This window comes from Bubalus bubalis, chromosome 11 (genome assembly GCF_019923935.1).
Source record: "Bubalus bubalis isolate 160015118507 breed Murrah chromosome 11, NDDB_SH_1, whole genome shotgun sequence".
Lineage (NCBI taxonomy): Eukaryota > Metazoa > Chordata > Mammalia > Artiodactyla > Bovidae > Bubalus > Bubalus bubalis.
In genome coordinates, this window is record NC_059167.1 from 72,293,223 (window position 1) to 72,581,580 (window position 288,358).

At 36.7% G+C, this 288,358-nt stretch overlaps 1 protein-coding gene and 1 non-coding gene across 2 annotated transcripts; both read left to right on the top strand.

Annotated features, from left to right (window-relative positions):
• The first annotated feature begins 2,258 nt into the window (after window positions 1-2,258).
• Window positions 2,259-193,512, top strand: DPH6 (diphthamine biosynthesis 6). Its single transcript, XM_006057193.3, has 9 exons — window positions 2,259-2,416; window positions 6,347-6,441; window positions 11,181-11,374; window positions 105,373-105,446; window positions 109,821-109,939; window positions 153,792-153,853; window positions 181,797-181,891; window positions 191,177-191,264; window positions 192,445-193,512. The coding sequence occupies exons 1-9, from the start codon at window positions 2,394-2,396 to the stop codon at window positions 192,496-192,498; spliced, it is 804 nt and encodes a 267-aa protein (XP_006057255.1). The 5' UTR covers window positions 2,259-2,393; the 3' UTR covers window positions 192,499-193,512.
• Window positions 193,513-195,445: 1,933 nt separating this feature from the next.
• LOC112577919 lies at window positions 195,446-195,551 on the top strand. Its single transcript, XR_003102116.1, has one exon. It is a non-coding gene; the product is annotated as a U6 spliceosomal RNA (small nuclear RNA).
• Window positions 195,552-288,358: the final 92,807 nt, after the last annotated feature.

The following is a 288,358-nucleotide window of genomic DNA, read 5'->3' on the forward strand; positions in this document are numbered from 1 at the left end:
CTATGGACTGTAGCTCACCCGCCTCCTCTGTCCATGGGATTCTCCAGGCAAGAATACTAGAGTGGGTTGCCATTTCCTCCTCCAGGGTATCTTCTGGACCTAGGGATCAAACCTGTCTCTCTTTATTCTTCTGCATTGGCAGGCAAGTCCTTTACCACTAGTGCCACCTAGGAAGCCCCCTAAAGGAGTGGGCAAGCCACCTAAGCCACCCAAACCACCCCTCCAATATGACTTCTGGACACACTGCTACCCTCACCTTATATAAGGAACCAACTCACTCCCTGCCTCCAGGAGTGAATAAGGCAACCTGTTACTTGTTTTCACTGTCCTCTGTTTGCCTGGATTTCTTGTCTGACCTCATATCAATTTCTATTGATTGGGCAAGCCAAGAACACCGGCTGGTATCAATAATATGATGCTTCTTCCTTCATCACTAGAAACTCCTTTCCCACTTTTCTGGGCTGCTTCAGCAACACTGGCTAGCCTTGTTTTTCCAGACACATAATGCATCTAAAGTCATGGCTCTAGTTTTTTCTTCTGCGTGTGTGTGTGTGTGTCGGTCAGTTGTGTGTGACTGTTTGCAACTCCATGGACTGTAGCCAGCCAGGCTTCTCTATCCATGGAATCCTCCAGGCAAGAATACTGGAGTGGTTACCATTGCCTTCTCCAGGGGATCTTCCCCATCCAAGGATTAAACCTGAGTCTCCTGCACTGCAGCAGAGTCCCTGTGCCACCAGAGAAGTCCTTCTTCTGCCTAGAGTATAACAAGTTACTTACACAGTTGACTTTTCTTCAAGTTGGCAACTTGTCCATCACGTTCTTCCTGATTCCTGTCAAGCTCTATTCTTCTTCACACAGCACTCCTTTTTTTAATATACTATGTAAGTTTTTAGCTGCACATTGCCTGCTCTCCCCACCTCCACATACACTCCACAGGAGTAAAGTGGGACTTAAGCGATTTTTGTTTTATTCATGGATGCATCCCAAGTATTAGGGGAAACTGACCAAAACCATCCAAGCTGGCCAGGCACCACAGTAACTTAGTTGCTTCCTGGTAAGGAACAAGGAACTAACAAGATGGAAGAATTCCAGAAAGTTCAAAAGGAGACACCATATGTCCTACCAACTTCCCAGAATCCTCTTCGCTGGAATCCATATTGGCTGAACAATGTGCATGCCACCAGGAAGGATCCTGAGTCAAGAGTGATTGGCCAGAATCTAGGAAACTAACCCCATCAACATAAGGCCTGAGATTGCAACCACGGTGGCAGAGCAGTCCTCCTGGGCTCCCTTACCCTTCTACTCTGCGCTCGGGCACCCCTTCCCAATAAAGTCTCTTGCTTTGTCCATACCTGTGTCTCCTCAGACAGTTCACTTACAGCGTTAGACAAGAGCTCATTCTCAGGCCCTGGACAGGGGCCCCCTTCCTGAAACACAAGAGCCTGAAGTAGAGCCAGATACCCGAAAGGCATTCAATGAATACCTGGTGAAAAAGTTTAGAAGCTAGAATTTCCTTCTGCAAGGCTGCTGGTCTTTGGTTGCTGCTGCTGCTAAGTCGCTTCAGTCGTGCCGACTCTGTGCGACCCCATAGACGGCAGCCCACCAGGCTCCCCCGTCCCTGGGATTCTCCAGGCAAGAACACTGGAGTGGGTTGCCATTTCCTTCTCCAATGCGTGAAAGTGAAAAGGGAAAGTGAAGTTGCTCAGTCGTGTCCAACTCTTCGCAACCCCATGGACTGCAGCCTACCAGGCTCCTCCATCCATGGGCTTTTCTAGGCAAAAGTACTGGAGTGGGGTGCTATCTGGTCTTTGGTAATCAAGCCTTAATCGGCTTCCTAGCTTCTTTATTACAGAGTGACCAAACCACAGGGAGCCTAGCAGTCCTGGGAATAGCTCCAGAAGGAAGTTTGAGGTACTGAAGAGATCAAACCTAAAAAACTGAAGGGTTCAGTTCTTTTAGATGGGTGGCTGAGTTAGTAAAGACCAACGTACTCTCCTTTTATACGTCCACAGGTGTTTCAATTGGTAGCGTAAGTGACTTTGAACATTCTCCTACCCAAACAAATCCAGTGCCCCCGAGCCCAGCTGTGCGATGCGGGCCTTGACCTTCCCAGGCAGCTTCAGTGCCCTCACTTAGGTGGTTAGGCCGCGCCTAAACAGCGCTCTTTCCGGGGACGCGACATCCGTGACTCACGGACTAGGCGCCAAGTGACGCGTGCTCCGCGCCCAGGTATCCCTCTGGCCGTCGCACGGGCGGCAGCGCCGGTTGCCTGACAGGCGGCTGAGCGAACAGGCGCTTGAGGCCCCGGGCACGTCACGGCGGGGGCGGGGGCGACGGCGGCGACTTCCCGGCTCCCACCCGCGCTAGCCGCACGCACGCGCACTGCGCCCAGCATGAGGGTCGCAGCTCTGATCAGGTAACGCGGCGTCCACGCTGCCTTCCTCTTCCCTGTCAGCCTCTAGTCCTTTCCGACTGACCGGGCGGGAGCTGCCGCCGCCGCCGCCGATCGGGCGGTGTCCGTGCAGGAGCCACTCGTCGCGGGCTCGGCGGCTTCTCCTGGCCGCAGGAAGAGGCGGAGCCTTCGGGCTACAGCCTGCCGGGTCCCAGGTCCCGGGCTGGCACTCCTCCTGTCTGTCGGTCGCCGCCTCCCTGGCCGTCTGGGCTCCAGACCTGGGTTCAGATTGGATTTACGTTTTAAACTGCTGATGCCTGGGACTCACGGCCAGAGCGTGTAGTTCGTCTGACCCGGACCTGGGTCGGATTCTCAAAAGCTGTAATGGGCTGTGGAGTTTGAGAGGCTGTACTTGACGCCACTTAGTTTCCCCTACCCTTTTCTCTTCGTTTTTTTTCTCAGGATCCTATATTTCTGCGGGTCCTCCGGCCCAGCCTTATTCCCTAGGTTGCAACCAGCCCCGTCCCCTCTCACAAAAGACCGCCTCTCCCTCTTCTGCATCCCAGTAGTGACAGAACTGCTTCTGACAAGGATGTGCTTTACCTTGGTGTCAAGGATAGAGATGGAATTATCCTGTTTTATCCTAGTTCCAGCTGCCATTGCTTTGGAGACTCATTGCGTTTATAAAAGTGACTTTATGGTAACATACTCCACATTCCAAAAAGAGTTTGAAATCTATAGTAACCCATCATGTTTAGGGGTCTATGACGACCAAAGGCTGGTCAGTTTAAATGGCTCCATACTCGTTCTGTGAATTGAAACAAGAGGGAACAAAATAACAACATGCAAAAGGAAATTTAAACTGAACGTTTGTTTTAATTGGATCGATGTAGAGTGAGTTGCATGCAACCATGCAACCTGGAAGATGTCATGAAAATCTTTGTTCAGTACCTTAGGAAATTAATACTGGTTGAAAACAGTGTGACCCATTAAGAACTCTCGATATAACATCTTTTACTTCAGTGCCATTGTTAAGATACTAAGACTACAGTGCCAAAATAATTATTTTTATACAGTGAATTTCTTCTGTAAACTGAATGATTAAGCTTTCACCATTATGAATGAAATTCAGTTGATATAGATCAGTAAGAATAAAAAGCAGTCCAGGAAATGAGTAATTCACATCCACATGCAGTTTATCAAAAGTTTAACCATTCAAGTAAGACACTTAACTACAGTCTCAGAAATGTTGGAGGGAAAGAGAGAAGAAAATTGGTATAATTTATTACACTAGTGTGTGTATTTTTATAATAAAAAAGCTAATTACTTTTTAAAAGAAGCAATGTTGGAAAATTGTTGCTAAAATGTAAGATCTATATAAGTGTTGGAAGATATGCTTTAAGTTGGAGTACAGAACATAATGTGTACATACAAATGTCACTGCGTGCGTGGTTAGTCACTTCAGTCGTGTCCGACTCTCTGAGACCCAATGGACCATGGCCCGCCAGGCTCCTCTGTCCATGGGATTCTCCAGGCAAGAATACTGGAGTGGGTTGCCATTTCCTTCTGCAGTGATAAAGTGTGAAGTGAGCGAAGTGAAGTCGCTCAGTCGTGTCTGACTCTTTGCCACCCCATGGACTGTAACCTACCAGGCTCCCCTGTCCATGGGATTCTCCAGGCAAGAGTACTGGAGTGGGTTGCCATTTCTTTCTCCAATATAAATGTGAATGCATACATAATACATATATACAGTTGTATGCACATACACTTGAATGTATTTGGATTTGAATTTAATACTGTGAATCTACTTGTAATAAGTATGTTTAGTGTGTGTATGTGGGTGCACTAAGAGATGAGATATGTGTGTGCATTCTAGAGAATAAGAGAAACCAAGATTCTTACATATCTTTAGACTGTGAAGAACATTATTTTCCTAATACACAAAAGTTTGAGTCATTTAATTTTACAGCTGAATGGCATCTTGAGGATTAGTTAGGCCATTCTCTAATTTTATAACAAAGCATATAAACCCAAACACAATGAATAACTTAGCTTAGTATTCCAGAATTGGGAACTAAAATTCTGATCTTCTATAGGATGTCTCCCCTAACATATGTTATGTATTTTGTGATGTTCTAAGAAGTGAGTATGGAGAAGGCAATGGCACTCCACTCCAGCACTCTTGCCTGGAAAATCCCATGGACGCAGGAGCCTGGTGGGCCGCAGTCCATGGGGTCGCTAAGAGTCAGACACGACTGAGCAACTTCCTTTCACTTTTCACTTTCATGCATTGGAGAAGGAAATGGCAACCCACTCCAGTATTCTTGCCTGGAGAATCCCAGGGATGGCGGAGCCTGGTGGGCTGCCGTCTATGGGGTCGCCCAGAGTCGGACACGACTGAAGCGACTTAGTAGTAGTAGTAAGAAGTGAGTAAGGGACTCAGCCTTTTCCACACTTAATTTGACCTTAAAAAGCTTATGTTCTTAGAGCATTTGTTGGACACTGTTGTCCCACAGGGGGCTTCCCATGTAGCTCAGCTGGTAAAGAATCCACCTGCAATGCAGGAGATCCCCATTGGATTCCTCGTTTGGAAACATCTGCTGGAGAAAGGATCATCTACCCACTCTGGTATTCTTGGGCTTCCCTAGTGGCTCAGATGGTAAAGAATCTGACCTCAATGCAGGAGATCTGGATTTGATCCCTGGGTCAGGAAGATCCCCTGAAGAAGAAGGGATAGGCTACCCACTCCAGGGAAGCTCTCAAAATGTGTTACAGGCTGACAAATGCTGGGAACTAAAAAGGCAAAAGGGCCAGCTTCTAGGATAATCAGTTTCTTAGTTTCTTTGCTTATGAATAAGTCTAAACATTGTATTTAAAACGACTGCCTGTAATGTGGGAGACCTGGGTTCAATCCCTGGGTTGGGAAGATCCCCTGGAGAAGGAACTGGCAACCCACTCCAGTATACTTGCCTGGAAAATCCCATGGACAGAGGAGCTTGGTGGCTACAGTCCACAGGGTTGCAAAGAGTCGGACACGACTGAGTGACTTAACTTTCTAACTTTCAAACATTGTCTGGGGGTACATTTGCAGATTTTAAGCAAAGATTAGAATGAACGGAAACAGGAATAAAACAAAGGAAGGGAGACAATGATTTTTAAAAAAGAAGAAACATGCATAGAGAGGAACAGTAGAGTATTTAACCAAAATAGTATAATGGTTGCAATTCAACCTTATTAAAGATGAACTAACACTGGTCTTGTGATTTGCCTTAGGTAGATTTGGTACCAGAATTTAGAAGTCCCTGTCAATTTGTTTATTAGATTTATGACTCAGGCCTTATCCTGCCATCGTATGTGGTGATGGTTGAAAGCTGAAGTACTCACAGTACTGATGTTTAAGTTTATCAGTGTAATTCAGCATTTTGATTTCAACCTCTACAGAATTTGAACCCACCAAGTATGTCAAACTTTGTCACTTGACTGGATCTCAGATCTTTAATTTGATCCTTTAATTGGTGCTGGTGACCATCATTAGTGTTCTCAAAGTGGGAAAGAACAGGTACTTTATGTACTTTTTCATAGAAAATTTCATCTGAGAAGTGTATATAATGTGTTTAACTGGAATGTAAAATTAAATCATTTTTTATTTGCAAAACACTTTATATATTAAAGCAAAACTGCTATCAAAAACCAAAGAGTTACCATTTTAGCATAATCTTTGTTATGATGGCATATAATTTCATAAGCCCTTGTGAGTAGCAACTTTAGATATTCAGATTCCTTTGATCAGTTGCATATGCTGTGGAAATTACACATTCTAATGCAAAATAAGTCCCTCATATTCTGAAGAGCTGAAAAAAATAATGTGTTCTATTTTGATGTGTAATGAGTCTATGTTTAATAACAGTCAGTAACCTGATATTTATTTGTCTCCTTATCTATTTATTTTTTTAGTGGTGGGAAGGACAGCTGTTATAATATGATGCAGTGCGTTGCTGCTGGGCATCAGATTGTTGCTTTAGCAAATCTAAGACCTGCAGAAAACCAAGGTAAGTGTATGCATATATTGGAAAGTTCTCTAAATGACTGAAACTCCAGCCTCATAATTGCATTCTCTTGTTTGCAATATGCAAACAATTAATGGGAACTCATATCTGTAGCGCTGTTTAGATGCTACATTCTGTGCTTAGTGTTTTCCATTATGTAATATTTAATCCTCCTAAGAACTCCTAGAAAGTTACTCCTAGGCAAAGATACTGAAGCTTCAAGTTTTATAATTTTGTCCAAGGTAAAATAGTGAATACAGACTTGTAGAGCTGACACTTAAATCCTCTTACTTCAGAGCGCACTGTTGTTCCACTGCAAAAATTTTCCAAGTGTTGTTGGCAATGCACAGGTAAATAACATACAACTCTTTGGAGCTTGGGAAGTAAGACATATATGAATAAATGATAACATGTAACTTTTGTTATTAAAAGCATTCAGTTTAGTCATCTTAGATGTAAACTAAATGTGTGATACTTGAGAAAGCCATTGAACAATACATTTCCACTTTTTATTCATCTATGGTAATAAGGACATCTACAAATAATCCACAGACCTTATTTTAGCTACTTTTTTCAGTTTTCCTCCAATGAAATTTCTCCATTTAGATGTTTGTTTTTTTTTTTTTTCCTCTGTGTCCATTGTCGGTATCCAAGTTTCCTCTTTTAATATGGACACCAGACATATCTGGTGAAGGGCTCACTCTAATGACTTCATTTTAACTAATTACATCTTCAATGACTCTATTACCAAACAAGGTAACATTTTGAGGTATTAGATGTTAGGACTTTACCCCAAGAATTTGGGAGTGACACAGTTCAATCAACAAAATCTTTTTTTCTTTTTAATTGAAATATAATTGATATATAATACTGTATTCATTTTATGTGTATAACAGTGATTATATATATGTATATAATATATAATCATTTCACTATATAGTGAAATGATTACCACAATAAGTTTACTTTACATCCATCACCACACATAATTATATATATTTTTTCCCAATCAGACTTTTAAATAAAAGAAAAATATTCATTGATTTGCTTTTCATACTCTTTTATTATACTCATGCAACCATAGATGTTAACTGTTAAAATGTAACAGAGGGAGATTAAACTTGTCTAACTCTATTACTGCTTTTCTACTAAGATCTTTTTTTCATCCCCTTTACTCAGCTTCTTTTAAGATTCCGTGCTTTTGCTGTACTATTATTTTGGGATTAATTAAATGTGTATTATATACTAAAACACTAATAATTCCTGGCATGAGGTAGGTCCCCAATAAATTTAGTTTAATCTGAGTGAGTGAGTAAAAGTGAGTGTTAGTTGCTTAGTTATGTCTGACTCTTTGCAATCCTTTGGATTGTAGCCCACCAGGCTCCTCTATCCATGGAATTCTCCAGGCAAGAATACTGGAATGGGTAGCCGTTACTTCTCCAGAGGATCTTCCTGATCCAGGGATTGAACCTGGGTTGTGAGCAGATTCTTTACCCTCTGAGCTACCAGGGAAGCCAGTTAAATCTGAATCTTGCACTAGATATTTTTCTTCCTTCCTTCCTTCGTTCCTTCTTCAGTGCTGCCAGCCTATTGAATCTTTATTTTTATATCATTTTAGAGTTATTTTCTATTTTTTAATGCCCAAATAGATTGTTTGTAAACTTCTTGAGAGGAGAGGTCATATCTTCTATATTCCTTTAATTGTTCCTCAGCACTTGGGACAAATCTGTGCCCGTGATAGGCATTCACTCAAGGTTTATTGATTGGTGGATGAATAATGAACTAACTAGAATTAACCCTGCAAGGCAAGCAGTTATCTGAGTTTTCTTTCCTTCTCTGATTAAGAGCCAAGTAATGCTTGAAGTGAAGTGGGAATATAAAGATTAGAAGTATTTTATAGGAGGAAGTAGAACAGGTCCTGTGAAGGTCCTGTGGAGGGTCAGGTGTAAGCATACACTTTAGGATTTTGTATGGGTTTCTGATGATTAATAATAATAGCATTTTCAAAGTAGTATGTTTAGAAAGTGACCTCCTATTTCTGACTTTAAATAATGAAGGGAAAATTCTTTAAGGGTGAGTGGGAACTATACTACAACTTCTGTATTATAAAAGAAGCAGCAGAATTTCCTTGCAGGTTGTATTCTGTTACTTCAGGAAAGAATTTTCTTATCTTTTGTGGCCAGTCAGGCAAGTAAGTTTTTTAGGCTTTCTATCTTTAGAGGTGTTGGTATTTAAAAAGAAGATTGTTTATATAATACATACATGATGTAATTTCACTCCGTGGAATTTTTATCTTGTCTTCAACTTTTCTACATGAATAGTTATAGTTCCCTTGTACTGAATCACTGATGTACAGATTTTGACTTATACTGTGTTTACATTGAAATACATTAGTTAAAAATATCCTGTCAAAAATTCATTTAATACACCCAACCTACTGGTCATGATAACTTAGCCTAGCCTACCTTAACTCTGCTTAGAGCGCTTACATTAGCCTACAGTAGGGCAAAATCATCTAACACAAAGCTTCTTTTATAATAAAATGTTGAATATCTTATGTAGTTTATTGAATTCTGTAGTGGGTGGAAGTGAAAAACAGAATGGTTCTTAAGTATATCAGTTGTTTGCTGTCTTGATCATGTGGTTGCTTGGGAGCTGTGGCTATCTACTGCTGCTGCCCGGTATCACAGAGAGAATGGACCATGTATCACTAGTCTGGGAAAAGATGACAATTCAAAATTTGAAGTACAATTTTTATTTAATGTGTATTGCTTTTGAACCACTATGAAGTTGAAAAATCCTGCTTTGAATCATCTTTATAATCTTCCTTGTGCTTAAGGTTCACTAGCAGGGTGGGTAAGATGACAGGCAAAGTATATCTTTAAATTATGCCTCTTAGTGGAAGGCTTCTCTGTCCATGGGATTCTCCAGGCAAGAATACTGGAGGTTGCCATTCCCTTCTCCAGAGGATCATCCCAACCCAAAGATCAAACCCAGTTCTCCTGCATTGCAGGCAGATTCTTTACCAGCTGAGCCACTAGGGAAACCCTAGAATATTGTTAGTGAGAAAGAAGTTAGTAGTAAATGTAATTGGAATATTACAAACTAAAAGCTTGAGGAAATCAGCTGTACTCTCATTATAATGGAAGCAAATAGATGGCTATGGGTTGGTGGATGGAGAGAGTTTAGCTAATCTTGATTTAAAATCAACAGGATGTTGGTGATTATTGAATGATTCATTGACTGGCTTTTTTTCTCCCCCTAAACATGTAAAAGGAATCTTAACGAGGAATGACTGGTAGAGATGACTCCAGTATAAAGTTGGTTAAACTAAATCATAGCACTGAGTTTTCAGTGGGTAGTCTGGAAAAGAGTTTATCCCCATAATGGGGATAAATATGAACTTGTCATAAAATTCGCAAAGCTATCTCTTTAAATTTGTAGTAGGAACTTTTGTGGCATGTTAATTGAGGTGCTTCAGACAACAGTGGAGCCTTTTGGTTTTATTTGATCTCAATCTATTATTGTTATCTAGCTTCCATTAATAAAAGTTACGTTGTGGTTGGGACTAAATGGAGCCTTAAAGGAAAATTGTCGTTTAGGTTTTTGAATTCAGTAAAATGTTGTAATTATTTTGCTAACATCAGGAAGTTTCTGGCTGAGAAACTCAAAGTTATTTAAATATATTAATTCGATTGTATTAATTGTCTTTAAAGCTAATACATTTAAAGATCTAGTTTAAATTTGAGATGAAGGTAATCTAAGAGGCTTTTAAGTTACTTTGGCTATATCTCTCCTTCCTACTGAAACCGGGACTAGACAGATTTACAATAATAATATGAATACTTGGAAACCAATCTGTTGTATGAGCCAAAATCTGATAGCATACTGTGGTGATTTTGATTATTGAAGGCCCTTACAATATAATTTTTCATGCCTTTTGATAAAATTCTTTCACATTCAGTGGAAAGCCTAGATCTGCTTGGCATATATGCATATATACACATATATGCACAGATACACACATATATGTCAAACATTGTTTTGTAACTTTTTAAAAGCTTAAAAATGTTTTTTAACACCTTCCTCATCATTATTATTGTACCATAGCATTTCTAGATATTGTGTTTGCAACACAAATACCCTACAAAAATGTAAGTGTTATATAGATAAATTTGAGAGATAATTCATACACTCTCGCCTTGTTAGAGCATCTTAAAGCTGCTTAGCCTAGGAAGAATTGCAGTTAAAACACCTATTTAATATGGTTTATCCTCATTTTTTATAGAAATTCATTTACCCACGGAATCCTTTATTTTTTCATCCAGTACCTAATAATATCTCATGGGATTTCTATTCTGCAGGACATACTTTAGAAAATACTCTTCTTCAAAATTATATTAATAGCTGCATAGTATTATGTGAATATACTATAATTTTAATCTATTGATATTATAAACAATGCTGTGATGACTATCTTTGCACATAATCTTTATGTATATTCATGATTCTTTTTTCTAAAAAATAGAGTAAAGAAATCAAAAAGCCTATTCCAGTATATTTCTAAGTTCATTTGTATCACTAAAAAGGTTCATGTGATTCATCTGTTTTGAATATTTTTGTTCTTATTGATATTTTTGAAATCAAGTTGTGTTGACTGCTCTCTAGGCAGTGAAACTCAGGTGGACTTTCAAACCCACTGTCTTTCATTCTGTTTGATTATTTCCCTTTATTTGTTGCAGTGGGGTCAGATGAACTGGATAGCTACATGTATCAGACAGTGGGTCATCATGCCATTGATTTGTATGCAGAAGCAATGGCTCTTCCCCTCTACCGCCGTACCATAAGGGGAAAGAGCATGGATACGGGACCAGTGTACACCAAATGCGAAGGTGATGAGGTTGAAGATCTCTATGAGCTTTTGAAACTTGTTAAGGTATGCAGAGCGACTAATTACATTTACTGAGTTTAGTATGTAATTTAGTAAATTATATTTACTGAATTATTTATTAATAAATATTTTATAACTCCAAGCAGCCCAACTATTCTTTGAAAAGCTATTTTGTCTTTTCAGTTAGAAAACTGTTACTATGCCTTTATATTAAATATTATTTAAAAATAGAATTTTTGGTATAGTCTGGCACTGATAATTGTCAAATTATATTTACCCAAGTTTTCCTTAGGATTTTGGAGCTGATGAACTGTCAATCATGTTTTTAGCAAATATTTTTTTGAATGCCTTGTTATATATAGTTCTAGGCACCGGGGATAGGACAATGAATAAACAGAAAAAGTCTTGTTTTGTTGGAGCTTACTTTTCTGTAGGAGACAGGTCAGTAAGCAAACACATAAATTATATGCGTGGTGATGTAGAGCTCTGTGAAGAAAGATGAAGCAGAGTCAAGGTGATGAAGAGTGCAGTGAGTGGTCCAGAAAGACCTTTCTGCTTTGGTGAAATTTAAATAGACCTAAAGAGAGACTGAGCCTTACTTTAAGTTCGTGAAAGAGGTTTATAAATTAAATACTTAAGTTTCTGAATATAAGAGTTTGCAGCAATTGTGCATTCATTCTTAATTTCTCTGGATGGAAAATTGAGGAGAGAAAGTATGGGACTTATCTATCTACTAGGTACTATACTTAGTAAATGTTAATTAATAGATATCCTTTTATATTAAGCAGTCATCTTTTTATTCTTATTATAGTCAACTATTTGAATACAGTTCAGTACTCTTAAATATGAATTTTATCCAGTCAACTACAGGCAATTCATGTAAGGTGTAGCTAGTTAAATAGAGAATTTAAACCAAATATTTCCTTGATGTCTTAATATTATTTTTACAAAGGAAAGAAAATTTCTGTCCCTTCTTGTACCAAGGGACATTGCATTTTATTTTCTCATTCTTTAGAGAAGTTAAGCTTTTCAGAAGTTATGTTATGAACCCCTGTCATGAAAAAATTTGCTAGTCCCAAATAGCTACTTTAGTGCTGTACTTCAGATTTGATGCTGATCAAAGCCTAATATTAATTAAGAATTTTGATTTTAAAAATATATGAAACTCTTCAATTCGTTTCACTTTGAAAATATCTCTTATTTTCTATGTCAATTCAGTTCAGTTTAGTTGCTCAGTGATGTCTGACTCTTTGCGACCCCAGGGACTGCAACACGCCAGGCTTCCCTGTCCATCACTAACTCCCAGAGCTTGCTCAAACTCATGTCCATCGAGTTGGTGATGCCATCCAACCATCTCATCCTCAGTCATCCCCTTCTCCTCCTGCCTTCAATCTTTCCCAGCATCAGAATCTTTTCCAGTGAGTCCATTCTTTGGATCAGGTGGCCAAAATATTGAAGCTTCAGCTTTAGCATTAGTCCTTCCAATGAATATTCAAGACTGATTTCCTTTAGGGTTGATTGGTTTGATTTCCTGACAGTCCAAGGGACTCTTGAGTCTTCTCCAACACAGAAAATTCTTATTTTTATTTACCCTTTAAAAAACAAAACTGATAGGGAAAGAATGGTTCTATAATTTACTATTTAGAAAAAAAAAATTGCTGTTTGGATATGGGTAGCATAAAAGGTAAATACTTTTCAAAGGAAATCACAGGGACCTGATTTCTTCCTTTTGGGAATATACATGTTATCATCATGTCTAATTCTTTGTGACCCTATGAACTATAGCCCACCAGGCTCCTCTGTCTATGCAATTTTCCAGGCAAGAATACTGGAGTGGGTTGCCATTTCCTCTTCCAAGGGATCTTCCCTACTCAGGGATAAAACCCACGTCTCCTGTGTCTCCTATGTTGGCAGGTGGATTTCTTACCACTGAACCAACTGGAAAGTCCTGTCAAACAACAGAAAAGGCATAAAAGAAATTTCACTTCTCTCCATGTGGACAATTAAGACTTTGACAGCGTTCACTTTGAGGTGTGAAATATTGAGCGCAAATTCTTCTTTCTCAAAATTCTTCCTCAGGATGCAAAGAAACTAGGTATTAAGTTTGCCGCATAAACCAACATTACAAAATGGTAGGACTCAATACTACAGGTAATTAGGTTGCTTAAAAACCACTGATAACTGATAACTTTGGAGAAACTGTGATAATAATGCCCTTCCGAGAAAGGGAAAGATAATACATTACTAATCAATTTAATTAAAAATGGGCTGATTAGTAGTAATTAAGAAGAAATTTCCCTTTTGATACATTCTGTCTTTGGAGAAATGGATGCTTTGCCATTATCTTTATAGTAACCGTCAGTTATGACATAAATTAATGCTAATGTTAAATCTTGACAACTTCTGCTTTGGAAGTTCATACATGATAATTATAACTATAGCTGAAAGAGATGTTATCAAGTTGTCTGGGACTAAATAGTTCCTTCTTTTCCTGTGCAAAAATATTAATTTTACTATAGGATATTTTAAGGACATAAATATCAGAAATACACTGCTTTTATGGAAGAGATTGTATAACCAGGCTTTTATAGTTAAATCCATTTATGAAACACTGGTGGAAAGATTCCAATAGAGGTCTTACATATTCTAATGAATAATTGAGTAATTATGGGAAAAAATGAGTTGAGAAGAGCTATAATTCTTCAAGTTCATCTTCACTTGTTCTAAGAAAAAGATGGAATTGCATTTTTTTAATCCTTTGAATATTAATGAAGAATTGAAAGCATTTAGATTCATTTTCATTTTAAACATTTATTTATAACAGGTTGTAGTTTTGTGACTTTCACATGTATGTCAGACTTTTGTTTTTGTTAACTCTTTTTACCCCCAGATATTAGAGCTAATATTTGAATAGGAAATGTTTGTTTTTTACAAAGAGTTTAATTGACTAATTGCTTAAAAGAAGTAGGAAAGACTTGGAAGAGTTTGCAGAATTAAAGATTCCTAACTATCAACATTTTGAAGAAGTCATCAAAGCTAATAGAAGTGGAATAAGCCTTGATGTCTTATGGATTGTCAGGTGATTATGACAGGTGTGTATATGTATATATCTCAAGCTGTTTGCAAAATATCTGGCTTTCATATAGCTAGTCTTTTATTCTTTAAAATTTCTTTAATATTAAAATATCATTTGATTCTCATCTGGGTTAGTTTGGCATATAGATAACTTGTATTATTCTCTAAAAATATTGTAATTTTCAAATTCTGGGGTGTTTTTCTTTTAAGTCACATAAAGCAATGCAATAGTTCCTGCATGATATATCTAAATACCATACCCCTATAGAGAATATATTTAAGGATCACTTATTCTTTCTTTCTCAACTGGAGCTACTTCTTACTAGATCTGATATTGTCCCCTTTTTGGTTTATTCCCTGATTTCAATGGAATCCATCAATAAGAGATTTCCTTAGAGAAGTTACTTTCAAGTCCTTGCAGTTTGCAAATGTTCTTTTTCTACCCTCATATTTGATTAGTATGTTCATTAAATTTAATATTTTAGGATGAAGGTTTCTTTTCCTCAAATCATTAAAGGCATTGTTCCATGGTCCTCCAGCATTTTGTGACGAGAAGGTTCATGCTAGTGTGATATTTGTTCCTTTTGGCTGACTCGTTTTTCTTCTCTGTTGTCTTTTATGATTGTGTCTTTATGTTTGATGTAATGAAATGTCACAGCAGCACACTGGACATTGAAACTGGCTTCCCTGTATCCTTTCTACAGTTTTCTATTGAGGAGCAGCATACCTCTTTCCTTTTATCCTAATGATTGTTTAAGGATGGCATTAATCCATGTGAAAGCCAGTCACAGCATGGCATCTTGGCCCTAGCCATTAGGTCAGGGTTGGTTTTATTAATCTGCATTGTACCACATAGGATGAAACGTAAGATGATGGACTATTGGCAAAAGATAAGGTCTTTCTCCTGTGCAGAGCAATATATGGATGTGAGACCTAAAACTGCGACTGCTTTCTTTTTTGGATAGAGAAAGAGGAGAACCTGCTGTCTAATCTGACACACAAAAAATGGCAGAGCCAATAGAATTGCAGTGTGAGGATGGCTCTGCAAAACACCCTTCCATTATTTGATAATTGACTCCCTTCGACCTTCTTTATTCTCTTTTGCTGGTACTCTAATTGATCACACTTTAGACCTCCCAGTTTGAATTTTCATGTCTCTTGTCTCTTCTCACATATCTTCCATCTCTATATCTTTTTGTTGTACATTCTGTGAGGTTTCCCTTTTAAACACCCTAGTTTCTTGTTGAAATTTTATTTTAGCAATCAGGAACTTTACTTGTTTATTGACTGTTCCTTTTTAATAATAACCTCTTTTTACTTCTGTAGATATATTAATAACATCCTTATATCCATCTTAAAATACAGATTAGAGTCTTTAAACATTTCATTCTCTGAAATATTAGTGTATTCTTGGGGGTCTGTTTTCTCATGTTTTTTTCTCTTTCATGTTGAAGACTTTTCTCAAATGTCTTAGTTACTTGTTCATATCTAAGAATAAGGCAAGAGGAAAGCTGAATAGATGCTTTTTTTTTGAGATTAGAGTTTTTCCAGCTTCACACTTCATCCTTGTTATACCTGGCTGGAGCTCAGGATAGTGTGGCCTTGTTTAGTTCCTTTCTTGGCTTTCTTCTCTTCTGTACAAACTGTGGATTACAACTTCCTCTGTTGATTTATCAGTCATTGTTCCTTCTGCTGCTGCTTTCTGACTCAAGAATCTAATTGAAATCCGAACTCCATTGATGTCTCCTCCCCAGGTTTTCTTTGTTTTTTAGAGCTTATAACTTTGTTTTCATTTTAATGGAATCTCTCGATCCAGAAATCTGTGTTAATTTTATTCTAATGAAATTCTTTTAATATTCTTCCCTAAGTTGAATATTCAGTTTCAATCTTCCTCTTCTAATCTTTGATACTTTTCTTCTTTCATGTTCCTTTTTGCATTAGGCATTTTATATTGGTATTAATTATGTTAAATATGATTTTAAATTACTTATTGGATAGCTTTAATTTGAATGCAACAATAAATGCATAATTTTCTTTTTTCAATAGAGTATTTACTGTTGATAGACTTGTGAATAACTGATTTTTTAAAACTGGATTTTAATTTAATATTTTTAGGAAACATCGATTACTACTTTACTCTTTATATTGGTTAAAATTCTTTTGATTACAAGGAGCAGATGTTCAAGCTCATTTAAATAAAAAGAGAATTTACTGATAATGACCTGAAGATAAGTTAGCTTTAAGTAGATTAGAAACAAGATACAAACTATGTAATCAGAACACGCACACACAGACACACCCGCTTTTAATCTCTTGCCTTTATCTTCTGTTGATTCTATTCTCAGTTTGGACCCCTGTAGTCAGAAGATGGCTTGTAATTACATCCTTTCTAGCTCATATATGTGTATGTGTATGTGTGTGTGTGTGTGTGCGTGCATGTGCCCACACAGTCATGTACAGCTCTGGGGATCTTTCCAACCCAGGGTTTGAACCTGGCATCTCTTGTGTCTTCTGCATTGGCAGATGGGTTCTTTACCACTGTGCCACCTGGGAAGTCCATACTTAGTAGGAAAAGTGGCAATCTCGAATAGCTGGAAGGAAAATACAGTTATGGTTCATTGTCATTTAGTGCCTTCACTTGTATCATCCATGAACCCGTTGTTGGGAGAAGATGATTTTGTTTGATGCGACAGGTCTAGATCCTGTGCCAGTCCTGGAGCAAGAGATTGAGTCATGATTACTGAAACCGCATTTACTGTGGTTCTAGTGGAAGAACAGGACCCAGTGCTGGAAGGGTAGGTCTCCAAATATAGAGTAGGCTCTTGCTGATAGGAGGCTAAACTGTGGTAGGGGGTTAAAGAATAACAATTTTCCTGAAAGTAAATAGGTTCCAACTGCTCACAAGCTTGAGAGCCATTCTTGATGGTTCTTCTTTCAGTATTTTCTTCCCTTTCTCCCCACCCCTTCTTTTTTGCCTTCCTCCCTCCCTCTTTCTGTTCCTTCTTAGCTTCTTTAAAAAAAATAGTTGATGATTAGAGCCACAATGGTGAGCTTATACTCTAGGACCTGTATATTTAGTTGCTCATGATAGGCATGATAAACTCAACAAGTTCAATACTTCCTCATTATCTTTTTGTGTAAATTTGCTCCCTTTTCTGTATTTCCCTCTTAGTTGGAAGCATTGTTATTTATCCCATTACTTGAGTGTAACCTGGGGCTTCACTACCAGACTTCCACTTTCTCTCAGTTCCCTCCCATCTCAACCATAATCCTTAGATCTTCAGGACCTTTTGATATTACTTCTGTTACCTCTGAAGTTGACCCTTTGACTTCATTTTGACCATAACTAGACTGTACAAGTCTTCTAACTGGTCCACTTGCCTTCAGTATTGCCTTGTGTACCTGCAAACCTTTGTACCGCATTATTATCAGCTAATCTGTGAAAATGGGCCTCCCAATTTGTGCAGAGGTAAAGAATCTGCCTGCCAGTGAAGGAGACGTAAGAGATGCGGGTTCAATCCCTGGGGTGGGAAGGAACCCCTTGGAGGAGGAGCCTGATGAGCCCTAGTCTACAGGGCTTCAAAGAGTTGGACATGACTGAGTAACTCAGCACGCATGCATGATCTGTGTTAAGTACTTAAATACTCACGTTTAAGATAAAGCCCAAACAAATTAGCCTGGCAAAAAAGACTCCTTAGGAAAAGGCCTTTGCAATCCCACCTATTGTCTGATTCTGTTATTCTCACACAAACTTCTGGGTCAAGTTATATTGAACAAATTAGGTTTCCAGGAGATTGCTTTTTTGTATCTGAGGATTTTGCCTATGCTTTTCTTTGCCTTTATCTCTTTGTTCTCCTGAACTCCTTCTTGCTTCACATCCTTCTGTGAAATAGGCTCTGATTTACATTCCTTTATCTTAGCAGCTTGTCTATACCTCTACTGTACTTCTCAGTTCATTACTCGGATTGCTTACATGATTGCCTCTTGCTATACTGTGAGACCCTCAAAGACAATCTCAGTGCTGTCCACTTTTATATCTCTCATGTCCAGCTATGTTCCTGGCATATTCAGTTCAGTTCAGTCGCTCAATTGTGTCCGACTCTTTGCGACCCCATTAATCACAGCATGCCAGGCCTCCCTGTCCATCACTAACTCCCTGAGTCTAGTCAAACTCATGTCCACCAAGTCGATGATGCCATCCAGCCATCTCATCCTCTGTCGTCCACTTCTCCTCCTGCCCCCAATCCCTTCTACAATCAGGATATTTTCCAATGAGTCAACTCTTCACATGAGGTGGCCAAAGTACTGGAGTTTCAGCTTTAGCATCAGTCCTTCCAATGAACACCCAGGACTGATCTCCTTTAGGATGGACTGGTTGGATCTCCTTGCAGTCCAAGGAACTCACAAGAGTCTTCTCCAACACCACAGTTCAAAAGCATCAATTCTTCGGCGCTCAGCTTTCTTTACAGTTCAACTCTCACACCCATACATGACCACTGGAAAAACCATAGTCTTGACTAGACAGACCTTTGTTGGCAAAGTAATGTCTCTGCTTTTGAATATGCTATCTAGGTTGGTCATAACTTTCCTTCCAAGGAGTAAGCATCTTTTAATTTCATGGCTACAGTCACCATCTGCAGTGATTTTGGAGCCCCCCCCAAAATAAAGTCTGACACTGTTTCCACTGTTTCCCCATCTATTTCCCATGAAATAATGGGACCAGATGCCATAATCTTAGTTTTCTGAATGTTGAGCTTTAAGCCAACTTTTTCACTCTCCTCTTTCACTTTCATCAAGAGGCTTTTTAGTTCCTCTTCACTTTCTGCCATAAGGGTGGTGTCATCTGCATATCTGAGGTTCTTGATATTTCTCCTGGCAATCTTGATTCCAGCTTGTGCTTCTTCCAGCCCAGCGTTTCTCATGATGTACTCTGCATTTAAGTTAAATAAGCAGGGTGACAATATACAGTCTTTATGTACTCCTTTTCCTATTTGGAACCAGTCTGTTGTTCCATGTCCAGTTCTAACTGTTGCTTCCTGACCTGCCTATAGGTTTCTCAAGAGGCAGGTCAAGTGGTTTGGTATTCCCATCTCTTTCAGAATTTTCCACAGTTTATTGTAATCCACACAGTCAAAGGCTTTGGCATAGTCAATAAAGCAGAAATAGATGTTTTTCTGGAACTCTCTTGCTTTTTCTATGATCCAGCGGATGTTGGCAATTTGATCTCTGGTTCCTCTGCCTTTTCTAAAACCAGCCTGAACATCTGGAAGCTCACGGTTCACGTATTGCTGAAGCCTGGCTTGGGGAATGTTGAGCATTACTTTAGATGTCTTTTAAAGGATTGTTGAACAAATTAGTCTGAAATGTAACAGGTTATTCTTTATATAATAATTCATCTAATGCAGGGGAAGTCATAACATTGTTTAAAAATATGATGTAAAACCATTGGCAATTTTATTTTTGTTTTTCATTTAGAAGCTTAAATAGAATGGACATGATAGTGAAACTTTTCAAAATAGGGTATCCTATTGATTTGGCAGAGTCACCGTTTACTAAGAATAATTTCCAGCTGCAGAATATTTTATAAAAATGCTAAGCAGATTCTTTTTCAAATTGATACATGTAACTTAGAAAACCTCCTTATTATGGTGGAAAATTGCTTTGTGAATCTCTTTTCACTTTGGATCTCAGGGGAAAAAACCCTAGATCATTGGATGGCTTAAGGCAAATCCAAAGAGTTTTGAGTGGGAAGAACATATAAGATGGCCTTAAGATTTGCAGGGAGGACCCATAGTGCTAATTAAACAGTCACATAGCACTGTACACATTGCTCCTGGATCTTAAGTATTGTACAGCTTGCCTCAAGCCCTGTCAGTTCCCAAGATGTGGACATTAAGCCTAGTCCCTTGGCATAAGAAATGCTTTGCTTGTATTGATTCTGGACTCCAAACAGGAAGATTTCAAATTAGCACAGACCAGTGTCATTTTGACTTCCAGATGTGTCTGTATTGAGGCTGTGCCATCTCTGGCCCTTTTGATCTTAAAGTCAAGTATGCATGTGAAAGTACCCGATGGATGATCTGTCTGGAAATAAAATGTTAGATTATACTTGTCAGTTATTACAGTGTGTAAACTTATCACAGGTCTACAGTCTTCATCTATAGATTTCCCTTAAAGCCTGAAAAACATGACCTCCTCATCCTAGAAAAGCTGTCATTCTGTCTCCTCACCCTTGAACTTAGTATCAGTGATTGTATGTGTACATTACACATGCACTTACATATTCTTTATCTTTTGCCTGATTCATTGCCTCTATAAATCCACCAGTTGACTTACTTTTATGCCCTTGTATTCCTTTCTTCTACGAACCATAGATTTCTATCTTACCATCTACTCTATATATTTTAAAGTGTGTTGGGTATGTTTGACTTGTCTCTCAAATTTCTTTCTTTCATGCTTTTCAAGCTCTGATGTTTGTGTCCTATTGACTTTTTTACTTTTTTCCTGACTATGCTACTGTTTATTTTTTAAGAAATCCTTTGTTAATGTCTACTTCTGGAGTTGTCTAAGATGCTAGTTGTATGTTTCTGTTCCACAGCCCATTATTTCATTTCTACACCTGTAGTTTACCACGTCTTTGTTATCTTCTCTATTAAATAACCAAGAACACATTACAAAGATTTGTAAGTATAGATTATTTTATTCCTTTATTGTTGTCTTTACATTTTTTGTAACATAAGACTCTATTGGGGGTCTCACAACAAAATGATAGGTCGTGAATTGAACTTTTTATGTTGGCTTTCCCTTTTAAATAGGGAACATCTTCATTCAGCAATTTGTAGTGCCTAAACTGTAAAGTGGGGCTTCCCAGGTGTGCTAGCGGTAAAGAATCCATCTTCCAATGCAGGAGACATGAGAGATGTGGGTTTGATCCCTGCGTAAGGAAGATTCCCTGGAGTAGAAAATGGCACCCCACTTCAGTGTTCTGGTCTGGAAAATCCCATGGGCAGAGGAGCCTGGCAGGCTATAGTCCATGGGACTGCAGAGACCAGATGCAGCTGAGCAAGTGAGCACACACACACGCTACTACAAACCTCAAACTAACCGTAAAATCAGTGATAATATCAATAGATATTTAGAGGGTTTTTTTAATTGATAGGAAATGATTTAATAGGGGCTTGATTTATGACATGTGAGAATCAAAATATGTGTCAATTGACCTTGACTTTTCCTGTTAACTTTAACCTGTACTAATACTATTAATATTTAGAGACGTTTCTTATGTCTTTCATTTTGTCATTGTTGTTGTTCAGTCACTAAGTCATGTCCGACTGTGACGCCATGGACCGCAGGACGCCAGGTTCCCCCATCCTTCACTATCTCCCAGAGCTTAAATTCAAGTCCATTGAGTCAATGAGGCTACCTAACCATCTCATCCTTTGCCACGCTCTTCTCCTTTTACCTTCACTCGTCAAGTCTTTAATTTTGTAAACATTAATTGAATGCTTATAATATACCACTATCATAAAGTAAAGAGATGTACAAGATCCTGATAATACACAGAAACAAAAAACTAATATAATGTAGAGTTGCCATTAGAGTGTGCCTTTAATGAGCTGTGGGGATTCAGAAAAGAAAAAAGTCCCCTGTGTTGGGAAGTCACTAGAGGCTTTCCAGGGGAAGTTACACTTGATATCCTTAAAGCTTGTTTCAGTTTTGACAAAGGCAGGCGTGGAATATGCCTAAGAGAATGTTGTAAATTAAGAGCTTAGTTTAGCCACAGTCATGGAAGCAGGAAATCATAAGATATATTAGGGAAATAGTAGTTCAGTTTGGAGAGGGAAATGGCAACCCACTCCAGTGTTCTTGCCTGGAGAATCCCAGGGACATGGGAGCCTGGTGGGCTGCCGTCTATGGTGTCGCACAGAGTCGGACATGACTGAAGCGACTTAGCAGCAGTTCAGTTTGGCTAAAGCTCAATTTTAAGGAGTAGTGGGAATGTCTGGAAAGGTAGATTAAAGCTACCAAGAAGAGTGACTTACATTTTTGACCAAGTTCAGGCAGTGAAGAGACCCAAGGCAATATTTTCCAAACTGAATTTAGTGGTCACATTTTTTCCTTTAAGTGAAAGAACTGACAATAAAATAGAAAATATAAAAACCCATTGTACATAGTAAGGTTATTTATTATTTTGTGAAACATATGTGTGTGTGTATGTGTGTGTGTGTGTATACACATGTGTGATGTGCATGCTAAGCTGTTAACATTTTAGATATATATATGTTTCTTACTGTTAAAAAGTTGTTGCGGTTAAACAAGTTTGAAAGCCACCACCTTGAAGGATTTTGCAAAAGAAATGATGTAGAAATGTACGGCTGAAAGAAGCTTCAAGGGCATTAGTTTGAACCACTTATAATGTTAAGAAGTGGGATGTTGTTGTTCAGTTGCTTAGCCACATCTGACTGTTTGAGATCCCATGGGCTGGAGATGAGGGTTCAAATTGAAAACTCAGATACTTGGTTAGCTGAAAGGTTCTGAGCACATGAGCTGGGGGAATATAAGTGAGAGAGTTGAAGAGAGGACACTGAAGAGGTGGGTTGATAAGGCTTGATGGTAATATTGAAATAAAGAGGAACAAGGAGTCTATGTAAGGCCTTGGTAACTGACAGTTACATGGCTAATCTACTCAGCTTTCCCTGGGCATTGTTGATGATCAAAGTGAATTATGATAGCTGTCTATTACAAATATTGTGATCCTCAATTTGCAGCACCCTAACTTTGTCATCTCTTTAATCTGTATAGGATGGTATAGAAGATACTTCATATCAATCTGGGTTAATTTAATCAAGATTACCTCTTAATACATGTTAGTCTTGTTGGTCCTTTTACATTTTCTTCATAGAGTTGTATGTAGTACACAGCAACTGAAATATTCTATCCTATTCCATGACTTTAAATAAATAATACAGTACCTACAGGGGAGTGCAATGTGCAGTACTAATGCTTTTGACATAATAGTAATGTATGTAGGTGGGATTCAGATTACCATGGTCTTTCTCCAGTCTTCCACACTCCATAATGTCTCCTGGAAACTCCTGCCAGGTTAGTTTTTCTAGAGCATAGATCCAGGCACATTTTTCTCTTCATCAAAAATCTTTACCACTGACCCCCAAGATTCTCTGCAATATTACTTCATCTTCTCTTTCACATTTTCCCAGTATTCCCCCACTTAAAACCTTTGTTTCACCTGCACTAGACTGTTGTCAGGACTCTTTCTTCCCCACATAGTCCTTGTCTTTCTTGCCTAGTGCTATGTTTTATTCAGAAATAATTTTTCTTCTCCAATTCATTCTTTTACATGGCATCTCCTTGATACCTTCCTTAATACGCCCCCCTTGAGTATAATATCTTCTTCTCTGAAACTTTCATGTAACATTGTACTTCCCTTATAGTACTTAATCTATCTTAATATCCAGAGCTGCTGGCTTTGTTTTGTTGTGTGTTTTGTTTTCGTAGTGGGTTTTTGTTCAAAAGTTATAATTTCTTCAAGGGGCAAGGATTGTATTTTGTTCTTTTTGATTTTTTATGAAACCCCACACACTCCTTGGACTGTACAGGCGTCATGTTCAACTACCTCTGGAATTCACTTTTTCTATCTGTAAAACTCCTTCTATCCTTTTTATTTGTTTTGAGAATAAATGAGAAAATATATGAGAGCCTCTTTAGGTTTCTAGAATAAAAGATGTTGTATAATTTAGTTTTTTTAAAACCTGCCAATTTCATGTCAGTCTCAGATTTTATTTCGTCTTTACTCCCTAGCTTCCCAAATACTCTAGTAAAACTAAATAAAATAAATTTTTTTTATTGCATACAAATTTCCATTAGTATATTAATATTAAGTAGTGGCTTCAAGTTGCCATTGAGATGAGTGTAATTCCTCTTGACTTTATTAGTATGTTAATACAGAGAAGAAAAAGAATGGTAATCGTTCAAATTGTGAAAGAGGTTTTAATGGGGGCAAATTTATATTATATATTGGATTGAATTTATTCTTCTACATTTGTTGTCTATAATTTTTGGCCCTCCAGAGTTTTTTTTAAGACTCTTTTAGTCCAATAGTACAATGTTCCAAAAGATGTGTAGAATTAATGTTTCCTGTCCAGTTTCCTATATAGGTAAACAGAGGCATGGATTGTTTCTAAAGAAGATAAAGAAGTAACCCAAAGATGACAAAGGTTCTTATTACTAGATGCTTTTTTTTTCCTTAAAAATTATTTTGGCATGTTCTTTTAGGGTTTAACTCTATGCTTATTTTTTTAAAATTTTTTTCATATTTTATTTATTTTTTTAAATATACATTTATTTATTTTAATTGGAGGTTAATTACTTTACAACATTGTATTGGTTTTGCCATACATCAACATGAATCCACCACAGGTATACATGTGTTCCCCATCCCGAATCCCCCTCCCTCCTCCCTCTCCGTACCATCCCTCTATGCTTATTTTTAAAATTGAGTCAGTGTATTTTCTATTAACTCATTTGTAAAAAGCCTCAAGCAAAAACTTTAATTGGAAGTTACATAAACTAAATTTAGAGGATTTTCAACTTTTGAGACAGTATGTGAAGAACTAAGAGATTTTAAAAATGGCTCTAAAACAAGGCAGAGGCATTAAAATGGAACTGTTATGCATACTCCTGTATATAAGAGCAGTTATTTTTCACTGCCAGTAGAATTATGCCACCGTTGCTCATAGAATCTACAGTGCTGAAGCATGTGATCATTTTGTGTACTTGCACAGAGTAGGTGCTCAATGAGCAGTTGTTTAATTAGACTTACTGAACAGGCCTTGACAAAATTTAGCTAATATTGATCCTTATAGATTTCTATACAAATAGAGACAAATCAGAAGAGGCATTTCCCTTCTGTGTGCAAAATTCTTTGCTACCTATTATAAGATTGGTTCCAGGGTGATTGAAATGGTCAGTGGTCTGTTTTAAAACAAGTTCCCTTGTGGATTCCTTTCTGTGTAGTAATTTTGCAAGGTTACCAGAGAGGAGGAGGAGTCATTGTCACTTGGTACATACCCCATGGCCTTCCTTTTTGAGCCTTTCACAATTTCACTCCTTTAATAATGTTTATTTGTCTCACAGTCATTTTTGTGACTTCCTTAAACCTCACACAAGTTTTACTGATTTTTACTGATCATATAATTTGGACTTGAACACAGGAAGCTAATAAGAGTCAGTCTAGTGGAGTTCAGTGCAGGCTAACGTGATATTTTCAGACAGGATTTCTTAACCTAGAGGGGAGAAATATTTTTGAACTCTGAAATTTTTGTGAAGTTCTTTTGTGAATATAAGTTTTTCTAACAAGAGGTCTAAATTTTTATTATAGTCCCCAAATAATCTGTTCTTTTTTTAAGGTTTAAGAACTACCATTTAAACCATCAATTTCAGAAAGCTTTGTAGCCTAGGCTACTTGGCTACTTGTAGCCATGATTACTCAAGTTAGGAATCTATTGGCCACTAAGCCTATAATATGCTATGTGCTATGAAGTCAGAAGGGGCTCTGTGGTTTCCAAAAAGCAAAGAGGAAAGTAGCATGGAGTTAGTGTACCAGAGAGCAGATGTGAATGTCCAATATCTCTCAAGAAAGATATTAAGATCTCAAAGATAATAAGATCTCAAAGATTATCTGAATTTAATTCGGATGACTATTATATCTACTACCATGGGCAAGAATCCCTTAGAAGAAATGGAGTAGCCCTCAGTTCAGTTCAGTCGCTCAGTCGTGTCCGACTCTTTGCGACCTCATGAATTGCAGCACGCCAGGCCTCCCTATCCATCACAAACTCCCAGAGTTCACTCAGACTCATGTCCATTGAGTCAGTGATGCCATTCAGCCATCTCATCCTCTGTCGTCCCCTTCTCCTGCCCCCAATCCCTCCCAGCATCAGAGTCTTTTCCAATGAGGCAACTCTTCACATGAGGTGGCCAAAGTACTGGAGTTTCAGCTTTAGCATCCTTCCTTCCAAAGAAATCCCAGGGCTGATCTTCAGAATGGATTGGTTGGATCTCCTTGCAGTCCAAGGGACTCTCAAGAGTCTTCTCCAACACCACAGTTCAAAAGCATCAATTCTTTGGCGCTCAGCCTTCTTCACAGTCCAACTCTCACATCCATACATGAACACTGGAGAAACCATAGCCTTGACTAGACGGACCTTTGTTGGCAAAGTAATGTCTCTGCTTTTGAATATGCTATCTAGGTTGGTCATAACTTTCCTTCCAAGGAATAAGCGTCTTTTAATTTCATGGCTGCAATCACCATCTGCAATGATTTTGGAGCCCAAAAAAATAAAGTCTGACACTGTTTCCACTGTTTATCCATCTATTTCCCATGAAGTGATGGGACCAGATGCCATGGTCTTCGTTTTCTGAATGTTGAGTTTTAAGCCAACTTTTTCACTCTCCTCTTTCACCTTCATCAAGAGGCTTTTTAGTTCCTCTTCATTTTCTGCCATAAGGGTGGTATCATCTGCATATCTGAGGTTATTGATATTTCTCCTGGCAATCTTGATTCCCTAGTAGTCAACAAAAGAGTCCAAAATGCAGTATTTGGATGCAGTCTCAAAAATGACAGAATGATCTCTGTTCATTTCCAAGGCAAACCATTCGGTATCATAGTAATCCAAGTCTATACCCCAACCACTAATGCTGAAGAAGCTGAAGTTGAATGGTTTTATGAAGATCTAAAAGACCTTCTGGAACTAACATCAAAAAAAAGATGTTCTTTTCATCATAGGGAACTGGAATGCAAAAGTAGGAAGTCAAGAGATACCTGGAGTGACAGACAAGTTTGGCCTTGGAGTACAAAGCAAAGCAAGGCAAAAGCTAACAGAGTTTTGCCAAGAGAACGCACTGATCATAGCAAACACCCTCTTCCAACAACACGAGAGAAGACTCTACACATGGACATCACCAGATGGTCCGAAATGAGATTGCTTATATTCTTTGCAGCCAAAGATGGAGAAGTTCTATACAGTCAGCAAAAAATAAGACCGGGAGGTGAAGCATTACTTCACCAACAAAGGTCTGTCTAGTCAAAGCTATGGTTTTTCCAGTAGTTACATATGGATGCGAGAGTTGGACAGTAAAGAAAGCTGAATGCCGAAGAATTCATGCTTTTGAACTGTGGCATTGGGGAAGTGCCGGGGTCCAGCCCCAGCTGATCCAGGGTATTCGAAGGAGAGACGGCATAGGCGAGGGTCAGGAAACAACTGCTTAATTAAACGTTAATTAAGGAATAGAATAAGGATAGCTCAGTAGGAAAATTCAGTGTAGAAAAGAGGCTGAGTAGCTTGGTTTACGCGGAAGACCAATAAAACTTCAAGACAAGAAGCTTGCACCACTTACTAGGCCGCAGGCGTCCTTCCGTTCTCCCGAAGGAGAGGAGACACTGAGGCCTCCCCGGTCGGATCTTAGAAGCCCAGGCATAATTAGTAAGCATGGTGGGTTCCGCGCTCCAGATGGAGACTCAACCAGAGTGAGAGAGAGAGAGAGACATGAGGAGACCAGTCTTTCGAGGAACTGATCCCAATTCTTTATTTTCCATGGTCTACTTTTATACACTGAGATGTTATGCAAAAGTCATGCGGGGTCAGCAGTCCTGACTTTTATCAAAGTCAGGTGCTTCATACAAATGTATACAGAGGTCTTAGGGGTGTTACATCATCTTCTGGCCAGGGGGCCTGCTGACAATTTACGACCCTCTCCTTGTGACAGCGGTCAGTCAACCAGGACACTTATTTCTCCAGGGGTGATTATTCTTAAAACAGACGCCACCCAAATAAAGTTACATTCCTATAGGGTGAGGGTGTAGTGGGTTTTAGTTAAGGAAAGAATTTACTTAGCCTAAGGTCTAACGTGATTTATATCAAAGGTTAATACTTATTTCTTTTATATATTCATTAATGTGTGTAAGGGCAGGGGATGTGGAGACTTAGCAGTAAACATTGGCTCAACAAATGAAAAAACCCTTTACCAATACAAATTTTAATCAGCCCATTATACTTATACTAATGGTTTTCTAACTTCTCTAAGGAACCTGTTTTTAGAAGGCTTAAAGCATCTTGTGCCTCTCACAGTTGGGAGGCTGTGAGCAATCACATGTGGCCGGACAAGCCTGTCAGGCAGGCTAGAGAACCTTCAGAGGAGTTTGTAGGTTAAAACACTCCTATCACGCCCAGGAATTATTATTAACTGGAGCTCTAAGTTAACTCCTTCTCCGAAAGAGGTGGTGGGGGACAGCCCCCCGTAAAGTCAGAGGTGTAGGTGAGAGCACAAAGTAGTAAAGTAGGCAGGCTCTGGTTATGGGGGTAGATGCTTGAGGATTTCCAGGGGGACTCCTGAGGCTCGATCCCGCCTTTGCGTATGTCAAGCCTCCTTCCTCATGACCTTTGCCATGGGCGGAGTGCCTCATGCCGGCCCCCAACAGGGAAGACTCTTGAGTCCCTTGGACAGCCAACCAGTCTCTAAAGGAAACCAGTCCTGAATATTCATTGAAAGGACTTATGCTTAGCTGAAGCTCCAGTAGTTTGGCCACCTGGTGGGAAGAACTGACTCATTTGAAAAGACCCTGATGCTGGGAAAGACGGAGAGGGCAGGCAGAGAGGGGGACAACAGAGAATGAGATGGTTGGATGGCAACACTGACTTAATGGACATGAGTTTGAGGAAGCTCTGGTAGTTGGTGATGGACAGGGAAGTGTGGTGTGCTGCATTCTGTGGGGTCACAGAGTCATACATGAGTGAATGACTGAACTGAACTGAAAGATAATAGAGTGAAAAATGCCATCTTGTAATTTCATGTAAGAAATGAAGATGACCAGAAAAGGACCAATAGGCTTGGGTCCTGTGTGTTTTCAGGATGGTTCTTAATAGGCCTTTGGATTTTCCGCTGAAGGAGAAAAGGACAAGGATACAAATGTAGTGTTCCTGATTTCTTCAAGTACAAGTTTCTTCTTCTGAATTTCTGTTGTGTTTAGTTACTGTTTTGGATAGTCATTACATTATGCTTTGTTTGTACCCTTATTTGCTTATATATTATATCTTCTTTGCTAGTTTATAACCTCTTGAAGTCATGACTTTGTGTTTTTCCATTTTGGATACTCTGCAGTACTCATCATGGTGTCCTGTCCATAAGAAATACACAGAATTTTTCATTATATATTTTTCCTGGGGATGCTGCTGAAGATATTTCCCATATAACATATGCAATTTTATAACAATCCAAGGGTGAAATTTCTCTCAGGACTTAGTCTTTATATCAGTTTGCCTCACTCCAACTATTAGTTTTTATTGTATGAACACTAAATCATGCAACTCATTTTAGTTTCCTCTCTATATTGATTATTAGTGCTGAACCATGCTTTTTTTTTTGCTATTGTTTATGGAGGACTACCTGCCAGGCCCTGCCCTCATCTCTACACATTATATTTTAATTTATTTTTACCTCAGCCCTGTTTATTATCCCTGTTTTGCAGATAAGTCATTGAAATACAGGACAAATAACTTGTCCAAGGTTATATAGCTAGAAAGTAGAACATGTACTTTTAATCTCTGTGTTCTGTTGTCTCCCAACAATACATATGTGTTAACTCATGTGGATATTACCATATAACAGTACATATATAACACATATATAGACCAATAAGGCATGTATGAATTAACAGTGAGACAGAGGGACAGATGTGATTTGACTAAGGAGAGGAAATTATTAAATCATGGATTAAAATCATATATCTGTGATCTCATCTCATTTCAAAGCTTTCAGAATAGTTTTAGATTATTGCTACTCAAGTTTGGTCTAGGGGCTGTTGCTAGTCCAAGAAGTGTTTTCCATTGGTTTTAAGGTCAGCTATTTATGAAATTGAAAATAAGTATTTAGAAACTTTTATAGTTATTTGAGAGTAATTTTGTATTTATTGACCCTAATAATGATAATTTGGCCTTGTATTTTTTTAATTTATTTTGGTAATTCATTTTTATTGTATTTTGCAAAAGTTGTGGTCTTTGAAGGTTTGCAATTTTTTTTTTCCCCTTAAAGTTATCTTTAACACCGTTGGAGAAGCACTGGTCTTGTTGTTCAGTTGCTCAGTCATTTCCGACTCTTTGCAACCCCATGGACTGCAGCATGTAGGCTTCACTTCCCTGTCCTTCACTATCTTCTGGAGCTTGCTCAGACTCATGTCCGTTGAGTCGATGATGCCATCCAACAGTCTCACCCTCTGTCACCCCCTTCTCCTCCTGTCTTCAATCTTTCCCAGCATCAGGGCCTTTTCCAATGTGTTGTCTCTTCTCATCAGGTGGCCAAAGTATTCAGCTTCAACATCAGTCCTTCCAGTGAATATTCAAGATTGATTTCCTTTAGGATGGACTGGTTGGATCTCCTTGCAGTCCAAGGGACTCTCAAGACTCTCTAGCACCACAGTTCAAAAGCATCAAGTTTTTAGGCTATATGTCTGAAGAAGATAAGACATGGTCTAGAGCTTGAAATTACATTCTAAACTAAACTTGACTGCAGATGAATTAGGAATTAGTATATTTGGCTGCTTGGTCAGTTTCTTGATCCTGTGAGAAAAGGCCTTAAATTGGACTTTTTAGGGAAGAAGGACTTTTTTTTTTTCCTTATTATTCTCAAGAATGACACATTTTAATTTAGTCCTTGATACAAGATAGTAGCACGAAGAACGTGTCTATCATTTACAGTTACAGCTTCCTTCCTTGACTTATCAAAGTAGCTAATAAGGTACTTTGAATTTTTTGTGTGTTCAAATAGTTTACTGAAATAACAGAAAAGAAAAAAGATAGCTGCAAGACAGTGCAGATGATGCTGCGTTGGCATAATAGTGTTTACATTTGTGGAAAGCAAAGATAGTTTCACTAAATTAATATTTGCAAAATCAGTTCAGTTCCTAATTTTTCTTTTTAAGTGGATTGGGAAGCCTTCTATAATATAATGTAAAATAATTATATGCTCAGTTACTAATCCTAATAGAGTCTTTTAGTGTTCATACAATTACCATCTCCTCTTTAAAATAATCTCTTTTTGGTGATCCCCTAAAGCAGCATTTGATGAGTTCTTTTCATCACTATTTTTTTGGATGTTTAAAAGTTGGCCTCCAGATAGAGAAATGGGCTGAGGATATGAACAGGCATTTCATAGAGAAAGAAATTGAAGTAGCCAGTGTCAATCTCAGTAATCCCAAACTGCAGCTATCACTTGGGTGTGTGAGTGTTCTAAGTTGCTTCAGTGGTGTCAGACTCTTTGTGACCTTCTGGCTGTAGCCTGCCAGCCTTTTCTTCCATGGGATTATCCCAGCACGAATGTTGAAATGGGTTGCCATGCCCTCCTCTAGGGGATCTTCCCAACCTGGGGATCAAACCTGTGTCTCTTATGTCTCTTGCATTGGCAGGTGGGTTCTTTACCACTATCTTCACCTGGGAAGCCCATCATTTGGGCAGGATTAAGAAATGATATTGGTTTTGGAGAAGTGAGTACTGTTATGTGCTGCATGTAGTCCTATAAGTTGGTTCAGCCTTTTTGAAGGTAATTTGGCAGAACTCATCAGAAAACAAAAAATACAGCATCTCTTTATCCAGCCCTTCCACTTTTGAGGATATATTAAGTTGACTCAAAGATTTAGAAATATCTGGCAAACTAAATTATGATTTATCCACACAATGGAATAATGTATAGATCAAAAATTAAGTTGTACAAATACATTTATATGTATTATGAAGAGAAGGAAATGGATTACCAAATACTCTTTTTGGTATAATTACATTTTTTAGAAGTATTTGTACAAATACATGTATAGAAAAAGATCTGAAAGATAAATTTTAAGTCTGTGGAAATTATTAAGAGCATTTTTTAAATTTTTGCTCATTTGAATTTTTAATTCTTTCCTCTAATGAGCATATATTGCTTCTGAAGCTTTTTTGTTGAAGATGTAGCCTCCATCTTAAAATGCACGGAATAGTATAGGAGTGAAGGATACCTGATAATCAACAGGATGTCCCCATTCCCCAGGTCCTATTCTGAAGGTTCACCAGGAGCCTGTTTTCTTTTCTTTTACAGCTGGTTCTTGAAAGCTATGTGTGAGGGTTTTTTTTTTTTTTTTTTTCCTTCTGTGACAAATGCCTATCATTTTCTAAACAAGAAAGCCAATGTCCCAGTTAGGTGTATGGAGTTCTTTTCATTCATTTGCAATGCTGTTGTGTTAATACTAAATAGGCAGAGACAGCCTGACTGGTGGTGCAGGATGGTGAGCCAGCCCCGGGGCTTTTTCTGGTCAGCCAGAATCCTCTGATTGCCACGTTTTCCTAATTTCCCATTTCCAAGGCATTACTTGAATGACCTTTCTTGCTGAATATGATGCTCTGAATCTCCAAGATTTTCACATGCATTTGGAAGTGGGCAGCCAGGCAATTGTTTACAGGACTCCCAATGAACTGTGTGCTCACAGCAAGTTTGATAAACACACATTTCCTCCTTTTATCAGTGAGATTGCAGAATGTGAAGTATGAGTTTCCAGTTTTACTCATTCCCCTCAGCCCTTTTCCTGTTTAAAAACTTAGACATACTAATTGGATACTGATCTGTCCCTGTTTTTTATTTTGCTTACTGGTAGTTGACGGCTTATTCCACTACTTACCTAGGCAGGGCTTGGCAGTCCTTCAAAAATAAACTTTCCATGTATACAAGTTAAAGGAGATTCATCCCAAGGAATGTAATGTGAGCACTAATTAACAGTAACGACTGCTAATCACTTTGCTTTTTATACTCCTTTAGAAGCACTGCTATTATCCAATGTAGTTAAGTAAAATGCTTGTATATGAATCAACAATGCTGCATCCTTTTAGCAGCTATTGCTCACAATCAAGCTTTGCATAAATTCAAGTTAAACAAAATTGATTTTAATATGCTACATTTCTTTTTATAATAGGAAACTAAAATATCTTCTTAAATATCCTTAATACTAAAGACAATACCTGTTTTCCTTTTTTTACAATCATCCTTGTGGTAGACGGAAAGCAATATCCCAATTTTTCTCACAGTTCACAACATTTCTTAGATTGCTTTGACATTGCATGTGGTATACTTTTCATAGTCACAGCTTCACTTTGATTGTATTGAATGCATTTTATCAGATCAGTGAAAAGCCATGGGCTTGTATTTAATTTTTCTGATTTTGTACATTTACTTCCTAGAGATCGTACAGTTTCTTAAAATTATATGGCCCATTTGTATAAACTTAGTTCATAGGATTGTGCATTCAGTGTTGATTAAAAAAGGTGGTTTTATTATGTTTAGTGTATTATTAGACTATTATAGAAGCTTTCTGTTTATTTACATGCACTCAGCATACCTGTAAACTGCCTTGCCTCAGGAGGAGACTAAGCAAAACTCATAAAATAATAATTTAAGGGAGCAATACTCAAGTAGCATTTTGGTTAAGTTAATAAGTTAAAGCTTTAGAGTCAGTACTAGCCACTTTAATAATGCTTTACTTCTGACTTTTATTGGCAGAAAATAACTTGTTAAATTGGAGCTTTTGAAATAAAATTAAATCTAACATACCATCTGAAGCCCCTTCCCCTTTTTTTGATTTATGAGTAGGTTGACATATTATTAAAGAATTTTTAACACTTTCACAGTTCTGTACTTTGATTTCAGAGAAAGTGCTAATCTCTCTGGAATTTTGAGAGTGACAAAATGAGCTGTATACTGTTTTTCTAGGGAATTTGGAATTCTTAATTTGAAGCCTTAGTTTTATTTTATTTTATTATTATTTTTATTTTTTTGGTTGCACTCTGTGACTTGTGGGATCTTAGTACCCTGACCAGGGATTGAACCTGGGCTCTTGGCTTTGGCAGTGAAAGCAAGGAGTCCTAACCACTGGACTGCCAGAGAATTCCAAGACCTTGGTTTTATGATGATACTTTTCTTAATGTTGATTCATCTAATTTCTGATGTGATGTTGTGACCTGATATGCATTAATGCATTTCTCATTTTACATGTTATCTGTAGTTGCCTGGTCATGATGTTTTAATTCTCACAGCTAATGTTAGTATTTCTACAGAGGTTCAGCAATTCAGGACATTATTTTTAAATTACCAAAATAAAATAATTTTATTTCCCTTTCCCTTTTATACTATTCATATTGTCAAAAATTTTAATTTTTGGTGAATAAACAAGTGGAAAAGTTTAGGTGGTAGTATAATAAGAAGCTTTGTATTTTATATAGTAGTCTTATTGTAATACATTGCAAACATATGTATTTAAAGAGATCTTTGGCCCTGTACTTAATTGAATTTAGTTTCAAAGAATTATAACAGGGATGATATGACAGGGCAGAAAATACTTGGAAGTTTAAGTGAATGTTGTCCATATGTAATTATAAGATTCGTGAATATTGTTCTATATAACATTTCTTTTATATGCCAGAACTGTTGCATAATAGCAACAAAATTCCTATCTCTGAGTAAAAACTTGTTTTTTCTATTTTTCTTGGAGTTTTTACATATAATAGAATTTCATTTTAAAAAGGTGAGGATTTCAATTTTTATCCTTTTGTTTGTTTGTTTTGTTTTTGCAGTGTGTTTACTTTCATGTGAGAGTGATTGATCTGTACCTATCATTTTTCCCAAAGAGGCGACAAATGGAACTGGCCTTTTAGACAAAAGTATGCAAACAGACTGCATTCTTTCTGTTGATAGAATTATGGGAGGATTGCATGAGGTGCCACATTCATTTTCCTGTTGATTGTGAGGAGGACTCTGCAATGGGGTGCTGTTTCCATTGGATAAGGAGGTGCCATGATTAGTTACCTTTCTCATGAAGGCACTACAAAGGAAATGCAAAATGTGTGCAATGTGGTGTTCTCAATTTGACAGTTGTTTTTGTTAAGTTTTTTGCCCCATTGAAGTCTAGCCTATTTTAGAAAAACATACATTTTGGCCTTTTCCATTTTTTAGGCTTAGTAGATTTCCATGCATTTGACCCTTTAAAGAAATTTCATATTGTAGACGTTTTTTCTCGGATTCCGTTGTAGAGCTTCAAAGTTGATGCAACAGTGCCCTCTGTAGTCTTCTAGTGAACAGTAGAGAAATGTAGATGATTTAGAATATTCAGGTAAAAAGCAGGATATTTAAATTTAATTTTTGCTCAGACAAGAGACTCCTTTTTCCTAAGCAGACATTCTTGTTTTTCACTAGTGGCTTTACTTTAACCCAAGGAAACAAAAAACCATTCTGAGTTTTCATTTAGAATTATTGGCTACCTCTTGTTGTTACCCAGTGGTAAATATCAAGTTTTATCAGACATTCATCAGAGTAATCTGAGATAGAAGGAACCTTACAAGCTGTACTATCTCTTCATGAAATATCTTTTTGAAGTTGAGTTCCAATAAGAGTATTTTAGAAAATAATATAGTTTATTTCTACTCATTTCTTCTATTTAATTAGAGCCTAAGTGGGCTGCCTAGAACTTAACTTTTACTAATTCCAGAATTGGGTTACCCAGGATTTATACATGACATTATTTAAATTCAAGTTAAAGTAGTTAGACGATGACTAAATTATTTTTCATTCATTAGCATTAATTTAAATTTTCCTTTCTCTTTTTTGGTTACCTATTTGATCCTATAGGTTGATAGCTAAATTTTTTGTTGTAAAACAACTTTACATGAAGCTGTTAAATGATAGTAAAAGAAGACATCATATTTAGCTGTGATTAGAAGAGAAAAATTACATGTGCAAAGTTTAGCTTTTGAAAGTGTTTTAATTAAAAAAGCATGGACCTAAATCATAGCTTCTCCTATATTTACTACGTAATATTGAACACATTTCTTAACCTCTGAGCCTGCTTTCTCATCTGCCAAATGGGAGTGAAAATAGTTTATCTTTTGAGGGTTTTGTAAGAGGTGAGAGATAATGTATATTAATTGGACAAGGCATTGTACGTGCTCAGATGGTAGCCATAGTCCAAATATCCCAGTGTGAAGGTAAGTGGTATTGTTTTACCTGGAGAAGTTTTAATATAAATCTAGAACACATTTAATGTACTATATATTTTTTTAAAAATTCTGATCTCATAACTTCTGATGATTTATGTGAATCTGAAAGTTGGCATAGTATTCCTTGGTAATGTGGTCTGACAAAGTGAGATGTGCATTAACTTTCAATTCCCTGCAGACCTCATCCCCAAACTTCTTAAACAGGCCATGTTTATAAACTTTACTTTAGTAGACATTTACCCACAAACCGATATTGACAACATGAGAAAGCTGATGATAAATGAAACTCAAAAAAGGAATCTTTTATTTTTTCCATTCAGTGTATCTGGGAGCACTTAGGATACTTTTCATTACCTGTGCTCTTAGTGGCAGTCTAGAGCCCTTATTTTATTTTGTAGTAAATGGCTTTTGCTCTCTTGACCCAACTACAAAAAAAGATGTGTAAAAATAGATGAAAGTGGAGCTTTTCTGGTTAAAGTAGACTTGGGGGACTAAAAACTCTCCCCTTCTAAAGAACAAAGTTTAAAAATCACTTGGTACTGTACCATAAATGTATGTGTGTGTGTACACACACACACACACACACACCCCCTCCTTTTTTGTGCAAAAGCTTTGTTATACTTTGGTTTGAATATAAAGCACTTAATTCTTTACCTGGCACATAAAAGGTACTCAATTAATGTGTGCTGAATAAAAAAAAAATTAGCATCAAGCCTTTTTTTTAATTGATACATAGGATTCAAGATATATATATTAAAATACACAATTTTATGCAGTTACATGATATTACAGTAAGTATTTATCTGTGAACCGCTTAAAATAAGCACACCTCCAGAGCAATTCATTAAAGTTAAACGGTAATTCTTTAAAGTCAAATTGTGATAACTACAAATAATAATCATAAATGAATTTTTAAAAATTCAAAACTTGTCTTCAAAATGATTAAAAGTGGTTATACTCCCCAGTGACAGATTTAGCTAAAGATTTGGGCATTTCAAAAAACCTGATTATAAACATAATCTTTCTCAAGGAGCTATTAGATTGCATTTTCTTAACATTTTGTAAAGTACTGTTTTTCTTGTAAAGTTCTTATTTGTGCTTCATATTGATTTTGAATAACCTTAAATTTAATATTATAGTAAAGCATATATTGGTTTTAGTATATAATTTAGGTTAACATTGATAACTCAAAACCATTTTTTTAAATCATTCTAAAGAAGCAACCAATGTTTAAGCCTATAGATTGAAAATGAGCAAGCTCTTAATAAACCAAATATGGTAGTTCTTTTTAAAAATGGCCAGTTGCAGTAGGAAACATGTTTAAAATTAAATTCTGGTTTACAAGACTGACAAACTGCTGTCTACCAAGAAGGAATGAGTAAGGTATTTTTTCTTTGCAATGAAAGTACCAAATTAAGAATCTGCTTAATTAAAATAATGATAAATGTAGATTACATTACTGAAGACAGTGAAATACAGCTGCTCTGTCTAGTGAGAGCCTGCATAATTTACCCAGACTGTACAAAGAAGCAATGGCGCAGCCACTGCAGACTGTTAGAAGAAATGTCCTGTTTATTCTACATACATTTCTTTTTTTAATTAAAATGTCAATGATAACTTTATAGCAGTCCTCTTAAAAAAATCCTTCTTTAAATTTCTTCAAGGTGGTAGAATGTGAGACGAGATCATTGCCATTGCTGAATGAAGATTAAACCTGAGACAAAATAGCATTTTTGTTATTTTTATTAATTCAGTTTTCTTTCTTATAAGTTGATATGGAAGTATATGATAGATTTTTTTTTAATATGAGTCTTGTGTGAGAGGAATGTGGCCGAAATCTCTGAATATACATTTCATTTAAAAATCTTTAAGAACCTCAGCAAGATCTGGGTGGTACTATAAGTACTGTTGCTTATAAAAAAAGATGTATATGTATACTGTGGAATTCTCAAGGTGGGTATATCAGGATTAGCTGGTTGCTATTTCTTCCTCAGCTCCTCACTGGATTGTGATGAAGGATAATATGTTGTGACAGTGTTTGGAGATCAAAAAGAAGTTGACAGCCCCTGTTCCACTGTATGGGCTTCCCAGGTGACGCTAGCGATAAAGAACCTGCTTACCAAAGCAGGAGACATAAGAGACACAGGTTTGATCTCTAGGTTGGGAAGATCCCTTGGAAGAGGGCATGGGAACCCACTCCAATATTCTTGCCTGGAGAATCCCATGGACAGAGAAGCCTGGTGGTCTACAGTCCATGGGTTAGCAAAGAGTCAGGCATGACTGAAATGATTTACCATGCATGTACGTTACACTGTATATTTTCCCTTTTTGCTTTAATGATGACCAGTGATATCTTCATAATTACATATATTTCAGAAAGCCAAGGTTGTGTGTAACAAGAAATGTTGGGGCATGTTTTGCTTCCAAAGGCTAAGTGATGACCTGTAGTTAGACTTGACTGTGTTCCAGGCTCTGCCACATGCTAGCTGTATGACCTTGGTTTAGTTAATTTTTCTACACTTTGGCTTTCACATTTGTAAAGTGGGGCTAGCAATACTACCATCATAGGATTGTCATGAACCTTAGTGGGACATTAAAACAGATCATAGAGGAAACCTCAATAAATGTTAACTATTACATTATTATCATTATTCATCAGTAAGTAAAGTATGTTTCTTTTTTTTTTTTTTTTTTTTTGCTTTGGAGCAATAGAGCATTGCTCTTAACTAACTTAAGATCATTGTTGTCTGTTGATCTTGTTCTTAGAGAAGTTAACCATGCTGTTCTGTGTCTTTAGATATTGTGTGGTAGAAATTCTGCTACTCTTTATTTTGTCCTTAATTGTCTTTCCTCTTTATGCGTTAGGTATGGATTGCTTTGACCTTGGTGAATATGATGTCAAAATGTATGCATTTCACTGTGTCTGTTTTTCACTTTGCTTTAGCTCGATACCACTGGAATTGATTGAATGTTTTCCAGGGTTCAGTTTTTCTAAAGAGTCTTTCATGTGCCCAGATAATAAATAAATTTATATTAAAAAAAAAAACAACTAATTGCCTAGACAGATTTGTAAACAGAAAATGGTCACATCACTAGGATTTGAAACCTTTATATGAGAAAACAATATGAGGAGGGTTTCTTCAGATGATTTTATTCTCTTTTTTCTTTGAGCTTCAATAAAATGACCGAAGCAAGAGATACAAAGATAAGAAGTACATACTATATAACCATTATCCATAATGTTTATACATGTGAATTGTAGAACATTAATACACATTTATTTTTTCTCTTGTTTTTCCAGATTTATTTCTAGTTGCTAGACATGTAGATGATTAAGGCCCAGTACCTGTCTCAGGACTTGGCACTTGGAGTTTTAAGCGAAAAAGTTACTGTTCTGTATTCATCAGATTTATTATTTGTGATGAATTCTTAGCTTTTTAAAAAACATTTCATATTCTTTGCAGTGTACCTTTGTTCCATGAGTTGGCGTTCGTCTTTCCTTGTCTGCCACTGTCACTTAGTTTCACCTAAGAGTCCTGTGGTCTTTAAGGCTCAGTATTGCTCTAACTGGGCCTGTTTGTGGATTATACTTATGAACCTTGATTTAACTTATAATTTTGATTATAATTTAGTCATTTCTTTTTAACCGATTTAGAGTCTCTAAGTTGCCTATCCCTGGTGCTCCACAATGGAGAGCAGATAATGACATGTTAACAGCTTCTACCACAGTACTAGTTTTGCCAAAGTCAAGGGTGATTTTATACTAAAATTTAGATCTGACTTCCCATTCAGTGTATCCTGGGGTCATTAATTCAACACTATGTACTGTTTTAAATTAGTTACTGTGGAAAGCCAGAAACTACCTCTCCCCTTTATTTATGGAAGCATCATCTCATTAATTTTAGGTACTCTTCAGGGCTCTCAAAGGCTAGATTCTGTCAAAGACTAGGTCATTTAAACCTTAATTTTAGGCTAATATCAAGGGCCTTGTTTTTCAGGTGAAAGTCTTGAGCATTTATACTTATGTAGAAATTTTGTCTTCAGCTTTGAGTAGCTTGATCCTTCCTGCTGTTGAACATATATAGTTTCTTCTCAGATTGTCATTTGTGTATATTTTAGACAAAACAATGATGTCTATAGGAAAAACTAATCTAGTTGTGTGAAGAGTTGGCAGAATTATAAGATGTCAAACATGTTGATACTTTCTGCTTTATGGTTAACTGATAATTACTGATTCCCTACTATGTATAGATTCGGTGTATATACTGAATTCACTATTTTATATAATGGATTTAGTGTGACTACTCTTTACTCCATGTTTTAATTGACTTGGAATCAGTAGATCAGTCAAGCAATCTGAAATGAAAATCATTGTGAAGCATTTACAGCCAGGAAAAGTTTAAGAGAAAACATAGTAAGTTACAATTTACTGTTACTAATTAACATAGTATCTAAAATATTATTTTATAAAAGATGTAGCTTGAGTATCAATACATGTTTCAGTGTATAATTTTTGTTACTTGGACAGTTTAAAGTCCTATTCTGTTTTTTTTTTTTGTAAAAAAGCAGTCTTTGTACCTATCATCTTTGTAGAAAACAAAATGAGGTTCTAGAAATTTGTTTTGCAATGATTTAATAGTAGTTAGATTCTTTCCTTTTATTCAATTCAAGACTTGGAATAAGAATCATCAAACTAAACGTTATTATAATTTAGTTTTTTAACTTATTTGTTGGAACTATTTTGATTCTTTTGTAGGGTAAAATCACATTGGCATTGATGATATCCCCTTTGCTTTCTTTGTCTAGTTATTAGATTCTAATAGACCTGACTTTTCTATATTCTTTTATTTTTTATTATTTTTTTGTCTGTCTGTTTCACCTGTCTTTTACCTCTGGGTAGTCAGAAGAGCTTCTGAGACTAGGTTCTTTGTACTTCCCTATCAGAAAATCATCTTGCTTTTTAATCTAAATTATTACTTAATTTTCTTTGATATTTAAAACGATTATTAAATTACAAAAAAATATTTAAAATATCTCTGGAGAAGGGAATGGCAATCCACTCCAGTATTCTTGCCTGGAGAATCCCATAGACAGAGGAGCCTGGCGGGCTGCAGTCCGTGGGGTCGCAGAGTCAGATATGACTGAGCGACTAATACACACATACACAAGTATAGAAAATATCTTACTCAAAATTTAGTCATTCAGAGTCATTAATATTTTGACATATTTTCCACACCCATACATATGACGTGCATATATAGTTATACGCACGTCCACTTTTTGTGGATACTTTACAACACTTTTTTTTTAAACTTAAAATATCAGGAGGATTTTTCATGTCACTAAAACCTCTTTATGAATATAATTTAATGACTACTTAACATTCCATCATGTGGCTGTATAATAATTTCCGTAATGATTCCCTAATTTTGTAAATTAGATTGAATCTAATTTTTACTATAAATAATAGCACTTTGATGTGGGTACATCAATTATTGTCTACATTAAAAAATTAATTCCTTGGGATAGATTTTCAGACATAGAATTAATGGATCAAAGTATGTGATTATTTCTAAAACCATTGATATAAATTGCCTAGTTGATTTTATAAATAGTATACCTGTTTGTACATGTATTATTTATATTTGGAAATTCTGATTCTTTGTTTAATAAGTATCTGAAACCTCAACTTGGAATCCAGTCTTTATAGTTCCTGGCATTTGGTGAATACAAGCTGGGAGTAGCATCCTGCCCATCTTTTACTGAATTTTTTTTCTTCTTGGAGCAAAACCAGAGAGATATGTGTTAGGGCAGCTCAGTCATGAAATGCAAGACATAGGGTGATTTTTTTCCCTCTATTATTGTGAGAAGTCAGTCTCAGTGATTTAATGGGGCTATATTCAATAGATGATCAGCTGCAAAGTGAGCTGAATTGTAGTACACCATTTACTAATAATGTGCCATGTGGATGAATACAGACACAGATATAGACATATACATTATTTTTAACAGGTACAATGTAACATTAATTATAATACATTTTTTTCCCAGTAAGTTCTGTTCTCCTGGATATCGACTGGTTTATTTGCTATTGGTATCATCAAGTTTGTCAGTATTTTCTCTCATTAAATAAATGATAAAATATTGGATTAATCATAGTAGATTAGTTTTTTAGATGTATATATATATACATATATACATTAAAGTCAAATGTAATATTTTAGGTAAACCTCACACTCTTCAAATTATTACTGCAGGTTTAAGCCATTACTTTATGTCTGATAGAAAATATGTTTCTCTTTCTTTTAGAACTTGTGTTATTAATTGTTTGCTATTTTTATTATGTGATTGAGAACAATAAAAATTATAGTGCTACTACTTTAAATTTAGTATTTTAGTATAGAAATAGTAACAGTAACAATAGTGCATTCATTTGTAAGAATAAAACAAAATAATGTTTATTTTATGGTACTTATTTCTGAATGATTATTTAGACTTTGGAAAAATAATATTAAATCACCTTTTTAGAGAAGGCAATGGAAACCCACTCCAGTACTCTTGCCTGGAGAATCCCATGGACGGAGGAGCCTGGTAGGCTGCAGCCCATGGGGTCGCTAAGAGTCAGACACGATTGAGCGACTTCACTTTCACTTTTCAGTTTCATGCATTGGAGAAGGAAATGGCAGCCCACTCCAGTGTTCTTGCCTGGAGAATCCCAGGGACGGGGGAGCCTGGTGGGCTGCCGTCTATGGGGTCCCACAGAGTCGGACACGACTGAAGTGACTTAGCAGTAGCAGTATTATAGTTACCTTGTGGTGTTGGTCTCTTTACTTTCTCAGAATTAATTCTTTTCATGTTTACTTGCATTGTTTTTAATATAGTTAGGGAATCCTGGTTTTTGTGACATATTTTGCTTTTTAATGCTAATTTATTGATGGTTTCTTGGTACTGGGATGAAAAGCATTCCCACCACCGTGTCTTGGGCATGTGTAAGAGGGAGTGTGTGGGAAAGTGGTTAAGAAGGGGGCATTGCTGCTCTTCCCCAACCTACTGGGTTCTCACTTTGTTTCGTCTGTTTTTCAGCCCTGAATATATCTGCACCCTATGTATGCTCTTTCAGTTCCATTCTTTCCCTATTCTTTTTTCTGTCATTCTCATTCTCCCTTTCCTTTCTCTCTTTATCTTTCTCCTCTCACATGTGTCTGTGCATGCACATCCATACATATAAGTGAATTTTCAAGTGTTAAAAGCAAAGACTGCAGATTCTAGATCTAATTTAATTATTTGTTTTACTTGCATTTTCCCCGTTTTCTCTTTTATTATTTAAATTGTGGTCATCTCTAATATTAATGTGTTTTCATGGGTACAAGCTGTTCTGTTCTTTTATGTCTCTCAGTGAATAATAAATGGTGGAATGAGAAAAACTTAAACCAGAGCTTCTCAAACTACAGATAAATCATCTGGATGAATTATTAAAGATTCATGTTTTGATTCAGTTGGCCTGGGAAGAGCTTAAGATTTTTTAACAAGTGCCTGGGTGATGCCATTGCTGCTGGTGTGAGGCCACACTTAGAATTGTGAGATTTTAGACTCTGCTTCTCTGCTGAGAGTACCATTCATTTAGGACAGGAGTATTTGAGTTTAAATGTCTGTTTCTTCAAGCGTTAGCTCTAAAAGCCTAGTATCTGCAAGGTTGGAGAGGTAGTTTCTTTTAAATCATAATTTGCTATGTTTCTCCAGTTGTTCTCTAGGCAATTGTAAAGCAGATGATTTAAAATATCCATGAGTCTTAGATCTTCTGTGATGCCCCATATACAGCTTCCCAAATTTAGTTTGCTACTTAGTTAGATTAATGATGATAAGTATCAAGGTTTACTTTTAATGATTAGATTTTGTTATATCATTTCCCACTGATAGTTAAAAATTTTTCTGCTGGAAGGTTTGGGAATGAGGGCTATAGGTAGGGAATTGGAAGCAGGCATGGAGGCTCTAGTGTAAATGAGAATTAGGTTGCTGTAGATAAATGCTCTTATTCTTTTCATCCGTATGGTTATCCCTTAGGAGAACCACGGACAACTGGATTGAAATGAATTACCTGTTGAAAGTGAGAAAAACGTTCAGTGCATATGCAAGAGTTTTTGTTCTTATTACACTTTTTAATAAGGTGTCTTCTATTTCTGTGTCTTTTAAGTAAAGAGATCCACAGTTTCCTGTACAAAAGCCAGCAGCTTCTAGCAATAAAAACATTTCAGAACTGATGGGCTGATTTTAGAAAGGAGATGATATGGCCAAGTTTTGCAGGTTGGCCTATTGTTTGGAGTCCAGTAGTCAAATGTGACAACCGTCAGAATGTCTGCATATTTGAAGCTGGTAATTGTAGAGTATCTTGGTTTACAACAGTGTTGAGGAAAATGCTCAAATTACCTAATGTAGTTGGTTTCTGAGGTGGCAGAGCCATGTAGTCTATTGTAACTCAAAGAAAGGAGAGAAGCCTTTCCCTTGCTAATAAGCACTACCCTTGAAATTAATTGTATTTTAATTTATGACAAAAAATTTCATCCAGCATGGGTTTTGCTTTTTCAACCCTTTGCAAATATTATTTTAGAACTAGATACAACATTTATGTTACATTTTCAACCTTATTTGTCTATGTACTTTCAATGAATATAGATTGCCCTTTCTTTAGTCAGCCTTACATTTAAAAAGCTTATGTTTTGCCATAATACGGTAGAATTATTTGTGGTAATGTTACAAGTCTCTAAACTGCATGAACATTACCCTGCTGTTTTATTGTTTTATAATGTAAAAGTAAATGCAAGCTTTAAGAAATGTGCAGTGCTGTCAGGCTCCTTCAGGATTTAAGAAAATTGCCCCAACTATTGAAGAGCTGAAAATAATCTTTTAGGTCGCAAAGAGCAGTTGTTATAATATTGCTTAGCACTTTGCTTTCTTTTTACTCTAACCATGGTGGTGATTTGAGTCAATGCTGAAGAAACTCAGATTTTATTTGATTTCAGCAAACTGCTATTGCCTTGTAAGAATTACATATAAAACAGCATGGTTAAAAATAGGAAGAAAATAGAGGACTCATTCTTAACTCTGCATAACCTAAACCATAAATCTGTTTCTTATAATAGTAAAAATTTTGTGGCCCTACTTCTTGCACCAATTTGTGAATTTGATATAATATGCACAAATAGTATGTGTTAATCACAGAACTGTAAAATTATGTTACTCTGCAAGCTCTTCATAAAAATGAAACAAACATACAAACAAAATCTTAAAGCTGTACCATACAGAAAAGTTCTCATGAAGCATTTTGGATTTTTGAAATGTAGGGATGGAGATATTCCTTATGGTTTTAGCCTTTTGTCCTATCTGTTTTAAAATATTTCCATTTAAATGCAGATTTTGATTTTCCATCTGAGACTAGGTAGAAGCTATTCTATTATGCTACTAAGAGAATAATCCACTTTAACACAACATTTCTCCCTAAAGGGATGGTCTTTTCTAGTCATAAGGTATTATTTTTTCTCAGAATGATATTAACATTCATGATGCAGTGATTTTATCTTGATTTGAAAGATGTTTTGTTCTGGCAGTAAAAGGGATTAGAAGAATGTCCTTTGTATCCTGTTGCTAAAAAAACAGCTTCACCTTGCTCAAGACTAGGTATTACTAATTTTCAAAGTATTTTGGGGTGGATATATGATTTATATTTTTATAACAAAATCTTTAAGTCTGGTAGAATGGAAATTACCAGATTCATTTAATTGAATTTTTAAACATTAGGTTGTACAAATATTTATATTTTTTATAGATCAAGTAGCACGTCTGAAAATTTCTGAACATGTTATAACATTTTTATTTTTTGCTTTCATTTTTTTTTAATGCTCTGTGAAGAAGCCTTTGGAGTACATAAGAAAAGTTTTAGGGCAACTAGTTACAGCATTCAGTGCAATAGATGTGTTGATTTTGCCTCACCTAAATTTATTAAAACTTTAAGATAAAGAGGGATTACATTAATTAATGGAATGTCTCAGACAGAAGAAGAAAGACTCTGAAGGCCTCTCTGCTATTTGTTGGGCAAAGTCTTGGCGTGCAGTATGTAGCTATCCAAGGCTTAAAGCACATGGGGACCCTGTGTGGGATGCCAGCGCCATGCCCCTAGGCGCACTGTCATTCAGCCGCAGATTAATTAACCAGAGGCTGCAGAGCCTCATGCTTTCAGTCAGCCCATTCTTGAGGCAGAAAATGCAAGGGTTTTAAAACCTTGAACATTCAAAAAAGTTTTTATTTTCTTAATAAAATCAGTGTATAGTGACAGTTTTTCTGGGAATACTTTTACTTATACATATATAAATATATATGTGTATATATGAACATATATATAATTTTTGTCTCTTTGCACCAATGAGTGATTTGAATGAATTATTTTTTTTAATCTATCCAAAGTATGACATTTATGGCCCCCAATGAGAAGATTTTTCTAGTGTCACTGTACATTTTTAAAACTTACTGGTTAATGATTTATTAAGTCACATTGGGTAATGAGCTCTTCATTATGATTAAGACTTAAGAGGTTTCAATAGAGTCAACCTAAAAAAATACATTTATGTATCTGACTGACCACAAACAATATACATTCACATTTTCATTAAAATCATTTTTTTATCTTCAGCAAGGACATTTCCATTCATACATGCATAGAAAGTATTTTGAAAAGAATGAAGTTTTTTACACTATAGATTTTGTTTAAACAACACAGTTTAAAAAAAACTAATATCTGTATATTCATCTTTAGAAATGAGCACATTAAATTTGAAATGAGCCTCTTTTCCCTTTTCAGTTTAGCTTGTTTTATAATTATATTAAGCATTTTCAATAGCTTATGGATAAAATATTAATAACATTAATTTCTAAATATAGAGCAAGGTCTATATTGATAAGATGTGATTTTATTTGTATTAAAGTTAGGAAAGGAAAAAGGCATGTTTTCAGTTTTATTTTTTAACAGCATAGAATACGACTCCCTCTCCAGCCCTGCAACCTTTCTTCCCTGACACTGTCAATTTTTTAGCGTTCTCACTGGAATTTATTTTGTTGTAGTAAATAAAAGACAAGTAATTATTAAACAGATTCTGCTGTTAATTCAGCGTATGATTACCCTTTGCCATAGGTACTTTTAAGGGCTTTTATCCAAAATAAAATTCATTAAAAATGCAATTATAAAAATCTATTGTTAATGACTGCGTGAGTGACTGGCTCATAATTGGCTCATTACAATAAAAAAGCAACTGTTTAAAAATCTTGACAATGAGATAGAGTACAGAGTGAACACTTGATTGTAAGGCCCTCTGTGAAGGTGAAGCAGAGAAGCATGCAAATCTGCGAGTCCTATAGAACTTTCTCTTTTACACCAGTACAGTGAGTTCAGGTCATGACCTAGCATGGCTGTCAAGGTAGGAGCCCCTCTTATTTACAGTGTCCCACACTGAAGAGTATAAACTTAGGTAATGCATTCCACTTAAATGCTAGCACTCAGACTCCTCTTTGTTTCCCTTCCCCAGAAATCTTTTCAGTTGACTTAGATTACCAAGTTGTAATCAGGAAATCTTTAGTTCTGTTGAGGCTAAACTAACAAAGACAATATTGTCATACAAGCCATCATTATTACCTGCCCTTTTGTTAATTCAGGAAAGCTTGCAAATAGCTCTTTTTTTAAGCTCCAGAATTTTTGTTTAAGCATTCCTAGAGATTTGTTTTTGTTCTCGTATTTTGGTGATTTAATATTTGCATTTGGTTTTTTTTAATTAATTAATTTTAATTCATTTGAGTTTTAGTCCACAAATTGCAAGTAAGATAAACATACAGACTTGGTGATGCAGGAAGCAAAGTAAACTGTACATGATAAGGTTTTTACTTAACAAATCAGTTTTGTTTCTCTTTTTGTGTCTTGGGCTTTGATATACTATGCTTTTAATAATGAAGTTGCAATGTCAAACATCAGCTGTTCTTTGTAGAGTATAAAATTTTAAAATACTGACAAGTATAAATAAGAACGATCATTAAATCTCTGCGTAGAGTTCCCTCTATAAGGCAAAAATCTTGAGTTCCAACAGTAGTTTAAAGGGCTTCTTTAATGAGCCCTGTATTTCCAAAATGCTCTTCCTGTTGGAGGCTAGAAAAACAGTAAAAGTTTTAAAGACTGCCTACTCCTGCTTTTGTTTAGTCTACAACAGCAATATTAATGTTGCTTTTGTGTTCTGGTGAGTGACTTAGGTGTAATTTTTCATTGTATGTATTAAAAGTTGAATTATTTTGAACTCTGAACTTTAGACCAGCCTATGTGTGAACATTGGTGTATGAGGAAGTCACTTCAGGATCAGAATCACTCAAGACCACTCGTATTATTAAATGCCATCAGAGACTGTTGATATTAGAATGTACTATAAATTAGGAAAAGACTCTCAGTGAGATACTCAATAGTTTTTAAAGAAATAAGACACATTAAGTCGACTTCATTGTAGCGTAAGTAACTAAACTGCTCTGAATATTTCATTATTGTTCTGTTTGTGCTACTTTGCATTTCTCTCATCACCTTATTTTGTAACCTTTGCATTTTTTTTTCTCTCGGTAGAATTAAAAGGAACTGCCTGCAGAGGAAACTGCTATTTAAAACATAGTGGAAATCACATTGCTTTCTGGCTGAATTTTTCTTTAAAGATCTACTTGCAACAGTTTACTTGTATAAGCAAAAACTGTGCCATGAGTTTCCTCCACTTAAGGCTGAGTGAAGCAGCTTAAATCCATCTCACAACTTGTAAGCATTTGGCATGTAAACTGATGCCTCTGTGATTTATAAATGTAATTTAGTAAACCATTTAATTAATGCCATGGTGTATCATACAAGTGCCAAAATATTTTATATTATACACGCAGGAGTTAGAGTAGCAAGAAAAACTATTGAGACTAAAACTTCAGTGTTTGTTTGGTTCATATGGGTAGCTAATTTATAATATGATGGTTATTTATGATCAAGTTTTGTGGCTTTTAGATAGGCCTAACATTTCCGACTTCTTCTTTTGCCTTCATGTATTTTTTATCTCTTAAAGATTGTTTGTTTAAATGGTAGAGTTCTTTGTTCACTGGCACTTCAAGAAAGAGTCTATACTTATATTACTATTTGAACAAAGATATTCTTTGCATATTGTTAGGTTTTTAGGCATTTTATAGGTAAATAGTGATTAAGATTATGATGTCTCCTATGATGCATTCATTTATATTCCTATGTCCAGAGCACATTGATTTTGAATAGTAAAGAACATGTATTCATTTATCAAATACATTCTGAGTGACTGCTCTGTTCTGGGTACTGGTTACAAATATCAATAAGAGAAAGTTCCAGTTCTCTAAGAGCTCATAGTCTATATTACTGATAACAGTACAGTGTTATATTTTGATGATAGAGGTTTAAAAAAAAAAACAAATATTTTGGTAATATAGAAGTAGGAGAGGAGATTAGCTTTACTTGGGGAAGGTGCAGGAGAGGCAGTTCATAAAATACAGTAATGATTCATTGAGGGAGAATGAAGAAATGACTTACCAAGTTGTTCATGGAACACAGAGAAGGTTCTTGATGTGCAACAGAAGATGTGACCAAGCATGGTAAATACATCTCAGAGTGTGATGGTTAGAGGATATGTATAAGTAATTGCAGGAGCAGAAGTGAGAAGATAATTTTGGAGCAGGTTATGAAGAGTCTCCTGTGTCTTGCTAAAGAGTTTGGAGGCCCTATTCTGTAGGTGATGGAGAGTCATTGAAGGTTTGTAAGGTAAAAAGCATATTGAATAGATTTCTATTTTGTAGCAGTGTAGAGGAGCCTGGTGGGCTGCCATCTATGGGGTCGCACAGAGTCAGACATGACTGAAGCGACTTAGCAGCAGCAGCAGCAGCAGTGTAGAGAAAGCATAGGGGGAAAAGACATATAGGCTAGGTCTTTTGATTATATTGAAATCAAGGTATCTCAACATAAAAGGTAATGAAACTAGGGAAAAATTAAAACTGGATAAATTGATGGTAGTAATAATTAGCATGTAACTAATAAAGTCACATGAGTAAATATGCTTACCCAAGGGATGAAGTGTTGCATAGTGGGGAAGAACCTGGGCTCTGGTACCTGGTTTCCCAGCTATCACTTACTAGCTAGATGACTTTAGGCAGGTCACTTTACCTCTTTGTGCCTCAATTTACTTTCCCATAAAATGGAGATAAATACTGCCTAGCTTATAGAGTTGTGGTGAGGATTGAATGAGTTAATGTAGTGTTAAGTATTATTATTAATATTATCCTATTATATAGAATTGAGAGTCGTTTCCCCGCCCCCCATGAAGTGTTTTGATAAGAAAGAAAAAAAAATGGCTTTTCAGTAGAAGGAATGAGTTTTGTGAGATGAGAAAGATTGGGATATGTTTATAAGTTAAGAAAAAGAAGTCTATTGAGATGTTATTGAAGGTCAAGCAACTGAAAGAGATACAGGAAGATATAGGAGGGTGATGGTGTGAAGAGCACATGTTTGTTAGGTTAGCTCTGGACAGAAGGATATAGATATGTTTAGAAAGGAGAAATGGATGATAATTGACTATCTGTTGTTTGCTATTTTTCTCTGTTGTCTTGGAGGTAAGACCGTTTACCTCTAGCGGGTGGAGATGATGGAAGTTATTAAGGGATTTGAGGAGAATTTTAAATATTTATAATGCTCCTTTTGGAGAATGGAAAAGGGGACTGAGGATTGCCAAACCACCCAGAGCCATGTGTGGTTAGAAATCAGAAATTTGATAAGGGGACAGTTTTTAAAATTCAACTTCACTTAAATTGAGAAGAATTAGGGATATTTAGTAGGTAAGATCACGTTTTAGGAAGCACATATCTTATTTACTTACATCTAAGTAATGCTACTGCTAAGTCACGTCAGTCGTGTCCAACTTTGTGTGACCCCAGGGACGGCAGCCCACCAGGCTCCTCTGTCCTTGGGATTCTCCAGGCAAGAATACTGGAGTGGGTTGCCATTTCCTTCTCCAGTGCATGAAAGTGAAAAGTGAAAGTGAAGTCTCTCAGCTGTGTCCGACTCTTTACAACCCCATGGACTGTAGCCTAGCAGGCTCCTCGGTCCATGAGATTTCCCAGGCAAGAGTACTGGAGTGGGTTGCCATTGCCTTCTCCAAAGTCTAAGTAATAAATATGCTTAATTATGGAATATATAAATAAAGCATTCCAGAAACCATGGCAAATAGCAATTGCTGAGTAAAAAGTGAGAATGACCTTTCATGCTTCAGAGGGAAGAATGCAGTATTAGTATGAATTTAAATGAATGCAGTTTCTCAAAGATTATATCCTCTCGGCAACAAACGACAGATGATGCAGTCATTTTACGATGGTCACTTAGCTATGTCAGTGATGAAAAAAATCACGTATCAGAAAACAATTCATAGATTCAAACAAATAGTCCTCCCACTCTAGTATTAATGATCTTAAATAGAAATAGGTGCCTGGAAGGCCTTATTAAATGAATTAAAAACAAAATGAGGTATCAACATATAAGTTAAATAAATGTCTGCATAACAACATAGTGTTGCAGTTTTTCTGTTTTATGTATAAGTTTCTTCAAGAGTTATTCCAAATAACTATTTTATTTTTTCAAATATTCCTCTTTAAATGCTATCCTATATTTAATTTATAAAGCAATTTTCCTATTTTTAATAATAGAGAATAATCTTTAAAATATTGTCACTTAGTTTATATTAATTTATATTATAAAGGATGAGTAAAAATCCCAGTGTCGACTACTTATTGTTCTTTAACTGTTGAGAAATTGACAACTTATAGTTTGGGTTCACCAATAAAAAACAAACTGAATGGGCAATTATTTGTTGATAGAACAGTGGTTAGAAATAGTAATGTAGAGACTCTAGTGGTATTTTGGTAGCTATTTAATGCTTAATTTTTCTTTTTCTTTTTTAACTTTGAAATGAGGAAAATTTTCAAACATATATAAAAGTAGAGAGAATAATATTATGAATACCCATATAGCTATCTCCTGAATTCAGTAATTTTCCACTCATGGACTGTTTCATTTAAGTATACAGATTCATATGATGTCTTGGTGCCAATATATCAATAATTATCTGTATCTTAATTATAAATATAAAAAACTGTAAAGTAACATTTAAAATTGTTCAGTTTCATAAGAAGAGTTTGAAGAAATAAGTTTTTTCTCTAAATGTGCATTTTAAAGCCATTGTTTTTATCATTTTCCAGTTAGGAAAACTAAAGCATAACTTCAAGTTATCAAATGAGACATTGAAGTAAAGAATATTTGCTGCCTAGGTGTAAGGATTGAACTGACCTTGAAAATGTTACATGCTAAACTTAAATTGGATGAGTTAAGGTCTGGGTTAAGAATGTCTTTGACCCATTGAATAGTCCTTTTTACCTTGATTAAGAAATCACACAGAACTATTTTAAAATATAGCCACCCCTAAAAGTATATGAACAGAATTAAAACCAGCATGGCTTCCTACTTTTTCTCCATAAGATAAATGTAAAAACTTGAGTTTCAGAAGTTTCTTAATGAAGGAAGAAAAGTGTGAACAGAGTTTTATTTTAGGGTTAATTTTTCAGAAATGTATTTATTCTATGTATTAAAAAAACAACAGAACAAACAACTAGACTGACTTTTCCAGTACTCAAATCAACTCTGTGGTTCCTAAAAATTTTTCTTTGTGTATAACAGAGACTGAGCCTTTGTCTTTCACCAGGAAGCTGAAAAAAAGTTGTAATGTACAACCAACTTTTCTGTGTTTTTTATCTTTTATGTGAAACATGATGAAAATTTCTAGGAAGAATATCACTTGCTAGAAATTAACCCATGTTAGCAGTTTAGAGAACTAACTGAGTTTTTGACTAAGCTAAATACTCATGCTAATCCGAAGGCTGCTCTGGCATTAATGAGACTCACTTTGTTCAAAACAAGATAAGGGGGCGTGGTTTTCAACTGAAAGTGATGTAAGTTGTGAGGTCTCAGCAGGTGACTAAGCTTCTAATATTTTTCCGTATTTTAAGTTATTACTATGGTTGTTGTAAATTGTGTATGTCTGGTCAGTTGCTCAGTCATGTCCAACTCTTTGCCATTCCAAGGACTGTAGCCTGCCAGACTCCTCTGCCCATGGAATTTTCCAGGCAAGTATACTGGAGTGGGGTGTCATTTCCTACTCCAACAGATCTTCCTGACCCAGGGATTGAACTCACATCTCTTATGTCTCCTGCTGTGACAAGTGTATTCTTTACCACCAGCACCACCTGGGAAGCCCCTTGTTGTTGACTATCATTATGGAATTAGGGTAAATATCTTTTGGAAAGATAATGGGCAATGAGACAGGGAAAAAAAAATGAAAGAGATAAGTAGACAGTCTTGAATGGAGAAATGCATATAATACATAATCAAACTAAGCTTGTTTTAATATTAAAAATTATCATGAAAAGAGAGTACATGTTAAAATATGGTGGCTTACAGTTTATTCCTAATACAAACAAAATGCTGGACAATTTGAGTAGACATGGTGCTTTGTCTATATTTGGGTACCCCAGTTATTTGTTAAGTGAATAAGTAAATGCCAGTAAGCAAAGCAGTGGGAGTTTAGCCTTCATGTGAACAAGTATGTAGTGAAATAACCAAGACTGCTTACAGAATGATAGGTTGAGTTATTATTTAAATCATGACAAGGACCCCTAGATCAATATATACTTGTTCATAAAAATAACCCTTGCACTATCATTCTCCTTGATCACTGGATTGCATTGCCAGCAAATGCAGTTCTGAGAAAGGGTAGTGAATATCAAATTAAATTGACTTGGATCATATTGAGCTCTTTGTTAGTATGCTGAAAACATTTGCAAAATGGAGAGCATAGCCATCAGTGATCTGTTCATTGACTGTAACAATATGATTTGACTCATGGAGAATATAAGATTCAGGACTGAGAATAGGAAGTTTCTGATCAAGGGAGAGCCCATCACTGTCTTCCTAGTTTGAGATCCATTAGCATCATATGGAGCAGTTATGGTATTGATTATGTTGTGGCATACACTGATATATTCATTATCCTGGAAAATAGAGGACTTAAAGCGTAGGACTGAAATGTTCCTCATATTCATGATAGGGGTGAACCTAGAAAAATATGACAACTTTAAAATGATTAGCTTCACCTTTTATCAACTTCTTGACCTTTTTGCACAAGGTCAAGCAACCACATTATAGTCTGTGACCTTGTTGACATTCAATAAACCGAATGGTTGCTTTAGCATGCTGGTTGTTACAGGTATGTTATCGTAGGAATCTTATTCCTGCTTATATTGACACTGCTGCAGCTCTTGGCAAGGTATTTCCTGAGTTAAATGGGAAGCTCCCCAGCATGACACCTCCTCCCAGGCACACCTGCCAAATAGCCAGTAGCCAGAAAGTAATGGAGCAAGAATCTGCTAGACCCACAAACTTGTGATTTCCATTTGCTTCTGTGACTAGTTATTTTCTTTGATACTTGTGTGCGTGCCTGCTAAGTCACTTCAGTCATGTCTGACTCTGTGTGACCCCAGGGACTGTAGCCAGCCAGGCTCCTCTGTGCATGGCATTCTCCAGGCAAGAATACTAGAGTGGGTTGCCATGTGCTCCTCCAGGATATCATCCCCACCCAGGGATCAAACCCACATCTCTTACATATCCTACATTGGCAGGCAGGTTCTTTACCACTAGTGCCACCTGGGAAGTGCCATCTTTAATACCTAAGTTCAGTTATTGATAAAATGATTTTGGCTATGACAACCATGCTGTTAACGTTAAGACCCTGGGGTCTCTATCCTTATAGCAGATTCTTCTCTCTTAACTCTTTTCTTTCCTACTTTCCTCCTAAAACACACAGTAGAAAAATTACTATTTCATATCTAAGCCTTTTCCCAGATTTCCATGGGCATAGAATAGGGGACAGATATTCCTATATTCTGTGCCATTCATAAAATTTGCACTAGGTCCAAATTTCGTAGTTGGAACAGAGGAGATACGCACATCAGCATAAAATGTATTTGTAACCAAAAAGGTAAGTTAAGTCTCATAATCATCAGAAAAATAACTTGGGTGGGGAAAGAAAGGGAAGGGAGAGAGGAAATGAAGGACAGGGAGAGAAGGAGGAAGGGAGGAAAGGAGAGAGCATCCTGCCTTTCTATTTAATGCAAACTCTATAAGTCCTGCTGTTAGACTATTTCGTTAGATTCTGGTCGTAGTATCTTTAGAGAAAATTTGTCAAGAGCAAAGGGAATTGGAAAGGAGTATGAGAATAACAAGCTCATTCTTTAGTGTTCTGGAACTGGCAAGAGACAAATTTAGGAAAACAGAAAAGTATAGAGCTTTCTCAGGGAAGAGCAAAGTACTAGAACTTGCTACTCTAATTAAGAGGTACAATATTATGGGAATGGTTAAACAAATTATCCCATTAAAAGAAATATTTTGTGCCATAGTATATCCCAATAAATATTCCAGTAGGATATTTCAGTGCTAAAGCCTTATATATTAACACATAAAGATGCATATATTATAACAAGATAAAAAATTACATTTACTTTGACAACATCTGTATAAAAACAACTATACGAATTGAGACTAAAAGTGAATATAACAAAAATGGAATAATTTCCACTGCATTAATTGCTAGACTTGGCATCACGAAGAAAAAAGTTACAATGTATTAAGAAGTGTCTGTTGTTTGGAATTACATAAGAATCATTAAGGATCAGATGTTATTTACTCCCGCAGTAGGATGGCCCATTCCCATTAACAGTGAAGCATGTACTTCCCACTGGCAGTCATTTCTTAACTGTATGTCCTAGGAAGTGGGGGAATGTGGGATGACTTAAGGGGAATGAGTAGAAAAGTTCTAAATAACTTGAGCCGTATGCTCTGATAACCACATGACAGCCTGTGCAAAAATCTGTTTCTTATGGCAAAGCAAATCAAAGTTGCTGAGTCGTGTCCGACTCTTTGAGACCCACCAGGCTCCTCAATCCACGGAATTTTCCAGGCAAGAATATTGGAGTGGGTTGCCATTTCCTCAGACAAGGAATAAAAGGATTCTCTAATTTTCTCCCAAGAGGTGATTTTATTTTTAAAACTGAGAGTAGGGAGGAAGGGTTGAATGAGGGATAGGGTAAAGAGAAACTAGTATTCGTGTAAGCTCATGACTTTGCTGTTAAAAATGAGGGAACTCAAACTGAAAGTTTGTTTGTTTGTTTGTTTTGTATTTTAAACATTTTATCCTTCTAGATATATTTGTGACAAGCCTCTCTGTGACCTTACAAACATCCAAGAGCATGGTCAGAAAGACATATGAGATGGTATTAAGGGCAGGGGCTTTTTAACTTGAGAACTGAAGTGAAAGTCTCTGAGTCGTGCTCAACTCTTTGCGACCCCATGGACTATACAGTCCATGGAATTCTCCAGGCCAGAATACTGGAGTGGGTAGCCTTTCCCTTCTCCAAGGGATCTTCCCAACCCGGGGTCAAACCCAGGTCTCCCGTATTGCAGGTGGATTCTTTACCAGCTGAGCCACCAGGGAAGCCCCATTTTTTTTTAAGCCCCTCTAAACTCAGGAGAGAGAAGGCACTAACTCTTAAACTATGATCTTCCATGTGTTGGGTTTAAAGAGTCTTGTATCTGCTCAACCTATAGCAAGTAAGGATAGTTTGCAGAATGATAAACTCATGTTGCATAGGCTTCCTTCTAGTATTGAAAAAAGAATACAGCTCTGTACCAGTCAACAATAGGCCATTTTAACGGATGGCAAGCTTTTGGTCTGTATTCTTCGGTATTTGGTATTTCTAAACTATTTTTTTATTTTTACACTATTGGGTAATGTTAGTAGAATAGTAATTTTTTTTTAAATATCTCATACTTTTGAATAAAAAGCTTTGGAATGACATTGGATAATGTTAACTGAAGTTTGAAGACAGTCAGTTTTGTGTCTTGGTTTTATTATTTCTAGCTATGATTTTGAGTCATCTTTTTCTCTGCATCATATTGAGAGTTGATTAAAATTTTCATAGATTGATAGGCTTAGTATTCTTTTTTTCCTTCCTCCCCACCCTCCCCTCAAGAATATAGCTGCTACTGCTGCTGCTAAGTCGCTTCAGTCGTGTCTAACTCTGTGCGACCCCATAGACGGAAGCCCACCAGGCTCTCCCGTCCCTGGGATTCTCTAGGCAAGAACACTGGAGTGGGTTGCCATTTCCTTCTCCAAAGAATATAGAGACTGATTAAAAAAGAGGTTTTGAGGTTTTGTTTGTTTTGGTTTTACTATCAATAGTTACCCATGTTATGGAGCTCTGTTTTCTCAACTTCTGACTATGGATATAGCTATGAAAAATTTAGAAGTACCTACCCTTCCCAGTACAAGAAAATTTGCTATATGAAAAAGGAACACATTTTAGAGCATAGAGTTGATTATACCTCAATTGGGAAACTTTGTATCTTAGTGTCAGTGAGGGTTTCCAAAACGTATAAATATTTGTAAATTCACTCCTGAGCATCAGCAAAAATAAAAACTGTATAAAGGAAAAGTCACTAATATATATTTCTTGACTCCATACTATTTTATTGTCTGATTATATCAAATTTCTTTTCATTCATTTATTTAACAAATATTCATTGAGTACATACTGTTTGACAGGCCCTATGCTTACTGCTAGGAGTATAATGGTGAGCATCTCCTTAGCATTTTATAATTAATGTCTATGTTAATTACTAATTAATTACATAAGTAGTTATTAGCATCTATAGATATTTATCAAATAAACCATCTAAAACATAGAATTGCAGCTATAACAAGTTCTACAAAGGAGAAGTACAAGAGGTGGTGATAAGGAATTTAAACTGGCCAAAGGTTATGAAAGGCTTCCTTGAAGTGAAGTTTGAGTGTAAGAAATTTCTCCATCTGAACAGTATCTGATTAAGTGCTGACAAGGAAGAACATTTGCGTTCCACATATGGGCATGAGCAAAGGTCCCTAGCAGGTAGGAGAGAAACCTGGGGAATATTATGAGGCTGAGAGAAAGGTATTACAGCTGCAGTGCTGACAGTGAATGTTGAGAGTGGTATGTGAAGAGGCTCAAGTGGGTAGATTTGGGTAGCAGTTATGTGGGTGGTTTGTAAGTATTCATCAAGCTGTCCACTTTGACACACTCTTCTATATATGCATTCTACTTCAATTAAAAAGTTTGATTAAAATTTAGATTTACTTCAGTGACTATTTTAAGGCTTCAAAGTATATTTTAAGGCTCCAAAGAATATTTTAGGCAAACAAAAGAGCACCCTAGTAATTCTCTTCTATCCACTCCCATTTACCACTCTCTCTTCTCTAAAGGTAGCCACTAGCCTGGCTTCACTCACCATGGGTTATTTTTGTCTACTGTTAAACATGAAATGGCAACCCACTCTAGTATCCTTGCCTGGAAAATCTCATGGGCAGAGGAGCCTGGTGGGCTGCAGTTTATGGGGTCGCAAAGAGTCAGGCACGACTGAGTGACTAACTCATAACTCATAAACATGAAATAATTAGAATCACAGTATTTATGAGTTTATATCTGGCTTCTATTGATCCCTTTTATGTCTATGAGATACTTCTGTGTTTGCACAAAGCAGTAACGTGCACTTTTATTGCAGCATAGTAACCCAATTTATAAAAATACTATATTTTGTTTATTCATTCTGCTGTGGATGGTCACTTGAGCACTTTCTAGTTTGCGACTGTTACAGGAAATGCTGCTATGACTATTTTGTATATATCTTTTGGTGTGCTTGTAGACTCATTTCTATTAGAAGTGTATATTGGAGTCAGACTGCTAGGTTATAGGGTATGCATATGTTCAACTTTTAGTAGATATTACTATAGTTTTCCAGAATGGTTGTGACAATTTATACTCCCACCAGTAATGTATGAGAGGTCCAGTTGCTCTATGTCTTTGTCAGCACATGGCATTACCACTTTAAACAAGGTTAGTCATTCTGGTGGCATATAATGTTATGCATTATGATTTTAATTTGCATTTCTCTGCTGAGATTGAAACATTTTATACATTTTTTCTGCCCGTTTTGATATTCTTTTTTGGGTAGTGCCCAGTCAAGTCTGTTCACAACTTTTCTATTTGATTCTCTCTCATATTAATTTAGGAGTTCTTTATGTTTCTGATATAAGTCCTTTGTCAGAGGTTTTATAATACAGATATATTTTATTCTGTGGTAGAAACATGTCTTCTACTCTGCTGCTTAAAAAATTCAGATTATCAGTTTTTCTTTTATGATTAGATAAGGCATTTCTGTGGGCTTCCAAGGTGGTGCTAGTGGTAAAGAACCTGCATGCCAGTGCAGGAGATGCAAGAGATGCAGGTTTGGTCCCTGGGTAGGGAAGCCCCCCTGGAGGAGGAAATGGCAACCCACTCCAGTTTTCTTGCCTGGAGAATCCTATAGACGGTGGAGCCTCACAGGCTATGGTCCATAGGGTCGCAAAGAGTTGGACACAACTGAAATGACAGCACACACGCAAGGCTTCTCTGTACCTTGTTAATGGAATCTGTACCAACCCAGAAGTCAGAAAAGCATTCTCCTATGCAGTCTTTTAGGAGCTATTGTTTAGTTACACATTTAGATGTACACTTGAACTTGATTTGAGTATGATGTGAACTAGGAGTAAAGATTCATTTTTGTTGTTGTTCCAAATGGATATCCATTTGTCCCAGTATTGTGTTTTGAAAAGACCTCACTATACCACATTGTCGTCTTTGACATAAAGTAAGTGACCTTATATATGTGGATCTGTTTCTGAATTCTCTATTCTCTTGGTTCATTTGTTTCTTTTTATGTCATTAGAACACTTTTTAAATCATTGCAAATTTATACCAATTCTTATATCTGCTAGTGTAATTTCTCCAACTTTTTTTCTTTTTTAAAATTATTATGACTATTTTTCAGCTATTTTAGATATCAAGTTGCCAGTTTCTACAAAAATAATCTGGAATTTTTAAAATTGTTTATTTTTGACTGTGCTGGGTCTTCACTGCTACTTGGGCTTGTCTCTAGTTTTGGTAAGCGGGGGCTACTCTGTTGCTGTGCATGGGCTTCTCATTGGGGTGGCTTCTCTTGTTGTGGAGCACAGGCTTTAGGCATGTGGGCTCAGTAGCTGCAGCTCAGGGGCTCTAGAGCACAGGCTCAGTGGTTGTGACCCATAGGCTTAGTTGCCCCATGATATGTGGGATCCTCCTGGATCAGGGATTGAACCTGTGTCCACTGCATTGGCAGATGGTTTCTTAACCACTAGACCACCAAGGGAGTCCTCTGCTGGGATTTTGATTGGGATTATACTCAATCTCTGGAGGAGAAAAATGACAACCCACTCCAGTATTCTTACCTGGGGAATTCCATGTACAGAGGAACCTGGCAGACTATAGTCCATGGGGTCACAAAAGAATCAGACACGACTTAGTGAGTAAACAATACTGAATCTATAAATTAATTTGAAGAGAGCTGACATCAATACTGCACTAATACTACATCAATTAATGTGAATGTAGTATTAATTATAGTATTAATATATTCCTCCATATATTTGAGTCTTCTTTAATTCCTCTTAATGTTTTAAAGTTTTCTGTGTAGAAGTCATTTGCATATCCTTTTAGATTTGTGTTTGAGTATTTTTGATGCTAGTGCCAATGTGTTATTAGTTTGTTAGGGCTGCCACAACAAAGTACCACAGAGTCAATAGCTTATACAATAGAAATTTGTTTCCTCACACTTTAGAAGGCTAGAAGTCCAAGATCAAGGTGTCAGTATGCTTGGTGTCATTCTGAGGCTCTTTCATTAACTTGCAGATGACCTTATCCGTGTGTCTTCATGTGGTCTTCCCTGTGTCTGTGTGTGTATCTGTAAGCTAATATAAGGTATAGAACACCTACTCTTCTTATAAAGACATAGTCATAGTGGAGTAAGGTCCCCCATGTAACCTGATTTTACCGTATTCTTTAAAGGACTCATGTCCAAATACTGTCACATTCTAAGGTACTGGGGTTTAGAACTTCAATATATGAATTTTGTGGAGACACAATTCAGCCCATAACACAATGGTGTCATATTATTTGTCGTTGACTTATAGACATACAATTTTAATTTTGAGTATTGACCTTGTATTTATATAGTGATCTTGTTAAACTCACTTATTAATCTAATAGTGTTTCTGTTAACTGTTTTGGATTTTGTACATAATTACATTACCTGTGAATAATGGCAGTTTTATTCCCGATCTGAGTGAAAGCCTTTTAGTATTTCACCATTAAGAAGAAACTTGCTATGGGCTTTTTGTAAACACTTTTATCAAATTATGGTAGCTTTCTTTCTGTTGCTGCTGTGTTTGTTTTTTTGCTTTGTTTGTTTGTTTTAATCATGAACTGAGTTTGAAACTCTTAGACTATATGAAATTGTTATAATGGAGACAAGTTGGTTGAATTTACTGGTGGATAATTTTTGATATGAAGAATGATGGAAAAGAGAAATTTCTTGTTCAAAATATGAGGTTTTATTGATAAAGTTAAAAATTTAGCCATCTAATATTTCTAAAGATTCAGGTATTTATAATCATCAGCACTTGATATTCTAACATGATTTTTTAAAAAAATTCTTGCCAGCTTATGTTGTTATCCAGTGTATTTTCAGTTAGTAATTGAAATAACTGCTCTGGTTTCTTTGCTTTGGTGTTTTGGAGTTTGGTGCTCCAAAACAGTGAGTGTGTGCAAAAGTTAAATTGTGCATTGCACAAATAGCTTTCATTTTGTAGATATCTGGAAATCATTAAAAAGTATGCTATTCAGAAATAGATAGATGACAAAAAATAGTCAGGATGATAGTTAATAATAATAGTAATTATTAGTAATAATAGCTAAAGATGGTAATAGTAATAATAAGTAAAGGTAATATTTTTTGAGCAATTAAAAATTTCTTACTTTTGATCAGACACTGTTCTAAGTTATTTAACTCTCATACAACAATTTCATCCTTCCTTTTTACTATTAAGGAGACTGAGGCACAGAAAGATAAGGAACTTTCTCCAGGCCACAAAGCTAATAAATGATGGAATCATGATTTGAACCCAGGCAACTGGCTCCAAAGCTTTCTTTTGAAGTCTGTGTTAAGTTAGGCTGAGACAGAAATCTTCAATTTTTAAAATAGAATCTTAAAATAGATGGGTAGTAATACATTTTAATCTCAGACTCAAAAAATACAGCAGAAGCAACAAAAATGAAATTCAAATATCTCACCTGAAATACAAGAGTTCTCCACATTATGGCTTCATTAATTGTCCCTGTATGTGTACTGAGTACATAATTCCTCTCCCACTGGTTACTATTAAGCAGTTTGTCTAATTCTGTGCCTAAAACTCTGCTTCCTAAACCAAATGACTTCACACATTTTATTTTGACTGTAGGTGAGAGAATGTTGGAGGATCAGCATGACTATACTACTCTTGAATAAAGAACTTAAGTTAGTGGTCTTCCTGAGGTAGAAGTAGACGCATGTTAAGGATGACACTCAGAATCAGATAAAAGTAGTTTGTACATTAGGATCTATATGTAAAGTTCTGTCTTATATCTAGTAAGCCAAAATAGTGAAATTCATTATTCATTTCTTTCTATACCTTTGCTTGGTGTTTAAGCATAGTGGTTATAAGCCCAATCTCGGGAGCTAACTACACTAGTCGTTATATGTTCTTCAACAAGTTCCTTAATCCCTCTGTACTTCAGTTTTCTTATTAGTAAAATAAAAGATAAAGGAACATACCTTATGAAGTTATAATGAAGATTGAATAAGATAATACATGTAAACCCTTAGCAGAGAGCATGCACTTATTTAACACCTCACTGATTGTTAGCAATGCTCTCAGCCTTGAAAATCTCAGTTAGTGGAGGCTAGGAGAGATCATGCTTAACAAGAAAAATGTTTCTGAATCTTAGGAAATCTTATTCCTATAGATTGCTATTATTGATAAAGGGGGAGGGAAATTTAGTGGATTACTATCTAGCATCCACATGACAAACAATTTTCATTTTTTAGTTGATAAATAATATTCCCATCTCTGAATGAAAAATGAATAACATAATGGGTAAATTTAATTATCTTCCTTCATTGGCCTTGTGTTTGATGTTGACCATGCAGTTCAAAGGATTAATTAAAAATGCTGCCGAGAAAGTGATTATAGGACCTTGAAAGAACATATTTTAGAACATTAATTTAAGTAACAGTTTACTTTGTAGAAAATTTTTCTTTATCTACAAATTCAGTAATTTTACTTTTGACCTCACAAGGTAGTCAGCTCACTTTTGACCTCACAAGGTAGTCAGCTCTTATTTACTCTGTGTCAGGCACTGTATATAATATCCATTAATCTTTTCTTCCCTAAGGGAATAGTCTTTTATCTCTCTTCACTGTTCCATTCTTTTATATATATATTCTTTTATATATATATATACTCACACACACATATATGTATCTTTAAATTCCCAAAACAAGCTGAGATGGCACAGTGTATTTAAGCAATGTGGATTGCATCAGACATCACATTCTTCCAGATATATTTTCCAAATGGAAAGATGGTTCAACATTTTCTATTATTATTTTAGATGAAATGTTCTGCAATATGTTGTTGACATTGTTCTGAAGTAAATACTGTATGCTCCAGTCTCTCAGGGACCCTCATGGAAATGAGATGCGTGTCCCAGGAGGCTATCTCAGAAATGAAAAATTCTAAATAAAATAGAATAAATGAAGAGACACACAAGAATTTGTTATAAGAAAATATTCTTTTGTATAATCCTGGACCTAAAGAAAATGAAATGTTGGCACAACAGATTGCTATCATTATATGACTCTATGTGGTCACATACTCATATTAATTTGTCTTTTTTTCCCTTTTCTAGTCAAATAGACTGAAGGTATTTTGTTTTACAGTGATGGAGCATAGTTATGAACAATATTCCACATTCATTTGATCCACTACAAATCTGTCTTTATAACTGACAATTCAGGCTGCCTTCTCTTTTGGTTTTGGGGGATATGTTTTTCTTTAAGAGGGACTAAGTGGGAGCCAAAGAAATCTCAGACTTTACTTAGTGAAGTGCAAATTAACCCAGAAATTGAGGTGCAATTGAAAAAGGGCCAGTGATCCTAGAGTAGTTTTAGACAGATACAGAGATAAATGTTCAGTCTTCTTTTAGCCTTGGGTGTTCTTTAAGTTTAGGTGCTCCTTCTGAATGAAGAACATTCACTTCAGGTCTTACAAAACAATTTTTTAATTTTTGTTCTTGTCCAAAGGTTTATTGATTACATATTTAAACTGTTCACAATTCAAACCTTTTTCCTGTTATCAGGGCATTTACTACTTCACAAACACCTCATGATACCCACCCTAATTCCTCTCCTAAGGAGAACCTAGGGTCTCTTTTCTGTTATTCATGGTTACCGAGTTGATTATTATATATTTAAATTTCCATCTGGTATTTTCTTTAATCCAACACTAGGGCTTATGTATTTTCAGTTGTTTATGTTGTTGTTCAGTTGCTCAGTCATGTCCAACTCTTTGCAACCGCATGGACTGCAGCATGTCAGGCTTCCTTGTCCTTTGCTATCTTCTGGAGTTTGCTCAAACTCATGTCCATTGAGCAGATGATGCCATCCAACCATCTCATTCTCTGTTGCCCCCTTCTCCTCCTTCCCTCAATCCTTCTCAGCATCAGTATCTTTTCTAGTGAGTTGGCTTTTTGCATTAGGTAGCCATAGTATTGAAACTTCAGCTTCAGCATCAGTCCATCCAGTGAATATTCAGGGTTGATTTCCTTTAGCATTGACTGATTTGATCTCCATGCTGTCCAAGGGACCCTCAAGAATCTTCTCCAGCACCTCAGTTCTTTGGCACTCAGCTCTCACACCCATACATGACTACTGGAAAAACCATAGTTTTGACTATATGGACCTTTGTTGGCAAAGTGACGTCTCTACTTTTTGATATGCTCTCTAGGTTTGTCGTAGCTTTTCTTCAAAGGAGCAAATTGTCTTGTAATTTTATAGCTGCATTTTCAGTAGTTTTGTCTAATTGTTTACTGAAAATAGTTTATTGCTTTTTGCTGCTTTTTAAAAGTAATCATTATTAGGTTTTTAATTCAGAAAAAAATATTTAAAAACATCTTATAATCCTGTACCCAGATAACTTATGCTAATATTTGAAAAAATAGTGTGTTATTAGACAAATAAAATTGTCATGAAAGTACAGAACTTGTCTTCCATCCCCATAAAGCAAAACATTTAATAGATATTATATATTGTACCAAGAAAAATTATTTTTATATTTAATGTTTTATTGTGTAAACAGAAAGGATCTTATTCTATGTACACTATGATATGAACATAAGAAAGATATAGACCCTTGTAAAAGTTTGGTGAGTAAGTTATGGTTGTCATTCTAGTTACTATTTATTAATATGTATCATTCTTTTTATGATATATTAGTTGGATCTCTTTTAAGCTAGAAAAAATATGTTAGAAACAGAAGGGAACCTCATGAAACTAGAGCAAAGGATTCAAGTACTTTCAAAACTTGTCTATTACTTCTGCTTCTCTTTAAGCATCCACTGTGTTTTCCCTAAAAACACAAGTTTTCTCAGATCCCCAGATTATGTAGTAGACAACATGGATGCTCATAATTTTCAAGGTTATAACTCTATTTTTAAGAGTCTGTCTTAGTCTGATTTTAAAATCTGTTAGTTTCAATTTCAGATTTCTGAGGAGACTATTGCCCAGCTTGGAATATCCACTTTAGACGAATAATGATTGCCTCAGGGACCAAATCATCTTGTGAAAAATAGTTGTGGTTCCCACATGAGTAAAGGGTGGACATTTTCTTCAAAAGAGATGCTAGACAGACAACAAAGTATGTATCTACTGTATTCATTGAAATAACAAGGTGCTAGGTGATTTTATAGCTTTCTGTCCACAAAGTTGCAGTATCAGTCTTGTATTTTTAGGAAATTTAGAAAAATTCAAAGTCTCATTATTTCTGAATTAAAATGTCTATGGCCCTCAAGACCAGATTTTTAAATTCCATTTGCCTGATTATAATTTCCTTTCCTCATCATTTTTATCTCCTTCATAGCCCATAGAACTTTATTTTATATAATGTATAGTTTGTTCCTTTTTTGTTCCTTTCAAACTAATATTTAATGACTTTAGCTAGTGATTAGTGTTCTGCTAAACTCCAGAACCATTTGGGGAGGAATAGTGGGTACTAGGAAGGGCTCTGGACCCACAAGCAGAGGTCTGGGTGTGAGTTGTGAATTTCTCTCCAACTCATCATATTATTATAATCTAAAAACAGCAATACTATAAACTGTCAATTTCATTACATGCTAGTTGTGAGAAGGGTCAGACAAGATAATATATATGAAATTGCTTCATAAATTCAGAAATATTCTACCCAAACAGTTATTAGACATTTGATTTCGACAGAGGGAAAGAAAAGGAAATCTTGCCCTACCAACTGATTGAGACTGATGAAGACATGTGATTTGTTAGAAGAACAAAAGAGAGTTGAAAAGAACAGCTGGCTACATTTATGATTTGTATAAATGAGAAATTGCATTAGCTATTAAAGATTGCTTACATCTAAAAATAATCCATGCTCATCTGTGGAGCAGAGGGTGAACCATAGAATAAACTTGTCTTTGTAATGACCTGATCATGTAATGGGGTTGACAAAGGAGAGCAAGACCATTTAGTTATTTTGACATAATGACATATCTTGATACACAGATTATATAGTAATGATTTAAACATTATTAAGACAACACATAGCAATACAAAAAATCTTAATCCCCTTATCCAAGAATTCTTAATGCTAACCTTTTGATGTGTTCCCCATGTGCAGTTCAATCCCCAGTCTCCTCCCTGCCACCTATGGAACTTTTTGGCTCTACTACTTACTAGCTATGTGACTTTGGACAAGTTATCTAACTCCATGTGCCTTAGTTTTTTCATCTGAAGATATAGTAATACCTACTACAAAGGACTGTTGTGAAAACTAAATTACACTAATATATGTTAAATGTTTAGAACAGTGTCTGGTTTGGTCAAGGGCATGACAACCCACTCCAGTATTCTTGGCTGGAGAACCCCATGGACAGAGGAGCCTGGTGGGCTACAGTCTATATAGGGTTGCAAAGTCGGACATGACTGAAATGATTGAGCATGCATGCTGGTATTTGGTAAGTAGTAAAAAAAAATGTTAAATTAATCATCTTATTGGTTTTTCACTTAATGATATTTTCATTATATTGCTACTTCATATAAACTTCTGTGCTCAGTCACTCCCAATGGACTATAGCCCGCTAGGTTCCTCTGTCCATGGGATTTCAGGCAGGAATACTGGAGTGGGTTGTCATTTCCTCCTCTAGGAGATCTTCCTAATCTATGGATCAAACCACATATCCTGTGTCTCCTGCACTGCAGGCAGATTCTTTACCTGCTGAGCCATCAGGGAAGCCACAGAAACTTCTGAAATTTTGTTAAACATAAGAAGCATTTACTTAAATTTAGTTTCTGCAAATGATACTTTCTCTTCTTGAACTTTTTATTAGGAAAAATTTCAAACATACACAAAAGTAGAAGGAATATATAACTAACCAAATTACCCATCTCCTATTGGGTTTTGCAGCCTCTAAGATGGTCCGCAATAATCTTTGTTTTCTGGTGTTCCTGACCTTTTGTACACTTCTCCTTTTGCATGCCTCTACCTAATGACTTAACTTTTACCAACAGAATACAGCAAAAGTGATAGGATGTTACTCCAAGAGGAGGTTACAAAGAGACTTTGTTATTTGGTGTCTTTCCTTTCCTGCTGTCTTACTCAGTCACTCTGAGAGAAAGTTGGCTGCCATGTGTGAGCTGCCCCATGAAGGTTACGTAGTAACAAACTAGGGGAGACCTCTTCTTAACAGCCAGTGAGAAACTAACACTCTCAGTCCAGTAGTCCACAAAGAACTGAATTTTGCCACAATAATATAAATGAGTTTGAAAGCAGATCTTGCCCCATTTGAGTCTTCAGTTCAGTTCAGTTCAGTCACTCAGTCATGTCTGACTCTTTGCAACCCCGTGGACTGCAGCACGCCAGGCTCCCCTGTCCATCACCAACTCTTGGAGCTTACTCAAACTCATGTCCAGTCATCAGATGACATCATATCCCTGGCTGACAGAATGACTGTGTCAAAATTCAGTTGCCCATAAATCTGAAGGTTTATTTCTAGACTCAAAATTCTGTTTCCTTGACCTATATGCCTATTCTTACTTCAGTACCATTATATTGATTATTTGGTTTTATAGTAAATATAGAATGTTTAATAATCAGGTGCTACTCTCTCTTATGTCCTGTCCACATAGGCTTACTATTGTCAGGAAGCTATAGCTAGTTTGGGCCCTCTCTGGTGTATCTTACCTATATGTGTGTTCCATTCAGTTCAGTCACTCAGTCGTGTCCGACTCTTTGTGACCCCATGAACCGAAGCATGCCAGGCCTCCCTGTCCATCACCAACTCCCGGAGTCAACCCAAACTCATGTCCATTGAGTCGGTGATGCCATCCAACCATCTCATCCTCTGTCATCCCCTTTTCCTCCTGCCGTCAATCTTTCCCAGCATCATGGTCTTTTCCAATGAGTCAGCTCTTCACATCAGGTGGCCAAAGTATTGGAGTTTCAGCTTCAACATCAGTCCTTCCAAAGAAATCCCAGGGCTGATCTCCTTCAGAATGGACTGGTTGGATCTCCTTGCAGTCCAAGGGACTCTCAAGAGTCTTCTCCAACACCACAGTTCAAAAGCATCAATTCTGTGCTCAGCTTTCTTTATAGTCCAACTCTCACATCCATACATAACCACTGGAAAAACCATAGCCTTGACTAGACAGACCTTTGTTGGGAAAGTAATATCTCTGCTTTTCAATTTGCTGTCAAGGTTGGTCATAACTTTCCTTCCAAGGAATAAGCGTCTTTAAATTTATGGCTGCAGTCACCATCAGCAGTGATGTTGGAGCCCAGGAAAATAAAGTCAGCCACTATTACCACTGTTTCCCCATCTATTTGCCATGAAGTGATGGGACCGGATCATTGAAAAAGCAAGAGCGTTCCAGAGAAACATCTATTTTTGCTTTATTGACTATGCCAAAGCCTTTGACTGTGTGGATCACAATAAACTGTGGAAAATTCTGAAAGAGATGGGAATACCAGACCACCTGACCTGCCTCTTGAGAAATCTGTATGCAGGTCAGGAAGCAACAGTTAGAACTGGACATGGAACAACAGACTGTTCCAAATAGGAAAAGGAGTACGTCAAGGCTGTATATTGTCACCCTGCTTATTTAACTTGTATGCAGAGTACATCATGAAAAATGCTAGGCTGGAGGAAGCACAAGCTGGACTCAAGATTGCTGGGAGAAATATCAATAACCTCAGATATGCAGATGACACCACCCTTATGGCAAAAAGTGAAGAGGAACTAAAAAGCCTCTTGATGAAAGTGAGAGAGGGTTGGCTTAAAGCTCAGGATTCAGAAAACTAAGATCATGTCATCTGGTCCCATCACTTCATGGGAAATAGATGGGGAAACAGTGGAAACAGTGTCAGACTTTATATTTGGGGGCTCCAAAATCACTGCAGATGGTGACTGTAGCCATGAAATTAAAAGACACTTACTCCTTGGAAGGAAATTATGACCAACCTAGATAGCATATTGAAAAGCAGAGATATTACTTTCCCAACAAAGGTCTGTCTAGTCAAGGCTATGGTTTTTCCAGTGGTTATGTATGGATGAGAGAGTTGGACTATGAAGAAAGCTGAGTGCCGAAGAATTGATGCTTTTGAACTGTGGTATTGGAGAAGATCTCTGCAAGGAGATCCAACCAGTCCATTCTGAAGGAGATCAGCCCTGGGTGTTCTTTGGAAGGAATGATGCTAAAGCTGAAACTCCAGTACTTTGGCCACCTCATGCGAAGAGTTGACTCATTGGAAAAGACTCTGATGCTGGGAGGGATTGGGGGCAGGAGGAAAAGGGGATAACAGAGGATGAGATGGCTGGATGGCATCACCGACTCGATGGACATGAGTTTGAGTGAACTCCGGGAGTTGGTGATGGACAGGGAGGCCTGGTGTGCTGCAATTCATGGGGTTGCAAAGAGTCAGACATGACTGAGTAACTGAACTGAACTGAACTGATGGGACCGGATGCCATGATCTCAGTTTTCTGAATGTTGAGCTTTAAGCCAATTTTTTCACTCTCCTCTTTCACTTTCATCAAGAGGCCCTTTAGTTCTTCTTCACTTTCTGCCATATGGTGGTGTCATCTGCATATCTGAGGTTATTGATATTTCTCCTGGCAATCTTGAGTCCAGCTTGTGCTTCCTCCAGCCTAGCATTTCTCATGATGTACTCTGCATACAAGTTAAATAAGCAGGGTGATAATCTACAGCCTTGACGTACTCCTTTTCCTATTTGGAACCAGTCTGTTGTTCCATGTCCAGTTCTAACTGTTGCTTCCTGATCTGCATACAGGTTTCTCAAGAGGCAGGTCAGGTGGTCTGGTATTCCTATCTCTTTCAGAATTTTCCACAGTTTATTGTGATCCACACAGTCTAAGGCTTTGGCATAGTCAACAAGGCAGAAGTAGCTGTTTTTCTGGAACTCTTTTGCTTTTTTGATGATCCAGTGGATGTTGGCAATTTGATCTCTGGTTCCTCTGCCTTTTCTAAAACCAACTTGAACATCTGGAAGTTCATGTTTCACATATTGCTTAAGCCTGACTTGGAGAATTTTGAGCATTACTTTAATAGAGTGTGAGATGAGTGCAATTGTGATAGTTTGAGAATTCTTTTTTTTAATATAAATTTATTTATTTTAATTGGAGGCTAATTACAATATTGTATTGGTTTTGCCATACATCAACATGAATCCACCACGGGTGTACACGTGTTCCCCATCCTGAACACCCCTCCCTCCTCCCTTCCCATACCATCCCTCTGGGTCAATCCAGTATAACAGCCTCAAACATCCTGTATCATGCATTGAACCTGGACTGGCAATTAGTTTCAAGAACATTCTTTGACATTGCCTTTCTTTGGGATTGGAATGAAAACTGTCCTTTTCCAGTCCTGTGGCCACTGCTGAGTTTTCCAAATTTGCTGGGATATTGAGTGCAGCACTTTCACAGTATCATCTTTCAGAATTTGAAATAGCTTAACTGGAATTCATGACCTCCACTAGCTTTGTTCATAGTGATGCTTCCTAAGGCCCACTTGACTTCACATTCCAGAATGTCTGGCTCTAGATGAGTGATCACACCATTGTGATTATCTGGGTCATGAAGATCTTTTTTGTACAGTTCTTCTGTGTATTCTTGCCACCTCTTCTTAATATCTTTTGCTTCTGTTAGTTCCATACCATTTCTGTCCTTTATTGATCCCATCTTTGCATGAAATTTCCCCTGGTATCTCTAATTTTCTTGAAGAGATCTCTAGTCTTTCCCCTTCTATGTGTGTAGAATTTACTAATTTTTTCTATGCTGCTTCATTTTCTGGATCTCACTGTTAAATATCTGGCTAATCTAAAGGTCCATTGCTTAATCCAACCAGGGTTATAACCTCAGGCTGTGAGTCACTGGTCTTCTCACTTCATTTGTCAAGGAGATCACAGTTACTGAGAATGCTACTGGGTGTGGCATTTTTAGTAACAACTGACACTGAGACATTTGACAATGAGACATTTTTCCATGTCTCATTCCAAATGGAGTCAGCCTCCTCTAGCAATAAAATTGCTGTTTTTCACAGCTTCCCCTGCCTTGATATGAGAGCTGCTCCAGGCAAGAATGCCACAGACTCCCAAAGTTCAGGAGTTTTTCATGTATAACCACTTCTTAATTTAGTATATACCTTTGATCAATTTCCAGAGCCCTGAGATAGTTGTTTCTGACAGTTTGTCAAGAAATTGTTTATGGACAAAATTTGCTGGTAGTAAAATCTCCAAGCCTTATTTTCTCTTTTTTAAATTTTTTTTTTGTTTTTTTTTTTTTTTTCTTTTCCAAAATTTTAAACATTAAAAAATATGGTTAAAGTAATATAAAGTAATAAATATGCTGGTACCTAGTAGAGACTTCAACAACAATTAAACCATAATCTATCTTGTTTCATGTATACACCCACTTACCTCCCTCCGTTATTATTTTAAAGCAAACACCTGATATCATGTATAATTCGCAAATATTTTAACATCTATCTCTAAGAGATGAGATTTTCTTTTTAAGTATAATTATATCCCATGGCCACAGATTAAAATAATTCATAGTAATTTCTTAACTTATTGTACATCCCAGTCAGTGTTCAAATTTTCAGTTGTTTCATAATGTTTTACATTGTTTGTTGTGTTTTGTTTAAATCAGGATCCAAGTAAGTTTTACAGATTGTAACTGGCTAGCATATCTTTTAAATCCCTTGTACATAATCTATGTTTTGTCTCTCTTTAAACTTCTTCATTGAATAAACTAGGTCACTTGTCCAGTAGGGTTTACTACAGACTGACAAAAACCCCACAGTGTAGCGCAGTATATTTCTTTGTTCTAATTTCCTACCAATTCATCATTGGATCTAAAGCTTTGCTGTCTAGTTTGATAGCCATGAGATACATGCCATTAAATAAATTAACATTTTAATCAATTAAAGCTAAGTAAAATTTTAAAATTACTGTCTCAGTGTCAGTAGCCACATTTCAGATGCTCAGTAGCCACATGTGGTTCATAGTTTCCATATTGGATGGTACAGATAGAACATTTCCATCACTGCTGAAAGCTCAATGAAAATCACTAATCTAGAATTTTCATTAAATTCAGGTTTGCATTTTTTTAAGACTACTTCACAAATGATTTTATGTTCTTTCAATAGGAGGCATAACATCTAATTCTCTTTTTTATGATGTTAGCAGCCGCCAATGACTGTTTCATAGATTTATTATTTAAAAGGAGGTTGCAAAATGGTGATATTAATGATTCTAGGGAGGAGGGAGGAGGGTTCAGGATGGGGAACACATGTATACCTGTGGTGGATTCATTTTGATATATGGCAAAACCAATACAATATTGTAAAGTTAAAAAATAAAAGAAAAAAAATGAGTCTACTGTTTGTGCTTCATTTATTAGTTGAAACAGTCTATTGAAAAAAGACTTCTCTTCACCTTTATTTGGCTACTTAGCAGCTACCTTAGGCTTCCCTGGTGGCTCAGCGGTAAAGTATCCGTTTACAGTACAGGGCACGCAAGAGACTCAGGCTCAATCCCTGGATCAGGAAGATCCCCTAGACTAGGAAATGGCAACCTGGTCCAGTATTCTTGCCTGGAAAATTCCATGGGCAAAGGAGCCTGGTGGGCTACAGTCCATGGGGTTACAAAGAGTTGGACATGACTGTGTGACTGAGCACACATAGCGGCTACCAATGATATATAAGAAAGACAGGACAAATTGTTAATTCTTAACTTACTTGAAAATAATATTTTCTTAAAGATAATACCCAACCTAAATATAAGGTGATTTAATTTCTCTTGTTAAATTATTTTAATGGAATTCTTAGGTTAAATACTAGCATTCTATATGTAAAATATTATAATGCTTGTTTTAAACATTTTATTTAAGAATAAAAACATAAAACTACTATAGGGTTTACAGGCATTCTATGCAAAGTCCCACAGTTGTATTTGATATTTTTGTAATTGGTATTGGATAGAAACTTACATATCTTTTAGACTCAATTTGTTGTGGTTGTTCACTGTCACCTCATCACTGCAAAGTAATTTTAGCATATTAAATTTTGGGAAACTTGTTTATATCAAATTCAGTTTTGACATGACTTAAATATAAGTCATCCTCAGGTCTGTAATGGAGGTCATCCTTATATATAGGATTTCCTGAAGGAAATGTCTACAGGCAAATGCTGTGTAAATATTTGAGCTTTTCAAGTAAAGAAACCACAAAATTCATACATATTTCACTGCAAAAAGCATCTACCTAATATTAGCATTTCTTTAGCTAATATTGTTATGAAGTTTTCTGATTGACTTGAACTCATCTCAGAAGCAAAATTGGATTGTTACTATAATTTTTTTTAACTCAAGATTAATTTTTATTTTATTTTGGTCAAAGTTAATGTGTCATATTTATATCTTACATATTTACCTCAAGTTTATATCTGTAATCACACACCCAAATAAATTTTATTATTAAAGTAATTTTTTAAAGAGTAACATTTTCACTGTTCAGGAAAATGCATTTAAAAATATAGAAAATGGTATTTAGAACAGTAATAAATACATTATTTAATAACTGACATTATTAAAATTGTCCTTGCAGTTACTTTTTTTTTTAATTGTATTTTATTTTTAAACTTTACATAATTGTATTAGTTTTGCCAAATATCAAAATGAATCCGCCACAGGTATACATGTGTTCCCCATCCTGAACCCTCCTCCCTCCTGCCTCCCCATACCATCCCTCTGGGTCATCCCAGCGCACCAGCCCCAAGCATCCAGTATCGTGCATCGAACCTGGACTGGCAACTCGTTTCATACATGATATTTTACATGTTTCAATGCCATTCTCCCAAATCTTCCCACCCTCTCCCTCTCCCACAGAGTCCATAAGACTGTTCTATACATCAGTGTCTCTTTTGCTGTCTCGTACACAGGGTTATTGTTACCATCTTTCTAAATTCCATATATATGCGTTAGTATACTGTATTGGTGTTTTTCTTTCTGGCTTACTTCACTCTGTATAATAGGCTCCAGTTTCATCCACCTCATTAGAACTGATTCAAATGTATTCTTTTTAATGGCTGAGTAATACTCCATTGTGTATATGTACCACCACTTTCTTATCCATTCATCTGCTGATGGACATCTAGGTTGCTTCCATGTCCTGGCTATTATAAACAGTGCTGCGATGAACATTGGGGTACACGTGTCTCTTTCCCTTCTGGTTTCCTCAGTGTGTACGCCCAGCAGTGGGATTGCTGGATCATAAGGCAGTTCTATTTCCAGTTTTTTAAGGAATCTCCACACTGTTCTCCATAGTGGCTGTACTAGTTTGCATTCCCACCAACAGTGTAAGAGGGTTCCCTTTTCTCCACACCCTCTCCAGCATTTATTACTTGTAGACTTTTGGATCACAGCCATTCTGACTGGTGTGAAATGGTACCTCATAGTGGTTTTGATTAGCATTTCTCTGATAATGAGTGATATTGAGCATCTTTTCATGTGTTTGTTAGCCATCTGGATGTCTTCTTTGGAGAAATGTCTATTTAGTTCTTTGGCCCATTTTTTGATTGGGTCATTTGTTTTTCTGGAGTTGAGCTTCAGGAGTTGCTTGTATATTCTCGAGATTAGTTGTTTGTCAGTTGCTTCATTTGCTATTATCTTCTCCCATTCTGAAGGCTGTCTTTTCACCTTGCTAATAGTTTCCTTTGATGTGCAGAAGAATAGAACTAATCAATGACTATAGTAAAGTTGCAGGATATAAAACTAACACACAGAAATCCCTTGCATTCCTATACACTAATAATGAGAAAACAGAAAGAGAAATTAAGGAAACAATTCCATTCACCATTGCAACGGAAAGAATAAAATACTTAGGAATATATCTACCTAAAGAAACTAAAGACCTATATAGAAAACTATAAAACACTGGTGAAAGAAATCAAAGAGGACACTAACAGATGGAGAAATATACCATGTTCATGGATTGGAAGAATCAATATAGTGAAAATGAGTATTCTACCCAAAGCAATTTATAGATTCAATGCAATCCCTATCAAGCTACCAACAGTATTCTTCACAGAGCTAGAACAAATAATTTCACAATTTGTATGGAAATACAAAAAACCTCGAATAGCCAAAGCAATCTTGAGAAAGAAGAATGGAACTGGAGGAATCAACCTACCTGACTTCAGGCTCTACTACAAAGCCACAGTTATCAAGACAGTATGGTACTGGCACAAAGACAGAAATATAGATCAATGGAACAAAATAGAAAGCCTAGAGATAAATCCACGCTCATATGGACACCTTATCTTTGACAAAGGAGGTAAGAATATACAATGGATTAAAAACAATCTCTTTAACAAGTAGTGCTGGGAAATCTGGTCAACCACTTGTAAAAGAATGAAACTAGAACACTTTCCAACACCATACACAAAAATAAACTCAAAACAGATTAAAGATCTAAACGTAAGACCAGAAACTATAAAACTCCTAGAGGAGAACATAGGCAAAACACTCTCTGACATACATCACAGCAGGATCCTCTATGACCCACCTCCCAGAATATTGGAAATAAAAGCAAAAATAAACAAATGGGACCTAATTAACCTTAAAAGCTTCTGCAGTTACTTTTTGAGGATGGACCCAGTGTTGTAATTATACTGTCAAGTAAAACTTTGGATAATTTTCTTTTCAATTAGAAGTTTTAATACTTATGAATCATTATGCTTTTTATTTAAACAAGCTGTTAAGTAATACTCTTGTGTGGATTTGAAGTTGTGGAGCGTTCAGAAGGACAGTGTTGTGACCGTTAAAGTGAGACATACAGAGGTCAGGGAGCATGCATCAATAAACTCTGTGATATGAGAGGAGACCAAAAAGCCCTGGGGATTGCTGGAAGCTGCTAAACTAAGTCACCTATTGGTGACTTGGTTTGAATTTCATCCTGTAACCCTAAGATAATTTTTCTACTGCTCTTTGGTGAACTCCAAAATGTGTAGACATCTTGGAGAAGCTTTAACCTGGTTATAAGCGATGTTAGTCCTTGAGGGATGCCCATCATCCAAGTGTTTCCTGAAAGGTATACAATGCTGCTTGTAGCAGTTAGGAAAGCAGAACCATTTCCTCTGCACTTCAGGTAATTCTTGACAAAAACAGTGATTTCAGAGGGTCTGTATTAAGCTTTTTTAATGTATTGAGAAATACAACTTTATGTTCCATTGATCCTCTATCCATATGTGGGTAGTATTGGGCCTCTGATACTTAGCAGCTTGTATTTGTGTAGAATCAGCTCAGTTCTCATCCTGTCAATGGTCTATTTAACTGGAAAGTTGCATTTGATAAAAAGAATATGAGAATCTTGTTGATGTTGAATATATTATCTGATCATAGTAGAAGACAAGAATAAAGATGATGGAGTATTAATTTGAAATTTTCCTTGTCAGAGGGTTTGGGACTCTTGCTCTGATTTATAAATGGATTTTTCATAATGACTGCCTATTATGTCTTTTGAAGATAATTTTCCATTCTTTTCAGATTTAGTTTCTTTTTGCACTTGTTACTGATATATCCGTTTATAAGATATCCCTCTTCTCTAGTTAAAACAATCTTAATTAGGAATCTGAGAATGCTTTGAAAATCACAATATGCTCTGAAAGTTTAAAGGTTTGACATAATTATAGGAGCTTTTAAATTCTCTTATTAATAATCAGGCCCTGATGATATGTATTATTTTAATTGGTAATATTGCAAATGACTGTTGGTGCTCATTGTTACAGGTTAAAAATTGATTTTTTTTTTATCACTAAGACACTGGAGAAGCCCCCCTCCTTAATTAATTTAGGATCTTTCTGTAGTTTAACATACCTTAGATTTTTTTTTAAAAAATTGGTGAAATGATATCATTTTAATGAATTGTGTGAATGAATGATCTGGAATTCATATACACCTTCCCTTAACCATTAAATATTTGGTCTGCTTGGTGTAATTCAAGTTTCCTAGAAGTAGTATTGATAATAATAAGCACTTTTTCAATAAAATCTCTGAAAATCTAGTTTTAAGAATTCCATTTCCCTAATCCACTGCATATTTTTACTATCTTTATGTGGTTTTGTTTATATTTAAGTTTGCACACGTTTGTGTGTGTGTGTGTGTATATAGATAAAATACCCCTAGTCTTTTCTCTAATTTTTTTTTTTTTAATTTAGAGGTAATTCGAATGTTGAGTATAACATTTCTTCCCAGACAGACAGTGTTACAATGGTAAGCAGTTCTGTTTACTTATAGGCTTATCAGTAACCTTTACACATAATGTGATATTGTCTGAATGTCTTATTTTGTTCAGCTTTCCCTGGCACTGATGAAGCCTAAGGCTGCTATTTCTTTCAGTTACTGATAATTTTTTATCTGATTAACTGACACATTTAGTTGAAATCAGACGCAGCCCTTAGGCTGGGCATGGATTTAATTTAAAAAGTATCAAAGGTTTGCTCTGTGTGCTATTTAATCATCATGTTTATCAGGCAAAGAAAAATTACTGGAAGGACCATAGGGAGAGGGTTATCTTAAGGAGCAGTAGCTTGGGAAATTGATAATAGCTACAAGGTAATTTACTGCTAACTTTTACATTCATTAATATAACATTTCCCGCTAATAATTACAGTGCATGTAATATACTAATTAAATTGAAAGCATTATCACTAATTTTCTTTTTGCTGAACCCTAAGATGGCTAGATAAGAAGTGAGAATGTGAAATTGAAGAAAACCCATGTAGTCACACACTAATTTAAACAATTGGTTAGTTGGCCAGTTAAAACATTTTGGAGATAGACAATGAAACTACTGTGGATGTTCAGAAAACTCATTTGAGGCTGTGACAAGAAAATGAAATTTCTAAATGAATGAAATCATTATGTACTGTAAGTTTATAAAATATTGCACTGGTCTAACCTGTAAAAGTAATACATTACCGGGAACTAATGCATCACTACCGTCCATGTGTATGATGGCGCTACTCTAATGAATGACTATGCTGGATTGATGGAATACACTGATGGTATGGAGCTTTGGCAGTGCCTTTGTTTGTTATATAGCTCTTAACACTTCATAAAATGATTCATTTTTTACTTGGAAAAATATTACATAATGTATAGCAAAGTACAGTAACTCCATGTTAATATTTAAGAGAAAATCTACACCCACCTAAGTATCAAAACAAACAAACAAAAAAAACTAAAATAAGATTTAAAATTTTATGTAATTTAAACAATTAATGTTCTACTTTGATATATAGTTATTGTATAATTGTACATTTTAATCTATCAGTAAGCCTCCAGGGTTTTTTCCCACTTTCATTAATGATATGCATAGGGTATAATAAAAATGAAAATAGCCTAATCGTTTCAGCTTGTATGAAAAATAAAATATATAGGTAAGAAGTCTTATCTTTGTAGATATAATATTGTGCTACCTTTAAATATCTTTTGTCACAGATCTCAAATGTATTTGTTTTTATTTGGTTTGGTTTTGAGAGTCTCATGTTGTGATTGTTTTTATAACAGAAAAGTTTAGTAGTTTCCATAGAAGGAAAATGTTATAAAAAAGGAAAAGCTTTGTTAACTCTAAATCTGCATAGTCTTTTGCTACCTGTATTTCCTAGATTATTTTTCTTAACACTTAATGTTAACTATTCTACAGTGAATACTCTGAAGGATAAATAATGCATTAGGATTTCTCTATAATATACATTGTTACTAGTAAGTGGAACTCAATCTAAAGTCACTCTCTCTTGTATCTGGTCAATCACAGGACCTTGTTTTAAAGAAGTTTCACCTCTAAGTAATACCATAGGAAAGAACTTGACGACTTTATAATTACAGAGTTTTGTTTAATTTTTATTTTATGTTGGGATATGGTTAATCTACAGTGTTGTGTTGGTTTCAAGTTTATAGCAGAGAGATTGTTATACATGTACATATATCCATTCTTTTTCAGATCTTTTCCCATATAGGTTATTACAGAATATAGAATAGAGTTCCCTGTGCTATACAGTAGGTCCTTGTTCATTATCTATATATAGTACTGTGTATATATTAATTTCAAACTCCTAATTTATCCCTCCCTCCACATTCCACCTTTGATAACCATAAATTTGTTTTCAAATTCTGTGAAGTCTGTTCTGTGAGTAAGTTCATTTGTATCATTTTAGATTCCACATATAAGTGATATCATATGATATTTGTCTTTCTCTGACTTACTTCACTTAGTATACTAATTTCTAGGTCTATCCATGTTGCTGCAGATGCCACTATTTCATTCTTTTTATGGCTGAGTAGTATACCATTATATATATTTACCTCATCTTCTTTATTCATTCATCTGTCAATGGACATTTAGTCTGCTTCCATGTCTCAGCTATTGAAAATAGTGCTTCAGTGAACAATGAGATGCATTTATCTTTTTGAATTATGATTTTCTCTTTAATAAATGCTCAGGAGTAGGATTCTTGGGTCATATGGTATTGTGTTGGGCAAAAAGTTTGCTAGTGTTTTTCTGTAAGATGTTAAAGCTTGTTAAAGCTAAACAAGCCTTTTGGGCAACACAGTAGTTCTGGTTTTAGTTTTTTTAAGGATCCTTCATACTGTTCTCTGTAGTGGTCATGCTAATTTATATTCCCACCAACAGTGTAGGAGGGTTCCCTTTTCTCCACATCACCTCCAGCATGTATTTTTGGTAGACTTCTTGATGATGACCATTTGACTTGTGTGAGGTGATACCTCATTGTAGTTGTGATTTGCCTTTCCCTAATAATTAGCCATGTGGAGCATCTTTATATGTTCCTCTTAGCCATTTCTATGACTTCTTTGGAGAAATGGCTATTTAGGTTTCCTGCCCAGTTTTTGATTGGGTTTTTTTCTTTTTTTTAATTGAGCTGTATGAGCTGTTTGTATATTTTGGAGATTAATTCCTTGTTGACGATTTCCTTTGCAAATATTTTCTCCCATCCTGTGAGTTGTCTTTTCATTTCGTTTGTGATTTCCTTTCCTGTGCAAACGCTTTTAAGTGTAGTTAGGTCTCATTTGTTTATTTTTATTGTTATTACTCTAGGAGGTAGATCCAAAAAGCTATTGGTGTGATTTATTTCAAAAAGTGTTCTGCCAGTTTTCCTCTAAGAGTTTTATAGGATCTGGTCTTACCTCTAGGTCTTTAACCCATTTTGACCTTACTTTTGTGTATGGTATTAGAAAATGTTCTAATTTCACTCTTTTCATGTAGCTGTCCAGTTTTCTCAACAACGCTTCTTGAATACAATCTTTGCTTCACTATATATTCTTGAATCCTTTGTCATGGATTAATTGACCAAAGGTGTGTGGATTTATTTCTGTACTTTCTAGCCTGTTTCATTGATCTATATTTGTTTTTGTTCTAGTGCAATGCTATTTTGATGACTAACTTTTAGTGTAGCTTGAAGTCAGGAGGCCTGGTTCTTTCAGGTCCATTTTTCTTTCTTAGGATTGCTTTGCCTATTTGGGATCTCTGGGGTTTTGTCAAACTTTTTAAATTTTCAAAAGTTCTTCATTTAGTTCTGTAAAAAGTGCCATTGGTAATTTGATAGAGATTGAATGGAATCTGTATATTGCCTTGGGTCGTATAGTCTTTTTGACAGTATTGACCGTTCCAATGCAAGAACATAGTATATCTTTCCATCTGTGTGTGTCATCTTTGATTTCTTTCCTGAGCATCTTGTGGTATTCAGAGTACAAGTTTTTTGCCTATTTAGATAAGTTTACTCCTACATGTTTTATTCTTTTTGATGTGATAGTGAATGGGTTTGTTTCCTTTAACTCAGTTTTTCTTCTGTATCTTGAATACTGTCTTCAGTTCAGTCGCTCTGATGTGTCTGAATCTTTGTGACAACACAGACTGCAGCGTGCCAGGCATCCCTGTCCATCACCAATACCCAAGTTCTGCTCACACTCATGTCCATCAAGTCGGTGATGCCATCCAACCATCTCATCCTCTGTGGTCCCCTTCTCCTCCTGCCTCCAGTCTTTCCCAGCATCAGGGTTTTTCCCAGTGAATCAGTTCTTCTCATCAGGTGGCCAAAATAGCGGAGGTTCAGCGTCAGCATCAGTCCTTCCAATGAATATTTAGGACTGATTTCCTTTACGATTGACTGGTTGGATCTCCTTGCAGTCCAAGGGACTCTCAAGAGTCTTCTCCAACACCACAGTTCAAAAGCATCAGTTCTTCGATGCTCAGCTTTCTTTATAGTCCAACTTTCAATATCTAAACATGACTACTTGAAAAACCATAGCTTTGACTAGATGGACCTTTGTTGGCAAAATAATGTCTCTGCTTTTTAATATGCTGTCTAGGGTGGTCATGCTTTTCTTCCAAGAAGCAAGCGTCTTTTAATTTCATGGCTGCAGTCACCATCTGCAGTGATTTTGGAGCCCCCGAAATAAAGTCTCTCACTGTTTCCATTGTTTCCCCATCTATTTGCCATGAAGTGATGGGACCAGATGCCATGATCATAGTTTTTTGAATGTTGAGTTTTAAGCTAGTTTTTCACTTTCCTCTTTCACCTTCATTAAGATGCTCTTCAGTTCCTCTTTGCTTTCTGTCATAGGGTGGTGTCATCTGCATATCTGAGATTATTGATATTTCTCCCAAAAATCTTGTTTCCAGCTTGTGCTTCATCCAGTCTGGCACTTCTCATGATGTACTCTGCATATAAGTTAAATAAATAAAAGGGTGACAATATATAGCCTTGGTGTACTCGTTTCCCAATTTGGAACCAGTTTGTTATTCTATGTCCAGTTCTAACTGTTGCTTCTTGACAGGCAAACAAGTTTTGCAGGAGGCAGGTCAGGTGGTCTGGTATTCCTGTCTCTTTCAGAATTTTCCACAGTTTGTTGTGATCCACACAGTCGAAGGCTTTGGCATACTCAATGAAGCAAAAGTAGGTGTTTTTCTGGAACTCTATACCTTTTTCCATGATCCAGTAGTTGTTGGCAATTTGATCTCTGTTTCCTCTGCCTTTTCTAAATCCAGCTTGAATATCTGGAAGTTCTCAATTCACATACTAGTGAAGTCTGACTTGGAGAATTTTGAGCATTACTTTGCTAGCATGTAAAATGAGTGTAGTTGTGCAGAAGTTTGAACATTCTTTGGCATTGCCTTTCTTTGGGATTGGAATTCCAGCTGACCTTTTCCATTCCTATGGCCACTGCTGAGTTTTCCAAATTTGCAGGCATATTGAATGGAGCACTTTCACAGTATCATCTTTTAGGATTGAAATAGCTCAGCTGGAATTCCAACACCTCCACTAGCTTTAATGATATTACCTAATATCTTCTGCTTCTGTTAGGTCTGTATTTTTTCTGTCCTTTATTGTGCCTATCTTTGCATGAAATATTCCCTTGGTATCACTAATTCTCTTGAAGAGATCTCTAGTCTTTCTGTTGTTTTCCTCTATTTCTTTGTATTGTTCACTTAGGAAGGCTTTCTTATCTCTCCTTGCTATTCTTTGGAACTCTGCATTCAAATGGGTATATCTTTCCTATTCTCCTTTGCCTTTTATTTCTCTTTACTCAGCTATTTTAAGGCCTCCTCAGACAACCATTTTTGCCTTTTTGCATTTCTTTTTCTTGGGGATGATTTTTATCACAGCCTCCTATACAATGCTATGAACCTTTGTCCATAGTTCTTCAGGCACTCTATCAGATCTAATCCCCTGAATCTATTTGTTACTTCTGCTATATAATCGTAAGGGATTTGCTTTGGGTCATACCTGACTTGTCTAGTGGTTTTCCCCACTTTCTTCAATTTAAGTCTGAATTTGGAAATAAGGAGTTCATGATCTGAGCCACAGTCAGCTCCTGGTCTTGGTTTTTCTGGCTATATAGAGCTTCTCCATCTTCAGCTGCAAAGAGTATAATCAATCTTAATTTCGTATTGACCATTTGGTTATGTCCATGTGTAGTGTTGACTCATGTTGTTGCAAGAGGGTGTTTGCCTTGACCAGTGTGTTCTCATGGCAAAACTCTGTTAGCCTTTGCCCTGCTTCATTTTGTACTCCAACGCCAAACTTGCCTGTTACTCCAGGTATCTCTTAACTTCCTACTTTTGCATTCTGGTCCCCTATGGTGAAAAGGATATCTTTTTTTTGGTGTTGGTTCTAGAAGGTCTTTTAGGTCTTCATAGAACCATTCAACTTCAGCTTCTTCAGCATTAGTGTTTGGGGCATAGATGGATTAATGTGATATTGAATGGTTTGTCTTGGATATGAACTGAGCTCATTCTGTCATTTTTGAATTTGGTCTCTTTTGTTGACTATGAGGGCTACTCCATTTCTCCCAAGGGATTATTGCCCACAGTAGTAGATGTAATGGCATCTGAATTAAATTTGCCCATACTGGTCCATTTTAGTTCACTGATTCCTAAAATATCAATGTTCACTCTTGCCACCTCCTGTTTGAGCACTTGCAGTTTACCTTGATTCATGGACCTAACATTCCAGGTTCCTATGCATTATTGTTGTTTACAGCATCGGACTTTACTTTCACCACCAGACACATCCACAACTGAGTGTGTTTCCGCTTTGGCTCAGCCTCTTCATTCGTTCTGGAGCTGTTGCTCTGTTCTTTTCCAGTAGAATACTGGGCACCCACCAACTTAGGGAGTTCATCTTTCAGTGTCATGTCTTTTTGCCTTTTCATGCTGTTGTAAGCCTTCACTTGTCTTAAATCTCAATAACCTCTGCAGCTACTTGCAATGATGTTTTGCTGCTTTGTTTTATAAAAATTTTTATTTTGTTCTTTTCATTTATTGTTTTGTATTATTAATTCTCTATTCATATATCTTTTTCTCCTGCTACAATAAGCTTCTTGAGGGCAGATACTGTGGCTTACTTAGCTTTTTAATATTCTGTCCTTTCTCTTTCTTGTTCTTGCTGTAATTTATTATTATTCTACTCCACTACTCTTACCCCTCTTCTTGACTATCTTTTTTATCTGGTATATATTAATTTCAGGTTACTCTGATGTTTTTACTACAGAAATCAACACTATTAAAATGTTGACATGTTTACAACTGGCAAATAATGAAATGCTTCAAAGCAACATTAAACATTTTTTTCACCAAATGCATCAAAAAAGTTTGCTTTTCTGTAAATAATATCAGAATATCAAAGACTTGATGTAAGAAGTACATAATTCAACTTAATATGTCTTCAATAGCACTGCAGTCTCCTTGATTGTAATTGGACATCATCTTTGTCAATACTTTGGAAAGACTTTGGTAAGTTTGGAATACTGGTTCTGATTAAGTTCTCCAGATTTATGATTTCTAAGGGCCTTCAAACAGAAGGTTCAGAGAAACTAAATAAACATGATGTCTATAGCTTCTGAATCTGCTGCTGATCTTTGAATTTATTTCCAAATCTGTCCTATAACTGATACCCTGAAAATAGAAAATCACACCAGCAGTCTCTTGGATGTATGTATGGAAAGAACACTTATAAAAGACCATCTCTATGTTTTAACTCTCACTCTCTTCCTATCTTCATTCTATGCAATATTTAATGTTTGACAGCTGGTACCAGGATAATAAGAAGGGGGGAAAGGGGAAGCAGTGACAGATTTTATTCTCTAGTGCTTCAAAATCACTGCAGATGGTGACTGCAACCATGAAATTAAAAGAGGCCTGCTCCTTGGAAGGAAAGCTATGACAAACCTGGACAGCATATTCAAAAGCAGAGACATCACTTTTCTGACAAAGGTCTGTATAGTCAAAGTTATGATTTTTCCAGTAGTCATGTACAGATATGAGAGTTGAACCATAAAGAAGCCTGAGCACTGAAGAACTGATGCTTTTGAATTGTGCTGAAGAAGAGTCTTTGAGAGTCCCTTGGACTGCAAGGAAATCAAACCAGTCAATCCTAAAGGAAGTCAATCCTGAATATTCACTGGAAGGACTGATGCTGAAGCTGAAGCTCCTTTGGCCATCTCCTTTTCTGAAGAGCCGACTCATTAGAAAAGACCCTTATTCTGGGAAAAATTGATGGCAGCAGAAGAGAAGGGGGCAGCAAAGGATGAGATGGTTGGATGGCATCACTGACTCAATGGACATGAATGTGAGTAAAGTCCAGGAGATGGTGAAGGACAGGGAAGCCTGGTGTGCTGCAGTTCATGGGGTCACAAAGAGTCAGACACAACTTACCTACTGAACAGCCACCACCACCACCCCCAGGATAAGTCCTATGTTGCAGTACTTTATTATCCAGTTACAGGGATGAAACTGGAAGGAGAGAGAAAATCAAGAATGGTGGTAGATTTTTAATTTTCTTTTTTTCAGTTTTCCCAATGTGAGTAGGTAGTATGAGGGGCAGTATTCTAATTCCTCTCTTCATAGGACTGGACCTTTTATATCTCAACTCTTGATATCAAAGATCTTCTGAATGAACTTTTCATGCATGCGTTACTTCCCAGTGCAGTTATGGGGGTAATATTCTTTAATTAGAGAATGCTACCTTATTTGAATGCAAAGTAGGAAGTCAAGAAACACCTGGAGTAACAGGCAAATATGGCCTTGGAATACAGAAAGAAGCAGGGCAAGGCTAATAGAGTTTTGCCAAGAGAACGCACTGGTCATAGCAAACACCCTCTTCCAACAACACGAGAGAAGACTCTACACGTGAACATCACCAGATGGTCAACACTGAAATCATTGATTATATTCTTTGCAACCAAAGATGGAGAAGCTCTGTACAGTCAGCAAAAACAAGACTGGGAGCTGACTGTGGCTCAGATCATGAACTGCTTATTGCCAAATTCAGACTTAAATTGAAGAAAGTGGGGAAAACCACTAGACCATTCAGGTATGACCTAAATCAAATCCCTTATGATTATACACTGGAAGTGAGAAATAGATTTAAGGGACTAAATCTGATAGACAGAGTGCCTGATGATCTATGAACGGAGGTTCATGACATTGTACAGGAGACAGGAATCAAGACCATCCCCCCAAAAAAAGAAATACAAAAAAGCAAAATGGCTGTCTAAGGAGGCCTTACAAATAGCTGAGAAAAGAAGAGAAGCGAAAAGGAAAAATATACCTATTTGAATGCAGAGTTTCAAAGAAAACAAGGAGAGATAAGAAAGCCTTCCTCAGTGATCGGTGAAAAGAAATACAGGAAAACAATAGAATGGTAAAGACTAGAGATCTCTTCAAGAGAATGAGATATACCAAGTGAACATTTCATGCAAAGATGGGCTCAATAAAGGACAGAAATGGTATGGACCTAACAGAAGCAGAAGATATTCAGAAGAGGTGGCAAGAATACACAGAAGAACTGTACAAAAAAGATCTTCAAGACCCAGATAATCATGATTGTGTGAACACTCACCTAGAGCCAGACATCCTGGAATGTGAAGTCAAGTGGGCCTTAGGAAGGATCACAACAAACAAAGCTAGTGGAGGTGATGGAATTCCAGTTGAGCTATTTCAAATCCTGAAAGATAATGCTATGAAAGTGCTGCACTCCATATTCTGGCAAATCTGGAAAACTCAGCAGTGGCCACAGGACTGGAAAAGGTCAGTTTTCATTGCAATCCCTAAGAAAGGCAATGGCAAAGAATGCTCAAACTACCACACAATTGAACTCATCTCACATGCTAGTAAAGAAATGCTCAAAATTCTCCAAGCCAGGCTTCAACAATATGTGAACCATGAACTTCCAGATATTCAAGCTGGATTTAGAAAAGGCAGAGGAATGAGAGATCAAATTGCCAACATCTGCTGGATCATAGAAAAAGCAAGCGAGTTCCAGAAAACATCTACTTCTGCTTTATTGACCATGCCAAAGCCTTTGACTGTGTGGATCACAACAAATTGTGGAAAATTCTTGAAGAGATGGGAATACCAGACCACTTGAGAAACCTGTATGCAGGCCAGGAACCAACAGTTAGAACTGGACATGGAGCAACGTACTGATTCCAAATAGGAAAAGTAGTACATCAAAGCTGTATATTGTCACTGTGCTTATTTAACTTATATGCAGAGTACATCATGAGAAACACTGGGCTAGATGAAGCACAAGCTGGAATCATGATTGCCGGGAGAAATATCAATAACCTCAGATATGCAGATGACACCACACTTATGGCAGAAAGCAAAGAAGAAGTAAAGAGCCTCTTGATGAAAGTGAAAGAGGAGAGTAAAAAAGTTGGCTTAAAGATCAACATTCAGAAAACTAAGATCATGGTATCCAGTCCCATCAGTTCAGTTCAGTACAGTTCACTCAGTCATGTTTGACTCTTTGCTACCACATGAATGGCAGCATGCCAGGCCTCCCTGGCATGCTGACTGATGCATGTGTATCATACAAGTGCACTGATTTTGCCACTTCATGGCAAATAGATAGGGAAACAGTGGAAACAGTGGCAGACTTTATTGTTTTGGGCTCCATAATCACTGCAGATGGTGACTGTAGCCATGAAATTAAAAGACGCTTACTCCTTGGAAGGAAAGTTAGACAGCATATTAGACCTAGACAACCTAGACAGCATATTACAAAGCAGAGATTACCCTGCCAACAAATGTCCATCTAGTCAAGGCTATGGTTTTTTCAGTAGTCATGTATGGATGTGAGAGTTGGAGTATAAAGAAAGCTGAGTGCCAAAGAATTGATGCTTTTGAACTGTGGTGTTGCAGAAGACTCTTGAGAGTCCCTGGACTGTAAGGTGATCCAACCAGTCCATCCTAAAGGAGATCAGTTCTGAGTGTTCATTGGAAGGACTGATGCTGAAGCTGAAACTCCAATACTTTGGCCACCTGATGCGAAGAGCTGACTCATTGGAAAAGACCCTGATGCTGGGAAAGATTGAGGGCAGGAGGAGAAGGGACGACAGAGAATGAGATGGTTGGATGGCATCACTGACTCGATGGACATGAGTTTGGGTAAACTCCAGGAGTTGGCTATGGACAGGGAAGTCTGGCATGCTGCAGTCTGTGGGGTCACAAAGAGTTAGACACGACTGAGCGACTGAACTGAACCTTATTGATGACTAATACTAAACATTAGAAAATCTTTATTTATTTAACACTTTACATTTGCATAGTATTCCAGTATGGTTTGAGAGAAACAGCTTGGCTGGTGGTCAGCATTCTTTTTCCTCAGGGATGCTAAATGAATAACTAAAATATTATCTACCAAGAAAAATTGGCAAATAAATCTGTGTTTTAACTTAATTATCCTAACCATGTGCATACAGACTATTAGCAGGTTAACTTTTTAAAAAATCTGAAAACTACAGTCTCTGCTTTGAAACTTTAATATGTCTGTTGGTGCTTTCTTTATTTTGAGTTTATCAGGGGCAAAGAAGAGTTAAGAATGTAACTGGTCCTCCATATTTGCTTTTCTTTTGTGTAATTCCATATGTTTATGTGGCAACATTCTGCTAGAGTCTTAAACCTAGTGACTGTATAGTTGTAACAGCACTTCAGGCAATAATATGTAGATCAAGGCTAATTGGAATTTTTCCCTTGAATTTTTCTCTCTGTTAAAGAGAGGGGAAAAAATTAAATTGGTTTGGAAATCAGTTTCCTGCCAAATTTGCTAAGGGCAAAAAGATTCAGAGGATTTTGCTGTTGTGCTGTTAATTTTACTTATTTATTGAATAGGCAGTGTATTCACCTGGTTCAAAACTCAAAATGTTCAAGGGACCTCTGATTTGTAGACAATTGGACAAAAAGTTGTACGCACCTGGAGACCCACTACTTTAGATTGGCATCTGAAGGAGTTGTGAGAATGGTCTTGTAAGACTGAGCCCTTAACCTGTGCGGTGCTGTTTCCAGGCAGGTAGTGTCAGAGTTGAGTTAAGTTGTAGGCCATTAAGCAGATGTTGCAGAATTACTTGATGTGGAACAACCTTTTCCTGACATTTGTAGTCGAAAGTGTTGTGAGTGTGGTAGTAGTGTAGAGTAAAGGAGAAACCCAAACTATGGATAATAACTGCTTTCTGCAATTTCTGGTCCCTGAGTTCTCTCTCAGTGTTCTGTAGGCTTCTCAGTTCCATAACCTGTGTAATTAATTCCCAGCCCTATCACTTCATGGCAAATGGATGGGGAAAAAGTAGAAACAGGGACAGATTTTCTTTTCTTAGTCTCCAAAATCACTGTGGACAGTGACTGCAGCCGCGAAATTAAAAGACACTTGCTCCTTGGAAGGAAATCTATGGCAAAGCTAGACAGAGTATTAAAAAGAAGAGACATCACTTTGCTGTCAAAGGTCTGTATAGTCAAGCTGTGATTTTTTTCCATAGTCATGTATGGATATGAGAGTTGGACCATAAAAAAGGCTGAGCACTGAAGAATTCATGCTTTTGAATTGTGGTTCTGGAGAAGATTCTTTGAGAGTTCCTTGGATGGCAAGGAGATCCAACCAGTCAATCCTAAAGGAAATCATTCCTAAATATTCATTAGAAAGACTGATGCTGAAGCTGGAGCACCAATAGTTTGGCCACCTGATGCGAAGAGCTGACCCACTGGAAAAGACCCTGATGCTGGGAAAGACTGAGGGCAAGAGGAGAAGGGAAGCAACAGAGGATGAGATGATTGCATAGCATCACTGACTCAATGGACATGAATTTAGCAAACTCTGGGAGATAGTGAAGGACAGGGAAGCCTGGTGTGCTGCACCAGGGGTCACAAAATTTCAGACATGACTTTGTGATTAAATGACAACTTTTCTTTAAATTCTTAGAGTGGTTTCTTTCTTTTTTTTTCTCTAGTTGTACTTTGACTGGTACAGTCATCAAAGTGATAATATTATAAAGTGTAACTTTAATGTTGCTAAATAAATTGCTCATCCCTTCACTTTTATCATTGTAGTATCCATAGTAATGACTGAATTCTTCTTATGTGCTTTTTTGGTAAGTTAATGTAAAACACAGTACTGGGTGCCTGTGAATGTCAACAGAATCAGAGTTTTTTGTTATTTTTTTAATATATATATATACGCATATATGTAAAATGTATTTTATATATGTATAAAATAGTATTTGTAATGTGACTCAAGAAGTGTATAAAGTAAGAGTTAAAAGGATTGAAAGGCAGTAGAAATCACCTCTGATCAGAGGGATCAGACAAAGTTTCATGGGCTGTGAAGAATGAGTAGGATTGCATTTAATGGAGATTGTGGTCAGAGGATTGGTAGACAATGACAAATGGAAAGAAGAGTAAGATAGGAAATTAGTATGTTCATTCTAAATAGAAGATATTTACATAAAGGATTTATGGAAATAAGTCTGGATTATAGAGAGAGAAATGAATTTGGCCAGTAGGGAAATGTGAAGGGATTGCTTTGGGGAACATAAATCTACTAGTTGATCAGCTAGAGGGAGAAGAAATTACAGGTGGCGAGAGCAAGGACCATTCCATTGATATTATTCTAAGGAGAGCTGAGAAGATCTAAACCAGCAGTACTGTAGTGAAATGCCTAAGTTAGAAATATTTTTAAAGTTTTTCTTCTGAGACTACAATTTGAGATAAAAGTAAGAAATTTTCTCTCATTTTCTTTTACTTTTTGGAAGACAACTGTGCTTTTAGATTATGAAGCTACATACATTTTCTTATGGTCCTTCTTGACCTAGATAATGTTTCTGTATGTTAGTAGAAGTAAGACTGAACTCAAACATGTTATTTTTTTTCATAGTGGTACCACCACTATATTTTATGATCATGTAATACTAAACATTATGCATTCCCCCTTAAATCCTACATTCTCTCCTAGCAGTTGTACCATCTCTCTACAAGAGATCTTTGTGGAATATTTATTGATATTTATTTTCTTCCTCATTGCACATTCTCATATGCTGCTTTATTTTTTTTCTCATCAACAACAGAACATTTAAACTTGTCTTCTTAAAGTCAACGACAACTAAATCCTTGTTTTATTCATTTTCACTTCAGTCTTTTCTTTCTTTGACCGCTTTCAGTTCAGTTCAATTTGGTCTCTCAGTCATATCTGACTCTTTTTTTTTTTTTCAAATCCAAAGGAAGTGAAATCATTATCTCTGAAATATATCTGTAATCTCATGTTCATTGCAGTTTTATTTAGAATAACTAAGGTATGGAAGCAACCTAAGTATTGTTGGTTGTTCAGTCACTCAGTCATGTCTGACTCTTTGCAACCCCATGGACTGCAGCACACCAGGTTTCCCTGTCTTTCACCATCTCCCAGAGTTTGCTGAAACTCATGCCCATTGAGTCAGTGATACTATCCAACCATCTCCTCCTCTGTCATCTCCCTCTTCTCCTGACTTCAGTCTTTGCCAGCATCAGGGTCTTTTCCACTGAGTCAGTTTTTCGCATCAGGAGGCCAAAGGATTGGAGTTTTAGATTCAGCATCAGTCCTTCCAGTGAATATTCAGGACTGATTTCCTTTAGGATTGACTGGTTTGATCTCCTTGTTGTCCAAGAGACTCTCAAGAGCCTTCTCTGATACCACAGTTAAAAAGTATCAGTTCTTTGGCACTCAGCTTTCTTTATGGTCCAGCTCTCACATCCATACATGATTACTAGAAAAAACATAGCTTTGACTATATGGGCCTTTGTTGGCAAAGTAATGTCTCTGCTTGTTAATACGCTGTCTAGGTTTGTCATAGCTTTTCTTCCAAGAAGCAAGCATCTTTTAATTTCATGGCCTTAGTCACCATCTGCAGTCATTTTGGAGCCCAATAAAATAAGTCTGTCACTGTTTCCATTGTTTCCCCATCTATTTGCCATGAAGTGATGGGCCCAGATATCATGATCTTCGTTTTTTGAATGTTGAGTTTTAAGCCAGCTTTTTCTCTCTCCTCTTTCACTTTAATAATGAGGCTTTTTAGTTCTTCTTTGCTTTCTGTCATAAGGGTGGTGTCATCTGCATATCTGAGGTTATTGATATTTCTCCCAGGTTATTGATATTTCTCCCAGCCATGTTGATTCCAGCTTGTGCTTCATCTAGTCCATCATTTCACATGATGTACTCTGCATAAAAGTTAAATAAGCAAGGTGACAATATACAGCCTTGACATACTCCTTTCCCAATTTGATCTCTTTAGGAGCTAGTAAACTTTTCTTCTTTGACTGTGGCTTCTTTGATTTCCTTCTGTCTTAGTTTTCCATCTGTTTTTCTGTCCTTAGTAGTCTTTCAAGATCCTTCTTTCTCCACCCACTTTATAAATGTTATGGTTCCTTATGGCTTCATTTTTCACCCTCTTTTAGTCTACACTTCCATTTGACCTCATCTCATCATCTCTTCTTCTGGCTTCAGTTACCACTGATGTACACATTTATATTACCCAATTATATATTCTTTGAGCTTCATACTCAAATGTCTGCTGAGCAGGTCTCATTGATTGACCAAAGGCACATAAAGCTTAATAAAATAGTACACATTATATTCCTCCTCAAATTTGTGTATTTCTTATAAAAGTAATGCCTTTGCTCTCCATCAAGTGATCAAGCCAAAATATTGAGAGCTTTCTGGATTTCTTTCTCAGCCACATGCCACCAAAATCTGTTAATCTTTTCTTATATCACGAATAAGCCTTTTCATTATCATCATTATAAACACTGCCTTACTTTAGACTTCCATCATTTCTTATGTAGATTTCTTTAGGGTTCCCTCAGTAGTTATTTTGCTTCTGTACACTTTTCCAATCAATATTCCTACCTAATCATTTAAAAATGTAAAGCCAGTTGTGCAAGAGTGTTAAGTATTTAGCATTTGGCACTCAATTGGCAAGATTAATATTGTTAAAATGACCATACTACTCAAACCAATTTATAGATTCAGTGCAGCCCTATCAAAATTCCAGTGGTGTTTTTTGTAGAAGTAGGAAAAAAAAATCCTACAATTTGTATGGAACCACAAAAATTTCCCAAATAGCCAAAGCAATCTTGAGAAAGAACAAAGTTAAAAGCAAACTATATTGCAAAATAGTAGTAATCAAAACAATATTGTGTTGGCATAAAACAAACACATAGATTAATAGAACAGAACAGAAAACTCAGAAATAAACTTGTACATGTATTGTCAATTAATTTTTGACAAAAGAGCCAAGAATGTGCAATGGGCAAAGAATAATCTCGTCAATAAATGGCAATAATAAAACTAGTTAGCCACATGCAACAGGATGAAACTGGACCCCTGTGTTACACCATACATAAAAATCAACTCAAAATGTATTAAAGACTTGAATGTAAGATCTGAAACTGGTTAAATTCCTAGACAAAAACATAGGCGATAAACTCCTAGACACTCATCTTAGCAATGATTTTTTTTTGGACTTGACACGAAAAGCAAAGACAACAAAAGCAAAACTAAACACATAGGTCTCCATAAACTAAAAAGGTCTGTTCAACCTCAGAAATCATCGATAAAATAAAAAGACATTTTATGAAATGGGAAAAAATGTATGCAAACTATATGTATTATAAGGCATTAATATCTGAAGTATACAAGGAACTCAAACAACTCAATACCACCCCCCCAAAAAAAATTAAAACTAAAAAAGAAAGAAAGAAAAAAAAAAAACAAAACAGTAACCAATTTAAAAAATAGGCAAAAGACCTGAAGAGACATTTTCCAAGAAGACATGAATGGCCAGCAATATATGAAAAGGTGCTGAAAATTACTAATTATCAGGGAAATACAAACCAAAATCACTATGAAATATCAATTCACACCTGTTCGGATTATCTATTATCAAAAAGATAAGAAATGTGGGAAAGAATACGGAGAATATGGAAACTTGTACAGTGTTGATGGTCTTGTACGTTGATCAGCCACTATGAAAAGCAATATGGAAGTATCTCAAAAAATTAAATATAGAACTGTCATATGATCCAGCAATTCTGCTTCCAGGTATAAATCTAAAGGAAGTGAAATCATTATCTCTGAAAGATATCTGTATTCTCAAGTTCATTGCAGTTTTATTCAGAATAACTAAGATATGGAAACAACCTAAGTATTGTTGATTGTTGTTCAGTCAACTCAGTCGTGTCCTACTCTGCAACCCCATGGATAGCAGCACGCTAGGCTTCCCTCTCCTTCACCAACTCCTCCTCTGTTGTCCCCTTCTCCTCCTGCTTTCAGTCTTTCCCAGCATCAGGGTCTTTTCCACTGAGTCGGTTTTTTGCATCAGGTGGCCAAAGTAGTGGAGCTTCAGCTTCAGCATCAGTCCTTCCAGTGAATTCAGGGTTGATTTCCTTTAGGATTGATTGGTTTTATTTCCTTGCAGTCCAAGGGACTCTCAAGGGTCTTCTCCAACAACATACTTCAAAAGCATCTATTCTTCGGTGCTTAGCCTTCTTTATGGTCCAACTCTCACATACATCTGTAGGTGACTACTGGAGAAACCATAGCTTTGACTATATGGACCTTTATCAGCAAAGTAATGTCTCTGCTTTTTAATATGCTGTCTAGGTTGTATGGATCTTTATGTTGAACATTTTAAACATCATACAATTTTGCCTGTTAATTATTCCTCAATGAAGCTGGAGTAATTAAAAAACATAAAATATAATAATCCCCATTTATATAAGTTGCATTTTAAATATTATCTCTAATCAAAGAAAGTTTTCTTAGGAGCTTAGAAAATGAGTTTAGAAAGCAGCTTTTAAACAGGTTAAACACTTGCTACCAAACTGATTTGTTTAGAAATGAATAATTCTTGATTGTTTCTTTATTCTTCCCACAAAGAGTAACAGCTTAATCCTTTATTCATGTTGTTGTTATTAAAGAGTTTCACAGAAGTCCTCAAAATGTCACCTTCTTATCAGGATGAATATTCTTGGAAACCCAAGGAGGGAAAAGTTGTTCCAGAGTTCAGTTTTATTTCAGGTTGAATTTGGCCTAGGTTGACTAGCAATGTATGAATTTGTACATTGAGGTTGGAAGACACTCCAGGTAGCAAATGACAGATTTATTCCAAACTAGGAGTGTCATACTGTTACAACTAAGATGCAAACTCAAAAGTAAAAGAAATCACTTTAGTTTTAAAATGGAAATAAATGACAAATGATTATGATAATCTACAGTTTCTTTGTTAAATGATTTCCTTAACAACTTTTTCCCTGTTTAATTGAGAAAGCTCACAAAGGGAGATAATAATGTTACAAATTAGTGACCTAGTACTCCATCATGAGCTTACTGTTTTAATGGCAGAACTCCAGATGGTGATCATTTCCCATTTTGGAAATGGTTTATATTGTTGATACTAAGAAAAACAATAATAAGTCGAACAAAAATTTTAGTCAGATGCCTGAATATATCTCTTGGCAATTCTCAGTGTCACTTTCAGAATTATTTCATGTAAAAGAGTATTCATTTCTGTGGCTATTTTTCTTAACCTGGACTTGTGTAATTCTACTGAAGTGAAGAATTAAAAGTTTAAGGAAAAATCATCTAGTGCTTTACTGGCCACATAAATTTCTTGTTTCATTATCCAGTCCCCAGAATATCATTGGCATTCACAAATGTTTCTTATTTAATAATGTCACATTGCCAGAAGTCCAAATATCACCACTCAGAGCTATAATGCAAGGGTGCTTCTTTAATGAATGGTTCATATTAAAAATGTTAGAATGCCTTTCAGATGAAAAACATTTTAAATTCAGCAGATCATTTTTTTCTCAACAGGCAGGAACTCATTAACAGAATAATACTGGTAACTGAAGCATTTTTCAAAGAAAATAATATCCCCGATAAATGCAAGCTGCATATCTTCTCGTCTTTGGAATAAATAGACCTAGTTTTCATTTGTAAAAAGGGACAGCTTGTTTTCATCACATTGCACATTTTAAACATCTTACAATTTTATTTGTCAATTATATCTCAATAAAGCTGGAGCTGTTTAAACATAAAAAATAATAATCCTCATTTATAGAAATTGCATTTTAAAAGTTGGTTGAAAAATTTATGTTGTTGGCTTTGTGAATCAACTTCTCAGTATGAAGATAAGTGAATACTGAGTGAATAAATCTAATTTGGGTCTAAATTTCTACCTTTAAACCCTCCTTCTAAACTTGTAATTTTCACTGCTACCATATGACTGAGGGTATGCTGTCTTCATCCCAGTCTCTGAATTGGGTACCTTTTAACTGTTGCATGGTAGAGCTTTGCATGTAAATGAGGACACACTAGGTACATTTCATAGTAAAAGTCCATTTCTGTCCTTGTGTGTCTGTGTTCCTGATGCCTTAGGGTGTTGATTTTAAAAGACATAGATAAGGCTTAGTAGTTAATAAGACTTTGGGACTAGGTTATACATGGACAAGTCTAATAATTTGATACAGCCCCAACCTGATACAAAACCTTGGACCAGGCCTGAAGTGGGCCCATAGAAGCTACATGGAGCCCTCAGGGCAGCTCTTCACCCAGCAGAGGACTCTTACTTTCCAGAGAACCAGGAGCAAGCCAAAAGCAGTAAGCATCCCAGGAGCCACAGAAGAAAGGTGCCAGGTTGGCACAGGACCCACTTCTGTGGCCCTAACAGATTGACATGTTCTTTTTTTTTTTTTTTTTATAATTATTGATTACTGTTTGCTATAGAAGATTTGACCACACAATCAGATATCAAATGGAGATAAATAGGTATGTCGATTTGTTAGCTGATACATTATATACATTTCTTTTTAGAACCAGGTTTGTTTCTTTGAAGAAAAAAATTTGGTGGGTTTTGTACACAAATCCTATTTGAAGGAGGAAGACAGTAGAGGCTGTTATCTATTTTCTTATGATCAGAAAGGGCAAAGAATCAGCATTTCTGACTGTTTCATGTTTGGAATATAATTTTTTTTGGAGGATAATTGCTTTACAATATTATGTTGGTTTCTGCCATGCATCAACTTGAATCAGCCACAGGTATACATATGTCCCCTCCCTCCTGAATCCCCCTCCAATCTCCCACCCCTCTAAGGTTGTCACAGAGCACTGGGTTGAGCTTCCTGTGTCACACAGAAAATCCCCACTTGCTATCTATTTAAAATATAGTTTTGTACATGTTTCCATACTTTTCAATCAATTTGTCCTACCCTCTCCTTCCCTCACTGTGTCCACAAGTCTGTTCACTGTATCTGCATCTCAATTGTTTTCCTGAAAATAGGTTCATCAGTACTTCTTTCTAGATTCCATATGCATGCATTAATATACAATATTTGTCTTTCTCTTTCTAACGTACTTCACTCTGTATAATAGGCTCTAGATTCATCCACCTCATTAGGACTGATTCAAATGCATTCTTTTTATAGCTAAGTAATATTCCACTGTATATATGTACCACAATTTCTGTATCCATTCATGTTGATGGGCATCTAGGTTGCTTCCATGTCCTAGCTATTGTAAAAAGTGCTGCAACGAACATTGAGATACATGCATCTCTTTCAATTACCTTTTTTTTAAAGTATTTTCTAATCTCATCCCCCTAGAAAGGTTCTTTTCTTTGTGTTCCATTATACTCTGTGTGGACTTATGTCACTTATTTTACTTAATTTCTCAGTGTGTCCATTCTCCTGCATCCCTCACCACTAGATTTTAATTTCTAAAGGTTAACATCTGTGCTTTTTTCAAACGTGTTTCAGCTTTCCTGGTGTAGGACCTGTCACACAATAGGCCTTTATAAATTGCTGCATAATAAACACATGAATAATTTTGTCTGCCAGCTTACCAGCTCATAGGATGAGTACATATATGCATATATGGGTTTTAATAAATTTTCCCCTAATTGAAAAGGTAAACACATTATAAAAATGTTTGAGGAAATATAAAGTTAGAAATAAAATAGCAAAAATGAACTACTATTCAGAATTAAGCATTATTATGATTTGGTCTATTTCTGGTCTCCAGAATTTAAAAATATATTCTGAGAAGCACGTTTGACCCTCTGTAATCAGACATTGGATTCTTAAACAAGAGTGTTGATGTATTGATATATTTGTCCTTTCTGAACATACAAGTTAGGTGTACAGATAGTAATAAGGAAGCTATGTTTTGAACCAGTTTATGTGTATGTGTCTGTTTTTGCAAGTGACCTCTCTATTGTACCCTTCCCTGTTGGCTCAGAGAGTAAAGAGTCTGCCTTTAACGTGGGAGACTTGGGTTCGATCCCTGGGTCAGGAAGATCCCCTGGAGAAGCAAATGGCAACCCACTCCAGTATTCTTGCCTGGAGGATCACATGGACAGAGGAGCTTGGTAGGCTATAGTCCATGGGGTCACAAAGAGTCTGGACATGACTGAGCAACTAACATTTTTACTCTCTCTGTTGTTACAGTTGGTGAGGTAGGTCAGATAGCTGCCTGGACTAGCTCCCCAGCAGTCTTGCAATTGTGCTTCATATTGACAAAATTGTGGAAAACAGTGATCTAGGCAACAAATAAGCTTGTGAAGTCTGTTTGGCTAATCTAGTCATTGTATTTATAACTATCACATGACATGTACATTGTTTTATTAAGGTATTCTGTCTTTGGAGAGAATGTGTGTATGTTATATCTAAATGCAGCACCATTTTATATAAGAGACTTGAATATTCTAGGATTTTGGTATCCACATTGGGGTCCTGGAATCAATCCTCCTCACATACCTAGGAACAGCTGTACTCTGTTACTCAAGAGAGTTTAGAGAAAGATGGAGGTGCTATCAGCATGTAGGAGAACTTGAGGCCACAGAAACAAACAAGAACATCAAGAAGCAGAGAACGGAGTGAGAAGAGGACTCAGTATATGACCCTGAGGGTGCAATGACTTGTAGGAAGCACACACACATTGTTAATTTACCAACTTTTCCCCCAAATGATATGAGTCACAGATTAGGACCTAAGCTTAGCTCTGTATTTTCTACAGAGTAGATTGACTATCTGCTAGATTTTTGCCTTTTAAAGATCTGTTTTGCCTTTCTTCAAAATTAGTAGTATGTTTTGAATGATAAGGATTCAACAAAAGTCTTACTTAATCTTTGGATTATTCAAGGCTCATTAGGTTTGAAAAGTTTGTAACTGGACTGTAAAGTTGGTTGTCAAGGGTTGTGTTTTAGTCAGGATTCTCCAGAGAAACAGAACCAATAGAATCTATAAAGATATATGGAAAGAGATTTGTTTTGAGGGATTAGTTCATCTGATTATGGAAGCTGAGAAGTCCCATGCTGTGCCACTGGCATGCTGGGGAACTAAAAATCTAGTGATATAGTTCCAATCCAAACCCAAAAGCCTGAGAACAAGGGACTAGTGTTGTAAATATCAGCCTGAGTCCAAAAGCCCTAGAACCAGGAACACTGATGTCTGCGGACAGGTGGATGTCCCAGCTCAAGCAAATAAATATGCCCTTCCTCTACTTTTTTGTTCTATTCAGGCCCTCAAGAGATTGGACGATGCTCACCTGCATTGGTTAGGGCTATCTTCCTTACCCAGTCTACCATTTCAAATCATAATCTCTTCCAGAAACATCCTCACAGAAATGATGTTTTATCAGCAATCTAGGTACTCCTTAGCCTAGTCAAATTGACACATAAAACTATTACAAGTTGGGGAACCTTTGTTAAAAAGTAATAATGAGCAAGAGATTAAAGCCCAGGAATGAAGGGCTTTGTTTGTCAAGTTAGGCCTTCATCTAGTTGTAGTAGTAAACAGTAGTGGTGGTAGTTAGTAGTAGTAATAGTAGAATAGTAACTGAAACAGTTATAGAATAATATTAGTAATAATAAAAAAGATTTATAGTGACAGAAGAAATTATTTACTAAGCACTTACTAGATGCTTGTCACTGTTATTTTTCTCTATTATTTTACTCAGTGTTCATAATAACCCTAGAAAACAGAGCTATGATTATCTTCACTATATAGATAAAGTGAGACACAGAGAAATTATATAACTTGTTCAAAATCACAGAGCTAAATAGGTAATAGGACTGAATTTCTAATGGGTAGTAGTAATGATGATTGTTGAAAAAAATGTAACTAATAATCTTTGTTTAGGTAGGCTTAGTATTGAAGAATAGCCAAATTCTGCTGGGTATATAATTCTAGAACTGATTAGTTCAATATTATGAAATAGAAAATGAGAAATAGAAATAGAAGAGAATTCCAGAGACTTCATGTAGACTAAAAGGAATTAAATAATAATTATTTGGGGGTTATGGTGAATAATAAATGAGAATTATAGAACATTAACTCATTTTAAATAGATAACAAATGTCAATGATTAGTTTAAAGTGGCTTGACTTAGTGTGCAAAGAAAAACTTCAATGACTGGTATTTGTTTTCATGATCTATTGAGAAACACACAGACACACACATATATATAATATTCAAGACCTTATACTTTCTTTTGACAGAACTTCAGATAAACAATATATGGTATAAAAATATAACTGAAATTTTGATCTTGTTGATAACATCACTCACTACTCTGTGATCTATGCCATATTTGCATGTAATGAAAAAAACTACACTTTGCCTTTTTTCTACTAATACAATGACATTTATAAAAATAAAGTGGCTAGGAAGGTTAGAGAAAGGTTACAAGCAAATGTTCTCACAAAGTTGCTGAAATAAGAAAACAAAGGAAATAGCTCTTTTCCTGGAGAATCTATTTATTATAAGGAAATTTGGGAAGATATTTCTCTATCATTTTAGAGTAGAAATTTTAAATTTGCTTTAATCTTCAAAGACATGAGAGATTCCTGTTGTTCATTTTTGTTTATTTATTATAGCATCGTTTTAGGACTTTCAAGGTTATTTTAGAATATCTCAAAGTATTACATTTATTTTTATGTGAAATGCTGTTGTTGTACTTTGTAGGTTTACAAGTTTGGAAAGACCAGAGTGTTAATAAAGAAGTCACCTCTCTGAAGTAGTTTCTTCTGTACTCCATACCTCTAGGATGACTTTTCTTTTATGCCTATTCAGAGAATTTCTATTCAGTTTGTTATTAGTAATCACCCCCAGTCACTTTTTTCCATATCTGTTTTCTAGATAACTGTTCCCTAATTTATACCTGTATTGTATATCATTCTTCCCTTAGTTTATTATTTTATACTTCTTTTCATTAAATCTCATCCTGGGCCTGTCCTTCCAAATCCCTGTGTTGTCCATATCCATCTAGGTACTTAATTGATTTTCTTTTCCTTTTAATCCATTCTAGCTTTCATCTGCAAACTTGATCATATTTGAAATTACATTTTTAATGGGTATGCTAGATAGATAGGTTAGCAGTCATCTCTGGGGGATACTGCTGAATATACTGTTGGGTGTTCTGACTTGTAACTCTGTTGACAAGAATTCATTGTGTCCCTCTCATCTGAGATGTCTTTATCCTCTATCATCAATACTTCTGGATGTTCCTCTGCCAGTAATTTTTTTTTTTTAAGATACAGATTAAAATCATTGCATTCCTTTATCTACTTATACCATTGCTTATAATTATACAGTGGAAACCCTTAGAGTTATACAGTGGAAGTGATATATAGATTCAAGGGATTAAATCTGATAGACAGAATATCTGATGAACTATGGACAGAGGTTCATGACATTGTACAGGAGGCATTGATAAAGACTATCCCTGAGAAAAAGAAATGCAAAAAGGCAAATTGTTTGCTGAGGAGATCTTACAAATAGCTATGAAAAGAAGAGAAGTGAAACGCAAAGGAGAAAAGGAAAGATATACCCATTTGAATGCAGATTTCCAAAGAATAGCAAGGAGAGATAAGAAAGCTTTCCTCAGTGATCAATGCAAAGAAATACAGGAAAACAATAGAAAGGGAAAGACTAGAGATCTCTTCAAGAAAACTAGAGATACCAAGGGAACATTTCATGTAAAGATGGGTACAATAAAGGACAAAAATGGCATGGAACTAACAGAAGCAGTAGATATTAAGAAGAGGTGGCAAGAATAGACAGAAGAGCTATACAAAAAAAATCTTCACAACCCAGGTAATCACGATGGTGTGATCACTCACCTAGAACGAGACATCCTGGATGTGAAGTCAAGTGAGCCTTAGGAAGCATCACTATGAACAAAGCTAGTGGAGGTGATGGAATTCCAGCTGAGCTATTTCAAATCCTAAAAGATGATGCTGTGAAAGCACTGCATTCACTATGCCAGCAGATTGGGAAAACTCAGCAGTGCCCACAGGACTGGAAAAGGTCAGTTTTCATTCCAATCCCAAAGAAAGGCAATGCCAAAGAATGCTCAAACTACCTCACAGTTGCACTCTTCTCACATCCTAGCAAAGTAATACTCAAAATTCTCCAAGGCAGGCTTCAACAGTATGTGAACTGTGAACTTCCAGATGTTGAAGCTGGATTTAGAAAAGGCAGAGGAACCAGAGATCAAATTGCCAACATCCACTGGATCATCAAAAAAGCAAGAGAGTTCCAGAAAAACATCTACTTCTGCTTTATTGACTATGCCAAAGCCTTTGACTGTGTGGACGACAACAAACTCTGGAAAATTCTGAAAGAGATGGCAATACCAGACCACCTGAACTGCCTCCTGAGAAACTTGTATGTAGGTCAAGAAGCAACAGTTAGAACCGGACATGGAACAATGGACTGGTTCCAAATTAGGAAAGGAGTATGTCAAGGCTGTATATTGTCACCCTGCTTATTTAACTTCTATGCAGAGTACGTCATGAGAAATGCTGGACTGGATGAAACACAAGCTGGAATCAAGATTTTGGGGAGAAATATCAATAACCTCAGATATGCAGATGACACCACCCTTATGGCAAAAAGCAAAGAAGAACTGAAAAGCCTCTTCATGAAAGTGAAAGAGGAGAGTGAAAAAGTTGGTTTAAAACTCAATTTTCAGAAAACTAAGATCATGGTATTCTGTCCCATCACTTCATGGCAAATAGATGGGGAAACAATCGTAACAGTGAGAGACTTTATTTTGGGGATTCCAAAATCACTGCATATGGTGACTGCAGCCATGAAATTAAAAGACGCTTACTCCTTGGAAGAAAAGCTATGACCAACCTAGACACCATATTAAAAAGCAGGGACATTACTTTGCCAACAAAGGTCTGTCTAGTCAAAACTATGGTTTTTCTAGTAGTCATGTATGGATGTGAGAGTTGGACTATAAAGAAAGCTGAACACCGAAGAATTGATGCGCTTGAACTGTGGTGTTGGAGAAGACTCTTGAGAGTCACATAGACAACAAGGAGATCCAACCAATCCATCCTAAAGGAAATCAGTCCTGAATATTCATTGGAAGGACCGATGCTGAAGCTGAAACTCCACTAGTTTGGCTACCTGCTGCGAATAACTGACTCATTTGAAAAGACCCTGATGCTGGGAAAGATTGAAGACAGGAGGAGAAGGGGACAACAGAGGATGAAACAGTTGGATGGTATCACTGACTTGATGCACGTGAGTTTGAGTAAACTCTGGAAGTTGGTGATAGACAGAGAGGCCTGGCATGCTGCAGTCCATGGAATCGCAAAGAGTCAGACACGACTGAGCGACTGAACCGAACCATTGGTTCAATTTTTTTAAAGTACTCAATCTGGGAAAACTTCCTTAAATAGAAAAAATTTCCTTAAATAGAAATTTCTGTCAAACATCAGTGAATCTTTAAAGGGATATCAAGTCAGAAAACATTTTGGAAGTGCTGCCTTTATCTTCTCTTTGGAAAATGGTCTCTAGTAATTGGGGTTTTTGGTAAAAAGAATAATTACTTCTCCCCAGAACTGAGAGGGTGAGTTAAACATATATTTTTTAATATACTTTTTTCCCCTGAATGTGGATTGTATTTTCAGTAAATTACTCTATTTCAAGGTGGTTTTCTAAATGAAACAATTCATTTATAATTTTCAGAACATGATACAGAGCCACATGTTTATTTATATTTTTACACATGTTTTGCTTTATTTTCAGGAAAAAGAAGAAGTAGAGGGAATATCAGTAGGTGCTATACTCTCTGACTATCAGCGTGTTCGAGTAGAAAATGTGTAAGAGAACGTTAATTTGTTTTATATTTTTTAAATGTAGTAATTAAGAATGTGAATTAATGAAAAATAAATAATTGTACCCAAATAATAGATATAGCATTCTACATGTTGCATGGACAGAGGAGCCTGGTGGGCTATAGACCATGGGATCGCAGAGTCAAACACAACTTAGTAACCGAACCACCATCACCACCACGTGTCCCATGAAACTAAATGTATTGCCCTAAGTAACAAAAGTTGTAATTTTAGTTTTTTTCTATCTTTATATCTGTGCATGAGAAAACTTACCTACTTACCATAAGGAAAAATTATAATAAAAATTGAAGCAAAAGTTTTTTTGAAGTATTATTCTCAAATTTCCCTTATTTGAAATAGTTTAACTTTTTAATATTTTTTACCTCATTATCATTTGTAATAAAAATCAGGAGCAAATAAAAGTAGTGTAGTAATATTTTAAAGGAAAAAATATATTAAGAAATATCTTCTTTGGTCCTTCAAACTCATTTCTTGGAAAAGAATATTCATGAGAGTGAAATACTTCTATAAAAACTCATTCAACTTTAAAGGAATCATTAGATTGTTACTCCTCCCATCTCCCTCACCTCCCATATGAGATAGTAACGTGTATTTTGAAAAAATTTCCTTGTGTTCTGTCTGCCTCCATTTGAGAACAGCTGATTTATAGATGGAGATGGATTGCATATCCCTTAGCCAAATGTTAAAAATAATATTATTCTCATCCAGTTTTAAGTCATATTCTCTGAGAATATTTTGTGTAAAAATCTTTGCTTTTGAATAAATTCAAACGTATGTGATTTAATGGATAGCCAAACTGTAGGTAGGGCTGACATCTATTTATAAAAGCTTTAAGGAGACAATAAAAATGTGTTCCTGTTGGGAAGCCACTTTATATCTACATGAGAGAGGGGCCCATTGGATACTCAAAAGTGGAGGCAAACTGTTTCTCAAAATGCAATCTCAGGTACACTTCAACAAATAGTTTAACCATATTATATGCCATAAAGCACATCTGTTCATTCCTGGGTTTCAGCACCAAAAAAAAAAAGCACATCTGCAGTATTTTTTTTAATCTTCCCTGGTGGCTCAATGGTAAAGCGTCTGCCTACAATTCGGGAGACCCAGGTTTGATCCCTGGGTAGGGAAGATCCTCTGGAGAAGGCAATGGCACCCCACTCCAGTACTCTTGCCTGGAAAATCCCATGGACAGAGGAGCGTGGTAGGCTACAGTCCATGGGGTTGCAAAGAGTCAAACACGAGTGAGTGACTTAACTTTCTTTATTGGGAGCCATTGGTCTACAAACTCAGTTTTGAATTAGCCACTCTCCAATTTGTAATTTCTTCATTATATTTTCAAGATATAAAGAGTTTAATAGATGTCACAAGCTCAAATACAGTAGTGATTTACAGAGGAATCTTATTCCAACCATGATATTTTATGCTGTTAAAGAATTTAAATAAGTAAAGATATACATTGCTGTTTAGTTGCTAGTGAAGTGAAGTCGCTCAGTCATGTCCAACTCTTTGCGACCTCATGGACTGTAGCCTACTAGGCTCCTCATGTCCAACTGTTTTGCATCCCCATGGGCTGTAGCTCACCAGTCTCCTCTGTCCATGGGATTCTCCAGACAAGAATACTGGAGTGGGTTGCCATTACCTTTTCCAGGGCATCTTCCCCACCCAGGGATTAAACCTGAATCTCCTGCATTGGCAGGCAGATTCATTACCACTGCACCACCAGGGAAGACCCCAAAGAAGTATGACTTAAGTCTAAAAATACTCAAAAGCTCAGGGATACCAAAGAAACAACCAAGAATTTTCCAGGAAGGTCAGGAAGGAATAAAATTTTCTTCAAAAAAACAACCAAAAAATCTTTACCTCAAAAATGTGGAGAGGGTTAGTAGACATTAAATATTGGTGATAGGACAGCAAAAACTGTAATGCTTGTGTTACATGGGTAGTTACAGTTTTATTATTTTATGTTTATTAACTGCCTCAGCATTGTCTCAACATTGATTTAGATGCTCAGGACATTTTACAAAGGAAAATTATATAAAACAGTCTCAACATTAAGGAAGATCTTGATTTCTTTGAAAGTCAAGGTATATGTGCAAGAAAAAAAAAAGTGGTATTAATATTGCTTAAGACCATGTATGAGTAAATGACCAAATATGTGGTATATTTAATAAGTATTGGAATTTTCTGCAAGACAGAGCATTCCATGTATGCTGGAGTCGTCATCCAGGAAACTTTACTGACACTAGGGATGGTGGAGCTTAGAGCTATATTTTGTACTTGAAATTTGAGCTCAGCCACTTACAGTGTGACTTGAGTGAATCATTTGTCTCTATTGTTTATTGAATACCTATTTTATCCAGGCATTGTACAACATTTTTATCTATATTACTTTTAATTGATTATCAGTTAATCTATATTAATTTAATTAATTAATCCTCCCTGAGGAAGTTATATCTAACTAAAGGCATGAAGCAAGTGAGGAAGGTAGGGAACATGGCAAGTAGTGGGAGGTGAGGTATGAGAGTCAACCAGGGTGGGACCCCTGCAGGGCTTATTTACTAGGAGTGACAAGGGAGGGTTTAGAGCAGAGGAATCCCATGATCCATTTATGTTTTAAAAGGATCACACCAACTATTATATTGAAAATTATTTTAAAAGGGCAAGAATGGAAACTTCTCTGGCAGTCCAGTGGTTAAGACTCTGTTGTAAAGTAATTAGCCTCCAATTAAAATAAATAAATTTATATTAAAAAAATAAAAATTATCTGCCAAGTAGAGTAAAAAAAAAAAAAAAAAAAGACTCTGCTTCCACTGCAGGTGTGTAGGTTCAGTCGCTGGTCGGGAACTAGGATCCCGTATGCCGAAAGATGGTGGCTCCAACCAGCATGTCACCAGTGGTACTGGTGAGGAGTGATTGCGTTCTGCATTGTAGTAGATTAGATGTAGAATGTGAAGAAAAGAGGAATAAAGGCTGACTTCACTTTCAATATTGTAATCTTCTCAAGAACTTTGGAAAGAAATATTTTTGTCCCTATATATGAACTAGGAAACTAAAGCTTAGCTCTGACTTGTTAAAGTCATGCAGCTAGTGAGTTTAGGAGGTTTCAACCTCAGATTTGTCTGGACTCCAAAATCTGAATTCTTCCAGCACCATAATGTAAAATTTGTAGTACAATACTTGCAGCATATTAAGTGCTCAGTGTATGTACTTTTTGTTATTACTTTTTCACTCAGATGTGATTTCTTTTTTTTCTTTTTTTTTTTTTTTTTGCTGTCATTATAGTTATGCTTATTCTTGATTCTTTTTGCTTGTTTTTATTAAAGTATCTTTTCACCTTTTTTCTCTTTTATTTTCAAGTATAGTTGATTTGGAGAAGGAAATGGCAACCCACTCCAGTGTTCTTGCCTGGAGAATCCCAGGGAAGGGGGAGCCTGGTGGGCTGCCGTCTCTGGGGTCGCACAGAGTTGGACATGACTGAAGTGACTTAGCAGCAGCATAGTTGATTTACAATATTATGTTAGTTTCAGGTATATAGCAAAGTATAACAAAGTGTATAGCAAAGTGTGTATAGCAAAGTTTCAGTATATAGCAAAGTCATATATTTTTTCCAGATTATTTTCCATTGTAGGTGGTTGGATTCATTTTTATATTTGGCAAAACTAATACAGTTATGTAAAGTTTAAAAATAAAATAAAATTTAAAAAAAATAAAAATAAAAATAAATAAAATAAAATATTGAATATAGTTCCAGTTCCCTGTACTACACAGTAAACCCTTGTTGTCTGTCTATTTTATATCTATAATAGATAATTTTTATCTGTTAACTCTCATACTTCTAATTTATATCTACCCCCTCAGAGTCAAATTCTTTATAAGTTTAATCAGTATATGATTATTTTGTTAAGATATGATTATTTCCTATTTATTAGGATATAAATTTATCCTAATTAATATGATTATTTTATTAGGATAAATTTATTTGCCTATTTTGCATAAGCTTTGCAATTTTGACTCCTAAGGAAGTTCTAAAAACAAAAATAATCATCCATTAGCATTTGGAAGCTTTTTTGCATAGATTTCTAAACTTAGAGTCTTACTAAAATTAATATTTCTAATCTGCCTGGAGATTTCATTTTTATCTGTTTAGGCATAGCTTGTGGAAATTAAACATGTTTATGTTGTATACATAAACTTCGTTATGCAAAACATGCTTTTTAAAGTATTTTATATGCTAAAATCCTTGAAGAAACAATATGTTTAAAATCAAAGTAATTGCTATGGATCTAAGTATAGAACATTAAGATGTTATGTGATTTTTTTTTTTTAATTATTTTATAGGTGTAAAAGGCTTAATCTCCAGCCTTTAGCTTACCTTTGGCAGAGAAACCAGGAAGATTTGCTCCAAGAGATGATATCATCTAACATTCAAGCAATCATCATCAAAGTAGCAGCTCTAGGTATGTAGCCAGACTTTGAAGGGAGCTGTCTATTACCACTCAGATAATCTGAGTTCACTAATAAACAGTTAAAACTGAAAAGGAAGATTGACTTAGAATATAAAAACATGGAGTTATAAGCTAAAGGAATTGAGTAAGGGTAAGTTTTAGAATGGGGTTTTGATTATTTACCAAAGTGATTAATAGTGAGTCTTTTTTTCTTTTTTGGCTTTCTTTTTTGTCCCTAAATATATAACTGCCTCTAAACTGGCATTATATTGTAGTCCTTCAGTTTAAGTTCCTTTTATAAGATATGGAATTCAAATTCATAGGGAACAAAAAGTATAGATTGATTATTTTTTTAAGCTTTTTAAAATCTGTATTTGGCACAACACATGATATTTTTATCTTTTTTTTTTAAATACACCTTGAATAATGCTAAGTATCAATAGAATGATTGACTCTCTGGTATCAGAAATATGCTGGGTAGTGGATTTTTGTTGAGGACAAAGAGAAATTCACGTTTGAGACAGTGTCATTTGATCGGTTAGCATAGACACAACAGGCAGGTGGTAATCTGATTCAAATATGGATATTACATGTGAACACATTTAATTTGTTGTTTTGAATTTTTATAATTATATTCATTTTCAAGAAACCATGGGGTTTGAGCCCAATTCATTTATTTCATGAGCCTATTAACAGTAAATGCCCTGGAGCCTCAGGGTTCTCAAAGCCTAAATCATGTACCTCATTTGATAGTGTATACCTTGCTGATCTCTGAAATAACAAGGTCTCAAGCTGTGGAAGATGATACAAATAAAATCACATTTCAAACAGTGTTAAAAGGAAGATTCCATAGTATTTCTTCTTGGTAAACACCAAGCTACTCTCTTCTTGTAGAAATCAAGGTGTTATCTTTAGTGGAAAGCCTTATTTGAGAACATGCAGTTGATCTCCTTAGCTGTTAAAAAGAAAAAAATGAGGTGGTTTTGTGTTCTTATTTTTGAGAAAATGTTGCTCAGCAACTCTTCTGATTGAAATTCTCACTACAGATATATTTGTCTTCAGTTTCCCTATGAATGTCCACAGAGTATGCTCTCACTTTCTTTGTTGCTCACTTGCAGATTTTCTAAGATTGCATAGTTCCGTATTGAAGTTCATGTGACATTTCACTGAACAGTACATCTTCTACCCCAACACTGCTAGAAAACGGATTATAACCTGGAGAGAACCTGACCTGTTAGAAAAACAGAGCTATAGAATATGACCTTACTGTGACTGATATTACTTTTCATTTGTGTGTATGTATGTGTGTGTGCCTCTTTGTAAAGGTTGGAGATGGTGATTAACAGTATTAAACTTTTGGGTAAAGTATAAAACCAAGTTGATTTGTCCTTGACATTCCAATGACAAAAGTATAGATCTGATTTTAACATTTATAGCACATAGTTTCTATTGATTGCCTATAGGTGTACAGAGACAGAAATTATTCTCAAGAACACTATTAAAGAAAGATTTGCTGAGTGGCACATTCCTTCTAAAGATACAGATATAAATGATACAGTGTAGGTTTTCAGGCTTACCCCCCACCCGCAACACACACACATTTTAATTTTGAGAAAAAATTTAAGCAAAAAAAAAGGACAATAGGACTTTTCCATGTGGAGAAGGTGTCAGCAAAGTTTTGTGGCCATAAAATTATGGAATGGTCTTATATGAGTGTTGGCTCTATATGGATGTATAGAAACATATTTCTATAATTGTGTTACATAACCTCAGTGTCTTACAGGTGTGGGTGAACTCATGAAATTTTCATATTAATCACTTAGTATTTATTGACGTTTCTGGTTTTTAGACTTATTTAAACACTATTTCCATATTGGATTTCAGAACAGTCCTGCCATTTAGAAATATTTATTTTTAATTGTATAAGTATTACATGAAAACATTCTTGCAATATATGGTAAATTTTCACAATACAGAAAAATTTGTTGTATTTTCTATCAACTCTTCTCTTGCCAATCATTCCCTTTCCCAGAGATACCACTGGAGTGATGCTGATCATCTTTTTTTGGTATGTGTATATATAATATTGGGACATCGCTAGTAGCTCAAATGGTAAGGAATGTGCCTACAATGTGGGAGACCCAGTTCGATCTCTGGGACAGGGAGATCCCCTGGAGAAGGAATGGCAACCCACTCCAGTACTCTTGCTGGAGAATTCTATGGACAGAGGAGCCTGGCAGGCTATAGTCTATAGGGTCGCAAAGAGTCAGACACAACTGACTAACTAACACACACACACATATATGGAGCATATTCTGTATGATTCAACCATATAAAATTCAAGATAGAAAAAAATGAATCTACAGTGTTAGGAATCTAGAAAACTGTTATCTCCAGGAGGACAAGTATTGTCTAGGGAGATACTGGCAATGATCTAAATCTGGATTTGGGTTTTGATTACATAAATATGTCTAATTTTTTAAAATTCATTAAGTTGAACACAGATCCAATAGCATAAATGATGATATGTGAGTAGGTCATGAAAACCTTGCTCTTGGGAAGTGAAGAAACTATTCATGGGGAAGTAACAGATCTTCCAACTTAGTTACCTTGCATAGGACCACATAGTTTAAAAAAAAAAAAAAAAAAAAACTTGCAAGCCATCCCAAAGAAAAGAGGCAAAAAGGAGGGAGATGAAAAGATAGGAGAAAAGATATATATGTGTTTTCCGAATATACAAAATTAACAGAGATGTATCTGGAGAATCCCCACCCCACATTTTGAAGTTAACCAACATACTTCTATTAACCTACTGATCAAAGAAGAAAGTATTTGAGAGTTGTGAGATACAAGTAAGCTCATATTATATAATTCCATTTATGTGACATTTTAAAAATAGAAAATTATAGACACATGGTAAGTAACTGGATGCCAGATGCTGGGAGTTGGAGAAAGGACTGACTGCAGAGTGGGAAAATGACAGCATCCAACTTTTCTCATTAACTTTTGCAGAGTGGTGGAAATATTCTGTGTAATTATGTTGATGCTTGCATGCCTGTATATATTTACTGAAATTTAAAATTGGCGTATTTTATTTAAAGCCAGTTTTAAAAACGAAAACAAACATGGCAGTGAATAAAATTTCCCAAAGCCAAGAACTGGGATATTAGCTGGCAAGTAGACTATATTGGACCTTTACCAAAAGCCCCAAGAGGCTGCAAAGGAGTGTTAACTGGGATGATACCTGTTTAACCCTAAGCCGGATTTAACTTAGGCAACATTGGGAAGTATGGTTAAAGTTTGGAGCAGCCAGTTCCCCCTCCTTTGGCCCACTTGAGTATAATCTGACCATTGTATACATTTCACTGCTATAAATACACAGAAATGGACAAGAAATATCTCACAGGTGTGCTACATTTGTTAACATCCGTAGAGCAGTGATACAATTGAAGACTGAAACGGAAATTGATGCACTAGTTAATTAAAAAGGCCAGAAAGGAAAAAAGGATTTAATGATTAGCTTAATTAAATTATTTTATGCTAACATTGACTATGGTAACAAGCAATGCCAAGATTCTACTGGGAATGCTTCTGGGATTGGAAGGTAAGAATGAGGTGATGGGGGATGATTTAAGTATACAACTATCTATTTTTCCCATTTTACAAGTTTGTTTTGTTTTGTTTTGCCTGATCTCTTGGTCCCAGGCCTGAGCTTAAAGTTACATGCACCAAAAGAAAATGTTATCAGTGCAGAAAGCACAATATTAATACTACTAAATTTGACAGTGTCTGTCCTTAAAGACTCTTGGGAATATGTCACAGCTTCATCCATGGAGGTAAATTAAGCCCTATGTCTAAACACAGGGCCATGTGTCCTGTGATTCTTTATCTGTCAAAATCTGTAATATCAACCTTGGAGTGAGTCCAAGGAGAAGCGTTAACAAGGCTGCTGTTCTTACTGTCCTCATGGTTTTATAATACATCTACTGAGCCAGAAAGGCCAATCATAGGGGAAAGGGTATGGGTCAAAACAGGTTGTAAATGGAAGTGAAGGGTATCAGAGGAGATGGGAAAGCACTTATAAGTAGATTACAATTCTAGCAGAGTGCAGTCATGTGACCTCCATGCCAGCCCCTCTGAGCTAGAGAATAACACACTTAAGGCATTCCTCTCAGATCTAATACTGACTACTTACGTTGAGAGGAAACTCTGGACCTCTTTTCTACAGAGAATGGAAGTTGCTGATATATGAGCTCTACCTGAAGATTTTACCTGGGCAATCTGAAGCAACAGAATGACAAAGTTCCAGTTGATGGTTCAGTATAGGGGTAGTTTATTTACTATAGTTACCACTCAGTTATTGATTTATTGTCTGTAGTTACCATTCTGATCATTTTTCTGATGATAATTACTAATGAATTATGTCGGTGAAAAATTCCAAACAGTAGAGCTTTTTCATTCTATGTGGGCATAAAACAGAACGGTATATTGCTAAGACACCTACCTAGGTATAATGGAAAGCAGATTTTTACCTCCTGTCATAGCTTGATCTTAGAGAAGGAAACACCAACCCACTCCAGTATTCTTGCCTGGAGAATTTCATAGACAGAGATGCCTGGCGGGCCACGGTCCATAGGAGTCACAAAGAGTCAGACATGACTGAGAGACTAATACTATAGCCTGATCTAGTCCTTCAAATACAGAATATGTGAATGTAATGGACTTCATTTAAATCACTGCAGAATCACTACAGTGTCAACCCCAAAATCACTGCAGATGATGACTGCAGCCATGAAATTAAAAGATGCTTGCTCCTTGGAAGAAAAGCTATGACAAATCTAAACAGCATATTGAAAAGCAGAGGCATTACTTTGCCAACAAAGGTCCATCTAGCCAAAGCTATGGTTTTTCCAGTATTCATATATGGCTGGGAGAGTTGGACCATAAAGAAAGCTGAGATCCAAAGAATCGATGCTTTTGAACTATGGCGTTGGAAAAGACTCTTGAGAGTCCTTGGACTGCAAGGAGATCCAACCAGTCCATCCTAAAGGAAATCAGTCCTGAATATTCATTGGAGAGACTGATGCTGAAGCTAAAGCTCCAATATACTTTGGCCACCTGATGGGAAGAACTGACTCATTGGAAAAGACCCTGAAGCTGGGAAAGATCGAAGGCAGGAGGAGAAAGGGATGATGGAGGATGTGATGGTTGGATGGCATCACTGACTCAATGGACATGAGTTTGAGCAATCTCCAGGAGTTGGTGATGGACAGGAAAGTCTGGCATACTGCAGTCCATGGGATCACAAAGATTAGACACGACTGAGTGAGTGAACTGGACTGAATGGACTTCATTTAAGGAAACTGGAGCACCGCTCTTGAGGGAGAGGGACTTATTAGAGATACAATGAATTGATATTACTGATAACAGTTATGTGAAGTACATTTATGGAAAACCTGTGACGGCCAGGCAGAGCTGTGTTTGGCATAATATGCTAATTGATAATCTCATGAGATTTACATTTTGTGTACAAACCATTTTTCTAAACTATACAAATGTCACTAATGTACCATAGTAATAACACGCATTGTGGCTTGATTACTATTTCCTCTACTGTGCTAGATGTTCTGTGTGGATTTTTGATCCTGACTTTTCAGTTCTATATCAGACCAAAATACATAATATTCCTGAAAGCTCATCATGATGAAAAGAACTTGCTAGTCCAAATATAGACACTAGAGGGAGCTCTTTTCCAGGAGACTCACTACATCTAGAAAATGGCCCTGGAGGGACAACAGAGCTCTAAATAACTGGACTAATAGAGTATTTACTTTCATGGAACATTGTGTCAGTCAACAGTATTGGAAGAGGGCCTAAATACTTACCCAGAGGAGACTATGGAATATTCTAATCATTATGGAAGTTGCTGTGTTTAAAGATAACAATCAGGAGTATCAGAAACCAAGCTAAAGATGCCAGTTTAGCATACTACTGTTAGCATAGATTATGGTAGGACATTACTGAACATGTGACCTTCATGCTTGTTTTCTAATGGCCCAAATACCACAGATATAAATGAGATTTGTCTTTTCATGGTACATTGGTGGAAATTGGACAGATAAAGGAATAACACTTTGTTGACCTGAAGAGAGCATGTTGCACAATGACATCTGGAAACCAATGGCTGCTAAAACCTATACTATGATGTCTGGGACACAGGTAAATCCTCAAACCAGATGGAATCCACAGTTTAATTATACAGTAATATCTCTGGTCACACCACCCTGGTCATAGTAAAAGTGAATGTATGCAAAAGAAAGTTGATTTTGATGGGCAAGATATGAAGAATGGTGCTATAATCCTAATTGACTCTTTATGCCCTCCTGTGCCAGAGCATGATCAGTATGACAGTGAAGGACATGGAGAGTTGTTCTGATGGTCCTTGACCTCTGCTTGATTTGCTGTGTTGTTTGTTTACTTCTGTTCTTTAAATTATCAGTAAAGATAGGTGCTGAATAAGGTCTCAGATTTGTTTGAATCTGACTTGACAATCCAATCTTTTGGTTTAATTCAATTTTTCATTTATTTTGTACCATATTATGTAAGTAGGGTTGTAGAGAAAATGCATTTATGCTTCTGCACAATTATGGTTTTCTGAACAAATTTTACAGCAACTTGGGACCTCAGTTAAAAGCAAGCATTAGAATTTAATGTATGATGGAATAGACAGAGAGGACTCCAGAGAGACTTACTCCTCTGGAGGTCTGTGTTTACATTTCAAGGGTGGAGGGATGAGACCTGGACCTTGGAGACATCTCCTGGGTTGTAAAACTGGAGACACTAGTTTTATTCCTCCCTAGAGAGAGATTTTTTACATTACAAAATGAAGACACAAGTCTTTGCTTTTACTTTTCCAAAGAATCTCTCAGAAGGAGAGGGGAAACAACTGTCCCCTCTTTCCTAAGTAAATATGCAGCTTTATACCTTACCTACATAGGATGCAACTACTTGAAAGATTGCATCTCATTCTCATCATTTTGCTTCTGGGTAAAGAGCTGGCACCAAGAAGAACCAGAATGATATTATCTACTTACTATGTGTATGAGTATTATCTGTTCTGCTCCAAGAAACTCATGTTGACTTTCAGCATGTTAATAAATACAAATATTAAAATTTTAGCAATGTGTGAAACAGTTTCAGAATCACAATGCTAATACCCCCACCATCACTGTAATTGTTGAGAACAGTTAAAAATAATTTTTTACATGTGCTCTCCTGAATTTCACTTCTTATCTCTTAAAAGTTCTATATCTGTTTTGTCTGAGCATGTAACTATTATATACTGTACACTATTTATAACAGTTTTATGGAAATATAATTAATATGCCATGCAGTTCACCCATTCAAAGTGTACAGTTATTAGTATGTTCACAGTATATTCCCATCTTTATGTCTTTATATATTTGCTATTCTGCACATTTCCTATGAATGGAGTCCTACAATATGTTGTCTTTCATGACTGGCTTCTTTCATCTGAAATAATGTTTTCAAGATTTGTGTATATTATAGCCTGGATCAGTATTTGATGTTTTTTTATTGCCATATAACACTCCATAATGAATTGTCCCTTTCTTTATTGCTTTATTCAGTTTGTTCATACTCTGTTTAGGAATTTTGCATGCATGTTGAAAATAAAGATATAATCTTCTTTCCTAGTAATGACATATACGGGTAATAAGGTTTACCCTGGCCTCATAAAACTTACAAGTGTTTCCTCTTTTTCTGTTGTCTAGGAGATTCTCAGTAAGATTGGTGAGTCAATAAGTAATTTCTTAATTTTTATTCTTATCCATTTTCATTTTATCCATTTGATATTAACTATTTTTCATGATTTTTAAAAAAAATTTCTATCTTTTGCTCTGTGGGATATTTTAATGTTTCACGTTGTTCTAAGAGGGATTCGTTAGCTTTAATTATAATTAACTTTAATCTTTTCAAAATCATTTTTCAGCTCATAATTTTTAAAATATTCATACATAAAATACAATAAAATTTTTTCAGTCCTTCCTAATCAATATAAGGAATTTAAGGGACTAGCCCATAGACAGGCCAGAAACAGTCCTATTTGGGATCCTTATATCCCAATGATACAAAGGATTGACCTTTGATTCAAAATGGCTTGCTGTATTTTTTTCAGTAATATGTTTAACATGATGGGCTTTATATGTTCTATTTTATAAGCTGAAAATAAAGATGAACAGAGAAAGAGTTTTATTAGAATATAGCCATGCTTATTTGTTTACATATTGCCTGTGGATACTTTCTTGTTACAATGTAAGAGTTGAGTAATTGCAAAAGAAACCATATGGCCCACAAAACCCAAAATGTTTACTGTTTGGCTTGTAGAAAATGTTTACCAATTCCAGTTTAGAGAGACCTGATGGGATTTCACTCTAGTCAGACAATTTTATTGGGAACTACATCACTTTCACTTTTCACTTTTATGCATGGGAGAAGGAAATGGCAACCCACTCCAGTGTTCTTGCCTGGAGCATCCCAGGGACAGAGGAGCCTGGTGGGCTGCCGTCTATGGGGTCGCACAGAGTCAGACATGACTGAAGCGACTTAGCAGCTGCAACAGCAGGTATCTTTGAGGGGATTTGAGACTCAGAATTCTGCCTAGAAAGCATTCTCCTGGGAGAATGCTACTGATTCTTTGTGTTGACAAGTTATCTTCATTCAATTCTTATTTCTTCTAATTTCAAGGAATTTGAATCCTTTGCCTGTATGTGTTTGGTATGTGCCTGTATGTTACTTTTTCCAATAACATTTCTCCCCCAGTTTCTACTCCCTGAAGTTTGAACACACATTATTGTTGCTATATATATATAGTTATTATGCGCACACACACACACGGGCTTTCCTGGTGGCTCAGACAGTAAAGAATCTGCCTGCAATGCATATATATGTTGTTGTTGTCCAGTCGAAAAGCTGTCTGACTCTTTGTGACCCCATCAACTACAGCACTCCAGGCTTCCCTGTCCTTCACTATCTCCCAGAGGAGTTTGCTCAAACTCATGTCCATTGAGTCAGTGATGCCATCTAAGTATCTCATCCTCTGTCACCCCCCTTCTCCTCTTGCCCTCAGTGTTTTCTAGAATCAACATTTGCATTTCATGATCTGATTTATAGCACTTCTTTGACACAAGTATATATCTGACTGGGTTTTGGTTCTTGACACCAGTTATTTTATGTTACAACTTCCCTTCTCTTAACTGGTTTTTTTTTTTTTTTTTCCTTAATTTGTTCTGGTGAAATACGTCTTCAATATCTATTCAGGAATTGTATGTATTTCAACAAATTTTTTTCTTGAGCTCAGGTTGTCTTTCTTTTGCTTTAACATATGAAAGTCAACACATGTTTATGGATAATTTGAATTTTCTCCTTTTGTAAGTAACTTGCTTGCTTGTTTGTTTTTCATATATTTCCTCTACTGTTTTATTTTCTTGTTATGCAAAAAGAGAGACTTAGATATTGTATAATTGTGCTGCGACATAAATCCAATCCACCTCTCTTTCTCCACCTCTAAAAATCACTGGAAGTTTTCCATGCAGCAGATGGAATATAGGCAAGACAATTAAGCCTGTGGTTTTCAGTGGAGCTAGATGTATTTTTCTTTTTTGACAGGTTCAGAAAAGTCAGTGTCTAAATTGTGGTTAAATCTTGGGACTTTTTGACTTCCTGTATTATACTTTTAATCTCACATTTTTATCTGCTTTGTTAAAGATATTTCAGGTATTTCAGATGAGATATAGTTATGATTTGGGATACTAGAATAGCATCAATTAGAATAGTATCAACTAGAATAACAATTTCAAAATAACAATGTTTTTAAGTGACTCAAATAGTTTACGTTGAAAGATAATAGATGATTTCATAATTGACTTACACCAGTGTTTCTGGGAGAAAATGTTTGTATTAAGCAATTAAAAACATAATTATAATGATTATTGCACAAAGCCGATCTTTATAAGGTCTTAAAGAGCAAATGCTGTACTACAAATAGTTTTAGATAGTGATTAGATTGAAAATGACTGATTTTATTTCATTTTATTTTTGGGGTACTGGATAAAGAAAGATTTTATAAGAATAAATTTGTCACCTGCCTTAGGCAGGAGTAATTAGATGTAAGCAAATTTAATGGAGTCTGTGTGCTCTGGGGCCATTCAGCTGTGCTTCAATAATTGCAACTTTTTTTTTTCAACATTTTTTTTAACATATCAGTGGCAAAAATGTTAAAGTATAGGGTGTCCATTTATCTTTTAGGTAAAGAACTTTATGTACTTTATAAGCAAAGAAGCAATGAATGTATTAACAAGTAGTAGACTACAGTCAGAAATGAATGTTGCTGATGGTATGCAGTTATTCTATTTCCCTAATTCATTAGCATTACATGACTTAAGACTACTTCCATCCTTTTTTGTCCTTCATTCTGTTTACTGTCACTAAAAAAATTCAAGGTTTACTTAAACAATATATATTTGAACAAGTAAATATTATATTTTGATACTTCCCTTTTTAATTCAGTCTTTACAAATTAAAAAGGTTTAATGTTTTTCCAAGACACAGATCCACAATAACAAATTATTTTTTCCTCTTTTTTCCCCCCAAAGTGTAGGTTTATCTCTTCTGTACAAAATCTCCTGGAATCTAGCTCCTGCTAATCACTATTATGATTTTGCCACTCCTCACTCATAAAAACTACACACCAATACTCAGTTAAAATAGCATTACTAAAATATTATTCATATTAGGGATAGGTTTTTTCTCATTACAGAAATCCTTACAATATTGAATTCCATTGATATTTAAAATGTGATTTAACTTAGTTTTTCAAAGACATCTTTTGTATAAAGAACCAGAGTATGAGAATGTAAGAATGTATGTCTATAAGTGAAGATAAAACAAATGACTTAATTAATTCATGTTTAATTAAACAAACCTCATTGAAAGTTGATAATACATTAGTATCAACATATAGGAAGGCCCATGTTGATGTATCACATCATTCTTTCTCTATCCTGCTCTTTCATTCTCTTAAACAATTATTTGAATGAGCACTTGCATGGTATTCTAATTAAATCTGTGACACTGAGGTTCTTGGGATCACTAATACTTTGTGTTATTATCAATATATATATGTGTATTATCAAATGTGTATTATCAAAATATAATACTTTGAATTATAGAATCAGAATACTGACTTGCATTATTGGCTGGAACTAGAGACTAAAGCTGACCAGGTGAAATGTAATAGAGGTAAATATACAGAGTTCTGGTTTTTAATCCCTAAAACCAACTTCAAAACATAGAATGGGTGCAATATTGCTTAACACTAGGACTTGAGAGAAAAATCTTTGAGGTTTTGATTTTACACTTACATGTGTACATTGTAGGTACAAACTAGGTGCTGAAGCAGCTAAGGGAATATGAGGGGTTGCATTAACAAACAGGGTAAGTATTAGGATCTTCAGACTAGGCAAAATGTATTCCTTGGTGGGGGGAACCCTGAAAATAAAACCAATGATGGATTAGCAGCAGATATCTCCAGAAAGTGTTAAATATGAAAAAATTAAAAATTTTGTTTTATGTTTCTTGTATTTCCTTTAAGGAATGGAAATTGCTATTTTAAACTGGGGGAAAGATTAGAGTAAGATGGGACACAGAAACACCTATAATTCAGTGAGTGGTGAGTGACCAGAACACTGAAGGGACAAGAAATGGTGCCACTGGAGGACCATTTAGTTCAGTTCAGTTCAGTCACTCAGTCGTGTCCAACTCTTTGTGACCCCATGGTCTGCAGCATGCCAGCCTTCCCCATCCATCACCAACTCCTGGAGCTTACTCAAACTCAAGTCCATTGAGTCAGTGATGCCATCCAACCATCTCATCCTCTGTCATTCCCTTCTCCTCTGGCCTTCAATCTTTTCCAGCATCAGGGTCTTTTCAAATGAGTCAGTTCTTCCCATCAGGTAGCCAAAGTGTTGGAGTTTCAGCTTCAGTATCAGTCCTTGCAATGAATATTCAGGACTGATTTCCTTTAAGATGGACTGATTGGATCTCCTTGTAGTCCAAGGGACTCTCCAGAGTCTTCTCCAACACCACAGTTCAAAAGCATCAATTATCCGGCATTCAACTTTCTTTATAGTCCAACTCTCACATCCATATATGACTACTAGAAAAACCACAGCTTTGACTACATGGACCTTTGTTGGTAATGTCCCTGCTTTTTAATATGCTGTCTAGGTTGGTCATAGCTTTTCTTCCAAGGAGCAAGTGTCTTTTAATTTCATGGCTGCAGTCACCATCTGCAGTGATTTTGGAGCCCCCCAAAATAAACTCTCACTGTTTCCATTGTATCCCCATCTATTTGCCATGAAGTGATGGGACCGGAAACCATGATCTTAGTTTTCTGAATGTTGAATTTTAAGCTAAGTTTTTCACTCTCCTCTTTCACTTTCATTAAGAGGCTCTTTAGTTCCTCTTCGGTTTCTGCCACAAGGGTGGTATCATCTGTGTATCTGAGGTTATTGTTATTTCTCCCGGCAATCTTGATTCCAGCTTGTACTTCATGCAGCCTGGCATTTCACATGATGTACTCTGTATATAGGTTAAATAAGCAGGGTGTCAATATACAGCCTTAACGTACTCCTTTCCCAATTTGGAACCAGTCTGTTCCATGTACAGTTCTAACTGTTGCTTCTTGACCTGCATACAGATTTCTCAGGAGGCAGCTAAGATGATCTGTTATTCTCATCTCTTGAAGAATTTTCCACAGTTTGTTGTGATCCACACAGTCAAAGGCCTTGGCATCGTCAATAAAGCAGAAGTAGTAGTCTTGCCTGGAAAATCCCATGGACGGAGGAGCCTGGTAGGCTGCAGTCCATGGGGTTGCTAAGAGTCGCATATGACTGAGTGACTTCACTTTCACTTTCATGCATTGGAGAAGGAAATGGCAACCCACTCCAGTGTTCTTGCCTGGAGAATCCCAGGGACGGGGGAGCCTGGTGAGCTGCCGTCTATGGAGTCACACAGAGTTGGACACGACTGAAGTGACTTAGCAGCAGCAGCAGATGTTTTTCTGGGACTCTTTTGCTTTTGTGAGGACTATTTAAAGGAGCCATATATTTAGGCTGAAGTGAAGGCAGCAGGTTACTGGGCCAAGGAGAATGGCAATTTTTATAGCAGTCCATAATATTTGAGGGCTTCCCTGGTGGCTCAGATGGTAAAGCATCTGTCTGCAATGCTGGAGACCCGGTTTTGATGCCTGGGTCGGAAAGATCCCCTGGAGAAGGAAATGGCAACCCACTCCATTACTCTTGCCTGGAAAATCCCATGAACAGAGGAGCCTGGTAGGCTACAGCCCATGGGGTCACAAAGAGTTGGACACAACTAAACGACTTTATTTATAGTATTTGAAAGTCTGCTGATACTTTCTGTGGCTTCAGAGAACAATTCTAAGAGAAAGTGGAAGCCGTATAGTGAAGCAAATCTTGGTTTGGTATCAGAACTTTTTGACATTTGGAGCTCTCAAGTAGTGGCATTAGGAGGTTGCCATAGGCCCTTGTGTGACTTTCTTCAACTTCTTCTTCATGCCCTTGCTCTTCCTTATGTAAACCTGTCCCGTCATGCTGAAACAGAAGTAATCTGAGGTTGTAGAACTGAGCTGACTAAGGTTGCTTCTGGGAGGAAATTCCATCCTTCCCCAAGGACTCTATTCATGGCTCTGTTCATGAAGGGTTAGGGTTTGCCCCCATTAGGTAACTTTAGAACAATATGCCACTTGCTCTGAGGGCAGTTCTATAGAGAGAATTTTGGAAATGGATTGATTAAAGGCGAATATGTATTCTACTGGAAAAAGCATATATACTGTGCAAAGGTGGCCACTGTGAAGGTGACAGCCCTCATTTAAATACATAAAAATCAGTCTCATTATGACTTCTTAGTTTTCATTAAAATCTGAAGCTTACATGGAACACGATGAGAAATTTAAACTAGTTATGGTTTTCAGATTCCACTTGTTAGATAAAAATTTTGTTACATGCTTATTTTACCCTTGCCCGTTGGTCTCTTACTATATGTTTGTTTGTTTTTCTTGATTTGGAAGCACATGATTTGGAAAGACATTTCCCTATGGGCTTCCGTGGTAGCTCTACCGGTAAAAAAATCTGCCTGTAGTGCAGGAGACCCTAGTTTGATTCCTGAGTCTGGAAGATCCCCTGGAGAAGGGATAGTCTATGCACTCCAATATTCTTGGGTTTCCCTGGTGTCTCAGATGGTAAAGAATCCAACTGCTATACAGTAGACCTGGGTTCGATCCCTAGGTCAGGAAGATCCCCTGGAGGAGGGCATGGCAAGGCACTCCAGTAGTCTTGCCCAGAAAATCCCATGGACAGAGAAGCCTGGTGGGCTACAGTCCATAAGATCGCAGAGTTGGACACGACTAAACAACTATGCGTGTAGGGTACCTACTGTTACTCCACATCTTGTCTATGGTGAAATTATTATTTGTTTTTTAAACCAAAGGTGATCTATATGTGTCTGGAAGAGGTAACACAGTGTTAGGGAAGAAAAGAGAAATTGTCCCTGAAACTTTGTTTTCATTACTTAGCAAGTTTTACAATTAATGACTGAAGTTTCTCTTGTGGCCTCTCTTCCCAAAGACTGTGCTTATTTATTTTTCCCAGTAGTCTCATGTGACCTTGTTAAAAGCTTCATGTAATTCCCAAATAAATTACATTTACTGGTTTACTTCTATCTAGTATTTTATTGACATTTCCAGATAAGTTTAATAGGATGGAGAGAAACAGTGTTCTCTTTATAGACTCAGTGGGTGATTTGACCTTAGCAGGTTAACCTTATCCTGGTTGAAGGAAGCTATTCTTAATTAGACTCTATCAGCTTCTCCATTATCACCAGGAGAGACACTGGTCTGTACATCTATAAATTGTAATTTGATTGTTTTTATTTCTTACAGAAAAACTACCATATTAGAAAAATGGCAGTATTTGAAAACAGTTGTGATTTTCTGAATACATTGCATATTCTCATCTGTAGTGGAGCCATTTCACACTTTATTTCCTTCAGAAACTCTCAGTTGAATACCATCTGGCCATGGTGATTTATTACTGTGGAATTTCTCAAGTTGCTCTATTATTTCCTCCTAGGAGATTGCTCTCTGCTACTACCCCACTGATTTTCTCAGAAAGTGCCCTTGGAATAGTCGTTTCCCCACTATGCTGTGCAGCAAAGGTCAATGTCAAATAAAACGGAATTAAATTTCTCTGCTGCTTCTTATCCTCTTACTTGTCCTTATTGCAAGTCCTCACTGATGGGGAGAAACTCAGCAGTTAGTCCAGCCACTCATGTCGGCTACTTCATCTTCATGTTGTCATTTTTTTGTCCTTTTAATTTTCAAATTCTTTTTTTCCCCAACAATATATTTTTGGTATTTAACTCAGAACAAAAAACACAAATGTGAAAAAATGTTATAAATACTTTCAATGTATTCATAAGTGAGTCTGTGAAATTATTTCCAGGTTTTTTTAAACTATCCATAGATTTCCCTTTGACCTTTCAAATAATGGACACACTATATATCTCTTATTGTTACTGTCCCTTTATGTCTTCCAAGCAGCCTGGATTATTTTTCCTCTCAGAAAGCTGCTAACCATTTCTTCTCTTCAAGTTTTGAACATATTTATTTTAAAGTTTCATTCATTAGGTTAACATTAAGAGATGCCCATACTAATTAGAAAATAAGCTATAATTGTGCAAATGTCCCAATTGCTGAATTTTACTCCTACACATACTCACCTACAGTAATTTCCTATACGATGCATTAATCTGCTTTTTCTTTTACAACTGCCCAAATAAGCCAAGATAAGGCATATTAATTATTGCTTCTACACATTGCACTCTTCTGTCATTTATCTGGATAATAATGGACATAATTAAAATCGTTCACAAGCAATAGTCTTCCTAGAAAATAATGCTGAATGGTGAAGGTTAAAAGCAGATTCCATTATTCTTTCATATTCTGTGGTTAGCATAACATTTTTTACACCTGAACTTTGTTCAAATAATTATTTGTTTAAAAAAGGTTACTTAATGTTCATTCAAGCTTAGTTAATTGCTACTAGAAATATATTTTTACCTTTACACAAAGTACTTTAGCATAGAATTTCTAGCTCAAGTATTGAAACATAGAAATCGAAACTTTTAATATCTCCCAAATGTGCTATCAGTCACGTAAACTCGGGAATTGGTGATGGACAGGGAGGCCTGGCATGCTGCGGTTCATGGGGTTGCAAAGAGTCAAACATGACTGAACCACTGAACTGAACTGAACTGCATGGTCTAGTGGTTTTCCCTACTTTCTTCAATTTAAGTATGAATTTGGCAATAAGGAGTTCATGATCTGAGCCATAGTCAGCTCCCGGTCTTGTTTTTGCTGACTGTATATAGCTTCCTCATCTTTGGCTGTAAAGAATATAATCAGTGTGAAATTGGTGTGGACAATCTGGTGATGTCCATGAGTAGAGTCATCTCTAGAGTGTTGTTAGAAGAGGGTATTTGCTATGACCAGTGCATTCTCTTGGCAAAATTCTGTTAGTCTTTGCCCTGCTTCATTTTGTACTCCAAGGCAAACTTGCTTGTTACTTCAGGTATCTCTTGACTTCCTACTTTTGCATTCCAGTCCCCTATGGTGAAAAGGATGTCTTTTTTGGGTGTTAGTTCTAGAAGGTCTTGTACATCATTATAAAACCATTCAACTTCAGCTTCTTCAGCATTAGTGTTGGGGCATGGACTTAGATTACTGTGATATTGAATGGTTTGCCTTAGAAACGAACAGAGATCATTCTGTCATTTTAGAGATTGTACCCAAGTACTGCATTTTGGACTCTTTTGTTGACTGTGAGGGCTACTCCATTTCTTCTAAGGGATTCTTGCCCACAGTAGTAGATATAATGGTCATCTGAATTAAATTTGGCCATTCCAGTCCATTTTAGTTCACTAATTCCTGTAACATTGATGTTCACTGTTTTCATCTCCTGTTTGACCACTTCTAATTTACCTTGACTCATGGACATAACTCCAGGTTCCTATGCAATATTGTTCTTTACAGCATCAGACTCTACTTTCATCACCAGTCACATCCACAACTGTGAGCTGTTTTCGCTTTGACTTCGTCTCTTCATTCTTTCTGGAGTTCTTTTTCCACTCTTCTCAAGCAGCATATTGGGCACCTACCGACCTGCGGAGTTCATCTTTCAGTGTCATATCTTTTTGCCTTTATACAGTTCTTGGGTTCTGAAGGCAAGAATACTGAAGTGGTTTGCCATTCCCTTCTCCAGTGGATTATGTTTTGTTAGAACTCTCCACCATGACCTATCTGTCTTGGGTGGCTCTGTGCAGCATGGCTCATAGTTTCATTGAGTTAGACAAGGCTGTGATCCATGTGATCTGTTTGATTAGTTTTTTGTGATTGTGGTTTTCATTCTATCTGGCCTCTGATGGATAAGGAAAGGAGGCTTGTGGAAGCTTCCTGATGGGAGAGGTTGACTGTGGGGGAATCTGGGTCTTATTTTGATGGGTGGGGCCAGCAAATCTTTAATCCAGTTCTCTATTGAGGAGAACACGGAGGGGCAGTGTTCCTTCCCTGTTGTTTGTCCTAACTATGGTAGGGGTGGGTAATGGTGGCAATGGTAATGGTGACCTCTTTCAAAAGAACTTATGCCTACACTGTTGTATTCAGTGCTCCTGACCCCATATCAGGCCACTGTTGACCCATGCCTCTGCCTGAGACTCCTGGACTCTCACAGGCAAGTCTGGCTCAGTATTTTGTGGGGACACTATTCCTTTTTCCTGTATCCTGGTGTGCACAAGGTTTTGTTTGTGCCCTCCAAGAATCTGTTTCCCCAGTGCTATGGAAGTTCTGTAATCAAATTCCACTGGCCTCCAAAGTCAAATTCCCTGGGGGTTCTCAGTCCCTTTGCCAGATCCCCAGGTTGGGAAATCTGTTGTGGGTCCCAGAACTTTCTTAACAGTGTGAGAGTTTCTTTGGTATAATTGTTCTGCAGTGTGTGGGTCGTCTGCTTGGCGGCTCTATGGTGGGGTAATGCCAACCTCCTCCAAGAAAGAGGGCTTATGCCACACACCACATGTCCCAGGTCTGCTGCACCCAGAGCCCCTGTCCCTGTGGCAGGCCACTGCTGACCCGTGCATCTGCAGTAGTCACTCAAACACTCAAAGTCAGGTCTGGCTCAGTCTCTGTGGAATATCTGGGTCCTGGTGCACACAAGCTTTTGTTTGAACCACCTGAGCATCTCTGGCGGGTTGTGCTGGGGCCTCTCCTTTGTCCTTGGATGTGGGTTTTTTTTGTTTTTTTTTGGTGGGATACAACATTTTCCTGTCAATGGTTCAGCAGCAGGTTGCAGTTTTGGAGTTCTCTCAGGAGAAGATGAATGCACGTCCTTCTACTCTGCCATCTTGTGTGTATCTTGCAAATGTGTTGTAAATACCATTTTAAATTGAAAGAAAAGAAAATCAAGGCTTAAATATTAGATTTTGAGTATATGCAATAGAATGTTTCCTTAAGGTTCAAATACAAACACTACTAGTCCTCATCTCTGAATAGAGTGCTTTTTGCTCAGTCTGTAAAGGGAAGTAGCAGATTACAACAGCAGAAGAGTGCTGGCTTAGGCAGCACATGTATAACAGCAGAGGAAATAAATGGGGATTTTGTTCATTTTATGGATGAAAAGCCCATCTTTTCTTCACCAGATAGGGCAGGCTGGTCTAAAAATGTTACTCATATGACTGTTTGGTTCTAGTATGGATATAGTCTTTGAGTTTTTGAATACATTAAGATTCTCTTCATCCCAAGCTTCTCTGTACATATACGTGTATGTGTGTGTGTATAGCCTTCCAAAAAGTATGTACTGTATTATAATTCTTGAACCTTTCTGCCTTCAACTCTACAATTCCCTTTATTCTTTAAAATATACAAAACACAATATTCACAAATATATAAAATCTTATTTTAATGCATATTATTATAAAACTTGTCCCTCTGTAGTAACCTTTATGACTATGATAGTCAGTTTACACTAGAACAACTTTCATGTTAATATGTAACAATTAACTGAAAATTCCTCCTGGAAAGATAAGTCTTTGAGTCTTCTTCTGTTTTTCTATTTAGTAGTAAGACTAATAACTGTATTACCTAAGCAGATATTTGTGTATAGGAATATTTCAATATCATTCTATATCTGCAATGGTTGGAACGTGAAACTTTTCCATCTCAGATGTGAGCCCAATGTTTATGTATTAAAACTGCTTGGAACAAGAATATGTTATACGTTTGTTGGGCTTTGGCTTCTGACAAATTCTCTTTCAGAAAGGTACTATTGTATTGGTTGATATCTCAAACATATGTAGGTAAATATTTAGAAATTTTTATGGATCAGAGACTGTAAATTTACATAAAAACCAGGTGAGATTTGCATCTCACAGTGTAAGATCTAAGGTATGGACAATAATCAGGGTTCTCTGGAGTCACCTGTACTCTCTTTGTAGCAAGTTATTCTTTCACTGGAAATGTCTTAGGACAGATTTTCTTCTGAATTTGATTCCAGCTTCACTCCAGCAAACAAATTTAGTTCAAATTTTGGGCAATTTCAGTGCTGATACTTTCCTCTTCCTTTATTCAGTGATCTTAAGAAGTGGAGTTTGGAATGGAGAGGACATGTATTAGTCAGGATTCTCCAGAGAAAACCAACATGATATAAAAAGAGGTGTATTATGAGGTGCTGGCTCACCTAATTATGGAGGCTGTGAAGTCCCACAGTCTACTGTCTGCAAATTGGAGATCCAGGAAAGCCAGTAGTATAACTCAGTTCCGGTTCAAAGGCTTCAGAACCAGAGGAGCCACTAATGTACATTCTAGTCTGAAAGCAGAAGAGGAGATGAATGTCCCAGTTCAAGCAGTGAGGCAATAAAAAAAAGGGGTCAATTCCTCTTTCCTCTGCCCCTTACTCTATTTAGGGCTTCAACAGACTGAGTATTGCTCACCCATGTTGGAGAGGGCAATTTACTGAGACCACTGATTCAAATGCCAGTGTCATCCACAGACACACTCAGAAAAAATGTTTCATCTGGGTACCCCATGGTCAACTCAGGTTAACATGTAAAATTAACCATCACAGAAGAAAAGGAAGAAAAGGAAAGAATTGAATGCCAGTGCTCATATAACCATCTTGTCCAGAAGTACAAATAAAGGATTTTAAAATGAAGATGATCAGATAAAATCTTTATTTTGAACAGTTCTCTGATTGCTGTGGCCATCAAAGTTTGATATTCCTCCAAGCTCTTAAGTATATTTTATTTTCTTCTTTACAAATTCTCCTTGAGTGATTTCATCTCCTGACATCTGTTTCTGTATTAGTATCCTCAGCCCAGACTTCTGTGCTAGGCTCTCACCCCATTTTCCTAATTGACAATTAATACCTCTTCTTGGTTGATTCCCTGAAACCTCAAACTCATGTCTAAAATTGAATTTGCCCTTTATTTTACTTCCCAAACTGTCTTGTGTTCTGTTTTATATCTGAAGTAAATCGTGTTTGTTGACACCATGTTTTACTTTGACAAGTAAGAAACCTGTGAATTATCTTTGCCTTTTCTTTTGTGTGTGTGTGTGCGTGTGTGTGTGTGTGTTTGAGTAAAATGCAATTGTTTAAATTTTTAATTAAAGGCTAATTGCTTTACAGTATTGTAGTGTTTTTTGCCATACATTGACATGAATCAGCCATGGGTGTACATGTGTTCCCCATGCTGAACCCCCCTCCTACCTCTCTTCCCATCCCATCCCTCAGGGTCATCCCAGTGCACCAGATCTGAGCACCCTGTCTCATGCATCGAACCTGGACCGGTGATCTGTTTCACATATGATAATATACATGTTTCAATGCTATTCTCTCAAATCATCCCACCCTCACCTTCTCCCACAGAATCTAAAACACTGTTCTATACATTTGTGTCTCTTTTGTTGTCTCGCATATACGGTCATTGTTACCATCTTTCTGAATTCCATATATATGCATTAGTATACTGTACTGGTGTTTTTCTTTCTGACTTACTTCACTCTGTATAATAGGCTACAGTTTCATCCACCTCATTAGAACTGATTCAAATGCATTCTTTTTAACAGCTGAGTAATATTCCATTGTGTATATGTACCACAGCTTTCTTAGCCATTCATCTGCCAAAGAATCTCTAAGTTGTTTCCATGTCCTGGTTATTGTAAACAGTGCTGCAATGAACATTGGGGTACACGTGTCTTTTTCAATTCTGGTTTCCTCAGTGTGTATGCCCAGCAGTGGGATTGCTGGGTCATATGGCAGTTCTATTTCCAGTTTTTTAAGGAATCGCCACACTCTTCTCCATAGTGGCTATACTAGTTTGCATCCCCACCAACAGTGTAAGAGGGTTCCCTTTTCTCCACACCCTCTCCAGCATTAATTGTTTGTAGACTTTTTGATAGCAGGGATTCTGACCTGCGTGAGATGGTACCTCATTGTGGTTTTGATTTGCGTTTCTCTGATAAAGAGTAATGTTAAGCATCTTTTCATGTGTTTGTTAGCCATCCGTATGTCTTCTTTGGAGAAATGTCTGTTTAGTTCTTTGACCCATTTTTTCATTGGGTCGCTTATTTTTCTGGAAATGAGCTACAGGAGTTGCTTGTATATTTTTGAGATTAATTCTTTGTCAGTTGCTTCATTTGCTATTATTTTCTCCCATTCTGAAGGCTGTCTTTTCACCTTGCTTATAGTTTCCTTCATTGTGCAAAAGCTTTTAAGCTTAATTAGGTTCTATTTGTTTATTTTTGCTTTTGTTTCCAATATTCTGGGAGGTGGGTCATAGAGGATCCTGCGGTGATTCATGTCAGAGAGTGTTTTGCCTATGTTTTCCTCTAGGAGTTTTATAGTTTCTGATCTGACATCTATATCTTTAATCCATTTTGAGTTTATTTTTGTGTATGATGTTAGAAAGTGTTCTAGTTTCATTCTTTTACAAGGGGTTTCCCAGCACCACTTGTTAAAGAGATTGTCTTTTCTCCATTGGATATTCTTGCCTCCTTTGTCAAAGATAAGGTGTCCATATGTGCATGGATTTATCTCTGGGCTTTCTATTTTGTTCCATTGATCTATGTTTCTGTCTTTGTGCCAGTACCATACTGTCGATGACTGTAGCTTTGTAGTAGAGCCTGAAGTCAGGCAGGTTAACTCCTCCAGTTCCCTTCTTCTTTCTCAAGATTGCTTTGGCTATTTGAGGTTTTTTTCTTTTTCCATACAAATTGTGAAATTATTTGTTCTAGTTGTGTGAAAAATACCGTTGGTAGCTTGATAGGGATTGCATTGAAACTATAGATTGCTTTGAATAGTATACTCATTTTCACTATATTGATTCTTCCAATCCATGAACATGGTATATTTCTCCATCTATTTATGTCATCTTTGATTTCTTTCATTGGTGTTTTATAGTTTTATATATGTAGGTCTTTTGTTTCTTTAGGTACATTTATTCCTAAGTATTTTATTCTTTTTGTTGCAGTGGTGAATGGAATTGTTTCCTTAATTTCTCTTTCTGTTTTCTCATTGTTAGTGTATAGGAATGCAAGGGATTTCTGTGCATTAATTTTATATCCTGCAGCTTTACTATATTCATTGATTAGCTCTAGTAATTTTCTGGTGGAGTCTTTAGGGTTTTCTATGTAGAGAATCATATCATCTGCAAACAGTGAGAGTTTTACTTCTTTTCCAATATGGATTCATTTCTTTTTCTGCTGTGATTGCTGTGGCCAAAACTTCCAAAACTATGTTGAATAGTAGTGGTGAGAGTGGGCTCCTTGTCTTGTTCCTGACTTTAGGGGAAATGCTTTCAATTTTTCACCATTGAGGATAATGCTTGCTGTCAGTTTGTCATATATAGCCTTTATTATGTTGAGGTATGTTCCTTCTATGCCTGCTTTCTGGACAGTTTTTATCATAAATGGATGTTGAATATTGTCAAAGGCTTTCTCTGCGTCTATTGAGATAATCATTTGGTTTTTATCCTTCAATTTGTTAATGTGGTGTATAACTTTGTTGATTTGCGAATATTAAAGAATCCTTGCATCCCTGGGATAAAGCCCACTTGGTCATGATGTATGATTTTTTTAATATGTTGTTGGATTCTGTTTGCTAGAATTTTGTTAAGGATTTTTGCATCTAAGTTCATCAGTGATGTTGGCTGTAGTTTTTTTCTTTTGTGGCATCTTTGTCTGGTTTTGGTATTAGGGTGATGGTGGCCTCATAGAATGAGTTTGGAAGTTTACCTTCCTCTGTAATTTTCTGGAAGAGTTTGAGGAGTATAGGTGTTAGCTCTTGTATAAATATTTGGTAAAATTGAGCTGTGAAGCCGTCTGGTCCTGGGGTTTTGTTTGCTGGAAGATTTCTGGTTACAGTTTCGATTTCCGTGCTTGTGATGGGTCCGTTAAGATTTTCTGTTTCTTCCCGGTTCAGTTTTGGAAAGTAATACTTCTCTAGGAATTTGTCCATTTCTTCTAAGTTGTCCATTTTAATTGGCATATAGTTGCTGATAGTAGTCTCTTATGATCCTTTGTATTTCTGTGTTGTCTGTTGTGATTTCTCCATTAACATTTCTAATTTTGTTGATTTGATTCTTCTCCCTTTGTTTCTTGATGAGTCTGACTAGTGGTTTGTCTATTTATTTATCTTCTCAAAGAACCAGCTTTTAGCTTTGTTGATTTTTGCTATGGTCTCATTTTTCTCTTTTGCATTTATTTCTGCCCTAATTTTATGATATCTTTCCTTCTACTAACCCTGAGGTTCTTCATTTCTTCCTTTTCTACTTGCTTTAGGTGTAGATTTAGGTTATTTGACTTTTTTCTTGTTCCTTGAGGTAAGCCTGTATTACTATGAACCTTCCTCTTAGCACTGCCTTTACAGTGTCCCATAGGTTTGGGGTTGTTGTATTTTCACTTTCATTCCTTTATGCATATTTTGATTTCTTTTTTGATTTCTTCTGTGATTTGTTGGTTATTCAGAAGCGTGTCGTTTAGCCTCCGTATGTTTGTATTTTTAATAGTTTTTTTTTTTTCCTGTAGTTGACATCTAATCTTACTGCATTGTGATCAGAAAAGATACTTGGAATGATTTCAGTTTTTTTGAATTTACCAAGGCTAGATTTATGGCCCAGGATGTGATCTATCCTGGAGAAGCTCTTGTGTACACTTGAGAATAAGGTGAAATTAATTGTTTTAGGGTGAAATGTCCTACAGATATCAATTAGGTCTAACTGGTCCATTGTATCATTTAAAGTTTGTGTTTCCTTGCTAATTTTCTATTTAGTTAATGTATACAAAGGTGTGAGTGGGGTATTAAAGTCTCCCACTATTATTGTGTTACTGTTAATTTCCTCTTTCATACTTGTTAGCATTTGCTTTACATATTGCAGTGCTCCTATGTTGGGTGCATATATATTTATAATTGTTATATCTTCTTCTTAGATTGATCCTTTGATCGTTATGTAGTGTCCTTCTTTGTCTCTTTTCCCGGCCTTTATTTCAAAGTCTATTTTATCTGATATGACTATTGCTACTCCTGCTTTCTTTTGGTCTCAATTTGCATGAAATATCTTTTTCCAGCCCTTCACTTTCAGTCTGTATTTGTTCCTAGGTTTGAGGTGGGTCTCTTGTATAGAGCATATATAGTGGTCTTGTCTTTGTTTTCATTCAGCCAGTCTTTGTCTTTTGGTTGGAGGATTCAACCCATTTACATTTAATGTAATTACTGATAAGTATGATCCCATTGCCATTTTCTTTGTTGTTTTGGGTTCAAATTTATGTACCTTTTCTGTGTTTCCTGTTTAGAGAAGATCATTTAGCATTTGTTGAAGAGCTGGTTTGGTGGTGCTGAATTCTCTCAGCTTTTGCTTGTCTGTAAAGCTTTTGATTTCTCCTTCATATTTGAATAAGATTCTTGCTGGATACAGTAATCTGGGTTGTAGGTTTTTCTCTTTCATCACTTTAAGTATGTTCTGCCATTCCCATCTGGTCTAAAGAGTTTCTATTGAAAGATCAGCTATTAGCCTGATGGGAATCCCCTTGTGTGTTATTTGTTGTTTGTCCCTTGATGCTTTTAATATATGTTCTTTGTGTTTGATCTTGTTAATTTGATTAATATGTGTCTTGGAGTGTTTCATCTTGGATTTATCCTGTTTAGGACTCTGGGTTTCTCTGACTTGGGTGACTATTTCCTTCCCCATTTTAGGAAAGTTTTCAACTATTATCTCCTCAAGTATTTTCTCATGGCCTTTCTTTTTGTCTTCTTCTTCTGGGACTCCTATGATTCAAATGTTGGGGCATCTGACATAGTCCCAGAGGTCTCTGAGGTTATCCTCATTTCTTTCAATTTTTTTTTTCTCTCTGCTTCATTTATTTCTACCATTCTATCTTCTACATCACTTGTCCTATCTTTTGCCTCAATTGGTTGGTCCCTCCAGAGTGCTTTTGATCTCAGTTATTGCATTATTCATTATTGATTGACTCTTTTTTATTTCTTCTAGGTTCTTGTTAAACTTTTCTTGCATTTTCTCAATCCTTGTCTCCAGACTATTTATCTGTAACTCCATTTTGTTTTCAAGATTTTGGATCATTTTTACTATCATTATTCTGAATTCTTTTCCAGGTATACTCCCTATCTCCTACTCTTTTGTTTGGTTTGGTGGGCATTTATCATGTTTCTTTACCTGCTGAGTATTTCTCTGCCTTTTCATCTTGTTCAGGTTGCTGTGTTTGGGGTGGCCTTTCTGTATGCTGGCAGTTTGTGGTTCCTCTTTATTGTGGAGGTTCCTCCCTGTGGGTGGGGTTGGACGAGTGGCTTGTCAAGGTTTCCTGGTTAGGGAAGCTCACATTGGTGTTCTGGTGGGTGGAGCTGGATCTCTTCTCTCTGGAGTGCAATGAAGTGTCCAGTAGTGAGTTTTGTGGTGTCTCTGGGTTTGGTGTAACTTTTGGCTGCCTGTATTTTTGTGCTCAGGGTTATGTTCCCGCTTTGTTGGAGAATTAGCTTAGTATGTCTTGCTCTGAAACTTGTTGGCTCTTGGGCAGAGCTTGGTTTCATTGTAGGTATGGAGGCTTTTGGATGAGCTCTTATGGATACATGTTCCCTGAAGTAAAGAGTTCCCTGGTGTTTTCTGGTTTGGGACTTAAGCCTCCTGCCTCTAGTTTTCAGTCTTATTCTTACAGTAGTCTCAAGACTTCTCCATCCATACAGGTCCAATGATAAAACATCTAGGTTAAAGGAGAAAAGATTCTCCACAATGAGGGACACCCAGAAAGGTTCGCTGAGTTACATGAAGAAGAGAAGAGGGAGGAGGGAGATAGAGGTGACCAGGAGGAGAAGAGGGGGGATCAAAAGGGGAAAGAACAATCTAGCCAGTAATCAAATCCCTATGTGCTCTCCACAGCCTGGAACACCAGAGAGGTTCACAGAGTTACATAGAGAAGAGAAAGAGGAAGGAGATAGAGGTGACCAGAAGGAGAAGAGGGTGGGTCAAGAGAAGAGCAACAGATCTAGCCAGTAATCAGTTCCCTAAGTGTTCTCCACAGATCGAAATACCCAGAGAGATTCACAGAGTTGGGTAGAGAAGAGGAAGGAAGAAGATAGAGGTGACCAGAAGGAGAAGAGGGGGAGTCAAGAGAAGAGTGACAGATCTAGCCAGTAATCAGTTCCCTAAGTGTTCTCCACAGATCGAAATACCCAGAGAGATTCACAGAGTTGGGTAGAGAAGAGAAGGGGGAGGGAGGAGATAGAGGTGACCTAGGGGAAAAAAGGAGAGTCATAAGGGGGAGAGGGCAATCAAGCAGTAATCACACTCCTAAGTAAAAATGGGTACTGAGGATTGGATTCTTAAAGGTACAAAATTGATAACAAATACCAAAAAGCAAAGATTAAAAATCTAGAGTAGAGGTTAGACTCTCAAAAATACAAAATTTAAAAAAAAAATCACAAAAGTTATAAAAAATATATATGAAGTTTGCTTTAAAAATAGGGTCCTTTTTTTGGCAAGGTAATAGTAGGTTATAAAAATGAAAATGAAAGGAGTAATATAGGACTTTAAAGTTAAAAATTAAAAAAAATTTTAATAATAGTAAAATATGTCTAGGAATTTCTCTGGAGCTGTTGTGGGCAGTGTGGGTTCAGTTCAGTTTCAGATAGTTCCTTGTTCCAGCTTATACTTCTCAAGATCTATAGGCCCCTTCCCATGTCAGTCAGTCAGTTCAGTCACTTAGTGGTGTCCGACTCTTTGCGACCCCATGAATCACAGCACACCAGGCCTCCCTGTCCATCACCAACTCCTGGAGTTTACTCAAACTCATGTCCATTGAGTCAATGATGCCATCCAGCCATCTCATCCTCTGTCGTCCCCTTCTCCTCCTGCCCCCAATCCCTACCAGAATCAGGGTCTTTTCCAATGAGTAAACTCTTCACATGAGGTGGCCAAAGTATTGGAGTTTCAGCTTTAGCATCAGTCCTTCCAATGAACACCCAGGACTGATCTCCTTTAGAATGGACTGGTTGGATCTCCTTGCAGTCCAAATGTAGTCGGTGCTAATTACAGGGTTTAACCTGCTGAACCTGTCACTTCCAAAGCGGTTCCCTCTGTTTATTTTGGCTTCTTATGTTCGCAAGTCTCTTCAGTGTCTAATTCCTGCCCTGACACAAGGGGGTAAAGGTGGTCATTTATTTAGGCTCGCTTGTTCAGTCGTGCTGTGAGGAGGGAGGAACAATGCCAACAAATATCAATGGCATGTGTGGGGAGTTCTGCAGTGTCTCGGCCACACTGGGTTTGCCCCCATTCACAGCATGTGTGCTTTCCCAGTCTACACTGCTCAGGCTCCAGGCTGATCTACAGGGGAACTGTCTAAAGCCAGCCCTGGGTTGCGTGCAGGTTCTTGGGTACTCCACAAAGGCACAGACTCTGTTGGGCCTGCGTTTTGTGCCCTTCCCAGGTCTGAGCAGCTCAGGTGACCAGGGGCTTGTGGGCACACACTCCCTAGGTGTGATGCGTCTTATCACCTCACCCGTCCCAGCCGCTCAGTTTCCTTGGTGCACAGTGGGAGCACCATCTCAGGTGTGCTGTGTGTCTCTTCTTGGGAGCTGATCTCTGGCTGTGACCCTCCCAGTGGATGTCAACCGTCCAGGATCCCAGGAAGACTTGTTAACAACTGGAAGCCTGCTCACAGTTTGGTAGAGGATGCCATCTCTGGGGCCAAGATTGCCCTTTTCCGGCTCTGGCTGCCACCCGCCTGTCTCCCTGTCTCTGGTGGAGGATGGGCTGGTCCTCAACCTATCTCCTCTGGTATTGGCTCAGTCCTTTGTTCTGTGAGCGGGCCCTGCAGTCCCTTAGGTTAGGGCTTTCCATGGGAAATGTCTCTCTCTCTGAGTTTGGGTTGCTATCTCACATTAGCACTCTCAGATTGCCCTCAGGGCATTCAGGCCCAGTCCTTACCCTAAGCAATGCAGCTAGTGCCTCCCTGTTCAGCCCCTGCTTGCTGGTGTCAGATGCAGCATCTGGGCTACTTCTCTGCTGGGAGTTGCTGTTAGGCATGTAATCTGTGGGTTTTATTTATTTATTTTTCCTCCTGGTTATGTTGCCCTCTGAGATTCCAAAACTCCCCACAGATCCGCTGGTGAGAGGGTTTCCTGGTGTTTGGAAACTTACCCTCTTTTACGACTCCTGCCTGGGACGGGTTCATCCATAACTCTTTTGTCTCTCTTTTTATCTTTTATATTTGTTCTACCTCCTTTTGAGGACAATGGGCTGCCTTTCTGGGTGCCTGGTGTCCTCTGCCAGCATTTAGAAGTTGTTTTGTGGTATTTGCTCAACGTTCAAGTGTTCTTTCAATGAATTTATGGGGGAGAAAGTGATCTCCCCGTCCTATTCCTCTGTCATCTTAGGACCACCCCTATCTGTGCCTTTTCTTTTTCCTGTATTATTCACCAGACCCAATTCATCAGCAAGTAATATGTATCCTGCCTACTATATGTTGCTCTCAAATCTGTTCTCTTCCTTCCATACCTATTGCTTTTGTCTGTTAAGTCCTGCCTGACTAATTATTGCAGCAGTTCCTTTATTTGCCTTCTTACTGTCAGTCTTGTTTCCTGTCAATGAATTTGACTGAAGCTAGAGTAATCTTTCTAAAGGTTAAATTGGATCATGCCATCCTTGGCTTAGAATTCTTCTGTCTTCTCTCTGACCTTACAGTCAAGTATAAATTCTTTAAAATTAAACACAAAGATCCATAGGATTTGACTTTTGTCTGCTTTTTTAACTACAACTTTCACCTCTTTAAACAATCTCTACTCATTGTCAGGCTTCTTTCACTTTCCACTTTTTATTATGTCAAAAATTAATATGAAAAATTAGGAAGATATTTATGTTAAATATCTTAAATATTTTTAATAAGTATCTCAAATCCTCCCTTTAAAAATATATTTAATTTGCATATCTTTCACTTTTTATTCATTTTTTACATATTAAAACTTTATAGTATTTTAAAAATAGACAAAGGACCATTTAGGCTATCATCAGCAAATATTGATTATCATTAACTGCATAATTATATTTAACATGATTTTTTGATCATTCATTTCATGGGTTCTATGGATCTCAAAAGTGAATCCATAAAGTATCTGAGTCTCCTTTATGTTGCTGCTGCTGCTAAGTCACTTCAGTCATGTCCGACTCTGTGCAACCCCATAGACAGCAGCCCCACCAGGCTTCCCCGTTCCTGGGATTCTCCAGGCAAGAACACTATGTTATATAAGTAACTTTATGTTATGTTATGTTATATAAGTCTCCTTATATTGAAGGAAGCTACCAGTTCATAGATTTCAGAAAGAAGTTACATGTTGAGATGAATCCTAACATACCCTCTAAGATAGCTAAGCTTTTAGTTAATCTAATTGTAGAAATGGAAAATTGGAAATTGAAATAAGATCCTTCTCCAAATAGTCAACTTTCAAAACATGTGAGCTAATTTTTGCCTTAAATCTCATATAATCAGTCTTATTTGTTCTTTTTGATAGGAATATAGTGATTTCATTAATTAAATTCTCAATTGCAGGATAATGGTATGCTCAATTGAAATCTGGGAACAAAAACATTGGTGGTGATTGTGGTTTAGTCACTAAGTTGTGGCTGACTTTTGAGATCTCCTGAGCTGTAGCCCACCAGGCTCCTCTGTCCGTGAGATTTTCCAGACAAGAATACTGGAGTGGTCTGCCATTTCCCTCCAGGGGATCTTCCAGACCTTGGGACCAAACCCATCCTTTCCTGCATTGCAGGCAGATTCTTTACCACTGAGACACTAGGGAAGCCCTAACAAAAACATTAGAGCTTTTTAGATGAAATCCACTTATTCTGATAGCCAGAGAGCCTAGTAAAAATAGGAAGAGATTAATAGGGGTGTGTGTGTGTGTGTGTGTGTGTTTAACTTTTGAAGATACACGGGATGTTCCATTTCTGCCTGCAATGAAATTTATCAAGAATTATAGTCAGACTAAAAATTGTTCTCAGAGTGATTATACCTTTTCTAATATCACCTACTGATTTTACAGTAAATGTCTAGGCTACAAAAGTTGAGATGAGAACACAATTCATTTTACTTGACTCTGTTAAAAATAGCGTTATCAAACATTTTGTAATGTTTCTCTCATATATTGGGCTGTCGCAAAGAAATAAACCTCCACTTGCTCTCATGACAGTAGACAATAAATTGACTGATATAATTCAGTTGAGAAGTTGAAAAATGCATTGAAAATAATGGGGCATAACATTGTAGGGTTAACATTTATTCATAGATGATGCAATTAAATAAAACAGGCATTAACTTCAAGGTCAGTCAGTAAAGTAATAAAATTGAATATTTTAATTGAATTGTAATTGCTTCCCATTGATACATGCAAGTAAAGTAAAATAGATGTCAACTCTGCAAATTATGGCTCTTCCTCCTAATTAATTTCTTAATTCTGCATGGAGTTATCCAGTGCCTAGATCTTGTTGTGGGTTTATTCATCCACCCAGCTTCCATCAAGGAATGTCTATAATACATGATTAAATGCTTAGGTGTCAGGATTTATGGAAAAAATGTTGTTAATAACTTTAATTTATTTATGTATTTATTAATTTATTAATATTGGGCTTCCCTGATAGCTCAGTTGGTAAAGAATCCACCTGCAATGCAGGAGACCCCAGTTCGATTCCTGGGTTGGGAAGATCCCATGGAGAAGGGAAAGGCTACTCACTCTAGTATTCTGGCCTAGAAAATTCCATGGACTGTATAGTCCATGGGATCACAAAGAGTTGGACATGACTGAGTGAATTTTATTTTCACTTTCATTATTAATATTAATATTTTTGATGTTTGCATTTATATAAATGTTATTAAATATTACTATCTCAATGATTATAAAGGTTTTCATAAGGGAACTAGAAACACTGAAACACATTCCACAACTGACTGGTTCAGGAGGTAAATTGAACAGACTGTTAGGGCTTTGGTGAAGCACAGTTTATGTCCTTTCATGACCCAGCCTTCTCTAGAGAAGAGACACCTAAATTGAATGAATCTGAAGAAGAAACATTTTTTTCAAAAACTAGGATAAATTGAAGCTTTTAGATAAAGTTGAATTGCATTGAAAAAGCTGGTGAACCATTGTGGCTTTTTCATAGGCTTTTCACAGTCCCTCAAAGGTTCTAACATTGTATAAAATAAAATGGGAATGATGACATTACAAAGATTAGGGTAGAGATTTCAAATTATACTGAAATTGTATTGGGTCTAGATACTAGCATTTATTCAAAGTAAGAGAAGATTATGACTTTGGACTGGCTACATTTACCAGTTAAATGCTTACTGCTTAAAAATTGAAAATAGAATGAATATATAAGATGGATCTTAAAATTACTGAGGTATTGTTATATATTCATATATTCTAAAATGGTTCTATATAGTGAGTCATTTGAGAGCAAATATATTGGTGTATTAGCATCTTTCTTTAGCTGAGCTTAGAAATATAAATGAATTCTTGTTGATAAAACAAGTAAATTTAACTAAGAAGTTATTTATTTTGTTAAGCTTTGTGTTAAGTATTAACTCAAACATTGACTTTATTATTTAAAATATTTCTCTCTAAAGTACTTAAAGCATAAATCCAGTGATAAATATATTTTAGTGATACTAATATGACCCTGTCCTTCCATTCTCACTTATGAATGATCTTAAATGTCAGAATTCTCTGTGCATATCATCTAGTTAGAAAATACCAAAGCCAAAATACATGAGATAAAGACTAACATCTTTGAGCTTCATATTTATAGATAAGCTAACAGGTTTGTTTTTTATGTTGAAGTGATCTGTCTCTCCAGATCCTTCTTTTAAAATTATCTTAATAACTGTCTTCTTCCATTTAGAGAAATTAAATATCATAAAGATTGTACATACAATGCTAAGATGTTTCTAAATGAAGAAACTTGTGAAAAAAATGTGTAAAAAATTAAATATTCATTTATTATATTTATAAAAATAAGTTACAAAGAGTTTTCATTTGCATATGGTTTAGTATTTATGGAAACATCAGTGTTTTAGGCAGTAAAAAATTTCTTGAGAAAAGTTCCATATCTGAGTATATTCCAGGGTAGTATGAATAATCTTCCTACCACATCCCTGACTATCATCATCCCCTGTGTGATGGTATACCAATCTAGAAGAGATCTCAGAGATCAGGGTGGCTTTAGGCCATTGATTTCTCAAGGTCAGGAGCTTGAATTGCTAGGGATCTATTGCTAGGGATGAATTGCTAGGGATCTCTGGATCTAATCCAAGAAAATATTTTATAAAAACAATTTGAAGTGCATGTCTTATGGATAGTGATCATGAGATCCCCAGTAATTTGTCACTTTATAATGAACAGAAAAATGAAAGGAAAGACAGATTGCACTTGGGCTGAGTAACCAGCATCAGAAGAAAAGGACTTGAGTAGACGTTACCAACCACAGTAACAAATGTGTATTATATACAGTGTTAATTTAAAGTAGATTAATTGAGATAAATATGTACACTATTGTGTGAAATCTAGACAAGCTGTTTCATTATTAAAACTTAGATTTTTTTGGAAATGAAATTTAGTCTATTTAAATAGTATCATCTCATGAGATATAATAAAAATTGCTAAATCATTTGGTAAGCCAAGGATGCCTACCAAAGTCTCCAGACATAATCTCTGGTAAATTTACGATGTGTCAAAATTGTTTGTTTCTCAGGTCCCATGTTTCCTTGGGATTACATGTCCATTGGAATAATCTATTGATATGTGTATGTGAAGTGTCATTACTGATTGGTCTGCCCTGTGTGAAATATCTAAATCATCAGACTGTGGCTGGAAATAATGCCTACCATCCTCACCAAACATGAATGTAGACCCTATTACCAAAATATAAACACTTATACATGCAGCTTATTTCATTATTAGCTCTGAGAAAAAATGTACTGCTTTTATTTTAGCTATTTTTCCTAGTGAAATGATATGTGTTTCAGAAAAATATTTGAAAATCTTCCTTAAAGCATTAAAGCTTGTTTTTTTTTTTAATTGGAAGCTAATTACTTTATAAAATTGTGGTGGTTTTTGCCATATATTCACATGAATCAGCCATGGGTGTACATGTGTTCCCCATCCTGACCCTCCCTCCCACCTCACTCCCCATCCCATCCCTCAGGGTCATCCCAGTGGATCAGCCGGAGCACCCTGCCTCATGCATTGAACCTGGACTGGCGATCTATTTCACATATGATAATATACATGTTTCAATGCTATTCTTTCAAATCGTCCCACCCTTGCCTTCTCCCACAAAGTCCAACAGTCTGTTGTTTCCATCTGTGTCTCTTTTGCTATGTCTCATATAGGGTCATCATTACCATCTCTCTAAACTCCATATATATGCATTAATACACTGTATTGGTGTTTTCTTTGTGATTTATTTCACTCTGTGTAATAGGCTCCAGTTTCATCCACCTCATTAGAACTGATTCAAATGCATTCTTTTAATAGCTGAGTAATACTCCACTGTGTATATGTACCACAGCTTTCTTATCCATTCATCTGCCGATGGACGTCTAGGTTGCTTCCATGCCCTGGCTATTATAGACAGTGCTGCGAAGAACATTGGGGTACACGTTTCTCTTTCAATTCTGATTTTCTCAGTGTGTTGTATGCCCAGCAGTGGGATTGCTGGGTCATATGGCAGTTCTATTTCCAGTTTTTTAAGGAATCTCCACACTCTTTTCCATAGTGGCTATACTAGTTTGCATTCCCACCAACAGTGTAAGAGGGTTCCCTTTCCTCCATACCCTCTCCAGCATTTATTGTTTGTAAACTTTTTGATAGCAGGCATTCTGATCTGCATGAGATGGTACCTCATTGTGGTTTTGATTTGTGTTTCTCTGATAATGACTGATATTGAGCATCTTTTCATGTGTTTGTTAGCCACCCTGTGGGTGGTGTTGGACGAGTGGCTTGTCAAGGTTTCCTGGTTAGGGAAGCTCACGTCGGTGTTCTGGTAGGTGCAGCTGGATTTCTTCTGTCTGGAGTGCAATGAAGTGTCCAGTAGTGAGTTTTAAGGTGTCTATGGGTTTGGTGTGACTTTTGGCCACCTGTATTTTTGTGCTCAGGGTTATGTTCCTGCTTTGTTGGAGAATTAGCTCAGTATGTCTTGCTCTGAAACTTGTTGGCTCTTGGGTGGAGCTTGGTTTCAGTGTAGGTATGGAGGCGTTTGGTTGAGCTTTTGTCAATTGATAGTCCCTGAATTCAGGCATTTTCTGGTGTTCTCAAATTTTCGGATTTAGGCCTCCTGCCTCTGGCTTTCAGTCTTATTCTTACAGTAGCCTCAAGACTTCTCCATCCATACAGGTCCAGTGATAAAACATCTAGGTTAAAGGAGAAAAGATTCTCCACAATGAGGGACACCCAGAGAGGTTCACAGAGTTAAATGAAGAAGAGAAGAGGCAGGAAGGAGTTAGAAGTGACCAGGAGGAGAAGATGGGGAATCAAAAGGGGAGAGACCAGTCTAGCCAGTAATCAATTTCCTATTTGTGTACATAGTCTGGAACACTCCGAGAGGTTCACAGAGTTCCATAGAGAAGAGAAGAGGGAGGAAGGACATAGAGGCGACCAGGAGGAGAGGAGGGGCAGTCAAAAGGAGAGAGACCAATCTAACCTCTGATCAGGTCCCTAAGTTTTCTCCACAGCCTGGAACACCCAAAGAGATTCTCAGAGTTAAGTAGAGAAGAGAAGGGGGAAGGAGGAGATAGAGGGGTCCTTGGGGAGGAAAAAGGAGTGTCAAAAGGGAAGAGAGCAATCAAGCCAGTAATCACACTCCTAAGTTAAAATGGGTACTGATTTTGGTTTCTTAAAGTACAGAATTGATGACAAATACCAAAAAGCAAAGGTTAAAAATCTAGAGTAGATGTTAGACTTTCAAAAATACAATACTAAAAAAGCAAAACAAAATCGTGAAAGTTATATAAAACAATATGAAATTTGCTTTAAAAATAGGGTCTTTTTTTCCCAAGGTAATATTAGGTCTAAAAATGAAAATTAAAGAAGTAATAAAGAACTTAAAAATTTTAAAAAATTGTTTAATTTAAAAATGATAATAGTAAAATATGTCTAGGAATTTCTCTGGTGCTGTTGTGGGCAGTGTGTGGTCAGTTCAGTTTCATATAGTTCCTTGTTCCACCTTATACTTCTTCTCAAGGTCTATAGGTCCCTTCCAATGTAGCCAGTGCTAACTACAGGGTTTTAATCTGTTGCACCTGTCACTTCCAAAGCTGTTCCCTCTTCTTTGTTTACTTTGGCTTCCTCTGTTTGCAAATCTCTTCAGTATCTAACTTCCACCCTGACACGAGGGGGCAAAGGTGGTCATTTATTTAGGCTCACTTGTTCAATTGTGCTGCGGGGAGGGAGGAACACTGGAAACAAATATCACTGGTGTGTGTGGGGAGTGCTCACAGTGTCTGGGCCACACTGGGTTTGCCTCCCACTCACGGCGTGTGTGCCTTTCCAGTCTACACTGCTCAGGCTCCAGGTTGCTCTGCCAGGGAACTGTCTGAAGCAGGCCCTGGGTTGCATGCACTTCCCAGATCTCCGCCACTCAGATTCAGGTTCTCGGGTACTCCACAAAGGCACAGACTCAGTTGGGTCTGCATTTTGTGCCCTTCTCAAGTACAAGCAGCTCAGGCGATCAGAAGCTTGGTGAGCATACTCTTCCCATCTGGGTGGTGAGTTTCATCACCTCCCCAGTCCCAGCTGCTCAGTGTCCTGGGTGCACAGTGGGAACACTGTCTCAGGTGTGCTGTTGTCTCTTCTGAGGTGCTGATCTCTGGCTGTGACCTTCCTGACCGATACCAACCGTCCAGGATCCCAGGAAGACTTGGTTAGCAACTGGGAGCCTGCTTGCAGTTTGCTAGAGGATGCTGTCTCTGGGGCTGAGTTTGCCCCTTTCCTTCAGGCTCAGACTGTCACCCACCTGCCTCCCTGTCTCCAGCGGGGGGTCGGCTGGTCCACAGCTAGCTAACTCTCCTCTGGTATTCGCTCAGTCCTTTGTTCTGTGAGTGGTCTAGCAATGCTTTAGGTTAGAGCTTTTTGCAGGAAAGTTCTCTCTCTCTCCCTTCTTTTTTTTTCCCTCCCTGGCTATCCCACAGTTTGGGTTGCTATCTCACATTAGCTCCCTCAGATTGCCCTCAGGGCATTCAGGCCCGGTCCTTACCCTGAGCAGTGCAGCTAGCGCCTCCCCGTTAAGCCCCAGCTTTCTGGTGGCAGATGCGAGTGTCTAGGCTACTTCTTTGCTGGGAGTTGCAGTTAGGCACTTAATCTGTGGGTTTTATTTATTTACTTTTTCCTCCCAGTTATGTTGCCCTCTGAGATTCCAAAACTCCCCACAGACCCGCTGATGAGAGGGTTTCCTAGTGTTTGGAAACTTCTCCTCTTTTTAAGACTTCCTCCCCGGGATGGATCTCGGTCCCTAACTCTTTTGTCTGTCTTTTTATCTTTTATATTTTGTCCTACCTCCTTTTGAAGACAATGGGCTGCCTTTCTGGGTGCCTGGTGTCCTCCACGAGTGTTCAGAAGTTGTTTTGTGGTATTTGCTCAGCATCCAAATGATCTTTCGATGAATTTGTGGGGGAGAAAGTGGTCTCCCCATCTTATTCCTCCACCATCTTAGGACCGCCCCCCAAAGCTTTAAAGTTTTTATTCTAATTGTTTCAGCTCCATAGGATTTTCAGGGCTTATCCTAGGAATAAATAAATTGAAAGTATTTCTCTGAATACACAAAAATCTTGAAATAATTGACTAATTTTTACCATGGTATGCTTCTATGATGAATATGGGTTCATCTGGAAAAAATGTTCTCAATGTGACTTATGTTTACATATTTTACTGACTCTCTTATCTAAAGGCAAGCCAAATCACTTTACTGGTATGTCATGGAATACAGCCATCTTTGAAATGAAATATAACAGATATTTCTCTAATAGTTCAGACCTGGAGCCTGATAACTTTGCAGTGAATTTAAAGACTGCAAGGAAAATGGGAAGATTCTGGATTTGATCTTTCAATGCCAACCTATATAAAGCCATGTGCTCTTAAAATACTTTTCATGCATTTTAGATAGGTATTTATTTACTCTCAGATCCTTATTAAGAACACAAAACATAAATTCATAGATTCAGTCATGAGAGACTGAAAGCATTATAAACATCACTGTGAATTAGGAATGAATAGAATACAAAATAGTTCAGAACTGAAGTTGTGGGGCTGTACTACCAAGGGTCAGGAAATAGGCAAAAGTAATTGGACGATCATAGCCCTCTATGAGGGAGAACCTGAAAAAGATAAAAATAAAGCATCCATTAAAGAAAAAGCAATCAGTTGGAAAACTAAATCACTCAAAACAGTATGATGTGAAAAGAAACAATCAGAAATTTCGGCAGTGAAATATGGTCATTTAAAAAATGAAATATTGCAGTGGGCAGAATAAACTCTAGATGAACCAAGTCAAAGAGAGAATGAGTGAAGCAGAAAAAAATAATTCACCCAGAAGGCAATTCCTAGGTCAGAAAGATCCCCTGGAAAAGGGAATGGATAGCCACTCCAGTATTCTGCCTAGAAAGTTCCACGGACAGAGGAGCCTGGAGGGCTGCAGTCTATGGAGGTCGCAAAGAGCTGGACCTGACTGAGTGACTAACACTTTTCTATGGTTTTGAATGTGTGTTAAAAATTACCAGTGATTACTGAAAGAGTAGAAATCCAGTATACAGCTTTCTAATCAGCCGAGAAAACAGGCAAAACACTGTTTTGATCTTTTTTTTATTTGTTTATTTTTTGGTATGAGGCAGAAAATGGCAAAGGAAAAATGATATATAAAGTTTAATATAACAAGAAATCCACAATAAGGTGACAGAAACAGGTCCAGAAAAAAAAATGTAGAATATAAAAAATATAAAATATTTAAGCTCAATTCTGTGAACTTGTATTTATAAGATAGAATAAAATTTTTCAAACCCTGGTTATGTGTAAATCAGAAAAATATTAACAAAAGAAAGCTGATATTATAATGTTGATAAATAGAATGTATGATAATAGTCATATGTGGAGATGAAAAGCTCACCACTTCTCGATAAAGGAATAATACTCTCAAAAGTTTTAGAAATTATGAATTTGTGTGTAACAACTTACTTCTCAAGCATATAAAACAAAATTGACAGAATTATAACAAACAGTTAAAACCAAAATCGTACTGAAAGGTTATACCACCCCTTTATTTGAAATAATAGTTCATGTAAATAAAATATTAGTAAGGTCATAGAAGATTTGAACGGCAGAATTAACAATTAAGGTCATGATTTTGTGTGTTTAAGTATAAAATCTTATTTTGCAAAACTAAGATCATGGCATCCAGTCCCATCACTTCATGGCAAATAGATGGGGAAACAATGGAAACAGTGAGAGACTTTATTCTGGGGGGCTCCAAAATCTCTGCAGATGGTGACTGCAGCCATGAAATTAGAAGATGCTTGCTGCTTGGAAGAAAAGCTATGACCAACCTAGACAGCATATTAAAAAGCAGAGACTTTGCCAACAAAGGTCCATCTAGTCAAAACTATGGTTTTTTTCAGTAGTCATGTATGGATGTAAGAGTTGGACTATAAAGAAAGCTGAGTGCTGAAGAATTGATGCTTTTAAACTGTGGTGTTGGAGAAGACTCTTGAGAGTCCGTTGGACAGCAAGGAGATCCAACCAGTCCATCCTAAAGGAAATCAGTCCTGAATATTCTTGACCATATTCAGTCAAATTAGAAAGGAAAAAAAAGTAGTAGAAGTAAACAAACATGTTTGACACAAGAGTAATCTTAAATAACAATAAAAATGACAAAATACTGACAACTGAATGACAACAAATGTGCCACTTTCAAATCTTTTGGGGTGCAGCTAAATTGGTATTTAAAATCTTTCTATTTAAAAATAAGAAATATGTAAATATAAATGAATCAAGTATTCAAATCAAGATTCTAGAATAAATAAACTACTGAATAAATGTAAATAGAAGCAAGGAAGTAATAAAAGTAAGAGGAAAGTTTATGAAATTAAAAGTCAGAGAAAATATTAAAAACAGCAAAAAAACTGGCACCTTGATGAAACTCCCCAAGTTGCCAAATATGTGACAAAATCTATCTAACATAAAAGACTGATCACCAATAAAGTCTTCTACCTTATGTGAATTCATGAAATAAATAGCCTTTGTTTAGAGATGCTTCAGTATTATTAAGAAAAGATGATGAGTAGTCTATTAGAAAAATGGTCGAAGAATATGAAGAGTCATTTCACAGTAAAAAATAAAAATTATAAATCTGGCTGCAAATTTCTGAAAAACATGTTCCACTGCAATCATACAAGAGTTGCTATTCAGTCACCAGTTAGTGTCTAACTCTTTGCAACCGCACTGACTGTAGCATGCCAGGCGTCCCTGTCCCTCATCATCTCCTGGAGTTTGCCCAAATCGTGTCCATTGCATCGGTGATGCCATCCAATGAACTCATCCTATTACCCTTTTTACCTCCTGCCTTCAGTTTTCCCCAGCATCAGGGTCTTTTCCAATAAGTCACCTGTTCACATCAGGTGGCCAAAGTATTGAAGCTTCAGCTTCAGCATCAGTACTTCAAATAAGTATTCAGGGTTGATTTCCTTTAGGATTGACTGGTTTCATCTCCTTGCTGTCCAGGGGACTCTCTGGAGTCTTCTCCAGCACTACAATTTGAAAGCCTCAATTCTTAGGCACTCTGCCTTTTTTATGGTCCAATTCTCACATCTGTACATGACTACTGGAAAGACCATAGCCTTGACTATATGGACCTTTGTCAGCAAAGTGATATCTTTGCTTTTTAACACACTGTCTAGGTTTGTCATAGCTTTCCTGCCAAGAACCAATCGTCTTCTGTTTTCATGGCTGCAGTCACCAGCCACAGTGATTTTAGAGCCCAAGAAGAAGAAATCTATCACTGCTTCCAGCTTTTCTTCTTCTGTTTGCTTTGAAGTATGGGTATCCAAAATCACTGCAGATGGTAATTGCAGCCATGAAATTAAAAGACCCTCACTCCTTGGAAGGAAAGTTATGACCAACCTAGACAGCATATTAAAAAGCAGAGATATTACTTTGCCAACAAAGGTCTGTCTAGTCAAGGCTATGGTTTTCCAGTAGTCATGTATGGATGCGAGAGTTGGACTCGAAAGAAAGCTGAGCGCCAAAGAATTGATGCTTTTGAACTGTGATGTTGGAGAAGACTCTTGAGAGTTTCTTGGACAACAAGGAGATCCAACCAGTCCATTCTAAAGGAGATCAGTCCTGTGTGTTCATTGGAAGGACTGATGTTGAGGCTGAAACTCCGATACTTTGGCCACCTTATGCAAAGAGCTGACTCATTTGAAAAAACCCTGATGCTGGGAAAGATTGAGGGCAGGAGGAGAAGGGGATGACAGAGGATGAGATGGTTAGATGGCATCACTGACTCAGTGGACATGGGTTTGGGTAGACTCAGCAGTTGATGATGGGCAGGGAGACCTGGCGTGCTATGGTTCTTGGGGTCAGAAAGAATCGGACACGGCTGAGTGACTGAACTGAACTTATAGGGATGTTGTGTTTGGCAGAGGTAGGGAAAGGATCCCATAAACAATACTTTACCCATAAATAAGAGATAGAATTATAACACTCTAGCTATGATAACTGAAAGTAAATTCTACATTAGTTGAATATCTCAATGTGAATACAAAGTTTTAAAACTTCAAAAGGAAAATATAAAAGACTCACATTATTTCCTTGGGGAAGGAAAGAATTTATTACAAAGAAAGGAAAAACATTTTTAAGTAACAATTCTTTTGACTACTATAAGGTTAAAATTTTTATGTTTATCAAAAGACCTTCCCCCAATACAAAAGTGTAATAACAAGCCACTGGTTAGCAAAATGTTTACTGTGCCCATAATGATGAAGAATCAGCGTTCAGAATATATCAAGAACAATTAATCATCAAATTAAAGGGAAAACAGCATTTAAAAAACCAAATGATTTTAATAAACAGTTCACAGAAGTGAAAACCTGAATGAATGGGCAATGAAATATGGAATAGTGCTTATTTTTAATAGTAATCATAAGGTGAAAACTAATACAAGTATCCAAAACATTTTTTATATGTCTGTGTATATCAGATTGGCAAAGATGAAAAATCTGATATTAAACTGTTTTCATATTATGGAAACTAGGGATTTATTTCCTTGATGGTGAAAGTACAAAGTAACAATACTTCTTTGGAGAGCAATTTGGCAATATATAGTAGACTTGAAGATTACATATATAGGTATAAATGTATATATATATATAAAATAACAATTATATTATAGTTTTTCTACACTATCATGGTAATTTTACATATATGCATATTTAATGCAGCACAGAAAGTTCTTCCTAGTAGAAAAACAGACATTAGAAATAAGTCATTGCCCAGCTGTCCACCTACTGGAAAATGGACATATAAATTCCATAATGAAATAGAACGGTAAAGATGGATGGACCAGAGCCACAGTAATCAATATAAATAAATCTTTCATTAACAAAGGAAACTGTAAAAAAACAAAAGTTATCATTCATGTTAAAATTTGATATACATGAACAACATCAAATATTGTTTTGGATATGTACACTTGTAATAAAATTATAAAAGCATAGTTGGGAAATACTTGATAAGAGTGGTTATTCATGTTGAAAGACTAGGGAAAATAGATTAATTAGGGGTTGATATACTGTGAAATTCTATTATGTTGGTGATGTTTATTTCTTGAAGTTGTGGAGGAAATATGGCAAGATATTTATGTTTATTAAATCTGAGTGATGATTACATATGTGTTTGTCTCAAAATATTTCATTTACTTATTCATTTTAAACTTTGAAAAGTGTTCTACATGAATAGAGACTAGAATAAGTCAGTGATTACTTCATCAATGTGTTTACCCAGCCAACTGAAATTTTGCTTTTAGTGAATAATACACCACAATAAGGGTGCCATGAAGGGAGTTGACTTAATCTACCTAGTGCTACTAGTTTGAGTTGTTTGCTTTGGCTTTACTATATGAGAATCCTCAATCTTTATCTGACTTCCCTTTTATTATTCTGTATGTGATTATAACAAATATCATGTTACCAAAATAAGCATCCAACTAGAAGCAGAAAATTGTTACTCAGTTCGTATACTCAATAAGCTAAATGGTTTAAACCAATAAAAATGAAAAAATAGCATATTTAAATAAGCTTAAGCTACTGCAAATACTATGGATGTAAATATCTAAAATGAATTCATTCATTTCAAAGCTGAATTGTGGCATGTGATTTTTTCCCCCTGGAAGATGAATTTTGGAATGTGGGACAAGTTCATGTTGTCCACAGTAGTCTACCTATACCCCATCACTCACATAAACTCTGCTATTATCAGTTGGAACACTTTCATCAGAGATTATGCACATGCTACTGGTACTGTAATGATTTTTCAGAGTTTCTTTTTTTCTTAGAAAACACTGTCACACAAGTGGTCATTAAAATAAGCTATCATTTAATTTGGTAATATTTCTGTTCATGTGTTATTAAGTGAATTAATTATATAGGCTTATAGTCTACTACTCTCTTGTTTTCTACTTTTATTCTCCAAATAAGTTTGAAATTTATACAAAATAGGTGTGTCAGAAAAATTCTCACTGTTGTCTCCATGAGTAAAAACAAATTATAATAATTAAAATGCCTTGGATTTAAATTTCATCTTTGAAATGATAGTTTTTTTCCTATCCTAATTACAGTTCCTCAAAAATGAAAAAGGGATTGAAACAATGCATCTGGTAGTTGATGAAGAGCAATTAAAAAATGAACTGGAATGAAACTTATTTTTCAGGAGCAAGAAAAGCAGTTACCCAAGGGGAATAGAAAAATAAATACTAGCAAAGTAAATTTTGCTTTAGAATCAGAGCAATTTAAAATATATATACACTAGTTTCCTAGGCAAAGAGGAACCAAGGGAATGGAAATGTGTTTTTAAACCTCCAGTTTAATAGTTATGTAAAAAAAATATTTGACCTTTCTTGGCAGGTTTAGATCCAGATAAGCATCTTGGAAAAACCTTGGATCAAATGGAGCCCTATCTCTTAGAGGTAAGAATTTAGAGTATTTCTCAAAATACAGGCATCTAAAAGAGGAAAATAAACAATGCCATGATATGCTGATTATAAAATCAATTTTTAGAAATTCTCAGATACATTGATGATACAGCTTTGTGATAAAATTAAACCTCAGATGGGTATGAAAGTGTTTAAAATTAATTACAAAAGTTATGACTACTTTGTTGCACTCACTAAAAGAATAATTAAGTAAGCTATATTAAAAAGGAAATTGTTTGTCAAAAAGTTTACTTTTATTTTCCCTGGTAACTCAGACAATGAAGAATCTGCCTGCAATGCAAGAGACCTGGATTTAATCCCTGGGCCAGAAAGATCCCCTGGAGAAGGGAATGGCAGCCCACTCCATTAGTCTTGCCTGGAAAATTCCATGGACAAAGGAGCCTGGCAGGCTGCAGTCAATTGCAGCCTGAAAAGAGTTGGAAACGACTGAGCGACTGACACTTTAACTTTCAAAGTACAGTCCCTGATGATCTCCATGATTAGGTGCATTTCCATCAGAAATGCAAGAGAAAATTTCCTTTATAGATTATCTAATCTAACCTCTTTTCTTTTACCAATTAGGAAATTAACTTGCTGAGTAGTAAACAAATTATCCCAAGGCTTCAGGTTACAACTGTTTATCATTGTCAAAATCTAAATGTGTTTTAAATATTAAAGAAAGATCTTGTTATTTTTACTCTATTAACTGTATTATATTTTATTAGAATTAGGGGTCAAATGTTAGGATTAGTATGGCCATTCTGAATTAACGAGAATAGTGTAACTTGGATTTTTGAAATTTTACAGTTACAAAAAATGAAAAAGAAAATCACCCTACTTCTGTGAAAGAAGTAAACTCCTCTATTGTTACCATTTTTCCCTCCCATGTTCTTCATCAAATTGTCTCTGGACACTGTTAATGCCAGTGCTGTAATATGAACTGTTAGCAGTTACACCTGTCAGTAACTGTATGTGTTTCACATTTTTCTTTCAGATATTTGATTATTTTATGGCTTATCAATATGTACCAAATGCTTAGAAATCCCTAAAATGTTCATTTCTTGTTTTACTAAGTGTTATGCTTGTACTTAGTCACTCAGTTGTGTATGACTCTTTGCAACCCCATGGACTGTAGCCCACCAGGCTCCTCTGTCCATGGAATTTTCCAGGCAAGAATACTGGAGTGGGTTTCCATGCCCTCCTCCAGGGAATCTTCCCACCCAGGGATCAAACCCAGGTCTCCCACATTGCAGGCAAATTCTTGACTGTCTGAGCCACTAGGAAAGCCCAAGAATACTAGGGTGGGTAGCCTATCCCTTCTCCAGGGGATCTTCCTGACCCAGGAATTGAACCAGGTTCTCCTGCATTACAGGTAGATTCTTTACCCAGCTGAGCTACCATGGAAGCCCACCAGGGAAGCCACTTATTAAGCATTATTAAGCATCTAACATGTGCTAGGAAAATCAGTTCAGTTCAGTTCAGTCACTCAGTTGTGTCTGACTCTTTGTGATCCCATGGACTGCAGCACGCCAGGCCTCCCTGTCCATCAACAACTCCCGGAGTTTACCTAAACCCATGTCCATTGAATCGGTGATGCCATCCAACCATCTCATCCTCTGTCATCCTCTTCTCCTCCCGCCTTCAATCTTTCCCAGCATCAGAGTCTTTTCCAATGAGTGACATAAATAGTAAAAGATTTGGAAATGAGCTAGGAAAAGATTTGAAAATGAGCTAGGAAAATAGCAAAAGATTGAAATGATTATATAATTGTGACAAATTATTTTGATTTCTAGATACTTTGATATCATTTATGATAGACATGGCTGCTTTCCATGCCCCTCTGATAGGACTCTTTTCACAATAATTTGTTCTACGCCCAACATATCTATGTTCACATCTATTCACTACCATTGGGCTAAGTTTTGCTTCTACAAAAGCAGTGTAAATAATGTAATTAAACTTATGAGGGTGAAAGAAAGGGAACTTCAGAGATAGGAGACTGGAGTTTTGGCAAAAGATGCTTCTAAAACTTGAAGTTGTGAGGTCAGGTTTCAAGCATCTGTAGATTATTTTTAAAAAGGCAAGTAAAGCTTTAGGATTACCATGATGTTGATTGTGAATTAACCTGTGTGTTACCATAAGATGTTTAAACACAGAAATTACTTTATTCTACTTTAGCAAGTTCCTCACAAGACCTGTCAGTCTTACATTTCACAAAAAAATTATCTACCCATTCTCCATAATGACCATTTTATTCCCTCTCTGCTCCTCAAGTTTCAAATCCCTTCATATTTTACTGTCAATGTACAAATGGTAGCAAAGTGCTGAATGAATAAAAGCACCATTGAAATAAATTAAAAATACAGGGACACAAAATCATAATACATTTGTAAGGACATAGACAAAAGATACACATGGAATACTTTTAAATATTTGTCTGTGATAAGGAAAAGGGGATAAGGAATAGAGATAAATAGGAATTTTTTTTTTTATTTATTGAAGTACAGTTGAAGTGCAGTATTATATGTTCAGTTCAGTTCAGTCACTCAGTCATGTCCAACTCTTTGCGACCCCATGAATCGCAGCACTCCAGGCCTCCCTGTCCATCACCAACTCCCGGAGTTCACTCAGACTCACGTCCATCGAGTCAGTAATGCCATCCAGCCATCTCATCCTCTGTCGTCGCCTTGTCCTCCTGCCCCCAATCCCTCCCAGCATCAGAGTCTTTTCCAATGAGTCAACTCTTCGCATGAGGTGGCCAAAGTACTGGAGTTTCAGCTTTAGCATCATTTCCTCCAAAGAAATCCCAGGGCTGATCTCCTTCAGAATGGACTGGTTGGATCTCTTTGCAGTCCAAGGGACTCTCAAGAGTCTTCTCCAACATCACAGTTCAAAAGCATCAATTCTTCGGTGCTCAGCTTTCTTCACAGTCCAACTCTCACATCCATACATGACTACTGGAAAAATCATAGCCTTGACTAGACAGACCTTTGTTGGCAAAGTAATGTCTCTGCTTTTCAATATGCTATCTAGGTTGGTCATAACTTTTCTTCCAAGGAGCAAGCATCTTTTAATTTCATGGCTGCAGTCACCATCTGCAGTATTATATGTTACAGATGTACAATATAGTGATTCACAGTTTTTAAAAGTTATACTCCATTTACAGTTATTCTAAATAATATTGACTATATTTATTGTACTTTATAATATATCCCATAGCTTATTTTATATGATAGTTTGTAGCTCTTAATTCTCTACCACTATGTTGCCTATCCCCCCATCCCTTTTCTCATTAATAAATAAATGGAAAAATTTAAAATAACAACATAAGGGGCTTCTCTGGGGTTCAGTGGCTAAGACTGCACACCCAGTGCAGGGGGCCCAGGTTTAGTCCCTGGTCAGGTAATTAGATGCTGCAACTTAAGTTCCTGCATGCCATACCGAAGATCAAAGTTCTATGTGCTGCAACCAAGACCTGGCACTGCCAAGGAAACAAATAAATAAAATAAATATTTTTAATAAGACATAAGAATACCTGACTGTTACTGCAAATTTGCAATATGATAAAATATAAGGTAGCAAAAAAAAGCATAGTTCTTCTGCCCCATGATGCATGTTGCTAATGTGTTAGTGTATTCCCTGATTTTTATTTCCTGAGCTTTTGTTGTACACTCAAGTTCATATTATTAAATATTTGTACGTATTGTATTTGCACAGTTTGGTTCAACTATACATATAGTTTGCCTCCTTTTTTTCTCATAATATTATGATGTGTTTACTTTCCCACAGAACTAAATCTATTTGAAAATACATTAATTAATGGCTGTGTAGATTCCATCATATTCATATTCTACATATGAATATATTATTGTTGGGAATATTTGTCTCTATGGTTGGTACAAAAGTAATTGTGGTTTTACATTGTTGAACTTTTCCATTTGATTGGAAACTGTGATTATATTATACATCATTTTCATGCACGTCTTACTCTATGTTCTTTTGCTAATGACATTACTTGATGTTTATTTTATATTTACTTTAGACTATAAATTTGATGTTAGACAAAAAGCAAATACAAGCGATTTTTTTATTCACGTTCAAAATGGATCATAAAGCAGGGAGGCAACTCTCAATATCAATGCATTTGGCCCAAGAACTGCTAATGAACATACAGAGTAATGGTGGTTCAAAAAGTTTTGCAAAGATGAGAGCCTCTAAGATGAGGAGTATAGTGGCTGGCCATCAGAAGTTGACAACTACCAATTGAAAGGAGTCATCAAAGCTGATCCTCTTACAACTACAGGATAAATTGTTGAAGAACTCAGCATCAACCATTCTAAGGTCATTTGGTATTTGAAGCAAAGTGGAAAAGTGAAAAAGCTCAGGAAGTGGGTGCCTCATGAGCTGAACACAAATCAAAATATTGTTGTTTTGAAGAGTCATCTTTCTTCTCTTATACCATGCAACAACAATGAACCATTTCTCAATTGGATTGTGACGTGCGACAAAGAGTAGATTTTATACAACAAATGACAATGACCACCTCAGTGCTTGGACCAAGAAGAAGCTCCACAGCACTTCCCAAAGCCAAACTTGCACCAAAACAAGGTCATGGTCACTGTTTGGTGATCTGCTGCCCATCTGATCCACTACAGCTTTCTGATTCCTGGCAAAACCATTACAGAAGTATGCTCAACAGATCCAGTGAGATGCACCGAAAACGGCAATGCCTGCAGCTAGCATTGGTCAACCGAATGGGCCCAATTCTTCTCCACAACAATGCCTGACCACATGTCACATAACCAGTGCTTCAAAAGTTGAACAAATTGGGCTAAGAAGTTTTGCCTCATCCACCATATTCACCTGACCTCTCACCAACCAGCTACCACTTCTTTAAGCCTCTCCACCACTTTTTGCAGGGAAAATGCTTCCACAACCAGCAGGAGGCAGAAAATGCTTTCCAAGAGTTCATCAAATCCCAAAGCATGGCTTTTTATGCTGCAGGAATAAACAAACTTATACCTCATTACCAAAAATGTGTTGATTGTACTCATTTCTATTTTAATTAATGAAGATGTGTTTGAGTCTAGTTATAATGATTTAAAATTCATGGTCTGAAACCACCGTTACTTTTTCAACAACCTAATAAGTTATTAAAAAGTTATTTCTTTTTAAATTATTATAAACACTATTCTGATTATTATCTTTCCTAGTAAATCTTCATGTATATTTCTGATTATTACTTTCTTTAGATAAATTCCTAGGAATTAGACTTTCTGGATCAAAAAGTAAAACTTCAAGGCTTATACATTTATTACTCTAAATTAACTATGGAATCGTTTCAGCCATTGCTCCTTAAATTTCTGTAAGTTCCTAAAATTATTATATGATACATAAACAATGGATTAAAAAATTATTTTATCTTTTGTGCTTCTTCCCCCCAGGATTATTTTCTCATTGTTCAGAAAAGGAGATGAATTTTAATATAAAATTACACCAAATTTTAAAAGCTTTGGACTGCTCTTTAAATGTTTTTGAAGAGTATTCCTATTTTTGTGATATTTTACAATGTTTGTTGAACTCAGCCTTTGAAATGATTCTTCATACTTTGCTATGTAAACAACCCTCTGAGTCTTTCTTGCCTCTTACTTATTTCATCATCTCAGTTTCATGTCTTATGGTTGATTTTTACCTCTATGTCTTTGTATTACTTAATGATTTCCCTCAAATTTAGCACTATTTATTGATTTCTCACTCTAGATTATGCAGATTTAGCTATCTTTACGCCCTTTGTCTCCACCAAATATGTGTACCCTTTTCCTCATTCCATCTTCCCACATAATACTGCAATTCTGGTTGTATGAATAGTCAGTGTTGAAATTACAATAACTATAAAAACTCAAAACACAGCCTCAATAGGTAGTAAACTCTGGTAGTAAACTTTTCCTGTGCTGTTGTTCAGTCTCCCAGTCATGTCCAATTCTTTGTGACCCCATGGACTGCAACACACCAGGCCTCCCTGTCCCTCACCATCTCGTGGGGTTTGCCCAGGTTCATGTCCATTGCATTGGTGATGCCATCCAGCCATCTCATCCTCTGATACCCTGTTCTCCTTCTGCCTCAGTTTTTCCCAGCATCAGAGATTTTTCCAGTGAGTCGACTGTTTGCATCAGGTGACCAAAATACTGCAACTTCAGCTTTAGAATCAGTCCTTCCAATGAGTATTCAGGGTTGATTTCTTTTAAGATGACTGCTTTGATCTTCCTGTCCAAGGGACTCTCAGAAGTCTTCTCCAGCACCACAGTTTGAAGGCATCAATTCTTTGGTGTTGTGTCTTCTTTACAGTCCAGTTCTTACAACCATACATGACCACTGGAGAGACCAAAGCCTTGACTTTACGGACCATTGTCAGCAGAGTAATGTCTCTGCTCTTCAACACACTGTCTGTGTTTGTCATAGCTTTCCTGCCAAGAACCAATTGTCTTCTGTTTTCATGGCTACAGTCACCATGCACAATGATTTTAGAGCCCAAGAAGAGGAAATCTATCACTGCTTCCACCTTTACCCTTCTATTTGCCATGAAGTGCTAGGGCTGGATGCCATGATCTTGGTTTTTTTAATATTTAGTTTTTAGCCAGCTTTTTCACTCTCCTCTTTCACCTTCATCAAGAGGTTCTTTAGTTCCTCTTCACTCTCTGCCAATAGAGTGCTATTGAGGTTGTTAATGTTTCTCCTATCTATCTTGATTCCAGTTTGTAACTTATCTAGTCCAGCATTTCTCATCATGTGCTCAGTATATAGATTAAACAAACAGGGTGACAGCAGACAGCCCTGCCGTACTCCTTTCTCAATCCTGAGCCAATCAGCTGGTCGATACAAGGTTCTTAACTGTTGCTTCTTGATCCTCATATGTTTTCATGTGAATTATAATTGTCTTGCTTTATTCATTTATTCCGTATTCTATGTACTAATCACTAATTCAGTGCTTTACTCATTGACAGTTTCTTAGTCTCTTAGCCAGATGTTCAGACATACTAAATAGTTTTTCAGTTTCCTCTCCCTGAAGTCTTTTCCAAGGCCTTATGACCTGATGTACATAATCTGGGTCAGTTTCATTCTATGCCTATTACAAGGCTGTCATCCATCATCTTCTCATAATCCAAGAGACCCCTTTACCTTTCTTCTTTGTTAGATCCCTTGTTTCCTGGATCCAGTGTCTTTCTTCATCTTTGTTTCCATCTCATTTTTGTGAAGCACATTCTTTTTAAGGAAGAGTCCACAGGACTCTTTGAGACAGTATGCATATCTGTAAATGTCTTCATTCTTTCCTTTCATTTGATTGGTTCTTTAGCAAGTCATAAATTCTGTTTTAGGAATATTTTCCCTTCAAGATCTTGATAGTATTGCTTCATTTCCTTGCAGCTTGATATGCTGTTGAGAAGCCCAAAGTTATTCTGACTCCTGACTATTTCTATGCAACCTTATTTATTTCTCGCTCCATCTCCTCTGTGTAAGAGTATGTAAGATACTTCTTTTACCCCCAAAATTATAAAGTCTTATGTGCTGTGTCTTAGGCATGAATATTTTTATCCATTGTGCTGAGACAGGTAGAGTTTTAAGCTTGAAAGTTTCAGTTCTGGGCAATTTTCTTGAATTATTTCACTGGTGTTTACCTGCTCTTTCTTTTTATTTCTTTTTGTGGTTCAGTCAGTCAGTCATGTCCAACTCTTTACAACCGCATGGACTGCAGCATGCCCAGGCTTCCCTGTCCTTCACCATCTCCTGGAGTTTGCTCAAATTCATGTCCATTGAACCTGTGATGCCATCCAACCATCTAGCCCTCAGTTGTCCCCTTCTCCTCCTGTCTTCTATTTTTCCCAGCATCAGGCTCTTTCCCAATGAGTCAACTCTTCACATCAGGTGGCCAAAGTATTGGAGCTTCAGCATCAGTCCTTCCAATGAATATTTAGGGTTGATTTCCTTTAGGATTGACTGGTTTGATCTCCTTGCAGTTCAAGGGACTTGCAAGAGTCTTCTCCAACACCACAGTTCAAAAACATCAGTTCTTTGGCACTCAGCCTTCTTCATGGTCCAACTCTCACATGTATATGACTACTGGAAAAACCATAGCTTTGCCTATACAGACCTCTGTGGACAAAGTAATGTCTCTGCTTTTTAATACTGTCTAGCTTTGTCATCCGGAGAAGGCAATGGCACCCCACTCCAGTACTCTTGCCTGGAAAATCCCATGGATGGAGGAGCCTGGTGGGCTGCAGTCCATGGGGTCGCTAAGAGTCGGATACGACTGAGCGACTTCACTTTCACTTTTCACTTTGATGCATTGGAGAAGGAAATGGCAACCCACTCCAGTCTTCTTGCCTGGAGAATCCCAGGGACCGGGGAGCCTGGTGGGCTGCCGTCTATGGGGTCGCACAGAGTCAGACACGACTGAAGCGACTTAGCGGTAGCAGTAGCTTTGTCATCACTTTTCTTCCAAGGAGCAAACATCTTTTAATTTCACGGCTGCGGTCACCATCTGCAGTGATTTTGGAACTCAAGAAAATAAAGTCTGCCACTGTCTCCATTGTTTCCCCACCTAGTTGCCATGAAGTGATGGGACCAGATATCATGATCTTAGTTTTCTGAATGTTGAATTTTAAGCCAGCTTTTTCACTCTCCTCTTTCACCTTCATCAAGAGGCTCTTTAGTTCTTCTTCACAGTCTGCAAAGAGGGTAGTATCATCTGTATATCTGAGGTTATTGATATAACCTGTTGACTCCCCGCAGTCTTGATTCCAGCTTGTGCTTCATCTAGCCCAGCATTTCGCATGATATATTCTGCATATAAGTTAAATAAGCAGGGTGACAGTATACACCCTCAAAATACTCCTTTCCCAATTTTGAACCAGTCCCAATTTTGCTTCTTTGGATTCTTATTATTTAGATGTTCCTTGAACTTCTAACTTTTCTCTTAATTTTCACCTACATGACTTTACTCTTTCTGGAAGAATTTCACAATTTTACAGTTAAACTTTTAGTTAAATTTTTTCATATCTTATTTTTAATTTCTAAAAGCACATTTTTGTTCTCTGAATGTTTTTTTTTAATCTATAATACTTTATCCTTAAATAATTTTTCTTCTCTCCTTCATAGTCAGTCTTTTCCTTTGTTTATTTTGATCTCTATCTTTCATCTTTTAGATATTTCTGCTAATCTTTGGTGTTCTACTCATGTTTAAGAGTGGAGACCTAAAAGTTTTATTGCAAGCACTAAGTGTGTGGATGGAGCTGTGTGACCTTGAGTTTCACTAGAAGGGAGTATATATGGGTCATTTAATCTGAGCTGGTTATATTCCAAAGAAAATGATTCTCCAGCCTCCTCTTCACATGAAGACATGCTGCAGGTTTTTGCTGTTGTTGTTGTTGGAGTTGACAAGGAAAATGGCTAGAAGTCTTAGAATCTTGTGTAAATACATTAACTGAATCCCTCTATTTTTGTTATAGTACCTCTGTCTCAGCTGTGTCTTGTTTCTTCCAGGTTAGTTCATTTGTTTTCCCTTTGCAGAGAATAAACCTTCAGTGTTCTGATAGGATCAAGTAGAAGTGGTTGTCAGCCTACAGGGAAAGGATCTAGGGAATCTACTGCTGCTGCTAAGTCACTTCAGTCCTGTTCGACTCTGTGTGACCCCATAGACGGCAGCCTACCAGGCTCCCCTGTCCCTGGGATTCTCCAGGCAAGAACACTGGAGTGGATTGCCATTTCCTTCTCCAATACATCAAAGTGAAAAGTGAAAGTGAAGTCGCTCAGTTGTGTCCGACCCTCAGCAACCCCATGGAGCACAGCCTACCAGGCTCCTCCATCCATGGGATTTTCCAGGCAAGAGTACTGGAGTGGGGTGCCATTGCCTTCTCCAGGGAATCTGACTGCTTGTTAAAAAGACTGCCAATCTATACCTCTTATTTTGGTGTCCTTTTCACATTTTCTCTTTACTTTCAGAAGTAACTGGTGCCATCAATCCCTTACTTTATTGCTTTAGAGTAAAGAGTTAATTTCCTGTATAAATTGGGTCAGTCCTTTGCATGCTCCCCTGTTGGCTTAGGTTCCAATGTTCTTGATTCTGTTGCTTGCTCTCTGATTTTCCCCATCTTTTTTGAATTTATGCCTTTTTATGAAATACCTTCCATGGAAGTTTTAGAAGGGGGTGGGAGTAGGTGCATGGATTCAGTTCACTATCTTTATCAGCAGTGGTTACTCTTTAATCAAGAGATTTATTAAGATCTTCCAAGTAAAAGTTGTTTGCTAAATGGAAGATGAAATCATATTATATAAAAATGGTGACTATGTAGATCTGGTTGCTTTTTCCAGAGCTATTCTATTCACATAGAATTGGGAAATCTGACTTCTAGTCTTGAGTCAAAGGTAAGCAGATATGTATTGACTAAGGAGTATACTGCTTAGCTGGCTGCTATAAGAGCCTAAGCAGGATACTTGTAATGCTAACTTCAAGCTTAAAGCTCTATTTCAAGTTCTCTTTTATATGAGTTAACTTGTCTTCCTTATGAGTTTGACAAAAGAACAATTTACAGTCCAAGCTACCTATCACTTAACAATGCAAAAGACAAAGAATTTCACTAAAGTGATTTGATGTTGTGGGTGAGAGGTGGAACTCTAAGCCTTATTCCCTACACTGCTGAACTTATGGAAAGGAAAATCTATAACTGACCTTGAAAGTTAAGAGGAAGGTAGAATATCCTTGAGAGGAATTTTTTAAATTTTGAATATAACAGAGTTGGAAGGATATGTGGAGCTTATGGCTGAGATATTCAGTGACTCTTATAATTTACAAGAAGTATTAAAATGTTGTTCAGTCACTAAGTCATGTCCAACTCTTTGTGACCCCATGAACTGCAGCATTCCAGGCTTACCTGTCCTTACTGTCACCTAGAGTTTGCTCAAACTCATGTTCATTGAATCAGTGAGGCCATAGTCTAGGTATAAGAGGGAGAGAACATATGTATACCTATGACTGATTCATGTTGATGTATGGCAGAAACTAACACAATATTTTAAAGCAATTATCCTCCAACTAAAAATATAATGAAAGTTGTTAAATTAAAAAATGTACTCTAAGATAGTATATAATATGTACCAAAGAATTTCAAAGAAAACATTGTATGTTGTTGAGAGAATTCTGAATAAATTGAGAGGTAAATTGACAGCCATACTGGACTTTAAGAATGGGGACAGAACTTTTGACTGGCTGGCTTGTTTGGAATATATCTTAAGTACTTGGAGAGGAAACTGAGAAAAAATTTAGAAGCCATATTGTGAGAAATTTTGAATACTGAATTGAGCATTTAATTATCTAAGCAACGAGCAACCGAAGGTTTTAGAGGAAGGGAGGAAAATTCTGAAAGGTGTACTTTAAGGAATTTGACTCAGCAGTAGAGCCCATTAATATTTGCAGTTAAAGAGAAGAAATGAAGATCCTCCATAGTTAGTGGCTGTTCCAATATATTATCATGAACATGTTCCTCACATTTCATTGAGTGTGTACTGTAAAATAAGTAAAAAAAGGTATTTTTGCATTAAATTTAGAGTCTTATGAGGAGGGATCCTAATAATTTTGATCAGATAAAGCCCAGTTGGTATTTACTGTAAATGTAATTGGAAGCTAAAAATGGAAGATGACCACCTGACCTGGAATAGTTGGAAGCAATGTCATGGGAGTCTTAGAACTTAAATTGGTCTAAAGGATGGATGAAACTTATACTTTGTTGTTCAGTCTCCCAGTCATCTCGAACTCTTTGTACCCCATGGACTGCAGCACACCAGGTCTCCGTGTCCTTCAGTATCTCGTGGTGCTTTCTCAAACTCATGTTCATTGAGTCAATGATGCCATCCAAATATTTCATCCTCTGTTGTCCCCTTCTCCTGCCCTCAATCTTTCCTAGCATCAGGGTCTTTACCACTGAGTCAGCTTTTTGCATCAGGTGGCACCAAAGTATTGGAGCTTCAGCTTCAGCATCAGTCCTTCCAGTGAATATTGGAAGGGTTGATTTCCTTGAGGATTGACTGGTTTGATCTCCTTGCAGTCCATGGGACTCTCAAGAGTCTTCTCTAACACAAATCAAAAGCATCAGTTCTTTGGCACTCAGCCTTCTTTATCATCCAACTCTTACATCCATAAATGATGACTTGAAAAACCATAACTTTGACTATATGGACTTTTGTGGGCAAAGTGATGTCTCTTTTTAATACACTGTCTAGGTTTGTCATTGCTTTTCTTTCAAGAAGCAAATGTCTTTTAATTTCATGGCTGCAGTCACCATCTGCAGTGATTTTGGAGCCCAAGAAAATAAAGTCTGCCACTGTTTCCATTGTTTCCCCATCTATTTGCCATGAAGTGATGGAACTGGATGCCATGATCTTAGTTTTTTGAATGTTGAGTTTTAAGCCAGGGTTCTCACTCTTCTCTTTCGTTTTCACCAAGAGGCTCTTTAGCCATGATGAAAACCATGATAGATCACAAACCATGATAGTGTGATCACTCACCTAGAGTCAGACATCCTGGAGAATTTTTAAAGAGATCGGAGTACTATTTTCCAGTTTGTTGTGAACCACACAGTCAAAGACTTTGGCATAGTCAATGAAGCAAAAATAGATATTTCTATGGAATTCGCTTGCTTTTTCTATGATCCAGTGGATGTTGGCAATTTCATCTCTGGTTCCTCTGCCTTTTCAAAATCCAGCTTGTACATCTGGAAGTTCTCAGTTCATGTACTGTTGAAGCCTGGTTACCATGTGAAATGAGTGCAATTGTGCTGTAGTTTGAACATTCTTTGGCATCGCCCTTCTTTGTAATTGGAATGATAACTGACCTTTTCCAGTCAGTGGCCACTGCTGAGTTTTCCAGATTTTCTGGTATATTGAGTGCAGCACTTTGACAACATCATCTTTTAGGATTTGAAATAGATCAACTGGAATTCCATCACCTCAACTAGCTTTGTTTGTAGTAATGCTTCCTAAGGCCCACTTGACTATCATGGTTTTCTGGATCATTAAGACCTTTTTTGTATTGATGGTGGCGACAAAGTGAATCAGTCTGTAGACTGCTTGGCAAGAACACATGCAAGGACAATAAGGAATTTTATTTAAATGAAACTAACAGCTCATGTTGGTAGATTAATAAGAAACAGGTGAGATGGGAATTTAGGCCCAGTCATTAAGGGCCTTGAAAGATGGACCAAGAGATTTGGGGTGAGAAATAAGATATGGAAGGCTCATCAACAGGGATATTTATTATTAAAACATATCTCAGGAAATTTAGTGTGGTGGCAGTATTCCTGGACTGGGAGAGAAGAAATTGGAAATCAAAAAGAGTCTAAGATTCTCTTATTGAAACAGGTCTGAGGACTTAAAGCATGTAGGAATAGAGACACAGAACAAACAAAGATTCTGATGGAAGAATGAAAAAGAAATCAGTATCAAATGGCTACATGCTGGAAAAGGAAGAATCAAAGATTAATCCACACACAAATAATTGGGGAAATAAGAAGCACACATGTTTGCAGAGAACAGGATTGAAAAGGAACATGATAAGATTGGTCTTAAATATACAGGGTTTTAAATTATAAACCAGAAGCATGTGTTTTTAAAACTATGAGGTTGGCACACAATTGAGGTGTTCAGGCTAAAGACTAAGGTTTATTATTTATGAGTTAGGACACAACTTTAAATTATGAGTTTGTTTAGTTCTAAGCTACATGTCCTTTGCAAATCAGTTTAGTTTTTGTCTCTGGAAAAGGAAAAAGAAATAAAATTAGTAACCATTTCATCAAGTATCTACTGTGTGCTGTGTAATATATTGGACCTTTTTTTCACATGGTTTTGTTACTGAAAACAGCACTCCTGTGAGGTAGGTACTGTTGTCTTCTCCATTGTACAGATCAGTAAACTGAGGCTCTGAGAGTTTGCATGACCTTAGACTGCATAGCTACAAAGTGACAGAGCTATGATGTGAATGAAGGATGATGTGAACTGAGAACAATTTGCCTCCAGAACTACTGCTTTTGACCAATATATTACACAATCCTGCTTTCACTGCGCCTCACTACAATATTTGCCTTACCTACTCTTATAGTTAAGCTGTGTATTACAGCTCTGACCTAAGTATTTTTTATGCATTATGTTATTTAATTATGTAACAAGCCTATGAGGTTGCTATTATTAATTTTTATATTTTAAAAATGAGGGATCACTTAGAAGGTGAGTTACTTTTCCAAAGTTGCAGAGCTGGGAAGTTTCAGAACTGGAATTTATGCTTTAAATCTATCTGATTTCAGAGCCTATGCTCTTTTTTATTCTTAAAAGTCATTTTGAAGATTAAATAAGATAATTTTATCATTTTCTTAACTTCAACGCATAAAGCAAATTTTCTTTAGTTAGTAGTGACAGTGTTCATCAGTACTGACGAATCATCAGTTCGTCAGTTCAACACTTTGCAGTAACAGAATAACCTAAAGGTGATTAGCCGAACCCATGGACTGCATAAGCTATCAGGAGGAATAAATGGATAAAGAAGAATAAAGCATAGAATCATGAAGGATATTTATAATTTTGGAGCAGCGGGAAGGAAAGGAGTTGGAAAAGCCTAGCAGTAGCTTAGAAAACACAGTAACGTAGAAGCCTCAGGAAAATAATCACAAAGATTTGAGACATCAGTCGTATGACATGATACATAAAATTTGGGAAAAAGGTCATTAAACAGTGTCCCAGCCCATTGCTGTTTGTACTGAAATACCAGTAAACAGAACCACCATCCATCCAGTTTCCCAATGCAGAAAGCTGCAAATTTTTCTTAATTTTAAAAAAAACTTTCCTCACTTCTCCATTCACTTATTTAAACCTGCTAAAAACTCTCTCAACCTATCTGCCCTCTCCTCTCCATCCTCAGTGCTCCTTCCCTGTTTCAGGTTATTTCCTCCTGCCAAGATTCCTCCAGCGACCTCTCAGTTCTTTCTGCTTCTTGACTTACTACCCTCTAGCCCATTCTCCACATGCAGCCAGAATGATGTTTCTAAAAGACAAGTGAGATCAGGTCAATTCTTTGTTTAGAACATTCCCATGGGTTCTCATTGACCTGAGGATAATAACTCAGTATGGCTTATAAAGCTCCATAACATCTGTCCTCTTTCTAGGTGTTTAGCCTCATCTCTCCACTATTACTCATCTAGTTATGCTTCAGCTATGCAAAAATCAAAAAGATTCTTGGAAGGAAACCTGTGACAAACCTAAACAGAATGTTAAACAGCAGAGATAGCACTTTGCCAACAAAGGTACATATAGTCAAAGCTATGATTTTTCAAGTAGTCGTGTACAGATGTGAGAATTGAACCATAAAAAAGGCTGAGCACTGAAGCTTTTGAGTGGTGGTTCTGAAGAAGACTCTTGAGAATCCCTTTGACTGAAAGGAGATCAAACCAGACAATCCTAAAGGAAATCAACCCTGAATATGCATTGGAAGGTCACTCACTGGAAAAGACTCTGATGCTGGGAAAGATTGAAGGCAAAGGGAGAAGGCGGTTGCAGAGAATGAGATGGTTAGATAGCATCACTGACTCAATGGACATAAGTCTGAGTAAACTCCAAGAGACTGTGGAGGACAGAGGAGCCATGTGTGCCATAGTCCATGGGGTCATGAAGAATCAGACACAACTTAGCAACTTAACTACAAATGCCAAACTATTTCAGTTTCTAGTACCCGTCATGTACTCTGGGACTTAACACATGCTGTTCCTTTTGGAGCAGTTTTCATCTCTCCTGCCTTTTCCCTCTCTCCCTTCCCATCCCCTTCCCCCTCCCCCTCCCTCTTTCTCTTTCCATCTCTCCCTCCAGACTTTCCTGGTTAACTTATCCTTTAGATTCTTTGAGAGGCCTTTTGAGGTCCTTGCAGTTAGATCCCATGCTTTGTAGTCCCACTGCATTTCATGCATTCACCAAACCCACCCCTACCCTTTATTGTAACTGCTTGTTTGACTTTCTCCCTGTACCTGCAGACAGTAAGCTGTTTCATGCAAAATTTATGTCTGTTCCTATTGTTACTCCCAGCACTTAAAACAATGCCAAACCTACAGTAGACATTCAATAAATACTTCTTTAATAACTGCTATGAATGAATATATGCAGGGTGAAATTTTATATGTTAAATACATCATTTATATAAGAAATTATGGTGTGTTCTATAAACATCATGGTTTTATCTAAGTGGTAGGAGGGATGAAGGAAGTGTAGTTTCATGTGGCCCTTCTTTTATTTTTTCCAGTTTTAAGATTACTAACAGCAAATGAGACAGGTTTAAAAGAAGAAATATTTTGATTTAATAAGAAATTCTCACAACTATGATCATTACAATCTTTTAAAGGGATAAAAAATTAAACAGGGAAATCATGATGCCCCATTACCTTTTCAGTTCAATAATCAGTAGAGTTCAAATGGCATTATTATGAATATGAATGTTTATGTGAATAAATGTACCAGAAAAAAATAGAATCATATAAGTAATTTCCTTTACATTTACTCTAGGAATTCACTTTTTAAATGCTCAGACTCCAAGACATTCTTATAAGCCATGAAATGACCCAAGTCAGCCACATCTGTTCAAAATGTGTTTTAGAAAGTTTATCTTAACAATAGTCAGTTGAAAAATTAATGTTCACCTTCCCTAAAAATTTTATCCAAAAGAGAACATAGCATAATTTAGATGTATATGAAGCAAAGAGCATGTTTTTATACAATGAAAATTATATTGTGACACAAGTGAAAACTGATCTTATTGCTTCTGGTTAGAAAACAGCAACATATTTCTTTTCAGCTGGTCAAGATCCTTTTGAAATTTTATTTTACTGATTTTATTAGCTTTATTTTTTTTTTTTGCATTTATATGAAGGATGAGACTACTTGACTAATGTCAGACAGAATAGCAGGTATATTAGGTTTATAAAATAATCATCTGATTTGAATCTTTTTCTGTATAACATTCCCCAAATGGGTAAAAATAGTAACATTCTTGATTCAGTGGGTTAGATGAGAAAAGTATTGACTACCATGTGTAAATTTTATTTAGTTTTAGAGTTCCAAAAACAGAAAATGTTGATCCTATTTTGTCCTATTTCTAAGGGCATATCAAAAGCAATCAGTAACTCTCTCCTCCCTTTTACTTGATAATTCTGTTTGGTGGTGGCTTACTTTCTGTGAGTACAAGGCTAGTTAGACTCTTTTCTGGAAGTATGCAGGATAGCTGGACCATGGAGAAGAGAGTCATTTGGTCTTTGAGTACCATGTGCTACACACACTACTGGGAGAGAACTATGGGTTTCAGAGGGTTTAAGAAATTTAGAAACTTATAGTCTCATGACAAACACTGAAATTCATAGTGATGCAATACAGAAATATGTCACAAGGCAGGACAGGACAACTCCACAGGCAATAATAGTAATTTCTGTAAGTAGACCAGAAGGAAGCTGCATGTTATGGTTTCTGTTTATTACTTTTTATTTCAGTTTTTAAGATTTAGTCTTCAGGTTTTTTTTCAGCCAGTCAAGATTCTTTTGAATCTTTAATTTTCCTATTGTATTAGCTTTATGTCTTGGTATTCTTGTGAAGGGTGGGATCAAATGGCTGAAGTCTTTTGACTCTCAGTTTATAGAGCTTGATTTTTATTGAGTAGGCAGTGGTTGACACCATAAGTTTTTGAGAGGATGAATGCCATCTCTTATATTGTTAAGGAAAGTTAGTGTGTTGATATCATGTACCGTAGATGAGAGGGGTGAAAATAAAGCAGGGAGACAAGAGATTACTGTAATAGTTCAAGACCAAAATGATCAGGAAGGGTGTTAGAAACGAAGGGAGTGTTTACTTTGTCTCATTCGCTGCCACATGTCTTATGTATAGAATAGGATTTAGCACTTAATAAGTCCTGAGTGAATATTTGTTGATTCAGTAAATAAATTCAAGAAATATTTTATCCATTCAGCCAGTCTTTGTCTTTTGGTTGGGGCATTCAACCCATTTACGTTTAAGGTAATTATTGATAAGTATGATCCCATTGCCATTTACTTTATTGTTTTGGGTTCGAATTTATACACCATTTTTGTGTTTCCTGTCTAGAGAATATCCTTTAGTATTTGTTGGAGAGCTGGTTTGGTGGTGCTGAATTCTCTCAGCTTTTGCTTATCTGTAAAGCTTTTGATTTCTCCCTCATATTTGAATGAGATCCTTGCTGGGTACAATAATCTGGGCTGTAGGTTATTTTCTTTCATCACTTTAAGTATGTCTTGCCATTCCCTCCTGGCTTGAAGAGTTTCTATTGAAAGATCAGCTGTTATCCTTATGGGAATTCCCTTGTGTGTTATTTGTTGTTTTTCCCTTGCTGCTTTTAATATTTGTTCTTTGTGTTTGATCTTTGTTAATTTGATTAATATGTGTCTTGGGGTGTTTCGCCTTGGGTTTATCCTGTTTGGGACTCTCTGGGTTTCTTGGACTTGAGTGATTATTTCCTTCCCCATTTTAGGGAAGTTTTCAACTATTATCTCCTCAAGTATTTTCTCATGGTCTTTCTTTTTGTCTTCTTCTTCTGGGACCCCTATGATTCGAATTTTGTAGCGTTTAATATTGTCCTGGAGGTCTCTGAGATTGTCCTCATTTCTTTTAATTCATTTTTCTTTTTTCCTCTCTGATTCATTTATTTCTACCATTCTATCTTCTAATTCATTAATCCTATCTTCTGCCTCTGTTATTCTACTATTTGTTGCCTCCAGAGTGTTTTTGATCTCATTTATTGCCTTATTCATTATATATTGACTCTTTTTTATTTCTTCTAGGTCCTTGTTAAACCTTTCTTGCATTTTTTCAATCCTTGTCTCCAGGCTATTTATCTGTGATTCTATTTTGATTTCAAAATTTTGGATCAATTTCACTATCATTATTTGGAATTCTTTATCAGGTAGATTCCCTATCTCTTCCTCTTTTGTTTGGTTTGGTGGGCATTTATCCTGTTCCTTTACCTGCTGGGTATTCCTCTGTCTCTTCATCTTGTTTAAATTGCTGAGTTTGGGGTGTCCTTTCTGTATTCTGGCAGTTTGTGGAGTTCTTTTTATTGTGGCGTTTCCTCGCTGTGTGTGGGTTTGTACAGGTGGCTTGTCAAGGTTTCTTGGTTAGGGAAGCTGGTGTCGGTGTTTTGGTGGGTGGAGTTGGATTTCTTCTCTCTGGAGTGCAATGAAGTGTCCAGTAACGAGTTATGAGATGTCTGTGGTTTTGGGGTGACTTTGGGCAGCCTGTATCTTGGAGCTCAGGGCTATGTTCCTGTGTTGCTGGAGAATTTGCTTGGTGTGTCTTGCCCTGGAACTTGTTGGCCCTTGTGTGGTGCTTGGTTTCAGTGTAGGTATAATGGGAGAAAATAATAGCAAATGAAGCAACTGACAAACAACTAATCTCAAAAATATATGAGCAACTCCTACAGCTCAATTCCAGAAAAATAAATGACCCAATCAAAAAATGGGCCAAAGAACTAAATAGACATTTCTCCAAAGAAGACATACAGATGGCTAACAAACACATGAAAAGATGCTCAACATCACTCATTATCAGAGAAATGCTAATCAAAACCACTATGAGGTACCATTTCACGCCAGTCAGAATGGCTGCGATCCAAAAGTCTACAAGTAATAAATGCTGGAGAGGGTGTGGAGAAAAGGGAACCCTCTTACACTGTTGGTGGGAATGCAAACTAGTACGGCCACTATGGAGAACAGTGTGGAGATTCCTTAAAAAACTGGAAATAGAACTGCCTTATGATCCAGCAATCCCACTGCTGGGCATACACACTGAGGAAACCAGAAGGGAAAGAGACACATGTACCCCAATGTTCATCGCAGCACTGTTTATAATAGCCAGGACATGGAAGCAACCTAAATGTCCATCAGCAGATGAATGGATAAGAAAGTGGTGGTACATATATGCAATGGAGTATTACTCAGCCATTAAAAAGAATACATTTGAATCAGTTCTAATGAGGTGGATGAAACTGGAGCCTATTATACAGAGTGAAGTAAGCCAGAAAGAGAAACACCAATACAGTATACTAATGCATGTATATGGAATTTAGAAAGATGGTAACAATAACCCTGTATACGAGACAGCAAAAGAGACACTGATGTATAGGACAGTCTTTTGGACTCTGTGGGAGAGGGCGAGGGTGGGATGATTTGGGAGAATGGCATTGAAATATGTATAATATAATATATGAAATGAGTCGCCAGTCCAGGTTCGATGCACGATACTGGATGCTTGGGGCTGGTGCTCTGGGACGACCCAGAGGGATGGTATGGGGAGGGAGGAGGGAGGAGGGTTCAGGATGGGGAACACATATATACCTGTGGCGGATTCATTTCAATATATGGCAAAACCAATACAATATTATAAAGTTAAAAAATTAAATTAAATTAAAAAATATATATATTAAAAAAAAATCACTTGCACGTTTTTGTATGAACATAATTTTTCAACTCATTTTGGTAAATAACTAAGAGTGTGATTTCTGGATTGTATATGGTAAGGGCATGTTTAGCTTTGTAAAAAGTTAACACGCTGTCTTTCAAAGTAGCTATACCATTTTATGTTTCCACCAGCAATAAAGTAGAATTCCTGTTGCTTGAAAAAAAAAAGAAATATTTTAAATGTAGGCTGTGTGGCAGAAGGAAAAGAAGTTAAGCTCCACTTGGGTATTTCTAGTTTGATTGAACTATTATAGAAATTGAGCAGGGAGAGAAGATTTTGAGGAAAAATCAAGAACTATGTTTTATTTAAAACAATAATTCAGATCAGTTGCTTAGTTGTGTGCGACTCTTTGCGACCACATGGACTGCAGCACTCCAGGCCTCCCTGTCCATCACCAACTCCCGGAGTTTACCCAAACCCATGTCCATTGAGTCGGTAATGCCATCCAACCATCTCATCCTCTGTCATCCCCTTCTCCTCCTACCTTCAATCTTTCCCAGCATCAGGGTCTTTTCAAATGAGTCAGTTCTTCACATCACGTGGCCAAAGTATTGGAGTCTCAGCTTCAACATCAGTCCTTCCAATGAACACTCAGGACTGATATCCTTTAGGATGGACTGGTTAGATCTCCTTCCAGTCCAAGGGACTCTCAAGAGTCTTCAACACCACAGTTGAAAAGCATCAATTCTTCAGTGGTCAGCTTTCTTTATAGTCCAACTCTCACATCCATACATGACTACCAGAAAAACCATAGCCTTGACTAGATGGACCTTTCTTGGCAAAGTAATGTCTTTACTTTTTAATATGCTGTCTATGTTGGTCATAGGAGTAAGCGTCTTTTCATTTCATGGCTACAGTCACCATCTGCAGTGATTTTGGAGTCCCCAAAAATAAAGTCTGCCATTGTTTCCACTGTTTCCCCATCTATTTGCCATGAACTGATGGGACCAGATGCCATGATCTTGGTTTTCTGAATGTTTTTAAGCCAGATTTTTCACTCTCCTCTTTCACTTTCATCAAGAGGCTCTTTAGTTCTTCTTCACTTTCTGCCTTAAGGTGGTGTCATCGGCATATCTGAGGTTATTGATATTTCTCCCAGCATTGATATTTCTCTCTTTATTCCAGCTTGTGCTTCATCCAGCCCAGCATTTCTCATGATGTACTCTGCATATAAGTTAAATAAGCAGGGTGACAATATACAGCCTTGATGTACTCCTTTTCCTATTTGGAACCAGTTCCATGTCCAGTTCTAACTGTTGCTTCCTGACCCGCATATAAATATCTCAAGAGGCAGGTCAGGTGGTCTGGTATTCCCATCTCTTGAAGAATTTTCCAGAGTTTGTTTTCATCCACACAGTCAAAGGCTTTGGCATAGTCAATAAAGCAGAAATAGATGTGTTTCTGGAACTCTTGCTTTTTCCATGTTCCAGCAGATGTTGGCAATTTGATCTCTGATTCCTCTGCCTTTTCTAAAACCAGCTTGAACATCTGGAAGTTCACAGTTCACATACTGTTGAAGCCTGGCTTGGAGAATTTTGAGCATTACTTTACTAGCGTGTGAGATGAGTGCGATTGTGCAGTAGTTTGAATATTCTTTGGTATTGCCTTTCTTAGGGATTGGAATGAAAACTGACCTTTTCCAGTCCTGTGAACACTGCTGAGTTTTCCAAATTTGTTGGCATATTGAGTGCAGCACTTTCACGGCATCATCTTTTAGGATTTGAAAAAGCTCCACTGGAATTCCATCACCTCCACTAGCTTTGCTCGTAGTGATGCTTCCTAAGGCCCACTTGACTTCACATTCCAGGATGTTAGCCTGTAGGTGAGTGATCACACCATCATGATCATCTGGGTCATGAAGATCTTTTTTGTACAGTTCTTCTGTGTATTCATACCACCCCTTCTTAATATCTTCTGCTTCTTAGGTCCATACCATTTCTGTCCTTTATTGACCCCATCTTTGCCTGAAATGTTTCCTTGGTATCTCTAATTTTCTTGAAGAGATCTTTAGTCTTTCCAATCAATGCTCCCAAGTAAAACACCCAGTAAGTATTTGGAGTTGTAGGGGGAGGCGATACATGGGAGAGAGTTTAATGACTAAGGTTTTCACTTTGAGAGCCATTTGCAATAGAGGTGATAGAAGGAGTCATGATCCTCAAAGAAGGTATATATAGATAAAGAGCAGAAGGTCCAAGGGTAGGGCAAATTAATAGATAAAGAATGTACTAGGCATTGGATTAAAAGCTTTATACGTATTATATCTTTTAATATAGCATCCCCCTGAAGGCAGGCTTTCCCTAAGCAAATGGAAATTCAGAGAACAAGCAAGTCATCCCAGGTCCCATGCCCAATAAGTGTTGGAACTAGAATATGAACCTAAAGATATTTCCCCCTAGTTTTCTAATTCTGCTCAAATTTATCTCTGTTCATAAATTTTGTCTATCTTTTCCAGTAAATCTCTAATGTATAATTATAGTTTATGTTTATTTTATTTTATTTTTAAACTTTACATAATTGTATTAGTTTTGCCAAATATCAAAATGAATCCGCCACAGGTATACATGTGTTCCCCATCCTGAACCCTCCTCCCTCCTCCCTCCCCATTCCATCCCTCTGGGTCGTCCCAGTGCACTAGCCCCAAGCATCCAGTATCGTGCATCGAACCTGGACTGGCAACTTGTTTCATACATGATATTTTACATGTTTCAATGCCATTCTCCCAAATCTTCCCACCCTCTCCCTCTCTCACAGAGTCCATAAGACTGTTCTATACATCAGTGTCTCTTTTGCTGTCTCGTATACAGGGTTATTGTTACCATCTTTCTAAATTCCATATATATGCATTAGTATACTGTATTGGTGTTTCTCTTTCTGGCTTACTTCACTCTGTACAATAGGCTCCAGTTTCATCCACCTCATTAGAACTGGTTCAAATGTATTCTTTTTAATGGCTGAGTAATACTCCATTGTGTATATGTACCACAGCTTTCTTATCCATTCATCTGCTGATGGACATCTAGGTTGCTTCCATGTCCTGGCTATTATAAACAGTGCTGCGATGAACATTGGGGTACACGTGTCTCTTTCCCTTCTGGTTTCCTCAGTGTGTATGCCCAGCAGTGGGATTGCTGGATCATAAGGCAATTCTATTTCCAGTTTTTTAAGGAATCTCCACACTGTTCTCCATAGTGGCTGTACTAGTTTGCATTCCCACCAACAGTGCAAGAGGGTTCCCTTTTCTCCACACCCTCTCCAGCATTTATTACTTGTAGACTTTTGGATCGCAGCCATTCTGACTGGTGTGAAATATAGTTTATGTTTAAAGTCCTTGTCTGTTGGGTTCAATATTTGGTTAATGTGTGGGTCTGTTTCTATTTTGTTTGTTTTTCTCCTGATTATAGTCACCTTTTTCACTTTTTATCTCTTAATTTGTTTTATATATTTCATGGTAGATAATGAATAAAAAAGAACAACAGAGACTGAAGTAAATATTTACTCCAGAAAAGTCACACCACTTCCTCTCTGTGACAGCTAGTCTGAGGTGTTTATTCTTTTTAGTCTATTCTCCAGTTGAGGGGAGTCTGGTTTGATTTTTGTTTCGTTTCAGTTTGCTGCTTGTTTGAAATGTTTTGAAAGCAGCATAAAGGTTCTCCCTTTGTCAGGGCATGTGATCTATTCTCCAATGAGTCTAGAGATCTCTCTCTCCCTCTTCCCTCTTCCCTGTCCCCATGTTTTAAAGTCCTTCTCCACTGTTTTGTGCCTTTTCAAGGCCTTACTACTCTCAGCCTTTCTCTGCCTTCTCTCTGTCTTTCCAAGTCTTGGCTGAAATGTCTCAATCTTCCTGCCCTGTCACCACCCCTTGGTACCTTGAAAGTTCAAAAGAAGAGACTTGATGGGCAGGTGTTCTCAAAGGGATCTCTGTCTCTCCCCTCTCCTGCCCTGGAGAGGGGCAGTTTTCTGAGGGTAGCCACTGTGTGCACTTAGTTAAGACTCTGAAAAAAAATTGGCAGGCTATATATACTCCCTGGGTCTCTTCAGGACTCTTAATAATCCATCACAGAGGTCCACAAGAGTTTGGCTTTCCACATATGCTGATAGACATCCCACATCCATGAAGCTTTGCTTCTACTCTGTCTGTTCCCCCATTCGGTAAGTGGCCATGAATCTTCACTCATCTCAGAAAAGCTTACCCTGATCTGCTATTAGTTCATCCAGATGCCTTTGCATTCTCAGATCTCTGTATGTAAAACACAAAGGTGTGGTTTTGTAGCTGATCTGGCATATTTTTGGTGTTATGGTGACAACAGTTGTCTGCTTCCACTTTTTATATACCAACTGAAACTATTTAATAAATGTCTTAATCCTTTATATCATACTTTAGTGGGGAAAAAGCAACTTGAAAAACACTTTTTTTTATTTTTCAATATAGTTTGCTATCTTATGCATTTAAATTATAGAAAGAATCACGATAATTCAGTAAGGAACTAAACCTTAGGAAAGCCTATCCAGTATTTTCAATTACAATGATATTGACAGAGAAACTATCAAAGTGAACTGCAGAAACTGTATTTGGAATGAGGAGGTGCTGGCCTACAATAATACTAATTCTGAGTTGAAACCCAGACACAGAACTGAGATATGTCAGAATAAAGTTGCTACTTTCTATGAGTAGTGTAGATATGAGCAACACTTGCTTACATGTTTTAGAAAAGCAGATTGAACGTCTCATACCACAAATATGTCTCTAGATTCTCCACTTACATTAACTGACCCCTTTTTTAAAAAATCAGATCACACATGCATGCTAGATTGCTTCAATCATGTTCAATTCTTTACAGGCCCTTGGACTATAACCTTCCAGGCTCCTCCATACATGGGATTCTCCAAGCAAGAATACTGGAGTGAGCTGCCATGCCCTCCTCCAAAGGATTTTCCCGATCTAGGGATCGGATGCGTTGGCAGGCGGGTGCTTTATCACTAGCACCACCTGGGAAGCCCAGTCAAATGCACACATCACGCTTTTGTGCTACCAGGTTGTTGATTTCTAACATAGTGCTATGCCTTAGCCAAAGATTCCTTAAGGAAGTGGCTAGCTTAGGCTTTGCTTCTTGAGGAGGTTCTCTCAGGACATCAAAGGGCCTTGGAACTGGCCAAACGTAAGCCAAAAAAGATGGAATTTTTCTAAACACTTATGTCTACTAGAGCTTTAAGCTAATAGAGTTTAGAGGGTCTGCGAAAGACATTCTAAGAATTTATAGGCTACTTCATGGTTCATCAGCCATAAAATCCACTGCACTCTTGGAATCTGGAACCCATGGATTCTAGAATTCTGAAATCTGTCTGTGTAGAATCTTTCTTGACTTGGAATCTGTGTCCATGCTGGTCAGCGAGTGGTAGAGGGGGAAGAGATTGCACATATTATTTACAGAATCAACATCACTGCTTCATCATACTGTGGTATTGAAATATAGGGTGTAATATATTTAGTAAGCTCCCAGAGACCAAGGACATTGTTTACTCCTGGAACTTTTTCATCTAGCAAAGCCTGCCCAATAATCACCATTCAGTAAATGTTTTTGGAAGAACTGACTGGTTGAATATTATGGAAATGTTCTATGTGAATTGAAAATATCACTGGATACATCCAAATTTTAGATTTCCTAGTGCTGGTTGGTTTAATATAGCAGTTTACATTATTTTTACTTAGGGACTAACAGAATTACTTCAGTAGGATAACAGCTATGCCAACATTAATTTAAAAAAGTAATCCAGTTATGTTTTTGTGGTAGATTATAGAAATTTTGCAAAGCTTCAATTATACTTTTTCTAATAAAAAGAAGTCTGTGGTTATTAAGATATATTCCCACATAAAAAAGACTGACCATAAAGGTGAGAGTAGAAGGCTCCCTTGGCAGAAAGTCACTAGAATGAGAAGACCAATGAAGGGAGATGAGCACAGAAGGGGTCGGGCACTAGCTGACAGAACAAGGAAACGCCCTTGAAATCCATACCCCATTATTATTCCTACATTTTTACTGCAAAGCAGACATTAATTTAATTTGGTTTACTACTGTAATCTATTCCTGTTATCTGCTCTCATAATGTCCGGCTGCCATAATTCTGCCTTTCCAGTTCCCTACTTCATGACCCACCATGGTGAAAATTTATCTACTAAGTTTTTGCAAGTTCATATACTAAATGCCACCTCATTTTCTTTCCCTCACTTTTCTTGCTGTTTTGCTTTATAGGTCATTCACATTACCACTGATCCTTAGAGGGAATAGAATTTTCATAGATCCGTCCTTTCAATTCCTAAGGGCACATAGTCAATAGATGAAATGTAATGGAGTTGGAATAGTAGCACAACTATAAAAATAACCAAATAAATAAATGTGTAATATTTATGCAGGTAAAACTGAAAACTTAGGCCACAGTCCCAGCACTGGCAGTAACAGAGAACATCAATGGAGTCACTCTTCCTTTGGGCTATGAGGATTTGGGGCTACGAGAGGCTATAAGCAGGAAAAGCTATGAAATTCAGAATGAAGGAGCTAGAATCACAGTGACAAAGCCTCCATGAAAGACCAGAATGATTCTGTTGCACAGCTAGTGAGAGTGCTCCCCAGCTCTGATTCCAGCCTTGCTCCAGCCCAATAAGAGAGGATTTTATTCTCAGTATCAGGATCATTTAAATAACAACTTCTATTTCATGCAAAGCATGGGGTCAGGGTGGGGAGTGGTTGTTTCTTTGCTTATTTTTCTTTTTAATTTCAGGTTTAATCAGACAACATTATAAGCTATTCCAACCTTTCTTGGAGTTAGACCCTCCCAGGGCTTGTCTGCAGCATTGGAACTTCATTAGATCTAATAATAGCCTTAAGCATAATAACCATGTTTATGACTTCCTTTTGTTCATAGGCCCAAGGAAAGGCCTTAGATTACATTCTCTTGTGTTGTCTGAGAAATTTTCTAAATGCATTTTTTCCCCTTCCGTATATAGGTCAAAGGGCAGGGAAAGCACAATTTGGCTGCATATATCCTCATTTAGTACATAATGACTTAGTATCTTTTCTCCTTTTGAAGCTAAAGCTAGTGTCAAACTTTATAGTAATCTTTAAGCTTTTTCATTATACATAAAAATGTTGGTCCAATATATCTTTTTATAAGGATTTGGGGATTATTTAAAATGCTATGATTTATGATAACATTCTTCAAATGGTTTTTAACAGTTTTTAAACAGAAATATACAGTCATTTTCCTATAGCTCACAATCTGTTTTGGAATTAAAGTTTATAACATGGATTTTTTTTAGGACAAAATAAGTTAACATTTTTGTTATCTAAATTTTAAGTTTCCTGTTTCTCTTTTTTCCTATTTTCAGCTTTCTAAGAAATATGGAGTCCATGTTTGTGGAGAAGGTGGAGAATATGAAACGTTCACTTTGGATTGCCCTCTATTTAAGAAGAAAATAATTGTGTAAGATATCATTTCAGCATTTTCTTCCCCTTCCTCAAATTTAAGTGATGGAAGCAACTTAGCTTTAAGCTGGAGGCAACTTTTGTTGGGAGAAATAGAACATGTCCTCCAAGTTCACAAACACTCAATTTGTTTAATACCAGTGAAGTCGTCTGAATACCTAAATCAATACCTGACAAGACGAGGCCTTCATAGAAGCCTATAAACTTTTTAGACATTGCACTTTCGTTTACTTGCTGATTATGGCCTGCAGTAAAACTGGTACCTACACACTGACACTTTTATCCTTTCATGAAGTGTGAATTGCCTGTATTATTTATCTTTCATTACAGCTACATTTGATAAACTGCCACATCAGTAGCCTGTGGGTTCCATTAACTCCATCCTCTTTTTCCTTCTTCTTGGCTTTAATAACTTAGAATGGTTATACTAAACAGTTCTCTTCAATTATTTGGGGTTATTTTTACATATAAACTTCTTAAAAATGAATTCTGTTTATGGTGAATAGTGTGATTTCTTTGCCATAAATTGTTAAAAATTTGTGTAGTAAAAGACAAGGACTTACTTCAGTTGGTTACATCATTACCCATACTCTTAATTTATGTCACTCTTCTCATATGCTAAGAGAGCATTTTATTTGCTTTTCCTAAGCTCTTTAGCTCTTGAAAAGCTTGTCAGAATTATGCTTGATTTCAGAAACCTCATCTGCTAAAAGATAAGAATCTTGGATGGAATGAACAGCTTCAGTGTTTTCAACACTGAAAGGTGATTTCTTTGTACATACTAATAATGAGGGAAGGAGTGTTCTAAGAAGTGAAAACAACTTGAGGTGAATTTTCTAAAAAATACCTTTATCTTCAGAAACATAGCCAAGACCTCATCCTTTGCAGTATTTACCCACTCTTGCTTTTCTTGTTTCTTCTAAATTCTTTCCCATTAATAATCATCAACATAACAATGCATCTGGCAAATATTTACCTATTACCTATTATGCTGAAACATTCTACTGGGCACCATGGACGTTGGACATAGTTCCTGTCTCCAAAATGGTGGAAGTAAGACACATCTGCATAGAATTTGACACAAAATGGTAAAGAATAAGAGTCACAAGAAAAATTTCATAAATAGGAGGTATTTCTCCTGACTTAAGTGATTACAAAACAATTCATGATTGAATTGTGCATTAGGTATTGCTTCTGTGAAAAAATACTGTTTTGTTACTCAAGAAGAGCATTTCCATGCTAGGGTGAAATTACAGTATAATGAGAAACTTGCAGTATACTTACTTATTAATATGGGACTAACAAAATTGGGAAAAAAATAAAAAGCACAGTAAGAGAAAAAAAGGCCAAAGAAGAATATTCTTCCTATTTATTTGACAACCTGAGGTCCTGGGGCACCTAGAAGTCTTTATGGACAACCTAGAATTATAAGAAATGTATTGCTTTACATTACATAACCAGAGGGTTTGTTTTAGTTAACTTTAGACCTGAAAAATGAATCTTTCATCTTATCATTTTGTAGATAAAGAAACCTCAACCTAACTGAGACAATGGCACGATAGGAGTTTGTCTTGATGTTGAAGAGAGGGAAGTCGGGGGAGGTATATTAGAACCCTCTAGTGCCAAAATGAGCTGTTCAGTTGAACTGGGTAATCATTTGTTGAGGGGAATGATGTGGGTAGAACTCTGCAGGCTGCTGCCCTGCTCTGTAAGGGTTCTTTAAGAATGGAGGGGCTAATCAGCAATACTGTAGTGTGCACCCCTTAAGAACAGAGGAGGAAGTGCTGAGGATATTTCTTTCTTATCAACTAATCGCTAATCTAAATCTGATGCTTAAGCAAATTCTTTGCTTTCTTTTCTTCATATGTTCTGCCTCACCTCAGCTTCACAGCTTTCTTATTTGAATTCTTTTCTCTAGATTGCCTTCCCATTTATCCCTACTTTGCTAAATCCTTCCATTTTTAAAAACTTTGGTAGTTATTGCCCCCAGTGCCTATTTTCATAACTGAACTCTCAGAACATACAGTAGGCACTAATAAATGTTGAATATCTTTGAATTAATTTTACTTATTATTTGTATATATACTATTTCACTTTTATGCATTTCTTTCTTAAGTTATACTTACAGGTGATAGTAGTTGAATGGAAAAAGAATATCACCCACTATATACAAAATCTTTCCTTCACTTTAAAAAATAAAAAATGTCCTTACCATGCTTATCTGATAAGCACTGAATGTGATGATATGAGTGAACAAGCATTGCACATTCTAAAACCATTATGTAAATTATTTCATTTAGAGATAGTTGTCCTTGTGATAAAATTAAAAGATAAGTTTAGACCAGGTAACTAGTTGTTAACAACTGACTATTAATCATTGTGGATCCTGTAAGTTGGACTTTATTTGGGAGGCAAATTTATGCTATTTCCTATTCTATTTGATATAGTAGTGATCTTCCACAATTAGCATATGACTACTTGATTATTAGGAGTCTCCTTTTAAATTTCTGATTCAAAATTTTATTGTTAAAAAGGAGATTACATCTAACAGGAGAAAAAAATAAATTTTTTCATGTAAAATTATTTGATTATAATTGGTGATTGTTTTAAAATAAAAAAACAGATTAACTCTCTTGTATAATGAAGTAATTTAGACAAATGGGTGGTTCTAGAAGTTTAGGCTTCCCTTGTGGCTCAGCTGGTTAAGAATCCACCTGCAATTTGGGAGACCTGGGTTCAATCCCTGGGTTGGGAAGATCCCCTGGAGAAGGGAGAGGCTACCCACTCCAGGATCCCTGACCTGGAGAATTCCATGGTCTGTATAATCCATGGGGTCGCAAAGAGATGGACATGACTGAGTGACTTTCACTTTCTAGAAATTTATTATGAGATATATTAGAGATATATTCCAATTAACATTTTTTAAATCTTGTAGGAAAGACTAGCATACCAGTCTTTGCCTGGAAGTAATTTAGAAAAAATTTTACCAGACCATTTTACAATATACGTTTCACATCAATTACGATGTGCCTACCCACCTCTAGATACAAATTTTTAGATCAGAAAATGAGTTTTTTCCTGAGGAGCCTTGATAAAAAGAATTATGGCTTAGTCTTTAAGAGAAGAAGATACTTGTAGGTCCTAAAATAATAAACCTATTTTCCTATTGTTTCTTACTTTGAAATATGGATGTATGTATATCAAAAGTAAGAATTGAAACACAAGAAATATAGCCAATATTTGGGGGGAAAAAAGTAAAAACTAAAGTCCCAGTACTGTATTAATGAAAGTGATAATTTTCTTCTTGCTATTGATGAACACATATTTAATGTCAGTATTTGATACAACCCCACATTTCCATTTGAACTAACAATATTAATATACTACTATTACACAGTTGCTATGTATGGGATTGGTAGATGGATAGAAGAAACAGTGGAAAGGAAGGAGGGATGAAAAGAACTAAATTCAATGATTAAAACATTATGCACTCATTTTCCCCACTCACTCCTAGTTTCTACCGATTCAAGTCAAGACATAATTCAGCCCAGAGCATCCTAATATCACATTTAGCAGTGGGAATGAATCAAGAACTTTCCTTATCTACTTTCTCATGTCTCTCCTATATCACTTGGGAAATTAAAATTTATGAACTAATTTCCCTTGTATTTAAATTTATATAATTATTTTTATTATGCTAGAGGTGCTATATGATGTTATTGGTATATATGTGTGATTATGTTCATCGACTCCAGTGTTCTTGCTTTGAGAATCCCAAGATTCTCAAGGGGGAGCCTGGTGGGCTGCCGTCTATGGGGTCGCACAGAGTCGGACATGACTGAAGCGACTTAGCAGCAGCAGCAGCAGCATACATATACAAGCAATATGCATGTATGAAAATGTATATATTCAGGTAAAGATAGGTAATTGAAAAATCTGTGTGGATTTTTGATAGTAAATATGTTTAACAAAGTTAAACTATACAGTAATTTTTTTATTCAACAAATGAGTGAATACCTGGTAATATATTCTTCTCTGAGCCAGAGGTGAAGTATAGAGGAACAGACAGACAAAGATGAACAAAACGTGGTCCCTCATTGAAAATGAAGACAAGCACAGAAACACATAATTCTAATATAGTAGATGTATTATGAAAGGGCTGTTGGGTTGCAAAGATCCCCTGGAGGACAAAATGGCAATCCATTCCAGTATTCTTGCCTGGAAAATCCCATGGACAGAAGAGCCTGGTGGGCTACAGTCCATGGGGTCACAAAGAGTCGGACACGACAGAGCAACTGAATGTGTGTGCACACACACACACACACAAATGCATGACCAGAGCACAGAAAGCAGAAAACTAGCACTGTGTGAGGATGTCAGGCAAGGCTTCACAGAAGTGTGAGGATAAGTGTGAGTTTATGGGGGATATCTATGTGTGGTTGTGTTTTCGAGGGGAAGTAGGAACCAAGATCATGGCTGAATCTCAAAAGAAAGCATCAGTTTTTTGAAGTGAGAAGGTGGGGCCTGATCTCATACTTTGAGAGGGAGTCTGCTTCAGATAAGCGAGACTCAGACCTGGCTCAGGTAGCTGCCCTTTTGAAGTTGTAACTGCGGATAAGCCTAACGCAGCAGTGAAAGGGAATGTCAGATCCAGCTGTTTGCTATAGAGAAATCTCCATTCTGTAAGAGGTCGAGGCTGCACTGATTACTTGTTTCAGTAGGGACAGAGGAGGAGGGTAGCCAACTGGAAAGCATTTTTGCTGTACTTCAGTTGTTCTTAATTTGGGGGGTTTCTCTGAGGGTACTCCAGCAGATCCTGTTCTGGGTATCAGAAGCTGACAGAAACCAGAGACTCTTGAAAGTTGAGTTTCAACTGACAGTTTATGAAAGAAAAGAAGAGCAATAGTGGCATTATGCTCTTTGAAGCTACAAGCTATTTATTTGATATCTATCTTCCAGTTGATTCTGGCTTTGTATAAGAGAATGAAATTATATTAGTCAATTATGGATTTAAAAGAATCCATAAAAATCATATTCCTCTTCATTTAGTTCTGTTATATAGTATGGTTAGAATGTTATGTATTTTCTCTAGAAAACAGTCTTGATTCAAATGTGATAATTATATCAATTAAGTAAGCCATTTGCTGCCAATCTTCTGTTTCTAGTGGGGATAACTGGCATGAGAAGGGAGGGCCTGAAACCCTTTCTACTGACACATCATTGGTTTGGGTTAGACATAGTTTTGGTGTATCCATTGTCAAGGATATCAAGACCAAGCTCTTACATTAGGCATAATTCAGGCTCAGGGTCAGTTTCCAAAGCTGGAAGTAGTAACCCCGAAAGATTGAAATCTAACGTAAAAATGAGATCATATACAATAGAAAGAATTTGAATCTATTGATGAGCCAAGGCACGACAGAATGATCTCTGTTCATTTCCAAGCCACACCATTCAATATCACAGTAATCCAAGTCTATGCCCCGACCAGTAATGCTGAAGAAGCTGAAGTTGAATGGACCTACAAGAACTTCTAGATACACAAAAAAGATGTCATTTTCATTATAGGGAAAAGAAATGCAAAAGTAGGAAGTCAAGAAATACCTGGAGTACAGGCAAATTTGGCCTTGCAGTACAAAATGAAGCAGGGAAAAGGCTAATAGAGTTTTGCCAAGAGAATGCACTAGTCGTAGCAAACACCCTCTACCAACAACACAAGAGAAGACTCTACACATGGACATCACCAGATGGTTAATACCAAAATCAGATTGATTATGTTTTTTGCAGCCAAAGATGGAGACGTTCTATACAGTCAGCAAAAACAAGACTGGGAGCTGACTGTGGCACAGACCATGAACTACTTACTGGCAAATTCAGACTGAAATTGAAAAAAGTAGGGAAACCACTAGACCATTCAGGTACGACCTAAATCAAATCTCTTACAATTATACAGTGGAAGTGACAAACAGATTCAAGGGATTAGATCTCATAGACAGAGTGCCTGAAGAATTATGGACAGAAGTTACTGACATTGTACAGGAGGCAGGGATCAAGACCATCCCCAAGGAAAAGAAATGCAAAAAGGCAAAATGATTGTTGAGGAGGCCTTACAAATAGCTGTGAATAGAAGAGAAGTGAAAGGCAAAGGAGAAAAGATATACCCATGAATGCAGAGTTCCAAAGAATACCAAAGAGAGCTAAGGAAGCCTTCCTCAAGGATTAATGCAAAGAAATAGGGGGGGGGGGGGATGGAAAGGCCTAGAGATCTCTTCAAGAAATTAGAGATACCAAGGAAACATTTCATGCAAAGATGGGCTCAATAAAGGACAGAAATGGTATGCACCTAACCAAAGCAGAAGATATTAAGACAAGGTGGCAATAATACACAGAAGAACTATATAAAAAAGATCTTCACGACCCAATAATCACAATTGTGTGATCACCAACATAGTTCCAGACATCCTGGAATGGACCTTAGGAAGCATCACTATGAACAAAGCTAGCGGAGGTGATGAAATTCCAGTGGAGCTATTTCAAATCCTAAAAGATGATGCTGTGAAAGTGTTGCACTCAATATGTCAGCAAATTTGAAAACTCAGCAGTAGCCACAGGACTGGAAAAGTCAGTTTTCATTCCAATCCCTAAGAAAGGCAATGCCAAAGAATGTTCAAACTACTGCACAATTGCACTCATCTCACACGCTAGTAAAGTAATGCTCAAAATTCTCCAAGCCAGGCTTCAACAGTACGTGAACCAAGAACTTCCAGATGTTGAAGCTGGTTTTAGAAAAGGCAGAGGAACCAGAGATCAAATTGCCAACACCTGCTGGATCATGGAAAAAGCAAGAGAGTTCCAGAAAAACATCTATTTCTGCTTTATTGACTATGCCAAAGCCTTTGACTGTGTGGATGACAACAAACTCTGGAAAATTCTTTAAGAGATGGGAAGACCAGACCACCTGACCCACCTCTTGAGAAATCTGTATGCAGGTCAGGAAGCAACAGTTAGAACTCAACGTGGACCAACCGACTGGTTCCAAAGATTAAGGCATAGGTCAAGGCTGTATATTGTCACTGCGCTTATTTAACTTATATGCAGGGTACATCATGAGAAACGTTGGGCTGGAAGAAGCACAAGCTGGAATCAAGATTGCCAGGAGAAATATCAATAACCTCAGATATGCAGATGTCACCACATTCATGGCAGAAAGTGAAGAAGAACTAAAGAGCCTCTTGATGAAAGTGAAAGAGGACACTGAAAAGTTGGCTTAAAGCTCAATATTCAGAAAACTAAGATCATGGCATCTGGTCCCATCACTTCATGGCAAATAGATGGAGAAACAGTAGAAAGAGTCTGAGACTTTACTTTTGCGGGCTCCAAAATCACTGCAGATGGTGACTGCAGCCATGAAATTAAAGACGCTTGCTCCTTGAAAGAAAAGTTACGACCAACCTAGACAGCATATTAAAAAGCAGAGACATTACTTTGCCAACAAAGGTCCATCTGGTCAAAGCTATGTTTTTTCCAGTGGTCATGTATGGATGTGAGAGTTGTACTATAAAGAAAGCTGAGCACCGAAGAATTGATGCTTTTGAACCTTGGTGTTGGAGAAGACTCTTGAGGGTCCGTTGGACTGCAAGGAGATCCAACCAGTCCATCCTAAAGGAAATCAATCCTAAATATTCATTGGAAGGAATGATGCTGAAGCTGAAACTCCAATACTTTGACTACCTGATGCGAAGAACTGACTTACTGGAAAAGACCCTGATGTTGAGAAAGATTGAAGGCAGGAGGAGAATGGGACAATAGAGGATGAGGTGGCTGGATGGCATCACCAATTCAATGGATATGAGTTTGAGTAAACTCCCGGAGTTGGTGATGATAGGGAGGCCTGGCATGCTGCAGTCCATGGGGTCACTAAGAGTCGGACACGACTGAGCAACTGAACTGATGAGGCAAGATAGAACCAGGACAGACAAGTATGGAGTAAATAAGCAGGACAACTTAACTAGGGTTAACAAGGCAGAGAGGCAAGTGGTAAAAAGCAAGAGGTCTCCTCTTTGCTTTCTTTTTCTCCTCCTTTTGTTCATTATACAGGGAGGCATCTTTTAGTTTAGGTAGTCTGTGAAGACAGGTTATTACTTTCTTTCATGATCACAACTCTTTAATGATTTTATTTCTATTGTAATATGTTACTTTTAATGTCATAGAAGCCCATTTTAATTTAATTTTATAGCACTAACAAGATTCATATTTGATACAAAAGGTTCATGAATGGTATCATCAGACTGCTTTTCTCTATCTCTGATTTTCATGTGAAAAGTAAACAGATTTTGCCTATGAAAATTTAATATACTGGATCCTAGTATTTTGAGATTTCTTCTATTGTCACTAAATAACTTTACAAACACTGATTCAAAATTATTTTATATAAATGGAAAAGATGCAAAGTAAGAATCTATTTTTTGAACCACAGTGGTTAAAATGCTAACAATGTACTAGTATGAACACTGCAACTAGTTCCTGAGGCTTTAAAAAGAGATGAGCAATTTCTGCTTTTAGAGATTCAATTAAAATGCAAAAACACTGTTTCTTAATAGCAATAAAAATAATTAGTTATTAGAACTTCACACATAATCTTATTTATTTACATGTGCTTTACAGGGTATCTTTGATAAAAGTTGATTTAATTTACGTGTATCCATATGGTGCCAGCAAGCAGTTCATCCTATTTTACCTGAATGTGGTAATTGCTATGTCAGACAGTCAATTTTAATAGCAATGATATTACAGTGTGAAGAGTTCATCTAGAGCTTAAAACCATCACCAGTACTGCTTTTGTGAAGGATAATTGAGATTTTGTGTGAAACACTGAAAGAATTACCTCTTGAAAATGAAAAGAATAATGAAGATAAAGCCCTATTGTTTAATGGTTAGCCCATACCAACCAAGTTTGTGGAAATGAAATTGAATAGAGGCTTCAAGTTGTAAAACTGTTCAGAGAGCTCTGAGTGAACCTGAAAGTTGAACTGTGTGTCCTCATAAAGATGAAAGCTTCTTTACTTACTCTTGAAAGTTTAGTTCTCTCCATCTTTTCCCCAATTAAATATTTAATTATTAAAAGTAGATGTTAATCACTAATTGTGAAGTAAATACATATACAGTAGTATTCCAGTAGAAATAAATGAGGATTTTTGGTCTTTTCTAGTCACTAGTAGGTGTTAGTTTGCCACAAAACAGATTTTGCATAGTATATAAACTAATTATAATTTTTATTTTATTTCAGAGATTCATCAGAAGTAGTCACACATTCAGCTGATGCATTTGCACCTGTGGCTTACCTACGCTTTTTAGAATTGCACTTGGAGGACAAGGCAAGTAATCTAAAATTTGCAGTGATTTAAAGTGAAAATTGGGATATGTGCATTGTCTCTATATATGTAATTCTGTAACAACAAATGAAAGGCAAAAAATGATTTTTTTCAGATCCTCAGTCAATAACTAAGAATTTTTCAACTGTTTATGATTCTGAGAGCTCTATATGATATAAAAGACATTACATTTCTGAAGAGTTTGTAGTTCATCTGAAAAGGGAATCATATATACATTAATCAAGGAGAAGACAGGACAATGTATAACCAAATATTAAATCATCTAGTAAATTAAGAGTTAGGTTGTTGAGCATTTGCTGTAGGGGAAAGGTTTGAGGATAAATTGAATACTCATACAAAATTTGAGGTGAATGAGAAATTAAAGCTGTTCCAAAAATAAACAAGAGAACAGACATACAAATAAAAGATGGAAAATTAAGCAAAAAATATGATAAAGAGTTTTATTTTAAATATATTGTCAAGATACAGCAGGCTTATTTTTAAATGTTTTGTAAAGTAGTTAAGGTCTAGATTAGACCCTTTGATTAAAAGTTCTGCTCCTTAAGACATAAAGGATTGGGAAAAGGCTTCTGCATCTTTCGTGTTCTATCACCAAGTCTTGATGCACACCCAGAGTTTTATATATATAATAGATAATCTGAAGAATCAAGAAACTCAATGATCGGCAAAAGAAGGAGAAAAATGGGAACCCCAGAAATCTCTTAATCAGGAGGAGTTTCCAAAAGTAAAGAATGATATTTGCTGTCATTTCTCCAGAAAAATTAGGATAGACAGGGTTGAAAATAGATCATTGAATTGGGCTGAAAGGAGGCTATTTCAGTGACCATTTACCCAGAAGCTGGTAACCCTGGAGACAGTGAAGCTAAACTGTCAAGACTTCTTCCAGATCCAGATCCACGGGAAGAAGCTTCTTATTTCAGGCCTCTGCTACTTTCGCTGCCATGTGCATACACACAAAAATCAAAAGCACCAAATTCTGGTTTAGATACATTGGCCGTGATACCTTCAGCTCTACCTAAATAGCTCATTATTCACACTGTTTGGATATTTCATTAGTCTTCACTGACCATTTGCCCTCTTTGGGAAAACAATGTTACTTCTTTGAGGTACAATACTTACTGACAATGAATAAATATGGTGTGTTTCCTTTGGTTTTTTTTAGGTGTCCCCAGTACCTGACAACTGCAGAACATCTAATGATATACACAACGTTTGAAAAACATTTTTTGTTACTAACCTGCTATTTCTATTTAAATTTAAAAATTACATAGCATTGTCCTAATTATTTTGTGCCACTTTTTCTCGTTACCCTTTTTTTTAATTCTTAGAAATATTTACTTTATCAGAAATTAATAGAACCATTGACTGGTTAACACATCCTGTGCATCATCTCTGGTAGATTTTTCTTTTCCCTTTTACTTCATCTGCAGTCCTTGTTTTCTGCTCTCATCTCAGCCAATGATATGATGCAAAGGCATTTGAAAATGAAGATGAAAAGGCAATCACTATATTTAGTTAATCACATTTACTGGGTGTCATCATTTTTGTTTTGCATATATTCATTGCTTCAACATTACTGGACAATCAGGAAGAATACCATTAGCTCTTATTGGTTATTTTATAATTGATTAAAAACATGCAGTTTTTCAGCATTACCTATGTTGACTTCAGGCTGTTTTTTGAACTCACAGAAAAATTGGGCAGAAGGCACAGAGAATCCCCACACATGCACAGTGCCCCCCAACTATCAACATCCCCCACCACAACAGCACATTTGTTACAGTCGAGGGATTTACACTGACACATCATTGTCACCCAAGGTCCATAGACAATTCACTCGGTATTGCACGTCCTATGGGTGACATGTATCTGTCATTATACATGCCATACTGAGTATGTCCACTGCCCTAAAAAATCCTCTGTGCCCCACCTTTCATCACTTACTTCCTCCATCCCCTGGCAACCACTGATCTTTTCATTATCTCCACTGTTTTGCTTCTTCCAGAAGGTCATATAGTTAGAATAATACAGTATGTTGCCATTTTTAGATTGGCTTCTTTCCCTTAGTAATATGCAATTAAGGTTTCTGTGTGTCTTTTCATAAGTTTTTAAGTGCTTAATAGTATTCCATTGTCTAGACATACCATGATTTATTTATCCATTCAGCTACTTAAGAACATCTTGGTTGCTTCCAAGTTTTGACAATTGTGAATAAAGCTGCTATAAAACACCCATGTGCAAGTTTTTGTATGGACATAACTTTTCAACTCTTTAGGGTAAATGCCAAGGAATATGATTGCTGGATTATATGATGAAAGTATATTTAATTTCACAAGAAGCCATCCAACTGTCTTCCAAAGTGTCTGTACCATTTTGCATTCTCACCAGCAGTCTATGAGATTCACTATTCTCTATTCCTATTCCCTCTGTTCACTATTTGTATTCCTCTGCCTCCTTGTCAGCTTTTGATATTGTCAGTGTTTTGGACTTGTGTCATTTTAATAGGTGTGTAATAGTATCTCATTGCTGTTTTAATTTGGATTTCCCTGATAGCATATGATGTGGAATATCTTTTCATATATCTTATTTGCTATCTCTGTATTATATTTGGTGAGATATCTGCTTGGATCTCCTGCCCATTTTTTATATGAACTCTGTTTTCTTATTATTGAGATTTAAGAATTTTCTGTATGTTTTGGAAATAATTCTTTATCAGCTATGTCTTTTGCAAGTACTTTCTTACAATCTATGGCTTGTCTTCTCATTCTTTGCCAGTAACTTTGCCAAAGCAGAAGTTTTTAATTTTAATGAAGCCCAGGTTGTTATTTCTTTCATCAATTATGTCTTTGGTATTATATCTAGAAGTCATCACCAAACCCAAGATCATCTAGATTTTCTCCTATTTTATCTTCTGTGATTTTTATACTTTTGCATTTTACATTTGGGTCTGTTATTCATTTTGACTTAATTTTTGTAAAAGGATATAAGGTTTGGGTCTGGATTCATTTTTTCATGTGTGGATATTTGGTGGTTCTGGCATCATCTATTGAAAAGACTGTATTTTCTCCATTATATTTCTTGCCCCTTTGTCAAACATCAGTTGACTATATTTGTGTAGACATAATTCTTAGCTCCCTATCTGTTCCATTGATTTGTTTGTCTATTCTTTTGCCAATACCACAATGTCTTAATTACTATAGCTTTGTAGTATATCTTAAAGTCAGATAATGTCAGATTCTGATTTTGTTCTTCTTCTTCAATATTGTATTGACTATTCTAGGCCTTTTAACTTTCCCTTTAAGCATTAGAGTCCATTTTTTATATCTACAAAATAACTTGGTAAGATTTTTAATGGAATAACATTGAATCTATCGATCAAGTTGGAAAGAACTGACAACAGTATTGAATCTTACTATCCATGACCTTGGGGTATCTGTTTATTGTATTCTTTGATTTCTTTCATCAGAGTTTTATGTATATATGTATATATGCTTGAATATCCTTTTTATTTTCATCATTCTAACCTAATATGTTAAATATTGCCTCCTTTCAACTCTTTTTTTTTGCACATGACAGACATCAAGGTAGCATTCTTAGTGTGAATCAGGAAAGAAAGAAGTAAGAGTTCCTTTTCCAGAAATTGTATTATGTATCAATGGCTTGAGTAAAGCACTGACCAAGTCAGCAGCTCTACCCCAAGCCCACTCAGGTAGTAGAGAAGGGGATTTTGTAGAATGAAAACAAAAGTGTCATTAACAAAGGAAAGATGATTAAATTCTCAGTTCAGTTCAGTTCAGTAGCTCAGTCGTGTCCAACTCTTTGTGACCCCATGAATTGCAGCACGCCAGGCCTCCCTGTCCATCACCAACTCCTGAAGTTCACTCAAACCCATGTCCATTGAGGTGGTGATGCCATCCAGCCATCTCATCCTCTGTCGTCCCCTTCTCCTCCTGCCCCCAATCCCTCCCAGCATCAGGGTCTTTTCCAGTGAGTCAGCTCTTCGCATGAGGTGGCCAAAGTATTGGAGTTTCAGCTTCACCATCAGTCCTTCCAATGAACACCCAGGACTGATCTCCTTTAGGATGAACTGGTTGGATCTCCTTGTAGTCCAAGGGACTCTCAAGAGTCCTCTCCAACACCACAGTTCAAAAGCATCAATTTTTGTGCTTGCTCCAGCAGCACACATACTAAAACTGGAAGGATACAGAGAAGATGAGCATGGTCCCTGTGCAAGGGTAAAGGAAAATTCATGAAGTGTTCCATATTTTTGGAATATTACTCATATTTTTGGAATATTCCTAAAAAGAAAAAAAAATGGGTCATTTGTAATTATATAGTTTAACTTAAGACAGTCATATAGCAAAGTAAGCCAAAAGGACAAAAAACAAATATTGCATATTAATGTGTATATATGGAATTGAGAAAAATCCTACTGATGAACCTATGTGCACGGCAGGAATAAAGACACAGATGTAGAGAACAGACTTGTGGGCACAGGAAGGAAAGAACGGGTGGGATGAATTGAGAGAGTAGCACTGATGTATATATACTACAATGTGTAAAACTTAAAGCTAGTGGGAGCCTGCTATCTAGCACAGGGAGCTCAGCTCAGTGCTCTGCGATGACCTAGAGGGGTTGAATGGGGGAAGGAGTGTGTGGCAGGCTCTAGAAGGAAGGAATATATGTATAATTATAGCTGATTCATATTGTTATACAGCAGACTAACACAACATTGTAAAGCAGTTATACTCCAATTACAAAAAAAAATTAAAAAAAGAAAAAAGTAAAAAAAAAAAAAAAATGAAAAGCATCAATTCTTCAGCACTCAGCTTTCTTCACAGTCCAACTCTCACATCCATACATGACCACAGGAAAAACCATAGCCTTGATTAGATGGACCTTTGTTGCCAAAGTAATATCTCTGCTTTGCAATATGTTATCTAGGTTGGTCATAACTTTCCTTCCAAGGAGTAAGCATCTTTTAATTTCATGGCTGCAATCACCATCTGCAGTGATTTTGGAGCCCAGAAAAATAAAGTCTGACACTGTTTCCACTGTTTCCCCATCTATCTGCCATGAAGTGATGGGACCAGATACCATGATCTTAGTTTTCTGAATGTTGAGCTTTAAGTCAACTTTTTCACTCTCCTCTTTCACTTTTATTAACAGGCTTTTTAGTTCCTCTTCACTTTCTGCCATAAGAGTGGTATCATCTGCATATCTGAGGTTATTGATATTTCTCCAGGCAATCTTGATTCCAGCTTGTGCTTCTTCCAGCCCGGCATTTCTCATGATGTACTCTGCATATAAGTTAAATAAACAGGGTGACAATATACAGCCTTGATGTACTCCTTTTCCTATTTGGAACCAGTCTGTTTTTCCATGTCCAGTTCTAACTGTTGCTTCCTGACCTGCATATAGGTTTCACAAGAGGCAGGTCAGGTGGTCTGATATTCCCATCTCTTTCAGAATTTTCCAGTTTATTGTGATCCACACAGTCAAAGGCTTTGGCATAGTCAATAAAGCAGAAATAGATGTTTTTCTGGAACTCTCTTGCTTTTTCCATGATCCAGCGGATGTTGGCAATTTGATCTCTGGTTCCTCTGCCTTTTCTAAAACCAGCTTGAACATCTGGAAGTTCACGGTTCACGTACTGCTGAAGCCTGGCTTGCAGAATTTTGAGCATTACTTTACTAGTGTGTGAGATGAGTGCAATTGTGTGGTAGTTTGAGCATTCTTTGGCATTGCCTTTCTTTGGGATTGGAATGAAGACTGATTTTTCCAGTCCTGTGGCCACTGCTGAGTTTTCCAAATTTGCTGGCATATTGAGTGTAGCACTTTCACAGCATCATCTTTCAGGATTTGAAATAGCTCAACTGGAATTCCATCACCTCCACTAGCTTTGTTCGTAGTGATGCTTCCTAAGGCCCACTTGACTTCACATTCCAGGATGTCTGGCTCTAGGTGAGTGATCACACCATCATGATTATCTGAGTCATGAAGCTCTTTTTTGTACAGTTCTTCTGTGTATTCGTACCACCCCTTCTTAATATCTTCTGCTTCTGTTATGTCCATACCATTTCTGTCCTTTATCGAGCCCATCTTTGCATGAAATGTTCCCTTGGTATCTCTGATTTTCTTGAAGAGATCTGTAGTCTTTCCCATTCTGTTCTGTTTTCCTCTATTTCTTTGCATTGATCCCTGAGGAAGGCTTTTTTATCTCTCCTTGCTATTCTTTGGAACTCTGCATTCAGACGCTTATATCTTTCCTTTTCTCCTTTGCTTTTCACTTCTCTTCTTTTCACAGCTATTTGTAAGGCCTCTTCAGACAGCCATTTTGCTTTTTTGCATTTCTTTTCCATGGGGATGGTCTTGATCCCTGTCTCCTGTACAATGTCGAACCTCCGTCCATATTTCATCAGGTACTCTGTCTGTCAGATCTAGTCCCTTAAATCTATTTCTCACTTCCACTGTATAATCATAAGGGATTTGATTTAGGTCATACCTGAATGGTCTAGTGGTTTTCCCTACTTTCCTCAATTTAAGTCTGAATTTGGCAGTAAGGAGTTCATGATCTGAGCCACAGTCAGCTCCCGGTCTTGTTTTTTGCTGATTGTATAGAGCTTCTCCATCTTTGGCTGCAAAGAATATAATCAATCTGATTTCGGTGTTGACCATCTGGTGATGTCCATGTCTAGAGTAGTCTCTTGTGTTGTTGGAAGTGGGTGTTTGCTATGACCAGTGCGTTCTCTTGGCAAAACTCGGGCCTTTTCCCTGCTTCATTCTGTACTCCAAGGCCAAATTTGCCTTGTACTCCAGGCATTTCTTGACTTCCTACTTTTGCATTCCAGTCCCATATAATGAAAAGGACATCTTTTTTAGCTGTTAGTTCTAAAAGGAGTTGTAGGTCTTCATAGAACCATTCAACTTCAGCTTCTTCAGCGTTGGGGCATAGGCTTGGATTACCGTGATATTGAATGGTTTGCCTTGGAAACAAACAGAGATCATTCTGTCATTTTTGAGATTGCATCCAAGTACTGCATTTCAGACTCTTTTGTTGACCATGATGGCTACTCCATTTCTTCTAAGGGATTCCTGCCCACAGTAGTAGATACAATGGTCATCTGAGTTAAATTCACCCATTCCAGTCCATTTTATTTTGCTGATTCCTAGAAAGTCGATGTTTACTCTTGCCATCTCCTGTTTGACCACTTCCAATTTGCCTTGATTCATGGACCTGACATTCCAGGTTCCTATGAAATATTGTTCTTTACAGCATTGGACCTTGCTTCTATCACCAGTCACATCCATAACTGGGTATTGTTTTTGCTTTGGCTTCATCCCTTCATTCTTTCTGGAGTTATTTCTCCACTGATCTCCAGTAGCATATTGGGCACCTACAGACCCAGGGAGTTCCCCTTTCAGTATCCTATCATTTTGCCTTTTCATATTGTTCATGGTGTTCTCAAGGCAAGAATACTGAAGTGGTTTGCCATTCTCTTCTCCAGTGGACCACATTCTGTCAGCCCTCTCCACCATGACCCTCCTGTCTTGGGTGGCCCCACACGGCATGGCTTAGTTTCATTGAGTTAGACAAGGCTGTGGTCCACGTGATCAGATTGGCTAGTTTTCTGTGATTATGGTTTCAGTGTGTCTGCCATCTGATGCCCTCTCGCAGCACCTAGTGTCTTACTTGGGTTTCTCTTACCTTGGATGTGGGGTTTTCGTCACGGCTGCTCCAGCAAAGCGCAGCCGCTGCTCCTTACCTTGGATGAGGGGTATCTCCACACGGCTGCCCCTCCTGACCTTGAACGTGGAGTAGCTCCTCTCAGCCCTCCTGCGCCCGCACAGCCGCTGCTCCTTGGACATGGGGTTGCTCCTTTGGCTGCCGCCCTGACCTCGGATGTGGGGTAGCTCCTCTCTGCTGCTGTCCCTGACCTCTGACTTGGGGTAGCTCCTCTCGGCCGCTCCTGTGCTGACGCAGCCTGGCACTCTCAGTCGCTACTCCTGACCTTGGACGAGGGGTAGCTCCTCTCGGCCGCGCTTGTTAAATGTTAGAGGGCAAAAATGACAGATATGGGACTTCCCTGGCAATCCAATGGTTAAGACTCTGTGCTTCAAATGCAGGGAATGCAGGTTTGACCCCTAGTCATTAGAAGATTCCATATGTCACACAGCATGGCCCAAAAAAAAAAAAAATGACAGATACACTTCCACATGTTTTATCAAAATCACATTGTCATTTTAAACTCATATTAACAAATTAATTAACACTCTACCCCAAATAATAGTGAGACCGTGAATGTATACCTTGAATACCACTCTGAAAATCTGTATCTGTTCCCAAAATGTCTTTAGTTTCTATACACTTTATAACACGTTTGCAGTCTAGCTTTGTCAATTGCTTTGATGAATTGCTGTTAGTCTCTTTCTGAGATTTTATCTTGTCCTACTAGTTTACTTTTTACCTCTATATAGATAATTCTCACTCTCTTTCTGGTCTTTATACTAATATCTGTTTTTCCTCCTTAACTCTACATCCCTATTTCTGACTGACTGCTGGACATGACTGCCAAAAAGAGTCAAGCTCATTATGTACCAACTTTCAACTCATTTTCCCCTCCAAGTGCACCATTTCTTTTTGTTATTTAGCACTACTGTTTTCCACCTAGTAACTCAGGCACACAAAAAAATGAATCATCTATCAGAGCTATCTCTCCTTTACCATAAGCATTCAATTGATTATCTAATTCCTTGTAAACTAGTTTTAATGTCACAAACACTATTCCATCTTCATGCCCTTCTCTCCAGTTCAGGTTGTATCTTGCTCAAACTCTTGGACAAGATAAAACTTAAGTTAATTCATTGCTTTTATTCTCCCCACATTCTACTCCCCTGCCATGTTAGATTTTTCTTTCTAGTTTTTGTTTCTCTACACAAACATCCATAATGGTGCCCCATTGTTTTCTTAATAAATAAGATGTTTAGCCATGAATTGAGGGCCACCTCACATGTTGCCATAACATTTTTTTTCAGTCTTGTTCCCAGGACTCTCCCACATGTACCTTTGCTCTGCTAATACAGAACCATTGAATAAATGTCCTACCAGGCCTTCTGCTTCCTCCTCCCTTGCCTTTAATTATTCTATTTTGCCTATCTTACTTTCTTCTTCCTTTTCTTTAAATGTGTACATCTTGTCCATGATATAAGACTGACATAGACTTAACCATACCAGATGCCCTAACACTTTGTTTTGTCCTTTCTTGTGATAATTAACTTAAGCAGCTTATGTTTTAGATGTTTACAGACTTACTATTTCTACTAGGATGAAAATTTCTTAAGGACTCTTCTTTTTTCCTCTCATAGCTCCTACAACAGCAGTTTGCAGTAAGAGTTTTTAACTGTTTGTTACTTTCATACTTCATGTTTTTTCTTCTTGTAGGGTTTTATAAATATGCTTCCATTTCATGCTTCATACTGTTTAATGAAAGTCACTTTCCTGTTTATTTTTCTTTTATCTTGCTGTTAGATAAAATACTCCAAGCAAACTGGAACAGAGAATACAACCTTTAGAGAGGTTGTTAGTATGAAATTTAAGTTATTGCTAAGATTTTCACTTTATATATAATGACCCTTTAACTTTTTTATTGAATAATCTATTTAAATGTTACCTTTGAATTAAATATTAAATTATTTATGTGAGTATAAAAATTATATCAACTAAACATGGGATCCCAAACAAAATAAGTGAATAATGGAAAGCTCCAGGTTAAAAATGAAGAAATATATTAAAATTTCTTTTAGGGCTCTGACTTTATTGCTTATGGCAAACTTGATGCTAAAATACACCATACATCACTACTGTGACAGGCTTGAGAAAATGAAAAATACAAAGCTTTACATAAATCAACCTAAAGATCATATTAAAATGCATAACCTTTAACAGAAGAATCAAGACTTTTAACTATTCAGAAGCTCTTTCTTCCTTACATAGTTGTTTTAGATTTTTCAAACAGTTTTATGAGAAATATTTCAAATTAATTGTTGGCAAAGCCATTGCATTTATAAAGAGGGCAAGGTTCACAGAAATTTAGCCCCAATTTTACTAAGGTACCCTACTATCACTTAGCTCTTAATTTTGTTTTTTATTGAAATAATTCATGGGACAATTATATATTTTATATAATTATAATAGCTCTCCTTACAGAGGGACAGAAGAAGGAGAATGATAAAAAGATGACTTTTATTCATCAACATTTGGTTCAGCACAGCTTTCCTATCCAACCCACCCTTTCCCCATCTTTGCCCTCAAGCTAATGAGCAGAAAACTGATCTGGTGAGAGAGAGCAAGGCAGTTAGAAGGTTTTAAAACCTTATTCTATAAACCTTACTGATACAGCTTGGGATTCAGATAAATTTTGGCTTTAGGTACTCCTGTGCTAAGGCTGCCATAAATGATCCTTGGAGGAGATTAATAAATCAAGCATTTTATTCACCAAAATTTAGAAAGCTACTTAATGCATTTCTGCCCCTAATGCATATATTTCAGTACTACCAACAATTTATCACTGTATCGGGAAGTCATGAATCAAACTGGACAGTAGAAGAGTTTTTGAACCCACATCTTGATAGACTTAATCAGTTTGGGGGAGGATCATAAAAATAACCAATCAAATGATTTACTTCCCTCTTTCAAATTCAGACTTTTTTCCTTAATATTTACTTAGTTGTTATGCTCTTCTATGTAACTTTTTGTTCTTGGTGTTGTTTTGAAAAATAAAGTTTTTAATTAGTATTTTTCATAAAGTTTCACTTTGATAGTTTCTCATTAAAAAGGTGGCATACTACTTATTCATTTAACATTTATTTAATGCTTACATTTAAATTCTGACACTGTTCATTCAGTGAGGAAACAATAGTGAATTGGACAACCAAAAATTATTTCTTTCATGGAGCTCTTATCCTATGGAATGAGACAGATTAATCAAATATGTAAAAAAGAGGGGATGGGGAAATGTTGCCTCACTGCCTATAGAGATGAAGATTGGAGTTTATGGAATAAACATGATCTGAGAATCTGAGCTGCTCTTGTGACATTTTTAAACCCAGATTTAGGGTAACAAGACTAATTCTTTTGGTCATATAGCAGATGGTAATGATAAACTATGAGTGGTTGGATTTGGATAGACAAAGGCTAAGAGTCTTGCCAGAAGGCTATAGATACAGCCAAAGAGTGTTTCAGTGAATTGGAAAAAAGAAAATACTCAGAATGAAGTATGAAGAGAAACAAGAAGGTATTCAACTAATATTCTCAACTATTATCAGGAAGGTAATAGTTGAGAACTTTACAAAATTAATTAGACACACTAAGGTACAGATTAAACAAATCTCATGAACAACAAATGAAATAAAAACAGATCCATATTTAGGTTTTTGTTCTTATACAGTCACTAAGTCATGTCTGATTATTGGTGACCCCATGGACTGCAGCCTGTCAGCCTTCCCTGTCCTTCACTATGTCCTAGAGTTTGCTCAGATGCATTGAGTTGGTGATGCTCTCTAACCATCTCATCTTCTGCTGCCCTCTTCTCCTTTTGCCTTCAGTCTTTTCCAGTATTAGTGTCTTTCCAATGAGTCCACTCTTTACATTAGGTGGCCAAAGTGTTGGAGCTTCAGCCCCAGTCCTTCCAATAAATATTCAGAGTTGATTTCCTTAGGTATGTGATAATAAAACTGCTGAAAAAAAAAGTCAAAGAAAAAAATTAGAAATAGTCAGAATACATTTTTTTAAAAGGCCACATTCAAAGTAACAACTGTTAGAATGAAACCTAACTTTTAAACAAACAAACAAAAAATGGAATCCAAAACAGTGGAGCTCTACCCTTTGCATCGCTAAATGAAAATAACTCTCATTCTAGAATCTGTAGCCAGCAAAAATATCCTTCAAAAATTAAAGTGGAGTTACTTTCAGGATGTTAGTAATGCATTTGTCAAAACTCGTTGATAGTGCACTTATAGTTGGTCAATTTCACTGTGACTTTTCTCCTCAAGAAATATTTAACAAATATTTAACTCTAGTTAATAACATTTATGTTAAAACCTTAACATACTTTATTATGCTTTGGTGTGTCTGCTAGTAATAATTTTTCTGAATTTTGTAAATTTTTTCACTTTATTTTTATTTTACTCCAATATTTTATTAAGGAAAATTTTAAACATACAGAAAAGTCAAAAGGAGAAATAAAAGACCTTCCCAGTTAAAGAAAAACAGAGAATTCTAGACTTGCCTTCCTTACGTGTATTCCTGAAAGGAGTTCTTCGAGTTGAAAAAAATATATTAGACAACAACACTAAAGCACTTGAAAATGTAAAACTCCCTGATACAGGTAAATATATAGACATATACAGAGTTTTGTAATACTGTGATAATGGTATGTAAATTACTTATAATTCTGTCATAGAATGTTATAAATAATGTCATGAAAGTATAACTATAAAGCTATGTTAGAGGATACAGAATATATAAAGATATAATTTGTGACATCAATAATATAAAGTAGAACAGGGAAGCATAAAGGTGTAGAATTATATATGTGATTGTTAGGTTTTTATTAATTTAAAATAGATTATTATAGATGTTTGATGCAATATAGTAACCGCAAAGAAAATACCTATAGAGGATACGCAGAAGAAAATGAGAAAGGAATCAAAGTGTAATCGCAAAGGAAAAAAAAAAAAAACACACAGAGGACAACTGCAAAGGAGGAAGGAGTACCAAAATAACTAGAAGACTAGAAGATGTAAACAACAAGATGATTACACTAAATTCTTCTCTACCAGTAAATACTTTAAATTTAAATAGATTAAACTTCCAATCAAAAGACATGGGAGGGATGCACACTGGGAGATCAAGATGGGAGTCAGAACCTGGAGCTCAACTCTTCTTATAAACACACCAAAATTATATCTACATGGGGAACAACTCAGAAAATCAAAAGACATAGTGTGGTTGAATGTATTAAAACATTAAGAACAGTATGCCCTTTACAAGAGACACACTTTAGATATAAGGTTATTCATAGGCTGAAAGTAGAAGTGTCAATAAAGCCATTCCATGAAAATGATAACCAAAAGAGAGCAGGAGTGTCCATACTTACATCAGATGAATATATTTTAAGTCAAAACTGTCACAAGAAACAAAGACATTATATAATGATAAAAGAGTCAGCTCATACAAAGGTATGAAACTATAAATATATACCCACCTAACAGCAGAGCATCCAAATATATGAAACAAACATTGACAGAATTGAATCGAGAAATAGACCGTAACACAATAATGGTAGGGATTTCAATATCTCACTTTCAGTAATGTAAAAATCAATCAATTTTTAAATCAGTCAATTTTAAATCGATTGATTTAAAAATCAATCAAAAATCAGATCATAGATCAATAAGGAAACAGAGAACTTGACCAATACTGTAGAATAATTGGAAATAATAGACATTAAAGTAACACTTCACCCAACAACAACAACAAAATACACATTCTTCTCAAATGTACTAAGAACATTCTCCAAGATAGATCACTTGTTGGGCCACAAAACACTTCTTAACAAATTTAGGATGGAAGTCATACAAATTATCTCTTCAAACCAGGATGGAATGAAATGAGATCAAAAACAGAGAAAACTGAAAAATTCACAAATATGTTGAAATTAAATAGTACACTGTTAAACAATCAATGGGCCAAAATAAATCACAAGAGAAATTAGAAAATATCTTGAGACAAAAGAGAGTGAAAGCAGAATGTACCAAAATTTATAGACTGCAGCAAAAGCAGTACCAAGAGGGAAGTTTATAGTGGTAAACACATACAATAAAAGCAAAGAGTGATGTCAGCATCATGGTGGAGTGAGACACCCTTTTTTGTCACTCCCCTTTAATCTGCAACCAGTAAAGTATCCAGCTCGGCTCGGAAAAGATGGCTCTGCCAAACAGACCAGAACGTGAGAATTTCACACATCTGTACATTTAAAGGTGGGTGGATTCAAGCACATAGGGAAGGCAAAATCAAGGAAAAGCAAAAACGGTGCCTGTGATCCTAGTCCCTGCTGCACCAGCTGAACCTTCAGCCCTAGGGAACCCAATAGCTACAGCACACACATCTCTGGCCTCCTGGCAAAAGCAGTACTCCAGTACTTTTTCAGTTTCGTTCAGTCGCTCAGTCGTGTCACTCTTTGCAACCCCATGGACTGCAGCATGCCGGGCCTCCCTGTCCATCACCAACTCCCGGAGTTTACCCAAAATCATGTCCATTGAGTCCGTGATGCCATTCAACCATCTCATCCTCTGCCGTCCCCTTCTCCTCCTGCCTTCATCTTTCCCAATATCAGGGGTTTTTTTTCCCAGTGAACAGTTCTTCACATCAGGTGGCCAAACTATTGGAGTTTCAGCTTCAGCATCAGTCCTTCCAATGAACACTCAGTATTGATCTCCTTTAGGATTGACTGGTTAGATCTCCTTCCAGTCCAAAGGACTCTCCAGAGTCTTCAACATCACAGTTCAAAAGCATCAGTTCTTCGGTGCTCAGCTTTCTTTATAGTCCAACTCTCACATCCATACATGACCACTGGAAAAACCATAGCCTTGACTAGATGGACCTTTGTTGAAAAAGTAATGTCTCAGCTTTTGAATATGCTGTCTAGGTTGGTCATAACTTTCCTTCCAAGGAGTAAGCATCTTTTAATTTCATGGCTGCAGTCACTATCTGCAGTGATTTTGGAACCCAAAAATATAAAGTCTCTCACTGAACAAAGCTAGTGGAGGTGATGAATTCCAATTGAGCTATTTCAAATCCTAAAAGATGATGCTGTGAAGGTGCTGCACTCAATATGCCAGCAAATTTGGAAAACCCAGCAGTGGCCACAGGACTGGAAAAGGTCAGTTTTCATTCCAATCCCTAAGAAAGGCAATGCCAAAGAATGCTCAAACTACCGCACAGCACTCATCTCACACACTAGTAACTGCTGCTGCTGCTGTAAAGTCGCTTCAGTCGTGTCCGACTGTGCGACCCCATAGACGGAAGCCCAACAGGCTCCCCCGTCCCTGGGATTCTCCAGGCAAGAACACTGGAGTGGGTTTTCTCCAATGCATGAAAGTGAAAAGTGAAAGGGAAGTCGCTCAGTAGTGTTCGACTCTTAGCGACCCCATGGACTACAGCCTACCAGGCTCCTCCATCCATGGGATTTTCCAGGCAAGAGTACTGGAGTGGGGTGCCGTTGCTTTCTTCAAACACTAGTAAAGTAATGCTCAAAATTCTCCAAGCCAGGCTTCAGTAATACGTGAACCGTGAACTTCCAGATGTTCAAGTTGGTTTTAGAAAAGGCAGAGGAACCAGAGATCAAATTGCTAACATCCGCTGGATCATCAAAAAAGCAAGAGAGTTTGCTTTTTCATGGGGTTGCAAAGAGTCGGACACAACTGAGCGACTGAACTAATTAACTAACTGACTGTTTAAGAGGCTCTTTAAGAGGCTCTTTAGTTTTTCTTCACTTTCTGCCATTAGGGTGGTGTCATCTGCATATCTGAGGTTATTGATATTTCACCTGGCAGTCTTGATTCCAGCTTGTGCTTCATCCAGCCCAAGCTATATGAAACTCTACATATAAGTTAAATATGCAAGGTGACAATATGCAGCTTTGACGTATGCCTTAACCTATTTGGAATCAGTCTGTTGTTCCATGTTCAGTTCTAACTGTTGCTTCCTGGCCTACATACATATTTCTCAAGAGACAGGTCAAGTGATCTGGTATTCCCATCTCTTGAAGAATTTTCCACAGTTTATTGTGATCCAGACAGTCAAAGGCTTTGGCATAGTCAATAAAGCAGAAATAGGTGTTTTTCTGGAACTCCCTTGCTTTTTCCATGATCCAGCGAATGGTGGCAATTTGATCTCTGGTTCCTCTTCATTTTCTAAAACCAACTTGAACATCTGGAAGTTTATGGTTCACATATTTTTGAAACCTGGCTCGGAGAATTTTGAGCATTACTTTACTAGTGTGTGAGATGAGTGCAATTGTGTGGTAGTATGAGCATTCTTTGGCATTGCCTTTCTTAGGGATTGGAATGAAAACTAACCTTTTCCAGTCCTGTGGCCACTGCTGAGTTTTCCAAATTTGCTGGCATATTGAGTGCAGCACTTTCACAGCATCATCTTTTAGGATTTGAAATAGCTCAACTGGAATTCCATCACCTCCACTAGCTTTGTTTGTAGTGATGCTTCCTAAGGCCCACTTGACTTCACATTCCAGGATATCTGTTTCTAGGTGAGTGATCACACCATCGTGATTATCTGGGTCATGAATACCTTTATTGTACAGTTCTATTGTGTATTCTTGCCACTTCTTCTTAATATCTTCTGCTTCTGTTATGTCCATACCATCTCTGTCCTTTTTTAAGCCCATCTTTGCATGAAATGTTCCCTTGGTATCTCTCATTTTCTTGAAGAGCTCTCTAGTCTTTCCCATTCTATTGTTTTCCTCTATTTCTTTGCACTGATCGTTGAGGAAGGCTTTCTTATCTCTCTTTCCTATTCTTTGGAAATCTGCATTCAAATGGGTATATTTTTTCTTTTCTCCTTTGCTTTTCACTTCTCTTATTTTCACAGCTATTTGTAAGGCCTCCTTATTACCAAATTCAGACTTAAATTGAAGAAAGTAGGGAAAACCATTAGACCATTCAAGTATGACCTAAATCAAATCCCTCACAATTATACAGTGGAAGTGAGAAATAGATTTAAGGGACTAGATATATCTAATAGAGTGTCTGATGAACTATGGTTGGAGGTTCGTGACATTGTACAGGAGACAGGGATCAAGACCATCCCCTGGAAAAAGAAATGCAGAAAAGCAAAATGGCTGTCTGAGGAGGCCAGTACTTGTGGTCACATGTAACTGGGCAAGAGTGGTCCAGGGCCTGTGACCCTATCTCTCTAGCTGTAGATGCTCCCACAACTTAGGCTCTCCTGCCCCAAGCTACCACACCTTCAGCAGTGGCATCCACAAATTCAACAACTCCAGGCATAGCAGAAGCACCCAAAACCCCAGTCCTCCTCATTTGCTATAGCAGTGGAGCCTATTACTCGGGACATCCCCAGCACAGGAGTAGAACCTGTCATCCTAGTGCCTCAGAGGTTGACAGCACCACCAGCAGCAGCAAAGCACAAACAAGTAGTGCCAAAGGGCACTGGGTGGCACCTCTGAATGATGGAGGCAATGGAGGGGAAAGTGCCATCTCTACAACGTTATATATAGACATATATGTATATAATATATAACCAGAGGCTGTTCAAGTAGGAATAACCAACAACTTGTGCTATAGCGCCACCTACTGAAAAAGAAAAGAAAGGCCTTTAATGGCTAATCTTGGCCTCCCTGGTATCTTGGACGGTATAGCGTCTGCCTACAATGCCGGAGACCCGGGTTGGATCCCTGGCTCGGGAAGATCCCCTGGAGAAGGAAATGGCAACCCACTCCAGTATTCATGCCTGGAAAATCCTATGGACCGAGGAGCCCAGTCCATGGGGTCGCAAAGAGTCGGACACGACTGAACGACTTCTCTTGAATTCTTTATTGTAAAAAGAAAAAAAAGTTTTACCTAAAGAAGAAAGTTATTCACTGCTTCAAATGAGGAACAAATCATCAAGCATCATAAAGAATCACAATAACACTGTATCACAAAAATAAAGTAATACTTCTCCAGAAACCAAATGTAAAGTCATGGAATATTACTCAAAGACAGAAATCTAGAAAAGATACAAGTAGAAGAAGAAAGACAATTAAGATCTAAGAAAAATGAAGAAATCCTCCATGACCTATCTGACTCTTTTAAGAAGGGAACATAAAGCAATAAGTATTCCAGAAGAAGAAAAGGAGAAGGGAAAAGAGAGTGTTTGTTTTTGTATTTTAATAACTAAGAAATTCCCAAACCTGGAGAAGGAACTGGATATACACTCCCATGAAGCCAAGAGAACACCCAATTACCTCAACACAAAAAAATCTTCTCCAAGATACATTAAATTAAAATTGTCAAAGTCAGTAAGAAAGAATTTTAAAGGTAGCCTGGTTAAAAAGGGTGGTAAGTTCCAAAGGAACCCCATAAAATTAGCGGATATGTCATCAGAAACTATACACTGGGAAGGAATGGAACGGCTCTCTAAAAATACTGAAAAAATAAAAACTGGTCAACCAGGAATGCTCTATCCTGCAGTTATAATTCAGATACAAAGGAGAAATAAAGTCTTTCCCAGACAAAAGCCAAGAGAGTTCATCAACACTAGATCTGCCTTACAGGAAATGTTGAAAGAAGCTCTTGTATCAGAAACAAAATGACAAATATACACAAAACTTTGAGTAAAGAACCAGAAAATTGCAACTCTAATTAAGAATAGATTTGTAAACACTTAGTATAACATAAAGGTTAAAGGAGAAACAAAGAGTAAAAATAATTATAACTACTTCTATTTAGTAACAAATCCACAACTTAAAAAGAAATAATTTGAGACAATAAGAACAAAAAAGAGACCGAAGAAAAAGGAATTTTATAGGCAAATAAAGATAAGATACTATCAGGAAAATGACTATTTTATTTATGATTATAATGTTTTATACAAACCGCATGATAACCATAAAACATAAATCTAGAGCACAGTTGGTTCTTCACATCAGTGGCCAAACTAAAGAGTAGTGGTTATCAAAGGGGAAGATATTGAGAGAGAAGGTGAAATGGGTCAAAGAGTTCAACTGTATGGTGAGGGATGGAAACTAAATTTTTGGTGGTATTTACAGAAGTAAAAATATGATGTACACATGAAACTTACATAATGTTATAAACTAGTGTTGACTTAAAAAAATTATTTTAGATGACTGGGGAAAAAAAAAAAAAGAAGGATCTCAACCTAACTTTACACCTCAAAGAACTAGAAAAAAAAAAACACACTAAACCCAAAGTTAACAGAAGGAAGGAAATAATAAATGTTAAAGCAGAAAAAAAAAAAAAAAAAACAGAAAAATGATAGAAAAGAACAGCAAAGCTAAGAGTTGGTTATTTGAAAAAGATCAATAAAATTGACAACTCTTTAGCTAGACTAAGAAAAATAGAAGACTCAAATAATAAAAATAAAAAGTAATTGAGATTATGTTGCAACTAGTATCCTAGAAATAAAGAATAATAAAGACTATTATAAAAAACTTATATGCCCCAAGTTGGATAACCTACAAGCTATAGATAAAGTTCTAGAAATCATACAACCTGTCAGGACAGAATCATGAAGAAATTTAAAGTCTAAGCATACCTATAACTAATAAAGAGATTGAATCAGTAATCAAAAAATTCCCAACAAAAAAAAGCATGGGACCAGATGGCATCACTGAAGAATTATACCAAACATTTAAAAACTTAACAATTTTTCTCAAACTCTTACCACAAAAGTGAAAATGAGGGAACATTTCCAAGCTCATTTTATGAAGCCAGCAATACCCTGGCAAAGACACTGCAAGAAAAAAAAAAAAAAAAACACCAGGCAAAGATACTTCAAGAAAAGGAAACTATCATCCAGTACCCCTGATGAATGTTGATGCAAAAATCCTCGACAAGCTACAACCAAACTGAACTCAATAATATATTTTAAAAATTCTACACCATGACCAAATGAGATTCATGGAATGCAAAGTTGGCTCAGCATATGAAAGTCCATCAATATAGCATACCACATTAAAAGAATGAAAGACAAAAACCACATGATTGTCTTAATTGATGCAGAAAAAACATTTGACAAAATTCAACAGCTTTTCATGATGAAGGCACTCAACAAACTAGGAAGAGAAGGAAATTACCTCAACATGATGAAAACCATAGGTGAAAACCAACAGCTATCTTTATACTCAGTGATAAAAAAAACTGAAAGCTTTCCCCCCTAAGATTAGGAAAAAGGCAAGGGTGCCTTCTCACTGCTTCTATTCAACATGGTACTAGAAGTCCTAATCAGAGCAGTTAGTCAAGAAGAAGAAGTAAAGGCATCCAAATCAGAAAGGAGGAAGTAAAATTTTCTCAGTTGCTAGGTAACATGGTCTTATATGCAGAAAACCCTAAGAATTCTACAAAAATATTGTTAAAATTAATGCACAAGTTCAATAAAATGTCAGTATACAAATCAACATGCAAAACACTGCTGTAGCAATTTTGTACACCAACAATAAAAAATCTGAAATGAAAATTAAGAAATCAGTCCCATTTACAGTATCCTCAAAAAAAAAAATTATTTAAGAGCAAGTTTAATAAGTAGATGGTAGACTACAAAACATTGCTGAAAAAAAAAAAGATACAAATAAATGAAAAGACAGCCCATGTTCATAGGTTAGAAGACTTAATATTGTTAAATTATCCATACTGTTCAGAGGAATCCACAGATTCAGTGCAATTCCTATCAAAATCCAAATGGCACTGATTTTTCAGAAATAAAAAGTATTATTCATATGGAATCTTAAAGAACTCCAATTGTCAAAGCAGTCTTGAGAATGCTGAACGATGCTAGAGGCATTACACTTCCTGGTTTCAAAACATATTGCAAAACTACAGTAATTGAAACGTTATGGTACTGGCATAAAAACAGACATGTAGGTCAATGGAACAGAATAGAGCATCCAGAAATGGACCTTCATATACATGGTCAAATGACTTTCAACAAGAATGCCAAGGCTACTCAGTACTCAAGGCTACTCATGCTATTTTCATGGTGCTAGGAAAACTGGATCTCTATATGCCAAGGAATAAATTTAGACCCTTACCTTTTACCATGTACAAAAATTAACTCAATTGGATTAAATGCCAAAACATAAGGCCTGAAACTGTAAAAGTCCTAGAAATAAATATAGGGGGAAAACTTTATGACATTGCATCTGGCAGTGATTTCTTGGATGTCATACCAAAAGCATAGGCAGTAAAAGCAAGAATACGAAACAAATAGGACATCAAACGTAAAAACTTCTGCACAGCAATGGAATCAGTCAATAAAATACATACAAAATAGGGGAAATATTTGCCAGTCATCATAGTATGCAGAATATATAAAAACACCTGCAGCTTAACAAGAACAACAAGAATAATCCAGTTAAAATATGGGCAAAGGAATAAACATCTCTCCAACATCTACAAATGGCAGACAGATGAAAAAAATTCTCATCATCACTATTATCAAGGGTGTGGAAATAAAAAAAACTACAACGTGATACCAATTCACAAAAACATTAGGATAGCCTCTATCAAAAAAAAAAAAAAAATAGAAAAACAAAAAAGTACCAAGTGTTGGTGAAGATGCAAAGAAATTATACTCTTTGTGTACTCTGTTGGGAATGTAAAATGGTACAGCAGTTATGTAAAAAAGTGTAGAATTGCCTCAAAATATGAAAATAGAACTCCCATATGACCCAGCAATCCTCCCTTTGGATATATATCCAAAATAATTGAAAGCAGGATCTTAAAGAGAAGTTCACACTCCTGCATTCATTGCAGCATGATTTGCAGTAACTGAGATGTGGAAACAACCTAAATGTTCATTGACAGATGAACAGATAATGAAAATTGGTGTATACATATGATAGAATTTTATTCAGCCTTACAAAAGAAGGAAATTCTATCATATGCAGTAACATGGATGAGCCTTGAGGACATTGTATTACATGGAATAAGCCAGTCACAAGAAGATAAATGCTGTATGATTCCACTTACATGAGCTGTCTAAAGTACACAAACTTACAGAAAGAAAACATAGGACATTGGTTGTCAGGGACTGGGGGTAGGAAAGGAAAGAGAAGATGTCCAGTGGATGCAGTTTCAATTTTACCAGGTGAAAACGTTCTAGAGATTTGTTGTACAACAACATGCATATATTTAACACTACTGTACTACATGTTTAAAAATGGTTAAGGTTGTGAAATTTATGTTACTTGTCTTTAATAAAAGATAGATGTGTGTGTGTGTGTGTGTGTGTGCGCGCGCGCGTGCACGTGCGCATGCTCAGTGGTGTCCAACTCTTTGCAACCCCATGAACTGTAACCCACCAGGTTCCTCTGTAGATGGAATTTTACAGGCAAGAATAATGGAGTGGGTTGCCATTTCCCACTCCAAAAGATAGCTAGACAATCATCATATATGTGGAAATTAAACAAATCTCTAAATAATTCATGGCACAAAGAATAAACCCCAAGTGAAATTAGCAATGTTTTGAACAAATTGCTAGTGAAAAATTAAGGACAGGATAAGGGTACCTAGAATCACCACTTCTATTCAGTCCATGCATAAATTTTACATATCTACAATCGTAGGTACAATTGCACTTTTAGCTGTGTTTAAGGTGGGCTAAACAACTTTTAATTAAATCTAAAATAACCAATTAAGATAAGTTTGAAACATCAAGTCTGTTTTCTTACTAAATAGCTTTCTTTTTTAGAGGCTTATGATTACTACTGATGATAAAAAGAACAGAATTATATATTCCAATAGTGTACTTCTTATTTTATTTATAATTTATAACATGGTCCACATACAGGAAAATATTGTACAATGTGTTATATAATATTTAATTGCTTCTTTTTCTTCATTCAATTTATATCAGTTTATTTGCCTAAATAAGTAACTATCTAATGAGAGAAAATAAAATCCTTGGGGATTTTAGCATCTTTTTAACTTCCCTTTAAACCTCTCCTGAGTTATGTTTTCTAAAAGAATGAGGAGTAGTAATGGAGTCCCCTGAGAACTCTCAAACATATAGCTTTCACTTCACTGGAGACTTTCTTTCCTTATTCAGGTTAAGTATTTATGTGTATTTTGAATTTCTGGTTTAGAATTTTGACCCAACCCTAATTATAAGCTAAGGTTCAGTTCCATTGCATATAATGGGGCTTTCAGCCTGGTACAAATATTTTTCTAAAGAGAGAGAGCATTTCCTAATGGATTTAAGATTGGCAATTTACATGTCCTCTTTGAGCTTAGTGTATGTGCTTCTTCCAGTCCTTCCTTCCAGTCAGTTTATCATCAGTAGTAATTATAAGCCTCTAAAAAAGAAAGCTATTTAGTAAGAAAACAGACTTGATGTTTTAAACTTATCTTAATTGATTAGATTTAATTAAAAGTTGTTTAACCCGCCTTAAACACAGCTAACTATTATTAAACAGAAAAGTAATGAATGCCTTATCCAGAAACACTAGGTTAATCAGTTTAGTCCTGTTACTATTAAATGAATGACCTCCTGTATGCAAAACTTTCTGCCTCCCCTCTTTTTTTTTCTTAGTAAAATCATATTTTCCACGAGAAACTAATGTTGCTAGAGATTTTTTTTTTAATATAGCATGTCCTAATTTTAGAAATAGGCTACATAGTTATTGCTTTGGCATATTTTTACAGTTCTCCTACTGGACTAGATTATAAACTTGATGAGAGTGGAGATCATTTCTCACCTGTTGACTGCTCATATAACAGCACATATAACATCATGGAGCCTAGCATTTATTAGGCACTCAATAAATATTTATTAAATTGAAGTAAATTAGCCAACTTCTTTAATTTGTCAAAGGAAGAATGATTGATTTAAAGTAGTCCAGGGAGAGAAAAGGTCCTGGCCTGGGCTGCTGGCGTGTTCATTCTTCAGAATCGACTGGAATCAGTTCAAAGACAAATCAAGAAAGAGGGTCATCTTGAGGCTGGTAGCAGGCTTCAGGCAACTCTTACCTCATCCACTATGTTTGCAAAGATGAACTGAGATTAAGACAGGCATCAAGGTACAGGTGTTTTAACTTCAAGACAGTGGGACCCTTCTCCCCAGTTTAATGACCAGAACATTGATTCGTATTTGCCTTGGCTGAGTCTTAGAGAAATCCAAACTAATAGTGGCTAAACTGCGTAGATCAAGCCCTGAGCCTTTGGAGTGAGAGCATTGACTCTAAGACCGCAGAGTACCAGAGAACTAACCCTAGGGAGTATCAAATAGTGAGAACTCACACAAAGGAAACCACCTGAATACAAGACCCAGCATCACCCAACCACCAGTAGCACCCTGTGCAGGATGCCTCATCTAAACAACAAACAAAAAAAATACAGACCCAATCATCAGCAGACAGGATTACCACCTTGTCCATCAGGGGAAAAACAAACAAACCAACAAACAAAAATTCAGCACAAATCTCACCCTATATGAAGCTTACACAAACAACTAAACAAACCTTAGGAGGGCAGAAACCAAAAGGAAGAAAGAATCCAACCTGAAGCCTGGGAAAAGAATACCTCAAACACAATAAGTTAAAAAAAAAAGTAATGAAAAGGCAGAGAAATATTACACAAATGAAGGAACAAACTAGAAACACAGAAGTCCAAATAAATGAAGAGGAAATAGGCATATTACCTAGAAAAGAATTCAGAATAAGGATATTCAGTTCAGTTCAGTTCAGTTGCTCAGACGTGTCTGACTCTTTGCGACCCCATGAATCGCAGCACGCCAGGCCTCCCTGTCCATCACCAACTCCCAGAGTTCACTCAGACTCACGTCCATCGAGTCAGTGATGCCATCCAGCCATCTCATCCTCTGTCGTCCCCTTCTCCTCCTGCCCCCAATCCCTCCCAGCATCAGAGTCTTTTCCAATGAGTCAACTCTTCACATTAGGTGGCCCAAGTACTGGAGTTTCAGCTTTAGCATCATTCCTTCCAAAGAAATCCCAGGGCTGATCTCCTTCAGAATGGACTGGTTGGATCTCCTTGCAGTCCAAGGGACTCTCAAGAGTCTTCTCCAACACCATAGTTCAAAAGCATCAATTCTTTGGCACTCAGCTTTCTTCACAGTCCAACTCTCACATCCATACATGATCACAGGAAAAACCATAGCCTTGACTAGACGGACCTTTGTTGGCAAAGTAATGTCTCTGCTTTTGAATATGCTGTCTAGGTTGGTCATAACTTTTCTTCCAAGGAGTAAGCATCTTTTAATTTCAATTAAAGATGATCAAAAACTTTGAAAACAAAATGGAGAAAATGCAAGAATCAATCAACAAAGACCTAGAAGAATGAAAGGATAAACATACAGAGACAAACAACACAATGACTGAAATTAAAAATACTCTAGAAGGAATCAATAGCAGAATATCTGAAGCAAAAGAATGAATCAGTGAGCTGGAAGATAAAATGGTGGAAATAACTTCTGAAGAGGAGAATAGAGTAAAAAGAATGAAAAGGACTGAGGATAGTCTCAGAGACCTCTGGGACAATATCAAATGCACCAACATTCAAATTATAGGGATCCCAGAATAAATGGCAATAGGAACATATATCAATAATTACTTCAAATATAAATGGATTAAATGCTCCAACCAAAAGACACAGACTGGCTGAATGGATACAAAAATGACCCATATATATGCTGTCTACAAGAAACCCACTTCAGACCTAAAGACACATATAGACTGAAAGTGAGAAGATGGAAAAATACATTCCACGCAAATGGGAAGCAAAAGAAAGCTGGAGTAGCAATCCTCATATCAGACAAAGTAGACCTTAAAATTAAGAAGATATCAAGAGATAAGGAAGGACACTGCATAATGATCAAGGGATCAATCCAAGAGGAAGACATAACAATTGTAAATATCTATGCACCCAATGCAGGAGCACCTCAATACATAAGACAAACACTAACAGACATAAAAGGAGAAATTGACAGTAACACAATAATAGTAGGAGACTTTAACACCCCACTCACACCAATGGACAGATCATCAAAACAGAAAATTAATAAAGAAATACAAGTCTTAAATGATACATTAGATGAGATGAATCTCACTGATATCTTCAGGACATTCCATCCAAATGCAGAATACACCTCCTTCTCAAGTGCACATGGAACATTCTCCGGGATAGACCACATCTTGGGTCACAAATCAAACCTCAGTAAGTTTAAGAAAATTGAAATCATATCAAGCATCTTCTCTGACCACAATGCTATGAGACTAGATATCAATTACAAGAAAAAACTGTAAGAAACACAAACACATGGAGATTAAACAACATGTTTCCAAATAACCAACAGGTTACTGAAGAAATCAAAAGGGAAATTAAAAAATTTCTAGAAACAAATGTCAATGAAAACACAACAACTCAAAACCTATGGGATGCAGCAAAAACAGTTCTAAGAGGGAAGTTTACAGCAATACAATCCTACCCTAAAGTAGTCCAGGGCCTTACCTATTCATTGCTACTATAAATAAAGTAGATGTTGGAACATGAGGTGGTATATAATAGAAAATGAGACAGCACTATAACTGGAAAGACATCATGTACTTTTTTGGGGGGCCATAGAAGTAACATTATCCCATTTCAGTTTGTGTGCATGTACAAATAAAAATTACAGTGATTATTCACAGAAAAAAAGTGAACATTGGAGATAACCCATTAAGATGTTAAATTTTAAGGTCAAAATCCTTCTGTATTGCTTAATGGAGATTCTAAATAAAATTATAATGGATATTTAATTTTGCTTGATAATTCATATGAAAACAATATTCAATTAATTACCAAATATAATTTAAAAACTAAGACAAATATACAGATTGGATATCGATTTTGCTTCAACCATTTATTGTACTATTTGTTGGCCTTCCCTAGTAGCTCAGCTGGTAAAGAATCCGCCTGTCATGCAGGAGACCCCAGTTCGATTCCTAGGTTGGGAAGATCCACTGGAGAAGAGATAGGCATTAAGATATCTTACATTTTGTTGTATTTCATCAAATTTTGTTGGGAACACTGACAAAAAAAAATTGATGATATTAAGGAATTAATTATTTTTTAGGTGTGATAATTGTATGTGGTTCTAGTCATAAAAAACTAGTGGTTTACCAACTGAAATATGCACAGATGAAATGTTATGATATTTGAGATTTTCTTCAATAGTATCACAGTGAGGATAAGAAGTGGATGAAAGTTAAGTGAAGTTTCATAGGAAAAGCGTCAACATTTTTTCCTCACATTTGTATTATGAAAACCCATATAATGAGAACACTATGTTTTGATATGAAAACTCAGTTTTTAAAACTGCTTGGAAGTCACTTTTTAAAACTGGGGAGTATGCTTTTTTATATTATGATATACAAATTTACCCTCAAGATATATTTTATGTATGTCCCCCCTATTTTAAACCAAACTAGAAATTCAGTGTATACCATGTCACCAATATCTACTGTTTGCCATTTTCAGATATTGTATTTTCCTATTAATGGGTAAAATTCTTGCTTTACCTTTCAGTTTTTTTTCTTGAGTAAATATAAACTGCATTTATCTATCCAATTTCATCCTTTTTTTTAGCTTCCTGATTCATCATTTCTTCTGCTCACTAATCTTTATTCTTAGCGTTTGACATCCTCAGACAAGCTGTTATGGGTAACTGCTCGTGTGAGGTGAACTGTAATGAGGAAGAAGACCAAAATGAAACTCCACCTCTCATCTGGAAGTCATTACTCAGAGTCTCTTTTTCTCCTTTATTGCTTTGTAGTATAATTGTATATGAATTCACACATAATTACAAACTTTCTGTTATGACTTTACCTCCTAATTTTTGCAGATTATTAACGATACATAGCAATAATAATCAGTGATGTTACTGAGTAGTTTTCAAGATGGACACATTTCTGAGGGTTTCATATGTATTATATTATTTAATTCTGAAGTACCAATTATGAATATATAACTAAGTATTCTCATTGTCACCATTTTGCACAGCTGGTGAGTTGAAAAGTGAGAATTCAAACACAGGCAGCTGACCCCAAGGCATGAGCAGTTTTAATCACTATGATATATGGCCTTTAAAAAAGTACAATTAAGACAATGTATTTGTTCATGATGCTGAAACAGCTAGTTGAAAAATGTGAAATTAATCCAAACCAGCTTGTTCTTTACTGAGATAAAAAAGAATAAAACTGATCAAATTACATTTTTCCATTTAAATAATTTTATAGTATAGAAACAATATGAAAATTGGTTGTCATAATATCTATTTATGTGATGCTTTTTCTTTTGACATCATTGGCTTCTTTTTCTTTAAGCCTCAAATTTATGTTTTTGCCTAGTTTAAACATGAATTTCTTCTGAAAGTACACACACACCCACACACACCCCCCAAAAAAAAAGTTATTTGGAAAGGAAATTGTACTGGTTATATGAACACATAAATTATTTATATAAATTAAGTTGCCTTCAGATTTTTAAAATTAGGAATAATAGTATATTTTAGAATGAAAAACTTCAGACTTATGAAGAGTCTTACTAATCTTCATCTTGTGAGCTGATTCAAAGTAATGTAGTGATAACTTTTGTAGGTGACCTGGCATCTGAGGCACAGGTTTTTGGTGCCCTTGTCACATCCTGTGGAACACTGCCAAATAGCTCTGGGCACACTGACAATGTTCTACCAAAACTCGGGCTGTGCATTTCTCCATTCTTCTGCCTCAAGGCTTTCTCTGAAGCCAGGGGAGTTTACTCAGCCCTTGTGCCAAGGAAGCTTGGAAGAATGAGGAAGATACTGCCACTTGCAGCAATATGCAACTAATGAAAGACAGGATATTGTGAATAAATACACCAGCCTGATAAGCTTTCCTGATGACTCAGTGGTAAAGAATCCACTTGCAATGCAGGAGATGCAGGAGACATGGGTTCAATCCCTTAGTCAGAAAGATCCAAGGGAGGAGGAAATGGCAACCCACGCCAGTATTCTTCTCTGGAAAAGCCCATGGACAGAGGAGCCCTGGCAGGCTAGAGTCCATGGGCTCACAAAGAGTCAGACACAGCTGAGTGACAGCACACACATACACACACCAGCCTGATTAGCCTTCAAATGAGCAGTTCTGAGCCACATTCTACAGACTAGTAGAATTGACCCTTGGTTGTTCAGATCATTAACCCACTCAATAACATTGTTGGTGTCTCCTTTCCTCTTGCTCCCCACTCCTTCTCAGTCAACTTTTTGGGATTTACCTCCCAAGTAAGTTACCTACATTCAAGTTCTTATTTTAGACCCTCTTATAGGATAGATTGAAGGCAGGAAGAGAAGGGGTGACAGAGGATAAGATAGTTGGATGGTATCACCGACTCAAAGGACATGAGTTTGAACAAACTCTGGGAGATGGTGAAGGACAGGAAAGCCTGGTGTGCTGCAGCCCATGGGGTCGCAAAGAGTCAGACACGACTGAGCGACCAAACAACAACAAACATCAGTGTGACAGGGGAAAAAAGTAAAATCTGTGGATTTGAATTATCTCTGAAATGTATTCTAAAGCTCTATGCAAATAACCGTGGCTTCTTTCTATAGTCTAAGATGCACATGTGTATGTATGCCGAGTGTGTTGTCTGCTTCCTAAAGTGCTTTTGTTAACACCATAATTTTAAATTAAGTTTTTCAGAAAGCTGTTCCTGCTGTACATTTTGGCATCTAAGATTAGGTCAGTGGCCATAAATCTCATTTATGTACTTAATGCAAAGGAGATAGTGCTGTCTTGGGAATCATGTGAGCCAGATTCGTTACTTTGCCCCTCTTGTAAGATATTGACATATAAAACAAAATGCTCCCATTTTGTTTTGCATCTTTCTTCATTTAAAACTTTAAATAAAGAATGTTTATGCAAGGTTCTTTTTCATTCATAAAAATGGAAATCACTCTTAGTGACTGCATGAGTAGGCTTGTATTCTTGTTCACGAATTCGCATGATAGATCACCCCATAAAATCTTTACATTTGGCTTGTGCAGCTGAGTTCATGACTGAATACGAATGATAAAGAAGCTTTAGCATTTTGTGGAAAGAAAAGAAATCATGCCTTCTAGTTGGCCCTTAGCTAGCTTTTAACTGCCTGGAAAACAGCTAGAAATGTATAATCAAACTTGCCATTAACGACACAACGTTTTGTGTAAATCTTTAGGTCATAATCTGTAAATTAATGCAAAAGGATTCTTTAAAATTTATTTGGTTTTCATTATACCCACATGGAAATCTGCCAACCCAAACATCTATTTATCTTTATTTTTTTCACCTTTCTATCCATCAGAAATTAAAACAGAAATGATGGATTGTGTCACTGGCTGGTCCAGCAGCCTATTTCTTTCAATGCATTGGTGTGTGCTTTATTATTTTCAATTTCTGGCAAAATAGTCAGTTTTTGATCCTGGGTAGAAAATGTCAGTGCTCACATTTCCTGTGGGGTTTTGGCCTTTTTGTGAAAAGGTGGGAGAAAGCTAAATGAATTATGATGCTGTCATCTGAAGAAACCACAGTGTAATTCTTTGCCAAATTTTAGCAAGAACAGATCTGATCATCTGCTAGTATAAGCCTTTCCTTGAACCCTACCAGCAGTTCACTCAAGCTGCTGCCTGTTCACTTTCATACTGTGAGATTGTAGCCTACAGAAGTCCTTTTAACCTTTCCTTGCAAACTTAATTGATTTAATAACCCCCAAAGAAGATAAATTTTGCCAGAGGAACTTAGGAATCTAAATTTAGGAATTTAAAATTTCCCAAATGAACTTAAGTAATATTTTAAGACTAAGTTTCTTCTTAATATAAATAGTTTATGGAAAATGCATATGTCTTGTATTAATTTTTTTCAAAGTTGACACTCTTCCCATCCTTCACAAATCTATTTTCCTAGATTTTAAACAATAACAAATATTACCAGATAACATTTTTGTGTTATAGTCTTTGAAATCATATATTCTCAGTGTGAATATATGAATATATATTCAGTGAATATAGCTAATGGATATTGTAATCATCTGATACTATAGTTTGCCATGCATGCTTAAGTGCTCCTCAATAACCTTTAATTTATACATTCTAGTATCTTTTACTGACCCCAAAAGGAAATAGCCTTGCTTGGATTGATGGCATTTTTGTCCTACCCATTTGAAACAATTAATAGGAAAGAAATCTCAATATTAAAGATTGTGATCTATGAGGATTCTTTAATTTTTAGCAATTATTTTATAACAGTTTCTAATTATTTTTTCATTGAAGTATAGTCGATTTACAATGTTTTGTTAATTACTGATCTACAGTAAAGTGATTCAGTCATACATATATATACATTCTTTTATAAATTTTTATTGGAGTATAGTTCATTAACAATGTTGTTAGTTTTTGCTGTGCAACAAAGTAAATCAGTTATACATAGACATATATCAATTGTTTTTTTTTTAGCTTCTTTTTTCACATAGGTCATTACAGAATATTCAGTAGAGTTCCTTGTGCTATACAGTGGGTACCTATTAATTTATTATATGTATATAGTATATTAGTTTCTTTTATAGACAGTGTTTTATATATAGTAGTATGTTGATTTCAATCTTCCAATTTATCCCTCATCACTCCTTATTCCCTGGTAATCATAAGTTTGTTTTCTACATCTGTAACTTTATTTCATTTGTATCCTTTTTTTAGATTCTATATATAAGTGATATCATGTGATATTTGTCTTTGTCTGGCTTCTAAGTTTGTTTAGATCCCATTTATTTATTTTTGTTTTTATTTCTATTTCCTGGGGAAACTGACCTACAGAAATATTGGAACAATTTATGTAGAGAACGTTTTGTCTATGCTCTCTTCTAGGCGTTTTATAGTGTCATATCTTATGTTTAAGTCTTGAAGCAATTTTGAGTTTATTTTTGTGTATGGTGAGAGGGTGTTTTCTAATTTCATTGATTTACTTGAAGCTCTCCACCTTACCCAAAACCACTTGCTGAAGAGACTGTCTTTTTCCAATTGTATATTCCTGCCTCTTTTGTCAAAGATTAATTGACCATGAGTATGTACTTTGTTTCCAGGCTCTGTTTTCTGTTCCATTGATCCATATGTCTTATTCTTGTGCCAGCATCATGCTGTTTTGATTACTGTAGCTTTGTAGTATTGTCTGAAGTCAGAAGAAGGTTATGCCTTCTGCTTTGTTCTTTTTATTCAGGATTACTTTGGAAATTTTAGTTCTTTTATGGTTCCATATGAATTTTAGGGTTATTTGTTTCAGTTCTATAAAAAATGTCATGGGATAATTGGATAATGATCGCATTATATCTGTAGGTGGCTTTGGCTAATATGGCCATCAAATGATCTTATTAGTTGATTTATATTTCTTGATAAAAAATTTTAAGTCTTTGTTTCCTCATCACCTTTTTCATTTATCACCTTTTCTTCCTTTGGTTAGCCCCATCCTAGGATTTTTTCTTTCCATAACCTATATTCAGCAAACATTTTTTAGTACCCAGCCAAGTACAGTGCTACATACTGGGTTTACTACAGAGAATCAAATAGATTTATTTTCTGTACTCACAGATTTTAGAGTCTAGTGGAAATAATACCCATAATTATGCAGAAAAGATAAGGGAGAAAGAGATGCATACACTTCACCTGGATTGTTCTCTGGGTATCTAGGGAGTTACCAGGCTTCCCAAGTGGTGTTAGTGGTAAAGAACCAGCCTGCCAATGCAGGAGACATAAAAAACACAGGTTCAATCCCTGAGTTGGGAAGATCTCCTGGAGGAGAGCATGACAAACCACTCCACTATTCTTGCCTGGAGAATCCCATGGACAGAGGAGCCTGGCAGGCTACAGTCCATAGGATCTCAAACTTAGCACACATGCACAAAGAGTTACCATGTGAAAAAAAGAGAAAGTAGGTGAAAAATGTTGCCTGTCAGAGGCAATAAATAGCATTTTGAGACCTAGAAGCAAGAGATCATGATGCCAGAGAGGACCTGAAAACAGTGATAGAAAAAGGAGGCAGAAAAAAATGCCTGTCTTGTCTATTTTTGTATTGGGTTATTTGTCTTTTTTGTTGATTTAGAAGAGTTCTTTATACATCCTATATATGACACCTTTGTCAAAAAGGGCTTCCCTGGTGGCTCAATGATAAAGAATCAGCCTGCCAAGGCAGGAGGTGCAAGAGACTTGGGTTCAATCCTCAGTTAGGAAGATCCCCAAGAGAAGGAAATGGCAACCCACTCCAGTATTCTTGCCTAGGACATCCCATGGACAGAGGAGCCTCCAGGCTACAGTCCATGGTGAAGCAAAGAATCAGGCACAACTTAGCAACTGATTGCAAAACCTTCTCCTGTTCTGTAGCTTACCTTTGTCTTTGTTTCATACAGAGAATTTGTTAATTAGTGTAATGCAATTTACCATGTTTTCCTTTATAATTAATGCTTTTTGGTGTCCTATTGAAGAGAACTTTTCCAAGTCCAGTAGCATGAAGAAATGTTCATTTTCTTCTAGAAGCTTTCTTGGTTACATTTCACATTTATATCTAATATCTATAACCACTTCAAGAAGTGATTTTTGTATATGGAGTAAGGTAAGGTTCAGATTCATAAAATTCATAATATCTTTTTCCACAAAAATTTATGATTGAACCATCACTATTGTTTGAAAGAACAATTCTTTCTCATAAACTAAGTATTTATATAACTGTCCCTGCTTCCAAATTCTTGGTTTTATTCTGTTGATTGATTGGTCTATCTTTTTATAGTACCACACAATCTGAACTATAGTAGCTTATAAGACTATATCAATGTCTTGAGACCCATTAGAAAAAAATCTCCAGATTTTGTCTTTGAAATTATCTCTATTAGCTCTTCTTAGTCTTTTGCATTTTCTTGAAAATTTTAGAACGAGTGTGCCAGCTTCATTCAAAAGTAATACTAGAATTTAGATCAGGAATACATTAAACATATAAGCTAGTTAGAGGAGAATTGATCTTTCTGAAGTACTGAGACTTTTAATTAATGAACAAGGTGTGTATCTCATATTGAGAGTTTTTCATCACATATAATCTATGTTAGGACTTCAACAATATATAAAATATGTAGCATGAAATGTATCAACCAAAGGTAGAGGCAGTGGTAAACTGGGAAGAATAGGCTTTGTCTGGCTGACTAATTATTTAATTACAGATAGTAGAATAATTCCATTAGTCCCTTGCTGCCAAAGCAGCCAAATCTGCCATCTAATTCTAGACCAAAGCCACACGTATGTGAATCTAATTCTGATGGAGAGATTCTCAGAGGGGAATTTGATGCCAGAGATTGTCCTCCAAAGAGGAGTGATTACATCCAAAAGATAAGTGACCTACATGAACTGGCCTAGGGATATGGTTGGAGCTCATATAACCAGAACCTATACTCAGAACCATGAAAGAAGAGATTGTCACTTGGACTGAGGACATATTTGCAGTGAAAAACAATAAAGAGACTAAATACTTATCCATAAATAAACTGATAACCAATAATCACCAAATATTTAAAGAAAACCCACCCAAGCATGACATTCAACAAAAATCATTTAAAGGAATTATAAAAAGAACAAACAAACCCCAAAGTCAGCAGAAGAAAGGAAATAGTAAAGATCAGAATAGAAATAAAATAGAGGGCAAACGAAACAAAAATAGTAAAAAAGATCAATGAAATCAAGAGCTAGTGTTTTGAAAAGATATAAAACATTGATAAGCCTTTAGCAAGCCATCAAGAAAAAAAAAGAGAAAAGTCTCAAAATGAGAAATGAAAAGGGAGAAGTTACAACTGATATCACAGAAGTACAATCATAATCATAGGAGAATACTGCAAAAAGTTATACACCAACAAATTGGACAACCTAGAAAAAAACGGATAAATCCCTATAAACATACAGTACATACAAACATCTCAATACTGAATCAAGAAGAAATAGCTAATATGAACAGACCAATTACTAGTATTAAAATTGAATAAGTACTTTAAAAATTCCCAACAAACAAGTCTAGGGCTGAATAACTTCACAAGTAAATTCTACCAAATATTTAAAAAAGAGTTAATACCTATCCTTCTCAAATTATTCCAAAAAGTTAAAGAAGAAGGAACACTCCCAAATTCATTCTAGAAGGCCAGCATTACCCTGATACCAAAACCAAAGATATTAGAGAAGAAAAAATTAGAGGCCAATATTCCTGATGAACATAGAGGCTAAAATCCCCCACTAAATATTAGCAAACCTAATTCAGCAATACATAAAAAAGATTATATACCATGATCAAGTGGAATTTATTCCAGGGATACAAGGATGTTTCAGCCTACATAGATCAATCAATGTGATACACCACATTAAGAAAACAAAGGATAAAAATCACATGATTATTACAATAGATACACAAAAAATCATTTGACAAAATTCAACATCCATTCATGACAAAAACACTTCAACAAAGTTAGCATAAAGGGAACATATTCATGAAATAAAGCCCATTTATGACAAACCCACAGCTAACATACTCAATGTTGAAAATCTGATGCCTTTCCTTTAAAATCAGGAACAAGATAAGAATGCCTACTCTTGCCATTTATATTAAAAAATTAAAAATAGAACTACCATATGATCCACAAATATTCACTCCTAGGTATATATCTGAAGAAGACAAAAGCACAAATTTGAAAGGACATATGAACCCCATGTTCATAGCAGTATTATTTACAATAGGAAAGACAAGGGAGCAACTTGTGTTCAACAGCAGATGAATGAATAAAGAAGATGGAGATATATATACATATGTGTCTGTATGTATGTGTATATATAGCTATACATATATATAAGGGGCTTCCCATGTGGTGCTAAAGGAAAAGAACCTGCCTGCCAATTCAGGAGATGTAAGAGATGTGGGTTCAATCCCTGGGTCCAGAAGATCCCCTGGAGGAGGGCATGGCAACCCGCTCCAGTATTCTGGAGCATCCCATGGACAGAAGAGCCTGGCACACTACAGTCTATGGGGTTACAAAGAGTTGGACACAACTGAAGTGACTGAATTGAACTAAAGTGAAGTGACTTAATAGCAGTGTCTATATAAATGGGATATTATTTGGCCATAAAAAAGAATGAAATTTTGCAAGTTATAACAATGTGGATGGACCTGGAAGGTAATATGTTTAGTGAAATGTTAGAGGAAAAAAACTATATGTTTTCACTGATATGTGGAATCTAAAGAATAAAATGAATGAATATAACAAAACAGACTCACAGATAGAGAGAACAAACTAGTAATTACCAGTGAGAAGAGAGATTGGATTGGGAAAAGATAGGGGAAGGGGATTAAGACAAAGAAACTACTAGGTGTAAAATAAATAAGATACAAGGATGTAATGTACAACACTGGGAATATAGCCAATATTTTATAACATCTTTATATGGTATATAATCTATAAAAAATATTGAATCACTTTGTTGTAAACCTGAAACTTTTATAATATTGTAACTCAATTATACTTAAATTAAAAAATTAAAAATACTGGTTTGGAATGAATAGTAAAAAGAACAGGTTTTCCAGGTGACCCAGTGGTGAAGAACCTGCCTGCCGGTGCAGGAGACGCAAGAGACATGGATTCAATCCCTGGTCCGGGAAGATCCCCTGGAAAAGGGAATGGCTACCCACTCCAGTATTCTTACCTGGAGAATCCCATGGATGGGGGAGCCTGGTGGGCTACAGTCCATAGGATTGCAAAGAGTAAGACAGGACTGAGCATGCACCCACACAAACATCAGCACGCATGCACGCATACATCAGCTTAGTTGGAATTGGAAGCTTAATTTGTGACATTTTTACATAATCCAGTGCAAAATCACAAAGGGATGAAAAAGTATAGGAGTTTGTTATATCTGGTACACTTAATTTCTTTTTTTAAGGTTTACAGGTTCCAGAAGACAATGGCACCCCACTCCAGTACTCTTGCCTGGAAACTCCCATGGACAGAGGAGCCTGGTGGGCTGCAGTCCATGGGGTCGCTAAGAGTCGGCACGACTGAGCGACTTCACTTTCACTTTTCACTTTCATGCATTGGAGAAGGAAGTGGCAACCCACTCCAGTGTTCTTGCCTGGAGAATCCCAGGGACAGGGGAGCCTGGTGGGCTGCCGTCTATGGGGTCGCACAGAGTCGGACACTACTGAAGGGACTTAGCAGCAGCAGCTTCATGTGATTGCAGGTATATCTTTAATCTTTGGGAGATAGGACACAGGAATGTTTGAAGTCATAAAGGGAATTGTTGGAAAGCTTTGAGAATAACAGAAGGCACCGTGAGAAGAAATGGTTTTGTATTTAACTAACTGATACACATATCTTTATTATAGTCTTCATCCTATTTTTGTTGGATTTAAGGAAAAGTGAGGGATCTGTATATTCTTCCCTTTCCCCTTACTCCTATAAATCCCTATGTATTGATCTTTGGAAGATGACATGACCTTATACAATATACTCATATCTCTACTGATTAGCATGTTCCAACATTCTTTATTAAGGCTTCCCAGTTGGTGCTAGTGGTAAATATTATGCCTGCCAATGCAGGAGATGCAAGAGACATGGGTTCAATCCCTGGGTAGGGAAAATCCCATGGAGTAGGGAATGGCAACCCACTCCAGTATTCTTACCTTGGAAATTCAATGGAATGAGGAGCCTGGTTGGCTATAATTCATGGGTTGGAAAAGAGTCAGACATGACTTAGCAACTAAACAACAACAGCAACAATCCCCATTTTACAGATAAGACTAGGGTACCTAGAAGTTATCCAGGCCAAGTTATACAAGTAGTCAGTTGATAGGATACACATCAGCAAGTGGCCTTTATGCTTCTGCTTTTAGCCTCTATTCTGTATGTCCTCTCTCTAGGTGAGTGATACACCTATATTTTAATTCTGTTGTTGAAGGATTAAGTAAATGTATAGGTACTTTTCTTAAGCTACTGCTACTGCTAAGTCACTTCAGTCGTGTCTGACTCTGTGCAACCCCACAGATGGCAGCCCACCAGGCTCCCTCGTCCCTGGGATTCTCCAGGCAAGAACACTGGAGTGGGTTGCCATTTCCTTCTCCAATGCATGAAGGTGAAAAGTGAAAGTGAAGTCGTTCAGTCGTGTCCGACCCTCAGCGACCCCATGGACTGTAGCCTTCCAGGCTCCTCCATCCATGGGATTTTCCAGGCAAGAGTATTGGAGTGGGTTGCCATCGCCTTCTCCGTTTCTCAAGCTACTTAGCTTTAAATTTTTTAGTGAGAAATTTAAGAGTAGACATTTGTCATAGGTTATAAAATAAATTACTTTTAGTGGAATTCTAATAACAATGGTTTCTCTGTGCTGAAGCAAAACAAATATTGGATAAATTCTGGAGCTGCATTTTATTTTTAATTAGTGATTGTGAAAATAATTTCTCACTGTTGTTAAAGCAATTCAGTAGTAGAATCACTTTAAAACATTAATTCTTACCTATAAATAAATTCACCTTAGACAAACAATACATAAAAATGAAATGATACTGCTTAAGGTGAAAAATAGGCTTTAATTAAAGTATCTAAATGTAGTAGTAACTAAAGAGGTACGCTGGCAACCGCACTGTTTTGGAAAGCTCCTGACTTTGGGAACAAAGTCATGCTGACAAAGTCACCTTTGCTGTTCAGATGTGGAAGTTTCAGAGCAACCTGTGCTCATTCTGTAAACAAAAATATCCCAAGAAAGAAATAAAACAAAATATTTTCCTCTCTTTCCCCAAGTGACACATTTTCTTGGCTTGTTTCCCACAAATATGTTCACTTTAGCACAATCAAAAAATCTTTCAATCCAGACATAAAACCAAAGTTCTCTGTAACAAAGCTGATTTTAAGGCATTTGTAAGAAAATAACATGTCTAAAGTACATCACCCTTAAAGAGAATGTCTTTTAAGTGTTATCTTCAGAAATTGACATACTGATTTTTTTTAATCCAATTTAATTACGTTTTGTCAGTATACAAGATTTGAGGAGGGAAAGTTTAAAATTCTTCTCAAACTCATCTAGAATCCGGGTTCTCATTATTTTTCCTTTATTCTTTCACTGTGTTTAAATAACAATACCTGAGTGAAAATTTTTAAAATTCAGTGAAAATTAAGATGTTTCCAAACATATTGATAAATTCATTCCAAAAATTATCTGGATTCCCAAAAGCAAGTATATTTAACCTGAGATTAACATGGTGTTCAGAGGCATATATTATAATGAACTATAATAATATAGTTCAAAACACAAGAATAAGTTCAGATCAGATCAGATCAGTTGCTCAGTCGACTCTTTGCGACCCCATGAATCACAGCACACCAGGTCTCCCTGTCCATCACCAACTCCGGGAATTCACTGAGACTCACGTCCATCGAGTCAGTGATGCCATTCAGCCATCTCATCCTCTGTCGTCCCCTTTTCCTCCTGCCCCCAATCCCTCCCAGCATCAGAGTCTTTTCCAATGAGCCAACTCTTCGCATGAGGTGGCCAAAGTACTGGAGTTTCAGCTTTAGCATCATTCCTTCCAAAGAAATCCCAGGGCTGATCTCCTTCAGAATGGACTGGTTGGATCTCCTTGCAGTCCCATAATCTGATAATTTCCTATCAGTCAAGGATGTGTTCCATATATATAACAAAAAGTTTGGAAAATACAGGAGGAAAAATGAGATGTGGAAGAAAAATCTGGGAGGTCCTACTTTCAAATAAACAAAACAGAAATAGATGGTAAAAAAGATTTGTTTTTTCCTTTGTGGCATTTTATTTATTTTTTAATTGAAGGATGATTGCTTTACGGAATTTGTTGTTTCTGCCAAACATCAACATGAATCGGTCATAGGTCACTAAGAGTCAGACACGACTAAAGGGACTTAGCACACATGCACAAAAATAGAGGTATTCAGAAAAAACTCCCACCCAAAATGACTCTTGGGTGCTATCAGGGTTACATTCTTCCACTCTAAGGAAAAAGAGAAATGCACTAATACAGAAATGGCAGTGAGAGAAAATACTAAATAATAACGAAATGTCAGTGAAAGAAAATGGCAATGAGGTGAAATATAACCAAAATTTATATATAACCAGAAGATGGTGGCAGGGCAAAGTGGGAAGCAAGAAATAAATGTGTCTGTTTAGAATCTCCTCAGGATTAATGAAATTATATTGAGAGGATCTCTGTTAGGATATCCATAAACTGTTTTTTTTTTCCTTAATTATTATTGAAGTGTTAACATGCTCAAAAAGAGGACAATTCAAATATACAAATTAATTAATTTTCACAAAGTGATCACAACTGTGTAACTGCTACCCAGATCAAAAAATTTAAACATTATAAAGAGGCAGTAGTCCTCCCCACAGCCTGTGTCCTTCTCAGTAACTATTTCTTCTCCCTTTTGTGACAGAAAACACCATTCTCAGAAATAATACCACAGATAATTAGTATGACTTGTTTTTTGAACTCAATAAAATATTTATTATCTATTTTATGTATTCTGTTTGTGCCTGGCTTTTTTCACTGTATTTCACTCAACATTACGGCTATACAATTCACCTATCAGTCAGTTCAGTCACTCAGTCATGCCATGGACTGCAGCACGCCAGGCTTTCCTGTCCATCACCAACTCCCAGAGCTTGCTCAAACTCATGTACATTGAGTCAGTGATGCCATCCAACCATCTCATCCTCTGTCGTCCCCTTCTCCTCCTATATTCAGTCTTTCCCAGCATCAGGGTCTTTTACAATGAGTCAGCTCTTCGCATCAGGTGGCCAAAGTTTTGGAGCTTCAACTTTAGCATCAGTCCTTCCAATGTGTATTCCTTTAGAATCTCCTTTAGGATTGACTGGTTTCCTTGTAGCCCAAGGGACCCTCAAGAGTCTTCTCCAACACCACAGTTCAAAAGCTTCAATTCTTCGGCACTCAGCTTTCTTTATGGCTCAATTCTCACATCCATACATGACTACTGGAAAAACCATAGCTTTGACTAGACAGACCTTTGTTGGCAAAGTAATGTTTCTGCTTTTTAATATGCTGTCTAGGTTTGTCATAGTTTTTCTTCCAAGGAGCAAATGTCTTTTAATTTCATGGCTGCAGTCACCATCTGCAGTGATTTTGGAGCTCAAGAATATGAAGTTTGTCACTGTTGGCATTCTTTCTCCATCTAGTTGCCATGGAGTCATGGGACTGGATGCCATAATCTTAGTTTTTTGAATGTTGAGTTAAGCCAGCGTTTTCACTCTCCTCTTTCACTTTAATGAAGAGGCTCTTTAGTTCCTCTTGATAAAAGGGAAAGAGGAGAGTTCTAGTTCATCCATATTGTTGTAGAAATTGTCAGGGATTTACTTTTTTTTTTTACAGTATTCTAATGTATGTATGTACTGTAATACATTCTATGATAGGTATTTGGGTATGTTATGATTTTACAAATAATGCTATGAATATTCTGCTATACATCTTTGGTTCATATATCTGTGTACTTTATTGAGGAGAATTGCTGAATGTTCTAAAGTGGTTAAAATAATTTACACTTCCACTAGCAGTGTATTAGAGTTCCCATTTGTTCCATAGCCTCATCAACACTTTGTGTTGGCAGTCTTCTAAATATTTACCCTCCTAGTGAGTATATAATGGTATTTCATTGTATTTTTCATCTATAGGTCTCTGATCATGTTTTCTAGCCATGTGATTATCTTCTTTCATAAAGTGTACATTTAAGTCTCTTGTACATTCTCTTATAGGATAATCTGTCACTATTTTTAATTAATCAATAAGAACTCTTTTCTCTATTTTAGAAATGAGTTGTGTCAGATGAGTGTAACCATCTTCTGTACTGTGGCTTCCCATTTTACTTTCTTAATAATGTCTTTTGATGACAACTCACTCCTTTTCTTATCTTTAAAGGTTAATGCTATCTGTGTCTCATTCAAGAAAAATCTTTCCTGTCTCAAGATCATGAAGACCATGTTGTCTTCTAGAAGCTGTATTTTATCTTTCTTATAACAAACATGAACTATGATCACTCCCCTAGAGCCAGACATCCTGGGATGTGAAGTCAAGTGGGCCTTAGGAAGCATCACTACGAACAAAGCTAGTGGAGGTGATGGAATTCCAGTTGAGCTATTTCAAATCCTAAAAGATGATGCTGTGAAAGTGCCGTAGTCAATAAGCCAGCAAATTTGGAAAACTCAGCAGTGGCCACAGGACTGGAAAAGGTCAGTTTTCATTCCAATCCCTAAGAAAGGTAATGCCAAAGAATGCTCAAACTATCACACAATTGCATCCATCTCACAAGCTAGTAAAGTAATGCTCAAAATTCTCCAAGCCAGGCTTCAGCAGTATGTGAACCATGAACTTCCAGATGTTCAAGCTGAATTTAGAAAAGGCAGAGAAACCAGAGATCAAATTGCCAACAGCTGCTGGATCATTGAAAAAGCAAGAGATGTTCCAGAAAAACATCAATTTCTGCTTTATTGACTATGCCAAAGCCTTTGACTGTGTGGATCACAATAAACTGTGGAAAATTCTGAAAGAGATGGGAATACCAGACCACCTGACCTGCCTCTTGAGAAACCTGTATGCAGGTCAGGAAGCAACACTTAGAACTGGACAGGGAACAACAGACTGGTTCCAAATAGGAAAAGGAGTACGTCAAGGCTGTATATTGTCACCCTGCTTATTTAACTTATATGCAGAGTATATCGTGAGAAATGCTGGGCTGGATGAAGCACAAACTGGAATCAAGATTGCCAGGAGAAATATCAATAACCTCAGATATGCAGATGACATCACCCTTATGGCAGAAACTGAAGACAAAACTAAAGAGCCTCTTAGTGAAAGTGAAAGTGAAGATGAAGGTGAAAGAGGAGAGTGAAAAAAGCTGGCTTAAAGCTCAACATTCAGAAAACTAAGATCGTGGCATCTGGTCCCATCATTTCATAACAAATAGATGGGGAAACACTGGAAATAGTGGCAGACTTTATTTTTGGGGACTCAAAAATCACTGCAGATGGTGACTGCAGTCATGAAATTAGAAGATGCTTACTCTTTGGAAGGAAAGTTATGACCAACCTAGACAGCATCTTAAAAAGCAGAGACATTACTTTGCCAACAAAGGTCCATCTAGTCAAGGCTATGGTTTTTCCAGTAGTCATGTATGGATATGAGAGTTGGACTATAAAGAAAGCTGAGCACTGAAGAATTGATGCTTTTGAACAGTGGTGTTGGAGAAGACTCTTGAGAATCCCTTGGACTGCAAGGAGATCCAACCAGTCCATCCTAAAGGAAATCAGTCCAGGGTGTTCATTGGAGACTGATGCTGAAACTGAAGCTGAAACTCTGATACTTTGGCCATCTGCTGCGAAGAGCTTACTCATTTGAAAAGACCTTGATGCTGGGAAAGATTGAAGGCAGGAGGAGCAGGGGAAGACAGAAGATGAGATGGTTGGATGGCATCACCGACTCAGTGGACATGAGTTTGGGTAAACTCCGGGAGTTGGTGATGGACACCGAGGCCTGGTGTGCTGCAGTCCATGGGATCACAAAGAGTGGGACATGACTGAGCAACTGAACTGAACTGATGAACACTTTGTTGAATTACTATTCAAAAATTTTGAACCAATGTATATGGATACTACAGGTTATTATTAGTCTTTTATTTTTATCAATATGGCAAATATGGTATAGCTTTTTATTGTTATTGAAATTTTTGAGATACTCAGACATTCCAAAATAGACAAAAATATTGTATTAAAAAACACATTCAAATATCCATAACCCAGGATTCTTTTAGGCTAGTTGAAATAATCTTCTAAATGCAAGAGACTGAGTACTTTCAGAGTCTTAGTCAATCGTCTCTTGCTCAATTGTCACATTAGTGTGATAACAAATTCTAATAAAGTTACTGGTAAGGTAAATTTTCACAAGTGGCTGTCTCAAATCATTTTGAGAGTGAGAGGTTTACATGTGCATAAATAAATAAAATTTTCTTATGAATTAATTTCTAAGATGAAAATTATGTTTCTTTGTGGAAATCCCTCAGTTTAAAAGTCTTTGGTTTAAAATGCCATGAACCTAGATAGTCCAGTACAATAATGGGATGGATAATCTCCAAAGAATTAGAAAGCAATGGAGTATCTTGATGGTTCCAAAATAACTTCCCTTGGCACACTTACCCACTATCGGCTTGCTCAGAGAAAAAGAGATTAGCCACAATAACAGAAGACCTTCAACTTCTGCGAAATATGTGTAATAGTGGATCTGTCAGCCCATCTGTTATCTATCAGTTCTATAGTTTGGGAGTAGCTGTGCATAAGTAGGACACAGTTTTCCTCGCATGGCAATGCAAAGACATCATAGGTAGAAGCAGCTCCTTTCCAAGGGTTATTAGTAGGCATGCAAACCAGCCAGGTGCTGCCAGACAATGGAGCAGGAAACACTTATAACCTGCACATCTTCCTCAAGGAATTACTTTGGATTAGGAACCCCAAATCCCAACACAGACACAGTTTGCATAACATGAGTTCCAAGTCAAAATCTCTCTGCAGCTATCAGACACTATCTAAACCAAAGATGTGAGTAAGGAAAGTTTCAAATTCTCTTTGTTACTTCTAGACTAAGAGAAGTTATAGAAGGATTCCAACATGGAAACTCTAAATCTTTTGCCTATTATTGGCATCCTCTCTCTCCTAAGTATAAATGCTGTTGAGTGTCATATTTATCCAAGGATAATGAAACAGAAAAGAATGGGAAAAGCTCATCTGGGCCGAATCTCTACTCTTCTGTAGAATTTTACTTGACCTCAGAAAAATAGCAGTCTATTTTTCTTTGAAGGCAAAAAGAGAACAGAGTAGCAGAGGATGAGATGGTTAAACAGCATCACTGACTCTATGGACATGAATTTGAGCAAACTCTGGGAGACAGTTGAGAACAGAGAAGCCTGGTGGGCTACAGTCCATGGTGTTGCAAAGAGTTGGACACAACTTAACGATTCAACAACAACAATAACAAATTTTTCTTTGAAATGTATAAAAAGTGAAAACAGTCAAATGTTTCATAATTCTTGAAGCAAGAAATTCCTTAAAAAAAAAGGGATTTTTTTTGGGGGGGGGTGGATTTTGATACTAAATCTTTAATATTTGCTTAGGGATTTTCCTTTACCTTTTTTTAAAACTTTGGTTCACTTTTAAGTATTAATTTGCATGTCAAGATGTAACACTTCAGAATAATTTAAATTCATTTTCTTAGTACTTCAAGAAAGGACATAGCCAATGAATGTTGAATAAATGATTTAGTGGTCCACAGTGGGGAAAAAATGGATGTAGCATCTCAAGAATGGCTGCTGGCATGCAATGCAAATTGTTTATTGTGTTTGACTTAATTTTTCAGTGTATATGAATGAAATAATATTAATTTCAAAAGTGGCTTAAGATCTTCATATGAAGCTCTTTGACGGTTATTTCATTTTCTATTTTCTTCTATTCAAAATATATAATATATAATAAAACCTACTTCTTTTATCTGCTTTATTGATGATTAGCTGCTAAGTTATCTCCTAAGCATTCTTTGTCTAAATTTTTCTGTTTTACCTGGAATACTCTTAAAGAGAGGTAATTTCCCCCAAGTTCCTTATTAATTAAGTCCCATAAATTCAATGATCATCCCAGGATTCTGTTCACCTCAAGAATTTTACTGCCCTTTTCCATTTTATTAGTAATCTTCAGCCTCATCAGATATGATTCTGGCTTCTTACTTCTTTGTCTTGTTAAATCTTCTTAGTTTCTTGGTTCAATGAAGATTCATTTCCTTTCTAGAGCTTTGGAGAAAGTAAGGAATAACAATATATGAAAACAATCAAGAATCCTTGAGAATATAGTATTAACTTTTTAGTATTTACAACTTATCTTTTACAGTGGCTCTAACTAGGAAGTGTACAAATCTCAAATCTAGTGTAGAGGACATCAGCAATTTCAGAGGTCAGAAATTAGATCAATTTGTTTTAACTAAAATTTGGATAATTGTTTATGTCCTTATTCTGTCTATTGTTTGCTAAGAAATAAGGTATTAAAATCATTGATATCACCAATAATAATACTCCTGGAAGTATTAATTCTGAAATTAAAACAGTTTTTTTACATAACATTTTAAAGTATATTCATTGATTTAGTCTTATTTACATGAAATTTGTACAGAAAAAAAACTTGATAAGTTGAAGATGTTTTATTTCTTAAAACCTAAAGTTTAAAGTCCTGTTTCATTTTTTTTTAAATAAAAGGCCAAGTTATAATAGCTTTAATGATCATTAGTGTAGAGGTCAATAAATTAAGGCCTATAGACCAAACCCAGCTTGCTGCCATATTGATACTACCTACCAATGAACATTTGCCACTGTATTGATGCCAGAGAATACTAACTTTGAAACTTTATTAAGTGAAATATTATCCCAAAAGAAAAAAAAAAAGAGAACTTTATTCTTCCCATTAGTAGATATGTATTTTTAATGTTCTCAATTATTTGTGTTTTGAATTTTGTTAATAAAGCAATTTGTTATATTTTCTATAATTTGTTATGTTCCATATGATATCCTTAATTTTGCCTCTTGGTCTGTAAAGCCTAAAATATTTACTATTTACCTTTACAGAAAAAGTTTGCTAACTTCTGCATTATACCATCACCAAATGCCACAAGCACACTAAACCATTATCAAGAATATAAATATTATAAATGGAATATATTTTGTATAAAATCCACTCAAGATATCACTAATAATTTTCTTAGAAGAGTTATAGTTTTCCTAAATTTATGGATATATCTTTCCTTCTTCAGATACTCTTAAATCTAAGAGATCAGAATTGAGAGATATTATTTTGGTCCATCTCTATCTGAAAAACATGTAAGATCTCTCAATTATTAGCTCAGCATATGTGACCACCTTCAGGCACTGTCTGCCTGCAAGTTATGTAACTATTACTTTTACACGAAGGGACAGTTTCCTGAATGCCTGATACCAGGCACTTCTATGGTTATCTCCTTTAATCCTCACTCAAGGTTCATGCCCTGCTATCCCTGACTCTGAAAGATGTTTTTTATCATGCTGTCTCCCATTGGTATAGTGGTTGTGTTGTTTTTCAAATTTCTGTGGTTTTCATGTTGTCTAGCATGGATTATTATCGCAAGTTTCTTTTTTCCCCCTCTCTCAACCATTTCTTACCATTTCTTAACAATTGTCAGTAATTCACAAATGGAGATACACACTCATGGTAAGGCTTAAGAAATAAAGGGATTCTGAGATATAAGAACAGAAAAAGTAACATTGGAAAGTGGCATCAGCAGTGAGGTAAAGAATGAATCTTTGTGGAACCAGGATAATCTTACTTCTTCAGCTCAACTCTATACCTCCAGTTTATGGTCATTTCCAAATGGTCTAATTTGGCCCTGTTTTTCTTACTCATAAAGAAAATGGTTTCAGACACAGTCTTAAACAACCAAACATCAAATGTTTTGTTGTTGTTTTGCCGACACAAGACTAATCAGGAAAATTTACTAATATTTAATTATCTTTTCCAGTTTTTGTTAAATACTTAACTTTCAAGTTAAAAGATGAAAAAAATAAAAATAATTTTGATTGTACAATGGAAAATGCTTCCAGGATATTACAGTATTTTGACAGAGAAGTTAACTTTTATAGGAAGTTTTCTAGAAATGGATATTGAATTTTGATGCAGAAGACAACATATACTAGGGAAATATATTTTAAAAAAGAAAGTTAGAAGATACTTTCCATGACAAGCTTAGAGGTAAAAAGTATTTTTTCTATAAAACAACCCAAGTTGCATCAGAAGTAAATAAGGAGAAGAGAATTTACTGGTAAAAAAATGCTTGAATACTTAATAGGTATGGAATAAAGGAATAGAGTATTGTTAAAGTGACCTGGGAAGTTTGTACTTTCTGCAGGATCTCTGCCTTGCTTTTGGCCCATTCCAGGTAGCCACGGTGAGCAGCATCAAGCCATGAGCAGGCTGACTCATCTGCCCCCAGAATCACTGAAGTACAGTGACCCAATGTATGACCAGGCTTTTTTCCTATTAGGCAGATGAGATTAACAATGTTCCTCTGATTTGCTACACTTAAGGGCTTAAGCACTTGACATCTATCAGCCATTCCATAAGGGGGGCAACACTAAGATTACAATTTCCCATTCAGAAATCATTGGCTTTGAAACTCAGTGTTATTTCTGCTTTGCTTCTCAACTAACTGGTTAGATCCACCTTTCAATTCATATTGTTTCCAACCCTGTTTTCTTGGGTTTTGTCCTGTTTTTTTGTTTTGTTTTGTTTTTAAATCTATTCCTTCAAAGTTCTGATTAATTTCAAGGAATTAAAAAAAAAAATTGACACTCCTACAGATTGTCCTCCATATTGTAGAAATCTCCCCCGCTGAATGACTCCCTTCAGACTAAGAATGAATTATCCAAGAGGTAGAAAGAGGACCACATTCAAGTAGGATCATGGAATCCTAGGGAAGATAGCTTCAGTGAGAGTCAGGGTTCAGTAGTATTCATTACTGCAGATGAATAATAAGAAAACATAGATTTAACTTATGAAGACCTCAGCATTGTTTTTAATTCTTTTCTTCCTATTTCTGATCAATTACCATGATTCTTCCCTATCTTTGGCATTCGTACCACACTTGAGAGAATCACCAATGCCCTATTACCTTCAAACTTAATTTTAATAGAAGCAGGACAAGGACCACAGTAGAGTAGCATATTGGAACCCCGAGGAGGGCTTCCTCAAGAGTGAATGTTTGGCAATGTTTATTTCTCTCTGGGCTTAAGAGTTAATGAGAGGGCTATGAAGGATAGGAGAGAGGTGAAACAGAAAAGATAATTTTTAGAACAGTTCAGTTCAGTCGCTCAGTCATATATGACTCTGCAACCCCATGGACTGCAGCTCTCCAGGCTTTCCTGTTCATAATCAACTCCTGGAACTTGCTCAAACTCATGTCCATTGAGTTGGTGATGCATCCAACCATCTCATCCTTGTAGTCCCCTTTTCCTTCTGCATTCAATCTTTCCCAGCATTAGGGTCTTTTCCAATGAGTCAGTACTTCGGATCAGGTGGCCAAAAGTATTGGGGCTTCAGCTTCAGCATCAGCCCTTCTAATGAAGCTGAAGGACTTAGAATAGGGATTTTTTTTAATTTAAATTTATTTATTTTAATTGGAGGCGAATTACTTTACAATATTGTATTGGTTTTGCCATACATCAATATGAATCCGCCATGGGTGTAAACATGTTCCCCATCCTGAGCCCCCTTCCCCCCTCCTCCCCATACCATTGTCCCCCTAGGACTGTGAGACTAGAAAACCTTACTCAGCCAGTCCTTCTTTGGCTTTCTGCCGAGCTTCTTATTATCTTATTTTGTATAATTTAATAATTCAGCAAATGATTTCTTATTCACTTATTTTTTAGAAATGCATGCTTTATTATTTGTACTAAGTCTTATAAAATAATTGCATGCATGATAAAGCATATGCTTTTAAAATGTACTATCTTAGTACTATCTTACATTTTATCTTAGCTTTTAAAAAAAGCTTCTTCATATAGTCTGCTTTTCCTGGAACCCAAGTAAAGTTATTTTGTTTTTCTTCTTTTTCATTTTCTTAACCAGGTCCTCAGAGTTTGTATCATTAAAGTAGTTATTCATGTTTGAAATAGTCATAAGATTTTAAAATTTAGATTAGAAGGAACCTAAGACATCATCTTCTGTTGGCTAATCTCCCACACAGTACAGAAATGTTTCCTGCAGCATCCTTGGCAGATGCTTATCCAGTCTCAACTTGGATATCTTCAGCAAAGGAGCTCATCATTTCCTAAAACAAACCATTCTGTTGGACAACTCTATTTTAAAAATCCTTATGTTGAGCTAAAATATGTTTCTTTGTAACTTATACTCATTTACTCATTGTTTTAAATTTTCCTTCTGGAATAAGTCAAAACAAGAGAACATTCCAGATAGCTGTATTTAAAATACATCTAAACGCCATTCCTGTCTTTTTTATTTATTTATTTTATTTTTGCTTTCTTGTCCCAAAGCACTAAGCATAATTTGCTAAACATAGATAATAATTATAAGAAAGGTTACTTATTTGGTAATAATTTAAAAGCTATCTTTACATTATATAAACTTCTCTGACATTTTGAAAACAAAAATCCTTTTGTAATTATCTTGAATTACATTTTTGTTTACCAAAAAAAAAAAAAGAGTAAGAAGACTGCCATCTATTTTCAAAGGTGAAAGTACATGACCACATATGGGAATGTAGAGAAAACCAATTCAATTATAGAGGTCTGATTAAAATCTGGGGGTGTGCATTTTTGTTTCCTTTTCATATGTAGACTGTCATTAAAACTTATTGCTTGTGAATTAATGATGACAATAATCTTGTAGAAGCTAGTATTTGTTGGGTACTTGCTATATGTAATTCATGTATCTGGTCTCTACATTTAGACTGAGTTCTCTCTCAATAAGAATTTTCTAATCCCTTATAATATAATTTATAGTCCAAACAAGATGCTTTGAGCATCAAAGAAGGTACTATTAATAGCTACTCTGAGACAACTGGTATAACCTGAACTGTCCAGGCAGAGGGGGACTTAGAGTCACTCTTCTTGAAGTTGAATTCCAGTTATTCCATTGGCTGATACCATTTGTCTAGAAATTTGCATATACATGCCACATTGTTTCAAAAAACTCTAAAAGGCATTTTTAAAACATTATTTCCTGTCTTTCTTATGATTTAAGTTGCCACTTAAACCCCACCCTCTCCACTGAACAATGTAGTTTTGTAAGCAAAATTTACTACTTTTTTCATAATTTGTCAAAAATGAAAACATTCCATTGTTCTTATTCCACTCTTCCTCATCTAAAATGGAGGAAATAGTAGGGTTTAGAAGTCTAGACCGGAGAAGGCAATGGCACCCCACTCCAATACTCTTGCCTGGAAAATCCCCATGGACGGAGGAGCCTGGTGGGCTGCAGTCCATGGAGTCACGAAGAGTCAGACATGACTGAGTGACTTCACTTTCACTTTTCACTTTCACGCGTTGGAGAAGGAAATGGCAACCCACTCCAGTGTTCTTGCCTGGAGAATCCCAGGGATGGGAGCCTGGTGGGCTGCCGTCTATGGGGTCACACAGAGCCGGACACGACTGAAGCGACATAGCAGTAGCAGAAGTCTAGACCACCATCCTCCAACAGAACCCTATCAGTCTTAAGATGTTCTCAAAATGAGAAAAAAGGTAGAGTTTGAAGAATCAGAGCTGTTGTGTTAGTAAGCCCAAATTTCCAGGCCTAATTAAAAACCAGAATATGGAGAGCACCTAGTGCTTCCAGATTATTTTGTAAAAGTGCTATTTTTGCAAAACTAATCCCATGATCAATAAAAAATACCCATCCTCATTCTAAGCAGTGTTCTCAGTCTCAGCTGCACCATCACGTGAGGCTGGTTCACTCTTAGTTGGTCTGGGGTGTGACCTAGGTGTGAGACTTTGATGTATATATCTCAGGTTGAAAGCCATTATTCTAAACCTACATAGAGGGGAAAAAAAGGGGAGTTTTTTTCCTAAGTCTAAGATTTGTGATTGCAAATACTAGCATAGTGAAGGCAAAAAGAGAAGGGGGTGGCAGAGCATGAAATGGTTAGATAGCATCATTGACTCAAAGGGCGTGAGTTTGAACAAACCCTGGGAGATAGTGAAGAACAGGGGAGGCATGTGTGCTGCAGTCCGTAGTGTTGCAAAGAGTCAGACACGCCTTAGCGACTGAACAACAGAGCAGGAGGATCACATAGATTCCAGACTGTGACATCTCAAGATCAATGCCTCACTCTGAAACATCTGGTTGATTCTAAAGGAAACTTTCAGAATCTTGCTGGTCAGATCAAGAGGGGAGGAGATTCTTATTTTTCCCTCAAAATATGTCCTTTTAACCTCAACCTGGCAGAAATCACTTTAGACCTTCTTCTGTTCATAAAATAAAGACTTTTGTGAGTTATTTCCTCAGTGGAAACAGTATCAGACTTTATTTTTCTGGGCTCCAAAATCACTACAGATGGTGACTGCAGCCATGAAATTAAAAGACGCTTACTCCTTGGAAGAAAAGTTATGACCAACCTAGATAGCATGTTCAAAAGCAGAGACATTACTTTGCCAACAAAGGTTCGTCTAGTCAAGGCTATGGTTTTTCCTGTGGTCATGTATGGATGTGAGAGTTGGACTGTGAAGAAGGCTGAGCGCCGAAGAATTGATGCTTTTGAACTGTGGTGTTGGAGAAGACTCTTGAGAGTCCCTTGGACTGCAAGGAGATCCAACCAGTCCATTCTGAAGGAGATCAGCCCTGGGATTTCTTTGGAAGGAATGATGCTAAAGCTGAAACTCCAGTACTTTGGCCACCTCATGCGAAGAGTTGCCTCATTGGAAAAGATTCTGATGCTGGGAGGGATTGGGGGCAGGAGGAGAAGGGGACGACAGAGGATGAGATGGCTGGATGGCATCACTGACTCGATGGACGTGAGTCTCAGTGAACTCCGGGAGTTGGTGATGGACAGGGAGGCCCGGCGTGCTGCGATTCATGGGGTCGCAAAGAGTTGGACACGACTGAGCGACTAAACTGATCTGACTGATCTGATACTACAGAAATTGGATCAAAGCAGTGATTAGGTAAACTTTGGAGAAAACAGTGTCTATTTCCTTTTGTTAGTAAAGGAGAAAAACAGCATAGAAATACTTGTTTGCTACTGTTCTTGCCTTTGTACACTTTAAAATGGATTTAAGATAGTTACCATTTATCCTGTCACTAAGGAGGCAAGGTACACGCAAATAATTTTCATAGAAGCAATATCAGATGATCTTCATACAAAAGCACCTCTTTTTTTATGCTATCTTTTCTAATTTATACATTGCCACGACCCATCAGCCTACCCGTACTAGCTCTAGGATGTGTTAAGGAAAATATTTTTTTCACTTTAGTATAAAATACTCTTTCCTTAATGACTCAGTATCATTGTATCCTTTGCCTTATTTTTTAAATCTGTATACGATTTTCTTTCCTGAATAAATTATGTGCCCTAAAGGTAGCTGCCAAATCATGATTTTGACCCATTGATTAGATACTTCTGATTCTACTTACTCGAATGAAATGAATCTCACATGAGCCAGCAGCTTAGTTCTCATACCAAACTGCCAGAAGGTCACATTACAATGAAACTTCAGTTCTGAGAGTTAATAGTTTCCTCACGCTCCTCCCTCTGTCAAATATGTTCAGCTGAGCTTGTGCATATGACTTCAGTTCATAAAAAGTTTACAAGTGCAGCTGGAATGCTTAGCATTTGATTGTTACATAAATAAGTATTTGAGAACATATGTAAACTTGACAGTGTTAGCACCAGCTGTTCCAGTAACACAATAATGTACTTTGAATGTCCCTTCTCACTTTCAACTTGTTTATTCTGGCAGTCTCTCTTTATCTGCTAAGTTTCAGATAAGCACATATTAACTCTATCCATAGTGTTGACCCTCTAATTGTTACATTCAAGATAAAAGTATTTCCTTTAGTGTATAGAAGTACAAATAGCATAGATGCTAATACACAAAGTCATTTTTTACACATCTCCGTAAAATACAAATATTTCAAATCCTAAATGTTTATGGTTTATAAAGAAGAAAGAAATCTCTGGGCATATGAAGGTACTCTCAGTTTTATAGGAATTGCCCTTCCAATTTTGAGTTTTCCAAGTTTTTTTTTTTTTTTCCTCTCTCTTTTTAACCACCAGCCACTTCAGTTAAGAGATTTCTGTGTCCTACACAAATTCCCTTGCCTTCCTCCAGTCTTCTCCATCCCCCTTACCATAGTTGACTGTATCTTGATATGTAGAAGCTACTGGCATTCTGAGCACAATCTTTGCTTCTTTATGGTTTTGTTTTGCAATTATTTCAAACTCACTGAAGAATAGTGACAATAAGAATCGTACATAAAACACTCATACATCTTCTTGCCAGATTCACCTGTTGTTGATATTTTGCCCCATTTCCTCTATCGGATGAATGTGCACTATCCTTCTGTCTTTGCATATGTGTATATGCATAGACATGTATATATTTTGAATATATTTATATGTGTGTGTTTATATGCACACATGCATTTTTTCTAAACCTTTTAAATATTAGTTGCATGGTCTTTTACTCATACACTTCAACGTGTATTTTTTCTACAAATAAGAATATTGTCTTACATACAAGTAGATTTAAAATAGACTTTTTTCTCCCTAATCTTCCATCTGTATTCCAGTTGTGTTAGTTGACCCAGTGATATTCATTACAAGGTATCCAGGTCTTACTTTTGGAGTCAGGTTGCATGTGTTGTATGCGATACCAGTAGGGGGCTGTGTTGAGAAAGTTATAGGGCCCTGGAAACCTTAGTGGCCCAAAAGTTTGCTGAAAGAAGTAACTTATTTAGAGGAAAAATCCAAATATGGTCAAGAATGAAAGCAAAAAGTTGAAGCCAGAAATTCAGTTCTAAGCCTCAGAATGAGAGGTCATACAAGGCCCCAAAAGGACAATCAATCATGAGATGGGGAAACGTGATACAATATGTGTTAAGGCAAGAGATTTAGAATTAATGCCCTGAGATTGATGGAGGTCTGTCTTCATGTGAAAACATCTCTATAGTAACGAAATAAGCTTGATAGCCTGAAAGAGCCAGAGCCTGCCTTGCTTGGGCTTTGCCTGATAGAAGACTGTGACTCAGTTAGTGGCATGGCTTGCTTAGGTGAGATGAGCTTCCCTCGGTGACACTCTGGAGCAGAACCTGAAATTTCCTTCAGAGATAGAAGAGTTCAAGACCTTCTGTACTCGTTGCCTCTGATCATGAGGGAAAGGGTAGAGAGCCATCCAAATAAGAGTAAAAATAGTAAGAAGTAACAGGGGAAAGGAGTAAAAGACGGGTAGGGAAATAATTTCTGATTTTCAGAGTGGACCTAGGAAACATGCTTCAGGTTTGTCCAATGGACGCACAGTTCCAGAGGGAAGAGAGTCATCTAAGTCTGCTGCTTACGTGTTTCCTTTGGTAGAAAATGTGTTTTATTTATACGTAATATTATTTGTAAAAAAAATTAGAAATACTGTATTATAAATTGAAAGCTTGCTTCCAAAGATACAGGAAAACAAGAAAAATGTGCATGGAGTTAAGTAAGAGGAGACCTAATTAGCATTCTTATAGAATGAGCTGTAGATTTACGGAGACTTACAAAAGGGAAAAATACCAGAGCACCAGACTAGCACATCAATCATTTGAAATTGTCTGACAGTCCTGAAGAGGATATCCTGGCTGCAGAAAGCGCAGAGCTGTCTTAAGGCTAGGGGCCCAGGTCAGAACTTAATAAGAAGAAAAGATGAGCAATTTTGAGAGGAACCAGCTGGCTTAAGGTAATCCAAAGTGCACAGATGTTAAAGGCTTCCTGTTCCAACAATACTATTACCAACACAAGAAGAACAGAATAACCATTAAAAAAAAAAAATAACAAAACTTGATTTACCATGTTGACCCTTGGGACCTAACAATATATATTTCTGTTCTGCCGTACTTTCTTTTTTTTTTAATTTTTATTTTCAGTACATTAAATTTACTCATAAGAACATTCTAAAAATGTACAATTTTCCCTTTTTAATAGCATATAATAAAACATAAAAAAAGCCCAAAACAGAATACCTGACGTTTACAATTCACAATTGAATTAGGAGAATATTAAATATTTACAAAACTATATATCTTTTTAAAAATATTTATAAAGTTACATGCAATTTTGTAGAATTGATATAAAAGAATGGTTCAAAAATGGGAGAATTTTCCTTCATTCCTAAAAAGAAAACATATCCAATAGAAGATTCTTGAGTACCATATCTACTTTAATGTTATTTTATTTTGTGTCTTCTGGTTTGATGACTGTGAGAAAGGACAGAATTTATTATAAAGCTTGAAAAAATGTGGCTGATCGTTCTTAGAAATATATATATATATATATATATAAATCATAGCTGATCTTTCTGAGAAACACATGTGTATATATATATAAAATCCTGTTGATGTTATCTTTAAGTAGGTTTTTTAAATGGTCTAAGCACAATAACTAAGAATCTGTAATTTCCTTTATGCTTGCATCAGAATTCCTCAAACTCTTAACACAGGTGGTTTTGTGGCAAGTAGAGAGATGTTAGATCGCACATCAATTATGAACTTTTTGATGTGGTTATTGAATGTAAAAGGGAGTAATCTAAAACATAAAATCTAAGCGGTTGGAGTCATGGGAATAATCAGGAACTGAAAACAAAGTGGTTTAGAAAATGTTCATTTTGCTAGTGCAGAGTATGTTGCAGTTAAAGTCATAAAAGTTATTTTTACATTCTTTAAGACTGTGGTCATTATCTTCTATCAATGACATTGAATATTTTGTGAGTGTAAGAAATGTTACTGATAATTACATGGAAGCATTACGTACCCTAGAAAAGAGTAACTATGTACTACCTTTTAAAAATATTTAAAATGAATCATTCACCATATGTAGTAGAATCAACTATCTCAAAGATACCCAACTTTATTTAGCAAGGAGTATTAAGTACTTGGGGGCTTCCCAGGTGGCTCAGTGGTAAAGAATCTGCCTGTCAAGCAGGAGACTTGAGTGCAATCCCTGAGTCAGGAAGATCCCCTGGAGAAGGAAATGGCAACCCGTTTCAGGATTCTTGCCTGGGAAATCCCATGGACAGAGGAGCCTAACAAGCTACAGTCCATGGGGTGGCAGTCATGACTTAGCAACTAAATAGCAGCAGCTACAGCATAAAGTACACAATAATGAAAAGCTTTTACGCCTGTCTCTGTGGCATTACTGAGTACATGGGTTGGCCATGTGAAAATTCCTCGTTGCATGCGCCATGCCATACATGGAGACTTCCTCATTTACTCTTACATGAAGATGTGAAAATAATAATATTAAAAGTGCTCCTCTGTGACTAGTTGTCTCTATTTTCAATTCTAGGACAGAGTAACTGCATAAATAAGCAGAATTTCAAATTTGATTATCAAAATCTGTAAGTATATCACGTTCATTTTGTTATTTGTATTCAGAGAATGTGAAAGAGAGGCTATCTAATTTCACTGCAGCTTGCTTCCTTTTTTAAAAAGAAAACATCAAAATAGTTTCATGGAGATGAGCTTTGAAGCACGGCTTAAACATACTCTTTTTTTCTTTCTTCTCAGGTTAGTGTCACTTCAAAAATAAAAATAAGCACTCTTATTGGAACTTTAGGAATAATGCTGGGTATAAACAGGCTTAGAATATACTTAACTGTAGTAATCCTTCCCGACACACATAGAGATGAATTGATAACTGGATTTGGCATTTCAAATATTTTTTACCCAAGGCAAGGGCTTTAAGGTGTTTTCTTGGTATTAGAGAGTTTAGAGATGAAAAAGGTGCCATTTATTATTTTCTCTTTCTGTCAGCTTAGGACTTCTGTTTGCAATCATGTTTATAATACTAGGCATAACTGTTCTTAAATGTCTTACCTGTTGAAGAATGTTCCATTCAATGTGTATCCAAGGTTTTGACTGAATAGTAGTCTGATAAAATCAGCTAAGGTAATTTATTGGAAGAGAACTGGAACTTGGGATCTTAAGTGAGTTCTAATCAGGAATCTGCAACATAGTTTGTGTTGATCTCGAGCAAATCACTTCCTCTCAGTTCCCTACTTTCTCATATGAAATGCAAGAGCTAGATTGCAAGTTTCCTCAGTGTGAAATTAATTCCATTAATTAGGCATCAAATAAACAAGTCATTTAATCATGTTAACCACATCAGCTGGTTAGTTCAGTCAAAATATTTAAACAATTTGCAATAAGACTGTGAACAATCAGAAAACTTCATTGTTATAGCTTGAGAACTATCTGCTTTCTTAATATTGGTACTACCTTGCCAAGTAATAGCAATTTAAAAGATCTTTCTGTCAAAAATGGTAATAGTATACCATTTTCCTTCAGTATTATCTAAAAGAACATAATCACAGCTTACCTATTGTCGGGGCCATAGGCTATAAATGTAAAAGTGATTAACTTTCACAATCCTACTTTCTCATGGGATTCAAAGAAGAAAATATCTGTCCTCCTTTAAAAAAAAAAAAAAAAAGGTTACATATATTCCTATTCCTCCAAAAAGCAGAATATCCAAATGGAAAGGGTTGTTAAACCCTTTTATTAACTTGATAACCCACTTATTTGAATAATTTTTTCTTCACCAAAACTGATAGGATACTTTACTATGTCAACAGATTATTTCTGATTGCAGACATAACCTCACAGTATTCTTATAATGAAAAAAAGCACAGAATTTCAAGTCAGGAGATTTGGATGCAAGAATCTATTCTATCACCCATCATATACATATGAGTAGGGTAATTCAGCATCTTTGAACTTCAGTTTCTTTATTTTTAACAAGGAAGCAGTAATACTTGTCTCTGGAGCTGTTGTCTGGATGCAACGAAATAATGAGTGTGAATCATAAAGGCTAGTATGCATTGTTAACATTAACTCTTTAAAAATATTCAAAATAATTAATATTTCATAAATCATGCTATTTCATTTGCCTACATACAGATAACATCATACATTTATGGTAGTATTATTAAAATTCAAACATTAAAAGGGAAGTAAAGAAAGGAAATGGAGCAGACATTTCTTGAGCACTCTGCCACAGCGTCAGGAAGTCAGATGATAGCTTTATTTCTAACTCCTGCATAAAGTACTTTCTAACTTCTGTGTTAGAAACAGGGCCTTGCATGTTGTCAACTCCACAAGAGAAGGGAGCCAAAAATCTTTCTGGGTGCTATAAATTGTGGAATAAAGAATAGCTGCTCAAATATGGAGAAATTCCAGGTTTTTTCCCCTCCAATCTTTCACTCCATTTCTCCAAATTTTATTTTCTTAATATAAACCATTCATAAGTATATAGCCTACAAGTCTAACAGATGTAGCTGCACACCAAGCTGTGGACTAATTTCCTTATCAGAAGGCTGCTATTCAAGTTGGAATCCAGGTGGATTTTTAACTGAAATGGCATGAGAAAAAAAAATGAAAAAAGCAAAACCTTCTTCATTATGAATGTGAGATAATTACTTTTCAAAAATTGCAGCCCTAATCCAAGAAAGGGCCACAAGGTTTAATTGTGGGTGTGCTATTTACAGATTAATTAGGACATTTAACTTCACTTTTTATACCACAGAATTAATCCCATAAAAATTAGTGATCTCTAAGGAGTCAGTTGTCAACTCTGACAGGATCTCTTTGCCATAATCTATTAAAATGCTGCTTTTATCTTGTCTTGCCTGTGTCATATTTTATGGATTTTTTCATAAACACTGCCTATACTTCATAAATGTCTCAATTTTCTAGTCTATTAACATTACTTCAAAAGCAATTGATAAAAGAGTAGGGCATGCATGAAATAATACACCAATAATGTGAAGTGCTGGAGGCAAGAACAGTGGGTAGGATCTGCACAGCTTGTGAGCTGAAACAATGAAAGGATATTTTATCTACTACAATAAAGAAACAAATGATCATTTTTGATAGTAGAAAAAAGATTGCTAGTAATTGGGCGGATGAAAAATGGGTTACACAGAAAATACAGCATATTTTGAAAATGAAACTGAAATGAGAAAACAAACATCTCCAAGTATATGTTTACATTATGGGAAACACTTTCTCTTTGGTTACTAAAGATTTGCATTCAGCTTGATTTAGCTTAGACATGATATTCTTATTCTATTTATAAACTATTTCCTTTATATGCATATATTTAACATTATTAACATATATTGTATTTATTAACTAAATGTTGAAATTGCCTTTTAAATTTTTATGACTATTATTTTGGTTTTTGAAATCATTTAATTTTTCTTTTGAATGTATAGATGATTTATCTATAGCATCCTCTTTATATTTTTAAAGCACTAATATATGACCTTATGGCAGAAAGTGAAGAACTAAAGAGCCTCTTGATGGAAGTGATAGAGGAGAATGAAAAACTTGGCTTAAAACTTAATATGCAGAAAACTAAGATCATGGCATCTGGTCCCATCACTTCATGGCAAATAGATGAGGAAACAGTGGCAGACTTGATTTTCATGGGCTTCAAAAATTACTGCAGATGATGACTCCAGCCAAGAAATTAAAAGACGCTTGCTCCTTGGAAGAAAAGCTATGACCAACCTGGACAGCATATTAAAAAGCAGAGACATTACTTTGCCAACAAAGGTCCATCTAGTCAAAACTATGGTTTTCCAATAGTCATATATGGATGTGAGAGTTGGACTATAAAGAAAGCTGAGCACCAAAGAATTGATTGTTTTGAACTGTGATGATGGAGAAGACTCTTGAGGGTCCCTTGGACTGCAAGGAGATCCAACCAGTCAATCCTAAAGGAAATCAGTCCTAAATATTCATTGGAAGGACTGATGTTGAAGCTGAAACTCCAATACTTTGGCCACCTGATGTGAAGAACTGACTCACTGGAAAAGACCCTGATACTGGGAAAGATTGAATGCAGGAGGAGAAGGGGACAACAGAGGATGAGATGGCTGGATGGCATCACCAACTCGATGGAGTTTGAGCAAGCTCTGGGCATTGGTGATAGGCAGGGAAGCCTGGCGTGCTTCCATGGGTCACAAAGGGTCAGACATGACTGAGCAACTGTACTGTACTGTACTGTAATATATGACCTAGATTGACATAATGAAATGAGTATCTTACCTGAATTTGTGCCACAAATTTAATTCACAGTTATGTAATCAGACTTTTAAAAATGTAGTCAGTTTTTAAATCAATCAAATAAATATATTTAAATCAATGAAATAGAAGAGAAAGAAGAGAAGGACCATTAAGTAGATGCAGAATTCCTGATTTTCCTTTCATTTTATTCTTTGTATTTTATCACCTGATTTAGTTCAATGAAACCATATACTGTTCTGAACTTTCATTCTTAAGATATCATGGCTTATAAAAAGTAGTGACCCTAGGTCCTAATATGCTGAGATAGTCCCATTGTTTACCTGTAGTTATCAATAATTCTTCTCACTCTCAAAAAATGTTTGGCTTGAGTGACACAGTATATCGTGACCTATTGAACCATTTGGTCAAATAAATATTGGAAGGGATTTTTTAGTAATACATTTAATTTTAAATTTCCTTAAACCTAAAGGTACTATCTGAAAGAATTAGTGTGACTTAGTGTTAAATTCATAAAAGTCCTTGGTTCTTGACTCATACTCTTTTTTTGACTTGGAAACAAGACCATTTTGTTGTTGCTCAGGTAAGAAATAGGCTTGACTAACTCCATTGTGATCACTCAATTCTAACACTTGGAAAGTAGATGATTTTTCTCAGGCTGAGCGACAGTGATAGAACAGGTTGTTGCATTGTCCTAGGGGTACTCTATGAAGCAGGCAATGTACTATAGTTGTATAAAGTACAGGGTCCAGTGTAATGATACTGTAAGTTCCTGTGACCTTACAGGATACAGGAAATCATGATCAAGGAGATTTTGTAGTCCTCTAATGTTGCAAAGAATATCTGAGAACCCTGATCCTCAGTACTAATATTAAGAAACTGTCACCAGAATTATGTGAGTCATATCCAAACTTATCAGGTAGGATAAAAGACAATAAGCAACATAACAGTTTTTTAACCTGATCTAATTTATACCTACCTCTTATACTTATTTCTTTTTCAATCTTTCCCATCATAGGAAACTTCATAACTATTCACCCAGTTGCTCAAGCCCAAAACCTTGGGGTTGTTCACATTTCCTCTTTTGTCCACTGTTTGTACCAACAAATTCTACCCCTTCTAATCCTACACTCTTTCCAGTTAGAGTCTATTTTTCTTCCTCACCCTCAGAAGCCTAGCCCAAGCTACGTTCATCCTTCTCTATGGTTTTACAGCAGCTGTGTTACCTGATTTTCCCCACTTCTCCTCCCTCTTTTCCCCCCACAATTCATTTTGCACGCAGTACTCAAGGTGACCTTTCTTTAAAAGAAAATTTCAACATATTTATTTATCTAAAAAAATTTTTTTTGTAGTTGCTTTACAATGATAGAGTGACTTTTTAAGAAGGTAAACGCAAAGATAAACAAATGAGATTTCATCAGACTAAAAAGCTACTACACAGCATAGCAAACAGTCATCATAATGAAAAGGCAGACTTGGGAATAGCAGAAAATATTTGCAAATCATGTATCTAATAGTGACTACACTTCCAAAATACATAAGGAATTCCTCCAGCTCAATAGCAAACTAGTAACCTGAATTTTAAAATGGTCTAAAGACTTAAATATATATTTCTTCAAAGAAGATAATCAAATGACCAAAGTAATGTCACTAATCATCAGGGAAATGAAAACCAAAGTCACAATGAGATATCACATCATGCCTATTAAGATGGCCATTAAAAAAAAATATGAAAAATATTGACAAGAATGTAGAAAATTTGGAACCCTTGTATGCTGCTGGTAGGAATGCAAAATGGTACTACTGCTATGGGAAGCAGTATAAAGGTTCCTCAAAAAAATAAAAATAGAACTACCATATCATTCAGCAGTCCCACTTCTGGGTATTTATCCATTAGAATGGAAATGAGTATCTTGAGGAGATATCAGCACTCCCATGTTCCACAATAATCAATATGTGGAATCAACCTAAATACATCATTCCATCAATGGATGAATAGAAAAGAAGCTTGTGGTACATACATACAATAGCATATTATCCAACCTTTAAAAAAGAAGAAAATCCCGCCATATGTGACACAACATGGATAAACCTTCAAGATATTATGCTAAGTGAAATGTCACTCATAAATGGTCAAATACTGCATGATTCTAGTTATAGGTGGTATCTAAAATAGTCAAACTCACAGAAGCAGAAAGGAGAATGTTGGTTGCCAGAGGCTGGGGGGAAGAATAAATGGGTTGTTGCTAATCAACACATGCAGACTTCTGGTTTTAGAAGGTAAATAACTTCTATAGGTCTCCTGTACAACGTTGTGCCTATAGAAAACATTGTATACTTAGACATATATTAAGAGGGTAGATCTCATGGTCTTACCATAATACTGTAAAAAATTTTAATGTAAATCTGATTGCATAATTCAGTAGTTTCCATTAATGTTGAGGGTAAAATCCAAGCTCTTCACTGTGGTTTGTGAACACTACATGATAGAACCTGTCTTCCTTATCTCCTGTCATTCTCTCTGTTTTCCCCATTCTCTAGCCACATTATCTTTTATTTAAGTCCATCCAGCAAACCTTGATATTGCCTCTGCATGTCTGGTTCCTTGGTCATCAGATGATCTTTCATGAGGCCTTTCCTGACTATCTTATTGAGTACAATTTCAACTCACCCCTCACTACTTATGTATACAGAAATGACTTATAAATTTCTCTCCTTTAGTTTAAATCATTCCTTAGAACTTCAGACTTTTTAACTGAAGTATAGTTGGTTTGCAATGTTGTGTTAATTTCTGCTGTACAGCAAAGTGACTCAGAAATATGCACATATATATTTGTATATTTTTTCATATTCTTTCCTGTTATCTTTTATTACAGGATATTAAATGTAGTTTCCTGTGCTATACAGTAGAACCTTGTTGTTTATCCATCCAATATATAATAGTTTGCCTCTGCATGCCTGCTAAGTTGCTTCAGTCATGTCCAACTCTCTGCAACTCTATGGACTGTAGTTCACCAGGCTCCTTTGTCCATGGGATTCTCCAGACAAGAATACTGGAGAGGGTTGCCGTGGCCTCCTCCAGGGGATCTTCCCAACCTAAGGATCCAACCCCCATCTCTTGCATTGCAGGCAAATTTTTTACCGCTGAGCCACCAGGTAAACCCTAGTTTGCCTCTGCTAATCCCAAGCTCCCAATCTTTCTCTCCTTCATTCCCCTCCCCCTTGGCAATCACAAGTCTATTCTCTGTATCTGTGAGTCTGTTTTTATTCCATAGATATATTGTGTCCTATTTTACATTCCACATGTAAGTGATATCATATTGTATTTGTCTTTCTCTTGCTAACTTACTTCACTTAGTATTATAATTTCTAGGGTCATCCATGTTGCTGCAAATGGCATTATTTTATCCTTTTAAATTACTGAGTAATATTCCATGATATATATGTACCACATCTTCTTTATCCATTCATCTGTTGATCTGTTTAGGCCATTTCCATTCTTGGCTATTGTAATTAGTGCTACTGTGAACAGAGGGGTTCATATATCTTTTCAATTATAGTTTCATTTGGGTATATGGCTAGGAGTGGGATTGCTGGATCATATGGAGAGTTCCAGACTTTTATACCTGTTGTGTTGTCATCTCTTCCCAAATATGTCAAGAGAAATTAAACTTAGCAAGGCCAAACAACCACTTATGATTTTTCCCTTAAACCTTGGCCTCTCCCACTGTCCCTAAGTCAGTGACACAGAAACACTTGGTGACATCCTTCAAATCTCCCTTTTGCTTACCCTCATTTTTCATATCCAAATGTAAGGGATATCATTTGATCTTCCTAACTATCTCTGCAATCCATTCATGTCTTGTCATCTCTTCCCCGGGTCGTAGTACAAGCTCCCATCATCACTCACACAGATTATGCTAGTAGCTACCTCATTGATCATGGTATCAACTCTAGCTCTCCAGCTAGAATGATATTTTCTTAAAAGTGTATATTTGATAGTGCTGACTCCTTTACCCCTTCTCCATCACTATTTTTTCCAGTTCAACCACACTGTCAGCTCCCACTCATTTGTTCAACTACATTCTAGGAACTGAATATGCAGTCCTGGCTTTATAGATTTATATTTTAGTAGAGAAGCAGACATTAAATACACAAATAGAATAATTTCAGATTCTACTAAGTAATGTAAAGAAAATAAATTAGGAGACAGAGATAGATAATAATTAGGAGAGGTATCACTTTTGGGTTAGAGAGTCAGTAATGTCTTTTCCCCAAGGAAGGAGGAGACTAGAACAAGTAGGCTCCTAAATTAGAAGGTGGAAGTTAACAAATGGAACGTCTAAAATAAAGATTTGGGAAATAATTTGGTTATTGGTGATGACAAAGTTGGTCAGTGGTTCTCGTGTTTTTTGGACTGGACACAGTAAATAATATGATTTTCAAAACAACTTAGAATGCCCATACATATATTATATGTATCTGAAAGAAATGTTCATGAAACAATGTTTACCTTACTTAATAAGCCGATATTTTAAAACTTAATCTGTGTTGAACTTACAAGAAAAAAAGCTGATTATAACTCAAATCAAAGATTATTGTTTTGGTTACTAATGGACCCAAACTTGCAGTTTGAAAACACAGTCCTAATGACCCCAAAATCATGGCCTCTGGTATGACATGATCCTTATGGCACTATGGCATATAGTGCCATAGATTTTTTTATGGCACATTATGGCAAATAGATAGGGGAAAAATGGAAACAGTGGCATATTTTATTTTCTTGGGCTCCAAAATCTCTACAGATGGTGACTGCAGCCATGAAATTAAAGACACTTTCTCCTTAGAAGGAAAGCTATGACAAACCTAGACTGTGTATTAAAAAGCAGAGATATCCTTTGATGACAAAGATTCATATAGTCAAAGCTATGGTTTTTCCAGTAGTTGTGAACAGATATGAGAGTTGGACCATAAAGAAAGCTGAGCACTGAAGAATTGATGGTTTCAAATTGTGGTGCTAGAGAAGACTTTTGAGAGTCCCTTGGACTGCATGGAGATCAAACCAGTCAATCCTAAAGGAAATCAACCCTGAATATTCATGGGAAGGACTGATGCTGAAGCTGAAGCTCTAGTACTTTGGCCACCTGATGCAAAAACCTGACTCATTGGAAAAGCCCCAGATATTGGAAAAAATTGAGGTCAAAAGGAGAAGGGACCAGGAGAGGATGAAATGTTTAGATAGCATCACTAACTCAATGGACATGAATTTGAGCTAAACTCACTAAATTCCAGGAGATAGTGAAGGACAGGGGAACCCGGTGTGCTGCAGTCCATGGGGTTGCAAAGAGTCAGACTTGGCTTAGCAATTGAACAGCAACAACAAAAATGACCCTGAGAATAGGTAGTTAAGATAGAGTGAGGCCAAAGGCTGTTGAAAACGTAGGATTCAGACTTCTGAGAGTCCACAGGGTCAGAAGGATTATCTGTCTCAGCATGGAAACTGCCAAGGATGACAGGGGTCATGGCACAGTGGAAGACAGTGAAATAGATGCTAACTTAGGCCATGAAGGAGTTTGGTGCCAAGGTGCTTGATGATATAAAATAAGGGAAGTGGTTATACAGGCTGGTGGTAGTTTGTGTTTCTAAGAGGCCATAGGTTTTAAGAAACTGAAGGGGATAGACCAGCCGAAGTCCTAGAATGTGGGGTGGAAAAAGGATAAAGCTTCATTTTGAAAGTCTCAGGGGAAGACATAGACTTAAAATATAGCCTGATTTCACTGTAAGTAATAAGGTGAAGAGAAATTTCAAAGAAGGGATTATGGATATGGGGGTTTTACTGCTGTGAGATTTTAGGAGCCTTTTATAGAGCCCAGGAAAAGACTTCTGGAGGTCAGAGATGGATAGGAGATGAGGTCAAATGAAAATGACCTTTTAGGCTTGGAGTGAAATGAACACGGATCTGAGTAGTCTTGATGATAAATATAAGAGGTGGGTGGTCAGTCAATATGACCCTCCCTGAACAGACTTTTATGGCACCTTGTACTCCCCCTTTAATCTGTTTATCTATGTTTTGCAACTGCAGTTTTATACCTATCTGTGGGATTGTTGAATCAAACTGGACTCCTTTACTAGATTAAATACTACACGAAAGGGACTATTCCTGCTTTTATTCACTGTTGTCTCTCAGGCACAGTGTATGACACATAGTAGGTGCTCAGCAATGATACATTGAATGATTTAATGAAATCAGAGCTAGAAATTGTTAATGACCAAACAAGCATTGTGCGTGGGAGCAAAGCAGTATAAAGGGAGCTAGAGAGAACCAGCGGGAGATAATGTTGAATTTGCAAGGAGGACAACTTGCCGCAGTTAGTGAGACCTCTGTTAAAAATCGACAGCTCAATTCTCATGGACACGACCTACCTGATCTTAAGAGGAAAATACTGTGAACCTAGCGTCTGAAAGCACACAACTATTTAAAGACTGTATTAATTACCAATAACCACCAGAGGGGTTATTAGATAGAAATCTGGGGGAGAGGGCAGAAATCAGGAGACAACTTCAAAGATAACTCCTGCAAGGACCCAATCCTAAGGAAATAAGAATTTTTACAGTTCTATAAGTGTCTGATAAAGCAGGGTGAATCTAGTAGAGAAGAGGTGCTTTTGGCATGGGATAGAGTGGGCTAAGGGGCTTCCAAGGTGGCTCAGTGTGTAAAGAATCCGCCTGCAATGGGGGAGATACAGGAGACATGGGTTCAGTTCCTGGATTGGGAAGATCCCCTGGAGGAGGGCATGGGAACCCACTCCAGTATTCTTGCCTGGATAATCCCATGGACTAAGGAACCTGGCTGGCTATAGTCCATAGGATCACAAAGAGTCAGACATGACTGAAGCGACTGAGCACACACATACAGCACAGAGTGGGGCAAAGAGAATGAAAGGAGATAATTGAAAGTAGCATTGAAACATTCTGAAGCAGGGAGGCAGTGGACTGTAGTGAAGTAGATTCAGAAACTGAGGCACTTTGGGAAGTATGGCCATGCCCAAAACAGCTATTTGGGAAAGAGGGAGTTAGTCAAAGTTGGAGCAAATGACTTAGCTACCTGTCATTTGGGGCTCTCTCCTACCTGAGTAGGACTTGGAGTCCAGAGGTTGAAATGCCAAAGGTTTGTGGGAACTGTACTCTTCCCTTAGGCTTCCAAATGTCATCCAAGACAAATATCATAAGGCAATAATACATAGCTAGGTCATCTTTGACAAAAGTCATAGCAAAGTTGAAGAATCACCTCTAGGGAAGATTTCATTCTGTTTCCACTTTAATTTTGTACTGGTCAGGAACACCATTACATTCCTTTCACACCCACCACCCCCCACCCGCCCCCGTGCATTTACAATGCATACTCTTCATTTTTCTTGTTAAGACCTGTGTGTGAGAAGTGATTTTTTTTTCCTTACTGGATCATCATTCAATAGCAGAGTAGGACATCTCTGAGCCATCGCTGAGTTTCATCTTTCTGTCACAAAGGAATTCAGTGATTCACCTCTTGTAACTGAATTAACTCCTTCAGGCCAAGAGGCCACTGGGCAGCCTTTTAGCGGAAGCAATTTACTAAATGTTGACTTTGTGACCAGAAAGGCTTAACACACATAAAAGAGAGACCAAGAATTCCATTTCTCCTCTTCAGAGTGTTGGAAATGATTAGGATTAATTATGTGTTTTTGTGTGGAAGTGATGATATAAATTTCAATGGCATATAGAAAAAATGGTTAAGCTTATTTTTTAAGGGAAACAGTTCCAGTTTAGGTCCATTATAGCTATACAATATCATTAGAGATATGAGAAGGAGATAACTAAATTATTCATATTATAATTTTATTTGTATTCTATTCTTTATTTTTCCTGTAAAATGTCCCTATTTGTTATTAAAACTAGCATGTTTTGTAAAGAGATTTATGTTAATTACACAGAAAGATGCCTTAGTCAAATTAGCAAATTCTGTAGTGAATTTCAGGATCTTTTAATGTGTGGTCTCTATGGTGTAGAATATTTCTTGCTAATGGTTCATGCCATCTATATATCTAGTGATCTTTGAACCCCATGTTCATTATTATGGTTATAGCTGTACCCAAATGGCAACATATTATTAAAATATGAAGCTCTGATTGAAGAAACTAGATATAATTATGCTTGTAAGGAAAACAAACCTTCTAGGAGTTTTCAGAAGACAAAATAATACCTTTAAAATATTATACTCAAAGTAAACACATTATGACAGATGACAAAGGCCAGGTTTTCAAACAAAGAAGAAGAAACTGAGCACGGTATCAAAGGCCATCTCAAAAAATATGCTCACTTCAAAAAACTGTATTTCTTAAATAGGAGGCTTCCCAGAATTTTCTTTTGATGGATTCGAAATGTTTTATTATACAAATGAATAAATATAAAGTCATTGTTATTTCAGCAAAATCTGAATAGTGTCACTCCTAGCTTTGTGCTATTAATTTTTAGCCCTTCAGATCTGTTTCTGTGTCATGAAGGCTAGGAGCCTGAAAAAAATAATGAAAACTAGTTCCTATCACCAGCTGAATCAGTTCTATTATCACATTAGTGCTAATAGTTCAGGGAGAAAAACAGGTATCCAATACTCTCATATCAGCCTGCAAAAGATCTTGTCTCACAACAGAGACCCAGACATGGAGGACTGGCTGAACTTAAGCTAAATGTCCTGTAGACTGAACAGGAGTTGGTGATTCATCTATTAAATTTCTCTAGAAGGAGATATATTCACTATTGGTTAGGACCAGGTAAACTTTATATTTGTAGTATATTTTTTAATGTAATAATGTGTTAATAACACTGCCAGATGTTTAGAAAGTGTGTTTACTTTGGATGCAACTATAAGGAAATGTATTTTTAGCACAGTAACCTGTTAACCTAAATATATTTTTATCAAAATAATTATTTATTTATGAAAATGTGTTTGGGGATTACATGAACATTTGAACACTTGTACTTTTAACACTAGTACTCCTTTTAGGGCTAAGTTTTAGAAGCTTTCTGAGAAAGGGAAAAAGTGCTTATGTGAGGAGGCATGTGAGCTGCTAATGAATCAAGTATTAGGGGAAAGGAGTGGCAATCACTGAAGCCAGAAAAAAAGGGTGAGAAAAGAGAATTGAGCAAAATTACAAGAAAGACAAAAGTGGGATATGAAATCAGAAATAAAGTGAAAACTATCTCAGAAGCAAAGAAAAAATAAGACCCCGGGGGAAAATGTGTATATCACAAGAAGTTACCAATCTGACAACATGATTCCCATTAATCTCTGCCCAAGCACCTTTCTTCATATCTGTCTGGTGAGCTATCTGCCTTAAGCCCTAAGGTATCACAGCATCTTTTGTAGCTGAGATGCTTGAAGTAAATCCTGGAAAATTGGGAGGGGCTGCAGATATTTAAGAGTTGATAAGAAAACTTATGTCACTTATCCTCCATTAAGTCATAAGAAGATCTTATAAAAACAAGCAAAAAATAGAATGAAGAGCTAAAAATTAACAATTACAGGATTTATATGTAAAACAATTTATGAGTGGGGTATTGTGGAGTTTTATCATAACATAAAAATCTCTGGGCTGAATTATGTTGGAATATTGTGTTTCCCTTGCTGTTGTTTACCTGGATTGCTAAACCAGTGTTTAACAATTTCCTATTCATTGTTGGTTGTCAAGTCATCAGCATATAGGTTTTCATTTTAAATTACTATAAAACTGTAAAGACAAAAGAAAATGTCAGTGAGGTGATTTTCTGTAATGCTCCCGATTTCACTTCTTTGAGAAATAAGTTAATTTTCTGCTAATGGTTTCGGGGCCCAGGTAAGCAACTTCCTCTATTGCCTGTAAGTAACTTACATAATGGACATTATTTCTTTCAGACAAATTTGACTTCTGTTGGGAACTTTTAATGTTAACAATGTGAGAATGTAGTGTTTATTTCTTTAGCTTCTCAAATCCATTGTAATTACTTGGTTGGGATGATACATGCTTCTTAAAAAAAATTCCATGTATCACATAAAACAAAAGTATAAAACACCTCAACCTTCTAGTAACAAACGCTGTGGCATGCACAAAGGGCAGATGCATTAGGTGGCAGAGGGAGGGACAGAAGTGGATAATTATTTGTAGCAATGCTTTTACTGTTGTTCGAATGAGACAGACTAACAGTGGCAGCAGTCATTTTGCTGAATCAAAGTCCATGTTAGTCACATTATACACTGCCACAAAAGGTTGTTAAGGCTGGTATTAGCATGTACCACTGAGGACACTGGAAGGACTCGATCTGTCACACTAAATCGCCTTCTTGCCCTCAACCATTGAAGTCTCCAGCTCCTCTGACATGTTCTTTCATTAATGGCCTGGCCTTGACAACTGATCCTAATTGCCTCTGAACCGCACTTCATGTATTATTGGTGTCTGCCTGCCCTGGTTCATGTCAACAAGCCGCCGCATGCACAGGGCGTGCCCAGTGCCTTTGCTGAAGCCACGCTCACGCTGTCTGTTCCTCTGAGGGCTCTGGGTCTCACTGGGAGAAAAGCAGAAAGCTAAAGGTCTTCCTATCTCTTCTTAGTAATACTTTAATGTCATTTTGTGCTATGAAACTTCTGTAAGGACCCACTAAAACATTAAGCCAGTAATGCAACATTTTATTAAAGCACAGATGTGAATACTGACTTAAATGTGCCCTTATTTCAGTAACTAGTAAAATGTGTGTTTACTGTAAATTCCCTTTTCTACTTTAAATAGTATGGTTTACCTTCTTTTTTCCTTGATTATGCATAGTAATTTCAATTTGATATATGATAATGGACAAAAAAAGATCTATAATATTATGTAGTTTCCAGGCAGAATTACACATTAGACCAGAATTCCCCAAAAGTAAATTATTGAAGGTTTGAATAGGTTATTTTACTCCTAATACTTATCAACAGATTTATATTTACTGCATCTTCTAGAAGTAGTTACAAATAATCAATTTTAGTGCATTACATGTATTTAGAAGTCTTTATTTTGTTCTGACATTTTCAGAAGACACTCATAAATGACAAAAGAGCTTAGATATATTTTAATTTACTATTCTATGAGGTGAGTTATTTGCTTGCAATGAAATGTTTTAAAATACGAAATATAGCATTAGAAATGCTCAAGATATTTACCTATTGTGGGGGTGGGGAGGTGTGTCTCTGAGATTTAAAATTCACCTCATTCCTGTGAAAATTTTTTACAATCACATCTCCAAACAATAATACGAGATTCTTTCAATCTTTTCATCCTTTTTTATTTATAGAAGGCAGTTTTCTGGCGAGCCTTTTAAGCATGCAAGTTCTACTAGTGATCATAAAAAATAAATCAGAGAAGCTCTTCCGTGCTAGGTATCATTTAGCCTAATCTAGACAGTGGCATTTGGGCCACTAACAGCATAATCATGGTTATTGCTACAAATTGCTCCATGTTTGAGTTTTAATGTTATAAGTAAATTATGCCACCGGATAAAATATATGTTTCTTTGGGAATTAAACATGTTTATTTCAGCAATGTGGCCGTGGACTAGCACGTAGACTTTAGACTTCTTTCACGTAGTAATACTGCCACCTTCTGAAGCACAGAGGGATTGTCCTCAAGGTTGGCAGGCTGACTTGAGACTTCTCAGGTGGCTCTCTGCAGTGCTCCAGGAGCATAAAACTTCCAATCAAAAGGATTTCAATCTGAAAACTGACTTTTATCATATAAATGATGTTTGATCTTAACTCTTCATTTTAAATAGCTAAAAATGAATACAATTATTCAACAGTCAAAATGCTCTTTTCTATTTTCAGTTTACCACCAAACGCCTTTAACTTTCTTGACTTGAAAACTATCTTGACTGGTGATCTTGCAGTTTTCCTATAAGACAGCTCAGTTGATGTGAAGTTAATCATGTGAAGTACGCAAGTTAGACCACAAGAGCACTTGCTTGGCAGAAGTGGGGCAGTGGTGGCCACAGCTGGGGTTGTGAGAAGGAGATGGCAAATGTTGTTTTCCTATCATTCAATCAGACAGTAATGCCCTTCAGCAGAACAGCAAGCCCTCCTGATTCTTCAGAATTAGTGAGATTAGCATGAAGCACTTAATGCAGGATGATGGAATTTGTCATAATTTGCATTGTCCTGGAAAAATGCGGGTTGATAGAGCGACGCAACTTGGAGCATGTCATGTCCCACGGGCAGGTCACAGAGGAAGCTTGGCAGAAATAATTTTGTGATATGTGCATCAGTTGCAAATGCTTCATAGACGATTTGTCAGAATAAAATAGAATAAATAGGAAGAGGTTAGGAAGGTAGAGAAAGTAGGGTCATTGCCAAAGCATCTTGAAGAATCGTTTTCAGCGAATAAATGAAAAGGCACAGAATGAACGACTTCACTCTTTTTTTGGCTTTAAATTTCCAAAGCCTTATTGGTAAGTCTTTTATTTTTCCCTGGTCTAAGAGTCAGATCTTGAAAAATACATACGTGTTTCTGCAAAGTTCACTGATGGAAGCTCATTGCAGACATTATCAAATACAGCCACATTAGGAAAGGTTTTCTGAGAGATTGTTTCTGACCTTGATAATGTTCCCAAACTGCAGATAAGAAAGCATAATCGGCATGTCGTTGACAAAACGAACATGACAGTGTTACTTATTTGCAGCAGCATTTCTGGAAATGGGCATGTAGAATTCAGACAGGCAAGGAGAGCATGCTTATTTAGCATAACAGTGCAAGAAGGAAAGGTCCAATGTCAGGAATTGTCCATAGTTTATTTATGGACCACCTGACAGTGATGCCACTGTCTTTGATATTTAGGAAATTCTACTCAAGAACATTATAGCTAGTGTTTGCAGGTTATATTATTTATCATTTCAATATCTGCTTCTACTTCACAGAGACATTTTGCAATGTCTCCTTTATTTGTCTTTCTTTATACATTTCAAACAAAAGATTAATGTTGGCAGTTCAGTAACACTGATCTTTTATGACAGTTGAACATTTGTGGGTTGAGGGTCTAATAAAAAAATTTAAGAGTTTATGGAAAATGAAAAAAAATCACTTGTGAGGATCAGGCTTGCAATAAAAATGTTTCTTCTTAACTACAGCGTTAGATAGGAAGAATACTCATTTTCTCAGATGGTTATAATTGTAGAATTAGATTTTATGAAAACTAAAATTACCTTAGGGCACAGCTCAACATGAATAAATCTTTCAACACCCAGTATCTGGAAATGTGATACACATGAAACTAATAATGCCCTACAATTACAAGTAGATCAAGAAGAACTGTGTGAAGTTTTTAAAAAGTATTATTTATTGAGTTCTATAACATGAAAGGAACTCTGAATAATTGTTAGTTCAGACCATTTTAAATCATTTGTTGTTTGTAAAATAATAGCCTTCTATATAAACCTCATATGTTTTAAAACTTGCCCTCCTGTCTCTATTCTTCAAAACTGATTGCTTTCAAACAAACTGTTTTACTAATCAGAGATAATAACTGCTTTATGGTGCCAATTGTCCAAAGTTAGGTTTTTTATGAATATTATTTCTCCAATATATCATCTCTTGGCTCATAAAAAGATTTTTTAAATGAACTCTGTTTGCTGGGTTGTAACATTTCAGCCCAATTTCAGCATTGTGCCCGTAAATAGATATCCTGTACAATATTTGATACATTCAGAGTTGGGATTGTAGACTCAATTTTTATTGTCTATGCCACATTTTAACTATTTTTTCCATTGTCTTCTTTCTAATGGAGACAACTGTGCAAAAAAAAAAAAAAGTCACCTGTTGCTTCTGTGAAATTTCTTTCCTTGCAGGAAATGTGCTTTTAGGAGAAGGCAATGGCACCCCACTCCAACACTCTTGCCTGGAAAATCCCATGGACGGAGGAGCCTGGTAGGCTGCCAGTCCATGGGGTCGCTAAGAGTTGGACACGACTGAGCAACTTCACTTTCAGTTTTCACTTTCACGCACTGGAGAAGGAAATGGCAACCCACTCCAGTGTTCTTGCCTGGAGAATCCCAGGGACGGGGGAGCCTGGTGGGCTGCCGTCTATGGGGTCGCACAGAGTCGCACATGACTGAAGTGACTTAGCAGCAGCAGCAGCAGCAGTTTACCTAGATTAGAACTTTTTTAGCATTTTCCCCTAAATGTCAAAGCCATAGTACCCTTACATAGCCTTCAGGGAAGAAACCAACAAACAAAAAAGCAAAGAAATTGTTTATGATAGATGATGAACATTTTTTCAAATATATAAGTTTCACCACCTCCTAATTTTTTTTCATAAAATAAGAGTTTAAATGATATTTTTCATACAAAGTTTTATAAATTGGTGAACCAGGGTAAAGCAGTAGAGAGATCAACTTTTGCAGCATTTTTAAGCTTTATTATTCTGTTACTCTACCTAGTGACTGCTAACCTAGCAGTGGCAGTTGAACTCTTGCTCTTATGAACTGTTTATTCAGTCATCTGTTCACTCAGTCAGTGTATGTTCCTACTATTTATGGTGCCTCCTCTGTGTCCTATGAAGGATCCCATCCAAGAGTTTATTTCCCAGAGAGAGAGACAGTGAGCAGAGAAGGCCCAATCAATGAATTTAACCAAGAAATATTTATTAGACAAAGCACCTCATCCATAGTTAATGGTGTTGCCATAGTCAAAGCTCTGGTTTTTCCAGTAGTCATGTATGGGTGTGAGAGTTGGACCGTAAAGAAGGCTGAATGCTGAAGAATTGAGCTTTCAAACAATGGTATTGGAGAAGACTCTTGCGAGTCCCTTGGACTGCAAGCAGATCAAACCAGTCAATCCTAAAGGAGATCAACCCTGAATATTCATTGAAAGGACTGATACTGAAGCTGAAGCTTCAATACTTTGGGTACCTGATACAAAGAGCCGACTCATTGGAAAAGACCCTGATGCTGGTAAAGGTTGAAGGCAGAAGAAGGGAACGACAGAGGACAAGATGGTTGGATGAAATCTCCAACTCAGTGGACATGAGTTTGAGCAAGCTCCAGGAGAAGGTGAAAGACAGGGACCCTGGTATGCTGCAGTCCATGGGGTCACAAAGAGTCAGACACGACTGAGCAACTGAACAACAACAAATTCTGAGAATGAGTGGAATGAGTGGAAAATAAAGAGGTAACTAAAGGAATGAGCTTATTAACATGCTTTCATCACACCTGGACTCAATCCAGTCTTGGTGCTTGCCTGGAAAATTCATTGTATTATCAAAGTACACGGTAATCTACATGTTAACAGAGGATAGCTAGTCTATGGCTTTATGTTCGCCTAGTCTGTGATGCAACTGAAATCACTGGCTTATTGAAGAATAAAAATGATTTTTTTTTTTTTTTTTGCCTAAGACAGTTGACTTAAGGAAGAAATCTACACTGATTTTCCATTCTACTTTGACCTGTCTTCTCTAATACACGTAATGCCTCAAAGATTATTATGGAGTTTGGATGCTTTTTACATTTTACATCATTTCAATAGTTGTCCCTATTAACTCCACCATTTTAGAGTTCTTTAGTATTCTCTATGATGGGCAAGGGGCTTCCCCAGTGGCTCAGTGGTAAAGAATCCGCCTGCAATGCAGAAGACATGTATTTGATCCCTGGATTGAGAAGATCCCTTGCAGGAGGAACAACCCACTCCAATGGCAACCCACTCCAGTATTCTTGCCTGGAGAGTCCCAAGGACATAGCAGCCTGGTGGGCAATAGTCCATAGGGTCACAAAGAGTCAGATGCAACTGAAGTGACTTAGCAAACATGCATGCATAGTGGGCAGATATATTAAGAAAGAAAATCAAAGGTAAAAGTATGACTGAGTCAGCCAAGAATGTCATTGAGCCAATATAGCTTTAGGAAGAATATGCCATAGAGTTGTCTATTGTAGCTATTTTAAGGTAGTAAGTAACTTCCTTGAATAAATTAGAATGTTAGCTAAACCACTATTCCACAGAATTTAAGGCTAACTATTCACTTCTGAATATAAAGAAAACAGATTAAGTAATTAATTATTATTTATTGGATTTTTTATTTAAAAGTTATGTTTTAAAGAAAAAATACTGGTTACTATAAATTCCTTGAAAAGTTGTCAATAATGGGAAAAAACTAAAAAGAAATCAAGGCAAGGAATAAAATATGCATATTTTAAATACAGTTTTCATTTTCACCACCGGGGTAGATATGTCTAATATACCTCAATGTACATAACTTTTGGACGTTCACCCACTAAGACTATAGGAGAAAAAGCATGTTCCTTTCTTTACTTATTCTTACTTTTACAACTTCATCATCTATCCCACCCCCAAAAAAGTAGGAGTCTATTGCCTGTTACAAAATAATTTATATATGTATAATTTATATTATAAGATGTTTCTGAAGTTTCCAATGTGTTCTCTTATTTTTTTCTTCATTAATTTTTAAACCACCATTTTCATTGCCCAGATAATTTTTGCAGTCTATTAGTCCATGATTTAAACAAGGCCCTTTGGAGAATTTCAGATAAGAATTTAGCAGAATGATAGTCATTTTACCTTAGGGAAAAAAAATCACTTCATTTCCTTCACATACATGGTAATTTTTATCCCTCATAGATGATTTAGAGGACTTCTTCTTGCATATACTATGTGGGAAATGTATTATTTGCAAATATGTAGTAAGAGCACACTGTATACTTTCTAGGGTAGGATGTTATCCAGCTCTCAAAGTTTCTGAAAGTGCAGTTGAAGAGTGACAATAGATGACAAAAGAAAAAAAGCCACTAGACTTACTATGGAAGGTGATCAGATCATACTTACAGTGGAAAGCTTCCCTGTTGACAGAACAGAATTGTGTCCAGAAAAGAAATAGTGTTCCTATGTCCTGTCAGCCCCTTGGAACTGGATTAAAACTAATGGATTCTAAAATTTATGCTTGATGAAAGAATAAAACATCTGAAATTACTACAACACAGAGAGAGCTGAAAGAATCACTAATGTAACTCTTGGAGAACTAGTTCTCCCTGCCATCAATTTATATTGCTATGGCATATATCTTATATACAGAATGTCAAAACTAGCTTTCCAGGACACTCAGAAGTTGTATGAATCGTGTGCTCATGCACATGCATGAGTACAATACTATATGCCCGATGAATATAGGTAGACATTCTTTCTTGTAAAAATGCTGGCTACTGGTTTTAATTTAGGTTGAAAGTGAATTTTGGTTTGCTGATGGGGTTCTGTAGGGTCGTTTCCCAGGAGCTGGAGGGGGTGGATGGACAATACGAGTCCTGAGTCATTTAGTAGAACCAAGAGAAGTGGGGAGAGCTGGGCCAGTAAAAGGAAGATATATGAAGCTTGCTTCTGGGCAGGAAAGGGAGCCAGTATGATAATATCAAGGGCCAAGAAAAGAAAACATGCCCCTTAAAGGCCATATGACTACTGGGAGACAACATTAAAAAATGAGAACAACAGTGAAGAAGCCTGGGTCTACTAGGTAGCTGGCCCATTCTTACCTGCAAGTTAGTTCAGACCTAATGAAGAAACTGGTCAGGGACCAGGGACAAAGCATGGAGACTCAGTATATTCCTCATGCTAAGCTAGACATTTATCATTACTGTTACCATTTTCAAGTATGGAAACTGAGTTTCAGAGAGGTTGTGTAACTTGTCCAAAGCACACAGCTAGTAACTGGTGGAATAAGGGTTTGAACCTCAGTTTTAGCTGACTTCAGATCTATGTTGTTATCATATGTTATTTTTCAAGTTTGGGAAAGAAGGAAGGAAACCATTTTAAAAAGTAGAGACTAAGCTTCTATGTGCAGAAATTACACAGGCCATATGAATAACCAAAGCAAGTAAAGATCTGGAATATTATTTTTTATGAAGGGAGACAGAAGAATGGGGGATTGTGTTACAGACTCAAGGACTGGTAAGATGAATTGAACAATATTATATTCTTGAATATTGTTATGTTGTCTAAATCATGAAGCATTTTCATGAATATAATACTGGTTGTTCTTCTATTAATTGAAGACAATATACAAGGAAATTAACTTTAGTGCAAACAAACAATTAAAAACCAATTTGTTGCTTGTGAGAGTATCTTGACAAAAGACTACTGAAAGGCTGAGATAGGCTACCTGAAATATCTGCTACACGTGTCTCTACTGTGCATTCCTCCTTCAGTTGTAGATTCTTGCTTAGAGTGTTTGTCTGACACAAACAGGATAATCAGTAAGAGTTTTAGGAATGAACAGATGACCGAATGAATGAGAACTTTTCCCACCCAGCCTGGGAATTCATGAAGGCCTTAGTGAAAAGAATGACCTTAGTAAAAGGAATGAACAGTGAGCCAGTTTTTGGAAAGAAGAATGGAAATTGAGAGGTCGTGACTTTGCTAAAAGTCAGAGAAAGGAAAATGACTTCCCTGCCTGCCAGCTGCCTTCTCAGGTCAAAAGACATGTCTCCTCTAGGACATTTTAAGTAACACTAAAAAATGTATTATTAGAACATGCTTTCTGAATTTAAAAAAATTATTTGGGGTCAAAATATGTTCATGCATATTTAAATAACAGTTTTTAGGCAGTGTCTTTCTTGGAACTTATGAGCTATAAGGGGAACTATACCTGCATAATTTTGTTTTAGAATGGGTTGTCTTTAAAGTTTTAAAAGCAAGTGGTGATGATATTCACCCTTGAGATCTCCTATAAATAAGAGTTTGCCTGAGGGAACAAGGTCATAGATGCCTTTTTGATTTTTACAAGATAGTTCACTCAGAATTGTAAAGGAAATGGTATAGATAAGCAATGGTTTGTTTATTTTAATATTCAGATCAGATCAGATCAGTCACTCAGTCGTGTCCGACTCTTTGCGACCCCATGAATCGCAGCACACCAGGCCTCCCTGTCCATCACCAACTCCCGGAGTTCACTCAGACTCACATCCATCGTGTCAGTGATGCCATCCAGCCATCTCATCCTCTGTCATCCCCTTCTCCTCCTGCCCCCAATCCCTCCCAGCATCAGAGTCTTTTCCAATGAGGCAACTCTTCGCATGAGGTGGCCAAAGTACTGGAGTTTCAGCTTTAGCATCATTCCTTCCAAAGAAATCCCAGGGCTGATCTCCTTCAGAATGGACTGGTTGGATCTCCTTGCAGTCCAAGGGACTCTCAAGAGTCTTATTCAACACCACAGTTCAAAAGCATCAATTCTTCAGCATTCAGCCTTCTTTACAGTCCAACTTTCACATCCATACACGACCACAGGAAAAACCATAGCCTTGACTAGACGAACATTTGTTGGCAAAGTAATGTCTCTGCTTTTCAATATGCTATCTAGGTTGGTCATAACTTTCCTTCCAAGGAGTAAACGTCTTTTAATTTCATGGCTGTAGTCACCATCTGCAGTGATTTTGGAGCCCAGAAAAATAAAGTCTGACACTGTTTCCACTGTTTCCCCATCTATTTCCCATGAAGTGATGGGACTGGATGCCATGATCTTCGTTTTCTGAATGTTGAGCTTTAAGCCAACATTTCATTTGAAGTATTCATCAGTGAAGTGAAAGTCACTCAGTCATGTCTGACTCTTTGCGACCCCATGGACTATACAGTCCATGGAATTCTCCAGGCCAGAATAGTGGAGTTGGTAGCCTTTCCCTTCTCCAGGGGATCTTTCCAACCCAGGGATTGAAGCCAGGTCTCTTGCATTGCAGGCAGATTCTTTACCAGCTGAGCCACAGGGAAGCCCTTGTAGAAGGCATAGAATTATCTGTCCAACAAAGACCTAGAAGAGCTAACAAATTTGCTATAATATCTGAAAAAGCTTAAACTTTTAAAAACTGATTCAGCCATTAAAAAGAATACATTTGAATCAGTTCTAATGAGTTGGATGAAACTGGAGCCTATTATACAGAGTGAAGTAAGCCAGAAAGAAAAACACCAATACAGTACACTAACGCATATATATGGAATTTAGAAAGATGGTAACAATAACCCTGTGTACGAGACAGCAAAAGAGACACTGATGCATAGATCAGTCTTATGGACTCTGTGGGAGAGGGAGAGGGTGGGGAGAATTGGGAGAATGGCATTGAAACATGTATAATATCATGTATGAAACGAGTCACCAGTCCAGGTTCGATGCATGATACTGGATGCTTGGGGCTGGTGCACTAGGATGACCCAGAGGGAGGGTATGTGGAGGGAGGAGGGAAGAGGGTTCAGGATGGGGAACACAGATATACCTGTGGGGGATTCATTTCGATATTTGGCAAAACTAATACAATACTGTAAAGTTTAATTTGGCAAATCTAATACAGTTATGTAAAGTTTAAAAATAAAATAAAATTAAAAAAAAATAAATAAAATAAATTAAATTAAATTAAAAAATAAAAATAAAAACTGATTCTTTGCAATGAGAATAATGAATAAAGTTGAGAGAATGCATAACATTTGCATCCTCACTGAGCATAACACAAAATAGAAAAATAATTTTCACCTTACCTAGTTAACGATGCTTTAGGTTTTATTAGCAATTTGTATGCAGGTCAGGAAGCAACAGTTAGAACTGGACATGGAACAACAGACTGTTCCAAATAGGAAAAGGAGTTCGTCAAGGCTGTATATTGTCATCCTGTTTATTTAACTTATATGCAGAGTACATCATGAGAAACGCTGGACTGGAAGAAACACAAGCTGGAATCAAGATTGCAGGGAGAAATATCAATAACCTCAGATATGCAGATGACACCACCCTTATGGCAGAAAGTGAAGAGGAACTCAAAAGCCTCTTGATGAAAGTAAAAGAGGAGAGTGAAAAAGTTGGCTTAAAGCTCAAACTTCAGAAAACGAAGATCATGGCATCCGGTCCCATCACTTCATGGGAAATAGATGGGGAAACAGTGGAAACAGTGTCAGACTTTATTTTTTTGGGCTCCAAAATCACTGCAGATGGTGACTGCAGCCATGAAATTAAAAGACGCTTACTCCTTGGAAGGAAAGTTATGACCAACCTAGATAGCATGTTCAAAAGCAGAGACATTACTTTGCCAACAAAGGTCCGTCTAGTCAAGGCTATGGTTTTTCCAGTGGTCATGTATGGATATGAGAGTTGGACTGTGAAGCAGGCTGAGCACCGAAGAATTGATGCTTTTGAACTGTGGTGTTGAATAAGACTCTTGAGAGTCCCTTGGACTGCAAGGAGATCCAACCAGTCCATTCTGAAGGAGATCAGCCCTGGGATTTCTTTGGAAGGAATGATGCTAAAGCTGAAACTCCAGTACTTTGGCCACCTCATGCGAAGAGTTGCCTCATTGGAAAAGACTCTGATGCTGGGAGGGATTGGGAGCAGGAGGAGAAGGGGACGGCAGAAGATGAGATGGCTGGATGGCATCGCCGACTTGATGGACATGAGCTTGAGTGAACTCCGGGAATTGGTGAAGGACAGGGAGGCCTGGTGTGCTGCGATTCATGGGGTCGCAAAGAGTCGGACACGACTGAGCGACTGATCTGATCTGATTTGATCTGAATATTTAAATTAGAGATTTATGCCTTTACTTAAGATTTTTAAGATATAGTGGAAAATAAGCCTCCATAGCCATGAAAAGTATAGAATAATTCAATTTCACATTTGGATTATTACCATTGAGCCTGATGTGTACTGCAGTGCTGTGCATAACACATATAACTCTATGCTGTGGTCTCTGTTATCAGTGCATTTTCACTCTCTTTACCTTTTAAAAGTTTAGCCATTTTTATGTTCCAGCTTAAATTCCATCTCTTCCGTGATACTTTCATCCCAGCCATGAGCTGTAAGTGACTTTTGTCTACCCTTAAACTACAGTATCATTTATTGGTAAGAGTCTTTGTGCTGTGTGCTGTGCTCAGTCACTCAGTTGTGTCCAACTCTTTGTGACCCCATGGACTGTAGCCTGCCAGGCTCCTCTGTCCTTGGAGATTCTTCAGGCAAGAATACTGGAGTGGGTTGCCATGCCCTCCTCCAGGGGATCTTGCCAACCCAAGGATCGAACCCAGGTCTCCCGCATTGCAGGCGGATTCTTTACCATCTGAGCCACCAGGGAAGCCAAGACTCTTTAGTGATCAATTACAGAAGCCTACTTACACTATTGAAGCAACAAACAGTAAGAAATGTATTATGATGATGCTGTGCTATCTCCTGGAACCTCAAGGTAGGAATCTGCTAGCCCCCAGAAGATCACTAGGAGTTAGAACTAGAACCAGGTACTAAAATCAGAAAAGCAATGATAGCAAAGGTTTATGTCATGTGTATTGTTCTGCTCAGTCCACTTGAACAGAATATCATAGACTGGGCAGCTTTAAGCTGAAGGCTGGAGAGTCCAAGATCTTCATGCCAGGCCATTTGTCTAAATTTTGTCTAAAATTTAGGGTTTGAGCCTCAATTCAGGAAAAGGTCTCTCTTCCTGTCTGCTGCTGCTGCTGATGCTAAGTTCCTTCAGTTGTGTCCGACTCAGTGCGACCCCATAGACAGCAGCCCACCAGGCTCCCCCATCCCTGGGATTCTCCAGGCAAGAACACTGGAGTGGGTTGCCATTTCCTCCTCCAATGCATGAAAGTGAAAAGTGAAAGTGAAGTCGCTCAGTCGTGTCCGACTCTTAGCAACCCCATGGACTGCAGCCGTCCATGGGATTTTCTAGGTAAGAGTACTGGAATGGAGTGCCATTGCCTTCTCCTCTCTTCCTGTCTAGCTGGCTGCTTTCTCTCTGTGTCCTCACATGCCCTTTCTCTGTGTATATACAAGGAGAGAGAGATAAAGGTCATCTTGTAAGGCCACCAATCCTATAGACCAGGACTCCATCTTTACGGCCTCATTTAACCTTAATTACTTGCTAATAGCTTTAACTCTAAATATAATCACACTGGGAATTAAGGCTTCAACACATGAATTTTGAGAGAACACAAGTCAGTCCATAGCATCTTACTCCTTAGTTACCAGGCCTTATTATAAGCATTTTACATATAATAGGTTATTCAATGCTCTCAAGGATTCCATGAATTAGATACTGTTATAGATGAGGAAATGGAGAAGGAAATGGCAACCCACTCCAGTATTCTTGCCTGAAGAATCCTGTGGACAGAGGAGCCTCGTGGGCTGCTGTCCATAAGGTCACATAGAGTCAGACACGACTGAAGCGACTTAGCATGCATGCATGCATTGGAGAAGGAAATGGCGCCCCCTCCGGTATCCTTGCCTGGAGAATCCCTGGGATGGAGGAGCCTGGTGGGCTGCCGTCTATGGGGTCGCACAGAGTCAGACACGACTGAAGTGACTTAGCAGTAGCAGCATAGATGATGAAATGAAAGCCGAAAAAAGGTTAAGTAACTTGCCCAAAGTCTCATAATTTGTAAATGATGAAGCCAAGTTTAAAGAGAGCTCTCTGGCTATAGGGTGCATGCCCTTGAACACTGAGCTAAACTCCTCCTCTGGAAACCAACAGGACTCCCTCTGTCATCCCTGCATTTATGTCAGTGTTTGTTCATCTTGCAGCATAACTTCCTCTGCTTTTTCAGTCTACAGAGAGGAATATAGGCAGCCCTCAGTCCAAGAGTTTCTGTTTTACAAATCTTTCAGGCCCCATCCCAAATGAGAATTGGGCTACCAATGTGGATCAGCTTTGTCCTCTATAGTACCTAACAATATTGATTAAAGACAAGGAAAAATAATTACTATGCGTTGGTCTGACTGCTTATACTCAACATGTGTTGTGCTGGCAGTCAAAATGTGTGACTCGTGCTCTGCTTGGGTACACTCATCTTGTTTTACTGTTGTTTACCCCTGAAATGGCACCTTGATTCAGATACTTTCCTTTAGAGGCAAGTTTAATTGTTGAGGGTATTTTCATCGGGTGTTCATCTTCTTGCCTAAGGAAATATTTGCAAAAGATATGTTTTCTTTTTGCTTTTTTTTCAAATTGTTAAAAAAAAAAAAAAGTTATCCAACTGGAAAAGGAAAAACCAAGAAAGATAGGTAACACTTATTTGCTTGTTTAGCTCCATGGACAGCTATTTGAATCCCTCTGCTCCTAAGAGAACTCTCTGTGGTTTGGGCAGCTCTGTGGGGATAAGGATTACCTTCATGATGTGAAAGAAATTTGGCTGAACTAACCCTTTTCAGGATGGCCTTTTGTTTGGCTGTTAGTGGTTTCCCAGGCATGTTCATACCCCACCTTAACTTTCAATCCTTCTCTCTATCTGATTAGACAAAAACTAAATGGATTTGTAGATAGAAAGTCTTGGTGTCAGCTCCCACTTCTGCCATTTAAAAAAAAATGTGATCTTCGACAAGTTACTGAACTTCTCTATTTACTGATCCATAACATGGAAATGATGCTCATATCATAAAACTGCTATGCAAATTAAATAAGAATATATCTTAGTATCTTGTCTGTTTTAGAAGCTCAACAACAGTGGCTTTGTTTTCCAATTCTTTATTAAGAAAATATGACCATAAATAAAATATGTGGTGAAATGGATTCTTCTGGGCAGTTACCATTCCCTTACATATATGAGTGTTTGAAGGAAAATTTAGTACTACATGATATCAAAGTGTATTGGAGAAATAACTTAAACTTTTCTTCAATGGCTTTAAAGAAATAAAACAGACAAAATTTCCACTATTGTGAACCAAATGCTTTAATTCCAAAACTAAAAATAAGTATTGAAAAATAGCCATACTATAGTATCAACATATTGCCACTTGAGGCACAATTTTTGAAGACTGGAAAAATTTTGTAATATTCAGCCCTGCATACTTCCTTGTAAGATTTGGAAACCAAAGCCCAGATATTTCTGTTCACCTTTGAAATTATCTTTCTTTTACTTTATAATACAAATAACTAAATAGCTAATAGGACTAGCAGTACCAAATGCACTCTGTCTGCAGTATTGTTTCTCTGAAAACGCATTTCCACTTCATTCAACAGACTGTGGATCACAGACTGAAGATCATAGCAAGGTTATGGCAAGATGTTATTTCCATTGTTTCTTTTTATTTCATGTTTATTCTTTGTCTTGTTGGTGCCAATGAATACCATTCTTTTGATTGCTAACAGCTCTATGGATTATTACGTTTTGTATTTCAGTTAACATTTTTAAAAATTTAAAAACATACCCTTGATAATGTGAGAAAATACAGAAAATGAGGTCCTGAAACTCATTGAAATAAGTTTATTCTTACTGAATAATAAGTCTAAACATCTTATTGTATTGAAAGATTTCAGGGATTGCATAAACTCTCACTACTTCTAGATTTAGACAGATCCCATAATCAGATATTTAATCCTAGGAACAATAAGAAGCTAAAATTTAGGAGAGTTCATAGGACAGCAGTGAAGAAAAGAGTATGGATCTTGTGGAATTGAAATCATTTAATTCAGAAAGGAACAACTTTAAGAACAATTTATATTCTTCAAACATAGGAAAGGATTTCATTTAGGTGGGTGGTCCTTGCAATGTGCTTTCTACTTTTACAGGCTACAGGAGATGAGTCTGAATAGCAGCAAGGACTTGGGGGATTGACATGGAGAAGTCATCTTAAATGATCCATCAATATAATTATTTGCCAAGTGATTTACATAATCAAAAAAGTAGTTGATAACATCCACCTTGACATTGTTTTGCATGTAACCTCCTTCATATTCTTTAATTGTGTATAATTCTCCTTTACCTAACTAATGGCCTTCCTTGGCTCTTCTTCTACCTTACTAACCTCACTTTTTCGCTTTTCCTCCTCATGTGACTTACCTGTGGTTACTGCCGCAAAGTCCGATTCCTGGCCATTTGTTCTTTTCCAGACTTCCTAGTCACTTTTTTCTGCTTTTACTGATTAGCCTATCTATGAAGTTTGACTTCATGTAGGGCTTTGTCCTTCGAGTCTTAATGTTTCAGAAAAATATGGTATTATAAGATATCCTGTGGTCACTTCGTCTTCTCTAAGTTTTTTTTTTTTCTACATCTCCCTTTTAGAAAAAGGAAAAAAAGAGAGAAACAAGAAGACTTTCCTTCCCCAGTGTTCTCTTTAAAGCTATAAAATCACTAATCTGCCAGGCTTCCAAAACAGGAGTCCTCAAGTCATTTTATATTTTGTCATCACATCTGCATCATCAGCAAATTCTGCCATTTTTGTCTTTAATCATGCCTCTTAGATCTATATTTCATCATCCTTCCCTCCACTGGCATCCTTATGACCTTATGTCTACATTGCTGCAGTTGTCTTCTATCTGGTCCACCTAGTTCCATCTCCCTTCCTCCTAATTATTTGTGGAAATATAACTACAAAATTATTTTATTATTGATATTCTAGTGTTCAAAATCCCCTCTATTTCCTTTAATATGCTACATCACATTCAAATTATTTTGCCTGGCTTCTGTTAGATCATATTGGTAGCATTAGGTAACTATTAGCACATTGGCCTAAGAAACTCAGAGTTCTCACATCCTGTCCTGCGTTGCCCTCGTGATGTGCTCAAGGGAGATAAACACACAAAGAGCAAAGAAAATGAGAATATGAATTATATGTCATACTAGCAAGATGTCGAAAGGTTTAGATTATTCTAGAAAACTGATGAGGCATTGGAGGTTTAGGCTTAAACACAGCTTCCCACCCTGCAAAGGCCAGATAGTGCTGTAAATAAATCACAGAATAAAGTCTGAAATAATAAGAACTCCTAGGGGAAGCTAAGTGCTGGTAAGATCGGGGAAGACTGAGCCAGATAGATGGACAGGTAGGAATAAGTACCTGTCTTGAGAACAGCTTACCCTTCAGCCTGATGGGTGAGAAAAGAGCAGAGCAGCAGAGAGAGTGCTAGTTGACCCAAGAGGAGGGTGTTAATTCTGTTATTACAGAAGAAATTTCAAGGGTAGGAGAAAAGCGGAAAACAGCGTCCATCCTTGAGTGACCTTTTGATACACCTAAAGTAAAATGGGCCCAGACCAGTTCAGGGCATCTCACCCAACTGGATCAGCATCTCCTCCCTGTCCACTCAACACAGCTTACAAGCCTCTTTGAATTAAGCCCCTGGCAGCCTACTTTTCAACGCTTTCAGTTTTGTTTTCACTGAGCTTTGTCCTGTCCATGCATGTTTCCACTTGCTGGATTGTTAAATTTTAATTGTTTATTTATCCAGATCCTTACATTTTCAAGACCAGTTTGTGACTGACCTCTTAATTAAAGTCTTCTATTCCCTCTCATCTCTGCGATTGCAGATCCTCTGAATATCCATGATTTTCATGATTTCTACCCAGTGCAGCATTTAACTTTTCTCGAGCCATTTTATCTATCTTAGTAAACTCCTTGAGTGCATGAACTTGCCTGGGGAGGAGACATTCCCCCACTGCCTTTCTTGAGTTTTTCTTGGCTGGCCAAATAATAAATAGACACAGACAGATTCATAGGAGAAAAAAAAATTAATTCATACGTACAGAGGTCTCATAGAAATAAGGCTTAGAGAAGTGAACAAAGCAGACAGATTTTAGACAAAGAAACAATACATTTGTGAAGAACTAGTAAGACAAAGATTTGGGTTTAGAGTAGTGAATTTCTAAAGTAACAAGGTTTGTTTATACTCACTGCCCTTATAAACAGATACTTAAACCATGTATATACAGTACTGTTAAATACAATTATAATGAAAATATGTCACCTGGTCTATCTCTTTTAGATATTGAACACCAATAAAGAATAATATTCAAAATATATTGATCATTATTGAAAAGGTGCTGACTGATCAGAGTGGATTTTAACCAGTATATTACAGAATCAAATTTATATTAATCAGTTGAAAGTAAAAAATCCAGCTAGCTAGTTCAGAACTAAAATAAAGTTTAATGCCTGCTTTGCCACAGATTAGCAAATGGTCTGTAGCCATACCTGGCATATCTTAACTGATTTTTTACTAGATCTACCTATAAACCAATGTACGCCAATCAAGCTAATGTAATACTTAATCTGACCATGCTTTCTTTTCTCCCTCCTGCTACCATAGTTCTCCTGTGTATATATATACGTGTATATACATACTATAGTATGATTACCTATTCCATATACTGTCCATAAGAATCATATTTGGGGTGTCATGGCCCACAGTATATAATAAGCATCTCCATTGGCTACTCTGATAATTATGTGATTGGTGCAATAGCAAATACCACTGAATAGCAGTCTATGCTTTAATGATAATGAAATCCTTTTGAATAACTTTTTTCCCCTAAACTGCATATACTTAATACACAAAGTTTAATGAGTTTGGAGATAACATACACCCATGAAATTTCAATTTAACAACTCCCTGTTTCCCCTTTCTCCAAAGACCTTGGCAACCACTAAATGGCAAAATTTTTCTTTTTTTTTTCCTTTACAGTAGTTCTTTGTCGGTTATCCATTTTAAATACAGCAGTGTGCACATCTCCATGCTAAACTCCTTATTTATCCCTTCTCCTTATTGATCGCCCTGACAACCATAAGTTCATTCTCAAAGTTTGTGAGTCTGTTTCTCTTTTTAAGTAAGTTCATTCCCTTTTAGATTCCAGATAAAAAGGATGTCATACTATATTTCTCCTTCTCAGTCTGACTTACTTCACTCAATATGGCAATCTCTATGTCCATCCATGTTGCTGCAAATAGCATTATTTCAAATTCTTTTTAAGGGCTGAATGAAGTTTTAGATTACTTTTTATATAGAAATTACTTTGGGCCTAGATGTTTTTATATTACACATAATTTTACAAAAATATATTCCTTACATGTGCCCTAAAGTACTTGTATTCAGACTCAACCAGTTGAAACTATAAACAAAACTGTTTGACTATTGAGGTAGCCATCAGTACTCAACATTAACAAAGCGATTTAGGTGTTCTGTTACAGTATTTCAAAATAGTGATAATGCCACAACTGCCATTAGACAGCAGCATAAAAAGGAGACTATGCTGGGTTTGTTTGTTTGTTTTTTACTTTGTCAATTTACTTATTTTTTTGGTTTGGTTTTTGCATTGGTTCCAAATTTTACCTGTCAAGTGGTAAAAGTTAGTATTTCTAAACTGAACTCGAACATAGTATGGGTATACGTGTGTATGTTTTTAAAGACAATAGATTAGTCCCAATCCAAAAGTAAAAGCTATGCAATTTTTTAAAAGACAGAGAGATGTCTTTCTGGGTGCTAACACCTTCCGAAGCTATTATCACAGTGTAGCAGAGAAGGACTATCTTGCAGATGGAGAGAGTAATGTTAAGATTCCCACCAGACCTTGTCCTTCTATGCCTTTTCCCCTTGTGCAAAGGAATCTGTCAGATCTTATTCCTTTCTTTGAAGAAATGCCTAAAGAATGTCACTTCAGTCTGGCTACACTTAGGCATCATGTGGAAGATTGTGGATGCCTTCAAGAAAAAGACACATTCTGAAAAATGTAATTTAATTTAAGAATTACCAAAAGGAAGTTTTTTGGCTTTTTATGACTAGATTGAAAGTTTACTCTTTTTTCATAATAATGGTTTCTTACATTTGTATTGTGCTTTTTTCTTTTTTTAAAGCACTTAGAATTAAGTATCTTATTTGACTCACATTATAGTCTACATTTAAAGTTATCATGTTTATCTCAAAAATAGTACTGTTATTTTGCATTTTCTGATTACTAGAGCCTATAGCTTATGTTGGATCCTTTTTCTAGTAACCATGATGGATTATTTTTCACTATGTGGACTACAGACAACATGGCCCAGTCTAGAAGGAAATAATTATATATGTCAATAATAATTATGCACATTGATGTATACTTTCATTCAATCATTTCTGAATGTTCAGGAGAATTCTCCAAACCCTTCGTTTCTTGTTATGCTCATAATCAGATGATAGAGGCCAAGTGTCTCATCAAAGAAGTCTCCCTTGACCCTCAACTGAATTAGATGCTCTGTCTTTCTGCTCTCAGAACACTTTGCACACAGTACTGACATTGTATTGTGGTTCCATTATGGTCCTGACTGTTATTTTTATTTCTATGTTCTCAGTACCTAGCTCAGTAAATATTTTTTAAATGAATGCATGCACAAATGAATATGTGTGTTGTGCTTTGTTTTGTTAAACTGATACCTCATTTAAAGGCCAATCCACATGACTATTGCTCAGCGGGAAACTGAACAACATTGCTTACCCTCACTGAGTCTGAGGGTAAGTTCAGCAACATGATGGGGAAATGCAGATGCTACTTAAAGAATTTCTTTATTATCTTTAATTAAAATTTAAAAATAGCAAATCTTTTTATTTTTCAAAAACGCTTGTATACCTGTATTTCCTGAGAATAAAAGAGAGTCCATTATGGTTTAAGCATGGCCACAGGGTAACATAAAAAAAGATATTAAAGTATTGGGTTAAGTCAGAGTAGAAACTTCAATGCCATTTTGAGCAAAACTTTGAAAATATTAAAAGGGAAGAGTGGCACTGCTTGTAGTATAAAAAATAAACTTTACATGGAATAAATGTCAAATGAAATCCAATTTCTAATGAGCAGATAGCACTGAAGAAAACAAACAAAGCTTTATTCTTTATTTTTATATAGCATTGGTAAGCACACCATATATGTTCTTGAAAGACTTTTCTCCTTGCTCTAGAGGAAAAAAAGAAAACTATAAGAAATACATATCTGTATCCTTCCTTTTATCTTGAATTGTAAAATTGATCTCAGATGGCCTCAGCCTATAGCAGCCTGAAGTGAAGTATTGGTTCCTGGTCAGAGATTGAGGTTTGGGCCATGGTAGTGAGAGTGCTGAATCCTAGCCATTAGACCAGTGTTCAATGACAAGGCCTTGGCCCTTTGACTTTGCAAAAAAACATTCCCACAAATACAGAAAGTAGTGAAACAAGTAAACTGGTTATTAGAAAATGGTATGTGTGTGTGGACACATGGGCAGACTCAGAGAGAGAGTCACACCCTCGTAGTAGTTTGAATCACTTGTATGTGGCTTTTCTTATGGGTTCCTTTGGCCAGTCATTTTGATTCTCTTGGTTCTGGGTCTGTATTTGATATATCTCAGGATTCTCCCATGTGTGTGCACACATCCCTCAGTCAAAATAGATTCCAGCAAAGAGGCCTATGGGTAGACTTGACATCACTCCCCTTTTGACCTCCAAGGAGCTTTTTGTCAGAAAGATCTTCCTGACTTTGAGAATGAGAAATATGTGGTCTCTTATCTTTTATCAGGGTGGGGCCCAGCCTCCTTTCTTGCTATTGATATTTTGGAGTTTCTTTCCACAGAGAATGAAGTCAAATTACTCACTCTCAGAGGGTCCATCTACCTCCGGCCTCAAAATGAGGCTTGATCCATATGAGTGAAGTTAGAGTGGACTAGAAAAAGTATCATTAAAAAATTATGAACTGTAATGTTTCATTTAAAATATTTTCTTGGTATTATCCTCAAGAATTTAGAGAAAGTGTGAAAGAATCTTTCTAGAATTAATTTATACCTGTAATATTCCAAGGTACCATACTCTCAGTGGGAGTTTGTGAAAATTAATGAAGTGTTTATAAAAAGTCTGAGATCTCTGGATGAAGTGTGATATGTAGATAGAGTATTATTATCAGTTGGTGTGATAAACTAGTGAATAAAATATCTTCCTTAGTTACAAGAGGAATGAATTCAAATCCATTGAGCTGTCTCTCTTCACTAGAAAGTGTTCATGTCTTTTTTCCTTATGTTAAATAGAGATCTTTCCTTTAGCACTTAATTATCCACACTAAGCTGAAATTCCCTAAGGCTCAGATATTTTAAAGGGGTTTTCCTTATCTGAGAGTAAAATTTTCCAATTATTTGTAAGGGAAATGTTTGCATGGTTCTCCCATTTTAGTTTTCTACTTTAAGATATGTAAGCATGAGCGTAATCTAGTGGGAGACTCCTGGAAATTATCTTGATAAAGATCTCTCTACAGAGGTTGGCAAGAAAATAAAGATATTTATTAGGAAGTAAAGAAAGTCTTATATAATGGGCTATTCATCAAGATTTCTCAAAAATCACTTAGAAAAGTTTTTAAAGAATTAGGAAAATTTATGGGAATATTGGTTAATTTTTTCATGAAATTACTAGAAAAAGTTAATGTTAATTGTATTAACATTATAAAATAAAAAAGTTAATTATTTCTGACTTACTATTAAAATTAGAAATTTTAAGGGTGTCAACTGACAAAAATTCACAACCTGAGAGCTGTGAGTTCACTTTTATTTTGTGACTTATTGAGGACTATAGCCTGGGAAACAACCTCTCAAATAACTCTGAGGAACTGGTACAGAGAGATAGGAGGTAGGTTCAGTATATATATGGTTTGGCAAAGGGGGTATGTACATCAAGCCCACATATCAGTAGAATTTGCTGGTAGTCCCAAGGAGCAGATGTGTCTGTTAATGATTTTAATGCTTTTCTAGGTATGAGAAGATGTAAAACACTGGGTTCATAAAATTCCCTCCTGAAATTATCTACCTGAAGGCCCAGTGAGCCAGTTTTTCCCAGAGCACAGAGTGCCTCACTCTTGATCGCCATTCTGAATTCCTTTCAGGCTGTGTTGGAATCAGTATCTGCAGTGGCTAGTGACCTAATTCTTGAGGAACTGATGGCAAGTGACATTCTTTAGTTGGCAAGGGCCCTAGTAATAAGTCTAAGTATTTAATGAAATGAAAAAAAAAGTCACAAATGTATATAAATGTATTGACTATTATAAAATCTTGAGTTATAAGTAGTTTTTCTAACGTATTTATTAGTTGTATTACATAAAACTTCCAGGATAGTGAACCCAGAAAAGTGGTTAGGGCCATACACAGAAGTTCTCAAGAGGTCCCTTTCATATATGACTCCACTCCATATCACCTTTTTTATATACATGGTATTCACTTGTCTTTAACTAAACAAATTCAGCAGAAACTTTTTCAATCCATGTTGTGGGTCACTTTAACTTAAAATGTTTGTCTTTTCTGTAATTCATGGGAGGGATTTTCTTTTTCCTCTGACTTTCTAGATTTACACTCCTACTTCATCCTGTGATACCAATTTATCTAAGCCCTTCCATTATATATGTAAAGTTTATGTCTAATAACTTAGAGTATATCTGTGTGTGTGTGCTCAGTCATGTCTGACTCTTTGTGACCCCATAGACTTAGCCCACCAGGCTCATCTGTACATGGAAACTTTCCAGATAAGAATACTGGAATGGGGTTGCAATTTCCTACTCCAGGAGATCTTCCTGACCTAGCGATTGAACCTCCATCTCTGGGTCTCCTACATTGGCATGCAGATTCTTTACCAGTCACCACCTGGGAATCCCAATAATTTGGAGTAATTGAATCTATATCTGTAACTATATTAATGATCAAGATGGAGTAATTAAATCTATATCTGTGACTATATTAATAATCAAGGTGGAAATACTAAATACAGAGAAATTATACAGTGGTCTCGGCAAAAGATAGTTCTAGTTCTGCATGACAGCAAAGAGAGTGGTGTGGTTATGGGCACCATGCTTGGAGGCATGCTTTATTGCTGAGCTGCATCAGGGAGAATAAAATTTCTCTATAAAAATCTAGTGAAACCGCATAAGGAATGTATTTGGGACATCCCGCTAAAGAAAATGGAGAAGGCAATGGCAACCCACTCCAGTCCTCTTGCCTTGGAAGTCCCGTCGACGGAGGAGCCTGGTAGGCTACAGTCCATGGGGTCGCAAAGACTCGGACACGACTGAGCGACTTCACTTTCACTTTTCACTTTCATGCACTGGAGAGGGAAATGGCAACCCACTCCAGTGTTCTTGCCTGGAGGATCCCAGGGACGGGAGTCTGGCGGGCTGCCATCTATGGGGTCGCACAGAGTCGGACACGACTGAAGTGACTCAGCAGCAGCTAAAGAAAAAAAGAAAGCTAAGTCATCTGAGTAGGAGATGGGACAAGAATGTATGCAGAAATGAATTCCTAGAGGAAATTATTTAATAGAATTTGGGCTTTGATTTCTGAATTTCTTTTCACAAATCAGCAGGTTAAGCTGTGAATAACTATAAAGATGAGTAATTGTTAAAATGTTATATAGAAAATATACAAAGTTAAAACAAAACTTTAGAGTTCTTCCAGAAAAAAATACTGAATATTACTAAGTAACAATTTTACCACAGCCCTCTACACATCATATGATGTCCTTAGGCCCAGTTCATCAAGGGAAAAAAAAAAAAAAAGGCCTGAAATCAGAGGCTAAACAATAAGAACCAGAAGATAACAAAGGAAGCTTCCTCTTGAGGTAAGGAAAGAGAAAAACGGAATTAGGTAAAATAAATGAAAGTTTGTATCACCAAATCAAAAGCGAGTTGAGGAACCATTGTACAAAACTAGTTTGTTTATGCTAAATTCAGAGCAAAAAATATTCTATGTAAGTGAAGTTACTTAGATTACTTAGGAGATTAAAATATTATAAATAAAAAAAATCTTTTAAAATTATATTTTACTTCACCCTGAATGATAAAAAGAATATACTGAAGATTTTATTTGTTCTTAAAGATTTGTGGTCACTTGAATATTAATTATTTTACTCTAAAGCAGTAATTCTCCCAAAGGCAATTGAGGTCAGTAGAACTGTTTATCCCTGCTTAGATTTCTCAGTATTTGTACTTGCTCTAGGTAGTCTTCATATCTCCTCCCTGGCTACCAGTTGACCTGCTGCCATTTCTTGGTGTGGTCCATGAGCTTGAGTCTAGTGACTGCCTCAGTGCTTTTTTCCAATTTGTTGCTTCTAACTTATTGCTAACCTAAGAAACAGGCAAGAAGCTTGGTGTAACTGTAACTAAAGTAGAGTGAGTTTTGAGGAAGCCATCTGAGAAACTGTACTAAGATTGTGTAAATTTAGCATGTGGCCATTTTAGGACTGAGATGGGCTTCTCAGTGGCTTTATTTTGGAGAGGAAGGAGGAAAGGTCCTTGATTCAAGGTTCTTGACCCTCATAACATTACTTGTTTCTGTATTTCAACTAACTTGTTTGAAATTATCAGTGTATTCACTACTGCAAACATAAAAGCCATTAGTATGGCATATCTAGAAGTAGATTCTGTGAAGCTGTGCTTCATAATTGAAATTTTATTATCTATGTTATATCTCCTTGGAAGGAAAGTTATGACCAACCTAGACAGCACATTCAAAAGCAGAGACATCACTTTGCCAACAAAGGTCCGTCTAGTCAAGGCTATGGTTTTTCCAGTGGTCATGCATGGATGTGAGAGTTGGACTGTGAAGAAAGCTGAGCACCGAAGAATTGATGCTTTTGAACTGTGGTGTTGAAGAAGACTCTTGAGAGTCCCATGGACTGCAAGGAGATCCAACCAGTCCATTCTGAAGGAGAGCAGCCCTGGGATTCCTTTGGAAGGAATGATGCTAAAGCTGAAACTCCAGTACTTCGGCCACCTCATGCGAAGAGTTGACTCATTGGAAAAGACTCTGATGCTGGGAGGGATGGGGGCAGGAGAAGAAGGGGACGACAGAGGATGAGATGGCTGGATGGCATCACCGACTCGATGGATGTAAGTTTGAGTGAACTCCAGGAGTTGGTGATGGACAGGGAGGCCTGGCGTGCTGCAATTCATGGGGTCGCAAAGAGTCGGACACTACAGAGTGACTGAACTGAACTGAACTGATGTTATATTGCTTGTGAATAAATACTATTTTTAATTATAGGAATGTATCTTTTCTTTATATGATAGGTTATGTGTCAAAGACAGCATCTCCTTGTGGGAAGTATAGTATACATAAAGCAAGTTGTCATTCTTGTTTAGTCGTTAAGTTGTGTTTGATTCTTTTGCAACCGGATGAACTATAGCCAACCAGGCTTCTCTGTCCAAGGAATTATTCAAGCAAGAATACTGGAGTGGGTTGCCATTTCCTTCTCCAGGGGATCTTCCCAACCAAGGATCGAACCCAGGTCTCCTGCATTTCAGGTAGATTCTTTACCATCTGATCTACCAGGGAAGCCTATGTGGAGTACTAGGGGCAGTAAATATGAAAGGGAAGGTGAAAGGACTTGGGAGGTAAAGAAAGGTATGTATACCATCAACTAGTGAAAACAGAGTTTATGAAACCATGGAGAAGATAAATGTCCAAATACTGGCAAAAAAAAAAAGGGTGAGAATATTTCATAGAAAACTGAATTTCTATCTTGATAAAGGTTCATTGCTATGTTAGCATCTCTAAGCTTCCTGACACAGGTCAGGATAGAAGAAGGGACATTATTTAAAAAAATAAGGAAGAAAGGACATTAAGCTCTAAGTCTAGCTCTATTCTAAAGAAACGTCTG

Coding starts and splice junctions, on each gene's coding strand:
- DPH6 (XM_006057193.3), top strand. CDS start 2,394: ATGAGGGTCGCAGCTCTGATCAG. Junction 11,375..105,372: donor AGCTTTTGAAACTTGTTAAG/GTATGCAGAGCG, acceptor CTTTATTTTCAG/GAAAAAGAAGAAGTAGAGGG. Junction 109,940..153,791: donor CATCAAAGTAGCAGCTCTAG/GTATGTAGCCAG, acceptor CTTTCTTGGCAG/GTTTAGATCCAGATAAGCAT.